Below are 288,358 nucleotides of genomic sequence, written 5' to 3' on the forward strand. Positions count from 1 at the left end.
AAGCTGCAGAGTGATGGTACATGAACAACTACCTGTCAATATAAGTACACTGATAAAGGACAACAAGTACTTACAAGAACAATGCAGAGCTAAAAATTTTCATTGGCATTGGATATATTCTACACTAATGTAACCATTTATACAGATCAGATAATTTGGAGCGAACAATTGATAAGCAAGCTATCATGCATACTGCTGTCACATAATGAACCAGGTATGTATACAAGTACAGTGATATAGGACAACAGGTACTAACAAGAGCAAAGCAGCGGGCAGCATATTTGCGATATCCTGTCGTTCTTTTCAAACTGGAATTCTTCTTCGAGTAGATTTCCTGCAAAAAAGATCCGTAAGGCACATGCCGAAAAATAGAAGTTCAAATTGTCATGTGATTTCATAGACAGTACCTCATCCTGGGAACGAGGCCAGTGCATAACAAGGTTTTTCCATTCAATGTCTTCTAAATTTAGCACAGGAGACTTCACCGGAAATTCGTTTATAGACTTGCCATCAAAGTGTGATTTCCTCAGGTAACACCGATACTGCTGCAATGCTTCCTGGAAAAGCACAAGCAAGCTTTGCTCGTCATGACTATACAGATTGACCCTTGCCCACTTACAACAATGTAATGTAAATCATTGATGTGTTCAATAAGCAGAAAACAGGAAAATAATAACCATGAATAATAGCACTTACACGTAAGTTGGACAGGAAGATGTGAAAATGGTGTTTGTCTTCACTATAATCTTCCCATGATGGGAATATATGCACGTAGTCCCTAACAACATTGAAAGCATTGTCTTTTAAACTGGGAATAACTGGAATGGGGTTCCAATCTGCAGGAACTGGCCGTCTCTGCAGTTGGGATAGGTCTTCGGCCGGTGGACTTGCTGTACTTTTTGCTGGAGTGGGATTTTTCTGTGGTACGGCTGGTGCTATGGCAACTGAAATCGGTATACCTTTTGCTAGAATGCAGGTCCTGTGTGGTGGGGCTAGTGGTGTGGCCAGTGAAGTATGGGTACGGTCTGCTGGAGTCGGTCCTACGTTTTGTGTCGCTGGTTGTACATCCAATATAAGCGGGGTGATGTCTGATTTCTCCGACACCACCACGTTTTTCAAGGACTTTGCTGGTGCTCCTTCAGGTTCGGCAATCAGCCTCTTCCTTTTTGATGTCTGATGCACAAGAACAGCATTTGAGTGGAAAAACATGGTATGATGACAGATGGAATATGTATTGATAATGGATGGGCATGGCACCTCGACATATATGATGAGTAAACTAAGCAGATGGCGGTGCAACAAAGTAGAAGAAATGCAAGACAACATATGCAAGATACGCGCAATCAATAAAACCTTTCCAAATTAGAACAGGCACCTTGATTGGTGAACAGGAGAGGCCATCTGCCTTTGACTCCTCGAGGTTAGAATAGTCATTAGGATCATATTCGGAACAAGAATCAATAGGTGGGGAGCGTATGAGTTTCATTGCATCCAGAATGGCACTCAATGCCTTGGTGCCAATTTTGTAAGTCATTGCAGTGTTTAGCTTCAAGAGTGGACTGCTGCTAGTGCGACACAAAGTAGCTACACAGATCATAGTGTAGATATAACGAGAAAACCGTAAGCATCAGAGTAAAATCAGCAAAGTGGAACTTGCTGGAATATATGTGATAGTATTGCCTATACGGCTAGAAAGACTTCAGATACCAGCTCTCTTCAACTGAAGGTGCGATACTGTTAATATCAGTGTAACTCTCAAAGGCGACACAACTCCCCGCATTTCCTTGCTATTCTTATAGGATTCAAGTGGGCAGGCTGAGGGAGTCCTGGATTAAGGGGTCCTCGGGCATCCAGCCTGTTAGCCATGGGCCGGACTGATGGGCTGTGAAGATACGAAGACCGAAGACTCTACACGTGTCCGGAGGGGACTCTCCTTGGCGTGGAAGGCAAGCTTGGCGATCGAATATAAAGATTCCTTTCTCTGTAACCGACCTTATGTAACCCTAGATCCCTCCGGTGTCTATATAAACCGGAGGGCTAGGTCCGTAGAAGTCAATCATAATCATCATAGTCATACAGGCTAGACTTCTAGGGTTTTAGCCATTACGATCTCTTGGTAGATCAACTCTTGTAATACTCATATTCATCAAGATAATTCAAGCAGGAAGTAGGGTATTACCTCCATAGAGAGGGCCCGAACCTGGGTAAACATTGTGTCCCCCGTCTCCTATTACCATCGACCTTAGTCGCACAGTTCGGGACCCCCTACCCAAGATCCGCCGGTTTTGACACCGACATTGGTGCTTTCATTGAGAGTTCCACTGTGTCGTCGTCAAAAGGGTTGATGGCTTGCCTTGTCGTCAAGGAAAATATCACCTCCGAAGGAGCCCTGGCCCCAGGCCAAACACTCCGGCTGGGCGGCTTCGTCATGACTGCCTGTTCGGCCCTTAAGCCGACGATGACCTCTCGAGTCATCGAAAATCGCCTCCGCGTTGATCCCAAATACTCCAAACGGATGGATCGGACGGAGTTATCGTCTTTAAACGAACGCCTAGATCGCATTGCCGCCTTGGGGGTCGCTACAGACTACGATCGGATTGGGCTCAAGCCCGACCAGAGGGAAATTAAAACTTCGCCGATCACCCACCAGATAGCGGTAGTCGAGGAACAAGACAACTCTTCCTCTATATTGAGGATGAACTATGTTCGGATATCCAATCTCGAAGAGCCGGACACCCTCCGGCAGAAAGACATGCCTGGTCCTCCGAACATAGGGTCGGACGACAAGCCTAAAAAATCAGTCGATATCCCGGAGCCCGAACTGTCAAGTCCGGAAGATCTTCAAACTCCAGATCTAAAATTGGGTCAGGGTTCGGATTTAAATCCACCCACCCACACAAATATGAGCGCTCTCATGAGCATACAATAGCAGTCGCAGGAAACGGTCCACCACTTCTGGGCCAGATTCCTCCTTGTCAAAGACAAGATTAAAGATTGCCGCGACGAAGACGCGATCTCAGCGTTGCATAATAATTGCATGGAAAGGAATCCTCAATGCCATCAATTGCCGTCGCATATTACACTTAGCTGACTTGGCAACTATCGTACAGAAGTACATCGCAATGGAAAGCGCCTGGAGAACTCAGGCAGCCCACTGGGAACCATCTGTCCCCACTCAACCCCCTGTTCAGGGGAAAAGGGCGCACCCTTGTGGCATGCCCAGTGCAACAGTAAAGAAATATAAGCCCATTACAGGGCGCGGAACCGTTCTGGAAGGATGGCTCGATGGGCCATGCAAAATACATACAACACCGGATAACACACCAACCCACAGCCTTAGAGCATGTTGGATACTCCGGCAAGTGGCCAAGAGCGGCGAGGATATCCTCACCAAGAATACCCCAGAACAACACCCCCCAGAAGACGACGACCTCAGAGTATTGACGGTCTTCGAGACATTCGCTTCAAGCAATAAGCGCAAAAGGGCACTCTGTGAACTTGCCGAAGTCTGCCAAATCGCAGCAATAAACCCTTGGAACGACATGGCTATAACTTTTAATGCCGGTGACGAACCACAATACAGGACAGTCCGAGCACCAGCCGCCTTGGTCCTCAGTCCAATCGTGGACGGCTTTCGGCTCACCAAGGTTCTCATGGACGGTGGCAGCGGACTAAAGCTCATCTACAAGGATACACTCCGCAAAATGGAAATAGACAGGAGCCGCATCAAGCAAAGCAGCACGACCTTCCGAGGAATCATTCCCAGTCGGGAGGTGCAGTGTGCGGGAAAAATCATACTTGACGTGGTATTCGGCACACCGGAGAACTATCGGTCCGAAGAAATAACCTTCCAAGTGGCCCCTTTCAACAGCGGATATCACGCCCTATTGGGGCAAGATGCGTTTACACGCTTCCAGGCTATACCTCTTTACGGGTACGTGAAGCTTAAGATGCCCGGGCCCAACAGCAGAATCACTCTCGCCAGTGATCCGGACATAGCACTCCGCGCCGAAAATAAAACCGCATCCCTCGCCCTTCACTACAGGAAACAGCTATTATGTCATCTGCCACGGCGGACGGCAAAGGCTCGAACGGCGGACGGCAAAGGCCTTTGCCGTCAGCCGCGGACGGCAAAAGGCTCCGGCAAAGTAGGCTACGGTAAACAGCTGCTTTGCCGTCCGCTTCCTGGCGGCGGACGGCAAAGGCTCTTTGCCGTCTGCCGCGGACGGCAAAGAGAGCGGACGGCAATAATTGCGCTGTCAGTCTGTTAAGTGGCTAACGGCAGGCCTTTGCCGTCCGCCGCTGACAGCAAAATTTCTATGGTCTTTGCCGTCCGCCGTATGATGTCATCTACACGTCACTAGATGGCAGGTTCTTTGCCGTCTGCCGCTGATGGCAAAGTGCAGGTTCTTTGCCGTCTGCCACTGATGGCAAAGTCTTTGTCGTCTGCCACTGTAGGCAAACTGACCAAATGGGTCAGCTCCCAGGAAGCACAGTTGGCTGCCACGTGGCTTCTTTGCCGTCCGCGGCAGACGGCAAAGAGCCCGTTGCCGTTGGTGGCAGACGGCAAAGAGCCTGCATATTGGCTCTTTTTTCTGTTTTTTATTAAATCCAACAATTTTCATCACAAATATATATGACATATATAGATATATTTCACAGCAAACATATAAGATATATATGATATATATGACAACAATTTTCACAGCAAAGTGCAAACATATAAGATATCCATCCAACATGCAGAGTTCCATCATACATAGTTCCATCACATATGTTCCATCCAACTAGCAAGTTCCATCATACATAGCATAGTTCATCCAACTACCAAGATACATGCATAGTTCAACGATACAAAAGAAACAGAGAAAGGGATAAGGAGCACTCCATCCATGCAAGCTTTCGTCAAGTGAATGAAATCTGCAAAATGAAAAATAAGAAAGTTAGAAATAGGTGACTAGAACAAGAAGAAGACTAGAACAAGAAGAGTATGTCATTTATGGGCTAACTTACGTGAAATGGATCATATATGAGCTAACTAAGTTGAAATGGGTCGTTTATGCGCTAACTAAGGTCAAATGGATCGTTTTTGAGGTAACTAAGGTGAAATGGATCGTTTTTTAGCTCACTTAGGTCAAATGGATCATTTATGAGCTAACTTAGTTGAAATGGATCGTTTTTGAGCTAACTTTGTTGAAATGGATCATTTTTGAGCTAATTTAGTTGAAATGGATCTTTTTGAGCTAACTTTGTTGAAATGGATCATTTATGAGCTAATTTAGTTGAAATGGATCTTTTTGAGCTAACTTAGGTGAAATGGATCATTTAAGAGCTAATTTAGGTGAAATGGATCGTTTTTTTAGCTCACTTAGGTCAAATGGATCATTTATGAGCTAAATTAGTTGAAATGGATCGTTTATGAGATAACCTAGGTAAGATGGGTCATTTTGGAGTTAACCTAGGTGAAATGGGCCATTTTAAAGCTAACGTAGGTAAAATGGATCATTTAGGAGCTAATCTAGGTAAAATGGGTCATTTTTGAGCTAACTTGGATGAACTGCATCATTTATAAGCTAACCTAGGTAAAATGGGTCATTTTGGAGGAAAAGAAGCTAACTCTAGGTCATTATGGTAAGCATATTGGAGGAAATAAAGCTAAGTCTAGGTCTTTATGCATTTGTTAAGCAAAACACTAGAGAAACTTACCGTGATCAGGGAGGTGTAGGAGCGGGGTGGCTAGTGCCGCTACCTGGAGAAGGATCGTGCGATGCGTTTCTGGAGTTAAGCTGCACCAAAGATCATTTCCAATGTCTCGTTAGCATTACGACACTCAAATGTTAAGACTAGCAAGTAATGTCCATTCAAATTAAACTCACCGTGCTCCCAGGAGCAATCACTGGCATCGGCGGAGCGGGCTGACCGGACTTCTCGCACACAGACTGCACATTTGGTTTTCAGAACAGAGGCATACTAGTTAGTAATGAGACTCAAATTTTAAGACTAGCAAGTAATCTGCAGAAGAAACTTACCACAAGGAGCTCGTACATGGCCCTTGCCTGCATGTCATTCCGTGCCCTCTCCTCCTCCATCATCTTTCTCGTCCTCTCCTCCATCTCCCGCTGCCTCTCCGCCGCCTCCGCCAGAAGTTTCTCCATTCTATCTCTCTCAGTCTGTATAGTAGCCTGCAACACCACTCACATGACCATTTGTAATCATTGATGGAAGCGCACACAATGTAATGGAGAAAGATAACTGAGTACGTATTACTAACCTTGATGGCGAGTTGCACTGGCCGTTCACGAGGCCTTATCTCAGGAGCGGAGCTCGACTGGCGCGCCTTGATCTCCGGGAGAGTGCTAGGACAACGGATAAGTCCATCTCCAATGGCTATGGAGCCATGGGACTTCCCGCCACCAGATATCATCACCAGCTCTGGATCAATGGGACCCTGGCTCTGGATCAATTTATGCGTCGGATCCGGAGCAAAGCATATGGGAAAACGAACCCAATCTAAACATACTCGGGCTGTCCATGGATAGCGTTGGATAATTCGAAAGAATCAAGGTTATAAATATGCAAATGCATGCATATTTATAACTATGACGCTTTCGAACGGGAGACACATATTGGTTACGCATACTGATGATTCAAGACACATATGTAGCTAGCTATCAAGTTTCATCGGAATAGATCAAATAATTAATGGGGGAGGAGGACATGTCATTTGTGCTCACCCACGAACGAAGGGGCAGAGCTCGTCAAACGCACGCCGAGGTCGTCGAACACCAAACCTCGCAGCGATGAAACAACTGCACATTTAAAACTACCCGATCAACACAATTATATATGATGTTTTTCATAACAAAATCGAAAGATATATGACCTAACTAATAATTCACAAATATATGACCCCGTCGGCTTCTGGAAGGCCAAAGAACACCTTTTCGGGAGGTGTCGGGGGTCGGGGTGTCGTGTCGGTCTCGGGGTGCCGTGTCGGGGTCGGGGTCGGGGTCTCGGGGTCGGGGTGCCGTGTCGGTGTTGGGGTCGGGGTGTCGGGTCAGGCTCGGGGTCGGGGTGTCGGGGTCGGGGTCGGGGTCGGGGTCTCGGGGTCGGGGTGCCGGGTCGGGGTCGGGGTGCCGTGTCTGTGTCGGGGTCGGGGTGTCGGGTCAGGCTCGGGGTCGGGGTGTCGGGTCGGGGTCGGGGTGCCGTGTCGGTGTCGGGGTCGGGATGTCGGGTCAGGCTCGGGGTCGGGGTCTCGGGGTCGGGGTGTCGGGTTGGGGTGCCGGGTCGGGGTCGGGGTGCCGTGTCGGTGTCGGGGTCGGGGTGTCGGGTCAGGCTCGGGGTCGGTGTCTCGGGGTCGGGGTGTCGGGTCGGGGTGTCGGGTCGGGGTGTCGTCTCGGGGTCGGGGTGTCGGGGTCGGGGTTGGGGTCGGGGTGTCGGGGTCGGGGTCTAGGGGTCGGGGTGTCATGTCGGGGTGCCGTGTCGGGGTCGGGGTGCCGTGTCGGGTCGGGTTTTTTTCCTCTTTTTTCTTTTTCTTCCTATTCTTCCTTTTCTTCCTCTTCTTCTTTTTTCTTCTCCTCCTCCTCTTCTTCTTCTTCCTTTCCTTTTTCCTCTTCTTCTTCTCCTCCTCTCCTCTTTTTTCTTCTTCTTCTTCCTCTTCTTCTTTTTTCTTCTCCTCCTCCTCTTCTTCTTCTTCTTCCTTTCCTTTTTCCTCTTCTTCTTCTCCTCCTCTCCTCTTTCTTCTTCTTCTTCTTCTTCTTCCTCTTCTCTTTTTTCTTCTCCTCCTCCTCCTCTTCTTCTTCTTCCTTTCCTTTTTCCTCTTCTTCTTCTCCTCCTCTCCTCTTTTTTCTTCTTCTTCTTCTTCTTTCCTCAAACTAAACTAAACCTTAAACTAAACCTAAAATTAAAACTAAACCTAAAACTACAACTAAAACTAAATCTAAACTAAAACTAAAACTAAAAAGGAAAAAAACAGAAAAAAGGGGGGCTCACCTGGGGGTGGAGGAGGCCGGTGAAGGAGGGGGGCGGGGCGGTGGAGGAGGCGGCCTGGGGCGGCGGGGGGCCGGGCCCTGGCGGTGGGGCGCGTGGCGGCGGGGGGCCGGGGCGGGGGCGACGGGGCCCCGAGGCAGCGGCGAGACGGGGCGGCGGGGGCGACGGGGCGGTGGGGGCGACGGGGCCCCGGGGCGGCGGGGGCGACGGTGCGGCGGCGGCGCGCGGCGGGCTGCGGCGGTGGCGGCGGGGTGGGAGGTGAGAAACGGCGAGGGAGAGACGAAGTGAGTAACGGGCGGGGGGTACGGGCCGTTAGGTAGTGAGCTCTTTGCCGTCCGCCCCTCTTTGCCGTCCGCTTTTTTGCCTCTTTGCCGTCTGCTAGCGGACGGCAAAGAGGTGGCCCGTTAAGTTTTTCCCAAACGGGCGAGGGGTGGGGGCCACCTCACTCTTTGCCGTCCGCCAGCGGACGGCAAAGATTCTTTGCCGTCTGCTGGCAGACGGCAAAGAGCTGGCAGATGGCAAAGAGCTTCTTTGCCGTTTGCCCTTTCTTTGCCGTCTGCTTTTGGGTAGCTGATGGCAAAGAGCTTCTTTGCCGTCAGCTAGCAGACGGCAAAGAGCTGGCAGATGGCAAATTAGCTGATTCCAGTAGTGCTTGAGGCATTATCTGAAGCCCTCGCGGCCGAAGAGTTAACCGCACTGCACTCCACGGTGGACAGGGACGATGTGATCCTAGACAAACGACCCAAATCCACCCCCTTCAAGCAGGTAGAAGACATAGTCAAATTCCAGGTCCATCCAACGGACCCCAACAAGACAGCATCTATCGGGGCACAACTCGACCCAACGGTCAATGCCGCGCTACGAGAGTTCCTGCGTGAAAACTGGGACATATTCGCCTGGCACCCTTCTGACATGCCAGGAATCACACGCAGGCTAGCCGAACACGGCCTCAATATCTTAAAGGGATATAAACCGGCCAAACAAACACTGCGGCGTTTTTCCAAACCCAAACGACAAGCTATGGGAGAAGAGCTAGCCAAGTTACTCGAAGCCGGATTAATCAGAGAAATCAAACAGCCGGACTAGCTAGCAAACCTGGTGATGGTACCAAAGAAGGATCAATCCTGGCGCCTATGCGTCGATTTCAAAGACCTCAACAAGGCTTGCCCTAAGGATCCCTTCCCCCTCCCTCGCATCGATCAGATCATTGATGCAACCGCAGGACACGATTCACTGTGTTACTCCAGATACCATCAGATCAAGATGAAGGAGTCCGATCAAGCCGCAACGGCATTCATTACACCATATGGGCCTTTCTGCTTCAACACTATGCCTTTCGGGCTCAAAAATGCTGGTGCCACCTACCAACGCATGATTCAAACATGCCTGGAGAAGCAGATCGGCAAGACAGTTGAAGCATATGAGGATGACGTCGTCATCAAAACCAGGCACGTCAAGGCACTGATAGATGATTTACGTCTCACATTCGACAACCTCCATGCATATGACATCAAGCTCAATCCGGAAAAGTGTGTTTTCGGCGTCCCTGCTGGAAAACTGCTGGGCTTCATTGTTTCCAATAGAGGAATCGAAGCAAATCCAGCCAAAATCCGAGCTTTGTCACAGTTGGCTATACCAACGGACCTTAAGCAGGTCCAAAAACTCGCCGGATGCGTGGCAGCTTTAAGACGCTTTATCTCCAGATTGGGAGAAAAGGCATTGCCACTGTATCGCCTACTCCGGCGCACCGATCACTTCGAGTGGACGGATGCGACAACGGCCGGACTGGAAGAAATAAAAGCCCTCTAGCGAGCAACCCAATCCTGGCCGCGCCAAACGTCAGCGAACCCATGCTATTATACATATCGGCAACACACCAGGTGGTGAGCGCCGTGCTCGTCGTTGAGCTAGAGCAAGATGGACATAAATTCCCGCTTCAGAAGCCGGTATATTACGTATCCACTATCCTCACACCATGCAAATCCCGGTACCCCCATTATCAAAAGATAGCATACGCGGTCTTCATGGCTTCCCGGAAGCTACGACACTACTTCCAGGAGTGTTCGATCACGGTGGCTTCTGAAGTACCACTCAATGACATAATAAACAACCGCGACGCTACGGTCCAGATTGCCAAATGGGCCATTGAGCTCCTCCCATTTGACATAACATACAAGCCGCGTCGAGCCATTAAATCCCAAGTACTGGCTGACTTCGTCGCCGAATGGACAGAGGCCGAACTCCCTAAAGAGTACTGCACATATTCCAACTGGGTTATGTATTTTGATGGTTCCAAAATGCTGGCAGGGCTAGGAGCGGGCGTCGTTCTAACGTCCCCCACTGGAGATGTAGTCCAGTACGTACTCCAAATATTATATAGAGACTCCAACAACGCAGCTGAATACGAGGCCTTATTGCATGGTCTTCGGATGGCCGTCTCCATGGGCATACAACGCCTGGAAGTGCGCGGGGACCCAAACCTCGCAATATCTCAAATAAATGCAGACTTTGATGCCAAAGATCCGAAGATGGCGGCTTATTGCAACGCCGTCCTGAAAATGTCGGATCGGTTCAAGGGGCTTGAGTTTCATCACGTGGCTCGAGAAAGTAATCAAGCGACAGACGTCCTTGCTCGCATCGGCGCCAAGCCCGACCCCGTCCCACCTAACATCTTTCTGGAAAGGCTTTTTAAGCCATCCATGGTGTGGCAAGGGGAGAGCGGCAACACCAGTCCGGATCCGAACACAACCCCAGATTCCGAACACACCGATATTATCGGGGGCTCAGCCACCGAAATAACACCGTCGGCCCTCTCATTATGGTAGTAATTGTCCCATGGACTGAACCCTTCTTGGCCTACCTTAATAGGAAAGAACTCCCTGAGGATCAGAACGAGACCCGCCGCATTGTCCTGCATTCGAAGGCCTACAAGGTTCACGACGGAGAGCTCTACAAGAAAAGCGCCACCGGAGTCCTTCAAAGATGTATCTCCGAGGAGGAGGGGCGGCGGCTCTTGGCTGAAATTCATGCCGGTCTCGGCGGCCACCACGCCGCAGCTCGGACCCTTGTTAGCAAGGCCTTTCGTACAGGTTTTTATTGGCCGACGGCCCGAGCAGACGCGCAGGACCATGTCCAACGTTGCGTCGGATGCCAGCTTTTCGCCAACCAGAGCCATATGCCACCCACCGCTCTGCAAACAATCCCCATCACTTGGCCTTTTGTGGTCTGGGGGCTTGATATGGTCGGACCCCTTAAAGGAGGAAGCCATAAGAAAAAAAATATCTGCTGGTCATGGTGGATAAATTCACTAAGTGGATAGAGGCCAAACCAGTTAAAACGGCCGAAGCCGGACCAGTGATAGACTTTATATCCGGCGTTGTACACCATTATGGTGTTCCACACAGCATCATCACCGATAACGGCTCCAACTTCACAGCCGATTAGGTGAAAAATTGGTGCGCCAATCTGGGCATTAAGCTCGATTGCGCCTCCGTCTATCACCCACAAACAAATGGTCATGTCAAACTGGCCAATGGTCTTATTATGAGCGGCATCAAACCCAGGCTGGTGCGGTCTTTGAAGGAATCAGACAAGCACTAGGTTGAGAAGCTCGACTCCATACTCTGGGGGCTGCGGACCACGCCCAATCGCACAACCGGATACACACCTTTCTTCATGGTGTACGGCGCAGAGGCTGTGTTACCCTGCGTCATTATTCATGACTCACCTCAAGTGCGCATGTACGAAGAGAGAGACAGGCCGAGCTTGATCGGCAGGACAGCCTAGACGCCCAGGATAAGGAGTGCGACGTCGCAAAAGCCTGTTCCGCATTTTATCAACAACAGGCCCGCACATATCAAAGCAGAGAAGTACGGGCCAAGACTTATAATGTTGGCGAACTAGTTCTACGCTTGCCGGAGAAGAAAAAGGACAAAGTCAAGCCCAAATGGGAGGGTCCCTTCATCATTGACGAAGTTCTCACTGGAGGAGCGTACCGCCTGCGTGATGCGTCAGATAATCGCCTAGAGCCGAACCCTTGGAACGCGGCCAGACTCCGAAGATTCTATGCCTAGCACCGAACTCTTTGTTCGTCTCCTTCTCCCTATTTGTTCCCATTGTTTTTTCCTCTCTTTTCACTTTTTTCCTTTTTAGCCTTAAAGCATTTCGTGCGGCTCAACCATGCACCCGTGGCATACACATACTCAAATATGTACGTCCACTATACCTGGGGGCTTCTTTGACAGAAGCTTGTTAATGTTATTTTTCGAGCATCAAGCTCATCACATATGCGTGTTTTCCCCATATGTACCTTTTCTTCACCATTATATGCATCGATATAACTTCAGTTTTGGCCAAGCTGGGTTGCCTGGCTCCTGTGCTTATGCCCTACGTTCCCGTTAGTTCGGCTAGGGCATAAAGGAAGCACCTTGCGATTGTTACTGCCGGGTCATCCGGATGTGTACCTCAGACTGGATGAAGCCGAAAGCTAGCGTTCTTAAGGGAATATTTGGTCGGTGGATTAAAGATGTTTTTGCATTCACCCCATTGTGAACCCCCAGATGTTACTTATACTGCGATTGTTCCAATCACAATTCGAACATGCATTTTTACGCATGCACACCCAGGGAAAGGAACCCCTAACGGAACTATTCTCTCTGGAAGATGTTTCTTACAATCATAATGTAATATAACATAACTAGCCGGATACAACTTGTCTATTAAAGCAACTATGACCCCTACGCTTGGTTTCCACGCATACCCCCGTCTATTTTACCGCTGAGGTATTCGGCAACACTCTGCACCTTCAGGTCCAGAGGTCGAAGCGAAAAGGTCTGCCATGACAATCGTTTTACAGTTCAGCTAGAAAGGAAAGTACATATTCACTTGGACTCAAAAATTTCCTCCTCTATACCGTCCAGCAAGCTGTCTAACTTACAATCCTGCTGGGAATACTTGGCGGCTACTTTTACTTGGTCATATACCAAATTAACGGGAACTTATTTCCCATCTGACCCTAGAGTTCCGACCCGAGCCATATGATTCGGATTAAGCTTGGTGTACCGTGTTTTCACCATGGCCCAGGCTTCTCGTGCACCTTCCCGGCAGGCTGGTATCTTCCACAAATCGAAAGCGCCGCCGCGCTCCCTTGAATAGCTCTAGGAGCTCCTCCATCTTTCCTGGAGGGGAGGTACACGGCCACAAGGCCTTGGCAATGCTTCGCATCGCCTGCCAAGCCTGCTCGTGCATGTGCGATAGCTCTTGTAGCAGATCGCCCAAGAATCGGGTCATCTCCTCTTCGGGACGACCGGTCAGCATACCTGCAGACATAACTCTGTCAGTACCTTTTATCTCCGAATTATTCAAAGGTAAGTTCTACCACATACTAAATATGCCGCCTCGCAGCCTCTTATTTTCGTTCACGGAATCAACCAGCCGGGCCCGTACATCTTTCAGTTCTTCGCCTAGCTGGGTCTGGGCATCCTGCAGCTTGTTTTTCTGATCTCTGAATCGGGCCAGAACACGCTCGCCTGCGGCGTGTAGTCTTTTCGCCTCTTTCTCGCCCGATTGAGCGGCTTTCAATTTCTCCTCTAGTTGATCTAACGATCCTGTTAGGAGATAAGCAACAGTATTATCACAGCTGGTATATAATTATTGTTTCTCGATGGAGTGAAATATTACCAGAGGACGCCTTCTTGGACTTTTCCAGTTCGGCGGTAACATCTGTTAGCTGTGTCCGACACTTTTCTAGCTCTTGGGCTAGCAGGTCGTTCTTCTGCGTAAGAACCTAGTTATACAACGATCCTTAAATCATTTGTACCAACTGCTTCAAGTCTCGGGGGCTACTGGCATATGGTTATCATATTCGGACAAAGTAAACTTACTTGCACATCTTTTAAATGTTGAGTCGTGGCTCTGTTAAGCCCGCCTCGAGCAGCTCGGATGTACGCATCAGCCGAGCTGAAGGCATTAAACGCCTCTTCTGAGAAGCTGGGGTCTCGTAAAATGGCCCTTCGGCGCCGATGATTCATGGCGCTCTCCACTTCCGAGTTGGTGACGGATACATCATCCAAATCCTCGGCTGGAGGACAATCTGGTGTCACCCCCGTTTCAGCCCCCATCTTTACGGCAGGATTTGGATCCCGGCTGGGGGGAGTATGACCGGCCGGACCCCCGGACACAGTCCGGCACACTCTTTTCCTGATACAGTACAAACATAGAAGTCACAATTGGATGCGACTGCTCAAGAACATATTTGCAAATCCATACCTCTTTGATGAAGGCTCGGCCGTATCTTCATTTGCCTTTCTCTTCGAAGGCTTGTCCGGTGCGGGGCGCGCTCTCTTTGGAGATGCCCCTGGGGCAGCACGCCGTGCCGAACGCCTCCCCTTTTGAGCACAGGATGGTGCGGTGGGTGAGACAGAATGAGAGAACTCTTTCAGATGAGATGTCTCCTGATTACTTACGTGTGAAGCAGGGAGAAGACCGGGATAATCGGCGACGATGGCCACTTCTGTGCCGTCGTAGCTCACCTGGTAAAACACCCCGTCCTCGAGCACCACGAATATATTCGGATCCTCTTCAAATCCGGGGTCAAGGTCCCGATTGTGGCCCTCGGGCTGCGGGGCAGGGCTGTAAAGCCCTTCGGAAATCTTACGCCAGTGCTGTCATAAATGGACGGATTAATATTCATTGAAAGTAGCTCAAGGAGTGGAGTGCGTACAGCAGAGGAGTTGGGATTTATCCAGCTAGGAGGACTGTACATGGAAAATCCATCTCTGCGCTTAATACACAGAAATTCCTCTTCCTCCCCTTTGAACAGTTCGGCCAATATTTTGGACAGAGCAGCGGGGGTGTCCGGACCCTTCCTGCCGCAGCGTAAGGCGTCATCCTCCCCATTGTAGTTCCACATGGGAAGCCCTCTGTATTGGAGTGGCTGAACTCCCCGTACTATGGAGGTCGCCATTACTTTGACTATTGATAAGCCGCACAGGGCGAGCGTCCTTATCTTGCTCATGAGTTGACGAACTTCCGCACTATCTTCCTCCTCGAGGCTCCGAGGACGCCAGCTGTAGCGTTTCTTCAAAGGAATGCTTGTGAACTCGGGAAGACCCCTCCGAACTGGGTCTGGAAGTGCGACGTCCTCAATATAGAACCATTCGGAAGGCCACTCTTCGGATGCCTTCTTTGGTGTGCCGGATAGGTATCCGGTCTCGGCGATGCGCCATATTTCGGCTCCGCCTACTTCAAATATTGATCCCTCGTGGTTGCGTGGGACGAGACAGAATAACTTTCTCCACAATTCAGAATGGGCCTCGCAACCCAGGAATAGCTCGCAAAGGGTGACGTAACCCGCGATATGCAGGATGGAGGCCGGAGTGAAGTTGTGCAGTTGGAGGCCATAGTACTCCAGAAGCCCTTGGAGGAATGGATGAATTGGAAATCCGACACCTCTTAGCAGATAAGGGACGAAGCACACTCGCTCCCCACTGGATGGATTGGGGAAATTTTCAGCCTGAGCCCCGCCATTGAAGGAGGTTAATCCTGCTCGAACGGGGACCAAATCCGCAGGAGGAAGAAATCCCTGTGTTTGCAGCTTCTCCAGCTGACCATGGGATATGGAGCACCTCTCCCACTCGCCTTTTTCGGGGTCGCAGGGACGGGAGGAGAAGCTGGGAGTGCTAGCCATGTTGGAGTGGTATTTCCTAGCAATCTCTGAGGATTTTTCCGCGGGGTGCCGAATGGATCTGAGATCCAATCTCTTTAAATAGACTCTTTTCCTTGCATGTCCGGGGTGTTATGTGCAAAAATACCCTGACCTCTCGCATTCTCTTGACACGTAGAGGCTGAAGTTGTTGATACACAGAAGCCGAGGGGTACGACATTAAATGGAAGGCCGAATACATCACTTTGAAGTCATCGGAGGAGGAACCAGCCTTGCAATGCTGAAGTCAATCTGCGCGCCGAACACCTCGTCATTGAAGTCTGGTTCGGGGGCTACTGAGGGAGTCCTGGATTAAGGGGTCCTCGGGCGTCCGGCTTGTTAGCCATGGGCCGGACTGATGGGCTATGAAGATACGAAGACTGAAGACTCTACCCATGTCCGGAGGGGACTCTCCTTGGCGTGGAAGGCAAGCTTGGCGATCGAATATAAAGATTCCTTTCTCTGTAACCGACCTTATGTAACCCTAGATCCCTCCGGTGTCTATATAAACCGGAGGGCTAGGTCCGTAGAAATCAATCATCATCATCATAGTCATATAGGCTAGACTTCTAGGGTTTTAGCCACTACAATCTCATGGTAGATCAACTCTTGTAATACTCATATTCATCAAGATGAATCAAGCAGGAAGTAGGGTATTACCTCCATAGAGAGGGCCCGAGCCAGGGTAAACATTGTGTACCCCGTCTCCTGTTACCATCGACCTTAGACGCACAGTTCGGGACCCCCTACCCGAGATCCGCCGGTTTTGACACCGACACAGGCCACTACAAATCCTATTCCCATGTTTACAAAATCCTACGAATCAAAGAGGCCCGAAGAGTTCAAAGTGTCCATCACAACCGACCGTATAGATCTCTACACTGCAAATGTCCCTGCTCATCTTCACTACAAGGATCATACTGTACTACTATCATACTCCTTCCGTTCCAAAATATAAGTCTTGGTAGAGATTTCCACTATGGATCACATACATATGTATCCAGATACATTTTAGAGTGTAGATTCACTCATTTTGCTCCGTATGTAGTCCATGGTGGAATCTATACGAAAACTTGTATTTAGGAACGGAGAGAGTACTTATTAAAGAAGAACGGAAGGGGAACATGCTAAAGAAGAGCAAGGAGATTTTGGATAATAAAATGTTCGGTGCGCAGTGCCCACACATGATGAACCAGAGCGCATTAAGAAAGCAACTCCCTGCTGTCTCTCTATATTTTGTGCACGTGCTTTTCGAAAGTAAAGTAGGAACATTAGCTGACCAATTAAATGTTATCTGTTTTAGTAATATCAGCATCATATCAGATTCATACTTGAGCAACAAGTTTGGAATTATGAGGGGCACGTTGTTTAGCTTGATGGATTCAGGAGCAGTGCTAAGCAAGTACGATGATGGTACTGAATATAAAGGCATGTCTGCATGCAAGTCGCGTGACTTTTGTCATTTGGGCCAGTCGACCATTTCAGGCGGATGGATGAAGATCCTACGTCTCCTAACCCTTTTTCTTCCTCGTCTCTGATTCTTCCCATACAGAACACCGCATGGGCCGCCGGCCGGACCACCGGCCCCCACCGCCCGTGTTCCTCCGCCACCCCCACACCCCACCCCCGCCCCACCCGCGTCGAGTTTTCTTCGTTCGGCGAGGCCCCACCACCGCCCCCACAACCACCGTCCCCACCCGAGCCCCTTCATTCGAACCGGCGAACTCCGGCGAGCTCCGAAAAATCGACTGACCCAATTTTGAAATTTAGTCTACTATGATTTAACTAGTGTGGAATATAAAAGGGGAAAAGCATAAGCATTGGGAGTATAGTGTTGAGCGTGCCATGGCGGATCTGAAGGTGCAAACCGGACAAAGGCAACATCGCAACCAATGTTTGCCTTCAAATAGCAAGTAAGTGATGGACAACAAATCAGAGTAAAACGGTGGCGATCTATTTTCTTGCTGCGATAAATAAGTTGAGCAGATACGGAAGAGTACCGCCTCTGGTGCGGCGCCGTGAATGCATCTGCTGAGAATTTGATGGTGTTGTGGTAGCGATGGCTGTCGGCAGCGTGGAAGCAGATCTAGGAGGGTAGACGGTGGCGGCAGGGCGCGGTGGACGTGACGGTCGTAGGAGCGGCGCCGACAAGGTGGACGACGGCGGGGATGAAGCGAGAGGACGGGATGCAAGGATCCCGATCCGAAGCCGTGGATGAGAGAGGTCGATCTCTTGTAATGGACGGCGGCGTCGGGGTATCAGCTATGACATGGTGGAGGAGGACGGCGGTGGATGGGGTGGCGGACGGAGGAGGCTGGGGTGGAGAGGGTGTTTTGGCGCCCACGGAGTATGAATGGGGAAATGGAGGTAGAGAGGAAGGGGGGAACCATGTCTTCAGGGCTCACTTGTCTCAAATGCGAGAAAATTTACAAACTTAGCCCCCGTTTCAAATTTCCTACATCACAGCAATGTTAGTCCGTCGGGGAAAGGATGCTAATCTCGCATACACCGAATATTTTCCGACGAGAGTTTGTCTTTGGCGCCCACCGTGTATGAATCGGGGAGGGAGTCGATTTTGGCCGAGGACACACTGTGTTTTGGCGCCCACCGTGTATGAATCCGGGTGAGAGGCGGTTATGTCACGTTTGAGTGAAATTACAAACCTACCCCTATCGAAACCTATAGAAATCGAGCAGATAGGCTTTGCGTGGTAGCGATAGGCAGTAGTAATTTCCATCTCGCATATTTTACTTTCGGGCGGTTACTGCGACTTTCCCCGCTTCGTTCAAATTTTGCAGAGTGCACGTTTACCGTGCCAACTCAATTCGAATCCCGTTTGTATTCTATTTTTTCGGGCAGGATCCATTTTCGATTGGAATAAAATTCTATATACATCATTTTTATATACATTCAAAAGCACAACAAAGAATTCTGCTCCTTTATATGTATAATATGATTTACAAATACAATGATCTCAAAATCATAAGGTTGAATTCAAAAAAATTAAACCAAATTATGTTCTACTAAAATGTATGGATCAGTAATATCTACATATTAAATAACATAGATGCGTGTGAATTCATATGAGTATGCATGTTTGATAGATCAATTTTGGTTCGAGTATGGATTACATGTATCATCATCTCGAATTCAAATATTTGAATCCCTTTTATGTTCACTCCTTTCACGCCCATCTCTCTCGCATGCATGCTCCTTCATGTAGCTATCACTCTCTTTTCTCCAGCTCACCCGCACGCTCACTTCATGTTTCTCCTATCCTCGCAAACATGGTCTCTCGACGTCTCCCTTGAGAAGTGTCACACTCTCCCTATCATTATACATTACACGGTTGTCATTATCTCTCACGTCTCTACCGTTCTCTGGTATCACTAGGTACCTAAGCTTTCTTTTTCACCGCCACACACAGTCTCCACTTGTCTTTCACTTTGTCTTTCTCTCTATGGGATTCTCTCACACACCCTATATGTCTCTAGATATGACTCATACCACTAAAATTACTCTCTCTCTCTCTCCTGTAGACACAACATTTGTTGCGGTCTCCTTTTCGTCTCCATCCCAGACTAACATTATTCATTTGTTTACCGATCAGACAAACTCCCCCCTCTCACACACACACACACACACAACTCCTGCTTCCACTCCCCTTCCCGACTACCGTCTCTCTCTCACACACACAAAACTCTCGCTTTCGCACCCCCGACTCATATTTCTCTCACAAACATTTATCGACTAGCCTCTAGATAGGTTTATACACCCGCACACTCGTGCTTCCACTATCGCATACATGTCTCTCCCCTGCTCCTTATATCAATGTAGATTTTTCTTCCCTTCTTGAGACGCGCCCTCTCCATCGTGCACACACACACTATCGCCTCATTTTAAGCTTATACCTCTCGCACACACACTCTTTGTGTCTTTGTCACACATGCACTCCCTCCTCCTCCTCTCTCCCTCTCTCTCTCTCACACACACATGGGCTTTTTGCAACAACTAGCAAGATGCCCATGCGTTGCACGGAACATCAAGATGCATTTGTATGAGTAGTTTATCTTGTGGGAGAAAAGGATGAACGAGGGAAGGCCTTATTTGCAAGTGTTGAGAGGGGTGTGGGTATCTTTTTGCAAAATTGCCATAGTTTCCTTCCTAACACTTGCAGATGAACAGAGGTAGTAATTTCTACTCTCCACATTTGCAGATAAGGCCTTCCCTCGTTCATCCTTTTCTCCCACAAGATCTTGATGTTCCGTGCAACGCACGGGCATCTTGCTAGTAAGAGTAGAAATTAGACATATACCACTTCTCGAATCTTGAAACCAACAACATTCCTCCCTTATCTCATCAAAACCGCCAAAGGAATATATTTTGAGTGAAACATAATATATTTTTAGTGATATACGTATTTCAAAACTAGACTCTTTTTTCTATCAAATCGGTGAATATGTATTAATCTACTCTGATCGTGTCGCAATGCATTGGCACATTGCTAGTAGTTATTATAATTTTTTGGACACCAGACAAATGGTGGAGTACATATACGAAGAGAAGAGGCGCACGCACGCAGTCGGTCTCTCGCACACATGAGTGTTACGTGAAGGCAATGTTAACAAATAAACCCTTAACCCCTAGGTGCACGATTGCTGCATTCGCGGGTACCGGGTACGTGGTGGAGCGCACCATTGTAGGAATAGTTAGCTCGCGTGATAATTTGATCCGTAGGAGTTCATGGTTGGGACCACAAGTGAACGCCTTGGAGGCGGTGGCTCGCCAGTTGCCACAGATCGAGTAGCCACGTTTAAAATATCATTTTTTTAGCGGGGTTAAGAGTCCAATTTTCAATGGCGCGTTATAAGTACTAAGTAGTTTTTAGAACGATTGGTATGGAGCGAAAATGGAACTCATAGTACTACGTACCACCTTGGCGTATGGTTGTATGGGTTTATGTTGCGAGAGTTGAACCTGGTAGTTCTAGGGCAAATACTATGGTTTAGATTTAGATGTTGGTTCTCAGTAATGAAAATCGGAAGGGGGAAACCCTTCTTTGATTAAAAAAAACTACTACCTCTGTTCTGGTTTACTAGCCCCGATCGTATTTTGGGTCAAAGTTTGTACATGAATTTTACTTATAAAATGTGAATGGAAAACGAGATTTTGTTATACCCAAACAAAAAAGGACTGGAGGGAGTGATTGCTCTAACACGGACGCGACCTCTCATAGCGCATGCATTGAACCGGCACGCCGGCCAAGCCGGCCCCACTGGCTGCAGGCCCGGCTGAACACGCCTCCTCGCCGCATGCAACCGGCTTCAGACTGCCCCGCCTGCCTTCATTGAATCCGCGCGTGTGCCGCCAACATGTCTTTCCGCGAGCCGGCCAGCATTTTAGAACACAAAAAATGACCAAAATATAATTAATTACGCATGGTCTTGACTTGTTGTGCTCGCACTGGTAGCAGGAACTAGAGGTTTTTATTTATTTATAACTCTCCTCAATTTTTTTGGCTTTGAAGTGAATCATGGTTGTGGACATTATGTATGAATGTGCAGATATCTGTGAACATGAGTTTGATGTGGAAGTTGAACTTGGATTGTCGGGCTTGCGCGTGAACTATACCATGTCCAATGCTTCGTCTGTTATTGTTTGGAAAGTAATTGCTATTATTACATGACTTGAAAAAAAATTTGTGCCACATCAGTAGATGCACGGACATCACAATAGGCATGCTGACTGGATAAACATTTGAACCTAGCTATTATGAAGGAAATTTTGTATTGACAATAGTTTTAGATAGCAGGAGACGCGTAGCCTGCTCTGCCTCTGCTAGCTTATTTCTGGCTTCTTCCATCTCTTCTTTGGCATGGGTGAAGAGAGCATCTGATTTCTCTTTTTGCTTATTAAGGAACTCAACTACATTCTCAAGGGCTGCTGCACGCTTTCTTTCAGCCTTTACTAGAGCCACGAGGACACGAACAGCTGACGACTCCACCTGGCTTGTGTGTAATCCAGCATCATTTGGGAATTTGCACCTTGTGTCCAATCCAGCATCATTAGGGAACTGGCACCTTGTGTGTAATCCAGCCTCATTTTGGAAACATGATCTCGAGGTTGACCATACTTCCCTCCTCGCAGGAACTGCATCCTGACATGAAGTTACTTCTTTTTTAGATCAATACTCAGAGCAACCCAGATCCATTTAGTAGAAGCCAGATAAACAGAAATCGGAGAAGTGAATTCAAAAGGAAAAAAATAAAAACAGATTACAAGGTGAGAACACCCACTTCCTACATTGAGCTAAAAACGAAAGCATTAGGATGATTAAGACTCTTCTGATTACACATCGAAGAACACAAGGCTTAAGAGAAACAGAAACTACAACATATACACATCGAAGAACACGAGGCTAAACGAAAGTAATTGAAAGGGTGTTACTTACCAAAGCTCGTTTTACAGGTTCGGTGTAGCTCCTCTTTAACTTGCCACGCTCCTTGAAGATGTCCCCAATATCCCGTGTTTGGTCTTCATTGCTCCTCTGCATGTTCGCACTCGTGGTTTTAAAATCTCAACATGGCAAGAAAAATATACTACTAGTAATACTTGCGCATCTTGTGGGCAACATTAAAGCACTCGTCTGTCATGTTAGAGCATCTCCAACAGAATCGCAACGCGCGGTGCTTTAAAAAAGCGTTTATAGTGCTGAGATCGAGAAGTAGAGATAGAGAGTAGAGACCAGAGAGTAGAGGATAGTTCTCAGCATAGATAGATAAAAAAATAGATTATTCAACTACTCCTCGTCGTCCGACTCCTCCTCGGTGATGTCCTCCGACGTCTGACTGTAGGCGTGAAGATACCGATCGTCGTCGGATTCCCAGGGCGACGCTGCTCCTAGCCTCATGTTGAATTGAGCATCCACTTTTCGCCTACGCTTGTCCTCGCGATAGGCGGCTCGCTCCGCCCTCCTCTTATCCCTCTCCGCCCTCCTTTGCGCGTAGAACTCATGCTCGTTGATGATGTCCTGCGAGAAGCGTTGGCGCCACAGCGCCATGGCTTCCTCGTCCATCTCGGCGATGCCGAGACGGTGCTCCCGCCTCTGGTTGTCGCGACGATCCTCGTCGATGATAAGCCGCGGCAGAGGTGCGAGCTCCTGTGCCCGCTCCCGCGTCGGCACGTTGGGGAAGTTCAATGTTCTAAGAGGCCACCGCAGGCGACACACCGCCGCGTCATACACGCGGGCGGCCTCGTTGGCGGTGTCGAAATTGCCGAGGCCGAGGCGCATCCCGCGGAACCGGATCTCGGCGGAGAAGCCGCCGAAGGGGCGCGCGCGGACGCCGCGGTATGCCTAAGTTTCTCGGCGATGCGGCGGCATGGTGGCGTGGCGGCAGCGAGGTGAGAAAGAGCGGGGGGAGAGCGGTGGCGAGGCACAGAGCGGGGAGAGAGCGGTGGCAAGGCACAGAGCGGTGGGAGGGCGTTGGATTTTATAAAGCGCGCCGGACGCCGCGCGCCAAAACTAGCGCACGCCCGGCCGTTTTTTCCCGCGTGCGCGCAATCCTTTCCCGGCGTCTCTGCTATCTCTACTCTCTTCTCTACTATTATATTTATTTTATATTTAATATTTATCTCTACTTCTCTACTCTCTACTTTTTTCTTATAAAAAAACAGAGTTGGTGATGATGGTGTGCCTGCCATCCTGCAATATAGGCCGTCTGATTTATATCTGACAGATAGGAAGGAAACAATGACAATTTTGCAAAAAGATACCCACACCCCTCTCCAGATTTGCAAATAAGGCCTTCCGTCGTTCATCCTTTTCTCCCACAAGATAAACTACTCATACAAATGCATCTTGATGCGTGCAACGCATGGGCATCTTGCTAGTTCTAAAAAACTTTCCATCATTTGCCACACTACTGGTTGCGGATGAAAAACCTACCCTAGCACAGCGCGATACAGGAGCGATGCATAATTACAAGCTGATATTCTATTGGACAATGGAGGTTATACCCAATTACTTTTACGGGAACAATAGCACCCAAGAAATTTGAAGGGTAGGTATAAACAAAATTGGAACTGCACATGTACTGCTAAGTGATTCAATACACACATTACCAATCGAGGAGGAGAACGATGGTCGCGGTGGCCTCTATGAGTCAATGTCGGCAACGGGAGTCAGTTCATTGTCACGACGGTGGTGCTTCTGCGCTTGGCGTCGGCTTCCGGGAAGCAGATCCGAGACTGTGGAAGACGGTGCCGGGGAAGAGGCTTCGTGTACGACGACGACGGTGGACCGGTTCCAGTGCGGCGTATGAGGTCGTCGATGAGGCAGATGCGCTGCGGTGGACGAGTGCGCCGATGTAGAAGGGGAGGAGCACGAAGGCTGCGGTGCCGTGGAGAAGTCTATTTTGCGGTGGGGATAGAAAATGGGGATTATTTAGGTGTACTACTCTAGGTGCCGGGGTGGGGTTGGCTTGGTAGGGTGAATCTAAAGTTACGAAAACAGCCCCCTACCAACCGTCATCCGTAGGCCTGTTCCGAAGGCTATGATGGTAACTGCCCACTGCTCGAATCAGGGTCGCGGGAGATTTTCCCGCCGATCTCAAAATTTTGTGACATTGAACTCCCCGTGTGGCGTGTTGGGTGATTCGGCTAAGCAACTAGCGAGTAGTACTAGTAAACTCTGCATATTAGGTTTGACCGAAGTCAACCTTCCTAAAGTTTGACCAAGTTTATAGAAAAATATAAACATTTACCATAACAAATATGTATGATGTGAAAGTACGTTCAATAATGAATCTAATGGTATTTATTTGTTATTGTATATGTTAATATTTTTTGTTATAAAATTTCTGAGAGTTTACAAAACTTGACTTTGACCAATGCTAATACGCTGACTTAAATAAAAACGGAGGGAGTACACATTTGTTTTCTTAGTATGTAGTGAATTAATCATTTGTTGAAATTGTGAAATAAATATATTAGGCTACTTACTTCGAAAGTAATGGTCTATACAATTCAATAGTTACAATCATTGTCGAATTCCAAGATGTATACGAGTCTATAGTACTTCACAACATGCTCAAACTCACATAATCCCAGTCAAATGACAATCAAAATGCATTTCATAGTTATTACTTTGTAGGATGCAACAAAACCAACAATAAATCTACGTCAGACATTATAAAAGCAACATTTTGAACATATCCCAATGTGTGAATGAAACATGCAGAGAGAGCTTGCGAAGATGGAGCAGATAGGGCGGGAAAGATTGTATGTATGTGGACGAGAGAGTAGGAGACAAACCTAAAGAAATAGAGAGAGAGAGATAGAGAGAGAAAGAGAGAGGAAGAAGTTAGGTCTGTGAGAAAGATGGAGACATGTAATATACGTGAGATGCATGTGCATCCGGATTCTGTACACGTGGAAGGAGAAGAGACAACGGGTTTGATGAGAGAGCTGGAAAAGCATGGACGAGAGGGGAAGGATCTCATGGGTTGAGGGATTGATAATTTTGTGTGGGGGAGAGAGGGATTGGCAATTTTGTGCGAGAGAGGGGGGTGGGGGGAGGAGTCAGTCGGCCGTTGCCACATCATCCTGCTTCCTAATGGCCCCGCATTCTCTAGCGCAGTGTGGTCGCCGTCTTCGATCTCCTCGATGCCCTCTTTGAAGATTGAGGTGTTGTGCATGCTGGGGTGCAGAGAAGCACAAGCGAGAGTGGTCGCCATATAACCTTGGATGGGGATGAATGGTGTGCTCGGGGGAGGGGGTGTGTGTGTGTGGTGTGTGTGTGTGTGTCAGATATTGAGAGAAAACAAACCTAAGGAGAGAAATGTGTGTGTATGTGACGGAAAGCTACATGGGAAACAGGGTATTCACGAAGAGATTGTGCGTGCGATATAGAGAGCGATCTGCAGGCCTTGAGGTGGGCAGGGGCCAGGTGAGGGTGTCAAAATGTGCGCGTTGATGCATATGTTACATGCGATCGTGCGAGGGACGGACGAATCGAGAGAGATGGTTGTTGTGTTACGGATGCTCCTCTCTCTCTCTCTCTCACACACACAAGTAAAATAGAAGACCGTTCTCTCATGTATACACAACGTATCGGCATCTGTCTATGTCTCACTCATGCATGATCATTTGCACATTCACACCTCTCTATGTCTCTATCACACGCACACCGTCTCCACACGCCACAACACACATATGGACACATACACATGTTCTCTCTCAGTCACACACACAAAATCACTATTAAAAAAAACTAGGGCGCACCTAAAACGTCCAAATCCAAATAAACACGAACTGGAGCTAAATTCAAATATATGGAAATATTGTAGCGTCAAGAACTTTTCCAGGAAAAAAAGTTGAGTAATATTCGGGGATTGTTCTCACACACACAAAAAGGTTCGGTGGATGTCCTTTGAGCGCGACATGGTGATGCACCGTTCGTCGACCGCGCGGCCGCGGTTCACGCGCTTGCACAGGATTCCGTATCGTGCCTGTGGTAACTAATAAAAGCGCTGCCTAAGTCTAATATTTATGTGTACTAGTACGGTTTTCTTTTAAGTTTGACCAACCCTATATAAAACTAAACTAAGCTCCCATACATGCACTCATCAATATGCCGCCGCCGTTGCGCATGCCGGCGCCCGCCTGCTCTGGCCAACAAATTCTCGCCCATCACCGCCGTGTCGCCGCCACTCCTGTGCCATGAAGCCGAAGGCTCGCCCGCTCACGTCGTCTGCAGTCCCTCCTCGAGATGCCGCCACGCTGCCAAGCACGTGAGCAGCTGGTGGAGCCACGTCTATGCACGCAGCGTACGAAGAGGAGGACGAGCACGTGCTCCAGCACGCCGGCGAGGAGGAACTAGCGTGTCATTGTCGTCTCCGCCCGCGCGGAGGAGGCGCGCATGGTGGCTGTCGCGGCGGAAGCCGGTCGCGCGCGCGTCGAGCCCGCAAACTGGGTGCGGACGCGGAATCTACCTTCGAGACATTGAATTCCACGCGGATCCTGCAATCTGAAGGAGCAATTTGGGTCAATCGACTCTGGTGAGCCGTTTGATGCAACATGGATGGCTAGAAGGGCTTCTTCAACCTCCGAAATTGATGCACGGTTCATCTTCTCAGCCCGCCACACGCCTAACCGCCTGCTGCCGCCGCTGCACCCTCCCCTGAACCGCCTGCCACCGCCATGCTCCCCCCACCCCTGCCATCTATTTAACCCCGGGCACGATCCATTTTTTTCCGACGAACTACATTCCACACCCAACACTCATAAGATAGATCATGGGCACCCTGCCACCCTAATATAGATACTGGGGTAGCTTCTCTGACGTCTTTTTCCTTTGCTCCGTCGAACTTCTTTCACAAATCGACTGACCCAAATTATACTACTAGTATGAACGTATTATGTACACGAGGAACACGAAGATACGAGCAGTAGTACCAACTGCAAGAAGAACAGTAGTAAGACATAGTACTAGTACTACTGTACGTACTAAAGTGTTCAAATAACGAGAAAGAACATAAACATAGTTCTGCTGGGGCCTCAGCACAACACACCCTTGAAAATAAACTAAGCAACTAGTCCATTTGACACTACAGTAGAACCAGCATGAGCGACGGCACTGCCACCTACTCGGAGTCCGAGTCCACGTCCTCGACTTTGTCCTCGTCCCTCTTCCTCTTCCTCTTCGCCGCCGCTTCTTTGCTTGAACCGGACACTGGGCTCTGCTTCTTCATCCAACCCTTGTAGATATTTAAACAAAGGTATGCATCCATTGCTGCGTACAGGATGTGATCTTCATCTAATGTCTTCGACTCCCATGCATGATGAAACTCGTGGTGAGGTTTCTTCAGTTTAGCGTACGAAGGATCAATCATGGCTGCTGCCAGGGTCAGCATTGAAGGATGAGAGGAGGACACCAGGCTTGCCTTCTGGAGATCGAAGGGCTGTCCTACAACGAGGCCTATCCGACCCAGGACATCCCTGTCGTTCCTAGAGTCTGCAGTAACGAATTTCACTCTTTTGTCCTTGAGGAAGTTCTTAAAATCCTGGCACTCAACATCGGCATGGCATATGTGGTAGACCAAGCACACGTTATGTACGCAAACTTGGATCACGATGGGCTTCTTCTTCTCTGCCTCCTTTAGAATCTTCTCTGTTTGCAGGACTGTGGTGTACTCAACATCTAGCCCAGCGACTCACTCATCCGTTGAACTGTTGAACATGCGTAGGAAGCGAGCAAGGCATTGATGCGTCTCCAACGTATCTATAATTTTTGATTGTTCCGTGCTATATTATATTCTATTTTGGACATTATTGGGCTTTATTATACACTTTTATATTATTTTTGGGACTAACCTATTAACCGGAGGCCCAGCCCAGAATTGCTGTTTTTTGCCTATTTTAGAGTTTCGCAGAAAAAGAATATCAAACGACGTCCAAACGGAATGAAACCTTCGGGAACGTGATTTTCGGAACGAACGTGATCCAGAGGACTTGGACCCTACATCAAGAAAGCAATTAGGAAGGCATGAGGTAGGGGGCGCGCCTACCCTCCAGGGCGCGCCCTCCACCCTCGTGGGCCCCACGTTGCTCCACCGACATACTTCTTCCTCCTATATATACCTACGTACCCCCAAACTACCAGATACGGAGCCAAAAACCTAATTCCACCGCCGCAACCTTCTGTACCCGTGAGATCCCATCTTGGGGGCATCGATCACGGAGGGCTTCTACATCAACACCATAGCCTCTCCGATGATGTGTGAGTAGTTTACTTCAGACCTTCGGGTTCATAGTTATGAGCTAGATGGCTTCTTCTCTCTTTTTGGATCTCAATACAATGTTCTCCCCCTCTCTTGTGGAGATCTATTCGATGTAATCCTCTTTTGCGGTGTGTTGTTGAGACCAATGAATTGTGGGTTTATGATCAAGTTTATCTATGAACAATATTTGATTCTTCTATGAATTCTTTTATGTATGATTGGTTATCTTTGCAAGTCTCTTCGAATTATCAGTTTGGTTTGGCCTACTAGATTGATCTTTCTTGCAATGGGAGAAGTGCTTAGCTTTGGGTTCAATCTTGCGGTGTCCTTTCCCAGTGATAGTAGGGGCAGCAAGGCACGTATTGTATTGTTGCCATCGAGGATAACAAGATGGGGTTTATATCATATTGCATGAGTTTATCCCTCTGCATCATTTCATCTTGCTTAAAGCATTACTCTGTTCTTATGAACTTAATACTCTAGATGCATGCTGGATAGCGGTCGATGTGTGGAGTAATAGTAGTAGATGCTGGCAGGAGTTGGTCTACTTGTCTCGGACGTGATGCCTATATACATGATCATACCTAGATATTCTCATAACTATGCTCAAATCTGTCAATTGCTCAACAGTAACTTGTTCACCCACCGTAATACTTATGCTCTTGAGAGAAGCCACTAGTGAAACCTATGGCCCCCGGGTCCCTCCCGACAACAAGCTATTTCAGGCGCCGTTTTTATTTTACTTTCTCTACTTTGCATTTTATCATAAAAATACCAAAAATATTATCTTATCGTATCTATCAGATCTCACTCTCGTAAGTGACCGTGAAGGGATTGCCAACCCCTTTATTGCGTTGGTTGCAAGGGTTTATTTGTTTGTGTAGGTGCGAGGGACTCGTGCGTGGCCTCCTACTGGATTGATACCTTGGTTCTCAAAAACTGAGGGAAATACTTATGCTACTTTGCTGCATCACCCTTTCCTCTTCAAGGGAAAACCAACGCAGTGCTCAAGAGGTAGCAGGCATGCTATCACCGTTGCGGATCCACGTGTGTAGATGACGATGAACTCATTGCCGGTGATGGCTCTAACCTGGTACTCAGCGGCGACCATGGAGATTTGCGAGGCCATGGATTTTGGTGGAGGGTTAGGAGAAGTTGAACTGGTGTAATGTGAAAGGACGACACGACTGGAAGCGAACTGTTGTAAGGTACTGTACTAGTAGAAGACGGGGACGAGTAGGGCATGGGAACGGCGTGGGGTTGCTGGCTTGCCCAGTGGATAAACGGCTGCAAGCCCCAAGAGTTCTCGAGAACTATGCGGGACCCACTAGATGTCATGTCTACTAGACCCATATCGTAGGCCTGACGGTATAGCTTCTGCCTGTTTGCACGCCATGCGGCACGTGGGTAACTTCCCTTAATTCCGTCAACTGTCGCGCCTCCCACGACCTTCGCCCCCCTCATGCGGTCGCGCCCTTTGAGACTTCGACCGGCTATAAATGAGCAATTTTTTGCCTACTCCGCATTCATGATACTCCCTCTGGTCCTTTTTACTTCCGTCAACCGTTTGCAAAGTGTTTGACCAAATTTATAATAAAAATATCAGTATCTACAATACTGATTATAATGAGTACTGTATAAGAACTACGTTTTATAATGAGTATAAAAATATTGATTTGACATTGTGAATGTTGATACATTTTTCTATAAGTTTGGTCAAAGTAGAGGTACATTGACTTCAGACAAAACTTAAATGCACAATGCAGACTAGTTCCTCCGTCCAGGTGCGTGCCATGTCATATCTTGTCATCACAACAAGGTTAGCTATTAGAGTACTAGTACCTCCCTTCTAGTTTAAAGGGCTCAATTCAAAAATTTCACCTACTCTTAGCAAGATAGAGGCGGTGGAATAGTTTTTGTAGTCTGCAAAAGTACTCAACTAATGTTGTCGTTCTTCACCAAAAAATGTGTTTACCAATGCATGCATGAACACTAGTTACTCTAACCCCCCTCTCTTCTTTAATTCTTTGCCACATCAGCATGTTTCCTATTCCCGTGTGCATGATACCGGCTAAGATACCACCATTATGGCCAGCCTTAATCATCGCATGCAATAATTTAGTGCACCTTGAAATATGAACATGTGTGGGGCGTGTATGTTTTTAATGACTTGAGACTATACCTAGCCCGGCATGCCAGATGACTTATTATATGCACCGTTCCCCATACCTGAGGAAGCCCGTTCGTCTCCAAATCTTTTCCTCTCCATGTGTGGAAACAATATGCGTGCCAGACTCTCCTTCTCCCTCCGGTGGTCCCACCAGTCCACCCCGTGTGGAAAAAATCTGCATGCATTACTCTCCTCCCCCCGCGCTTGTCCAATCCGTTGTGACCAGCAATATTTCCACCCCTTCCCTCCCCCGTAATTTACTCCAACAAATATGCCCACGTAGCTGTTACGTTAATCACGCAACATATCTTCCGGGACGCTGCTTCAGTTACTTAACTGCAGATGCATTGGGTCACTGACATATGGGCCCAACAGGGGTCTGGCCCACATGTCAGTGACGCAACTGGACCTGCAGTTAAGTCAGTGCAGCTCAATCCATATCTTACGTAGGTGTGCCATTGCTCGCTATAAATACTGCGCTCCCACGGCATTCGGAAGAACGCTCACGTTCATCGCTATCTCCTCCCCCTCCCTCTCAGGTCGACCACCATGGCATCGCCCCTCACAAGCCCTAGGCGCCCCTCGCTGCACCGCCTGGACGGTCACGCGTCGCCATTCCGTTCCTCGCCGCCACTAGTCGAGGAGGACGCGTCGGCGTTCCACTCCTCGTCGCGACGCGTCGAGGTGGACGCGTCAGCGTTCCCAATCTCGCCAGCACGCGCGTCAGAGGACGCGTCGGCTCCCTGCTGAGAGGAGAACACCGCGCCACCCGCCGAGCCCCCCAGCCTTGAGGAGCTTTGGAAAAAAAATGGATGTCGCCATGTGAGAGGCTTTGCCGCCGGCAAAGCATGCCAAAATAGAGGCGGAGAAGAAGGCCGAGGAAGAGAAGCGCGCCGTCGGGCAAGCTGCCTGGCAGGTCTATGTTGCGTCCGAGAGAGTCAGGCAATTGGCTCTTTGGCAGAAGGCTCGTGCAAGGGCCGTGAGGGTGGCGGAGGACGCCCGTGCCAAAGCCCTGAGTGCAGTCGGGCCCAAGCGCCTCATCTACGCTTGGCGGTACGTGGACTGGGTGCACGGTTCCAGCGAGGAGGAGTACCTGTTGGCGCCGGATCACCACACCGCTGAGATCGCGCTCGCCCGCCGGCAAGCCGCCAATCAGCACCGCGCGAGTTGCGAGGCTGGGGAAGAGGCGTTGTGTCATCGCGCTGGGAAACAGCAGCGCACCAGGGCACTGGTGGCGCGCCGCAAGCACTCCTGCGAGCGCCGTGGCTTTTAGTAGGAGTATAATTTAGTTTCGTAAGGTGATAGTTTTGGGACGCAAATGATAAATCCAGAACGTTCGGGAATTATTAGCGTCCTTAATTAAGTATGTAAGAGGGAAAGTTTGGAAACCTTGTGTATCCATACGCATTTTGTAAGTAGGTGCATATAGCACAAACTTTACTATATACTATCGCACTACACGTCTCTCTCTATATATGCTTGCAGACTGTGCTACTCCCTCCGTCCAGGTGAATAAGTCATCTTTGGTTGTGCACCGTGACCAAGAAGGAGGAAAGACTTTATACACCTAGACGGAGAGAGTACTACTATTACTTATGTACGTGCAAATGCACGTTTTAACATTACGATGCGTTTTTTGTAAAAGTAGAAAAACAACACTAGTCAAGCTTGTGAAACGATTCAATGCAAAACAAATGCAAAAATGCTCGTTTGATTATTTACTTTTAGCTTCCTTCTCTGTTTTTATTTCTCTGTCGTACTTTGTACGGAGTATCTCACAAGTCGGAAAGGCATGCAAATTCCCAAACCGCTTCCTACACCCAGTATTGAATTTTTTGCCTAACAAGTTGTGTCGTGCAATTGGAATTCCAACTTGAGTACTAGTACTACTAGTAGGAGTACTAGGGGCCAGTTTGTTTAGGCTTCTAGATTAGTAGTAATCCCATTACTACTAGCTCCGTCTTGGTTTATTGGTCCCCATTGTAATCCATGTCAAATTTTGATCATAAATTTAACTAATGAAATGTTTGTGCATGTCACATGCACTAACATTTTATCAGTTAAATCTTTGGTCAAAATTTACCACAAATTACAATGGTAATGAATAAACCAGGACAGAGGTACTAGCACTACAAAAAAATACACTTCCGTGATGATACGTGTTTGTCACAGTAGGTCGCGTTTTTTGTCATGCATGTACATCCATGACAAATTTATGATAGAATCAAGATAGTCATACCTGTGCTGTCGTAGAAGTGTTCCATGACATTTCCAAAATTATCATCACGGAAGTGTCCACTTCCATGACGATAAATCGCGCGTCACAGAAGTGCTTTCGTCAAGGGTGACCGACACGTGGCATCCACCGTAACGGAACGCCGTTAAGCTGCCGGGTCGGGTTTTGGATCCGATAACCCGTTAACAGCCCCGACCAATGGGGATTTTCCACGTGTAAAATCGTCATTGGCTGGAGGAGACACGTGTCAGGTCCGCGTTGGCACAGGTGTCACTCATCCAATGGGCGAGACACGCCTATGATATGTTGACACGTGGACCGGCCCATAAGGTTTAAATGGGCCGGCCCAACCGAAGGCCCACAAGATTTTGCGGACCATAATGGGCCGGCCCAGCTAAAGGCCCATGAGATTTTGCGGACCATAATGGGCTGGCCCAGCTAAAGGCCCACAAGATATTGCAGGCCATAATGGGCCGGCCCAGGTAAAGGCCCACAAGATTTTTGTGTGCCATAATGGGCCGGCCCAGGTAAAGCCACAAGATTCTTGCAGATCATAATGGGCCGGCCCAGCTAAAGGCCCACGAGATTTCGCCGACATTAATGGGTCGGCCCAGCTGTAGGCCCACAAGATTTTGAGGACCCTAGTAGGACGGCCCATTAACTGGCTGCCATGTTTTGGGCCAAATGTCGGCCCATATTTGATCCGGTCCATTAATGCTTGCCACGCTCCGGGCCTACTAGTGGCCCATATGAGATCCGGCCCGTTAAAAGCCTACCATGTTCTGGGCCAAATTACGGCCCAGATAAGGTCCGCCCTTTAAGAGGCTTTGGGCTCAATTATGGCCCATATCAGATTCGGCCCGTCAACTGGACACTATGCTTTTGGGCCCACTTGCTAAAGGCCCACCTACTAATTCGGCCTCATATTAGTTTTGGCCTGTTAAGGGCCCATTTAACATTTTGGCCCTATATTAATTTCGGCCTGTTAAAAGCCCGTCATATAGTTGGGCCTAACTACGGCTCGGTTTGCATCCGGCCTGCTCGCAACCAATATCTGATTGGGCCAAACAAGGACCGAGACAATTTTGGCCTGTTAAAAGCCCGTGATTTGATTCGCACAATCATGGGCTGGGGTTCATTTCGGGCTGCTGCCGGCCCGTGAGCTGTTCGACACGTTTCAGGCCCAACCTACATCGTGATTGCATGATGGCCCAGTTATGTACCGTAATTTTACAGTTTGACCGGTTTACTGCGAAGACATGATATATATACAGTAAAATAACTGCAGCATCGTGAATAAGAAAAAACCTAGACTATACAATAAAGAAATTACGGCATATTACATCCACTGGGCATCAAAGTTCGCCACTATGATAATAAAGCACAAGCAGACAGCAGATTACATACACTGCGCATCAAAGATTGCCACCAGTGAAAATAAACACGCCGACAAAATAATATACAAAATCGACAGCACTTCAATAGAGTTCAAAAAAGGTTAGCCCTGCTGGGGAGCCGCAGCGCAAGCAGCTGAGCAAGATGATGAGACTGCGCTTATTCAACACTTATATCTTCCTCACTCTGAAAGATAAACAAGCAGACAGATGACAGGTTTTGCACATAAAAGTATCAGTGCTGACAATTCATCACATTTGTTACTGACGAATAAAGTGACACAGTTTAAAATTGCATTAACACAATATGGTATTGTTCAGGTCAAGACATGGCAGGAAATGACATTGTGAAGGAGTTGGCAGCTTGACGACACCACTGGATTACAGATCAAGAACTCATAAGTATCAATGGTTAGTGTGCCGTCAATTTATACCATTTCAGATTGGCAAATAAAGAGACGGTTTAAATAATAGTAGAATGATATGACATTGTTCATAGTTAAGACATTGCAGAATATGACATTGTGCTGTAGTGGGTAGGTTCACCACACCACTGGATTACGGATCAAGAATAGAAGCATACATGCAGTGCAAAAGAAGATCACTTGCTCTGTATAGTTTAATTTACATGGTACGAAGAAGGAACTTGGTTGTACAACTGAAAACTTAAATTGAGAAGGACAAACTTTTGTTTATGAACTACATAATAAACTTTAAACATGCAATTTGATGCAAACACCAAAAATAAACAGCTGTTGCAGTCATGCCTAACCAAATATACACAACAAAGTTTGAAGGCTTGAGAAGGCCAAACTTACATTATTGGTGAAGACAGGCTCTATAAAGCCCTTGTCCATGATGATGGGGGGGGGGGCAATTCAAGAAGTTTACCACAAAATCTTCTTCATAAGCACTGCCTTTATTCTACATTTTGTTAAGAGTAAATATAGATGTGATAATATACGAAAAAATGGGGAATATTTAAGATAAGATGAAGAGTGATGCTACATAACCAAGTAGCTATAAATGTAAGTGCAGCGATACAGGCAAAAGGTACAGCCAAGAGCAATGCACAGCTAAACTTCTTCAGTACCAACCTTATGGTAAGAGTAAATATAGATCTGATGTGTAGAAAATGGAGGGCAAAGGAAAATAAGCTGCAGAGTGATGGTACATGAACAACTACCTGTCATTATAAGTACACTGATAAAGGACAGCATGTACTTACAAGAACAATGCAGAGCTAAAAAAACATTGGCATTGGATATATTCTACACTAATGTAACCATTCATACAGATCAGATAATTTGGAGCAAACAATTGATAAGCAAGCTATCATGCATACTGCTGTCACATAATGAACCAGGTATGTATGCAAGTATAGTGATACAGGACAACAGGTACTAACAAGAGCAAAGCAGCGGGCAGCATATTTGCGATATCTTGTCGTTCTTGTCAAACCGGAATTCTTCTTCGAGCAGATTTCCTGCAAAAAAGATCTGTACCTCATCCTGGGAACGTAGAAGTAGAAGTTCAAATTGTCATGTGATTTCATAGACAGTACCTCATCCTGGGAATGAGACCAGTGCATAACAAGGTTTTTCCATTCAATGTCTTCTAAATTTAGCACAGGAGACTTCACCGGAAATTCGTTTATAGACTTGCCATCAAAGTGTGATTTCCTCAGGTAACACCGATACTGCTGCAATGCTTCCTTGAAAAGCACAAGCAAGCTTTGCTCGTCATGACTATCCAGATTGACCCTCGCCTAGTTACAACAATGTAATGTAAATCTTTGATGTGTTCAATCAGCAGAAAATAGGAAAATAATAACCATGAATAATAGCACTTACACGTAAGTTGGACAGGAAGATGTGAAAATGGTGTTTGTCTTCACAATAATCTTCCCATGATGGGAATATATGCACGTAGTCCCTAACAACATTGAAAGCATTGTCTTTTAAACTGGGAATAAATGGAATGGGGTTCCAATCTGCAGGAATTGGCCGTCTCTGGAGTTGGGATAGGTCTTCGGCCGGTGGACTTGCTGTACTTTTTGCTGGAGTGGGATTTTTCTATGGTACAGCTGGTGCAATGGCAAATGAAATCGGTATACGTTTTGCTGGAGTGCAGATCCTGTGTGGTGGGGCTAGTGGTGTGGCCAGTGAAGTATGGGTATAGTCTGCTGGAGTCGGTCCTACGTTTTGTGTCACTGGTTGTACAACCAATATAAGTGGGGTGCTGTCTGATTTCTCCGGCAACACCACGTTTTTCAAGGACTTTGCTGGTGCTCCTTCAGGTTCGGCTATCACCCTCTTCCTTTTTGATGTCTGATGCACAAGAACAGCATTTGAGTGGAAAAACGTGGTATGATGACAGATGGAATATGTATTGATAATGGATGGGCATGGCATCTCGACATATATGATGAGTAAACTAAGCAGATGGCGGTGCAACAAAGTAGAAGAAATGCAAGACAACATATGCAAGATACCCGCAATCAATAAAACATTGCCAAATTAGAACAGGCACCTTGATGGGTGAACAGGACAGGCCATCTGCCTTTGACTCCTCGAGGTTAGAATAGTCATTAGGATCATATTCTGAACAAGAATCAACAGGTGGGGAGCGTATGAGTTTCATTGCATCCAGAATGGCACTCAATGCCTTGGTGCCAATTTTGTAAGTCATTGCAGTGTTTAGCTTCAAGAGTGGACTGCTGCTAGTGCGACACAAAGCAGCTACACAGATCATAGTGTAGATATAACGGGAAAACCTTAAGCATCAGAGTACAATCAGCAAAGTGGAACTTGCTGGAATATATGTGCTAGTATTGCCGGTACGGCTAGAAAGGCTTCGGATACCAGCTCTCTTCAAGTGAAGGTGCGGTACTATTAATATCAGTGTAACTCTCAAAGGCGACACAGCTCCCCGCATTTCCTTGCTATTCTTATAGGATTCAAGTGGGCAGGCCACTACAAATCCTATTCCTATGTTTACAAGATCCTACGAATCAAAGAGGCTCAAAGTGTCCATCACAACCGACCGTATAGACCTCTACACTGCAAATGTCCCTGCTCATCTGCAGTACAAGGAATATATTGTACTACTATCATACTCCCTCCGTTCCAAAATATAAGTCTTGGTAGAGATTTCCACTATGGATCACATACAGATGTATCCAGATACATTTTAGAGTGTAGATTCACTCATTTTGCTCCATATGTAGTCCATGGTGGAATCTATACAAATACTTGTATTTAAGAACGGAGAGAGTACATATTAAAGAAGAACGGAAGAGGAACATGGTAAAGAAGAGCAAGCAGATTTTGGATAATAAAATGTTGGTTGCGCCGTGCCCACACATGATGAACCAGAGCGCATTAAGAATGCAACTCCTAGTCGTCTCTCGACCATTTTAGGCGGTTGGATGAAGATCCTACGTCTCCTAACCCTTCTTCTTCCTCGTCTCTGATTCTTCCCATATAGAACACCGCACGGGCCGCCGGCCGGACCACCGGCCCCCACCGCCTGTGTTCCTCCGCCACCCCACCCCCCAACCCCGCCCCAACCCCCACCCGCGTCGAGTTTTCTTCGTTCGGCGAGGCCCCACAACCACCCCAGCCCCTTCGATCGCACCGGCGAACTCCGGCGAGCACTGAAAAATTGACTGACCCAATTTTGAAATTTAGTCTACTGTGATTTAACTAGTGTGGAATATAAAAGGGGAAAACCATAAGCATTGGGAGTATAGTGTTGAGCGTGCCATGGCAGATCTGAAGGTGCAAACCGGACAAAGGCAACTTCGCAACCAAGACATGAAATCAGAGTAAAGCAGTTGCGATCTATTTTCTTGCTGCGATAAATAAGTTGAGCAGATACGAAAGAGTACCGCCTCTGGTGCGGCGCCGTGTAAGCATCTGCTGAGAACTTGACGGTGCTGCGGTAGCGATGGCTGTCGGCGGCGTGGAAGCAGATCTAGGAGGGTAGACGGTGGCGGCGGGGCGCGGTGGACGAGACGGTCGTAGGAGCGGCACCGGCAAGGTGGACGACGGCGGGGATGAAGCAAGAGGACGGGATGCAAGGATCCCGGTCCGAAGCCGTGGACGAGAGAGGTCAATCTCTTGTAATGGACGGCGGCGTCGTGGTATCAGCTCCGGCATGGTGGAGGAGGACGGCGGTGGATGGGGTGGCGGACGGCGGCGGACGGAGGAGGGTGGGGTGGAGAGGGTGTTTTGGCGCCCACGGAGTACGAATGGGGAAAAGGGAGGTAGAGAGGAAGGGGGAGCCATGTATTCAGGGCGCGCTTGTCTCAAATGCGAGGAAATTTAGAAACTTAGCCCCCGTTTCAAATATCTACTACATCACAGCAACATTAGTCGGTTGGGGATAGGACGGTAATCTCGCATACACCGAATATTTGCCGACGAGAGTTTGTTTTTGGCACCCACCGTGTATGAATATGAATCGGGGAGGGAGTCGATTTCGGCCGAGGACACACTGTGTTTTGGCGCCCACCGTGTATGAATCCGGGTGAGAGGCGGTTACGTCACGTTTGGGTGAAATTACAAACCTACCCCTATCGAAACCTATAGAAATCCAGCAGATAGGCTTTGCGTGGCAGGGATAGGCAGTAGTGATTTCCATCTCGCAGATTTTGGTTTCGGGCGGTTACTGCGACTTACATTGGACGACCTACAATATAGGCCGAGCTACATTGCAGGATTTGGATTTTGGATTTTCCTTCCTATCCGTCAGATATAAATTGGACGACCTACATTGCAGGATGCCAGGCCCACCATCATCACCAACTCTATTTTTTATCCCTACTCTTATAAAAAGCATTGTCGGTGATGATCATGTGCCTGCCATCCTGCAATATAGGCCGTCCGATCTATATCTGATGGATAGGAAGGAAACTATGGCAATTTTGCAAAAAGATACCCACACCCCTCTCCACATTTGCAAATAAGGCCTTCCCTCGTTCATCCTTTTCCCCCACAAGATAAACTACTCATACAAATGCATCTTGATGTTCCGTGCAACGCACGGGCATCTTGCTAGTAACAGTAGAAATTAGACATATACCACTTCTCGAATCTTGAAACCAACAACATTCCTCCCTTATCTCATCAAAACCGCCAAAGGAATATATTTTGAGTGAAACATAACATATTTTTAGTGATATACGTATTTCAAAACTAGACTTTTTTCTATCAATCGGTGAATATGTATTAATCTACTATGATCGTGTGGCAACGCATTGGCACATTGCTAGTAGTTATTATAATTTTTGGACACCAGACAAACAGTGGAGTACATATACGAAGAGAAGAGGCGCACGCACGCAGTCGGCCTCTCGCTGTCTCGCACACATGAGTGTTACGTAAAGGCGACATTAACAAATAAACCCTAAAACCCTAGGTGCACGATTGCTGCATTCGCGGGTACCGGGTATGTGGTGGAGCACCTTTGTAGGAATAGTCAGCTCGCGTGATAATTTGATCCGTAGGAGTTGATGGTCGGGACCACAGGTGAACGACTTGGAGCGCGGTGGCTCGCCAGTTGCCACAGATCGAGTAGCCACGTTTAAAATATCGTTTTTTAGCGGGGTTAAGAGTTCCGATTTTCAATGGCGCGTTATAAGTAGTAAGTAGTTTTTAGAACGATTGGTATGGAGCGAAAATGGAATTCATAGTACTACGTACCTCCTTGGCGTATGGTTTTTTTTGTGATGGAGGTTGTATGGGTTTATGTTGCGAGATGTTGAACCTGGTAGTTCTAGGGAAAATACTATGGTTTAGATTTAGATGCTGGTTTTCCGTAATGAAAATCGGAAGGGGAAACCCTTCTTTGATTAAAAAAAACTACTACCTCCATTCAGGTTTACTAGTCCCCATCGTACTTTGGGTCAAAGTTTTTCCATGAATTTTACTTGTAAAATGTGAATGGAAAACGAGATTTTGTTATACCCAAACAAAAAAGGACTGGAGGGAGTGATTGCTCTGACACGGACGCAACCTCTCATAGCGCAGGCATTGAACCGGCGCGCCGGCCAAGAGGGCCGCACTCGCAACAGGCCCGGCTGAGCACGCCTCCTCGCCGCGTGCAACCATCTTAAGACTGCCCCACCTGCCTTCATTGAATCCGCGCGTGTGCCGGTAACACGTCCTTCTGCGAGCCGGCAGGCATTTTAGAACACAAAAAATGACTAAAATATAATTAATTTACGCATGGTCTTGACATGTTGTGGTCGCCGTCTTCGATCTGCTCGATGCCCTCTTTGAAGATTGAGGTGTTGTGCATGTTGGGGTGCAAAGAAGCACAAGCGAGAGTGGTCCCCGTATAACCTTGGATGGGGATGAATTCTGCGCTCGGGGGAGTGTGTGTGTTTGTTGTGCTGCGTGTGTCTCTGTGTGTGTGTGTGTGTGTCAGATATTGTGACACCCCAAAATTTGGACCTTGTTTTATTAATTAAATTTTTTCCAGGAAATTAAACTTTTCCATTTGTCTAGATTTACCTTTTGATATTATGGGTTTTTACCTCAAGTGGAAACTTTCCAAAAGTATTATTAGACTTGTATGCTCTCTCTATGACACAATTCTTTATCAGTGGATTTAATTGCAAGGTTTGCTTTTTCTTGAGCTTTACTCTTTTAAAATGATCTTTCATAAATTTGGAGCCTGTTTTGCACTGCAACCATTTGGCAAATGCATTTAAAATTTCCACCAAAATTTGGGGATGTCATGTGATGTTTCCACATCACTTTTATGCAAAAATATCCTCTGGTTATTGGAGATTTTGAGCTCCACATCAACTTTTCAAATCTGGTCCAGTAGGCATTTTTGCACTACAACCTATTTAAATATTCCTTTAAAAATTCTTCCAAGTGTTTGGAGATGTCAGTAGATGCATATAATTAAACTTTATGCTAAAACCCAGTGATGTTCTTTGAAAAATTTGAGTGAATCAACCTCTTTTTCATTCTGGCCCAGTTTGGTGATTTGTACTACAACCCTATTTTATTTTACTCTAGTGCCCATGAGCTTTTTCCTGCTGGTAGCCCTCCCTACAAAACCCTTATGTCCAGGAGAGTGGACCCATTGGAGGATTTTAAGTGCATGCAATGAGACCTTTTTCTTCCTGTCCAAAACTGTAGTTTTGCAAAGCTTGCACTAGCAAGTTTCTGGTTTTGCCCAAATGATCTTACTATCATCACCTACATCCAGGGAGACCCTGATCTGGAGATTTTGGCCACTCCAAGAGTTGTCTAGATGCCCTTAGCATTATGTCGAACACCTTGTGTTCATGGGAAGTTTTGGGCATGTTTCCTAGTTTGCATTATGATCTTGTTCCACTGACCCAGCAACCTTGTCCACTAAGACCCTAGCTACTCCTAACCTAGTCCTGTTAATTGCCAGCTTCCCTCTAGCACTCTAGGCTGCCATGGCATTTCGTCGAACATGTCCCGTGCGTGCTCTGGGTGCGCCCAGAGCGCACGTTTTGCACGCGCGCGCACCGAGCCGCCGCGTCGCACTGCCGCCCTCGCCGCGTCCCGCCCCTAGCCCTTGCTCGCCTGCAGAGCCGCGCACTACACTCGCCCACTCGCCAGAACCCTCCAAGCCGCCCCTGGCGCCCTACAGCGCTGCCGTCAGAGCCTTTGGCAGCACGCCGGCGTCGGCAGTGAGCTCCTGCCACCGACGGCGCCGCCCCAGCCACACCAGCGCGCCAGCTGCCCCCTGGAGCAGCTCGAGCTTATCCTGGAACCCGTCGGCACGCGCTCGTCACCGCCACGTCGCCCTGCAGCTACAGCACGGCGGTCGCCGGCGTTCTTATCCACGGCCGCCGCGGGACCAGCCTCGAACGCCTATAAAAGGAGGCCCCGAGCCCCTCCGCGCTTAGGCGACCTCAGGCCCCCCCCTAGAGCTCCCCTAGTCGTGGATTGACCGGGAAAGGCCATCTCCCCCACCTCCGGCCAGTTCGGCCGCCGCTGCCTTCCGGTGCCATTCGTCGCAACCAGACAATCCCCCTCCCAGCCAACACCACCAATCGCTTCCCATTGTTCTTGCGGAGCTGCCCAGCGCCTCAGCCTCGATCGGAAACCACCGGAGCCCAAAACCCCATTCACTCCCGTAGACCCCTCCGCCACGGAGCTCGCCGCCGGCAACTCCTCCCACCACCGTCGACCCAACGACCACCGGGAGGACCGCCCTGATCTGGCAGGTCCATCCCCGCCCTCGGATGCCCGTGGGGAGCTGCCATTCGTCGACGGCGATCGCCGGAGTCCCGCCTCCGCTCGGGCAGAGAGAGAGAGGAGGGAGAGGGGGACTAGTCAAACCTGACCAGTGGGCCCCCTGGACCCACTGTCAGTGACCCCGCGCTGGCTTAAGTGGAAGCGTATATCCCCGAGTACGTATCCCCTTCCCCGAAAGCGTATTCCGTATCGAAGCGTTTTCCTTTTCCTGGTTTTATTAAAAACATAACTTTGACTGGCTATATCTTTTAAAATAAAACTCCAAATGAGTTGATTCTTTTTCCGACCTCTCTCAAATTTCATCTAGTTTATTTTAAGATTTATTTCAAAAATATTTGGGACAACTTTTTGTACTGTTTTTGAAATATTTGTTATTTGAATATTTTTTCAAAATAGGAAATGGAGAGAGAAGAAAACTTTCAAAAAGTGCACCCCATGCATACTCTTGAAGGCAAGCATTATGAACTCTGGCATAATATTTTTGTGTGGTGTTATGATACGGTTACAACACCACCTTGACTTGGAACATACGTTATTTTTATGTAACGATAAAGTCACACGCATGAGTGCATATTGGAGATGCTCTACTGTTAGAATGGATATGCTGGTGATAGTGATCATCCTCGCGTGCTTTTCATGCATACCGGCATTAAGCCGGGAGAGTCATGGTCTTGGGTAGACGCGAGCTTGTCCCTAGTTCCTCGTCGAGACGAGTATGTCCGGTATGGCATGATGAGGCTTGATGAGCGGTGATTCTGTCTGTTAATGGAAAAAATTTGGTTATGCTAATCATTCGGAGAATACTTGGACCCCCCCTGAGTCGGTCGTAGGTCGAGTCTTGTTCAGTAATTTTTCCCTTACTTGTTTTGTACTACCACTTGTCCCTGCCGCAGGTAGGGTATGGTTCAATAAGTTGTCAACCCCTTACCAAGCACACACCGTACAGAGAGGCCATGGTGGAAGATACCGAATGCATCCGGTAGGCATGCCACCTGGTCCGGGGGCATGGGTGTTTCCGGTTGGGACCGAGAGGGGGGCACCCCTTAGAGCGCGCGATATAAATTTGATCCCATGCTACGTCGAGGTTGTAGCCTCCCCGCTTAGAGTTTTGCTTGGCAGGTGTCGTGGGTGATTCCAGACACCGGTAAGTTAAGCTGGTGTGTGCAGGTCAGGCGTGTTTTCAATTAAAAGGCGTAGGCGGAATTAGTCCCGATGGACTAAATAAATCCGTTACTCGTGGGTAAAGAGTACACCCTCTGCAGAGGTTATATCTATTCGGATAGCCACGTCCATGGGTAAGGACTACAGTCTGAGATGGGTCTAGTGACGGTGTTCGGATGGAGGAACGGCTAAACTAGAGCCTAGTGACGGTCTTCGGATGGAGAAACGGCTAGACTAGAACATTGATTATGACCTATGACATATGAGGATTATGTTTATTATTATTATGGACTAACCATTTACATTACTTGAATTATTGAGTATCCCTGGGACGGTTCTACCTCCTGGATATTCACTGTGATTATTCTTATATAAGCCCTTTATGTGGCGTCGCTCAGACGCCCGACTGCGGCATGTTTGTTACTTATTTATCCTTTATAAGCCCTTTATGTGGCGTCGCTCAGACGCCCGACTGCGGCATGTTTATTATTTATTTATCCTTTATAAGCCCTTTATGTGGCGTCGCTCAGACGCCCGACTGCGGCATGTTTGTTATTTATTTATCCTTTGTAAGCCCTTTATGTGGTGTCTCTCAGACGTCGACTGCGGCATTGTTAATTTATTTGCACCTTTTCAAGGAGTCATTTCAGACACTCGATCAGCGCATTCTATTTCTACTCCCGTATTGCATGCTCATATTTTACCTGCATGCGTGCATCACGGATTTCGTTTATTTCGTGACAGGCGTTATCATCAAAAAAAAATTCGGAGCATGATTATCCCTTATTATATTATACCCGTGTTCTTGATGTTTGCGAGTACATTCAAACGTACTCACTGGCTTGTCCCTGGCTATTGTCTTGGCCAGATTCCTTGCTTGGAGATAAGTATTGCGAAGACAGCCCCGGAACCTGCGCAATCGTGATAGCAGCCTCGCGAAGATAGGAGTTATCCTGGTCAGCTGTTCTTGTGGGAAATGGAGTCCCATAGACGCAGATGAACCACAAACCGCTTCCGCCATCAACCACTAGAAACCAAGTGTTGTACTCCTAGGCCACAATGGTCTTGTACTACATATTTTTGTACTTTGCTTGCAATTCTTGTATCAAGTTGGTGCCTCATCAGCTAACAGTAATCCTGGGGCTGGTGAGCACAAAGGCCGTTTTCTGGGAAATTAATATCCCGGAAAAAACCCGGTCCTGACAGACTTGGTATCAGAGCCAGGCTGACCATTGGCTAATCCTATCTTAGCCAGGTCAATAAACCTAGGTCAACCAAACCACCAGACCTTAACCTAACCCCGGCCAAGCCTCTCGCATAAGATAGCCCCACAGTGACCCGACGCCTTTTGGCAGACGGTACCCAACCTATCAGCCTAGCCCGTCGATCACGCGCCAGTGACCGACACCTAACACGTCTCATTCGCAAGCGTGCGAAGGAAGACTCCGTCCCCTTTTTCCTATAAAAAGGGCACGCTAGCCTCAACCCAGCACAGCACAGCCTCTTTCCCAAACCAAGCCACGATGCCTGGCCCCATTGTTCACAATGAGCCCACAGCAACCAACCTTGGAGGTTTTGTGACCGTGCTCGCAAACCTTACCCGCCGTGCCTATGCATTAGAAGAGCCCCCTGAATATGTTGTGTACCAAGGACCCATGTACGGTGAGAGCCGTCAGTACTGGGCCACTGTGCACATCTATGGTAGGGGTCTGTCGCCAGAACGCCCCTACAGGTTCACTGGAAGGACAACTTCCTTTGAGCCACAAGCCATCCAGCTAGCAGCTCGAGAAGCTATAGTTCAACTCCGGCACTCGTCGCCCAGAGTTAACTGTCGCTCGTTCTACTACTACCCCAGTCGTGACGGGTATGGTAGCCCGCCCCAGGTTGCCAACGGAGATCACGAGACAGATCCTGCATTGTTGCATCTGGTGCGCTATGTAAGCGCACTAGAGCAACTGTTCGATCAAATCACCCTTGATCTGATCGCAGCTCGTGGAGAACTGGTTCGCCGAGTCTCGGCGAGAGGAGAAATGGAGCCCGACGCCGACAACCCAGTCGTGCTGTTCGGACACCCGATCGAGCCCTTGAGGTCTGCCCCAGCCATCAACCAGAGTGCTTTGGTGTCCCCAGAAGCGCTTCGTCGCCTTTTGGGAACCCGTTCCAACGGGATTGTGGCCAGCAACCCCCGCGATGGTCATCACCACTACCCCGACCCTGCAGCCCCTCAACCTCAACCAGCAAATCCCGACGGTGAAGCCCGTGGAGAAACCCCGGCGTCCACCGGGCCAGCCCACTTAGACATTAACGAAGTAGACTAAGACGCTCGAGTTGTATCGAGCCTTAGTTTTCCTACGCTTTGTAATGGTGTGATCTTGTATCGCTTTTATTAAATGTTGTCTGCTTGAGCGCCCCTATTTTTGGAGTGGTAGCTATGCATATGTACGTTGGCGTACAGTTGCGTTTTTAAATATCGGGCGCAGCTACCAAGACCAACCCCGACGGCACCCACAGTAATGCGTCACATTTATGAGATATGTATATCTGTGGCTTTGACCCAAGAACAGGATCGACAACCAGTTACCCTTCACCACGGTAGATAACCCAGCCCCAATGCTATATAAGAGGCCACCTCGTGACCTTGCCAAGTACCCCTCACCTTGTGCGCAACACTCACAGCCATTTCTTTGCCATGCCGACCCCCAGTATTTATCTGAGAACCCCAGACGCAACCCCGGGTAGTTTTGTTAAATTATTGTGGGACTTTACCTGCAGTACCATGAGTGCCATCCATCCACCCCAGTACGAGTTGCTCAAATCGAGGATCACCCCATCCACCTCGAAATATTGGGCAGTGGTGCACATCCCTCCCACAAACCCAAACCAAGACCCAACGGAAGTTTCCTTCGTGGGGAAATCCATGCCGACTCCGCATATGGCCATAGAAGCTGCTGCGTACGAAGTGCACGCTCGTCTTTGATTCGCGGTACCCTATGCCAGCGAACAAGGATATTATTATTTTCCGAGTCGTGCAGCACCCGGAGAAGTTGCATCTTTTCCCGGTGGACGAATTGAGAGAGATCCAGTACTGGCCAACCTTGCCCAGTACGTTATCGCTCAGGAACGTTTGACTCAGCGGGTAATGGGTTATCTCCAGAGCCTCGCTGATTTAAATCCTCGGATCGCTATTGGCAGACCACTGAGGCCTGACCAGGAGAGGCGCATTCATCGACTGGTCAACCTGCTTCCCCCGATAGAAGAGGAGTGTGCCCCAGTACCAGAGACGTTTTCTCAGGACCGTGTCCTTTTGCCGTTTTCATTATAGACGTCACCGCTATGTTTATTATCCCAGTATTTATTTATGTGTTGTAACTTGTACGTGGTATCCAAAATTTGTGCGATGGATCCGATTTTTGGTTTCATTTATGTGAGCAGTTTTACTGCTGTTAATTTTGTTTTAACTAATTTTCACTCGCGATAAATTTTGTAATGAGATTTCTTTCCCCGAGTTGCTGCAGCGTATATATCTTCGCGACATAGATTTTTATTCGCGCAGCACTGTAGCAGCAGACTCACAACCACAACCACTCGACCTCGTGCGCTAATTACAAATCCTCGTACACATTTTGCGCCTAACTGATCACACCCGAGGACACCACAGTCTCAGTACGAGAGATTTGTGAGTAATCATTCGGGCGCGAGTTGGCCCAGCACACCATCAGCAGTTAGCACTCGATGCCGCACCTAATCCCCGTGATCGCTGCCACCGCGAAGAGCTAACACTCGAGCGGCAGCATCACGGCGATCATCCAGGATCATCGCGCACAAGAGCACGGAGAACCCCAGCAACGTCGCCAAACCTCCACACACCAGGATCACGTACTAATCTGGCATCGCCTCCGCCATTAGAGCCTCGTCTCGAGCTCCTGCTAACAGCAATGGAGGAGATGGAAGGAGAAGTAGAAGCGAGGCCAGGTGTGAGGAAGAAGAAAGGAACACCGCGACCATTTTATAGCTCGAGATCGGTGTACGGTGAGCGAGGTCCACCAGCGCCACTCATCGCTCGATCGCCGGTGTTCGGAGGCGAGTCCGCGAGCAGTGCCGACAGTGCACTGGCCCGCGAGGTGAGTCCGCGAGCAGTACGGCCTAGATGCCCTACGCGCTAGGCGTCGCCGGTGGAGGAAGCGCGGGAGAGCACGCGAGAGAGAAGAGAGAACCAGAGGTAGAAGAAGAGGCCGACAGTGGGCCCTGGGTCCACCTGTCAGCCAGAGAGAGCACTGTGCTCTCGGGTACGACCAGCGTGTTTTAGTAATTTAGAATTTATTCTGAATTACTGTATCCACGTAGAAATATCTCGTTTTCCCCGACCATGGATTTTTCCGCGCAGCGCCAGTATACCACACTGTGGTTCTACACCACTAATTGCCCTCTCACTGTAGCCGCATTTTTTTTGCACAGTAGAATGATTTCTTTTGGTAAGAGCAATGTTTCTTCAAAACAGCTTTTAACAAATCTCGAGGACGACATTTTTCTTAAGGGGGGTAGTGTTGTGACACCCCAAAATTTGGACCTTGTTTTATTAATTAAATTTTTTCCAGGAAATTAAACTTTTCCATTTTTCTAGATTTACCTTTTGATATTATGGGTTTTTACCTCAAGTGGAAACTTTCCAAAAGTATTATTAGACTTGTATGCTCTCTCTATGAAACAATTCTTTATCAGTGGATTTAATTGCAAGGTTTGCTTTTTCTTGAGCTTTACTCTTTTAAAATGATCTTCCACAAATTTGGAGCCTGTTTTGCACTGCAACCATTTGGCAAATGCATTTAAAATTTCCACCAAAATTTGGGGATGTCATGTGATGTTTCCACATCACTTTTATGAAAAAATATCCTCTGGTTATTGGAGATTTTGAGCTCCACATCAACTTTTCAAATCTGGTCCAGTAGGCATTTTTGCACTACAACCTATTTAAATATTCCTTTAAAAATTCTTCCAAGTGTTTGGAGTTGTCAGTAGATGCATATAATTAAACTTTATGCTAAAACCCAGTGATGTTCTTTGAAAAATTTGAGTGAATCAACCTCTTTTTCATTCTGGTCCAGTTTGGTGATTTGTACTGCAACCCTATTTTATTTTACTCTAGTGCCCATGAGCTTTTTCCTGCTGGTAGCCCTCCCTACAAAACCCTTATGTCCAGGAGAGTGGACCCATTGGAGGATTTTAAGTGCATGCAATGAGACCTTTTTCTTCCTGTCCAAAACTGTAGTTTTGCAAAGCTTGCACTAGCAAGTTTCTGGTTTTGCCCAAATGATCTTACCATCATCACCTACATCCAGAGAGACCCTGATCTGGAGTTTTTGGCCACTCCAAGAGTTGCCTAGATGCCCTTAGCATTATGTCGAACACCTTGTGTTCATGGGCAGTTTTGGGCATGTTTCCTAGTTTGCATTACGATCTTGTTCCACTGACCCAGCAACCTTGTCCACTAAGACCCTAGCTACTCCTAACCTAGTCCTGTTAATTGCTAGCTTCCCTCTAGCACTCTGGGCTGCCATGGCATTTCGTCGAACATGTCCCGTGCGTGCTCTGGTGCGCCCAGAGCGCACGTTTTGCACGCGCGCGCAACGAGCCGCCGCGTCGCACTGCCGCCCTCGCCGCGTCCCGCCCCTGGCCCTTGCTCGCCTGCAGAGCCGCGCACTACACTCGCCCACTCGCCAGAACCCTCCAAGCCGCCCCTGGCGCCCTACAGCGCCGCCGTCAGAGCCTTTGGCGGCACGCCGGCGTCGGCAGTGAGCTCCTTCCACGGACGGCGCCGCCCCAGCCACACCAGCGCGCTAGCTGCCCCCTGGAGCAGCTTGAGCTTATCCTGGAACCCGTCGGCACGCGCTCGTCGCCGCCACGTCGCCCTGCAGCTACAGCACGGCGGTCGCCGGTGTTCTTATCCACGGCCGCCGCGGGACCAGCCTCGAACGCCTATAAAAGGAGTCCCCGAGCCCCTCCGAGCGCTCAGGCGACCTCAGGCCTCCCCCCTAGAGCTCCCCTAGCCGTGGATTGACCGAGAAAGGCCATCTCCCCCACCTCCGGTCGGTTCGGCCGCCGCTGCCTTCCGGTGCCATTCGTCGCAACCAGACAATCCCCCGCCCAGCCAACACCACCAACCGCTTCCCATTGTTCTTGCGGAGCTGCCCAGCGCCTCAGCCTCGATCGGAAACCACCAGAGCCCAAAACCCCATTCACTCCCGTAGACCCCTCCGCCGCGGAGCTCGCCGCCGGCAACTCCTCCCACCACCGTCGACCCAACGACCACCGGGAGGACCGCCCCGGTCTGGCAGGTCCATCCCCGCCCTCGGATGCCCGTGGGGAGCTGCCGTTCGTCGACGGCGATCGCCGGAGTCCCGCCTCCGGTCGGGCAGAGAGAGAGGAGGGAGAGGGGCACTAGTCAAACCTGACCAGTGGGCCCCCTGGACCCACTGTCAGTGACCCCCGCGCCACCCGCGCTGGCTTAAGTGGAAGCGTATATCCCCGAGTACGTATCCCCTTCCCCGAAAGCGTATTCTGTATCGAAGCGTTTTCCTTTTCCTGGTTTTATTAAAAACAGAACTTTGACCAAACTTTGACTGGCTATATCTTTTAAAATAAAACTTTGACCAAACTTTGACTGGATATGCTGGTGATAGTGATCATCCTTGCGTGCTTTTCATGCATACCAGCAGGAAGCCGGGAGAGTCGTGGTCTTGGGTAGACACGAGCTTGTCCCTAGTTCCTCGTCGAGACGAGTATGTCCGGTATGGCATGATGAGGCTTGATGAGCGGTGATTCTTTCTGTTAATGGAAACATTTTGGTTATGCTAATCATTCGGAGAATACTTGGACCCGCCTGAGTCAGTCGTAGGTCGAGTCTTGTTCAGTAATTTGTCCCTTACTTGTTTTGTACTACCACTTGTCCCTGCCGCAGGTAGGGTATGGTTCAGTAAGTTGTCAACCCCTTACCAAAGCACACACCGTACAGAGAGGCCATGGTGGAAGATACCGGATGCATCCGGTAGGCATGCCACCTGGTCCGGGGGAATGGGTGTTTCTGGTTGGGACCGAGAGGGGGAACCCCTTAGAGCGCGTGATATAAATTTGATCCCATGCTACGTCGAGGTTGTAGCCTCCTCGCTTAGAGTTTTGCTTGGCAGGTGTCGTGGGTGATTCCAGACACCGGTAAGTTAAGCTGGTGTGTGCAGGTCAGGCGTGTTTTCAATTAAAAGGCCGTAGGCGGAATTAGTCCCGATGGACTAAATAAATCCGTTACTCGTGGGTAAAGAGTACACCCTCTGCAGAGGTTATATCTATTCGGATAGCCACGTCCATGGGTAAGGACTACAGTCTGAGATGGGTCTAGTGACGGTGTTCGGATGGAGAAATGGCTAAACTAGAGCCTAGTGACGGTCTTCGGATGGAGAAACAGCTAGACTAGAACATTGATTATGACCTATGACATATGAGGATTATGTTTATTATTATTATGGACTAACCATTTACATTACTTGAATTATTGAGTATCCCTGGGACGGTTCTACCTCCTGGATATTCACTGTGATTATTCTTATATAAGCCCTTTATGTGGCGTCGCTCAGACGCCCGACTGTGCCATGTTTGTTATTTATTTATCCTTTATAAGCCCTTTATGTGGCGTCGCTCAGACGCCCGACTGCGGCATGTTTGTTATTTATTTATCCTTTATAAGCCCTTTATGTGGTGTCGCTCAGACGCCCGACTGCGGCATGCTTGTTATTTAATTATTCTTTATAAGCCCTTTATGTGGTGTCGCTCAGACGCCTGACTGCGGCATGCTTGTTATTTAATTATTCTTTATAAGCCCTTTATGTGGTGTCGCTCAGACGCCCGACTGCGGCATTGTTAATTTATTTGCACCCTTTCAAGGAGTCATTTCAAACACTCGATCAGCGCATTCTATTTCTACTCCAGTATGGCATGCTCATATTTTACCTGCATGCGTGCATCACGGATTTCGTTTATTTCATGACAGGCGTTATCATCAAAAAAATATTTCGGAGCATGATTATCCCTTATTATATTATACCCGTGTTCTTGATGTTTGCGAGTACATTCAAACGTACTCACTGGCTTGTCCCTGGCTATTGTCTTGGCCAGATTCCTTGCTTGGAGATAAGCATTGCGAAGACAGCCCCGGAACCTGCGCAATCGCGATAGCAGCCTCGCGAAGATAGGAGTTATCCTGGTCAGCTGTTCTTGTGGGAAATGGAGTCCCATATACGCAGATGAACCACAAACCGCTTCCGCCATCAACCACTAGAAACCAAGTGTTGTACTCCTAGGCCACAATGGTCTTGTACTACATATTTTTGTACTTTGCTTGGAATTCTTGTATCAAGTTGGTGCCTCATCAGCTAACAGTAATCCTGGGGCTGGTGAGCACAAAGGCCGTTTTCTAGGAAATTAATATCCCGAAAAAAAACCCGGTCCTGACAGCTATTGAGAGAAAACAAACCTAAGGAGAGAAATGGGTATTCACGAAGAGATTGTGCGGGCCTTGAGGTCTGCAGGGGCCGGGTGAGGGTGTCAAAATGTGCGCGTTGATGCATGTGTTGCATGCGACCGTGCGAGGGACGGACGAATTGAGAGAGATGGTTGTTGTGTTACGGATGCTCCTCTCTCTGTCTCTCTCTCCCCCCCCCTCTCTCTCTCTCTCACACACACACACAAGTAAACCAGAAGACCGTTCTCTCATGTATACACAACGTATCGGCATCAGGCTATGTCTCACTCATGCATGATCATTTCCACATTCACACCTCTCTATGTCTGTATCACACGCACACCGTCTCCACATTGCCCTTCCGCCACAACACACATATGGACACATACACATGTTCTCTCTCAGTCACACACACAAAATCAGTATTAAAAAAAACTAGGGCGCACCTAAAACGTCCAAATCCAAATAAACACGAACTGGAGCTAAATTCAAATATATGGAAATATTGCAGCGTCAAGAACTTTCACAGGAAAAAAAGTTGAGTAATATTCGAGGATTGTTTTCACACACATAAAAAGGTTCGGTGGATGTCCTTCGAGCGCGACACGGTGCCGCACCGTTCGATCGACTGTGCGGCCGCGGTTCACGTGCTTGCACAGGATTCCGTATCGTGGTTGTGGTACTAACTAATAAAAGCGCTGCCTAAGTCTAATGTTTACGTGTACTAGTACGGTTTTCTTTAAGTTTGACCAACCTTATATATAAAACTAAAGTAAGCTCCCACACGCGCACTCATCAATATGCCGCCGCTGCCATTGCGCATGCCGGCGCCCGCCTGCTCGGGCCAAAAATTTCTAGCCCATCACCGCCGTGTCGCCGCCATCCCTGTGCCATGAAGCCGAAGGCTCGCCCGCTCACGTCGTCTGTAGTCCCTCCTCGCGATGCCGCCGCACTGCCAAGCACGCGAGCAGCTGGTGGAGCCGCGTCTATGCACGCAGCGTATGAAGAGGAGGACGAGCGCGTGCTCCAGCACGCCGGTGAGGAGGAACTAGCGTGTCATTGTCGTCTCCACCCGCGCGGAGGAGGCGCGTATGGTGGCTGTCTCGGCGGAAGCCGGTCGTGCGCGCGTCGAGCCCGCAAACCGGGTGCAGACGCGGAATCTACCTTCGAGACCTTGAATGCCACGTGGATCCTGCAATCTGAAGGAGCAATTTGGGTCAGTCGACTCATGTGAGCCGTTTGATGCAACATGGATGGCTAGAAGGGCTTCTTCCACCTCTTCTGTCGTCTTCTTCCTTCGCTCCGTCGAACTTCTTTCACAAATGGACTGACCCAAATTATACTACTAGTACAAATGTATTAAGTACAGTAGGAACACGAAGATATGAGCAGTAGTACCAACTGCAAGAAGAACAGTAGTAAGACATAGTACTAGTACTACTGTACGTACTAAAGAGTTCAAATAACGAGAAAGAACATAAACATAGTTCTGCTGGGGCCTCAGCACAACACACCCTTGAAAATAAACTAAGCAACTAGTCCGCTTGACACTGCAGTAGAACCAACATGAGCGACGGCACTGCCACCTACTAGGAGTCCGAGTCCATGTCCTCGACTTCGTCCTCGTCCCTCTTCCTCTTCCTCTTCGCCGACGCTTCTTTGCTTGAACCGGACACTGGGATCTGCTTCTTCATCCAACCCTTGTAGATATTTAAACAAGGTAGGCATCCATTGCTGCGTACAGGATGTGATCTTCATCTAATGTCTTCGACTCCCATGCATGATGAAACTCGTGATGAGGTTTCTTCAGTTTAGCGTACGAAGGATCAATCATGGCTGCTGCCAGGGTCAGCCTTGAAGGTTGAGAGGAGGACACCAGGCTTGCCTTCTAGAGATCGAAGGGCTGGCCTACAACGAGACCTATCCAACGTAGGACATCCCTGTCGTTCTTAAAGCCTACAGTAACGAATTTCACTCTTTTGTCCTTGAGGAAGTTCTTAAAATCCTGGCACTCAACGTCGGCATGGCATATGTGGTAGACCAAGCAAACGTTATGTACGCAAACCTGGATCACGGCGGGCTTCTTCCTCTCTTCGTCCTTTAGATCCTTCTCTCGTCCCAGGACTGTGGTGTACTCAACATCTAGCCCAGTGACCTACTCTTCCGTTAAACTGTTGAACATGCGTAGGAAGCAGCAAGCCATGCTTTCACCGTATCGGATCCATGTGTGTAGATGACGATGAACTAATCGCCGGTGATGGCTCTAACCTGGTACTCAGCGGCGACAATGGAGATTTGGGAGGCCATGGATTTTGGAGGAGGGTTAGGAGAAGTTGAACTGTTGTACCCCGCAAAAAAAACTGGGAGCGAACTAATGTGAAAGGACGGGACGACTAGGAGCGAACTGTTGTAAGGTATAAGACGGGGACGAGTAGGGCGTGCGAAAGGCGTGGGGTTGCTGGCTTGCCCGGTGGATAAACGGCTGCAAGCCCCCAAAGAGTTCTCGCGAACTATGCGGGACCCACTAGATGTCATGTCTACTAGACCCATATCGTAGGCCTGACGGTATAGCTTCTGCCTATTCACACGCCATGCCGGCGCGTGGATGTAACTTCACTTAATTCCGTCAAACGTCACGCCTCCCATGACCTTCGCCTCCCTCGCGCGGTCGCGCCCTTTGAGACTTCGACCGGCTATAAATGAGCAATTTTTTTGCCTTTTTTTAGACAAGATTTTTTTTGCCTACTCCGCATGCATGATACTCCCTCTGGTCCTTTTTACTCCCGTCAACCGTTTGCAAAGTGTTTGACCAAATTTATACTTTTTTTGAACACCACCTTATATTAATTAACCAGCCACACTAGTACACTCATTCAATACAATATTCACCACACAGGGCGGTACGTTATTTACAAGAATACCATCTATTCTATTGTCAAAGCTATACTTAGCGATTAAGTGTGCCACCTTATTGGCCGAACGGCTAATCTTTGACAATTGAAGATTGTTGATCAACTTCGAGATGCTCAACGCTTTCATCTTCAGGTCACGCATAGCAGACCTGTCATAGTCCCCCGATGCAAGAGACGCTACCACAAAAGCGCAATCAGTCTCTAAAATTACAGGATTATGAAGAGAAATGCCTATGTAGAGACCGGCAATGCAAGCCCTAAGCTCCGCTTCCTCCACGCTTTGACAGGCATCAATGAAATCCCACGACCAAATTTATACTAAAAATATCAATATCTACAATACTGATTATAATGAGTATAAGAACTACGTTTTATAATGAGTGTAAAAATATTGATTTGACATTGTGAATGTTGACACATTTTTCTATAAGTCTGGTGAAAGTAGAGGTACATTGACTTCAGACAAAACTTAAATGCACAATGCAGACTAGTTCCTCCGTCCAGGTGCGTGCCATGTCCTATCTTGTCATCACAACAAGGTTAGCTATTAGGCTGGCCATAGTGGGGGTAACATAAGTAGTATCATGCACTTGGGACTCGCAAACATGCTAATGTGGTAGGCAATTAAAGAAGAGAGAGATGGTTATAGTAACATAGGTAGATACCGTAACATAATAAATGTGATGCTACTATGTGTCATGCATGGCAATAAATGAGACCACCTATGATACTAATCTATGATACTATGCACTATAGAGGTAGTAACATAGACTAGTAACATATGCATGTTACTAGTCTAAGTTACTCCCCACTATGACCAGCCTTAGAGTACCACTACCTCCCTTCTAGTTTAAAGGGCTCGATTCAAAAATTTCACCTACTCTTAGCAAGATAGTAGAGGCGGTGGAATAGTTTTTGAAGTCTGCAAAAGTACTCAACTAGTGCTGTCGTTCTTCACAAAAAAATGTGTTTACCAATGCATGCATGAACACTAGTTACTCTAACCCCCCTCTCTTCTTTAATTCTTTGCCACATCAGCATGTTTGCTATTCCCGTGTGCATGATACCAGCTAAGATACCACCATTATGGCCAGCCTTAATCATCGCATGCAATAATTTAGTGCACCTTGAAATATGAACATGTGTGGGGCGTGTATGTTTTTAATGACTTGAGACTATACCTAGCCCGGCATGCAAGATGACTTATTATGCACCGTTCCCCATACCTGCAGGAAGCCCGTTCGTCTCCAAATCTTTTCCTCTCCATGTGTGGAAACAATATGCCTGCCAAACTCTCCTTCTCCCTCCGGCGGTCCCACCACTCCACCCCGTGTGAAAAAATCTGCATGCATGACTCTCCTCCCCCCACGCTCGTCCAATCCGTTGTGACCAGCAATATTTCCACCCCTTCGCTCCCCCGTAATTTACTCCAACAAATATGCCCACGTAGCTATTACTTAACTGCAGGTGCATTGGGTCACTGACATATGGGCCCAACAGGGGTCTGGCCCACATGTCAGTGACGCAACTGGACCTGCAGTTAAGTCAGTGCAGCTTAGTCCATATCTTACGTAGGTGTGCCATTGCTCGCTATAAATACTGCGCCTCCCACGACATCGCTATCTCCTCCCCCTCACATTCACGTTCATTGCTATCTCCTCCCCCTCCCTCTCACGTTGACCACCATGGCATCGCCCCTCCCAAGCCCTAGGAGCCCCTCGCTGCACCGCGCGGACGGTCACGCGTCGCCGTTCCGTTCCTCGCCGCCACTAGTCGAGGAGGACGCGTCGGTGTTCCGCTCCTCGCAGCTACGCGACGTGTCACCGTTCCGTTCCTCGCCGCCACTAGTCGAGGAGGACGCATCGGTGTTCCGCTCCTCGCTGCGACGCGACGCGTCGCCGTTCCGCTCCTCGACGCCACTAGTCGAGGAGGACGCGTCGGTGTTCCGCTCCTCACCGCGACGCGTCGAGGTGGACGCGTCGGCGTTCCCAATCTCGCCAGCACGCGCGCCGGAGGACGCGTCAGCTCCCCGCTACGAGGAGAACGCCGCGCCGCCCGCCGAGCCCCCCAGCCTTGAGGAGCTTTGGAAAGAAATGGATGTCGCCTTGTGGGAGGCTTTGCCTCCAGCAGAGCGCGCCAAAATAGAGGCGGAGAAGAAGGTCGAGGAAGAGAAGCGCACCATGGAACAAGCTGCCTGGGAGGCCTATGTCGCGTCCGAGAGAGTCAGGCAATTGGCTCTTTGGCAGAAGGCTCGTGCGAGGGCCGTGAGGGTGGCGGAGGACGCCCGTGCCGACGCCCTGAGTGCAGTCGGGCCCAAGCGCCTCATCTACGCTTGGCGGTACGTGGACCGGGTGCACGCTTCCAGCGAGGAGGAGTACCTGTTGGCGCCGGATCACCACACCGGTGAGATCGCGCTCGCCCGCCGGCAAGCCGCCAATCAGCACCTCGCGAGTTGCAAGGCTGAGGAAGAGGCGTTGTGTCGGCGCGCTGGGAAACGGCCGCGCACCAGGGCACTCGTGGCGCGCCGCAAGCGCTCCTGCGAGCGCCGTGGCTTTTAGGAGGAGTATAATTTTTGTTTCGTAAGGCGATCTCATTAGTTTTGGGACGCAAATGATAAATCCCGAACGTTCAGGAATTTTTAGCGTCCTTAATTAAGTATGTAAAAGGGAAAGTTTGGAAACCTTGTGTATTCGTACGCATTTTGCAAGTACGTGCATATAGCACAAACTTTACTATATACTATCGCACTACACGTCTCTCTCGATATATGCTTGCAGACTGTGCTACTCCCTCCGTCCAGGTCAATAAGTCATCTTTGGTTGTGCACCGTGACCAAGAAGGAGGGAAGACTTATACACCTAGACGGAGGGAGTACTACTATTACTTATGTACGTGCAAATGCACGTTTTAACATTACGATGCGGTTTTTGTAAAAGTAGAAAAACAACACTAGTCAAGCTTGTGAAACGATTCAATGCAAAACAAATGCAAAAATGCTCGTTTGATTGTTTACTTTTAGCTTCCTTCTCTGTGGTTATTTCTCTGTCGTACTTTGTACGGAGTATCTCACTGGTTGGAAAGGCATGCAAATTCCCAAACCGCTTCCTACACCCTGTATCGAATTTTTTGCCTAACAAGTTGTGCCGTGCAATTGGAATTCCAACTTGAGTACTACTACTAGTAGGAGTACCAGGGGCCAGTTCTTTTAGGCTTCTAGATTAGTAATCCCATAACTACTACCTCCGTCCTGGTTTATTGGTCCCCATTGTAATCTGTGTCAAATTTTGATCATAAATTTAACTAATGAAATGTTAGTGCATGTCACATGCACTACTCCATCCGTCTAGGTGAGTAAGTCATCTTAGGCTGTGCACCGTGACCAAGGAGGAGGAGAAAACGAGAAACGTTAATGTTTATTTGCTAATTAATAGTATTGCATGCAATGAACTAACCACTGCATGTCGTGTTTGATATCTCAAGTCATTAAAAGCATGCACACTCTTTATCTCTTATTGGTTGATATGTCAAGAAACAAGAAACGAGGTACGGAGTAGAAGTTAATGCACCGCGCCTAAGTGTTTTGGGATTATTTGGTTTTCGTAAGATGACTTACACACCTAGACGGAGGGATTACAATGGTGAGGAATAAACCAGTTAAATCTTTGGTCAAAATTTAGCACAAATTACAATGGTGAGGAATAAACCAGGACGGAGTAGTAGTTTAGAAGCCCAAATAAATGAGTGAGGCGCCTTATTGTTACTCTCCACTGTGACTAGTCTTGTGGGAAAAGCTGGGGAAGCCGCCAAAAGAACTGGCCCTAGGAGTAGTAGCTAGGGATCGAGTGTGCGAGATGAACCGGAGAAAGTAAATGCAGAGAGATGAAATGCAAAAAAGACGGAGGGATGTGATGGTTGCTTGTCCGTTTATTTTACCAGGCCACTTATTACTGGGAGTGGTTGGGTTTTGTGATATGACGGCTTTACTGCCGCGCCACGAGCGGGGTGAGAGGTGAGACTCCCGTGCAGCGCCGCCCTCTACACTTGTACTACATCGGTCGTGGTTTATTAGTCCCCCATTGAATTTGACTGAAGATTTAACTGACAAAATGTTAGTGCATGTCAACAAAAACTATATCGTTGGATTCGTATTTGAACATAGTTTTGAATGATATAATTTTAGGTGACATGCATCAGCATTTATCGTACTATATATAATGTTAGTTCAATTTTTGGTCGTACTAATCTATAGTAGTAAGGTGCCCGTGCGTTGCACCGAAGAGTGAAATGCATTGATCGGGGAGTTGTTTATTTTGACAAAGGATGTGGGGGTCATCTCATGTGTAACGGGTATCGATAGGTTTCTTCGGATATTATTTCATCTCTAGAGCTCACAAACATCCGGGTGAAATAGATAAAAAGGTATCTTTTGCAAACAAAAGCGTTCAACTGTTCAACCTGCATCCAAAACTTGTGAAGAAATAACACTTATTGTGCTTTGCAAGAAATGATCTTTAAGAATTAGTTTTTGAGTATCGATTGTTATACATGTTGGCTACAGATGACATGGCACTTTCTTATAGTCAACAGTTGGCTATACTATTAAGTAATATTAACCATGCCCTTATACACCTAGACGGAGGGATTAAATCAGGATGACTTGCAAGCGGGCAGAGGAGATGTAAGAAATGGTTCATCGTAAGTCTTTCACCAGTACTGTAGTAAAAATTCATACATGGAAGATTCTAGACTAAACCATAAACGGATACACTTTTATTCATGCGCGATACTCCAATAGAGCAAGATCCTGCATGGAAGTCTCCACATGCTTAGACAGCGGATTACATTGAGCGAAGACTAATGATCAACATTTAACTTGATAATGCGTATGTCCAGGTGAACCTCCTTGGAGTCCCCGTGCACCGCGTCGGCGGGTAAAGGATGCCATGGGTTTTCCAAGTCCACATTGGCGGGATAGTCCCAGCTCCCCAGAGTCCAAGTCCGTTCGATGAGGCCGGTGTCGCCGCCCACGCGACCCGGAGGGGTAGTAACACTGACCACGCACCCGTACATCGGCCTCGTGTCAGTGTCAGCGTCAGCGGCGTCGCCCCTGACGCACATTACAGAGACGGGGCGGCGGCCTGCGCGGGCCTCGCCGGTGCCCACGATCAAGAGGAAGACGCTGCCGTCCTCCTCCGAGACTAGCAGGCGGCGGTGATCCTCCAGCGACTCCGGCATGGTGAACGGGTAGCACGTCTCGTACTTGATGTTCTCCGCCAAGGGCCAGCAGTGACCGCTGCACGCATCCGTGAGGTGATGCACCATGTCCGCCGGCGAGCCACAAAACGGCATCGGGCACTCATAGCAGTGGACGAAGGGCTCCTTGGAGGCATCGACCAGGCCGTCCATGAAACGGGAGTGGCTGTAGGGGACGTTGCGCCAGTTGAATATATGAGCAAGTTACTACGAGATTTAATCCGAATAAGCACAAAATAAATCATGACGGCTATAACAGAGATGAAACTAATCATGTGGACTAGCATAGTAGTAGGATACAGAGTAGAAACATGAATTCTACCACGATTTCGAACAGGAAGGACAGAAACACATACGGTGCAACGGGAGCAGCACCGTTGGCGTTGAGGTTGTCGCCCATGTCCAAACACCACGTAGACACGGTCTTTGAGCACGGTTCGTAGTCGTTCCACGCTCGGGCATTGAAGTTTGTAACTATTTTAGATTAGAATATACTACTCCTCCGGTGCTAGTAGTAGAGCAGAGTCCTACTCTACTACTCTACTCAAGCAAGTTAGGGCATAGCACTGTAGGGAGTACCAGTACTGTGATCACTCAAGCAAGTTGTCTGGCATCGACATGACCCTACGCTGCTGGTATGTGTCTCGTAAGTCAAGCGGCGTGCTGTAGTCATCATCACCTGTCCACTTCCCGCAGCACATATTCGCTTCTCCATCTTTGTCCGCACATAATCTCGTCCAATCTTCCATCCCCGCTAAGGCGCCTCCCCCCTCGTCCGAAACCCAAGCACTAACAATGGCAGAACCGAGCAGCGTCCGCCGAAAGAGTGGCTGGAATTCGCTCCCCACAGAGGTAATCAAGCTCATTGTTTCGCGTGTGGACAATCTCAGTACCATGCCGCTCGCCGCGTGCTCGTCGGGGCTGTACCGTTTACTCAAAGCCCTCAGGCCGGAGCTTTTTAAGCCAGCTCCTTGCTTGCTGATGCCGCCTGATCTTCAGAAACGGCGTGTCACGCAGCATAACGATCGTAGGGTGGCGAGCATCAACCCCCTTGACTGCGATCCGATCCCCGTCAGCCTCAACTACATTAACGGTATGTACTGGGTCGGCATGAACACGTCTTGGATGGTGCTCGTCGACGGTCGCGGCAGCTGGATGCTCGTGGAGGTCTACACCCGGCGATTGATCCCCCTTCCTTCGATTAACACTGCACTGCTTTGGCACCGCGGCCCAGAATACTCGGAATCTTACAGTAGCCAACATGATACCAAGTTTGATTTGCTCAAGGTTGTAATCTGCCAAGTGCCCACAAGATCTGCGAATTATAAAGACTTCAGGCTAATTGCGTTCTTCAACCGCGGTCTCGCCTATCTGACAGGTCACTGCGGTAAGTGGATAAATCTGCACGTCCATCGCAGGATCATACATCCTCCATGGTTCTCTGATGCCATTGAACACAAGGGCTTCATTTACGCTGTCGACTCCTTCTATGGCTGGACGTATTGCTGGCCTACTCCAGTCATCGCTACAAACGGCTGTTACAGCAGTATGTTACTTTCCTATGATATCATGATGGCTTGCTTATATTACTGTCAACATTTGCTGAAAAAATATTCATGCTCATAACATGCTGTTCTTAAGATTGACTAAATCAAGAGCCCTTTTTTATTTGACTCCAACTTGATATGATGTTGTAGGCCGCCTGGTGTCCCTACCCTTCCTAATCCCAGAACCTTTCAAAGAAAAGCGGCATGGCAGTTGCAGGTGGTTCCTGGCTCGATCAGACGACGGCGAAAGATTGATGATCGTTCGCACGTACCGGACGTGTTGTTTCGCGGAATACAATCACAGTCACTGCAAGGTCTTTGAGCAGGATCCCAGCTTCTCTGGGCCTTCAGGAATTTTTGACTGGAGGCTGGTAAGTAGCCTTGGTACACGCTCTCTGTTTGTCGGACTGAATTATCCGATTAACCAGGAGATAACCGACGGCAAGGATCATGATGGCAGCGCGGTTTCGTTCATCAGGCAAAACTGTGTGTACACAGCGTACCATGCGTCTCTGCATGCACCATACCCTGATATGTGCCGCCACGCTCTGCAGCCCAAAGTAGGAGAGAGGGTCGCAAGTATCAGACTTCGACCTGCTGGCTGGAGTTTCCCCCGTCAGGCACCCATCTGGTTCAAGCCGTCAGCCAATCTCCACAGCTTAATAAATAGTAACGTCTAACTGAGCCAGTTAGTTAGATGCGTACACTTGGTGTAGTAGGATCTTTATTTAGTTTGATGCATACACTTGTTCTTTTTTGGTAGCCCTTTTGTAATGATGGCTGATGTTTGGTTTGGAAGAGAGAGCTGCGTCTTCACTCTTCTGGCCTGCTTACTGCTTCTGTTGCACCCCCAGCCCTGGTTGCTGCTGCTGCTGTTTTCAATGTACAATCAGTAGTATATTTCGTCTGTTGGTTGAATAAATGTGTTGTTAGAACGACAAACACAATGTTTTGGAAGTCGTTGCACGGTTCGATCCTTTAGTGCCCCGTACCGTACGTAGCGCATACTATTTTTCGTACGGAACACATTTTCCACTTGTTGATAACATGCAGCCCACTGATGAAGGCCCAATAGAGAAGCCCATAATTAACTGGAAGGGAGGCTCTCACATGAATCCGGCCCAGGTACATGCTCATGGTCCCCTAAACATAAATAAGTAAATAAATAAAGCTAAATGCTCATGCACCAGTTCTTTGGGAAAATAGGTAGCCCAGTATTTCTTTTTGAAGAATACCCAAGCTAGGCCTATTTGTTTTCTCCGAATTACTGGGCTGCAAATCTTTCAAGACGAGGAGGGATGCATTCCGGCCTGGCTTAAGAGTATGGTCAATGTCTGTTAAAAGTAATATCAAAAGGGGTTGAAAATTCCAAAAAATTATAGCAAATGGGATATAAGTTTCTTTTTTTGTTTTTGTTCTTCACTGATATCTTATACGTATTTCATTGGATTTAACATGACATAGTACTAATTTATTTTTAAATTTGTTTTAGTATGGCTATTAATTTTTGGATTAAGAATATTTCGTTCCCCAGCAAAAATTTGCGAATTTTCAAAATTTCCCACATATTTAGTTAATTTTTTGACCCTGGTACTGACCAGAAAATGGCCAGCAATTCTAAAAATGGAAAACGGGCTGCAATAAATTCCATATGAATTAGAAAATGAGTAAAAATTATAAAAATAATAGCAAATGGGCTGTACACGCCACAGATTTCGAGGCTGACTTGTTTACGCAAGGCTTTGTCAGTGAACACACGATTCTAGCAGCAGTGACTGTTGGATGTCCATCCAACGGCCGACGTGCTTCTTCAATCTCTGATCTTCCTGCTCCAGCCGCCTAAACTAGCGCCGGCGGGACTGCCTGCTCCCTCCTCTTGTGGCCCGCTGTGATGCCGCGCAGGCTTCCCCGGCCCACCCTACTCCCTCCGCTGGCCTGGCCGCACGCAATCAACTGCCTCCTTATTACGCGAAAAAAATGATTCCTCCCACTGACATCTGGGGCGCACCGGTTGGGAGGCTGACCTGTGGGCCTACTAAGTTGACGCGTACGCAGGGCTTGTCAACTTAGTCAACAAACGATTCTAGCAGCAGTAACCGTTGGATTTGAATCGAACGGTCCTGCTGCTTCTTCAATCGCTGCTCTTCTTGCACCAGCCGCCCAAACCAGCGCCGGGGAGACCGCCTGCTCCTGCCTCCAGTGGCCGGCTGTGCTGCCGTTGAGGCCTCATCGCCCCCTACTACTCCCACCGCTAGCCAGGCCCTGCGGCGACGGCAGCCTCACACCGCAGCCGAACCAGTGAACCCTCGTACTCCTCTCCGCGTGGGCATCCACTGCCGCGTCTTCCCCGGCTCCGCGTCGTCCCCTTCCTAGGCCTCGCCGTCGTCCACCGCCTTGGTGCTCTCGGCGCGGCGTGGTCAACGTGGTCAACGACATTCCATCGGAAGAGTACTGTACGTGGAGAGGCTGACAGCTGGGTCCACGGCCACAGCCCAGTTTTTTTGTGATTTGCCAAGTAAGTCGCTTTGTCAGGCCTGTTGGGCTGCAAATCTTTCAAGACGAGGAGAGCTTTCATTCGGCTGGCCGAGAAAATGGCCCATCAGTAATGAGAAATGGGCTGTACATTTTTAAAACACATCAAACCGGCAATTAGTTTCAAATATCTTTTTTTTCATTTCGAGATTTTAAATTACATTAATTTTTATGCGTGGAGAATTTGTTGGATTTTATATTGATATACATTTATTTTTAAAATCAGTTTGAATGTGAGTCGAAATTTCGGGATTAAAAACAGTTCGGACCGCACCGAAATATGCAAAATTTCGTATAATTTTTTAACCGTGGCCACAATATGGGCTGTAATGCTAACAAAAAGAATATGGGCTCCAAAAAAACCTTAATAATTAGCAAATGGGCTGTAAATTATTAGAAATAATGGCAGATGGGTTGTATGCTGTTTTCCACAGATTTGAGGCTTTCCTAAAAAAAAGGTTGACGCACAAGCAGTGACTGTTGGATGGCCATCCAACGGCCGTCGTGCTTCTTCAATCTCTGCTCTTCCTGCTCCAGCCGCTCAAACAAGCGCCGGCGGGACTGCCTGCTCCCTCCTCCCCGCGGCCGGCTCTGCTGCCGCGCAGGCCTCACCGCCCCACCGTACTCCCATCGCTGGCCTAGCCATCCCTCTACTCACCCACACCTGCTGTTATTCTCCGGCGACGGCAGACGAACCAGTAAACCCTCGTACAGTCGTACTCCCCTCCGCGTGGGAAACAACTGCCGAGTCTTCCCTGCCTCCGTGTCGTTCCCTTCCTAGGCCTCGCCGTCGTCCACCGCCCTGGTGCTCTCGGCGCGGCCTGGTCAACGTGGTCAACGACCGACATGCATCTGAAGTGGACTGTACGTGGAGAGGCCGACAGCTGGGTCCACGGCCGCACGCAAGGAAATGCCTCCTTATTACGCGCAAAATAATGATTCCTCCACCTGACATCAGGGACCCACCGAAAGGGCCTCTGTATTTCGCGAAAAAAACGTTACCGCCGCTGACAGCTCGGACCCACCAGCTATATCTTCGCACGCAAGGAAGTGCCTCCTTATTACGCACAAAAAAATGAATACTCCCCCTGTTAGCTGGGACCCAGTATAGTGGCAGGCTGACTTGTGGGCCTACTAAGTTGACGGGGACGGAGGGCTTTGTCAACTTAGTCAATATGCACGATTCTAGCTCCAGTGACCGTACGGTGTCCATCCAACGGCCGTAGTGCTTCTTCAACCTCTGGTCTTATTGCTCCAGCCACCCAAACCAGCGCCGGTCGTGCCTCGTGCTCCTGCCTCCTGTGGCCGGCTGCAATGCGGCGGAGGCCTCACCGCCCCCTACTACTCCCACCGCTGGCCAGGCCATCCCTCTACTCACCCACATCCCCTGTTATTCTCCGGCGACGGCAGCCTCACACCGCAGTGAACCAGTGAACCCTCGTACTCCTCTACGCGTGGGCATCCACTGCCGCGTCTTCCCCGGCTCCGCGTCGTCCCCTTCCTAGGCATCGCCGTCGTCCACCGCCCTGGTGCTCTCGGCGCGGCGTGGTCAACGTGGTCAAGGAACGGCTTCTATCGGACGTGGACTGTACTGAAGGAAATATGCCCTAGAGGCAATAATAAAGTATTATATATTTCCTTATATCATGATAAATGTTTATTATTCATGCTAGAATTGTATTAACCGGAAACATAATACATGTGTGAATACATAGACAAACAGAGTGTCACTAGTATGCCTCTACTTGACTAGCTCGTTAATCAAAGATGGTTATGTTTCCTAGCCATAGACATAAGTTGTCATTTGATTAACGAGATGACCTCATTAGGAGAATGACGTGATTGACTTGACCCATTCCGTTAGCTTAGCACTCGATCGTTTAGTATGTGGCTATTCCTTTCTTCATGACTTATACATGTTCCTATGACTATGAGATTATGCAACTCCCGTTTACCGGAGGAACACTTTGTGTGCTACCAAACGTCACAACGTAAATGTGTGATTATAAAGGTGCTCTATAGGTGTCTCCAAAGGTATTTGTTGGGTTGGCGTATTTCGAGATTAGGATTTGTCACTCCAATTGTCGGAGAGGTATCTCTGGGCCCACTCGGTAATGCACATCACTATAAGCCTTGCAAGCATTGTGACTAATGAGTTAGTTGCGGGATGATGTGTTACGGAACGAGTAAAGAGACTTGCCGGTAACGAGATTGAACTAGGTATCGAGATACCGACGATCAAATCTCGGGCAAGTAACATACCGGTGACAAAGGGAACAACGTATGTTGTTATGCGGTCTGACCGATAAAGATCTTCGTAGAATATGTGGGAGCCAATATGGGCATCCAGGTCCCGCTATTGGTTATTGACCGGAGACGTGTCTCGGTCATGTCTACATAGTTCTCGAACCCGTAGGGTCCGCACGCTTAAAGTTACGATGACAGTTTTATTATGAGTTTATGTATGTTGATGTACCGAAGGAGTTCGGAGTCCCGGATGAGATCGGGGATATAACGAGGAGTCTCGAAATGGTCGAGACGTAAAACTCGATATATTGGACGACTATATTCGGACTTCGGAAAGGTTCCGAGTGATTCGGGTATTTTTCGGAGTACCGGAGAGTTACGGGAATACGTATTGGGCCTTATTGGGCCATACGGGAAAGAAGGAAAAGGGCCTCAAGGGTGGCCGCACCCCTCCCCTTGGTCTGGTCCGAATTGGACTAGGGAAGGGGGGCGCCCCCTTCCTTCCTTCTCTTTTTCCCTTCCTCTTTTCCTATTCCATATGGGAGGTGGAATCCTACTAGGACTAGGGAGTCCTAGTAGGACTCCACACTTGGTGCGCCTCCTCCTAGGGCCGGCCTCCTCCTCCCTTGCTCCTTTATATACGGGGGCAGGGGGGCACCCATGGACACAACAATTGATCCTTGAGATCTCTTAGCTGTGTGCGGTGCCCCCCTCCACCATATTACACCTCGATAATACTGTTGCGGAGCTTAGGCGAAGCCCTGCGTCGGTGGAACATCATCATCGTCATCATGCCGTCGTGCTGACGAAACTCTCCCTCAACACTCGGCTGGATCGGAGTTCGAGGGACGTCATCGAGCTGAACGTGTGTAGAACTCGGAGGTGCCGTACGTTCGGTACTTGATCGGTCGGATCGTGAAGACGTACGACTACATCAACCGTGTTGTGATAACGCTTCCGCTGTCGGTCTATGAGGGTGGACAACACTCTCCCCTCTCTCGTTGCTATGCATCACCATGATCTTGCGTGTGCGTAGGAAATTTTTTGAAATTACTACGTTCCCCAACATGTACGTGGAGAGGCTGACAGCTGGGTCCACGGCCACAGCAAGGAAGTGCCTCCTTATTACGTGCAAAATAATTATTCCGCCACCTGACAGCGGGGACCCACCGGACGGGCCACCGTATTTCATGAAAAAAACGTTTCCCCCCTGACTGCTGGGACGCACCAGCTACATCTTCGCACGCAAGGAAGTGCCTGACAGTCGGGACCCACCAGCTACATCTTCGCACGCAAGGAAGTGCCTGACAGTCGGGACCCACCTGGTCGAAGCGTACGTAGCGTTGTCATTCTGGTCGCGAACGTGTACGTACATATATACTGGTGGATGTAGAGGCACGCACGTGTCGTAGTATAGGCGCACACGTAGCATGTACACGTACGTACAGCGGCCAGGGTGCAAGAAAGAAAATACGGCCACGTATGTGTACATACGGGCGGGGTCTCGAACGCCTACTCGCCCATACGTACGGCCAGGGCTCGTGTACGTCGCTAGGTCGGAACGGAGAAACAGCATCGTCTTCGTGTTCATGGGGAGGCAACGGAATGCGTCGTGTTCATGGGGAGGCAACGGAATGAGTCGTGTTCATGGGGAGGCAACGGAATGCGTCGTGTTCATCGGGAGGCAACGGAACGCGTGGGAGCCAACCAGCTGGGTCGGAACGGAATGCATGGTCGTGTTCATCGGGAGGGCTTGGACGGAACAGGCGATGGAAACGAGGCCTGGCGTACCGCAAAACGGAGGAAACAGACCTCCTACGTTCGGAACGGGGTCATGTTGATCGGGAGGGGTGTGGCGTACCGCAAAACGGAGGAAACGGACCTCCTACGGTCGCAACGGAGGTCCTGTTGATTGGGAGGGGTGTGGCGTACCGCAAAACAGACGAAATGGACCTCCTACGGTCGAAACGGGGGTCATGTTGATCGGGAGGGGTGTGGCGTACCGCAAAACGGACGAAACAGACCTCCTACGGTCGAAACGGGGGTCCTTTTCATCGGGAGGGGTGTGGCGTACCGCAAAACGAGACTCCACGGGATACTGTTCATCTCCACCGTCGACCTCCTCCATCCTCCACGGGCTACCGTTGACCTCCTCTAGCCTCCATGGGCTCCTGTTCATCCAGCCTCCACCGCGCGCTACTCCACCGGCTACTGTTCAACCACCCTCCACGGGCACCCCTCCACCATGTACTGTTCATCCAGCCCTCCACACCACGGGGTCCTGTTCAACCACCCCTCCACCGTCTACTGTTCATACAGCCCTCCACACCACGGGGTCCTGTTCATCCAGAGGCAATGCCACCGCTCACTATTCATCCAACCCCCCCCCCGCAACGTTCACTGTTCATCCAATCGATCGGCTTCAGTTAGCAGCAGTAGCGAAGGAATCGCTCGATCGGGTTCAGTTAACAGCCATCGATCGATCGCTTGGGTTCAGTAATGCGTAGCCTACAATGCAATCGCTCGGGTTCAGTTAGAGCCCAACGCCTCGCTCGGGTTCAGTTAGAGCCAACGCCTCGCACACACGCGCGTACGTGTACGAGAGAAACGCGCATCGCTCGGCCCCCGATCTCCCACCGTAACCGGGAACTCCCCAAAATTTTCCTCCCCCTCGCTTCTACCATGGTTTTTTCCGTCATGGACGGCCCAAAGAATGTCATGCAGCTGCGTCTCCGGCCCGCCCAGGACGAAAAGCCCATTTTCTGTCATGATTTTTTGTCATAGAAGTAGGAGCCCACCACATCTATGATGATACCGGGTTTTGTCACAATTATCGTCATAGAAGTGTCATATGTATGACAGAATTTTTTTTCGTTCGGCCCGAAATGTCACGAATGTGTCTTTTTTTTGTAGTGTAGTAGTAGTTTAGAAGCCAAAATAAATGAGTGAGGCGCCTTAATGTTACTCTCCACTGTGACTAGTCTTATGGGAAAAGCTGGGGAAGAGACGACTTATTTTTTAAGACGCCAAAAGAACTGGCCCTAGGAGTAGTAGCTAGGGATACTAGGAGTAGTAGCTAGGGATCGAGTGTGCGAGATGAACTGGAGAAAGTAAATGCAGAGAGATGAAATGCAAAAAAGACGGAGGGATGTGATGGTTGCTTGTCCATTTATTTTACCAGGCCACTTATTACTGGCAGTGGTTGGGTTTTGTGATATGAAGGCTTTACTGCCGCACCACGAGCGGGGTGAGAGTGAGACTCCCGTGCAGCGCCGCACTCTACACTTGTACGACATCGGTCATGGTTTATTAGTCCCCCATTAAATTTGACTGAAGATTTAACTGACAAAATATTAGTGCATGTCAACAAAAACTATATCGTTGGATTCGTATTTGAACATAGTTTTCAATGATATAATTTTAGGTGACATGCATCAGCATTTATCGTACTATATATAATGTTAGTTCAATTTTTGGTCGTACTAATCTATAGTAGTAAGGTGCTCGTGTGTTGCACGGAAGAGTGAAATGCATTGATTGGGGAGTTGTTTATTTTGACAAAGGATGTGGGGGTCATCTCTAGAGCTCACAAACATCCGGGTGAAATAGATAAAAAGGTATCTTTTGCAAACAAAAGCGTTCAACTGTTCAACCTGCATCCAAAACTTGTGAAGAAATAACACTTATTGTGCTTTGCAAGAAATGATCTTTAAGAATTAGTTTTTGAGTATCATTTGTTATACATGTTGGCTACAGATGACATGGCACTTTCTTATAGTCAACAGTTAGCTATACTATTAAGTATTAACCATGCCCTTATACACCTAGACGGAGGGATTAAATCAGGATGACTTGGAAGGGGCAGAGGAGATGTAAGACATGGTTCATAGTAAGTTTTTCACCAGTACTGTAGTAAAAATTCATACAAGGAAGATTCTAGACTAAACTATAAATGGATACACTTTTATTCATGTGCGATACTCCAATACAGCAAGATCATGCATGGAAGTCTCCACATGCTTAGATAGCGGATTACACTGAGCGAACACTAATGATCAACATTTAACTTGATAATGCGTATGTCCAGGTGAACCTCCTTGGAGTCCCCGTGCACCGCGTTGGGGGGTAAATCATACCATGCGTCTTCCATGTCCACATCGGCATGAAGGTCCCAGCTCTGCACAGTCCTAGTCAGCATGATGGAGCCGGTGTCGCCGCCCACGTACCTCGGAGGGGTAGTAACAGTGAGCACGCACCTGTACATCGGCCTCGTGTCAGTGTCAGCGTCAGCGACGTCGCCCCTGACGCACACTACAGAGACGGGGCGGCGGCCTGTGCGGGCCTCGCCGGTGCCCACGATCAAGAGAGGAAGACGTTGCCGTCCTCCTCCGAGACTAGCAGGCGGCGGTGATCCTGCAGCGACTCCAGCATGGTGAACGGGTAGCACGTCCCGTACTTGATGTTCTCCGCCAAGGGCAAGTAGTGACCGCTGCATGCACCCGTGAGGTGATGCACGATGTCCGCCGGCGAGCCCCAAAACGGCATCGCGCACTCATAGCAGTAGACGAAGGGCTCCTTGGAGGCATCGACCAGGCCGTCCATGAAACGGGAGTGGCTATAGGGGATGTTGCGCCAGTTGAATATATGAGCATGTTACTACGAGATTTAATCCGAATAAGCACAAAATAAATCATGACGGCTATAACAGAGATTAAACTAATCATGTGATATAGCATAGTAGATGAACAGATAGAATCTAGTAGGATACAGAGTAGAAACATGAATTCTACCATGATTTTGAATAGGAAGGACAGAAACACATACGGTGCAACGGGAGCAGCACCGTTGGCACTGAGGTTGTCGCCCATGTCGTTGAGGAAGAGGTTGTCGAGGTCGGGGAAGAAGTCATCGTCGGTGAAGTCGTGGCTGCCAGCAGTCGCGAGAGTGCGCTCCCCAAATTTCAACAGCACCCGCCGAATGGAGCGAAGGAGGGAGTGGATGTAGGGTACGTTGTGGTCGCCGAATGGAGCGCAGGAGTAGCACACGAAGCAGTAGATGGTGCTCTAGTGCCCAGAAATTTTTGTTTGGCATCGCTTGGGCAATGTAGGGCATCGGTGCCAAATACACAAAAAGCAAATTTAGCACCGCTTTTGGCCTACATAGTGGAAGGCCTAAGTCTCTATCTCTATTCTTATCTCTATCTCTACTACTCTACTTTGTTTTTTTATAACAAATCGAATAGTACTGTGCCGTCCGCTGCACGCCCGGCTGAACACCCCTCCTCGCCTCCATCATCACCAACTGAGTCTTTTATAGGAGTAGGAGTAGAGAAAAACCGAGTTGGTGATGATGGTGTGCCGTGCAATTCACGGGTATCTTGCTAATTTTTTTGCATATAATTCCAAACACCACGTAGACACGGTCTTTGACTATTTTACAACTATGTTAGTATCATTGTTAGTGGTCAGCCGGTGCAAGTTATAGCCCCGGGTGTTTTAACCTTTTTTTAGTAATGATATCTGGCGATTGTTCGGCACGAGCTCAAACCCGGCGAATCCCACGTAACCGTCAGATTTCCATCTGACGGTGGCCTGTTTTTAAGCCATAGTATTTGACGAAACCGCCACCCTTATACACGTACTGTAACTGCGTCGCGGGCGTTTGCAACTGCCATTTCTCCCGGCGAACGTTTGCTAGGGATTGGAGTTAGCACCGATGATGGTTCGTAGTCGTTCCACGCTCGGGCATTGAAGTTTGTAACTATTTTAGATTAGAATATACTACTCCTCTGGTGCTAGTAGTAGAGCAGAGTCCTACTCCACTACTACTCTACTCAAGCAAGTTAGGGCATAGTAGTAGGTACTGTAGGGAGTACCAGTAATGTGATCACTCAAGCAAGTTGTCTGAGTTCGATATGACCCTACGCTGCTGGTATGTGTCTCATAAGTCAAGCGGCGTGCTGTAGTCATCATCACCTGTCCACTTCCCGCAGCACATATTTGTTTCTCCATCTTTGTCCGCTCTTCCATCCCCGCTAAGGTGCCTCCCCACCTTGTCCAATCTTAAATCCCCGCTAAGGCGCCTCCCCCCCTCGTCCAAAACCTAAGCACTAACAATGGCAGAACCGAGCAGCGTCCGCTGAAAGAGTGGCTGGAATTCGCTCCCCACAGAGGTAATCAAGCTCATTGTTTCGCGTGTGGACAATCTCAGTACCATGCCGCTCGCCGCGTGCTCGTCGGGGTTGTACCATTTACTCAAAGCCCTCAGTCCGGAGCTTTTTAAGCCAACTCCTTGCTTGCTGAGGCCGCCTGATCTTCAGAAACGGCGTGTCACACAGCATAACGATCGTAGGGTGGCGAGCATCAACCCCCTTGACTGCGATCCGATCCCCGTCACCCTCAACTACATTAATGGTATGTACTGGGTCGGCATGAACACGTCTTGGATGGTGCTCATCGACGGTCGCGGCAGCTGGATGCTCGTGGAGGTCTACACCCGGCGATTTATCGCCCTTCCTTCGATTAACACTGCGCTGCTTTGGCACCGCGGCCCAGAATACTCAGAATATTATAGTAGCCAACATGATACCAAGTTTGATTTGCTCAAGGTTGTAATCTGCCAAGTGCCCACAAGATCTGCGAATTATAAAGATTTCGGGCTAATTGCGTTCTTCAACCGCGGTCTCGCCTATCTAACAGGTCACTGCGATAAGTGAATAAATCTGCACGTCCATCGCAGGATCATACATCCTCCATGGTTCTCTGATGCCATTGAACACAAGGGCTTCATTTACGCTGTCGACTCCTTCTATGGCTGGACGTATTGCTGGCCTACTCCAGTCATCGCTACAAACGGCTGTTACAGCAGTATGTTACTTTCCTATGATATCATGATGGCTTGCTTATATTACTATCAACATTTACTGAAAAAATATTCATGCTCATAACATACTGTTCTTAAGATTGACTACATCAAGAGCCCTTTTTTATTTGACTACAACTTGATATGATGTTGTAGGCCGCCTGGTGTCCCTACCCTTCCTAATCCCAGAACCTTTCAAAGAAAAGCGGCATGGCAGTTGCAGGTGGTTCCTGGCTCGATCAGACGACGGCGAACGATTGATGATCGTTCGCACGTACCAGATGTGTTGTTTCACGGAATACAATCATAGTCACTACAAGGTCTTTGAGCAGGATCCCAGCTTCTCTAGGCCTTCAGGAATTTCTGACTGGAGGTAGGTAAGTAGCCTTGGTACACGCTCTCTAATTGTCGCACTGAATTATCCGATAAACCAGGAGATAACCGATGGCAAGGATCATGATGGCAGCGTGGTTTCGTTCATCAGGCAAAACTGTGTGTACACAACGTACCATGCGTCTCTGCATGCACCATACCCTGATATGTGCCGCCACGCTCTGCAGCCCAAAGTAGGAGAGAGGGTCGCAAGTATCAGACTTCGACCTGCTGGCTGGAGTTTCCCCCGTCAGGCACCCATCTGGTTCAAGCCATCAGCCAATCTCCACAGCTTAATAAATAATAACGTCTAACTGAGCCAGTTAGTTAGATGCGTACACTTGGTGTAGTAGGATCTTTATTTAGTTTGATGCATACACATGTTCTTTTTTGGTAGCCCTTTTGTAATGATGGCTGATGTTTGGTTTGGAAGAGAGAGCTGCATCTTCACTCTTCTGGCCTGCTTACTGCTTCTGTTGCACCCCCAGCCCTGGTTGTTGCTGCTGCTATTTTCAATGTACAATTAGTAGTATATTTCGTCTGTTGGTTGAATAAATGTGTTGTTAGAACGACAAACACAATGTTTTGGAAGTCGTTGCACGGTTCGATCCTTTAGTGCCCCGTACCGTACATAACGCATACTATTTTTCGTATGGAACACATTTTCCAGTTGTTGATAACATGCAGCCCACTGATGAAGGCCCAATAGAGGAGCCCATAATTAACTGGAAGGGAGGCTCTCACATGAATCCGGCCCAGGTATATGGTCATGGTCCTGTAAACATAAATAAATAAATAAATAAAGCTAAATGGTCATGCACCAGTTCTTTAAATTCACGATTTAACAGGAGGATATTATTTCCTATGATAGTGTCATTACATTCAGTCGATATTATTCTTAGGAAAAGATAGCGATGAGTCTTCTTTCTCCCAGCATTTTCTTCCTGCAACCAGCGGACCCATGCAAATCATAGTCAACGTCGTAAATAGTTCTGGTCCATTTTTATTTTTCAATAAGAATGTCCAACCCAGCCCAGCACATTGGCGACAGCACTTTATCCTCCGCCTTGGTGCGCTTGCCGCGGCACTGCCGTCCGGCCCTGTCAACATAGTTTTTTTTGAAACAGTCCTTGTCAACATAGTGAATCGGGAGAGGACTGTAGTTGTGAGTATGACAGTACGGACCCACCAGGTCCACTCCAGAACACAAGCAAGCGCCTCTTTTACAACTCAGATGAACCCCTCATTTTTTTACTCTAATCCACCCTGCTGATATGTGGGACCCACATCATTTTCAATGTATAGTCAATTAACGACAGAATTGCACACCTTTTTTTTAGTAGTAATTTGGAGGAGCACGCTATAAAATGGGTTGTGCGGTCTCTGTGGCCCGTCTAACAACATGACCAGCCCAGCAGTTTTTTCTTTGGGAAAATATGTAGCCCAGTATTTCTTTTTGAAGAATACCCAAGCTAGGCCTATTTGTTTTCTCCGATTTACTGGGCTGCAAATCTTTCAAGATGAGGAGGAATGCATTCCGGCTTGGCCAAAGAGTATGGTTAGTGTCTGTTAAAAGTAATATCAAAAGGGGATGAAAATTCCAAAAAAATATAGCAAATGGGATATTAGTTTCTTTTTTTTGTTTTTGTTCTTCACTCATATCTTATACTCCCTCCGTCCCGAAATTCTTCTCTTAGATTAGTCTAGATACGGATGTATCTAATACCAAAATGTGATTTGATACATCCATATTTAGACAAATCTAAGACAAGAATTTTGGGACGGAGGGAGTATTTCATTGGATTTAACATGACATAGTACTAATTTTTTTTAGTATGCCTTATAATTTTTTATTAAGAATATTTTGTTCCCCAGCAAAAATTTGCGAATTTTCAAAATTTTGCACATATTTTGTTAATTTTTTAACCCTGGTACTGACCAGAAAATGGGCTGCAATTCTAAAAATGGAAAACGGGCTGCAATAAATTCCATATGAATTAGAAAATGAGTAAAAATTATAAAAATAATAGCAAATGGGCTGTACACGCCACAGATTTCGAGGCTGACTTGTTTACGCAAGGCTTTGTCAGTCAACACACGATTCTAGCAGCAGTGACTGTTGGATGTCCATCCAACGGCCGACATGCTTCTTTAATATCTGATCTTCCTGCTCCAGCCGCCTAAACTAGCGCCGGCGGGACTGCCTACTCCCTCCTCTTGTGGCCCGCTGTGATGCCGCGTAGGCTTCCCCGGCCCACCCTACTCCCTCCGCTGGCCTGGCCGCACGCAATCAACTGCCTCCTTATTACGCAAAAAAAATGATTCCTCCCACTGACATCTGGGGCGCACCGGTTGGGAGGCTGACCTGTGGGCCTACTAAGTTGACACGTACGCAGGGCTTGTCAACTTAGTCAACAAACGATTCTAGCAGCAATAACCGTTAGATTTGAATCGAATGGTCCTGTTGCTTCTTCAATCGTTGCTCTTCTTGCACCAGCCGCCCAAACCAGTGCCGGCGAGACCGCCTGCTCCTGCCTCCAATGGCCGGCTGTGCTGCCATTGAGGCCTCACCGCCCCCTACTACTCCCACTGCTAGCCAGGCCCTGCGGGGACGGCAGCCTCACACCGCAGCCGAACCAGTGAACCCTCGTACTCCTCTCCGCGTGGGCATCCACTACCGCGTCTTCTCCGGCTCCGCGTCGTCCCCTTCCTAGGCCTCGCTGTCGTCCACCACCTTGGATGCACTCGGCGCGGAGTGGTCAACGAACGACACCATCGGAAGTAGACTGTGCATGGAGAGGCTGACAGCTGCGTCCACGGCCGCACGCAAGGAAATTCCTCCTTATTACGCGCAAAACAATGATTCCTCCACCTAACAACTAGGACCCACCGGAAGGGCCTCTGTATTTCATGAAAAAAACGTTCCCAGCGCTGACAGGTTAGACCCACCAGCTATATCTTCGCACGCAAGGAAGTGCCTCCTTATTATGCACAAAAAAGAAAGAATACCCTTGCTAGCTGGGACCCACAATAGTGGGAGGCTGACTTGTGGGCCAACTAAGTTGACGGGGACGGAGGGCTTTATCTGTTGGGGATCGTAGCAGAAATTTAAAATTTTCTACGTATCACCAAGATCAATCTATGGAGTCATCTAGCAATGAGAGAGAGGGGATTGCATCTACATACCCTTGTAGATCGCGCGCGGAAGCGTTCAAGAGAACGGGGTTGATGGAGTCGTACTCGTCCTGATCCAAATCACCGATGATCCTAGCACCGAACGGACGGCACCTCCGCGTTCAACACACGTATGGAGCGGGGACGTCTTGTCCTTCCTGATCCAGCAAGGGGGAGGAGAAGTTGATGGAGATCCAGAAGCACGACGGCGTGGTGGTGGAAGTAGCGGGATCCCGGCAGGGCTTCGCCAAGCGCAAGCGGGGAGGAAGAGGTGCACGGGAGGGAGGGAGGCGCGAGGGCTTGGGGTGCTGCTCCCATGCGCCTCCCCACTATATATAGGGGTGGAGGGGGCTGGTTTCTTGCCCTCCAAGTCCATTGGGGCGTTGGCAAAGGTGGGGAAAAGAAATCCCATCATTTCCCTTCCCCACCGATTGTTATCCCCCTTTTTTAGGGATCTTGATCTTATCCCTTCGGGATATGATCTTATTCCTTCTAAGGTGGGATCTTGGTGCGCCTTGACCAGTGGTGTGGGGCCTTGCCCCCACTACCCACATTCATGTGGGTCCCCCCATGCAGGTGGGCCCCACTTCGGAACCTTCTAGAACCTTCCCGGTACAATACCGAAAAATCCCGAACATTTCCCGGTGGCCAAAATAGGACTTCCCATATATAAATCTTTACCTCCGGACCATTCCGGAACTCCTCGTGACGTCCGGGATCTCATCCGGGACTCTGAACAACTTTCGGTTAACCGCATACTAATATCTCTACAACTCTAGCGTCACCGAACCTTAAGTGTGTAGACCCTACGGGTTTGGGAGACTTGCAGACATGACCGAGACGACTCTCCGGTCAATAACCAACAGCGGGATCTGGATACCCATGTTGGCTCCCACATGTTCCACGATGATCTCATCGAATGAACCACGATTTCGAGGATTCAATCAATCCCGTATACAATTCCCTTTGTCAATCGGTACGTTACTTGCCCGAGATTCGATCGTCGGTATCCCAATACCTTGTTCAATCTCGTTACCGGCAAGTCACTTTACTCGTACCGTAATGCATGATCCCGTGACCAAACACTTGGTCACATTGAGCTCATTATGATGATGCATTACCGAGTGGGCCCAGAGATACCTCTCCGTCATACGGAGTGACAAATCCCAGTCTCGATTCGTGCCAACCCAACAGACACTTTCGGAGATACCCGTAGTGCACCTTTATAGCCACCCAGTTACGTTGTGACGTTTGGCACAAAGCACTCCTATGGTATCCGGGAGTTGCACAATCTCATGGTCTAAGGAAATGATACTTGACATTTGGGAAAGCTCTAGCAAACGAACTACACGATCTTGTGCTATGCTTAGGATTGGGTCTTGTCCATCACATCATTCTCCTAATGATGTGATCTCGTTATCAATGACATCCAATGTCCATAGTCAGGAAACCATGACTATCTGTTGATCAACGAGCCAGTCAACTAGAGGCTCACTAGGGACATGTTGTGGTCTATGTATTCACACATGTATTATGATTTCCGGATAACACAATTATAGCATGAACAATAGACAATTATCATGAACAAGGAAATATAATAATAACCATTTTATCATTGCCTCTAGGGCATATTTCCAACAGTCTCCCACTTGCACTAGAGTCAATAATCTAGTTACATTGTGATGAATCGAACACCCATAGAGTTCTGGTGTTGATCATGTTTTGCTCTAGGGAGAGGTTTAGTCAACGGATCTGCTACATTCAGGTCCGTATGTACTTTACAAATATCTATGTCTCCATTTTGAACATTTTCACGAATGGAGTTGAAGCGACGCTTGATATGCCTGGTCTTCCTATGAAACCTGGGCTCCTTGGCAAGGGCAATAGCTCCAGTGCTGTCACAGAAGAGAGTCATCAGGCCCGACGCATTGGGAATAACTCCTAGGTCGGTAATGAACTCCTTCACCCAGATTGCTTCTTGTGCTGCCTCTGAGGCCGCCATGTATTCCGCTTCACATGTAGATCCCGCTACAACGCTTTGCTTGCAACTGCACCAGCTTACTGCCCCACCATTCAAAATATACACGTATCCGGTTTGTGACTTAGAGTCATCCAGATCTGTGTCGAAACTAGCATCGACGTAACCCTTTACAACGAGCTCTTCGTCACCTCCATAAACGAGAAACATATCCTTAGTCCTCTTCAGGTACTTCAGGATATTCTTGACCGCTGTCCAGTGTTCCATGCCGGGATTACTTTGGTACCTTCCTACCAAACTTACGGCAAGGTTTACATCAGGTCTGGTACACAGCATGGCATACATAATAGACCCTATGGCCGAGGCATACGGGACGACACTCATCTTTTCTCTATCTTCTGTCGTGGTCGGGCATTGAGCCGTGCTCAATTGCACACCTTGCAATACAGGCAAGAACCCCTTCTTGGACTGATCCATATTGAACTTCTTCAATATCTTGTCAAGTTACATACTTTGTGAAAGACCAATGAGGCGTCTTGATCTATCTCTATAGATCTTGATGCCTAATATATAAGCAGCTTCTCCAAGGTCCTTCATTGAAAAACACTTGTTCAAGTAGGCCTTTATGCTTCCGAAGAATTCTATATCATTTCCCATCAACAGTATGTCATCCACATATAATATGAGAAATGCTACAGAGCTCCCACTCACTTTCTTCTAAACACAGGCTTCTCCATAAGTCTGTGTAAACCCAAACGCTTTGATCATCTCATCAAATCGAATGTTCCAACTCCAAGATGCTTGCACCAGGCCATAGATGGAGCGCTGGAGCTTGCATACCTTGTTAGCATTCTTAGGATCGACAAAACCTTCCGACTGCATCATATACAATTCTTCCTTAAGAAAGCCGTTAAGGAATGCCGTTTTGACGTCCATTTGGCATATCTCATAATCATAGTATGCGGCAATTGCTAACATGATTCGGACGGACTTCAGCTTCGCTACGGTGAGAAAGTCTCATCGTAGTCAACCCCTTGAACTTGTCGATAACCCTTAGCGACAAGTCGAGCTTTATAGATGGTAACATTACCATCCGCGTCTGTCTTCTTCTTAAAGATCCATTTGTTTTCTATCGCTCACCGATCATCGGGCAAGTCTGTCAAAGTCCACACTTTGTTTTCATACATGGATCCTATCTCAGATTGCATGGCTTCAAGCCATTTGTCGGAATCTGGGCCCGCCATTGCTTCTTCATAGTTCGAAGGTTCACCGTTGTCTAACAACATGATTTCCAAGACAGGGTTGCCGTACCACTCTGGCGCGGAACGTGTCCTTGTGGACCTACGAAGTTCAGTAGGAGCTTGATCCGAAGTACCTTGATCATCATCATGATTAACTTCCTCTCTAGTCGGTGCAGGCACCACAGGAACATCTTCCTGAGCTGCGCTACTTTCCGGTTCAAGAGGTAGTACTTCATCAAGTTCCACTTTCCTCCCACTTACTTCTTTCGAGAGAAACTCTTTCTCCAGAAAGGACCCATTCTTGGCAACAAAGATCTTGCCTTCGGATCTGAGGTAGAAGGTATACCCAATGGTTTCCTTAGGGTATCCTATGAAGATGCATTTTTCCGACTTGGGTTCGAGCTTTTCAAGTTGAAGTTTCTTGACATAAGCATCGCATCCCCAAACTTTTAGAAACGACAGCTTAGGTTTCTTCCCAAACCATAATTCATACGGTGTCGTCTCAACGGATTTCGATGGAGCCCTATTTAAAGTGAATGCGGCAGTCTCTAAAGCATAGCCCCAAAATGAGAGCGGTAGATTGGTAAGAGACATCATAGATCGCACCATATCCAATAGAGTGCGATTACGACGTTCGGACACACCATTTCGCTGAGGTGTTCCAGGCGGCGTGAGTTGTGAAACTATTCCACATTTCCTTAAGTGTGTGCCAAATTCATGACTCAAATATTCCCCTCCACGATCTGATCGTAAGAACTTTATTTTTCTGTCACGTTGATTCTCAACCTCACTCTGAAATTCCTTGAACTTTTCAAAGGTCTCAGACTTGTGTTTCATTAGGTAGACATACCCATATCTACTCAAGTCATTAGTGAGAGTGAGAACATAACGATAGCCACCGCGAGCCTCAACACTCATTGGACCGCACACATCAGTATGTATGATTTCCAATAAGTTGGTTGCTCGCTCCATTGTTCCGGAGAACGGAGTCTTGGTCATCTTACCCATGAGGCATGGTTCGCACGTGTCAAATGATTCGTAATCAAGAGACTCCAAAAGTCCATCTGCGTGGAGCTTCTTCATGCGTTTGACACCAATGTGACCAAGACGGCAGTGCCACAAGTATGTGGGACTACCATTATCAACCTTACATCTTTTGGTATTCACACTATGAATATGTGTAACACTACGTTCGAGATTCATTAAGAATAAACCATTAACCAGCGGGGCATGACCATGAAACATATCTCTCATATAAATAGAACAACCATTATTCTCAGATTTAAATGAGTAGCCATCTCGAATTAAATGAGATCCTGATACAATGTTCATGCTCAAAGCTGGCACTAAATAACAATTATTGAGGTTTAAAACTAATCCCATAGGTAAATGTAGAGGTAGCGTGCCGACGACGATCACATCGACCTTGGAACCATTCCCGACGCGCATCGTCACCTCGTCCTTTGCCAGTCTCCGTTTATTCCGCAGCTCCTGCTTTGAGTTACAAATATGAGCAACCGCACCGGTATCAAATACCCAGGAGCTACTACGAGTGCTTGTAAGGTACACATCAATAACATGTATATCACATATACCTTTGGTGTTGCCGGCCTTCTTGTCCGCTAAGTACTTGGGGCAGTTCCGCTTCCAGCACTACTAGAAAAAGGGCTATAGATGGGATTGACACTAATGACGCACCAGACAAGCGGTGCGCCATTAGTATATACTAATGGCGCACCACCTTCTGATACGCCATTAGAGTTGAAACTACTAATGGCGCACCAGGCGCAGGGTGCGCCATTAGTATCAAAAAAAAATTAACTAGTGCACCTGTCCAAACATACTAATGGCGCATCCAGACACAGTGCGCCATTACTAGTTACACAACTAGTAATGGCGCACCTGGCCCAGGGTGCGCCATTAGTATCAAAAAAAATTAACTAGTGCGCCTGTCCAAACATACTAATGGCGCATCCAGACACAGTGCGCCATTACTAGTTGTAACTAGTAATGGCGCACCTGTCCCAGGGTGCGCCATTAGTATCAAAAAAAATTTAACTAGTGCGCCTGTCCAAACATACTAATGGCGCATCCATACACAGTGCGCCATTACTAGTTGTAACTAGTAATGGCGCACCAGGCCCAGGGTGCGCCATTAGTATCAAAAAAAAATTAACTAGTGCGCCTGTCCAAAAAAAATTCTTGGTTCTAAAATATCGTTTTGCTCTACCCCGCAGGCGACCATGGTCCGCATGATGACCGAAGGCATCGTGAATAGGTTTTTGAGGTCCGCGAAGGCCGAGATGCTTCAAAAGAACGAGACGGAGATAAGATGTCCGTGTCGAAGATGCAAGCTGAAGAGCCTTATTGCGGACCTGGAATCCTGGCAGGTGCGGGACCACCTGCTGTTGCGTGGTTTCATGGATGGCTATCGGTGGCAAGGTGATGAAGATGACTACGAAGTCGTCCATGGGGGCCGGGCAAGAAATGAGGAAGGGCAGCAAGACAACCACCGCGGCTCGGGCGGGCGAGAAGACGAAGAATCCCCAGGAGATGATCACGACGGTGATGCTGTACACAGTCATCATGTAGAAGATGCAGGACATGATGATGAGGAAGATGCCGGAGCAGACGACGGGCATGATCATGAAGATGATGATGCCGGCGGAGCAGACGACGCTGGACCATCGATGGGCTGGGTGCAGGACCCTCATATTCAAGAGCTGCTTCTCAAGCAGACGGATAACGCAAGAGCTTCCGCCCGAGAGAAAGCCAAGATGGATCAACTTGAGTTAGACGCGGTTACTCCATTGTATGAAGGATGCAGGCCCGAGGATACCCGCCTGAAAGTAACGCTCATGGCTCTGGAAATGAAGGTAAAACACAAAATGACCGACGCATGCTTCGACGAGAACATGTCATTCTGGCACGAACGTCTTCCCAAGGGGAACAAGTGCCCGACCAGTTTGGAGGAGGCGAAGAAAATCGTGTGTCCTCTGGATTTACCGCACGTGAAATACCATGTGTGCATGAACAATTGCATCATTTATCAGGACGAGCACGCGGAGTCTACCATATGTCCAGTGTGCGGCGTCACTCGATACAAGAAGAGGAAGAAAGCTCCTCGAAAAGTGGTGTGGTACTTTCCGATCACTCCTCGTCTGCAGCGGTATTTCGCGGACCCTAAGGTAGCAAAGCTCCTGCGTTGGCACGCGGATAGGGAGGAGAAGAAGCGAGAAGATGACGCAAATGATCCGGAGATAGATAAAAAGACAAGATGCTGAGTCACCCTAAGGATGCGAGCCAGTGGCAAGCGTTGAACTTCGAAGACCTAGAATTTGGGAACGATCCAAGGAACATCGTGCTGGGCGCGAGCACCGATGGAGTCAATCCGTTTGGCAGCCAGAGAAGCACACATAGCACCTGGCCTGTGTTTGTGTGGATTACAACCTTCCCCCCTAGTTGTGCATGAAGAGGAAGTACATTCACATGAGTATGCTAATCGAAGGACCAAAACAACCAGGGAATGACATGAGAAGCTTCTGTCGTACCCTTTACATGAGGATTCTTCCGCGGAAGAACAACTCATATTCGCCTTGTCACAAGGCGCCGAGCACAACCTGATGACCTATGAGGCGTACGATATCAACGGCTACACATTCTACACGAGGCCAAGGACATGAAAAGCGATGGTTATCAGAACTCCGGGGTAACGATGGAATCCTACACCGGTAACGACAAGGACAGATACTACGGAAGGATCAAGGAGATCTGGGAGCTGAGCTACGCTGGAGAGAAGGTCCCGATGTTCCGTGTCAGATGGGCCAAGAGCGTCCTAAAAGAAGACCGGTATTTCACCACCATGGTTATACCCGAAGCCAAATCCAAGACCGCAGGTGCAAACGTCACCGCGAAAAATGAGCCATGGGTACTGGCTTCCCAAGTGGACCAATGCTTCTTCATTACCGACCCGTCAAAGCCCAGTCGTGTTGTCGTGAGGAGAGGCAAAGGGAAGATCATCGGAATGGATGGAGTAGCCAATGAGCAAGACTTCGACAAGTACGGCGACCCGAGAATTGAACATGACGACGATGATGAAGTAGCAGCATACAAAACAAGAAGAAGCAGGACCACCCTACCTAAAGGATGTCCGTTCCACAGAAGAACTCCATTTGCGAAAAAGAAGGGCAAGAAGATTGTGAACAGATAGCTAGCTAAGATCGATTGTATTTAAATCGTAGCCTTCATTTCTCGATTGTATTTCATGGGCACTTTTTGAACTATCATGAATATTTTTAAATTTCATGCACACTCGATCTCGATCCCCCTCCATCTCGATCGCTATCCCACCTCGCCAGATCCGGTCCCCCTCGCCGCCGAGCACCCCCCGGTCCACCGGCCCCCCGCACCCCGCGCACCCTCCCCCGCTCCACCGGCATTACTGTTTGATGATATTTTTTAAATAATTATTACTGTCTTATAAAAAAATATTACTGTTATGATTTAAACAAGTTTGAACATATTTAAACACAAATAAATATCAAACAACATTTTAAATGCATAAAAAAAAATTTTGGAGCCTGGGAATCGAACCCAGGACCTCCTGGTGTGAGAACTAGCTGCTGACCAGTCGAGCTAGTAGAGGGAACTTGGTGTGGATCAGGTCAGGTGGAAGATAACCTGTTGGCTCGAGCAGAAATCAAAAAAAAATACTAATGGCGCACCAGGGTGAGGTGCGCCATTAGTATGGATGTACTTATGGCGCACCGAGGGGTGGTGCGCCGTTAGTATTGTGCCCTCGCCCTCGCCTATCCCCGGCCCAAACCTATCCCCTCTCTCTCCCTCGCCCTCGCCCTCGATCCCCTTCCCCTCTCCTCTCCCGACGCCGCTGCCCCGCCGCCTCGACGCCGCCCCGTCGTCCTCGTCTCCGCCCCGACGCCGCTGCCCCTTCCCCTCTCCTCTCCCGACGCTGCTGCCCCGACCTCCTCCTCGCCCCTCGACGTCGCCCTCGATCCCCTTCCCCTCTCCTCTCCCGCCGCCGCCGCCCCGTCGTCCTCGTCCTCGCCCTCCTCCTCGTCCGCGCCACTGTCGCGCCGCTCCGACCTCCTCCTTGTCCCCTCCGGCCTCCTCCGCCTCCTCTGGTACTGCCCCACCTCTCCCTCCCCCTCCGGCCTCCTCCTTCCTCTTTGAATGCTTAATGTGGAACACAACTTACACTATATGCTATACGAGTAGTATGTTGCTATGTCAAGAACACTAGAACGAAGAGTATGATGAATAAGACCACCAGGAAGAGGATGAGCATGATCTGCCCCTTGATACAACCGAAATCAATACAATTGTTCAGAAAATCAATACAATTGTTCAGAAAATTATCATATAATTTGCTATCATAGAATTCAATTCCCGAGCTTGAAGAATTGTTATTCTCTGTAGCTGAAAAACATAGGAGAAAGGCTACATCCCATGTATTAAATTAAATCGAATTACTAGTGGCAGCGTCAAGGTATATATTCTTCTGGTGATGTTTTGTGATGGACTGACACACTTGTTGAACTAAATTCATATATAGTCTGACGAAACTGAAACTCCAAAATTGTATGTGCTCCAAACTGTTCCACCTAAATATTTTTTCAACAACCGGCAAGAAAGCTGCCTAAACATCGAAAGATGCAAAGTGGCTACCAACGGCCAGAGATAGTCTGAACTTGCTTTACCGATACATCAAACTGGTGCAGCAAGGCTGCAGGAGTCAGTCAGACAAACAAGCACCAGAAAGAAGAACTTGAGCAGACTATAGGACTACCACCTTCTCACAATAAGTCTATAACACAACATGCATGTAGCAAGTGAACATTACTATGAATCATTTCTCCAATTGTTCAGAAAATCAATACAACCGAAATCTAAAGTCGACTGCACTTTCGAGGAGACAGTACCCAATTAACACCAATGGTGTTCTAAAATAACAGATTTAGTTACATAGCTACAGCTATAATTCAGTTACGTCAAAGTTGAAGTTCTAGAAAGAGCAGAGCAATAGAGATGTTTCTAAAAAATCTATAATCTAGTCAGAAGTACCCAAATAACATCCGTGGAATACTCAGACGGTAACACGTTTAGTTACAATACTACTCCAGTAGTAATCTACACACAAAAAGCAACTATGGAACAAAACAACACAGCCAGGGTAGTCAGGTTAGCTTCAAAAATGTTACGGCACTTATGCTGGCAGTCACAGGAGCTGACGGAGTAGTCCAAACAACAGTGGCAAAAAAATTAGGTATAAAAAGAGTAGCAAATAAAAAAAGAGTAGCAAATATAGCTAGGGAAATTTTGTTTAGGTATAAAAACAGTAGCAAATAAAAAAAAGCAGTAGCAAATTAAAAAACAGTAGCAAAAAATTAGGTATAAAAACAGTAGCAAATATAGCTAGGGCAATTTTGTTTAGGTATAAAAAACAGTAGCTACAATTTGTAAAAAGCATGAGCAACTGATCTGATTCATCTCATCCTCTCTCGATCTGCAGGATACAAGTGGAACAAGGTAGGGGCGTAGGTGCTTGCTACTCAGGCACGGCGGCAGAGCCAAGCACACCCTCCTCTCCCAAGGTACCAACCCCTCTTCCTCTCCCCCTGTATATACTGCTGTCCAGTACATTTTTTTGCTCAATTTGCTGTTGTCCAGTACATCTTGTTAAAATTGCTGCTGACCAGTACATCTTTGCAATATATGGTGATGTGTACCATTCTTGATAGGATGTATCAATTGTAGTAGATGGTCAAGAAGATGTATCAATTCTTGACATGCCAATGTATTTTCCATGTTGTGATGGAGGCCTTTTTTGCCTTGTCCACCTGAGAGGCCCTTGAGTTTGCCGGAATGTCGATTAACTTCTGTTCCGGCAAATTCAGGTACTCCATATGTCCTATTTTCAGCAAAGGTCATGCTGAAATTTTTCGTGAATTTTAGCATGACTTTGCTAAAAATAGGACATATGGGGCACTTCCGACTAATGCATGGGCCGGGGTATCTTAGTACTTAATTAAGTAGGATCAACTGCCTCTTGTGTTATTCATATAGAAGTGTGATATCTACTCATAGTTATTACTAATGTCAATTGCTCGTCATCGATAAACCCTAATCTGGTAGGATGACCTACTAAAAAAGCCCATACCACATATTCTATTTGGATGGGCGTGTTTTCACCACACTGTGGATTATCTTATTGGACCCAACAGAGATGATGTAGTTTTGAATTATGAACATAGGAAATGTCGTCATCGGACGACGAAAGTCTCTCGGGGGAGTGCGACTGGTGCCACGACGGTCGAGGTCTGTGCGACAGGCCTCACCTAGACGATGATCGGCGCTTCAGCATTAAGCTCGAGGAGACCTTCGAAGTTGAAACGGTACGCAACGACGACAAGTGTTTTTTTCATAATTAAGCATGACTTCAACTATTCCAACGTGTAATTTCATCTTTTACAATTCGAGTATAGTTTATCCCATGCCATGCAAGACGCTATGTCTTGGAGAGGATGGATTTTGAAGATCATGAAAATTTTGAAACGAAGAAAATTCACCTAAGGACACATCATGATGTGGATTTTGAAGTAAATCTGTATAATGCTGAGAGCGTAACCCATTTTGGTTGCAAAAATTGGGAAGCATTTTGCAAGATGTATGGTTTTGATGAGGGTATGCTTGTCACCATGGATCTTGGTGATCCTGGCATCGACCAAGACAATATGGACATTTGGGTCCTTGTTGATACGCCTCCAGTTCTACCGCTATGTGAGTTTCTCAAACATAGTTAATTATTAACTAATCTATATTGTTTATTTCAAAATAGTTGACAACTTATTTCCATTGACAGCTTATTTTGATTGTTCAAAAAATGTGCGGAAAATGGTAGACAAAACCCACTACACCGATGGCTCCGAGTTAACTTATCAGGAGAAAAATCATCTGGTCGGATTTTGTACTGATCTTGAGAATTACAATATCTACAATCAAACTCCTCAACATTATGGTCAATACGTGCCACTAGTGCACGTGTTGAACTACGGTAACTACCATGGAGATACCCTGGTAAGATTTCTTACTATTACGACATCCGTGCATCTTTTGCATACTTCTAAAACTAGTACATCATTGCTAACTATGAAGTTATTACTATGTTTTTCAACAGAGAATCCCAGAGGATTGTGTGCCTCATTTGATGTATCAGAATGGCAGCCTTCAAGTTTTGAACTTATATCCAGGTCATCCTACAAATCTCAACTGTCCATACCGGATTTCTAGAAGAAGTGGAGACATGCTAATCAGAGAATGGAAAAAATGTATGGACAGTCGTAAGGAGGTTCTTGGAAGCAAAAGGAAGCGCCGCGCAAGAATTGGAGACAGGATGATCTCCATTCTCCATAATGGAGAGTCAGGGTCTATATTGTTTTATGCTATTTTACCTTAAATAGGGTATTTTAGGTCCTGCCTAATACTGATGATCATGTGCTAAGAACAATTAAGTAGGGTTGGTTCGATGACTATCAGGATGATGATCGTATGACTTGTTATTAATAACGAGTAGAAGTTGTATGATGATGATTAGTAGGACTTGTTAGGATTAGTATTAATTTCGACAAACTCGCTACTCGCGGTCTCGAGACTTGTAATGTTCTATCTTTGTTCGGTCTTTTGATTTCGGAGACTAATATGATGAATTGTATTCGGAGACTAAAATGATGAATTGTATTTAGAGACTAATCTTCTATTGTATTCGATGAATCTGTTGTTGATGTGTGCTGTCTATATTTTGTCCAATTATACATTTTGTAACCTGTGCAAAAAACAGAAAATAAAAAAATAAAAAAAACCTAATATTCATACTAATGGCGCATCACATCATAGTGCGCCATTAGTATGCCAGAGGATACTAATGGCGCATCACTAAACAGTGTGCCATTTGTATGCCGAAGTTACTAATGGTGCATCCCTTTGTTGTGCGCCATTAGTATGCCAAAGCACCTGGGTATAGATGGCCCCCTGGGAGACATACTAATGGCGCACTGTTGTATATACTAATGGCGCATCTGGGGTGCGCCATTAGTATACCAGATACTAATGGCGCACCAGTGGTGGGCCATTAGTAAAATATACTAATGGCGTGCTACTAATGGCGCACCACTAATGCGCCATTAATGGCCAAATTAGGTGCGCCATTAGTAGGCCTTTTCCTAGTAGTGCAGTGACCACTTTCCTTGCAATAAAAGCACTCAGTCTCAGGCTTGGGTCCATTCTTTGGCTTCTTCCCGGCAACTGGCTTACCGGGCGCGGCAACTCCCTTGCCGTCCTTCTTGAAGTTCTTCTTACCCTTTCCTTTCTTGAACTTAGCGGTTTTATTCACCATCAACACTTGATGTTCCTTTTTGATCTCCACCTCCGCTGATTTCAGCATTGAATATACCTCAGGAATGGTCTTTTCCATCCCCTGCATATTGAAGTTCATCACAAAGCTCTTGTAGCTCGGTGGAAGTGACTGAAGGATTCTGTCAATGACCGCGTCATCCGGGAGATTAACTCCCAGCTGAGTCAAGCGGTTGGGTAACCCAGACATTTTGAGTATGTGCTCACTGACAGAACTATTTTCCTCCATCTTACAACTGAAGAACTTGTCGGAGACTTCATATCTCTCGACCCGGGCATGAGCTTGGAAAACCATTTTCAGCTCTTCGAACATCTCATATGCTCTGTGTTGCTCAAAACGCTTTTGGAGCCCCGGTTCTAAGCTGTAAAGCATGCCGCACTGAACGAGGGAGTAATCATCAGCACGCTGCTGCCAAGCGTTCAGAACGTCTTGGTTCTCTGGGATGGGTGCGTCACCTAGCGGTGCTTCTAGGACATAATATTTCTTGGCAGCTATGAGGATGATCCTCAGGTTCCGGACCCAGTCTGTATAGTTGCTGCCATCATCTTTCAGCTTGGTTTTCTCTAGGAACGCGTTGAAGTTGAGGGCAACATTAGCGTGGGCCATTTGATCTACAAGACATATTGTGAAGATTTTAGACTAAGTTCACGATAATTAAGTTCATCTAATCAAATTATTCAATGAACTCCCACTCAGATAGACATCCCTCTAGTCATCTAAGTAAAACATGATCCGAGTCAACTAGGCCGTGTCCGATCATCACGTGAGACGGACTAGTCAACATCGGTGAACATCTTCATGTTGATCGTATCTTCTATACGACTCATGCTCGACCTTTCGGTCTTCCGTGTTCCGAGGCCATGTCTGTACATGCTAGGCTCGTCAAGTCAACCTAAGTGTATTGCGTGTGTAAATCTGGCTTACACCCGTTGTATTCGTACGTTAGAATCTATCACACCCGATCATCACGTGGTGCTTCGAAACAACGAACCTTCGCAACGGTGCACAGTTAGGGGGAACACTTTCTTGAAATTATTGCGAGGGATCATCTTATTTAAGCTACCGTTGTTCTAAGCAAATAAGATGTAAAACATGATAAACATCACATGCAATCAAATAGTGACATGATATGGCCAGTATCATATTGCTCCTTTGATCTCCATCTTCGGGGCGCCATGATCATCTTCGTCACCGGCATGACACCATGATCTCCAGCATCATGATCTCCATCATCGTGTCTTCATGAAGTTGTCACGCCAACGATTACTTCTACTTCTATGGCTAACGTGTTTAGCAATAAAGTAAAGTAATTTACATGGCGTTATTCAATGACACGCAGGTCATACAAAAAATAAAGACAACTCCTATGGCTCCTGCCGGTTGTCATACTCATCGACATGCAAGTCGTGATTCCTATTACAAGAACATGATCAATCTCATACATCACATATATTTCATTCATCACATCCTTTTGGCCATATCACATCACAAGGCATATGCTGCAAAAACAAGTTAGACGTCCTCTAATTGTTGTTGCATGTTTTTACGTGGCTTCTATAGGTTTCTAGCAAGAACGTTTCTTACCTACGTAAAACCACAACGTGATATGCCAACTTCTATGTACCCTTCATAAGGACCATTTTCATCGAATCCGATTCGACTAAAGTGGGAGAGACACACACCCGCTAGCCACCTTATGCAACTAGTGCATATCAGTCGGTGGAACCTGTCTCACGTAAGCGTACGTGTAAGGTCGGTCCGGGCCGCTTCATCCCACGATGCCGCCAAAACAAGATACGACTAGTAGTGGCAAGAAAATTGACAACATCTACGCCCACAACAAGTTTGTGTTCTACTCGTGCATAGAAACTACGCATAAACCTGGCTCTGATACCACTGTTGGGGATCATAGAAGAAATTTAAAATTTTCTACGTATCACCAAGATCAATCTATGGAGTCATCTAGCAATGAGAGAGGGGAGTGCATCTACATAGCCTTGTAGATCGCGCGCGGAAGCGTTCAAGAGAACGGGGTTGATGGAGTCGTACTCGTCGTGATCCAAATCACCGATGATCCTAGCGCCGAACGGACGGCATCTCCGCGTTCAACACACGTACGGAGCGGGGACGTCTCCTCCTTCTTGATCCAGCAAGGGGGAGGAGAAGTTGATGGAGATCCAGCAGCACGACGGCGTGGTCGTGGAAGTAGCGGCATCCCGGCAGGGCTTCGCCAAGCGCAAGCGGGGAGGAAGAGGTGTCACGGGAGGGAGGGAGGCGTGAGGGCTTGGGATGCTGCTCCCATGCGCCTCCCCACTATATAGGGGTGGAGGGGGCTGGTTTCTTGCCCTCCAAGTCCATTGGGGCGTTGGCAAAGGTGGGGAAAAGAAATCCCATCATTTCCCTTCCCCACCGATTGTTATCCCCCTTTTTTGGGATCTTGATCTTATCCCTTCGGGATATGATCTTATTCCTTCTAAGGTGGGATCTTGGTGCGCCTTGACCAGGGGTGTGGGGCCTTGCCCCCACTACCCACGTTCATGTGGGTCCCCCCATGCAGGTGGGCCCCACTTCGGAACCTTCTAGAACCTTCCCGGTACAATACCGAAAAATTCCGAACATTTTCCGGTGGCCAAAATAGGACTTCCCATATATAAATCTTTACCTCCGGACCTTTCTGGAACTCCTCGTGACGTCCGGGATCTCATCCGGGACTCCGAACTACTTTCGGTTAACCGCATACTAATATCTCTACAACTCTAGCGTCACCAAACCTTAAGTGTGTAGACCCTACGGGTTCGGGAGACATGCAGACATGACCGAGACGACTCTCCGGTCAATAACCAACAGCGGGATCTGGATACCCATGTTGGCTCCCACATGTTCCACGATGATCTCATCGGATGAACCACGATGTCGAGGATTCAATCAATCCCGTATACAATTCCCTTTGTCAATCGGTAGGTTACTTGCCCGAGATTCGATCGTCGGTATCCCAATACCTTGTTCAATCTCGTTACCGGCAAGTCACTTTACTCGTACCGTAATGCATGATCCCGTGACCAAACACTTGGTCACATTGAGCTCATTATGATGATGCATTACCGAGTGGGCCCGGAGATACCTCTCCGTCATACGGAGTGACAAATCCCAGTCTCGATTCGTGCCAACCCAACAGACACTTTCGGAGATACCCGTAGTGCACCTTTATAGCCACCTAGTTACGTTGTGACGTTTGGCACACCCAAAGCACTCCTATGGTATCCGGGAGTTGCACAATCTCATGGTCTAAGGAAATGATACTTGACATTTGGAAAAGCTCTAGCAAACGAACTACACGATCTTGTGCTATGCTTAGGATTGGGTCTTGTCCATCACATCATTCTCCTAATGATGTGATCCCGTTATCAATGACATCCAATTTCCATAGTCAGGAAACCATGACTATCTGTTGATCAACGAGCCAGTCAACTAGAGGCTCACTAGGGACATGTTGTGGTCTATGTATTCACACATGTATTACGATTTCCGGATAACAAAATTATAGCATTAACAATAGACAATTATCATGAACAAGGAAATATAATAATAACCATTTTATTATTACCTCTAGGGCATATTTCCAACATTATCAACTTAGTCAATATGAACGATTCTAGCTCCAGTGACCATACAATGTCCATCCAACGGCCGTAGTGCTTCTTCAACCTCTGGTCTTCTTGCTCCAGCCGCCCAAACCAGCGCATGTCGTGCCTCGTGCTCCTGCCACCCGTGGCCGGCTGCGATGCCGCGGAGGCCTCACCGCCCCCTACTACTCCCACCGCTAGCCAGGCCATCCCTCTACTCTCCCACACCCCCTGTTATTCTGCGGCGACGGCAGCCTCACATCGCAGCCGAACCAGTGAACCCTCATACTCCTCTCCGCCTGGGCATCCACTGCCGCGTCTTCCCCGGCTCCGCGTCGTCCCCTTCCTAGCCTCGCCGTCGTCCACCGCCTTGGTGCTCTCAGCGCGGCATGGTCAATGTGGTCAATGACCGACTTCCATCGGAAGAGTACTCTACGTGGAGAGGCTGGCAGCTGGGTCCACGGCAGCCGCAAGGAAGTGCCTCCTTATTACGCGCAAAATAATTATTCCTGCACCTGACAGCGGGAACCCACCGGATGGGCCACCGTATTTCACAAAAAAAAGTTTCCCCCCGACTGCTGGGACCCACCAGCTACATCTTCGCATGCAAGGAAGTGAGTCCAGGCAAAAAAACTATTCGCCCCCCTGACTGCTGGGACCCACCAGCTATATCTTCGCACGCAAGGAAGTTCCTGACAGTGGGACCCACCTGGTCGAAGCGTACGTAGCATTGTCATTCTGGTCACGAACGTGTACGTACATACTTGTCAATGTACAGCACGCACGTGTCGTAGTAGAGGCGCGCATGTAGCATGTACACGTACGTACATCGGCCAGTGTGCAAGAAAGAAAATACGGCCACGTACGTACATACGGACGGGGTCTCGAACGCCTACTCGCGCATACGTACGGCCATGGCTCGTTTAAATGGCTGGGTCGGAACGGAGAAATAGCGTCGTAATCGTGTTCATGGGGAGCCAACCGGCTGGGTCAGAATGGAATGCGTCGTCGTGTTCATCGGGAGGGCTTGGACGGAACAGCCGATGGAAACGCGGCCTAGCGTACCGCAGAACGGAGGAAACGGCCTTGTGTTCGACCGGCAACATTCGAAACAGGATTCTGTTCATCAGGAGGGGTCTGGCGTACCGCAAAACGAAGGAAACGGACTTGTGTTGGACCTCCTACGGTCGAAACAGGGTCCTGTTTATCGGGAGGCGTGTGGCGTACCGCAAAACGGAGCAAACGGACTTGTGTTGGAGCGCTACGGTCGAAACGGGGGTCCTTTTCATCGAGAGGGGTGTGGCGTACCGCAAAATGGGACTCCACGGGATACTGTTCATCTCCACCGTCGACCCCCTCCATCCTCCACGGGCTACTGTTCATCCACCGTCCACCTCCTCCAGCCTCCACCTGGGACTGTTCATCCAGCCTCCACCGCGCGCTGGTCCACCGGCTACTGTTCAACCAGCCCTCTCCACAGGCTCCTGTTCAACCAACCCTCCACGGGCTACTGTTCATCCAGCCCTCCACCGTCTACTGTTCATCCAGCCCTCCACGGGGTCCTGTTCATCCAGCCCCAACCGGCTCGATCGATCGGGGTCCTGTTCATCCAGAGGCAACACCACGGGGTCCTGTTCATCCACCCCCATCGGGAACTGTTCATGCAACCCCCCAGCAACGCTCACTGTTCATCTAGAGGCAGCATCGATCGGCTTCAGTTAGCAGCAGTAGTGAAGGAATCGCTCGATCAGGTTCAGTTAACAGCCATCGATCGATCTCTCGGGTTCAGTAACGCGTAGCCTGCAGTGCAATCGCTCGGGTTCAGTAGGCAAATGCCTCGCTCGGGTTCAGTTAGAGCCCAACGCCTCTCACCCACGCGCGTGCGTGTACGAGAGAAACGTGCAAACCTCCGTGCATCGCTCGGCCCCGACCACCCACTGTAACCGGGAACACCCCGATATTTTCCTCGCCCTCGCTTCTACCACGGTTTTTTTCGTCATGGACGGCCCAAAGAATGTCATGCAGCTGCGTCTTCGGCCCGCCCAGGACGAAAAGCCCATTTTCTGTCATATTTTTTGTCATAGAAGTAGGAGCCCACCACATCTATGATGATACCGGGTTTTGTCACAATTATCGTCATAAAAGTGTCATAAGTATGACAGAAAAAAATTTCGTTCGGCCCAAAATGTCACGGATGTATCTTTTTTTTGTAGTGGTGATCAAGAGTTCGTCGTAAAGAGTTACGCCGATGCAAGCTTTTACACTGATCCGGATGACTCTGAGTCTCAATCTGGATACATATTGAAAATGGGAGCAATTAGCTAGAGTAGCTCCATGCAGAGCATTGTAGACATAGAAAATTTGCAAAATACATACGACTCTGAATGTGACAGACCCATTGACTAAGCTTCTCTCACAAGCAAAACATGATTGCACCTTAGTACTCTTTGGGTGTTAATCACATAGCGATGTGAACTAGATTACCGACTCTAGTAAAACCCTTTGGGTATTAGTCACATGGCGATGTGAACTAATCACATGGTGATGTGAACTATTGGTGTTAAATCACATGGCGGTGTGAACTAGATTATTGACTCTAGTGCAAGTGGGAGACTGAAGGAAATATGCCCTAGAGGCAATAATAAAGTTGTTATTTATATTTCCTCATATCATGATAAATGTTTATTATTCATGCTAGAATTGTATTAACCGGAAACTTAGTACATATGTGAATACATAGACAAAACATAGTGTCCCTAGTATGCCTCTACTTAAATAGCTCGTTAATCAAAGATGGTTATCTTTCCTGACCATAGACATGTGTTGTGATTTGATGAACGGGGTCACATCAATAGAGAATGATGTGATTGACAAGACCCATCTGTTAGCATAGCATAATGATCGTTTAGTTTTATTGCTATTGCTTTCATCATGACTTATACATGTTCCTCTGACTATGAGATTATGCAACTCCCGAATACCGGAGGAACACCTTGTGTGCTATCAAACGTCACAACGTAAATGGGTGATTATAAAGATGCTCTACAGATGTCTCCGAAGGTGTTTGTTGGGTTGGCATAGATCGAGATTAGGATTTGTCACTCCGTGTATCAGAGAGGTATCTCTGGGCCCTCTTGCTAATGCACATCACTATAAGCCTTGCAAGCAATGTGACTAATGAGGTAGTCACGAGAAGATGCATTACGGAACGAGTAAAGAGACTTGCAGGTAACGAGATTGAACTAGGTATGATGATACCGACGATCGAATCTCGGGCAAGTAACATACCGATGACAAAGGGAACAACGTATGTTGTTATGCGGTTTGACCAATAAAGATCTTCGTAGAATATGTAGGAGCCAATATGAGCATCCAGGTTTTGCTATTGGTTATTGATCCGAGATGTGTCTCGGTCATGTCTACATAGTTCTCGAAACCGTAGGGTCTACACACTTAACGTTCGATGACGATTTGTATTATGAGTTATGTGATTTGATGACCGAAGTTTGTTCGGAGTCCCGGATGAGATCACGGACATAACTAGGAGTCTCGAAATGGTTGAGAGGTAAAGATTCATATATAGGACGATGGTATTTGGACACCGGAAGTGTTTTGGGTGATACCGGGTCACCGGAACGGGTTCCGGGCAACCCCCGGCAAAGATATGGGCTTAATGGGCCAAGTAAGGGAACACACCAGCCCACAAGGGGCTGGTGCGCCCCCCATAGGGCCAGCCACGTGGGAAGAAAGGGAAAGGAGAGGAGGAAAAGGAAAGTAGGCGTAGGACTGCTACTTCCTTTGTGACGCCCGAATAATTAAGCTACAGTGATCCCCCACTAATGATGCCATGTCACCACGGTTACTGTTGATAAACTCTCGATAGTTCAGAACTGAAACAAATTCAAAATTTAAATAAAAGCAAACAATAAAAGTTTTCAAATATTAAAACTAAAATGTTCGGAGTGAACCAAATATTGCATAGGTAATTATGGTGGAGAAACCACACCTTTATAAAATTCTTAAATACTATAAGATGAATAAACCAGCAGTAAAAACAATTAATTAAATACCTTTTGTAATTAATAAAATGTCAAACTAAATTATTTGAGGACTAGACTATTTGTGGCTACGGACTAAGTTGAAATACTAATTTAGATGCTACGAGTATATTTTACTAAAACTAAAATTAGTAGGAAACAAAACTAAAACAGAAAAGGTAATATAAATAAAAGGATAAAGGCAAAACAAAAAATAAAACAAAATTAAAAGAAAGAAGAAAAGACCCCCCCCCTCTCCCTGGGCCGCATGGCCCAACTGGCCATCCAGGCAACTAGGCCGGCCCCCCACTCCCCATAACCCCTGGGCAACCGAAACCCTAACCCCCCCACGACCGCACACTCCCCCCCCCACTCCCCGCGTCTCTCTCTCGCCCCTCCTCTTCCCCCGATCCCCTTCTGGATTGGGGCAGCAAATCCCGCCGCCGCCCCGACGCTCGCCGACGACCGACGCCCCCCCCCCCCGACACCGAACCGGCGCCCCGCCACCTCGACGTTGTCATCCTGGGCCTCGGCGCCCCGCCCGTGCCCCGCGCCGCTGCCTCCATGGCCTCGTGCTGGCCACAGCTTCGCCACCGACCGCGCCCTCGCCGCCCAGAACGCCGCCTCGCCGGAGTTCCTCCCCAACGTCGTCGTCGTCCCCGACCTCCGTCAAGCCCATTGCCCCAACCCCTGCTCCGCACGGTGAGGCCACGGCCTCCCTCTCCTCCTTCCCCCCCCCCCCCACCCCCGCTCGCGCACACGGCCGCGGCCTCCTCCCCGCGAGGACGCGCTCGCCCGCGCCCGCCGTCGCGCCCCGGCCCCCCTGATGCTGCTCCTCTGCCGCCCACTCGTCCCGCGCGTGTGCTCCACCACGGTGCCCCGCCTAGCCCTGCCACATCGCAACCCCCGCCCTCGCTCCGCCTGCGCCCCGCTCGCTCCTCGAGCTGCAGCCGTGCCGCCGCCGCAGTGTGCCTCGCGCCGCCGACCCGCCGTTGCCCCCCCCCCGCACTGGCCTCCCCCTGCCTCCTGCCACTGACCACGGCTCGGCCGCGCCCGCGCCGGCCGGCGCAGATCAGGCCCCGCTCCGGCCTCGCCTTGCTACCAGGCGGGCTGCGGCTTCGCCCGCACCTGCATGCCCGCTATGGCGCCAATGACTAGGGGGCCCACCCCCAGAACGAAAACAAAGAAAAAATTAAATAATAAAAATAAATTTAATTAATTAATTAACTAAATTAATTAAGTTAATTAATCCTGTTTAAATTAATCTAATTAATTAGTTAATTTAATTAAACAGTAATTAATTAGCTAAACCCTAATTAAACTAAGCAGTGTATGACATGCGGGACCCACACGTAGTTGACCCAGTCAACTGCACAGTTGACTGCTGACGTCAGCATGATGTCATGCTGATGTCATCTTTTACTATTCTGGATAATGTTGATTTAAAATGATTAAATAAATCCTAAAATATTTAAATCTTTAGAAAATCATATAAAATAATCCGTATCTCGGATGAAAATACTTTCTACATGAAAGTTGCTCAGAACGACGAGACGAATCCGGATATGCAGCCCGTTCGTCCGCCAGACATCCCTAACATATCAAACTCGCAACTTTCCCCCTCTGTTTCATCTGTCCGAAAATGCGGAACATCGGGAATACTTTCCCGGTTGTTCCCCCCCTTCGTCGGTATCACCTACTACTGCGTTAGGGCACACCTAGCACCGCGTATTGTCATGTCACGCTTTGTGTTGCTTTGATTGCTCTGTTATTTATTGTGTTCCCCCTCCGTTACTTCTTTCCGGTAGACCCCGAGACTACCGGCGACCCCCAGTTCGACTACAGAGTTGACGGCCCCTCCTACTTGCCAGAGCAACCAAGCAAGCCCCCCCTTGATCACCAGATATCGCCAATTCTTCTCTCTACTGCTTGCATTAGAGTAGTGTAGCATGTTACTGCTTTCGTTAATCCTATTCTACTGCATAGTCTGTCATTGTTGCTACAGTTGTTACCCTTACCTGCCATCCTACTGCTTAGTATAGGATGCTAGTGTTCCATCAGTGGCCCTACACTCTTGTCCATCTGCCATGCTATACTACTGGGCCGTGATCACTTCGGGAGGTGATCACGGGTATATACTATATACTTTATATACATGACAGATGTGGTGACTAAAGTCGGGTCGGCTCGTTGAGTACCCGCAAGTGATTCTGATGAGGGGGCTGAAAGAACAGGTGGCTCCATCCCGGTAGAGGTGGGCCTGGGTTCCTGACGGCCCCCGACTGTTACTTTGTGGCGGAGCGACAGGGCAGGTTGAGACCACCTAGGAGAGAGGTGGGCCTGGCCCTGGTCGGCGTTCGCGGATACTTAACACGCTTAACGAGATCTTGGTATTTGATCTGAGTCTGGCCATTTGGTCTATACGCACTAACCAACTACGCGGGAACAGTTATGGGCACTCGATGTCATGGTATCAGCCGAAGCTCTTCTTGACGTCAGCGACTGAGTGGCGCGCGCCGCATTGGACCGTAAGCTCGCGCTTGTATTAAGGGGGATAGATCCGTTTTCGGCCGCGTACGCATCATGCAGGTGTGCAATGGGCGATGGGCCCAGACCCCTGCGCGCATAGGGTTTAGACCGGCATGCTGACCTCTCTGTTGAGCCTAGGTGGGGCTGCGACGTGTTGATCTTCCGCGGCCGGGCATGACTCAGAAAAGTGTGTCCGGCCAAATGGGATCGAGCGTGTTGGGTTATGTGGTGCACCCCTGTAGGGAAGTTTATCTATTCGAATAGCCGTGTCCCTCGATAAAAGGACAACCCGGAGTTGTACCTTGACCTTATGACAACTAGAACTGGATACTTAATAAAACACACCCTTCCAAGTGCCAGATACAACCCGGTGATCGCTCTCTAACAGGGCGATGAGGAGGGGATCGCCGGGTAGGATTATGCTATGTGATGCTACTTGGTGAACTTACCATTTACTCTCTTCTACATGCTGCAAGATGGAGGTGGCCAGAAGTGTAGTCTTCTACAGGACTAGCTATCCCCCCTTATTCTGGCATTCTGCAGTTCAGTCCACCGATATGGTCCTTTACACATATACCCATGCATATGTAGTGTAGCTCATTGCTTGCGAGTACTTTGGATGAGTACTCACGGTTGCTTTTCTCCCTCTTTTCCCCTTTCTATACCTGGTTGTCGCAACCAGATGCTGGAGTCCAGGAGCTAGAGATCCCGAGGATGATTCTACATGGAGTTTGGCTTCGAGGAGTAGTTAGGAGGTCCCAGGCAGGAGGCCTGGCCTCTTCGATCCTTGCTACTTTTGTGCTAGCCTTCTTAAGGCAAACTTGTTTAACTTATGTCTGTACTCAGATATTGTTGCTTCCGCTGACTCGTCTATGATCGAGCACTTGTATTCGAGCCCTCGAGGCCCCTGGCTTGTATTATGATGCTTGTATGACTTATTTATGTTTTAGAGTTGTGTTGTGATATCTTCCCGTGAGTCCCTGATCTTGATCGTACACATTTGCGTGCATGATTAGTGTACGGTCAAATCGGGGGCGTCACAAGTTGGTATTAGAGCCGACTGCCTGTAGGAATCCCCCTTTCCAACTCCTTGGCCGAAGTCGAGTCTAGACATTGCAAAAACTTTTACTGACATGGTTGTGTGTCTTACGGGCCCACGTCGCCATTGGGTGGTATTAGGATCTTTTACTCCTTGTCTATACTCTGGGACTCTGATCTCTCTTCTATTCGGGTTAAGTGAATTTTGCTAAATCTAACATTAGGATCTCGTTATCACTTTCACCCGGAGAGCCCCTTATTACTAATGATCGTCTACTGCACGTGAAGACCCTGAAGATACTCTCCGCTGATAACCCGAGAACTTGTGTTCATCGCTTTTGCAATTCCCTTTCATCGATAAACTCCTATGGATAACCGCGTATACTCGCCATTCATACGATGTTTCCCAGTTGATCTTGTTATTACAAGATACCCCGAAATTATCTCTGTTGTTCCGAGAATCCTTCAGCTTACTGCCTTGCTGTTCTTTGTCACCTGAATACCCCTACGGATAATTCTCGCACTTACCGAGTATCCGCTCATTCCCAGTTGATTCAAGTACTTCACAAAAGTGTTCGAAATACCATTCGATCTTCCGAAAATCCTCAGGATCCTTTTTGCTCTTGAAATTCTTGCTTACTTGCATTATGATTAATCTTAAGTCTCGTAATCTTATTGGCATCTCTTGTCATTATCATTTTGAGTCCGTAGATTCAATTTGTTGCGAATGCTCGCAATCCTCAATCAGATCCTAGAATTCATCCTTCCGGCTTAGACGTCATTTGAAACGTGAGCTGGTTCCCGCCAATCAAATTGTCGTCGATTGTGCCCCTATGTCTATTGAACTTATCCATCCTTGATCAGAGCGTCTGTTTCTGATCCTTCGCTTTGTAAATCATAATTCCTTTGCAATCGAGCTCTAAGTTACTTAGTTTTTCTATAATCCAAGGTCTTTGCATTGATTCTTCCTCGGGTTGTGTGCCGATACTCACCTCAGATCCTTTATGGACCATCAGAACCTTGTTGGATTTTATCCGACAACGTCCTTCATATTCAATCACTTTGGAAGTTCTTTCCCTGATACATAATGCCTTTGGTAAATCCTATTCCTTGATTTGGCCAACCATGCTCTGCTTTCGAGCTGGTGATATTTACTATTGAAGCTTGTGGTATGTGTTTCCACGATGCCCCAATGGGTTGAACCTATGCCTTCCATAATATGTGTGAACTCGAAAGATTTCATGAGTCATACTTTTCTGGTATTTTGCCAGATAAAATTTTCAACACTGCAACTTCATCAAACGCGAGAAGTGAATGAAAGGTTATCCATTGAAGAGGTGGGAGTCGACCTTGAACTTTGCGTTCATGCCCATGGACACGATGTAGCTCTTATCATTGAAGCTTCTCTTAAATTAATTATTCCCTTGGTATAAGTTCATCTTATATCTGGGATCTGGCCTTTTGCAATCGTGGTTCCGACCATGTTCTCCTTTAAATACCATTTCTCGTACAAGTTAAGCACTTGTCTTCTGAAGAGCAATACCCCAGTCCAACCTCTACTTTGGTTTGTCGTCTAGTATTACCCCCCTGGTATCTCGAGATTATCACGGAACTGCATAGCTTATTATAAGTTCTCCATCAAGTGCTACATTCTCATTGATTCCAATTTTTCACGGGCTTCGAGTTTTTAAACACTCAAAACCACCGATAACTGAATCGAGTCTGCACTGCGATTAAACAACTCTTAGTAATCTTCTTTACTTATGAGTTTGTACCCGATCACGTCATTCCTAGCCTGACTGGCTACATCATTATCGTGCTGAATTTTAACTATGCTACCTGGACCTTCCTAGCGCACAAATTTCGACAGTGAGATAATCTTGCGTCAATCTTCCTCGTCATATCACTTCTCCTTGAACAGCAAACTTGATTTCGAGTTTGTGTCCTAACCGTGGTTCCAATAACCTTTCGCTTTCATCATTCCTTTGACTTGATGTCATCGTCGATCAATTACATCTTCTTGAAAACCTCTCGACAAATTTGTCGTGATCATTGTCAACAATTTGACTTCTTCCAAGTTGTGTGTTGAAATTCAGGATGAGAAATACCATCCTTGCCCCTCGATGAATTGTGTTATCATCGACAACATTCTTGCCTCCCCCCAACACAAACTTGTTCATATTTTGTGTTGTATCTTGATTTCCCTGCTATCCAACTTATGTTATGTTCTACCGTGGAGTATTACCATCTTTGATGTCAAGAATGTCGTGAGCATTACTCCACCTCTTAAGAATTCTTGGTACAGTGATACTTCTCGCCATCACCATTCTTTCTTGGTCCCTGTGTTGTTTCTAAACGAAATACTGACAAATGGTCTGTGATGTGTAAATTCTAAACTTCTAGCAACCCTATTGTTGTGAAGTTATTGGTCTATAGTTTCATTCTACGTCTATGGCTTAATGAATCATCATTCGAACATTGATCGTGCTACCTAGCCCATATTTCGGGTGCACATTTCAACCAATGTTTAACTGTGTATGTTTTCCTCGAGCATAAATCATTAAGTCATTCGATCTAGTTAGTGTTATCTCCTTGTTCACATAGTTGTGGAAATCCATCTTTTGGAAATCTCAATGAATTGTCGCTAAGTCAATCAGTCACCTCCTCACCTCTCCTTGATTTAATGATGAACCCTTGTTCGGAACTCACTTCCATAGTTCATCTCCCGAGAATCTTCGATGTCGTTCCGACAATTTGTGTTGCACCTTTCTTCTCAGGAATCCTGAGTCTGAGTTATCCTAACACCAATCATATCTGAATCTCGGTCAGATATGATGGTTGGAACATATTTCCAAGAGTTATAACATTGGTCTATTTATGACCCGGTAAGGTGATGTCATGCCTAGCACACCTGGCCGGAGGACCTATTATTATAGTTTCCTCTTTAGCAAGGTTAACCATTTTTCCATGAGGAAATTGTAAGACTTATTCTATAAGTTGTTCCTAATAAGTCCTTTGTGTATCTAGAGTCTGACCTTTGCCTGAAGATCATGTCAATGCTATCTCGAAGCATGTATGTGGTACTACGATTTTCAATAAGAACATCTAAAGCACCATGTTGAATTTTCTTTATAAAATTATCCAAACACCGTTGTATGGGTAATGTCATGAAATTTCTTCCCCTTTCCTAAATGGTTTTCCACATTATATCATGTCGTGGATATCATGCTCTGTTTGTCCTTGGGAAGGATATACCCCTGAATAATGTGCTTAAACGCATTTTCCTTTCCATTGTTCTATTTAATCTGATGACCACCTTTTCCTTTGCATTGTTTTGTTTAACCTTTCTGGTGATTTATATGATCTAAGTAGTAATAAGTCACTGCTTTTGTAAGCACCTTGGTGTGCAACTGTGTCAGCAAGACTGTGTTACTATTGTTGATGACATGTCGGTAACCACCAATGGACGAGAACTTTGCCTATTGGTCCGCCTTGTTTCAACGAGCAGGAAAATGGTTCTCTTCGTCCCTCGCCCTTGGTACCAATGATGCTGCCAACATAACTGACCGGTTATTCTCTGACATGCCTTGCTTACATGATCATGCAAGACGTCACCCCTCTTCCTACTTTTAACCCACATGGTGGGTCCATAACCCACAGTTCCACAAGATCGAAAACCTGACTCTCCTGTACACCTATGTGGCCAAAGTTATTCCTCACGCGTGGCACCGTAAGTACTTCACGAGCCACCTTTCGAAAGATCATAAATTCTGGTATCAGACACAATACTTATTCCCATTGCTCTGAACCCCTTTCACACTATGTTACAGGCAACGAACGATTGCCTATCCACTTGAAACTTCTTATGGCACCTTCTAACTTTGCTCTCGATGAATTTCTTGAATTTCAACTCGAGAGATACCTTGAGTTTCATTCCCTGAGGTAATTACCGATTGTCAGTCCTCACTGACATATGTCCTTATCATTTCCCCTTTCTACCCTATTCGTAAGTGCCATGAAAACTCCGAAGAAAGGATGACGGCTTCATCATGATGCCCTAAAGCAGAGAAATGAAGACATCAACGAGAGGGATCAACTTGTTCGAGAAGGGCAACCAAGATCGGGAAGACTCGATGGAACTTCGTAACCAAGTCTTTTCCCCCTCACCATACCTCTTAAATCTCGGGACGAGATTTCTTGTAGTGGAGGAGAATTGTGACGCCCGGATAACTAAGCTACAGTGATCCCCCGCTAATGATGCCATGTCACCACGGTTACTGTTGATAAACTCTCGATAGTTCAGAACTGAAACAAATTCAAAATTTAAATAAAAGCAAACAATAAAAGTTTTCAAATATTAAAACTAAAATGTTCGGAGTGAACCAAATATTGCATAGGTAATTATGGTGGAGAAACCACACCTTTATAAAATTCTTAAATACTATAAGATGAATAAAACAGCAGTAAAAACAATTAATTAAATACCTTTTGTAATTAATAAAATGTCAAACTAAATTATTTGAGGACTAGACTATTTGTGGCTATGGACTAAGTTGAAATACTAATTTAGATGCTACGAGTATATTTTACTAAAACTAAAATTAGTAGGAAACAAAACTAAAACAGAAAAGGTAATATAAATAAAAGGATAAAGGCAAAACAAAAAATAAAACAAAATTAAAAGAAAGAAGAAAAGACCCCCCCTCTCCCTGGGCCGAATGGCCCAACTGGCCATCCAGGCCACTAGGCCGGCCCCCCACTCCCCATAACCCCTGGGCAACCGAAACCCTAACCCCCCCACGACCGCACACTCCCCCCCACTCCCCACGTCTCTCTCTCGCCCCTCCTCTTCCCCCGGTCCCCTTCTGGATTGGGGCAGCAAATCCCGCCGCCGCCCCGACGCTCGCCGACGACCGACGCCCCCCCCCAACACCGAACCGGCGCCCCGCCACTTAGACGTCGTCATCCTGGGCCTCGGCGCCCCGTCCGTGCCCCGCGCCGCTGCCTCCAATGGCCTCGTGCTAGCCACAGCTTCGCCACCGACCGCGCCCTCGCCGCCTCGCCGGAGTTCCTCCCCAACGTCGCCGTCGTCCCCGACCTCCGTCAAGCCCATTGCCCCGACCCCTGCTCCGCACGGTGAGGCCACGGCCTCCCTCTCCACCTCCCCCCCTCTCCCGCACACGGCCGCGGCCTCCTCCCCGCGAGGCCCCGCTCGCCCGCGCACGCCGTCGCGCGCCGGCCCCCCTGATGCTGCTCCTCTGCCGCCCACTCGTCCCGCGCGTGTGCTCCACCGCGGTGCCCCGCCTAGCCCTGCCGCGTCGCACCCCCCGCCCTCGCTCCGCCTGCGCCTCGCTGGCTCCTCGAGCTGCGGCCGTGCCGGCGCCGTAGCGCGCCTCGCGCCGCCGCCCGGCCGTTGCCTCGCCCCCCCCCTCCCCCGCACTGGCCTCCCCCTGCCTCCTGCCACTGACCACGGCACGGCCGGCGCCGAGCAAGCCCCGCTCCGGCCTCGCCTTGCTACCAGGCGGGCTGCGGCTTCGCCCGCACCCGCATGCCCGCTATGGCGCCAATGACTAGGGGGCCCCTCCCAGAACGAAAAAAAAGAAAATAATAAATAATAAAAATAAATTTAATTAATTAATTAATTAATTAACTAAATTAATTAAGTTAATTAATCCTATTTAAAGTAATCTAATTAATTAGTTAATTTAATTAAATAGTAATTAATTAGCTAAACCCTAATTAAACTAAGCAGTGTATGACATGCGGGACCCACACATAGTTGACCCAGTCAACTGCACAGTTGACTGCTGACGTCAGCATGATGTCATGCTGACGTCATCTTTTACTATTCTGGATAATTTTGATTTAAAATGATTAAATAAATCCTAAAATGTTTAAATCTTTAGAAAATCATATAAAATAATCCGTATCTCGGATGAAAATACGTTCTACATGAAAGTTGCTCAGAACGACGAGACGAATCCGGATACGCAGCCCGTTCGTCCGCCACACATCCCTAACATATCGAACTCGCAACTTTCCCCCTCTGTTTCATCTGTCCAAAAATGCGGAATATCGGGAATACTTTCCCGGTTGTTCCCCCCTTCGTCGGTATCACCTACTACCGCGTTAGGGCACACCTAGCACCGCGTATTGTCATGTCACGCTTTGTGTTGCTTTGATTGCTCTGTTATTTATTGTGTTCCCCCTTCGTTACTTCTTTCCGGTAGACCCCGAGACTACCGGCGACCCCCAGTTCGACTACGGAGTTGACGACCCCTCCTACTTGGCCGAGCAACCAGGCAAGCCCCCCCTTGATCACTAGATATCACCCATTCTTCTCTCTACTGCTTGCATTAGAGTAGTGTAGCATGTTACTGCTTTCGTTAATCCTATTCTGCTGCATAGTCTGTCATTGTTGCTACAGTTGTTACCCTTACCTGCCATCCTACTGCTTAGTATAGGATGCTAGTGTTCCATCAGTGGCCCTACACTCTTGTCCGTCTGCCATGCTATACTACTGGGCCGTGATCACTTCGGGAGGTGATCACGGGTATATACTATATACTTTATATACATGACACATGTGGTGACTAAAGTCGGGTCGGCTCGTTGAGTACCCGCAAGTGATTCTGATCAGGGGGCTGAAAGGACAGGTGGCTCCATCCCGGTAGAGGTGGGCCTGGGTTCCTGACGGCCCCCGACTGTTACTTTGTGGCGGAGCGACAAGGCAGGTTGAGACCACCTAGGAGAGAGGTGGGCCTGGCCTTGGTCGGCGTTCGCGGATACTTAACACGCTTAACGAGATCTTGGTATTTGATCTAAGTCTGGCAATTTGGTCTATACGCACTAACCAACTACGCGGGAACAGTTATGGGCACTCGACGTCGTGGTATCAGCCGAAGCTCTTCTTGACGTCAGCGACTGAGTGGCGCGCGCCGCATTGGACCGTAAGCTCGCGCTTGTATTAAGGGGGCTAGGTCCGTTTTTGGCCGCGTACGCAACGTGCACGTGTGCAATGGGCAATGGGCCCAGACCCCTGCGCATAGGGTTTAGACCGGCGTGCTGACCTCTCTGTTGAGCCTAGGTGGGGCTGCGACGTGTTGATCCTCCGCGGCCGGGCATGACTCAGAAAAGTGTGTCCGGCCAAATGGGATCGAGCGTGTTGGGTTATGTGGTGCACCCCTGCAGGGAAGTTTATCTATTCGAATAGCCGTGTCCCTCGGTAAAAGGACGACCCGGAGTTGTACCTTGACCTTATGACAACTAGAACTGGATACTTAATAAAACACACCCTTCCAAGTGCCAGATACAACCCGGTGATCGCTCTCTAACAGGGCGACGAGGAGGGGATCGCCGGGTAGGATTATGCTATGCGATGCTACTTGGTGAACTTACCATTTACTCTCTTCTACATGCTGCAAGATGGAGGTGGCCAGAAGCGTAGTCTTCGACAGGACTAGCTATCCCCCCTTATTCTGGCATTCTGCAGTTCAGTCCACCGATATGGTCCTTTACACATATACCCATGCATATGTAGTGTAGCTCCTTGCTTGCGAGTACTTTGGATGAGTACTCACGGTTGCTTTTCTCCCTCTTTTCCCCTTTCTATACCTGGTTGTCGCAACCAGATGCTGGAGTCCAGGAGCTAGAGATCCCGAGGATGATTCTACATGGAGTTCGGCTTCGAGGAGTAGTTAGGAGGTCCCAGGCAGGAGGCCTGGCCTCTTCGATCGTTGCTACTTTTGTGCTAGCCTTCTTAAGGCAAACTTGTTTAACTTATGTCTGTACTCAGATATTGTTGCTTCCGCTGACTCGTCTATGATCGAGCACTTGTATTCGAGCCCTCGAGGCCCCTGGCTTGTATTATGATGCTTGTATGACTTATTTATGTTTTAGAGTTGTGTTGTGATATCTTCCCGTGAGTCCCTGATCTTGATCGTACACATTTGCGTGCATGATTAGTGTACGGTCAAATCGGGGGCGTCACAAGTTGGTATCAGAGCCGACTGCCTGTAGGAATCCCCCTTTCCAACTCCTTGGCCGAAGTCGAGTCTAGACATTGCAAAAACTTTTACTAACATGGTTGTGTGTCTTACGGGCCCACGTCGCCATTGGGTGGTATTAGGATCTTTTACTCCTTGTCTATACTCTGGGACTCTGATCTCTCTTCTATTCGGGTTAAGTGAATTTTGCTAAATCTAACATTAGGATCTCGTTATCACTTTCACCCGGAGAGCCCCTTATTACTGATGATCGTCTGCTGCACGTGAAGACCCTGAAGATACTCTCCGCTGATAACCCGAGAACTTGTGTTCATCGCTTTTGCAATTCCCTTTCATCGATAAACTCCTATGGATAACCGCGTATACTCGCCATTCATACAATGTTTCCCAGTTGATCTTGTTATTACAAGATACCCCGAAATTATCTCTGTTGTTCCGAGAATCCTTGAGCTTACTGCCTTGCTGTTCTTTGTCACCTGAATACCCCTACGGATAATTCTCGCACTTACCGAGTATCCGCTCATCCCCAGTTGATTCAAGTATTTCACAAAAGTGTTCAAAATACCATTCGATCTTCCGAAAATCCTCAGGAGCCTTTTTGCTCTTGAAATTCTTGCTTACTTGCATTATGATTAATCTTAAGTCTCGTAATCTTATTGGCATCTCTTGTCATTATCATTTTGAGTCCGTAGATTCAATTTGTTGCGAATGCTCGCAATCCTCAATCAGATCCTAGAATTCATCCTTCCGGCTTAGACGTCATTTGAAACGTGAGCTGGTTCTCGCCAATCAAATTGTCGTCGATTGTGCCCCTATGTCTATTGAACTTATCCATCCTTGATCAGAGCGTCTGTTTCTGATCCTTCGCTTTGTAAATCATAATTCCTTTGCAATTGAGCTCTAAGTTACTTAGTTGTTTCTATAATCCAAGGTCTTTGCATTGATTCTTCCTCGGGTTGTGTGCCGATACTCACCTCAGATCCTTTATGGACCATCAGAACCTTGTTGGATTTTATCCGACAACGTCCTTCATATTCAATCACTTTGGAAGTTCTTTCCCTGATACATAATGCCTTTGGTAAATCCTATTCCTTGATTTGGCCAACCATGCTCTGCTTTCGAGCTGGTGATATTTACTATTGAAGCTTGTGGTATATGTTTCCACGATGCCCCGATGGGTTGAACCTATGCCTTCCATAATATGTGTGAACTCGAAAGATTTCATGAGTCATACTCTTCTGGTATTTTGCCAGATAAAATTTTCAACACTGCAACTTCATCAAACGCGAGAAGTGAATGAAAGGTTATGCATTGAAGAGGTGGGAGTCGACCTTGAACTTTGCGTTCATGCCCATGGACACGATGTAGCTCTTATCATTAAAGCTTCTCTTAAATTAATTATTCCCTTGGTATAAGTTCATCTTATATCTGGGATCTGGCCTTTTGCAATCGTGGTTCCGACCATGTTCTCCTTTAAATACCATTTCTCGTACAAGTTAAGCACTTGTCTTCTGCAGAGCAATACCCCAGTCCAACCTCTACTTTGGTTTGTCGTCGAGTATTACCCCCCTGGTATCTCGAGATTATCACGGAACTGCATAACTTATTATGAGTTCTCCATCAAGTGCTACATTCTCATTGATTCCAATTTTTCACGGGCTTCGAGTTTTTAAACACTCAAAACCACCGATAACTGAATCGAGTCCGCACTGCGATTAAACAACTCTTAGTAATCTTCTTTACTTATGAGTTTGTACCCGATCACGTCATTCCTAGCCTGATTGGCTACATCATTATCGTGCTGAATTTTAACTGTGCTACCTGGACCTTCCCAGCGCACAAATTTCGACAGTGAGCTAATCTTGCGTCAATCTTCCTCGTCATATCACTTCTCCTTGAACAGCAAACTTGATTTCGAGTTTGTGTCCTAACCGTGGTTCCAATAACCTTTCGCTTTCATCATTCCTTTGACTTGATGTCATCGTCGATCAATTACATCTTCTTGAAAACCTCTCGACAAATTTGTCGTGATCATTGTCAACAATTTGACTTCTTCCAAGTTGTGTGTTGAAATTCAGGATGAGAAATACCATCCTTGCCCCTCGATGAATTGTGTTATCATCGACAACATTCTTGCCTCCCCCCAACACAAACTTGTTCATATTTTGTGTTGTATCTTGATTTCCCTGCTATCCAACTTATGTTATGTTCTACCGTGGAGTATTACCATCTTTGATGTCAAGAATGTCGTGAGCATTACTCCACCTCTTAAGAATTCTTGGTACAGTGATACTTCTCGCCATCACCATTCTTTCTTGGTCCCCGTGTTGTTTCTAAACGAAATACCGACAAATGGTCTGTGATGTGTAAATTCTAAACTTCTAGCAACCCTATTGCTTTGAAGTTATTGGTCTATAGTTTCATTCTACGTCTATGGCTTAATGAATCATCATTCGAACATTGATCGTGCTACCTAGCCCATATTTCGGGTGCACATTTCAACCAATGTTTAACTGTGTATGTTTTCCTCGAGCATACATCATTAAGTCATTCGATCTAGTTAGTGTTATCTCCTTGTTCACATAGTTGTGGAAATCCATCTTTTGGAAATCTCAATGGATTGTCGCTGAGTCAATCAGTCACCTCCTCACCTCTCCTTGATTTAATGATGAACCCTTGTTCGGAACTCGCTTCCATAGTTCATCTCCCGAGAATCTTCGATGTCGTTCCGACAATTTGTGTTGCACCTTTCTTCTCAGGCATCCTGAGTCTGAGTTATCCTGACACCAATCAGATCTGAATCTCGGTCAGATATGATGGTTGGAACATATTTCCAAGAGTTATAACATTGGTCTATTTATGACCCGGTAAGGTGATGTCATGCCTAGCACACCTGGCCGGAGGACCTATTATTATAGTTTCCTCTTTAGCAAGGTTAACCATTCTTCCATGAGGAAATTGTAAGACTTATTCTATAAGTTGTTCCTAATAAGTCCTTTGTGTATCTAGAGTCTGACCTTTGCCTGAAGATCATGTCAATGCTATCTCGAAGCATGTATGTGGTACTCCGATTTTCAATAAGAACATCTGAAGCACCATGCTGAATTTTCTTTATCAAATTATCCAAACACCGTTGTATGGGTAATGTCATGAAATTTCTTCCCCTTTCCTAAATGGTTTTCCACATTATATCATGTCGTGGATATCATGCTCTGTTTGTCCTTGGGAAGGATATACCCTGAATAATGTGTTTAAACGCATTTTCCTTTCCATTGTTCTATTTAATCTGATGACCACCTTTTCCTTTGCATTGTTTTGTTTAACCTTTCTGGTGATTTATATGATCTAAGTAGTAATAAGTCACTGCTTTTGTAAGCACCTTGGTGTGCAACTGTGTCAGCAAGACTGTGTTACTATTGTTGATGACATTTCGGTAACCACTGATGGACGAGAACTTTGCCTATTGGTCCGCCTCGTTTCAACGAGCAGGAAAATGGTTCTCTTCGTCCCTCGCCCTTGGTACCAACGATGCTGCCAACATAACTGACCGGTTATTCTCTGACATGCCTTGCTTACATGATCATGCAAGACGTCACCCCTCTTCCTACTTTTAACCCACATGGTGGGTCCATAACCCACAGTTCCACAGGATCGAAAACCTGACTCTCCTGTACACCTATGTGGCCAAAGTTATTCCTCACGCGTGGCTTCGTAAGTACTTCACGAGCCACCTTTCGAAAGATCATAAATTCTGGTATCAGACACAATACTTATTCCCATTGCTCTGAACCCCTTTCACACTATGTTACAGGCAACGAACGATTGCCTATCCACTTGAAACTTCTTATGGCACCTTCTTACTTTGCTCTCGATGAATTTCTTGAATTTCAACTCGAGAGATACCTTAAGTTTCATTCCCTGAGGTAATTACCGATTGTCAGTCCTCACTGACATATGTCCTTATCATTTCCCCTTTCTACCCTATTCGTAAGTACCATGAAAACTCCGAAGAAAGGATGACGGCTTCATCATGATGCCCTAAAGCAGAGAAATGAAGACATCAACGAGAGGGATCAACTTGTTCGAGAAGGGCAACCAAGATCGGGAAGACTCGATGGAACTTCGTAACCAAGTCTTTTCCCCCTCACCATACCTCTTAAATCTCGGGACGAGATTTCTTGTAGTGGAGGAGAATTGTGACGCCCGGATAATTAAGCTACAGTGATCCCCCGCTAATGATGCCATGTCACCACGGTTACTGTTGATAAACTCTCGATAGTTCAGAACTGAAACAAATTCAAAATTTAAATAAAAGCAAACAATAAAAGTTTTCAAATATTAAAACTAAAATGTTCGGAGTGAACCAAATATTGCATAGGTAATTATGGTGGAGAAACCACACCTTTATAAAATTCTTAAATACTATAAGATGAATAAAACAGCAGTAAAAACAATTAATTAAATACCTTTTGTAATTAATAAAATGTCAAACTAAATTATTTGAGGACTAGACTATTTGTGGCTATGGACTAAGTTGAAATACTAATTTAGATGCTACGAGTATATTTTACTAAAACTAAAATTAGTAGGAAACAAAACTAAAACAGAAAAGGTAATATAAATAAAAGGATAAAGGCAAAACAAAAATAAAACAAAATTAAAAGAAAGAAGAAAAGACCCCCCTCTCCCTGGGCCGAATGGCCCAACTGGCCATCCAGGCCACTAGGCCGGCCCCCACTCCCCATAACCCCTGGGCACCGAAACCCTAACCCCCCCACGACCGCACACTCCCCCCACTCCCCACGTCTCTCTCTCGCCCCTCCTCTTCCCCCGATCCCCTTCTGGATCGGGGCAGCAAATCCCGCCGCCGCCCCGACGCTCGCCGACGACCGACGCCCCCCCGACACCGAACCGGCGCCCCGCCACCTCGACGTCGTCATCCTGGGCCTCGGCGCCCCGTCCGTGCCCCGCGCCGCTGCCTCCAATGGCCTCGTGCTGGCCACAGCTTCGCCACCGACCGCGCCCTCGCCGCCCGGAACGCCGCCTCGCCGGAGTTCCTCCCCAACGTCGCCGTCGTCCCCGACCTCCGTCAAGCCCATTGCCCCGACCCCTGCTCCGCACGGTGAGGCCACGGCCTCCCTCTCCTCCTCCCCCCGCTCCGCACACGGCCGCGGCCTCCTCCCCGCGAGGCCGCGCTCGCCCGCGCCCGCCGTCGCGCCCCGGCCCCCTGATGCTGCTCCTCTGCCGCCTCGTCCCGCGCGTGTGCTCCACCGCGCTGCCCCGCCTAGCCCTGCCGCGTCGCACCCCCGCCCTCGCTCCGCCCGCGCCCCGCTGGCTCCTCGAGCTGCGGCCGTGCCGGCGCCGCAGCGCGCCTCGCGCCGCCGACCCGCCGTTGCCTCGCCCCCCCCCCCACTGGCCTCCCCCTGCCTCCTGCCACTGACCACGGCTCGGCCGCGCCCGCGCCGGCCGGCGCCGAGCAGGCCCCGCTCCGGCCTCGCCTTGCTACCAGGCGGGCTGCAGCTTCGCCCGCACCCGCATGCCCGCTATGGCGCCAATGACTAGGGGGCCCCACCCTAGAACGAAAAAAAAGAAAATAATAAAAATAAATTTAATTAATTAATTAACTAAATTAATTAAGTTAATTAATCCTGTTTAAATTAATCTAATTAATTAGTTAATTTAATTAAACAGTAATTAATTAGCTAAACCCTAATTAAACTAAGCAGTGTATGACATGCGGGACCCACACGTAGTTGACCCAGTCAACTGCACAGTTGACTGCTGACGTCAGCATGATGTCATGCTGACGTCATCTTTTACTATTCTGGATAATGCTGATTTAAAATGATTAAATAAATCCTAAAATGTTTAAATCTTTAGAAAATCATATAAAATAATCCGTATCTCGGATGAAAATACTTTCTACATGAAAGTTTCTCAGAACGACGAGACGAATCCGGATACGCAGCCCGTTCGTCCGCCACACATCCCTAACATATCAAACTCACAACTTTCCCCCTCCGTTTCATCTGTCCGAAAATGCGGAACATCGGGAATACTTTCCCGGTTGTTCCCCCCTTCGTCGGTATCACCTACTATCACGTTAGGGCACACCTAGCACCGCGTATTGTCATGTCACGCTTTGTGTTGCTTTGATTGCTCTGTTATTTATTGTGTTCCCCCTCCGTTACTTCTTTCCGGTAGACCCCGAGACTACCGGCGACCCCCAGTTCGACTACGGAGTTGACGACCCCTCCTACTTGCCAGAGCAACCAGGCAAGCCCCCCCTTGATCACCAGATATCGCCTATTCTTCTCTCTACTGCTTGCATTAGAGTAGTGTAGCATGTTACTGCTTTCGTTAATCCTATTCTGCTGCATAGTCTGTCATTGTTGCTACAGTTGTTACCCTTACCTGCCATCCTACTGCTTAGTATAGGATGCTAGTGTTCCATCAGTGGCCCTACACTCTTGTCCGTCTGCCATGCTATACTACTGGGCCGTGATCACTTCGGGAGGTGATCACGGGTATATACTATATACTTTATATACATGACACATGTGGTGACTAAAGTCGGGTCGGCTCGTTGAGTACCCGCAAGTGATTCTGATGAGGGGGCTGAAAGGACAGGTGGCTCCATCCCGGTAGAGGTGGGCCTGGGTTCCTGACGGCCCCCGACTGTTACTTTGTGGCGGAGCGACAGGGCAGGTTGAGACCACCTAGGAGAGAGGTGGGCCTGGCCCTGGTCGGCGTTCGCGGATACTTAACACGCTTAACGAGATCTTGGTATTTGATCTGAGTCTGGCCATTTGGTCTATACGCACTAACCAACTACGCGGGAACAGTTATGGGCACTCGACGTCGTGGTATCAGCCGAAGCTCTTCTTGACGTCAGCGACTGAGTGGCGCGCGCCGCATTGGACCGTAAGCTCGCGCTTGTATTAAGGGGGCTAGGTCTGCTTTCGGCCGCGTACGCAACGTGCAGGTGTGCAATGGGCGATGGGCCCAGACCCCTGCGCGCATAGGGTTTAGACCGGCGTGCTGACCTCTCTGTTGAGCCTAGGTGGGGCTGCGACGTGTTGATCTTCCGCGGCCGGGCATGACTCAGAAAAGTGTGTCCGGCCAAATGGGATCGAGCGTGTTGGGTTATGTGGTGCACCCCTGCAGGGAAGTTTATCTATTCGAATAGCCGTGTCCCTCGGTAAAAGGACGACCCGGAGTTGTACCTTGACCTTATGACAACTAGAACTGGATACTTAATAAAACACACCCTTCCAAGTGCCAGATACAACCCGGTGATCGCTCTCTAACAGGGCGACGAGGAGGGGATCGCCGGGTAGGATTATGCTATGCGATGCTACTTGGTGAACTTACCATTTACTCTCTTCTACATGCTGCAAGATGGAGGTGGCCAGAAGCGTAGTCTTCGACAGGACTAGCTATCCCCCCTTATTCTGGCATTCTGCAGTTCAGTCCACCGATATGGTCCTTTACACATATACCCATGCATATGTAGTGTAGCTCATTGCTTGCGAGTACTTTGGATGAGTACTCACGGTTGCTTTTCTCCCTCTTTTCCCCTTTCTATACCTGGTTGTCGCAACCAGATGCTGAAGTCCAGGAGTTAGAGATCCCGAGGATGATTCTACATGGAGTTCGGCTTCGAGGAGTAGTTAGGAGGTCCCAGGCAGGAGGCCTGGCCTCTTCGATCGTTGCTATTTTTGTGCTAGCCTTCTTAAGGCAAACTTGTTTAACTTATGTCTATACTCAGATATTGTTGCTTCCGCTGACTCGTCTATGATCGAGCACTTGTATTCGAGCCCTCGAGGCCCCTGGCTTGTATTATGATGCTTGTATAACTTATTTATGTTTTAGAGTTGTGTTGTGATATCTTCCCGTGAGTCCCTGATCTTGATCGTACACATTTGCGTGCATGATTAGTGTACGGTCAAATCGGGGGCGTCACATCCTTCCCCTCCCCCCTCCTTCCTTTCGCCCTTGTCCAAATATGGTAGGGGGTGGGAATTGGACTAGGGCCCAAGTAGGATTCCTCCTACTTGGGCGCGCCCTAGGCTGACTCCCTCCCTCTCCCTCCTTTATATACGTGGCGAGGGCACCCCTAGAACACACATCAATTGTTCCTAGCCATGTGTGGCGCCCCCCTCCACAGTTAACACCTCGGTCATATTGTCGTAGTGCTTAGGCGAAGCCCTGTGCCAGTAATTTCATCATCACCCTCGCCATGCTGTCGTGCTGACGGAACTCTTCCTCGTCCTCAACTGGATCAAGAGCTTCAGGGACGTCATCGTGCTGAACGTGTGCTGAACACGGAGGTGTCGTACGTTCTGTACTTGGATCGGTTGGATTGTGAAGACGTTCGACTACATCAACCATGTTACTAAACGCTTCTACTTTCAGTCTACGAGGGTACGTGGACACACTCTCCCTGCTCGTTGCTATGCTTCTCCTAGATAGATCTTGCGTGATGGTAGGAATTTTTTTGAAATACTATGTTCCCCAACAACTCGGCACACTCCCCAGCACTCCCATGACGAGCAATCCTGGCACTCCCACCACAGAGGTTGTCCCTCGGGGAACCACATCCTCGTCTCCACATCCAGCTCCAGCGTCCCGGCGAGCAGCTCCGAGTCCAGACGACGTCACAGGTCATTGGTGAGAACCACGTCGGGGTTGGACACCACGGCGCTCATCTCCATGGACGCCCACTCGCCGACGCAGAAGTCCGGCACGCGGCCCCATCCCACCACCATGTTGCCGTAAAGCACCGTGACTGTGCTGTTCTGCCTGCGGGTCCTGGTGCTCTGGCCGTTGTGGGCTCGGAGGGTAAGGTCCAATCAGAGCATTGCCACCTCAGCCTATAGGATTTATTCCGTGGAATTTGTCCATAACACTAGCAAAGCTCTTTATTTTCACCTAGCCCGGTTCTAGAGTATTTAACAAAAAACTACCGCATTTTGTCAAACCATGCCTACAAATTATCGTTTTACAAATTTGTGCTGAAAACTACCACTGTTTCGCTAATCTTTGACTAAAAACTAGGGGAGTGCTACGCGTCTGCCGGCGGGCCGTGCGATCTAGATTTCTCAGCGCACAATTTCTGTTTGCAACAAGAGTATTGTTTTAGAAACAACAGTGAATATTGCAACAAGAACTTTGTTTCGGAAACACGTCGGTGACTATTGCAACAAGAGCTTTGTTTCGGAAACATTGGTGTCATTGCAAAAACATCTCTGCGTATGATCCCACTTTGCAACAAGAGCTTTGTTTCAGAAACAACTATTGCAACAAGGACTTTATTTCAGAAAAAAAAATCGCTTAGGGCCGGGACGAATCAGCACCCCGACACCAAGAACATTGACGGTGAGGCCATGCGCCGCGCCGCGCGCCGCTGGAACGACGACCGGGCCGCGCAGATCTGAGGCGCTTCGCCGACATCGGGTGGTGGTTTGGTGATCCTGATCTAGATGCAGGCAAGAGAGATGTGAGCGGCAGGGCGGCCGACTGCCAGGCCGGCGACAAGTGAGGCGGCAAAAGAAAAGCGGAGGCATGGAAGTGGGGCGGCAAAGGCCCGCCTCGCCGCCGAATGACGGCTGCTGGAGCGGACTGGTGGCGAGCCCGAGCGAGCACGGGCGTATCTGGCCATGTAGTCTGTTTGCAGCAAGTGCCGAGTTGCAGAAACGATTCTGAAACAAGGGTGAAGTTGCAAGAATGTGAAGTAGGTGAAGGTGACGCCTGACCGTCCGATCATTAACTGATCGAACGGTCAGGGAGGCGGACGACGCGCGTGGAAAGATCCGTCGGGTGACCACAAGCTTTTCCCTAAAAACTGCCATGTCGGGAAAGTGCCCGATTTGCCTCTTCTAAACGCCTTTCTGACATGATGGGCCCACAAGTCAGGTTGACCGTTAAGTTGACCGTTATTACATGTGAGGCCCACCTGTCAGCATTAATCTTCTTCCTCCTCCTCCTCCTCCTCCTCCTCCTCTCTCTCTCTCTGGCATTTCCTCGAACACCTCATGTGCACTCCGTGCTCTTCTCAATGACGACGCCCCGGTGAAGCACCTCTCCGGCGCTGCTCTGGACTGGAGATGGTGGCGCAACCATGCCGGCTGGAGCCACCTCGGTCATGGTGGGCTCCATGACCAGCTCGGCCGCGGCCGCAAGAGTGCAACGCGTTGCGCTGGCTTGCATGCTAGCCTTAGCCTCGCGTCCACTGCTAGCTTGTGCGCATGCTGGCCGCGGCCTTGCGTGCGTGCGCAACCGCAACCGCCGCCGCGTGCTGGCGTGTTCGGAGCCGTGCGCGCAGCCGTCGCCGCCGCGTGCTGGCAGGCTGGCTGCCGTCGCCGCGAGCGTGCGTGTGCGGAGTCGTGCGTGCAGCCGCCGCCGCATGCTGGCCGGCTGGTCGCCGTCGCCGTGAGTGTGCATGTGCGAAGCCGTCGTCGAGGAGCTGCGTCGGGTGGTGGCGCCGGTGGCCTGGGAGGAACTTATGGCAGCTTCAGCAGCCGCTCCCACAGCTCCATCCGCCGTGGTTGCGCCACCGTTCCAGTCCCAAACCAATGCTAGGGAGGTGCCTCCCCGCGGCGCGACCTGCAGGCGCGACAAGCCATCGGGCGGCGGCCTGGGCCTCCCCACGGCACGTCCCGGTCGGCATTACTCCGGCGGCGCGGCCACCGACGGCCTGGGCAGAGCGGCGCGAGCAGTGAGAGATTTGGTTAGGTGATGGGTTTGTGGGTTGGTTAGGGATAGGTTAGTGGTTTGTTAGGATTAGATTGGCCACTGACCACTGGGCCCGCGGGTTAGATTAGCCTAACTAGTTGTATTTAGGCCGTATTTCTAAAAAAAATGTTGTATTTAGTACGTATTTCTTGAGAAAAAAGTAATTAGTATGTTCATTAAAAACTTGAGAAATTTAACTAACACTGACATACGGGCCTCACATATCATAACGGTCGACATAACGGTCAATCTAATGAAGTTGACTATTGTGCCATGTCAGCGCCTACGTGTGGGTCAACCCTGTCATAATCATGTTTAATTTCAGCCGAAGCAGTCACTAGTGTTTTGGGGAAAAAATATTCAAAAAGTGGTAGTTTTCGACACAAATTTGTAAAGTGGTAGTTTGTAGGCACGGTTCGACGAAATGTGATAGTTTTTCGTTAAATACTCCGGGTTTTGTGGGCGCCAGTTTTGACCTACTGCCAACTTGTGACACTATATCATCAATATAATACATGTGACCACTACTGAAAAAAACTTCCCTGCATACATGTGAATTAATTTACAGATAACACATAATTATACCCCAGAAAAAGACCATCAAAATATCAGATTATAAAAAGAACACATTACACTCTCCCCCTCACACCAAACCATTTTTATGAAATCCCAAAAAGACGAACCCGAAACGCTCCCAGAATCCTTCTACTCCATAAGCGTAAGTGTACTCCTAGGCTAACTCACCCTGCATGCATGGTTACATAGCTGCAGAACTCATTGGTGGAATAAAACTGAAATATTGGCAGGGAGTAGGAGAGGCGTGCTTTGCATCCAACGTGGTGCGGCAACGCACCCACATCCAGTCGAAGCTGAGGTCCACCTCCACATCCACTCCGCCGTGCCGTCGGTCGCCCTCGATGCGCTCGCGAAAATCTCTGGGCAGAGCCGGCCACCCGGCGGTGACGGTCGCGGCGATCACGGTGTCCCCCTTCCCCGGCACGCAGAAGGGTGCGACGTCCGCCTTGGCAATAACCACGCCGGAGTAGGCCACTTCCACGGTCGCGCCCCTGGTACTATCGTCGCCCCAGCAGAACGTGCGCCGATACGTGCTCTTGGCGTGCAGAGTGACGTTGAACGACGGCGGCGTGGTGGCATTGGCGGCGAGTCGGGCCCGAACCCGGTGTAGGCGACGGCTTCCATGGAGAATTTGATCCTCCCAACAAACTGCAGGCCGTGAGCTAGCATGCAACCGGAGCCGAAAACCAAGAGGGCGAGGACGGTGAACAAGGCGAGAATCTTCCAGTTGTCGAAGAAGCCATCCGAGTCGCCCCTCAAAGTGGCGAGAAGACCGTTCTGATCTATGGCCATGGGTACGTGTTTCGACGAGGCCAATCTGTTTTTTCTACTAGAAATATATATATGCGCGTAGCTTGGAGGCGGTGATGTATATTGCCCTAATTGGTCTCCGTGTAGAGAGACAGAGCAGCCGTAAGCATTAGAAACTGCCTCTGGACATCCGAGATATTCATCGTGTCCGCGCACGGCCCGATTCCAACTCCTTATATGTATCTGGCTGGCACACCCCAAATAAAGATACCAGGCGATCGAGCTGTGGCACGTCGCTTAATTAACCTCGACGAGATCGATCGTCGTCTTGATTGCGCGCGCAGCCTACGTACATCATGGTAGGTGCTAGCGGCGGTGGTGAAGCGCCGACGATGAGGAGAAGCGATGCGTGCCTCCTCCTTGGCTTCATGGCCGTCACCCTTGTTCTCGTTGTCTGCGGGTGGTATTCATCTTCTCCGACCGACGGCCCGAGTTTCTCCGTCAAGCTCACGGGCGTGGACGGCCTCGTCCCGCAAGGCGGTGGCGGCCCGGCGGTGATCCACCCGGCGTTCGACCTTACCCTCCGAGCCCACAACGGCCAGAGCGCCAAGGCCTGCAGGGAGAACGTCACGATCACGGTGATGTACGGCAACGTGGTGCTGGGATGGGCCCGCGTGCCGGACTTCTGCGTCGACGAGTGGGCGTCCATGGAGATGAGCGCCGCGGTGTCCAACGCCGACGTAGTTCTCACCGATGACCTGCGACGTCGCCTGGACTCGGAGCTGCTTGCCGGGGCGCTGGAGCTGGATGTGGAGACGAGGGTGTGGTTCCCTGAGGGTCAACCTCTCTTTTGGGAGTGCCAAGATTGCTCGTCCCGGGAGTGCTTGGTAGTGTGCCGAGTAAACCCGGGACAGGCCGGCTACGCACCGTGCCAAACACGCAGGCTATATGCCACGCATTAGGCATCTGTTTTGCTCTAGCTCTTGTTTTTTCTTAGGTCTTATATTATTTAAGTAGCATATATTTTCTTTTCTTTTTTGCAGGAAAAGTAGCATACATTTCCATGACTTGTACGTCGATTCTGTGTAATTGTAAAGTTCTGGTGTTAAAAGTTCTTAAAGTAGCATTTTCATGACTCGTAGATTTTTTTAGAGAAACGGATTTGCTAATAACCTCCGCTTCGAAGTACTTTCCGTAGTTTTAGTTCAAATTTGTTTGAACTAAAACCACAACAAGTATTTCAAAACCGAGGGAGTATATCACATATAAATTCTAGACCGTGTGATGAAATGTTCACGTTCATGTTTTTCGAGCCTGCGCTCACGCGGCGTGATCGGAGACCTCCTAGTATAATGATTCGCCCCTCAGGCGTGAGGTCTGTTGGGCCGGCCCATTAACAGCACACGCTTTGTTCAGCCGCTTGCAGACTCGGCCTATCATTGCTAGCTCCTTCTTAGGATTTTTCTCAAGAGTTACTAAAAAAAGGGAATTTTTTTAAAGAAAAAATCGTTCATTGGTTGACCGTTTGACCTGTGACCAATGACCGTTGACATTTTATTTTATTCTAGAAAGTTCAAAAAATGCAGAAAAGTTCACGAATACAAAGAATGTTCACACATTTGAAAATTTCTTCGCGAATACAAAAAGGTTCAGGAATTTGGAAAAAGATCAAAATTTTGAAAAAGAATGTTTGCGAACACAAAAACGTATAGGAATTTGAAAAAAATCAAAAATACAAAAAATTTCCTAATTTGAGAAAAGTTCATGAATTTGGAAAACGATTGTGAATAAAAAACTGGGAAAAAATAAAAATCTAGACAAAAACCGAAAGAAAAAACAAAACAAAAAGAAAAACCGGTTGGGAAGCTTCACAAAACCGGGAGGCTTCTAGAAAATAGAACCTCGAACGACTCTTAGATGGGCCGGCCCATTACGAACGGTCGGGAAGCATGGTTGGAAGGTCGTGCTGACTACTCAAATTCCGAGGGAGAAATAAAAGCATGGATGATGTTCCATCAAAATAAAAATAAAAATCTACGAAGGCTAGCACGATAGTCCTTGCCAACTTTAGACTTGCTCAAACACCGAAAGATGGCAGTGCAATCAAAGTGTGGACTTTGTGGCTCTGAAGATTCCTGCCGGCATTCTTTGATGGAGTGTAATATGGCACACTGTGTTTGGGCATTAGAGGATGATGATCTGGTGAAAGTTATGATGCAGTGTAAAGAACCAGATGCAAAACGCTTCATTTTCTCACTGATGGAATCTATACCGCATGAGGATTTCATCAAGATACTTGTAACACTATGGGCAATTTGGCATGCTCCAAGAAAGGCTATCCATGAGCATGTATTTCAGGAGCCGTTAGCTACTAATCAGTTTGTCAAGAATTATCTAAGGGAGTTTTAGATTTGCAAACCCTTGAAGCAACATGCAGCTAGCTGCTCAAACACCTCTAAGACAACATCATAGATGGATCCCGCCGCCTGCAGGAATGATACGTCTCCAACGTATCTATAATTTTTTATTGTTCCATGCTATTATATTATCTATTTTGGATGTTTATGGGCTTTATTAAACACTTTTATATTATTTTTGGGACTAACCTATTAACCGGAGGCCCAACCCAAATTGTTGTTTTCTTGCCTATTTCAGTGTTTCGAAGAAAAGGAATATCAAACGGAGTCCAAACAGAATGAAAACCTTCGGGAGAGTTAGTTTTGGAACGGAAGCAATCCAGGAGACTTGGAGTAGACGTCAGGGAAGCTTCGAGGTGGCCATGAGGCAGGGAGGCGCGTCTGCCCCCTGGGCGCGCCCCCCACCCTCGTGGGCCCCTCGTGGCTCCCCTGACCGACTTCTTTCGCCTATATATATCCATATACTGTCGGATCACAGGTTCCGGCAAAACCCTTAAGGTTCGAACTCTGGGGTGCGCGCGAAGTTCTTTCCCTCCTACCGATCCACGCCCTAGGTTAGCTAAGATCTCGCGGACGAACTCGACGAACTCACAACACAAAAGACACAAGATTTATACTAGTTCGGGCCACCATTGTGGTGTAATACCCTACTCCAGTGTGGTGGTGGTGGATTGCCTCTTGGGCTGATGATAAACAGTACAAGGGGAAGAACAGCCTCCTGAGGTAGAGGTGTTCTTGTGCTCAGTGTGTGGCTAAGGATTGGATGCCTCCGAATGAGTTCGGATCTAGGTCAGATGTCCCCTCTACGGTGGTGGCTAGTTCTACTTATATAGGCCCTAGTCCTCTCCCCAAATATTGAGCGGGAACCAACAACGGTCAATTTGAAAGGGGACAGCTAGTACAGCTTATCCTGACAAAAGCGGTCTTCGCCTCCAAAAGGCTATGGTGGTGACGCTGCCTTGGGCTCCATGGTGACCTCCGTCTTGCCGTCCTGCTGGTCTTGGTCTCGTTGCAACGGTATGGAAACCTTTGCTTGACGCCTCGGTACTCTGCGCCTGCGCTTGCTTCCTTAGCACCAAAAGGGGAAACAAGGACACTGCGCGCGCTGGCGCCCGCCTGGTCTCGATCGTCATGGCTCACGTCACGAGAACCTCGCGAGGTTTGCCCTGCCTTGATCTCTCCGATCCTCGCGAGCCGACCTGGTGAGGCCGCTCCTGAGGAGGTCTTGTGTCGTCTGCCTCGCGAGGTTTGGCCCCTCGCGAGGGTCTTGAATGCCTTGTCGATGAAGACGAGCCATACAAGCCTGCTATCACAGCCACGCCCTGGGCCGCAGGCAGGCAAGTCTGGGGACCCCCGTTCCCAGAACGCCGACAATAGCCTCCGGGCCCAAGGCGCGCTCGGGCTTGGCTTCGAGGCGAAGCCAAAGGTCAAGTACGGAGCGCCGCGGGCCCCAAAAGCCTCCGGCCTAGGTCGACGCGTGGCGGTTGATTGGACGTGGGCGTCTCCGCTTCCCCACGCTGCCTCGGCAACTTCCCGACTTGACAAGTCCCTGCGACATGCAAGGGAAAATCATCATTACCTGTGATCGTGGGAGGCGCCGGTTGGCCTTCTTCCGCTATAAATGGGGAGGGGGCAGAGCCCCCGCCGCCCATCTCTTCCCAGTCGTTTGCTTCTTCCTCCTTGCTCCACCACCGACTCAATGGCGCCGTCGAAGTGGTTCTCCGCCGCAGAGAAGGGAAAGGCTCCCCGCGAGGGGCCCGGCTCTCCGGCGCCCAAGCGGGGACGCGGCCGTCCCCGTAAGAACACCGCGACCCCCGCCGCGGCCCCCCGATCCCGCGGTGGTGCCGCTGCGCGCGGCAGGGGTCGTTCCAGTCTTGGGAGCCCTGTTGCAAAGGGAGACGCGCCATGGTCGCGCGGCCTCCCCGGCCGCGCTTCCATTCTACAGAGGTGTTGCCAGAGTTCATTGTCTGGTCGGAGGATCCGGCCGACAATTGGCTTCAGCTTCGCGCTTCTTTGCCGATGAGCTGCCGGCCTCCGGTGCAGGTGGGCTCTGGCTGCAGGCGGACGGCTACTGCAGCAGGGCTTCTTGGGTTGTGGTCGAGGTCTCCGTCGCGGGCAACATAGCTCTGGCCCGTGGTTGGCGGACATTCGCCCGCGTGCGAGGCCTGGGCAGGCGGTGCACCCTCCATTTCAAGTACAACGGCGATGCGACCCTCTACGTGAGGGTGTTTGGGGAAGATGGTCGCCGCGCCGGGTGCTGCCCCGAGGTGAACGACGGCGAGGAGGTGCTCGGCCTTGGCGATGGTCGGGACGAGGAGGAGGGTGAACCCACCCTAGGTACCGGTCGTGCCTCGTTCAACTACGGTGGCTCTTCTCTCGGCGACAGCTCCAGCAGTGGCGGCTACGACTAGCCGCCACGCCGTCGCGCTCGCTTCGAAGGTGGTAGCGGGTCGTCTCGCCGCCGCGCCTTCGTGAAGTGCGAGGAGAGATCCGGCTAATGCTCGGGACGTTGCCAAGGGCCTGCCCCCGTGGACCGCTGCAGGAGCAAGCGCCGCTTTTGTTTTGTTATCCCTTTCTTTCCTGCATCAAAAGAAACTAGTATGGGCCCTGAAGGGGCGTGTATCGAACTATGATTTCTCAATCATCATGCTATGTTTGATGTTTCTATGTTGTGCCGTTGTTTTGCGTAGAGATAACTTAGCTTGGTGCGTTCGGTGCAGCTTCCTCTTCACGCGACACTTGTTTCCTCGTGCCCGTCTTGACTTAGTGATCGCTCAGGAACTGCAAAAAATTCGTTAGGAAGCTCGCTAGGAGACTTGTCGTTCTCCCAAGCCCTGACCTAGTGCTTCATATCGCGGTACCCGAGGGGCACGGATTAGGAGAGATACGCCAGCTTGTGGGCTCGAACGAGGGTGCCTCGCGAGAAAGCAGACAGAAGGCGGAGATAAGGAAAAACGCTCGCGAGGGCACCTGCCTAGCCCCCTCGCGAGGTATGCGAGAGAGAGAACACAGGTGAACTAGAGTCGGAAATAGGGGCAAAAGGCGACGGGACCAAATTAGCAAGGAACACCAGAAGCAAACTTCGATTAAAAGAAGGCGAGCCAACTACGGAAAGCAAATGAAAAGCCGCGTCCGGCACCTAGTCTAGTCTTTAAGTCTTCTCACCAGCGCGGAGCTAAGTGCTGCCACTTGAAGGAAATATGCCCTAGAGGCAATAATAAAGTTATTATTTATTTCCTTATATCATGATAAATGTTTATTATTCATGCTAGAATTGTATTAACCGGAAATATAATACTTGTGTGAATACATAGACAAACAGAGTGTCACTAGTATGCCTCTACTTGACTAGCTCGTTGATCAAAGATGGTGATGTTTCCTAGCCATAGACATGAGTTGTCATTTGATTAACGGGATCACATCATTAGGAGAATGATGTGATTGACTTGACCCATTCCGTTAGCTTAGCACTTGATCGTTTATTATTCTGCTATTGCTTTCTTCATGACTTATACATGTTCTTATGACTATGAGATTATGCAACTCCCGTTTACCGGAGGAACACTTTGTGTGCTACCAAATGTCACAACGTAACTGGGTGATTATAAAGGAGTTCTATAGGTGTCTCCGAAGGTACTTGTTGGGTTGGCGTATTTCGAGATTAGGATTTGTCACTCCGATTGTCGGAGAGGTATCTCTGGGCCCACTCGGTAATGCACATCACTATAAGCCTTGCAAGCATTGTAACTAATGAGTTAGTTGCGGGATGATGTATTACAGAACGAGTAAAGAGACTTGCCGATAACGAGATTAAACTAGGTATTGAGATACCGACGATCGAATCTCGGGCAAGTAACATACCGATGACAAAGGGAACAACGTATGTTGTTATGCGGTTTGACCGATAAAGATCTTCGTAGAATATGTAGGAGCCAATATGAGCATCCAGCTTCCGCTATTGGTTATTGTCCGGAGACGTGTCTCGGTCATGTCTACATAGTTCTCGAACCCGTAGGGTCCGCACGCTTAAAGTTCGATGACGATTGTATTATGAGTTTTTGTGTTTTGATGTACCGAAGATAGTTCGGAGTCCCGGATGTGATCACGGACATGACGAGGATTCTCGAAATGGTCGAGACGTAAAGATCGATATATTGGATGACTATGTTCGGACACCGGAATGGTTTCGGGGAGTTTCGGACATATACCGGTGTACCGGGGGGTTACCGGAACTCCCCGGGGAGTTTAATGGGCCAAGATGGGCCTTAGTGGAGAAGAGGAGGGGCGACTAGGGCTGGCCGCGCGCCCCCTCCCCCTCTAGTCGGAATTGGACAAGGAGGGGGTGGCGCCCCCTTTCCTTCCTCCCCTCTCCTTCCCTTCCTTTCCTCCTCCTACTCCAACTAGGAAAAGAGGGAGTCCTACTCCCGGTGGGAGTAGGACTCCTCCCTGGCGCGCCCTCCTCCTGGCCGGCGGCCTCCTCCCCCTGATCCTTTATATACGAGGGCAGCGGGGCACCTCTAGACACACAAGTTGATCTGTTGATCTATTCCAGTCGTGTGCGGTGCCCCCCTCCACCATGTTCCACCTCGGTCATATCGTAGCGGAGCTTAGGCGAAGCCCTGCGTTGGTAGCAACATCATCACCGTCACCACGCCGTTGTGCTGACCGAACTCTCCCGTGAAGCTCTGCTGGATCGGAGTTCACGGGACGTCATCGAGCTGAACGTGTGCTGCACTCGGAGGAGGCGTACGTTCGGTACTTGGATCGGTCGGATCGTGAAGACGTACGACTACATCAACCGCGTTGTGCTAACGCTTCCGCTTTCGGTCTACGAGGGTACGTGGCCAACACTCTCCCTTCTTGTTGCTACGCATCACCATGATCCTGTGTGTGCGTAGGAAATTTTTTGAAATTACTACGTTCCGCAACAGTGGTATCAGAGCCAGGTTTTACGCGTAGATGTTATATGCATGAGTAGAACACAAGTGAGTTGTGGGCGATACAAGTCATACTGCTTACCAACATGTCATATTTTGGTTCGGCGGTATTGTTGGATGAAGCGGCCCGGACCGACATTACGCGTAAGCTTACGCGAGACTGGTTCTACCGACGTGCTTTGCACACAGGTGGCTGGCGGGTGTCAGTTTCTCCAACTTTAGTTGAACCGAGTGCGGCTATGCCCGGTCCTTGAGAAGGTTAAAACAGCACTAACTTGACGAACTATCGTTGTGGTTTTGATGCGTAGTAAGAACGGTTCTTGCTCAGCCCGTAGCAGCCACGTAAAACTTACAACAACAAAGTAGAGGACGTCTAACTTGTTTTTGCAGGGCATGTTGTGATGTGATATGGTCAAGACATGATGCTATATTTTATTGTATGAGATGATCATGTTTTGTAACCGAGTTATCGGCAACTGGCAGGAGCTATATGGTTGTCACTTTATTGTATGCAATGCAATCGCCCTGTAAGGCATTACTTTATCACTAAGCGGTAGCGATAGTCGTAGAAGCATAAGTTGGCGAGACGACAACGATGCTACGATGGAGATCAAGGTGTCGCGCCGGTGACGATGGTGATCATGACGGTGCTTCGGAGATGGAGATCACAAGCACAAGATGATGATGGCCATATCATATCATTTATATTGATTGCATGTGATGTTTATCTTTTATGCATCTTATCTTGCTTGGATTGACGGTAGCATTATAAGATGATCTCTCACTAAATTTCAAGATATAAGTGTTCTCCCTGAGTATGCACCGTTGCGAAAGTTCTTCGTGCTGAGACACCACGTGATGATCGGGTGTGATAGGCTGTACATTCAAATACAACGGGTGCAAAATAGTTGCACACGCAGAATACTCAGGTTAAACTTGACGAGCCTAGCATATGCAGATATGGCCTCGGAACACTGAGACCGAAAGGTCGAGTGTGAATCATATAGTAGATATGATCAACATAGTGATGTTCACCACTGAAACTACTCCATCTCACGTGATGATCGGACATGGTTTAGTTGATTTGGATCACGTGATCACTTAGATGATTAGAGGGATGTCTATCTAAGTGGGAGTTCTTAAGTAATATGATTAATTGAACTTCAATTTATCATGAACTTAGTACCTGATAGTATCTTGATTGTCTATGTTGTTGTAGATAGATGGCCCATGCTATTGTTCCGTTGAATTTTAATGCGTTCCTTGAGAAAGCAAAGTTGAAAGATGATGGTAGCAATTACACGGACTGGGTCCGTAACTTGAGGATTATCCTCATTGCTGCACAGAAGAATTACGTCCTGGAAGCACCGCTAGGTGCCAGACCTGCTGCAGGAGCAACACCAGATGTTATGAACGTCTGGCAGAGCAAAGTTGATGAATACTCGATAGTTCAGTGTGCCATGCTTTACGGCTTAGAACCGGGACTTCAACGACGTTTTGAACGTCATGGAGCATATGAGATGTTCCAGGAGTTGAAGTTAATATTTCAAGCAAATGCCCGGATTGAGAGATATGAAGTCTCCAATAAGTTCTACAGCTGCAAGATGAAGGAGAATAGTTCTGTCAGTGAGCATATACTCAGAATGTCTGGGTATAACAATCACTTGATTCAACTGGGAGTTAATCTTCCGGATGATAGCGTCATTGACAGAATTCTTCAATCACTACCACCAAGCTACAGAGCTTCGTGATGAACTATAACATGCAAGGGATGGATAAGACGATTCCCGAGCTCTTCGCAATGCTAAAGGCTGCGGAGGTAGAAATCAAGAAGGAGCATCAAGTGTTGATGGTCAAGAAGACCACCAGTTTCAATAAAAAGGACAAAGGGAAGAAGAAAGGGAACTTCAAGAAGAACAGCAAGCAAGTTGCTGCTCAGGAGAAGAAACCCAAGTCTGGACCTAAGCCTGAGACTAAGTGCTTCTACTGCAAACAGACTGGTCACTAGAAGCGGAACTGCCCCAAGTATTTGGCGGATAAGAAGGATGGCAAGGTGAACGAAGGTATATGTGATATACATGTTATTGATGTGTACCTTACTAATGCTCGCAGTAGCACCTGGGTATTTGATACTGGTTCTGTTGCTAATATTTGCAACTCGAAACAGGGACTACGGATTAAGCGAAGATTGGCTAAGGACTAGGTGACGATGCGCGTGGGAAATGGTTCCAAAGTCGATGTGATCGCGGTCGGCACGCTACCTCTACATCTACATTCCGGATTAGTTTTAGACCTGAATAATTGTTATTTGGTGCCAGCGTTGAGCATGAACATTATATCTGGATCTTGTTTGATGCGAGACAGTTATTCATTTAAATCAGAGAATAATGGTTGTTCTATTCATATGAGTAATATCTTTTATGGTCATGCACCCTTCAGGAGTGGTCTATTTATATTAAATCTCGATAGTAGTGATACACATATTCATAATATTGAGGCCAAAATATGCAGAGTTGATAATGATAGTGCAACTTATTTGTGGCACTGCCGTTTAGGTTGCTACCTCTTGAGCACTGCGTTGGTTTTCCCTTGAAGAGGAAAGGGTGATGCAGCAAAGTAGCGTAAGTATTTCCCTCAGTTTTTGAGAACCAAGGTATCAATCCAGTAGGAGGCTACGCGCTACTCCCTCGCACCTACACAAAACAAATAAATCCTCGCAACCAACGCGATAAGGGGTTGTCAATCCCTACACGGTCACTTACGAGAGTGAGATCTGATAGATATGATAAGATAATATTTTTGGTATTTTTATGATAAAGATGCAAGGTAAAATAGAAGGCAATGAACCTAACTAAGTGTTGAAAGATTAATATGATAAAGATAGACCCGGGGGCCATAGGTTTCACTAGTGGCTTCTCTCAAGAGCATAAGTATTTACGGTGGGTGAACAAATTACTGTTGAGCAATTGACAGAATTGAGCATAGTTATGAGAATATCTAGGTATGATCATGTATATAGGCATCACGTCCAAGACAATTAGACCGACTCCTACCTGCATCTACTACTATTACTCCACACATCGACCGCTATCCAGCATGCATCTAGAGTATAAAGTTCATAAGAACATAGTAACGCCTTAAGCAAGATGACATGATGTAGAGAGATAAATTCATGCAATATGATAAAAAACCCATCTTGTTATCCTCGATGGCAACAATACAATACGTGCCTTGCTGTCCCTACTGTCACTGGGAAAGGACACCGCAAGATTGAACCCAAAGCTAAGCACTTCTCCTATTGCAAGAAAAACCAATCTAGTAGGCCAAACCAAACTGATAATTCGAAGAAACTTGCAAAGATAACCAATCATACATAAAAGAATTCAGAGAAGATTCAAATATTGTTCATAGATAAACTTGATCATAAACCAACAATTCATCGGTCTCGACAAACACACCGCAAAAGAAGATTACATCGAATAGATCTCCACAAGAGAGGGGGAGAACATTGTATTGAGATCCAAAAAGAGAGAAGAAGCCATCTAGCTAATAACTATGGACCCTAAGGTCTGTGGTAAACTACTCACACTTCATCGGAGGGGCTATGGTGTTCATGTAGAGCCCTCCGTGATCGATGCCCCCTCCGGCGGAGCTCCAGAACAGGCCCCAAGATGGGATCTCGTGGGTATAGAAGGTTGCGGCGGTGGAATTAAGTTTTTGGCTCCTTCTCTGATCGTTTGGGGGTACGTAGGTCTATATAGGAGGAAGGAGTACGTCGGTGGAGCAACAGGGGGCCCACGAGGGTGGAGGGCGCGCCTGGGGGCGGGGGGGGGGGGGGGGGGGGGGTAGGCGCGCCCCCTACCTCGTGGCCTCCTCCTTTATTTCTTGACGTAGGGTCCAAGTCTCCTGGATCATGTTCGTTCCGAAAATCACGTCCCGAAGGTTTCATTCCGTTTGGACTCCGTTTGATATTATTTTTCTGCGAAACTCTGAAATAGGCAAAAAAACAGCAATTCTGGGATGGGCCTCCGGTTAATAGGTTAGTCCCAAAAATAATGTAAAAGTGAATAATAAAGCCCAATAATGTCCAAAACAGAAGATAATATAGCATGGAGCAATCAAAAATTATAGATACGTTGGAGACGTATAAAGCATCCCCAAGCTTAATTCCTGCTCGTCCTCGAGTAGGTAAATGATAAAAACAAAATTTTTGATGTGGAATGCTACTTGGCATAATTCCAATGTAATTCTTCTTAATTGTGGTATGAATATTCAGATCCGAAAGATTCAAGATAGAAGTTCATATTGACAAAAAAAATACTTCAAGCATACTAACTAAGCAATTATGTCCTCTCAAAATAACATGGCCAAAGAAAGTTCATCCCTACAAAATCATATAGTTTAGTCATGCTCCATTTTCGTCACACAAGAATGCTCTCATCATGGACAACCCCGATGACAAGCCAAGCAATTGTTTCATACTTTAGTAATCTCAAACTTTTTCAACCTTCACGCAATACATGAGCGCGAGCCATGGACATAGCACTTTGGGTGGAATAGAATATGATGATGGGGGTTATGTGGAGAAGACAAAAAAGGAGAAAGTCTCACATCAACGAGGCTAATAAATGAGCTATGGAGATGCCCATCGATTGATGTTAATGCAAGGAGTAGGGATTGCCATGCAACGGATGCACTAGAGCTATGAATATATGAAAGATCAACAAAAGAAACTAAGTGGGTGTGCATCCAACTTGCTTGCTCACGAAGACCTAGGGCACTTGAGGAGGCCCATTGTTGGAATATACAAGCCAAGTTCTATAATGAAAAATTCCCACTAGTATATGAAAGTGACAAAACAAGAGACTCTCTATCATGAAGATTATGGTGCTACTTTGAAGCACAAGTGTGGTAAAGGATAGTAACATTGTCCCTTCTCTCTTTTTCTCTCATTTTTTTTGGGCCTTCTCTTTTTTTATGGCCTTTCTCTCCTTTTTTTATTTCTCACTTGGGACAATGCTCTAGAAAATGATGATCATCACACTTCTATTTATTTACAACTCAATGATTACAACTCGATACTAGAACAAAGTATGACTCTATATGAATGCCTCCGGCAGTGTACCGGGATATGCAATGAACCAAGAGTGACATGTATGAAGAATTATGAATGGTGGATTTTCCACAAATACTATGTCAACTACATGATCATGCTAAGCAATATGACAATGATGAACGTGTCATGATAACGGAATGGTGGAAAGTTGCATGGCAATATATCTCGGAATGGCTATGGAAATGCCATAATAGGTAGGTATGGTGGCTGTTTTGAGGAAGATATAAGGAGGTTTATGTGTGAAAGAGCGTATCATATCACGGGGTTTGGATGCACCGGCGAAGTTTGCTCCAACTCTCAATGTGAGAAAGGGCAATGCACGGTACCGAAGAGGCTAGCAATGATGGAAGGGTGAGAGTGCGTATAATCCATGGACTCAACATTAGTCATAAAGAACTCACATACTTATTGCAAAAATCTACAAGTCATCAAAAACCAAGCACTACGCGCATGCTCCTAGGGGGATAGATTGGTAGGAAAAGACCATCGCTCGTCCCCGACCGCCACTCATAAGGAGGACAATCAAAGAACACCTCATGTTTCAAATTTGTTACATAACGTTTACCATACGTGCATGCTACGGGAATGACGTATGTTGTCATTATGGTTTGACTGATAAAGATCTTCGTGGAATATGTAGGAACCAATATGAGCATCCAGGTTCCGCTGTTGGTTATTGATCGCGGATGTGTCTTGGTCATGTCTACATAGTTCTCGAACCCGTAGGGTCTGCACGCTTAACGTTCGATGACGATTTGTATTATGAGTTATGTGTTGGTGACCGAAGTTTGTTCGGAGTCGCGGATGAGATCATGGACATGACGAGGAGTCTCGAAATGGTCAGAGGTAAAGATTGATATATTGGACGATAGTATTCGGACACCGGAATGGTTTCGGAGTGTTTCGGGTATTTATCGGAGTACCGAGGGGTTACTGGAACCCCCGGGGGAAAGTAATGGGCCTCATGGGCCATAGGGGAGAGAGAGGGCAGCCCACAACGGGGTGGCGCCCCCCCCCCATGGGGAGTCCGAATTGGACAAGCGGAGGGGCACGGCCCCCCTTTCCTTCTCCCTCTCCCTCTCCTTCCCCCTTTCCCCCTCCGAAAGAAGGAAGGGAGCGAATAGGACTAGGATCCAAGTGGGATTCCTCCCCACTTGGCGCGCCCTAGGTTGGCCTCCTCCCCTCTCCCTCCTTTATATACGGGGGAAGGGGGCACCCGAAAGCACATCAATTGTTTCTTAGCCGTGTGCGGTGCCCCCCTCCACAGTTTACTCCTACGGTCATGTTGTCGTAGTGCTTAGGCGAAGCCCTGCGCGGATCACATCACCATCACCGTCACCACGCCGTTGTGCTGACGAAACTCTCCCTCGACACTTTTCTGGATCAAGAGTTCGAGGGACGTCATCGAGCTGAATGTGTGCTGATACGTCTCCAACGTATCTATAATTTTTGATTGTTCCATGCTATATTATATTCTGTTTTGGACATTATTGGGATTTATTATACACTTCTATATTATTTTTGGGACTAACCTACTAACCGGAGGCCCGGCCCAGAATTGTTGTTTTTTTGCCTATTTCAGAGTTTCGCAGAAAAAGAATATCAAGCGGAGTCCAAACGGAATGAAACCTTCGGTAACGTGATTTTCAGAACGAACGTGATCCAGAGGACTTGGACCCTACGTCAAGACATCATCCAGGAGGCCACGAGGTAGGGGGCGCGCCTACCCCCCAGGCGCGCCCTCCACCCTCGTGGGCCCCCTGTTGCTCCACCGACGTACTCCTTCCTCCTATATATACCTACGTACCCCCAAACTACCAGAGACAGAGCAAAAAACCTAATTCCAGCGCCGCAACCTTCTGTACCCGTGAGATCCCATCTTGGGGCCTGTTCCGGAGCTCCGCCGGAGGGGGCATCAATCACGGAGGGCTTCTACATCAACACCATAGCCTCTCCGATGATGTGTGAGTAGTTTACCTCAGACCTTCGGGTCCATAGTTATTAGCTAGATGGCTTCTTCTCTCTTTTTGGATCTCAATACAATGTTCTCCCCCTCTCTCGTGGAGATCTATTCGATGTAATCTTCTTTTGCGGTGTGTTTGTTGAGACCGATGAATTGTAGGTTTATGATCAAGTTTATCTATGAACAATATTTGAATCTTCTCTGAATTCTTTATGTATGATTGGTTATCTTTGCAAGTCTCTTCGAATTATCAGTTTGGTTTGGCCTACTAGATTGATCTTTCTTGCAATGGGAGAAGTGCTTAGCTTTGGGTTCAATCTTGCGGTGTCCTTTCCCAGTGACAGTAGGGGCGGCAAGGCACGTATTGTATTGTTGCCATCGAGGATAACAAGATGGGGTTTATATCATATTGCATGAGTTTATCCCTCTACATCATGTCATCTTGCTTAAAGCGTTACTCTGTTCTTATGAACTTAATACTCTAGATGCATGCTGGATAGCGGTCGATGTGTGGAGTAATAGTAGTAGATGCAGGCAGGAGTCGGTCTACTTGTTTCGGACGTGATGCCTATATACATGATCATACCTAGATATTCTCATAACTATGGTCAATTCTATCAATTGCTCAACAGTAATTTGTTCACCCACCGTAATACTTATGCTCTTGAGAGAAGCCACTAGTGAAACCTATGGCCCCCGGGTCTATTTTCCATCATATTAATCTTCCAACACTTCGCTATTTCCGTTGCCTTTTATTTTGCTTTTATTTTACTTTGCATCTTTATCATAAAAATACCAAAAATATTATCCTATCATATCTATCAGATCTCACTCTCGTAAGTGACCGTGTAGGGATTGACAACCCCTTATCGCGTTGGTTGCGAGGATTTATTTGTTTGTGTAGGTGCGAGGGACTCGTGCGTGGCCTCCTACTGGATTGATACCTTGGTTGTCAAAAACAGAGGGAAATACTTATACTACTTTGCTGCATCACCCTTTCCTCTTCAAGGGAAAACCAACGCAGTGCTCAAGAGGTAGCAAGAAGGATTTCTTGCGCCGTTGCCGGGGAGTCTATGCAAAAGTCAACATACCAAGTACCCATCACAAACCCTTATCTCCCGCATTACGTTATTTGCCATTTGCCTCTCATTTTCCTCTCCCCCACTTCACCCTTGCCGTTTTATTCACCCTCTCTTTTTAGTTCGCTTCTTTTTCGCTTGCTTTGTCGTTATGGCTAGTCCTCTATCTTCTCCGTTGTCTCCCGAGAATGAAGTTCTAAATTTTAAGAAAAGGAGGGAGAAAATCTAAAAGGCGCTTGGTATAGAATTTGCAATGCTCAAAATAGATCTACCCGGAAGCAATCTACGTCCGTTCTTCTCCGCAATTTTTATGCAGGCGCTACTCCTTGGTACAGATATATCCTTGATACCATTACCGGAGGGAATTTCTTGGGTAGCCATACTTTTGATTCTTATAATGCTATGATAGATTTGTTTGGCTCACCACCTCTTTTGGTTAATGGAACTATGTTAACTTTGGAGCATGTAATGCAAAGACTTGAAATTATTGAAAATAAATTTTCTACCGTAGAGTTAATTGAAAATATGGATAAAAAGATCCACAACCAAATTACTCAATATGGATCTAAAGTAGGAGTCACTTTGAAAAATATTAAGGAGAAGGAACCCATAGTTAATGAAAAAATAAATCAAGATTCCACTAGAATCGATAAACTTGAGGGTATCATTACCAACTTGGGAACCACTTTTTCTTCCGTAAAGAACACTCCAAGTCCTCCAACTAAAATTGCCAAGCTTATGTATGTTCCTAAAAACAAGGGTGAATCCTCTAGTAAGGAAACTGTGGATCTCAAATCTATAAGTATTCATCCCAATCTTTTTGCTATAATTAAGGAATCATTTGCTACAAATGAATTTTTCGATTTTGTACCTAGGAGTTTGATAATTAATAAAAAGAAAGAAACTCCTAAGGGTAATAGATGTCTTATTAAAGAGTTGCCTACCAAAGATGGCAATACCTAGATCTATCCTTGCTTTTATGCCTAGCTAGGGGCGTTAAACGATAGCGCTTGTTGGGAGGCAACCCAATTATATTTTTTGTTTTTTTGCTTTTTGCTTCTGTTTAGGAATAAATATTTGATCTATCCTCTGGTTAGATGTGTTTTTATGTTTTAATTAGTGTTTGTGCCAAGTTTAACCTATAGGATCTTCTTGGATGATAGTTATTTGATCTTGCTGCAAAATCCAGAAACTTTCTGTTCACGAAAATAATTGTTAAAAATCACCAGAACGTGATAAAATATTGATTCAAATTGCTGCTGATCAATAAACAAATTTTCTAGGTCTTACTATTTTGGCTGAATTTTTGGAGTTCCATAAGTTTGCCTTAGTTACAGATTACTACAGACTGTTCTGTTTTTGACAGAATCTGTTTTTCGTGTGTTGTTTGCTTATTTTGATAAATCTATGGCTAGTAAAAATAGTTTATAAACCATAGAGAAGTTGGAATAAAGTATGTTTAACACCAATATAAATAAAGAATGATTTCATTACAGTACCTTGAAGTGGTCTTTTGTTTTCTTTCGCTAACGGAGCTTACGAGATTTTCTGCTGAGTTTTGTGTTGTGAAGTTTTCAAGTTTTGGGTGAAAGATTTGATGGATTATGGAACAAGGAGTGGCAAGATCCTAAGCTTGGGGATGCCCATGGCACCCCAAGATAATCTAAGGACACCTAAAAGCCAAAGCTTGGGGATGCCCCAGAAGGCATCCCCTCTTTCGTCTACTTCCATCGGTAACTTTACTTGGAGCTATATTTTTATTCACCACATGATATGTGTTTTGCTTGGTGCGTCTTGTATTATTTGAGTATTTATTTGTTATTTTACCACAATCATCCTTGCTGTACACACCTTTTGAGAGAGTCACACATTATTCGGAATTTATTAGAATACTCTTTGTGCTTCACTTATATTTTTTGAGCTATATAGTTTTTGCTCTAGTGCTTCACTTATATCTTTTAGAGCACAGTGGTGGATTTGTTTTATAGAAACTATTGATCTCTCATGCTTCACTTATATTATTTTGAGAGTCTTAAAACAGCATGGCAATTTGCTTTAATTAATATCATGAGAAATTTGATGCTTGATAATTGTTTTGAGATATAAAGGTAGTAATATCATAGTTGTGCTAGTTGAGTAATTGTGGAATTGAAAAATACATGTGTTGGAGTTTGTGATTCCCGTAGCATGCACGTATGGTGAACCGTTATGTAACGAAGTCAGAGCATGAAGTATTTGTTGATTGTCTTCCTTTGTGTGGCGGTCGGGATCGCGCGATGGTTAACTCCTACCAACCCTTCCCCTAGGAGCATGCGTAGTATTACTTTGCTTCGAGGGCTAATAAATTTTTGCAATAAGTATATGAGTTCTTTATGACTAATGTGAGTCCATGGATTATACGCACACTTACCTTTCCGTAATTTTCTAGCCTCTTCGGTACCGCGCATTGCCCTTTCTCACCTTGAGAGTTGGTGCAAACTTCGCCGGTGCATCCAAACCCCGTGATATGATATGCTCTATCACACATAAACCTCCTTATATCTTCCTCAAAACAGCCACCATACCTACCTATCATGGCATTTCCATAGCCATTCCGAGATATATTGCCATGCAACTTTCCACCGTTTCATTTATCATGACATACTCCATTATTGTCATATTGCTTTGCATGATCATGTAGTTGACATTGTATTTGTGGCAAAGCCACCGTTCATAATTCTTTCATACATGTCGCTCTTGATTCATTGCATATCCCGGTACACCGCCGGAGGCAGTCATATAGAGTCATATTTTGTTCTAAGTATTGAGTTGTAATTCATGAGTTGTAAGTAAATAAAAGTGTGATGATCATCATTATTAGAGCATTGTCCCAAGTGAGGAAAGGATGATGGAGACTATGATTCCCCCACAAGTCAGGATGAGACTCCGGACTAAAAAAAAGAGGCCATAAAAAAAGAGAAAAGGCCCAAATAAAAAAATGATGAGAGAAAAAGAGAGAAGGGACAATGTTACTATCCTTTTACCACACTTGTGCTTCATCGCACACGTAGTGGATCCTAGAAACATTTCTGATCTCCACGTCTATCGCAAACGTTTCGCTTTCGCAAACCATGTGCAGTGTAATCCCTAATTTAAAAATCATATGTTTTGAATTGGAAAGTAGGCAATCACTTATTTCATATGCAACCATGTTTATTACAAATATAGGTTCAACCACCAATGCATAATTCGATGCACAGGTACATATACTGAAGAACTACAGAAGCACCAAGTAAGGAATGATGAACCATAGTTGTACTAAAGACTGTAAAGAGGGAGGCGAAAGACATTCTGGTTGCTGGAGAAGGTGAAGCGGAATGCCCATATTGTGCCCTCCTCCATGCGTAATGCGCACACGACTCTAGGCCAACCCCTTGTGATGGCTGCCCGTCCATCCTTCACTGTCTTCATTACGACTTCTCGATGCTCATTGTAGTCTGGATGAAATACTTTAACCTTCATTGCGTGTCACCAATCATGTACTTTGCGAGGTAATCTTGAGTGAACTGCTCAGGGAACCACTGCGAACGAAAAAGATTGAGACATTGTTGTCTAACAACTCATTATGGGCAGTAAAAAGAGAAGGCTGCAGAGTTTGTAGTTACCATCCTACAGCTCACTGTTGTGTTGGACAGAGCATAAACAAATAATTTGCTTGCCACATTCGTATCTTTTTGCTAATAATCCTTATCAGTTTCCTCACTTGATGCTTGTTCATGAATATCTCATTACCCCATACGCAAAAAGGGTCGATGCGTGGATCCTTGCCAAGGGCATATGTACCTACGAGCAACAAGTCAATATTAGAAGCTAACAAGTGTCCAGGCCTAGATCTATATGTACTACATTATGGAACGACGGGGGGGGAGTACAAGCCGAGGGATGAAGCTAACCTCGGCAGAAAATGGTGGCCGCTCCCGTTGTTGTCCTACATAAGTAGTGGAAAGGCATGATAAGTACAGCAACCTTAACATCAAACAAATATAGCAAAGGTAAACAATAACATCTCCAAATGATAGCTTGAATGTGTTGGTTTCAGCATGTTGTTAAAACAGATATAAAATGGAAGGCAATGTTACCGACAATAGGCTTAACAACCATCAAATATTGCAATTCAAACTGGTATTGTTGAAAATGAATAGAACGTAGGTAGTGCTTAAACATCACACTGGATAAATGTGTAAAACTGAAATAAAGGGCATGTGTTAACTATACCAGGAATAACTGGAAGCAAATATAGCCGTTCAAACTGGTATTGATGTAGTCGAGCGGCACAGTCCGACTTGCACATAATGAACAACACATTGTGAATGACTGAAATAAACAAGGCATAAATGACCAGTATAACAACCAAATATAGCCATTGAAAACTGGACAGATTCTCACTGCAACCAACCTAACAAACAAATACAGATAAACAGGGCATATGCTTGAAAACTGGACAAATGCTCACTGCAACCAACCTAACAAGAGATACAGATAAACAAGCCATTTGCTTGATAACTGGACAAATGCTAAAAAAGCAACCTAACAACCAAATGCAGATAAACAAGGCATCTGCTTGATAACTGAAAAAATGCTCACTTCAACCAAACTAAGAACCAAATACATATAAACAAGGCATCTGCTCGATAACTGGAAAAATGCTCACTCCAACCAACCTAACAACCAAATACAGATAAACAAGGCATCTACTCACTATAAACAACCAAATATAGCCATTCGTGAAACTGAAGTGGACAATTCATACTTAAACATCACATAGCCCTATTGAACAATACATTTTTGCATAACTAAAATAATTAAACACGACACGGTTAAAGCACCGCACGGCAAATGCTACTACAGCAAAGGGTACGGGTTGGCAAGCTAGAAAAGGTAAGATTTCTGATAGAATGTTGCCTCACATTTCATGGACGGGATCCTTCCAGTTGGAAGAGCACAGACCCATGGTGTGCTCTCCGATGTCACAGATGGGCTATTTCAAGAACCTTCGTGGGTGCCCTCCTCATGGTCGTGGTCGTGGCCGATGAGATCTGACTTGGCAATTGAGGATCCCAAGCCGCCGCCGTAGAACGTGTCCTTCAGAAATGACAAAATGGGCTCGATGGCGTATAAAGCTTGCAAATCCTTGACCGCTTGGCGGAGGAGATCAGCGGCAAGGCCGTCGAAGAGATCAACGACGGTTGAACCAGAGGGGTTGGGGATGGACCACTTAACCTGTGACATGGCCCGCGTGAAGCCGTCGCTGTGGACGAGCTTGATGTCGTAGCCAGCTTTCCCGAGATACAGTAATATGCTAGCCCGCTGACATGAAGCCTTCGGCATGGCAACATAGTCAACGTCTTCGTCGGCTTCCACGGTGACGTGTTGCTCCGGGATCGACAGGTCGGGGCGAATGGCAGCCACCTCGCCAACATCCGCCGGAGAGGCCATGATAAACCTTTTCTTGGTCGAACGCTCATCGGGATCCCCGGGATACGTGGTCGAGCTTAGGCTGCGAAATTCTGGAGCAGGGGATGTGGATCTGGCGGGGAGGGACACTACATGCCTCATCTAAAAACTCAGGGGAGTGGGGCGACGGTATGGGAATCGATGGGTAACCTAAACTTTATTATCTAAGCTAGGAGGAACGGGCAGACCGGCAGGGGTTGGCGGCGGCGCCGGCGGTGTCGGCGGCGGCCGCGAGCTAGGGTTCGAGGGGGGAGGGGGCGGGTTGGGGACTGTGGAGGGGGGTGTTTGAGGATATGCCACGGCTACTGAAAATTTTAGTAATGGTGGGTGGAGATGGTGGTGGACGAGGGAGGGCGACGGTTCAAATGCCTCGGCTACTGCAATTTTACTATAAGGCCGGTGCTGGAGGAGTGTGGGCGACGGTTGAAGTACGGCGGCTACTAAAATTTGGGTAAAGAAATTGATGCGGGGCGGGAGTGCCCAAGATCGTGCATGGTCCAATAACGATATGTGTGTATGATGATAAGGAAAAGTGGAGCGGAACCACCGATTTTTGCAACGCTCAAGGCAGGTAGTTTGTTTTTATATTTCTAGCTAGCTGGTTTGTCGCACATGGTTCCTCCTAATTTCAAATAAACTTACCCGCCTTTAGCTTGCATAGGTGGTGGTTTTATAGCGCACTTGCATCGCACACGGTTAAGCCAGTACCTCCACCCTTTGCTCGCGCTTGCGCCGTTGTGGTGATTTTACAACGCACTTGCATCGCACACGGTTGAGCCAGTACCTCCACCTTTGCTCGCGCTTGCGCAGGCATGGTGATTCACAGCGCACTTTTATCGCACACGGTTAAGATATTATACCCGTGTCCGTTGAGCGTCATCAGAGTCTTTGCAGCAAAAAATAACGTTAGAGAGGGTCAGAAGACAGCCACACCAGCATGTGGCCCAAATATATATGAGTGAAAAGGGTGGTCTGTGATGTTCAAAATTCCAATGCACAACATTGACCATGCGGGCCCACGGTTGGGCGTGTCGTCGAAGATCGATGAGAGGGGCCAGAAGTCAAGAACCACCTGGAAGTGGCCAAATATATGTAGGAATATTGGGGATGTTTAAAACTTTAAATACACAATGCATAACTTTGGTGGCACCTGCCTCGCAAACCCGAAAGCACCCTTGGATATATATATATATATATATATATATATATATATATATATATATATATATATATATATATATATATATAATGACATAATGTCGTATCTAGCTAGGATGCTTGGCCCACCACCTCCCACTTCGTGTTAGCGGGGCGGATGAACGTAATGATTGATACTTTGGTCATACATGCATGTCGCCATGACCTACCATAAGACGGACCAATGAATCTATCGTTTGGTGAAACGACAGCTGTTGTTGTCGATAAACCGCTTGGGCCAATAGATTGAACCATCATAAAAATCGCACGAGAGGGACCACAAAACCAGCACCTCTTGCATGCGGCCCAAAATGATGTACGTTGGGAAGGGGTGATGTGTGTTTTCAATATAGAATAATGAACAATTCAGATATGGTGCCTACCTCTCGATACAGACAACAACCATGAAGGCAAGGTAGTTAAGGACGAGATACGTAGGGTATGATGTAGGTCGAACCCAGCAATCCGAGCATGTGGGAGGGAATCCTGACAACGCATGAGCTCGAGCTTTGGTTGAGCGACATGTGACGGTGACCGGCCCTAACACGAACTAGGAGGAATTCATTCATGGCCAACACATACCCCTCATTATCGGTCAAAGGGATGATATATATACACTCGAGGAGCCCACATATATGCGTGTCGTCACAAAAAACCGCACAAGGGAGACATGGTCGATCAGAAGTCCCCGTATACACTTCATGCGGCCCGAAAATATGTATGGGTACGGTGGTGTGTGATGTGTTTAAATCCCAAATGCACAACTTCGATGGGCCACCAACTACATTACAAACCGAACACCGTACCCGACTCCAAGCCTGGTTCAATACGTACGATGTCAGTTTCCCAACTTCGAGGCGGCGGCGGGGGGGGGGGGGGGGGTCGTCCCACGCATGCGCTCAAACTTTATTTGGTCTAGCATGGGACACATCTATATCTATACCCCTATATAGTGTGCGAATAACTTTGAAAGTTGGTCGTTGGATGAAGCCAATCCGACGGTACAGAGATGGCAAATCCGAGCACTACTGGCCGTTGGATATCATCTACATTCCACCAGATTCTGCCACATGTACAATCTAGAAGACTCCATGGTTGAACTTAAGCATAATGCACAAACCTCAAAACACAAGCACTTCTCCTTTGTTCTCTAGAATCTTCCATATCTTAATTGCCCAAACTTTTTTTCTAAATGAATTGTCACTTTCTGTTTTTACTTTATGCTTTACAATGCACAATTCCATGAATCTTAAAATATATTTTTTTATAAAACTAATTGATTTTGGATGAGATGAACTATAAGAATTAAACGAACATCTACATCATGCATATATGACTCAAAGCTTACATGCTATAGTGTGGTATTTATTCATAATTTGGTTACGAAATCTCATGCGTGCAATGCACGTGTACCTTACTACATCAATAGGAAACCATCATGGTCAAACTCTTCTCATTGTTGGGTCAAAGGGATAGATTGTGTGGGCCCCCCTAATTGTCGGTAAAGGATAGTATATATACCTGGGGAGCCCACAGATATGTGCCGCGTCTATAAGCCGCACAAGGGAGACATGCTCGAGAAGAACACCCTGCCCCCTATACCCTGCATGCAACCTGAAAAAGGTTTATATAATCGCCATGACAGGTCAAGTCAATCATTCTTTAATTTTTTAGAGGAAAAAATAACCCATAAAAACATAGTAGGTTTATATAATCGCCATGACAGGTCAAGTCAATCATTCTTTACATTTTTTAGAGCAAAAAATAACCCATAAAAACATAGTCTACAAATTAGCAAAACAAGGATCCCAAGGTTTATATAATTGCCATGATAGGTCACTATAGAGATACAATATATCTCTATAATGACCGTGTCATGGCATTTAAATGAAGCTTGAGATATTTAACTTCCCACCGGGTCACCTATCCTTAGACTACTCCAGCCCGAGCATGCTTAACTTCTGCGTTCTACTCAACTAGGCAAGCGGATGGGAAGCCGACCCTTGCTGATAAGAATTGCCTCCTTGCCATTAAGGCGTTTCACGCTGGTCACCCTATGGGACCTACTCCCTCCTATCACACACATTTGTGCTTTTAGAAACCGTGTGGGATATTTTACATGGCCGGTGTGTCGCCGCTAGCCTTCAATGAGCATTGACACTGGTAGCAGGAAAATGATGGGAGAAGACGCGGGAAACTGATGAGAGGAGTGGCGAGAAACGGTAGCCTATTTAGAAAACCTAGTAGAGAAGGAAGTGTGAGCTAGCAGGACGCACGCGCACAGTGCTTACCCATGTACTACATGTGCTGTCGAAAGGGCTCAGGGTTGCCGTTCGATCTCGGAGCATCCAACGGTGCACATGTACGATCCGCGGGGTTTGGGTTCTGGCCAATTAGAACGCACAACTCAGATCACGCGCGCAACAGGGGGGAGGGGCATTGGCCACGGTTTGGTAGGCACACGGCTTTTGTGAGTGAACCGTGTGCTATTTGAAAACATTTTGTGAGAAGAATCTTGGTTTTCAAATCCCAGTAAATCCAAAACTAAGCCGAAAATCGTGAAACCTGGCATGATGTCACAACATGGCACATATATGTCGAGGAAGTTTTTCTTCCATTTTGGCGCAAGTTTTATTACAAGCCTCTTACAAGCCGGAGCTTCTCTCAAAGAAGCCTTGTGGTTCCGATAGGGAAACATGTCCCCCTTGTGGGCGAAACGTAATCACTGCCTCTTTTCGCCTTGTATTTTCTTCTACAGGCAACATGGAACGACAGGATATCCATGCTGAAATTTAAACTTATTCAGGGTTTGTTTGGCCTTTTATACACTAATTGAGTTTCCTAGGTATTTAATGTCCATAATTCAAATCTGAACTTCAAATACATGCTCCAGTTCGCCAAAATGGCTAGAAAATTTATACATGTGTCCTTGGGTGCATGTTTAGGTCCCATGCCAGGAATGGGAACGAATTACAACCGTACCCGCGTCCTGGCTCGTCCTCAAACATTTGGAATCTCGGTTTTTAAATCCCCGTAAATCCTAAACTCACCAGAAAGTCATCAAAGGTGGCATGGTGTCATGTCATGGCACATATATGTCGTGGTAAGAACATTGTCCAATTTGGGCCAAGCTTTATTACAAACCTCTTACAAACCGGAGCTTCTCTCAAAGAAGCCTCGTGGTTCCGATAGGGAAACGTGTTCCCCTTGTGGGCGAAACGTAATCACTGCCTCTTTTCGCCTTGTATTTTCTTCCACGGGCAACATGGAACGACATGATATCCGTGCTGAAATTTAAACTTATTCAGGGTTCGTTTGGCCTTTTTATACACTAATTGAGTTTCCTAGGCATTTAATGTCCATAATTCAAATCTGAACTACAAATACATGCTCCAGTTCACCAAAATGGCTAGAAAAATTATACATGTGTCCTTGGGTGCATGTTTAGGTCCCATGCCAGGAATGGGAACGAATTACAACCGTACCGGTGTCCTGGCTCATCCTCAAACATTTCGAATCTCGGTTTTTAAATCCCCATAAATCCAAAACTCACCAGAAAGTCATCAAAGGTGGCATGGTGTCACGTCATGGCACATATATGTCGTGGTAAAAACATTGCCAATTTGGGCCAAGCTTTATTACAAACCTCTTACAAACCGGAGCCTGTCGCAAGAACCCTCGTGGTTTCGATAGGGAAACATGTCCCCTTGTGGGCCAAACGATAATCGCTCCCTCTTCTAGCCTCGTATTTTCTTCTACACGCAACACGGAACAACGGGATATTCACGCTGAACTTTGAAATTATTCAGGGTTCGTTTGACCTTTTTTATTCATTAATTGAGTTTTCTAGGCATTTAATGTCCATAATTCAAATCCGAACTACAAATACATGCTCCAGTGCACCAAAATGGCTAGAAAAAACGTACATGTTTCCTTGGGGTGCATGTTTAGGTCCCATGGAACGAATGGGAATGAATTCAACCGTCTTGTCATCCTGGCTTGGCCACAAACATTGCAAATCTCGGTTTTTAAATCTTTGTAAATCCAAAACTCACCAGGAAATCATGAAACTTGACATGGTGTCACTACATGGTACATATAATTATCCAATTTGGGCGAAGCTGTATTACAAGCCTCTTACAAACCGGAGCCTGTCGCAACCCTCGTGGTTCCGGTAGGGAAACATGCCCCTCTTGTGGGCGAAACGATAATCGCTACCTCTTCTCGCCTTGAACTTTGTTTTCTACAGGCAACATAGAATAACAGGAGTGTCGGCTTGAAATCTGAAACTGTTCAGGGTTCGTTTGGCCATTGTATATATTACTAATTACTATGTTTTCTACGCATTTAATGTAGTCCATAATTCAAATTTGAACTACAAGCACATGCTCCAGTGAAGCAAAATGGGTGGGAAATCGTACATGTGTCATTGGGTGCATGTTTAGGTCTCATTTAAGGAATGGGAATGAATTACAAACTTGTCGTCGTCCTGAAACATTGAGAATCTCGGTTTTTAAATCCCAGTAAATCAAAAACTCACCCAAAAAACATCAAACTTGGCATGGTTTCATGACATGGCACATATATGTCGTGGTAAAAAAATCGTCCAGTTTGAGAAGAGGCGCACACATTAGTAGCCAACGAAGTCCTTTTTGAAACAAAAAGCTGACACGTTAATATCGCAAACGGTTGTATTATATTAACCGTGTCGAAATTTAACCATACTCGGTGGCGTGCGTGCAGCTGTTTGGTTAGACGTGACGAGCGCGAGAAGTCCGCCGTGTAGGCTTGACGGGACGCGTGTGAGCAGTCCATCGCGCAGGCTCGACGGGGTGCGTGCATCCTGTCCACCTCGCAGGTTCAACGGAACACGTGCGAGCAGCAAGGCCGCCCATGCTCACTGGAAAGCGAGCTCTTTGACCTCCATGCACCAGCCGCCGCCCGCCTCGCTCACAACTTCTCCATTATTGGGTTAATTAAAGCACCTGGACGGAGGGTGTTTGCTTGTGATCCCATGGTAGCATTTGCTTTGTTCGTGTTTCCAACTCGTATTCCACCCTAATTTAAATTGCCACATAGGGCAACGGATAATACGACCACAAATAAAATGGCAACGGATAATACGACGACAAATTTACAATGGCGCAGATAATAATTGTCTTACATATTTTGGGTAATTTAAAATGCCACATGCGGCAAAGCCCGGAAGACATGGGGGAAAGAGAAGAAGGAAATTGCAGACAACGATCTGGGTCGCTACTGTCTCTACTCGTCGATGGATCGCCGGGCGACGAAATCCTCCAGCTCCTTCTTCAATTCCTCACGACTTTGCTTGAAAGCAGCCACGGATTCCTCCACCTCCTGCTCGCGCTCGATCCGAAGCTTCCTCAAGCCACCCATCAGTTCCTTGACGACCGCTTTCAGCGTCATCCCCGAGGCACTGCTCTGCCCATGCAGCATCTTCCAGCCGGCGGCCTCCTCCTCCTTCTCGGCGAGCAACTTGAGGAGCTTCGCATTGTCACCCATGAGTTGCTCGGCGAGGCCGGTCGCCTTGTCAATCGAGGCGTCACTGATCTTGAGCAGCTTCATCAAGTCGTCGACCAGCTCCTGCTGCGTAGTGACGCCAGCGAGAATGTCGCCGTCGCCGGCGAAGGACTTCAGGAACGCCGGCTCGTCGCGATGGCGGACGCCGTGAATGCGCTTGTGAGAGCCCTCGCGTGCCCGTGAGAGCTCGTTCAAGGGCTCCGCGGCGCGCCGGGACATCTCTGCTGCAGCTGCGCCTTCGCGGCGGGCCTCTCTAGTGCTTCTGCAGCCTTGGTCTTTGCTGCCTGGATATATGTCCACCCTAAACTCCTCCTACTGGTCATGGCGGAATGACTTGACAGGAAAGACTAGTTTTGTGGGTGATGAGGAGAGGAACTGTGAAGTAATTTTTGAGTGGGTAGTTTTTATAGCTCGGTGCTATGTGTGAACACAAATTAGTTTGATAGGTGTGAACAGATTTGCAATTACTTATTGCGTTGTAATCTGCAATGTGACGAGAAACAAGGTCAAAATTTATTGATAGCAGAAGGTTGACCACGTGGTTGCTCGCCTTTGAGTCGGCTGTTTGCCACATATCACACACATCTTCTTAAGTTGAACCGTTTCTATTGTGTTTGCTAATCGAAAACAGTTCGTCCGAGTGAATCGTATGCCCTATATCACACACACCTTGATCTGGCTAATTGTTTCTGTTGCACTCCCTAATAGCAAACAGTTCATCGTAGCGAACTGTATGCCATATATCGCACACACATTGATATGGCTGCCCGTTTCTGTTGTTCTGCCTCATCGCAAACAATTCGAACGGGTTAACCGTGTGCCCTGAATCGCACACGCAACTAAAATCTGAACCGTGTTTGATGGCTCCGCCATCGCAAACGTTTTGCACCTTTTTTGACGGGTTTTTTAATCCCCGTTTGTGATTAATGCATCGCACATAGTTTCGTCAAAGGGTCTCTGACCGTAGTGTCGCGTTAGCGGCATCCTGCAGTAGTGTCCGTCGACACTTTGCTGGATCAAGAGTTTGTGGGACGTCATCGAGCTGAACGTGTGCTGAACTCGGAGGTGTCATGCGTTCGGTACTTGATCGGTTGGATCGCGGAGACGTTCGACTACATCAACCGCGTTAAACTAACGCTTTCGCTTTTGGTCTACAAGGGTACGTGGACACACTCTCCCCCTCTCGTTGCTATGCATCTTCTAGATAGATCTTGCGTGATCGTAGGAAATTTTTTGAAATTGCATGCTACGTTCTTCAACAAAACCTAATAACCACTTTATTATTGCCTCTAGGGCATATTTCCAACACCTTTGTGATGGGTTTAATCTTGCGGTGATCAATATCCTACTGACAGAAAGGGACAAGACACGTATTTGTATTGTTAACTTTAAGGATAAAACGATGGGGTTTATTCATGCGTGAGTTTACTTTGTCTACATCATGTCATCTTGCTTAAGGCGTTACTCCGTTATTTATGAACTTAATACTTTAGATGAATGCGGAAGCGGTCGATGTGTGGAGTAATAGTAGTAGATGCAGGAAGGAGTCCGTCTACTTGTCTCGGACGTGGTGCATATATACATGATCATTGCCTCGGATATTGTCATGATTTTTTTTTATCAATTACTCGTCGTATGCTATTTTCAAGAGAGAAGTCTCTAGTGAAAATTATGGCCCCAAATCTATTTTTATTATATATTAAAATCCAAAAATACCTTGCTGCAATTTTATTTAGTTTATTTTTTTTGTTTTCATCTATCTACCTATCATTATGTGATTTGATGCTTGCAATTAACCGTCAAGGGATTGACAACCCCTTATTCATGTTGGATGCAAGTATTTGTTATTTTTTGTGTGTAGATACTGCTAACGAGGTGTTGCGTGGTTCTCCTACTGAATTGATAATTTTGATTCTTAACCGAGGAAAATATTTATTTGTACTATACTGTATCATCCTCTTATCTTCGAAAAAATCTCAACGCAACTCACAAGTAGCAAGTGCCCGTCACATGTCCTCGCGGCCGGCTACTGGCATCGTGTGTCACTGACACAACTTGACACATGCAGGTGATTAAAGCGTGGCAACTTTTTATTCAAATGACGAGTTTCATATTTTTTAGGTTTGTCTTTTCCTTTTTAGATGACAACTTTAGTCCTAAACAATGTTAGGACCGATTGCTTTGTGTCACACGCGTGACACTATTATTTAGGTAAAAAATGCCAACATGCGACACCACAACACCATATATGTGATCACCACTGCAAGAAACTTTCATACATAAATGTGGGTTAATTTGCAGATAACACGTAATCATATCCCCAGAAGGAGATCATCAAAATACCGCATTATTATAAAAGAAAACCAAATGATAAATACCTGACTTCAGGTCCGAGCACATGGTAAATCGAACGTTTCCGACGGCAATTCTAGTGGCGCAACGATGACAATTAGATGACACACATGATAATTTTCTGTCAAAAATAAATTGAAGCACGTAGTTGGCATGCTTGCATTATCAGACCATCAAAATACCATATATTATAAAAATAAAAATAAATTACATCGCCGGCACCGGTCCGTCCCGTATCCGGTGGCCTTAGGGCCATGGAGGCGGAGTGGATCTCGCTCCTTGCCGGTGGGAGGGCTCTGTTTTTAGATTTTTTTTTAGCTTTGTTAGGGTTTGTGTCCTGCTCGGGAAGGCGAGACGATGGCGGCTCCCTGAAGATGGAATAAAGGTCTCCCCGTCTAGCGTCATCAGTGGGCGTGTGGAGGTATCTCCGGCGGATCTGTCTTTGGTGGATTTGCTCGGATCTGTTCGTCGTTCGTCTCCATTCGTGTGTCTTCAGATTGGATCCTTTTGATTTACACTCTTCATTTCTGGTGCGTTGATTCTATGGGGTCTTAACATGACGACTTCTCGACTGTCTACTACAACAAGGTTTGCCCGCCTCCGGTGAGGGAGGGGCGGTGACAGCGGCGCGCCTTCGGCTCGCTTCAGTGCTTGTAGTCGTCGCTAGGTGGTCTACTGATCTGGATGTAATTTTTATTATTTCTAGTGTTCGTTGTACTACCATGAATGAAGATGAATAGATTGAATGTTTTTTCCGCAAAAAAAAAACAAATTACATCGTCTTCGCACACACCAAATCATATTATTTTATGAAATTCCAACAACACCAACCAGCAGCGAAAAGCGCCCATAATCCGTTTAGAAATATAACTAAGAATAATGAACTCCTAGGCTAACTCACTATACATACATGATACCGCTTAACTCACTGGTGGAATAAAACTGAAATATTGGCAGGGAGTAGGAGAGGCGTGCTTTGCATCCAACGTGGTGCGGCAACGCACCCACATCCAGTCAAAGCTGAGGTCCACCTCCACATCCACTCCGTCGTGCCGTCGATCGCCCTCGATGCGCTCGCGGAAATCTCTGGGCAGAGCCGGCCACCCGGCGGTGACAGTCGTGGCGATCACGGTGTCCCCTTTCCCCGGCACGCAGAAGGGTGCGACATCCGCCTTGGCAATAACCATGCCAGAGTAGGCCACTTCCACGGTCGCGCCCCTGCTACTATCGTCGCCCCAGCAGAACGTGCGCCGATACGTGCTCTTGGCGTGCAGAGTGACGTTAAACGACAGCGGCGTTGCGGGGTCGGACCCGAACCCGGTGTAGGCGACGGGTTCCATGGAGAACTTGACCCTCCCAACAAACTGCAGGCCATGAGCTAGCATGCAACCGGAGCCGAAAACCAAGAGGGCGAGGAAGGTGAACAAGACGAGGATCTTCCAGTTGTCGAAGAAGCCATCGGAGTCGCCCCTCAAAGAGGCGAGGAGACCGTTCCGATCTATGGCCATGGGTACGTCTTGCGACGAGGCCAACCAGTTTTTCTACTAGGAAAAAAAGATATGCGTGTAGCTTGGAGGCGGTGATGTATATATCGTGTCAACGAGGTAATTGGTCTCCGTGTAGTCCTGTGTATATACAACGAGGAAAGAGTCCGATGGACGCCGGAGAGCAGCCGTAAGCATTACAAACTGTCTCTGAACACCGGAGATAGTCATCTGATTCCGAATAAAGACGGATACCAGCGATCGAGCTGTGGCACGTCGCTTAATTAACCTCGAGATCGATTGTTGTCTGATTGCGCGCGCGCGCAGCGTACGTACATCATGGTAGGCGCTAGTGGCGGTGCCGAAGCGCCGACGATGAGGAGAAGCGACGCGTGCCTCCTCCTTGGCTTCATGGCCGTCACCGTCGTTCTCATTGTCTGCGGGTGGTATTCATCTTCTCCGACCGACGGCCCGAGTTTCTCCGTCAAGCTCACCGGCGTGGACGGCCTCGTCCCGCAGGGCGGCGGCGGACCGGCGGTGATCCACCCGGCGTTCGACCTTACCCTCCGAGCCCACAACGGCCAGAGGGTCAAGACCTGCAGGGAGAACGTCACGATCACGGTGCTGTACGGCAACGTGGTGCTGGGATGGGGCCGCGTGCCGGACTTCTGCGTCGACGAGTGGGCGTCCATGGAGATGAGCGCCGTGGTGTCCAACGCCGACGTGGTTCTCACCGATGACACGCGACGTCGCCTGGACTCCGAGCTGCTCACGGGGGCGCTGGAGCTGGACGTGGAGACGAGGATGTGGTTCCCCGAGGGACAACCTCTATGGTGGGAGTGCCAGGACTGCTCGTCCCCGGAGTGCTTGGCAGTGTGCCGAGTAAACCCGGGACAGGGCGGCTACGCACCGTGCCTAACACGCAGATGTATGCAGCCCAATAAGGCATGTGTTCGGCTCTAGCTCTGGTTATTTTTAGGTCTTATCGTACTCCCTTCGTTTTAAAATGTAAGACGGCTTTTTACGTTAGTATAATGTTAAAAAAATTGAGACGGAGAAAGTAGCACATAATTTTAAGGAAACGTTTAGAGCCGGGGCACCGGCCGAAACTTCGGCCGGTCGACTCGCTCACCCCCGCACGTAGCGCTAAAGCAGGAGGGACACGTCATCCTGCGAGGGCCCGCACACCGCTCTGCTTTTCTTATCCTTTCCAGCACGGCTGTTGTCCACACACCACATCTCCTTCCTTTTTTCCCTGCTCTGCCCATGTCGCTGCTTCTGCCTATCTACATTTTCTCAGACGCCATTGATGTAGAGTGCTGCGGGGTACCCTCCCCCACGAAGCGCGGTGCGCCCTCCCCCACGAAGCGCGGCGCCGTGGGAGTTGCTGCTGCTGCACTGGATGCCATCGCCATGGCCGCGCCCTTCGCCATGGCCGAACGCGACGGGGCCGAGCACCGGCGCTACTACGAGGGGGGGCCATGACCTGCGAGCTCACATGCCAGGGTGGCCATGGCTTACGAGCTCGAGGCATGTTACTTAAAACTCTAGATTTGCTTCCATGTTTGTTTTTTCTAGAACCAGTGTATTAATTTGTTACCACCGTCTTCGTTTTTTGCTGGAACTAATCAAATTTTGCTGCCATGTCTTTTTGCTGGAATCATTTTGTACCACTTTTTTGCTACAACAGTTTTCGTTTTTTGCTACTACCGGCACTGTCGTTTGTTACATCCTTTTTCATGACACTATTAGGAAAAGGGCTATAGTAATGGCGCACTATACACATAGTAATGGTGCACTTTGTACAGGTGCGCCATTACTATGTCAACTAGTAATGGCGCACTATACCCTGGTGCGCCACTGCTAACAACTCATAACCAAATGCACCCCCCCTCCCCGACCGCCTTTTCAGTTTAAAAAAAAAGAAAATGATGGAAATGTCAAAAAAAAAAGAAAATAAGTTTCCCACGTGATATGTCGTCTAGTTGTTGGGAAAATTTACAAATATGAATTTCGACTTTATTTGCTAAATCCCTTTGGAATTTAGTAAAATGGGCATAACTTTTGCATACGAACTCGGATTAAAAAGTCTTTTATATGAAAAATCATCTACTCAAAAAGTTACATCCGAATTCAACCGGGGGAACCCCGTTGAAGATTTTCAGAATCCCCAAAAACTAACAGAACGAAAGATACGGGGCTTTTAAGATCTAGAGGGGGGAAAATGGAAAAAAAGTTCAAACTTACTAATGGCGCACCATTTGCTAGGTGCGCCACTAGTAAGAAACCAATTTTTTGGAAAAAAATGTTCAAAATATGATACGTAATATGACCGGGAAGTTTGAAATATTTTTTCAAAATTTCATCACACTCATGAACATGAACATGAACAAAGTCATAGACATCAACAAGGTTTAATAGGATTGATATGATAGATATATCAACAAGTGCCTGTTAAGTGAGCTGGTGCCGGGTTGGAGTAGTGTGAGGATGGGTGACCTTCCGAAAAGTTTGACCACAGAGTACTAGCTGGACCACAAGTTGTTTTTGCTACAACCGGTGTCAATTTTTGCTACCACCGGCTTCTTGATTTTTCTGGAACCAGCGCTCGATTTTTCATTTTTGCTACCACTAGCGTTTTGATTTGCTGGAACAAGCTTCAATTTTTGCTACCATCAGGTTTTTAGTTTGTTGGAACGGCGTCGATTTTTTCCTATTTTGCTACCAACGTTTTATTGGTTTTTGCTTGAATCGTCAAGAATTTTTGCTACGACCGGCAAATTAAGGACGAGGAACAACACGAGCTCTACGACGGGTGCTGCGGCCGGCAACGTGCGGCTCTGCGAGCCGCGGGGGGCCTCGCCGGAGATGCGCCGCGGGGGCCTTGCTGGAGCTGGGCCTCGCCGGAAATGCGCCGCGGGGGCCTTACTGGAGCTGCGCGGTGCTGCGAGCTGCAGGGGATCTCGTCGGAGATGCGCCGTGCTGTGAGCCGCGGGGGATCTCGCCGGAGATGTGCCACGGGGCCCGAGGAAGAAGAAGCTGGGGCGATTTTTTATTTATTTTTGCTCCAGATCCAACCGCCGCGCGGCTTGTATCGAGCGGCTATGGCTGGACCGGCCGAAAGTTTCGGCCGGTGCGCCGGCGCCTAGCCGTGCCCATAATTTTATGACTCGTCGATTCCGTGTAACTGAAAAGTTACCATAATCTTTGTATTTGACACCCCTAAAAAACTAACCCTTTATTTGGCGACTTAAGAGCCAATAGGGTTTGCGCGAGATCGAGCCCTGCACGGGATGCGCGGGAGTTTTTTTTTTTTGAGAAACTGATGTGCAAGAGTTATATCTCGCTTATAGTGAGATATATCATGCCCTCATCTGAAAGCTTTTACCCACACGTAGCCATTAAGCCGGCCTTTATTTTACATTTTTTTTTCTTTACCAGGTTTTACCCTGTATTTGGTGACTTCAGAGCCAAATAGGGTTTGTGGCGTGATCGAGCCCCGCAACGGATATGCGGGAACTATATCAAGCAAGGTATAAGATGTCCTCGTCTCGAAGCTTTTACCCACACGTAGCTATTAAGCCGGCCCAGTTTCGTCTTCTTCTTTTTCTTTTTTTTTTACAAATGCTGCTAGGTGCCTTCGCTCGTGTTAATTTGATTTTTTTCTTTTCATTTTTTTGTTTTTACTCTATTATTTACTGTTTTTCTTTGATTTTTTTCTTTGTTTTTAAACCTCTTTTCTATGTTTCTTTGTGGGTTTTCCTGTTTTATTTTATTTCTTCTATTTCCTTATATTTTTTTGTTTCTTATCTCGGGTTTTCTTCAGACTTTTTTATTTACCTTCTTTTCTTTTCATTTTGCACCGGTTTTTCTTCTGTTTTCTTTTTATTTTCTTTTTCCTTCTGTTGTCTTTTGTTTCTTGCCTAGTTTTATTATTTTCTTCGTTATACATAGATTTTTTGTCCGGCCTTCCTATTTCTGTTGGTATTATTTGGTTTCCTTTTTATATACATCTTTTTTATTTTTCCAAATGATAACGCCCACACATGTGGCAGTTTTACAACTCGCCCGCACGTGTGGATCACCGTCCAGTAGAGTTTGCACGAATCTTGACACATTAAGGCAGAATTTACATGCCACGTAGGACGGGTTGGTGTATAGACGTTGGAGAGTTCGCCCACACATCCAGCAACACGCGGTTTTGCCAGCTACGTTGTGTGGGCGAACTAGTTTCTGCCCATACACCCACCACCTAGTCCACGTGCATGTGGGCGAACTGTTTTTCGCCCACACGACACTCGTACGTTGTTGGATGGCAACTGCAGTTACGCGTACGTGACAACTAGGTAAACACACATGGCAACTATGATTCGTTTCTAGATGGCAACTGCAGCTGCGCGTACGTGGCAACCAGATAAACACACATGACAACTGTGATTAACCATATATGGCAACTATGGTTGGATCACACGTGACAACTAGGTAAACACACATGTCAACTACTGTTTGACCATATGTGGTAAGTAGTTAATCACACACGGCAACTATCATAAATTAGACATGGCAACTATATTTTTAACCAAAACAGATAGAGTTGCAATGCTTTTACAACTACATTTGCCATCCCGGATAACTACATCTGCCATCCCGGATGGCAACTAAATCGTATCCCGCGGGTACCTAACGTAGCTGCATGAGGACGTGTGGGCATTTTTGCTTCGTGCCACACGCGCGGGATGGAGATGAGTAGTACTTATTGGGTGTGTGGCACGAAGTAGCTGCGCCCACACGTGTGGGCAATTCTAATGTTCGCCCACACACAGCTCGTGTGGGCTGCCTCCTGCCCACGCCACACACGATGTGTGGGCGATGTCTAGTATGCCACACGTGTGGGCCTTATCAGGACCCTTTATTTTTCTTTCTTTCTCTTTGATTTCTCTTTTTTGTTTCTTTCGTGGTTTTCGTTGATTTTTATTTTCTTTCTTGTTTTCCATCTTTTTTCTTTTTTTATTCTTTCTTAGTCTCAATAGTTTTTTGTTTGTTTCTTTATCGTTTTCACTATTTTCCATTCTTTTTATACTTGTTTCTTTGGTGTTCTATTTTTTCTTTGGTTTATTTTATTTATTTTTTGGTTTTCATTGTTTCTTTGTTTCTTTTGATTTTGGTTATATACTTTTTCATATATGTCAGGAATATTTTTCTGTTACATGTTTAGCATTTTTTAAATACAAGTTTAACCTTTTTAATACATGGTCAACATTTTGTACACACATTTCTTACAAAATTCAAATTCCTTTTTTAAACATTTTTCATATACAAGGTCAACATTTTTTAATACATGGTCAATATATTTTTAAACAAATGGTGAAAGTTTCCTCCCCTCACTCAAGATGTCCTCCTATAAACCTAGCGGCCGGCCACAACCTCCGTCTCCATCATAGATCGGTTCCCCTCCTCTGGTCGGCCTCGCCGGGGTTCGAAGGGGTGGGGGGATCTATGAGTGGAGTTCTTAATAATAGTAGTGTTTTCATTTAGATTAGTTTAGGTTTTTGGTAGCCATCTTCTTCTTCTTGTTCATTGGAGATGGCATCGTCTACAATAAATAATCTCCGGGCCTTCGTTCGACGAGGTGATCCCCTTCTCGACCTTAATAGTTGTGTTGGAAGATTTATTTTATCTAGGTATGGTCCTTCAGATCTTGTTTCGTCAGATCGATTTTGGACTTTTTTTCTCTTGGTCACCGCGAGGAGGATTGTCCTTGCAATATCAATCCCGGCTGCTATGCCCTCGACAATGATGATTCGTACTCTCGACTTCCAGCGACGTCGACTTGGTTGTTCGGTTTTTTGTCCTGGAATACCGATGTTGGTACTCTTCCCGACGTTGGTTGATTACGTTAATAGCTGCGTGCGTGTATCATAGCCAGCCCAAACTAAAATTGTGGGAGAACCCTCGATGGTATTTACATGTCTGTGGCTTGATACTGTTATTATTTTCTGCGCCTGCCTTGAGAGAAGTACAAGATTGTGTCATGAAAGAAGAAAGAGTTTGAAGATCTTAAAGATTTGCTAGTTTCTTTCAGAATTTATTTTGTTATCTGTGTAGTCAGATCATGTATTACCACGTACAACCGACAACTATAAATATCTCATGGTATTAATTGTGAAAATAAAATAAAAGGAAAAGTGTGTCGCTAGATCAAACTTCAAGGAAAGATGTGTCATTTTATCAAATTGCTCGCGCGAGACAAAGGGGACTCGGCAGAGGCGGGCCCGCCGCCACGATGATAGGCAGGAGGCAGGGACGGTTCATGGCGCGGCGATGAGCTTGGCGGACCTCGAGCGGTGGGGTTGCCCTACCTCCATAGTAATCTCACCTTCCCCTACAGGTGCAAGGAGGAGCGGTCCTCTCACCACATAACGACGGCCCGTCCCGACTGAGGTCAACGCCCAGGAGCGCGACCTGGACTGGATATCGATCCTAAGAAGCCATTTCTTTCGGCAAAGAGTAGCAAGGATCACCCCCCGGAGCCTGATTTTTTTTGAAACATCCAGCGCTTGCTGGTTTTCATTGATTTAGCAGAAGAAGAGATTACAAAGGGTGATCAAGTGATCTAAGTTCAGAGATACATGTAGTCAATTTTTGGGCTGACTACCCTACCCTACTCAAAAACTGATATCTCACGTTCCGTCCCCGATGGGGCTCTTAATGCATTTGGCTCCGGCTAGCCTCCAGAGTTCAAGATCCCTTCTGCATGCATCAGTGATGTTCTTGACACATGCCTGCTTGCTTCTGAAGACACATTCGTTCCGCTCCAGCCAGATGTGCCAGGTGATAAGAGCCACCATCGATTTGATTCCTTTTCTGTTACTAGGAGTGGTGGAGCTGATAATCTTCTAGATTCTCGTCATGGTTGGATCTTTTTTCATTTCTTTGGGGCTTGTTTGGCTGTGCCCGAGCTGGACCTTGTTTATTTTGTGTCGGTACCCTGTACTTGTACTCTCTTGCAGTGGCGGAGCCAGCGCCCGGCGACCTTGGGCACTTGCCCGGGCTGCTCGGTACGCTCCAGCTACGATGGCCCCGCTACGTTAACAAAACTCGTCAACGCATCGTGCTTTTTTACCCGGGCAGTTGGGCTGGTTGTCTGATCAGCTAATGAGACTTGCATATCGGACGTGGGAGGCCTACTGGGCCATGGCCTAGTAATCAGTCCGTTCGGCTGTTGTTTACTTCAGACGAAAAGGGCAACGATCTTTTTCTCCGAAAAAAAGGAGGATGGTTGGTCGATCGCTCCACCTTCGTTTGTTCGAGACGGCGGCACCCTGGGTCGATCGGAGACGAACGGCGGCGTATGGAGGCTGGCCTGGGGTGGGCGTGTGGCCGGCGGTGGGCTGAGCGGGAGATGATCCATCCGAGAAACGGCTTGTTACATCATCGGCCAGTGGCTGCTTGTCCGTTCCTTCATGATTACTCATTAGGTAAGATTGCTAACTTTTGAAGATTGATATTACTTCCAGAAAAGAAATTTATGAGACCAGGTCTCACAGGTTAGCAGGTCCTAAAATCAGGGGGAGAGATTAGATACTTTGTGATTTGTGAATGCCACGTGTCATCCATCAGGGCGGGTCTCGCCTGCTAACCGTAAGACCTGATCTCATATAATTTTTTTCCCTTACTCCCTCCGTTTCTAAAATAAGTCTTTGGAAAGATTCCACTATGGACCACATACGGAGCAAAATGAGTGAATCTATACTCTAAAATGCATCTAGATACATCCGTATATGGTCCATAGTGAAATCTCTACAAAGACTTATATTTAGGAACGAAGGGAGTAGGATTTAAATTTCGAGGTGGTCATTGAGGTTATAAATTACTTCAATTGAGAATTACATTTGTATGATCACGTTCATAATTTTGCTTCATCATTTAATGTAGAATTGGTCTGGGATTTTGGTGCTATTTATTTGTTCTGTAATCAAATCAAGGTTTATTTATACTGGTCAAAAAATTTGGAAACCAATGGATTACCTGATATTTCATTGAAACCTGATCTTTTTTTGCTACATGTTTAGCTAGTGTGAAATAAAATCCGTATGCATCTCTTAACACAAAATAACCCCTAGGCTGGTGGAAGTGCTTTCAAGGTCGCATGATCAATTACCCGTTTTACCAGCATACGCCAAACCCGCGCATTAGGGAAAGGATTGACGTGTGTTGACCACTAGAATGCAAAGAGATTTGTGTATACAAAGGGTTAAATATTATATATTCCGCTTATAAATAAATTTGAATTTAAAATTTGTTTAAATGCTTTTAGGAAAAAAAAGGCAAAAAATGAGAATTTTGAAAAACCAGTTCTTTCGCCCCCTACAGAAAACCCGGTATAAAGAAAAAAAAAACTTGAGCCAGGCACCCAAAATTTCCAGATTATACACTCAGGCTTAAACTTGCCCAGGCTTCACAAAATTTCTGGCTCCGCCCCTGCTCTCTTGTTGGTGTATGCTTGGCGGTTGTGCTTTATAATATAAAGCGGGGGAAACACTTTTTCATAGAGTAGCAAGGATGAGTACAACAAATCAACTGAAAACAATCAGGCACATGTATGACAGCAGAATACTAGTACAGGCTTGTACATTACTCCTTTGCAGACTTGACTAATCCAAGACATAGTGAATCACACATCCTTCTATTTTCTGAAGTACTAACATCATAGTTTTAAATAGCGCTATAGCGTTTACAAGAGGTCCTGCGCTAAGAAACTCTGATTCAATCACATGAACAAACATTTTAAATAGCGCGCTATAGCTCCGCTATAGCATTTAGAAAAGATCCGCCGCTAAGAGGCTTAGCGCCCTATTTAAAAGTAGGGACTAATATACCATGCATATGTGAATGTCAAGGCGAATCCTGATCAACCGTTGGCGCTACGTTAGCAACACGTTGATTGTTCTGGTACACATACTTGTTGGCCCAGTACAGGTAGTTGAAGAAGCCGAGCAATCCGACAACAGCCACAACCCAGTAGAACCAGTCAAGATGACTCGTGTTCAAGCTTGCGCCCTCGAGCCAGCCTGCCCGGTGACCATGCCTTGTCGCCCCGTTCACAGCATCCACCAGGAACGTAGCCATCAACGACGCGAGCCCGAGATCACACCAGAACAACGCCGTGCCGATCGACTTCATACCCCGTGGCGCTTCACTGTTGAAGAACTCAAGGAGGCCAGTGAACGATGTCACGTCTGAGACGCCGAGCAGGAAGAACTGAGGTGCTAGCCAGAAAAGGGACATCTGCACCGCAGATTCCTTTCTCTTTTTCTCGATGACCGCCGCGATGACGCAGGCAAGTATCATGGAGGCAAAGCCTATGCCGATGCGCTGCAAGTGGGTGATGCCGCCGCTGTAGCCCGTGCGCCTTCGCAAGAATGGCACGATGAACTGATCATAGATTGCAAGCATCAACATCTGGAATGTGATGGGGATGACGAAGAGTGTTGCCGGGGAAACGTGGATCTTGCCGAGCCTTGTGTTAGTCAAGCCGCCTTGCTGCACGGTGAATGTGAAGAGGATGATGTTGGATATGTATCCAATCACGGAGCTGATGAAGATGGGAAGAAAGCGGAGCACAATCTTGGTCTCCTCCACCTTGGTCACACTGCAGACTGACCAGTCTCCCTTTTTGCCACGGTTGATGCAAGCTTTATCGAGAAATCTGGCATGAATCATGATGCATCACAGAGTTAGGGAAAATGGATTCTCAAAACCCTACGGTGCACTCTATATGGCAACTTTATAAGTACTGTACAAGCAAGGGAAAATGGTTCGATTAACTGAGCCTTACTTCAGACTATTTGTTTGAGAGAGTGAGCCAATGTAACCTGTCCCCACCTCAATACTGCTTTCATGTGTTTCTTCTAGCCCCTCACCAACTTCAGTCTTCCTGTTGCGGAATGCAACCACAAGAACCTGGGAGAAGCAACATTGAGGTCAACACAAGTAACATATTATGTCTTGAGCCAGGAAGTAGCATGTACCACCTGCAGTATTCGAGTCAGAGGACTTCCTTGTGGTACTTGGTTGCGGTAGAAAGGGAGACCAGCAGCAACTACGAGCAATCCGAGCAGAACTATGACAGCACACAACCCGAGTGCGACATCCCACCCTTTGTAGTTTTGGAGCCACACTATGAGAATCAACCCTACGAAGCCTCCAAAAGAGATTCCGAAGGTATACCAGTTAAAGAAGCTGGACTGCTGGTGGGATTCTTTGGGATCTTCATGGTCAAATTGGTCTGCTCCAAGGGACGGCAAGCAAGACCGTATACAACCATCACCAACTGCACTCAGATACAAGCCTACGTACAATAAGGCAGCGTTCTTGCCATGGACTTGTTTGCAATTGTTTAGCTCTGCTTCAGTATTGCAAGCGGGTGGATGGAGGGAGGGTAGGTAGGCTTGCAGTGCGAGCAATCCGTATCCCTGCACAAATTAATGCATGTTCAATCGATCATGCTACAATGACATCACATATCTTAGTTCCCTACTTGAATACGGATAAATGTTGGCATGAAGGAATTCCTCATTATCGGCATTAATAAGTGGGTTTCATGGTCAAGGATATGCCGAAGTATGTACCGTATCTTTTGCACGAATTGAGTTATATGAAAACATGACAAGATATGAGGCAGTTTTATGTTTCAGCATATCACCGGTATGCTAAAGGCGCATCGCTGTTTTATTAAGGTATATTAGTAGTCCATTCTCACCACGCCTCTTTCAAATTTTTACACCCAAAATTGATTGTTGCTTATGGTTTGTGTCTGTTAGATGCCAGGCTAAATGGTTGGATGACATTTCACCTTCTTCTTTTCAAATAATTGTTGTCACTGATTTTGTTAACGAAATCGGGTCTCTGTTTCCTTTTTTCAAAAAGTAATTGTATAGCAAGTTCCCAACTAAATTTCAGCTTTGGAAATGTACATCAGAATTGCAGACAACACTTCCTTCAAATTTGGTGAGGCCACATCTAAATGAAGAAAATTACAATAATAAAACAAATCAAATCTATGATACTATGTTAGTCATTTTTAGCACTTATCAGACTATAATTTTAAGATACTAGGATTTCATATTCACCTTTTTACTCATAAAGGCGCATATGTTTTAAAATAATTCATAAAGACATGCATGTTTTGTTGCCGTCTCTATTATTGGCTGGTTCTAGTTTTAAAAAATTAACTCCTTTGGATCATTAGAAAAATAGAAATCATGTAGATAATTGGACAGATGAAGGAAGATGCATATTACCAGAAACATAAATGGACCAATGAGGAGCATGGTTCGGGCCCGAGTGATGTAGGAGTCAGAGAGGAAAGCTCCAATCATTGCAAACCCGGATGTGGCGCCAAAAAAATTAGCAGCTGTAGTCACCGAGCCCGAAACCCCCATATGCATTGTTCCATGGAGATAAGTAACCATATTCAACAAGTTTGGGACAATAACCACGTTTGTTACCACAGTCAGAACTGCAAGGGAAAACAACATACAAAAATGATTCAATGTTGTGACCTCACAAGCTTATAGTGAGATATTGCATGGCCGCACATATGTAAATGTGTGTGTAAATAACGACTCGGACGGTAGTGACTTAATTACCATACAAAAACCATGCTGCTCTGACTCCGCCATGCACCTCTTTGTTGATGGTGTTTCCCCTCCAATTCACAAAGACTCCAAGTGCCATGGCGCTTCTTCTTCCCCCTTCTGATCACTACTGCTTGTCTGCCTGCCTCTTGCATGCCTCAGAATAAGAGGGGTATAAATAGAAGGTGGATATTCATATTCAGAGGACTGATAGCATCAGCAGGATCAATCAAAGATTTTGGCCTATTTTATCCCATCATTACCCACTACCAGCATTTATTTGAATTACATTGCTTCTACTTGCTATTTTCTACGAAGTAAAATTCCGACTGTACAAAATACATACACTAACATCGAAGTAGAAAAGGAGGTACATGTGACTAAAAGTCCACAAGTACCAACCACTAGCACAGATTGCTGTCAATAGTATGCCATCATCCTGAGAGCAACATTTTGCAAGTTAGCCCATAATCCAATATTTTTTTTTCGAGCAGAGTTCTTTTTTATGGTAGTGCACCTTGATTGATTCATGAAGTGGGAAGCCCGCATCTGGGACAAACATGATAACTACGTATATCAGGACTTAGAACTACAACAAAACAAATTATTATAAGAAGACGCCAAACCTACAATGACAAACAAAACAAACAAAACTGCAGGCAGATGGCAAAAACAAATAACTAGGCGGCTAACTAGGCCTATAAACGAGAAGCAAAGGCGAAAATAAAACAAGGCCAAAACGGAGAGCAGAAAATAAACTAGGTTAGCGCAAGTCCAGCAGTTCCCTTAATTCCCCCCCCCCCCTATATATCTCAAAACAGGGGACTCTCCTAAAAAGAACCCCCCCCCCCCCCCCCCCCTAAAAGTTATCAAGCTCCAGCAGTTCCCCTAAAACATCTCCCTTGTTCTAAATTTTGACAAATAACTACCATTTGAAACCGAACAGCTATGTCTCCAACATCACAGGAGGGGTGGGTTCTTCAGGACCTTCGAGATTTCTGCATTGTTCTTCAGTCCAGTGCAAATCTTTAGTCCGAGATAGTTTTGCAAAAGATTAAAATAACGCTGATTTTCCATCCCAACAATTTGCAATAACAAACAACAAAATTCTAGCAAGCCTGTTCTGTACCTAAATGTGCAGGAATCAGCGAATGACAGCATTAAGCAGAGCAGCATCTCGATTCTCTTGGGCGGCAAGCACAAATAGCAGCAGCAGCAAGCAAGCATCCTCTCAATCACAGACTACACTAATCAGCACCCTTCTCTCTCACCTGAAGTCTCCCTCTCTCAATCTATCTCCAACAGAAAGAAATAGTAATCTCACTCATCTCAGCCGAAGCCTCCCTCCCTCCCTCCCTCTCTCTCTCTCCTGCGTCGACCCTGCTTCTCCCTCTCTGCTCTCTCCCCACGCCACGAATTGACGCCCGCCGTCATCCCCTCTAGCAGCGGCCAGCATGCCCACGGCGGCGACGAACGCGTGCCCCTCCCGCTCTCCTCCCTCCACAACGCAGGATCTCATCCCGTCGAGCGCCTTCCCAGTGCGCAGCCCCGCGGCGCCTTCTCTCCCTACCCCAGGTTTCTCTGTTTTGCTCGATCTGAGAAAAAAATCGAGGGAAGAAGGATCCTGTGATGCGGAGGCGGCAGCGCGGTGGCGGGAACGAGCTATCCGGAGGCGGCCGTTGGCGCCGTCCAGCGACTGGGGAAAGGCGACCTGCTTTTCCAAGTTACAAGAGGCAGTCATAGACTCATAGTACTCCAAGGCGCGCCACCCACATAAATGGTGGCGCCATCGGGTGGATCGGCGGTGCCGGGACTCATGGATCCGCCCTGACAGGTGGGGCCACCACGTCAGCCCTGACCGGTGGAGCCCGCTTGTCATAAACGCGTTTAAATCATCTAAACCGGCACTACCCGAAAATGATAGTTTATTGTCACATAATTAGCTTGAACTGCTACATTTTTGTTGGCGGTAAAAAAATGGTAGTTCAGTGGGACCGAAACCCCTAATATGGTAGCATTTTGTTAATTGTTCCAGTTAGAAGCAAGGGTGGAGCTTGGGCGAGGGCGCGGCGGCGCAGGGAGGTGGCCTGCCGGCGAGAGCAACAGCGGACACCGGCGAATTGAAGGTTTTTTTCTCCAAATGGGTGCGCACTGCCACTTACCATGACCAATCAGCACGGTCAAAGGTAAAACAACCTCAAATCATGTCTGTCTAATCCTCGTGGGAAGATTTATCCGATTTTGCAGAATTGAGGGGTCAAATAACCATTTTTTATCCCATTGGCTACATTTAAGGGGAAAAACTATTTTTTTATCTGGGTGTTGCTAGGTCTCAGCCAACTTTGATTTAACCAAGTCTTAGTCAAGTGACATATAGTATATACAAAGAAAAATAAATAAAAAGCTAAAGGGAAAACTTTGCACGAATCTTCATAAAAGATCGAACGAATGTAGCATCTATCGAGACATAATCAACTCTCAGTTTACTGAGACTTGACAAAACTGTTTTATTCTCCATTAGTGGAGATGAAGTTGGAAAGAGACGGCCCAGTTCATATACGCTCACTTTAGCACCGTCGACCGTGACTAGAAGCTAGAAACTGACATGGGCCCCAGCTACAATAGGCTAAAACGTAAAAGAGAAGAGACCTGCCTGACGAATGCAGTGTTTCGGTGCTCAGACTCATCTGCATTCAGTTAGAAAAAAATTCGTAACATTTAAAAAAATAAAAAAAATCAAAAACAAAATCTGTGTGGTAGAAAATTTGATGCGTGAGGCCCGTTTCAAATTTTAAATCATTTGAACATCTGAGCAGCTCTCAGCCAAAAATACAAATCGGGCCAAAACAGTACATGAACAGTAAACCTTTTTACAGACTTCTAATTTGTTTTTTTGCCGAGAGCTGCTCAGATGTCTAAATGATTTGAAAATTGAAGCAGGCCTCATACATCAAATTGTCTACCGCACAATTTTTTGTTTGGAATATGTTGATTTTTCTAATTATTTGTTTTGATTTGTTTCGTCAGCGCTGGTGCAGATGAGCTCGGGTGTAGAGATGGATTTTCGCCTGCCTGTCGTATAACCTGTGGCAGAAAGTGATTAGCGAGTAGCGACAGAAACAAAATCCATGCAGGTCACCCCTAAGAGAATGGTTAATAGTATAGCCAACTGCTGGCTATAAGCCATTGCCATGTCATCTATAGCCCATCTTATAGTAAATATGTACAATAGTTGATTAGAAGAGTGTACCACTTTTTTATTATATGGTCCACCTTTCGCTCTCACAAAGTGCCTCAGAGCACGTGCTAGAGCTGGCTCTTCACCAAAAGCCCGCTTACCTTCTCTCTCTTCTTTTCTTTCCTCCAACTAAGCAAGAATATACTACTTTATTTCTTATAGCCAGTTGACTCAGCTTTATTGTACTTGCTCCAAGGCAGCTATTTGCATGATTGCTTATTTGTTTTTTAAAGCTTCACTTAGAGCATCTACATCCTAACATTTCAAACCCGCCTCATACGCCCAGGGTGGGCTGTCCGGTCACTGACCGGTCACATTTTTTCTACGCAGACGGATGCCTCAAACGTCCGGGCGGACCGGCACCCCTCATATCTAGCCCAAATATGGGGCGGATATGGGACGCCCGGGCACACGCGCCACGCCGGACCCTGCCCATGTTGGCTCACCCGGCCCCATTTATATTCGTCTCCATCCGCTCGCCAAAGCAAACCCTGGCCACTTCACTCCACTCCCCTCCACTCCCCTTCGCCACCCAAGCTCATCTTCGGCGGTTTCTGGCCTTCTCCGCCATGGCAGACAACGGATCGGACTCCGACCAGTCCGGATCCGTCGATTGGGGTGTCATCTCGTGTGGGTTGGAGGAGGCAATGGCAGTCCACATTGCACTCCGCCGCTCCCGGGAGGACAGTGCCTGGCCGTCGAACGAATCCGTCCGCCGCGACGCCATAGCGTCGGCTCACCGAGCGCTCGGGTCCACTGGTGCTGGATCCTGCGGTCCCAGCCAGAACACCTCTTCTTCCCCATCACCGGTCGGGCAGAGTATGAGCCCCACCACGAACGGGCGGTCCGCCGTGGGAAGGAGAGGATAAAGGCCGCCGAGGCCCGTATCGCGACGGAAATGGCGGCGGTGGAGGCGACTGATGCGGTGGCGCGGGCGGCCGCAGAGGAGGAAGCAAACCGCGCCCGCATTGTGAAGAAACGACAGCGGAGGAACACACGCGCCCTCGCCCGAGAGCAGAATTGGATGGTCCATGCCATGGCTGAACTGCCACCGAAAGAGGAGAAGGAGGACAGCTCCGGCGACAAGCAGATCCGGCTCGATCCATACTGTGTCTTCGACCGGTACTTCCACGAGAAGGACGGCAGGGGCGCCGAGAAGGGCAAGGACAGCCGTGGATGAACTCCACCATAGCCAAATATGCCAAATTTTGGTAGTCCGATGGCATGTTTAATGCAGTGTGATGGAGTAGTCCGACGATGCGTGTGCGTCGACGTAGTTGCATGAGTTTGTATGGATTTGAGATATGATAATTAAGGTGTCCGAATATGAATTACATCATTTAAGAGGTCCTCAGTCAGTGCCCGCGGACGCGTCCGATAAGTGTTTGCGGGCGTTAGAGGGGCCGGATTTGTAAGTAGGGCTTTAGATGCTCTTGCACGATCCTTTCATCAAAAGCCAAACGGAAGAGCACAGGAACAATGAGTGGACGCACTGCGGCACTGGACACTAGTGAGAGTGACGTGTGCGGTGATGTGGTTTTTCTCTACAGTCTCTACAAATAGGAAATCAACCGTTTATTCGACTCGCAGCCTTCACTTATCCAAATACGAGCACTTGGTTGATCTGACCCGAGCCGAAGGCTACTAGCCATGGCCTCTGCTGCAGGAGTTGGAGACAAGTACCGGTCGTTCCTGCACGGCGACGGCGAGAAGAAGACGGTGTGGAGGAATGGAGCCCCTCCCAACTACGACCTGGTTAACAAGCTCTTCGAGGAAGAGAGGACCAACGTGCTGAACCTATCCTTTCCGCATGCCATATGTTTTCCTTTCTCCGCGATCCCATGGTTCCATGATATAAGCTATATTTATGTAACTAGTAGTGCAACAGGAATGGCCCGAGGGATCTCTGGAGGAGAAGGTGCAGCGCTTGCTCAAGAGCTGGGAGATGGAGATGGTCCACAAGGCGCGCCCCGAGGACCAGAAGAGCGTCGTCCGCTCCGACAACTACTCCGCGAGCACCAACGGTGAGTGAGACCGCGCGGCACGGCCGATTTTAGCAGGACACAGAGGCAAACAACGAAACCAAAACCACAACTTGCAGGGCTGAAGCCTCTGACGCGGAAGGAGCTGATGGCCATCGGCGGCTACAACGCGTTCCTGGCGACCACCCTGCCGCCGGAGCACCGCATCTACGACCCGGACAAGGAGTCGGTCGAGTCAGCCACGTCCACCTTCCTCACGGCGTTTCCCCGGGGCTTCGCCATCGAGGTGCTCGACGTGTACAGCGGCCCGCCCAGGATCGCCTTCAAGTTCCGGCACTGGGGTTACATGGAGGGGCCGTTCAAGGGGCACCCCCCACACGGCCAGCGCGTCGAATTCTTTGGCGTCTGCATCTTTCATGTAAGTACTACGAAACTAACCGGAGGGCAACGCACCTTCTGCTGCGCCGTTCTTCGGTTTTGGAATTAATTCTATGTTCAATCCAAGAGTTATTATGGCAATTTACATCCCATGCATTCCGTGAAGGTTTTTTCAGGTTTTATTACCTTATTCGTTTTCATATTTGTTTCTATTTTCTAATTCATGAATATTTTTTAAATTTATAAACATTTTCTGAAATTAGAGAACATAATTTAATTTTTCGAATATTAAAAAAACATGAATGTTTTCTCCAAAATTGTGAACATTTTTTAACATCAATGATTTTTTTTTTCATATTCATGAACAGCTTTAAATTTACAAATTTCTTAATCTGTGAACACTATTTGAAATTTGTGACCATATTGAAAAATGCATGAACAATTTTTCTAACTCATGGATATTTTCCCTATTTGTGAAGAATTTATTAAATTTATGAACATTTTCTAAATTCAAGAATAATTTTTAAAATTTACAAAAAATCCAATGTTTTCATTTTTAAGTGTTTTAATAGAATGTCGGTTTCGGTACGGGACGACCAACCCCTTACTAATGGGGTTCACTGTGAATTAAAAAAACTGAAGCTCTACTAGGTCTCTATTCCTAGGAATCTTAGTACTTGTAAGAAGGATTTGTGGCCATACATAGTTTGTATGTTTGTTGTTCCAAGTTCAGTACAACAGAAACACTTCTAGGCTTATAGCTCAACCTGGGTGTAAACACTCTCTTATCTACTCTCTTCCTAAATATTACCTTATTCGTTTTCCTATTTGTTTCTATTTTTTAATTCGTGAATATTTTCAAATTTATAAACATTTTCTGAAATTCGAGAACATAATTTAGTTTTTCAAATATTAAAAAAACATAAATGTTTTCTCCAAAATTGTGAATATTTGTTAACATCAATGTTTTTTTTTCATATTCATGGAAAATTTTAAATTTACAATTTTTTAAATCTGTGAAGACTATTTAAAATTTGTGACAATTTTGAAAAATGCATGAACAATTATAAAACTTGTGAACAATTTTTCAAACTCATGAATATTTTTTCCATATTTGCGAAGAATTTATTAAATTTATGAACATTGTTTAAATTCAAGAATATTTTTAAAAATTTATGATTTTTCAAAAAGATTACAAAAAAATCCCAATGTTTTCATTTGTAAGTGTTTTAATAGAATGTCGGTTTCAGTATGGGACCACCAAACCCTTACTAATGGGTTCACTTTGAATTAAAAAAAACTAAAGCTCTACTAGGCCTCTATTCCTGGGAATCTTCGTACTTGTAAGAAAGATTTGTGGCCACACATAGTTTGTATGTTTGTTGTTCCAAGTTCAGTACCACAAAAACACTTCCAGGCTTGTAGCTCAACCTGGGTGTAACACTCTCTTATCTACCATCAATTTTTTTTGTGGGAATAACTTTCGATCTATTCATCAACTGAAGGTAGTACAAAGAATACCAGTAGTAAAAAGTACATTTAGGTACGTAGACCACCTAGCGACGACTACTTGCACTGGAGCGAGCCGAAGGCGCGCCGCCGTCTTCGCCCCTACCTCATCGAAGCCGGGCAAACCTTGTTGTAGTAGACAGTCGGGAAGTCGTCGTGCTAAGGCCCCATAGGACCAGCGCACCAGAACAACATCCGTTGCCGTTGAAGAGAAGCGTAGATCAGAAGGATCCAATATGTAGACACACGAACACAGACGAACGAAGACAAGATCCACATGGATCCACCGAAGACAAACGCCGACCGAATCCCGTAAGATCCACTGGAGACAAACCTTCATACGCCCTCCAATGATGCTAGAAACACTATCGGAACGGGGACAAGGCGGGGAGAACCTTATTTCATCAGCAGAGAGCCGCCGCCGCCTCAAAACTCAAAAGAGTATGAAAAAACGGAGCCCTCCCGCCGGCAAGGGCCGGGATCCACCATGCCTCCATGGCCGTAAGACCATAGAAGACGAGGTAGACCGACGGCGGCACCGGCGGGAGGCACAAGAAACCCTAGCCAAGGGGTCCTCTTTTCTTCCCGTGGAAGAAAGAAAACTAAGCTTTATCTACCATCAATTTATGCATTGCAATCTGTCCATATACTTTTCTCTTCTTCTCTCTTCCAAACGAAACAACATAGATGACTTCAAATTTTGCACAGCCACAAAACATTATATATAAATAAAATGTATGACAAAGATTTCGGATATTTTGGTCCACCAAAAATACTTAATATAATATTTCTTGGTCAAAAAATCTCAGTTTATATGTTTATGCTAGACAAAATTTCCTAAAGTAATGTTACCTATTGTATTTCTAAGATTTGTTCACCTGCAAAATTTGAGTCTATATGTTGTTTTATTTGGGAGAAAAAAACTTTTGTATAGTAAGTTAGTTAGTTTTTCTTTAAAGGAAACAGTAGAACAATCGTTCTACGGTATATATCAAAAAAGAGTGTAGTAAGTTAGTTAGTTAGCACGAATCTCGATATAGTCATGGAAGGTGTTGATAATGGGTGTGGTACAAGCAGATTCACAAAATCCATTCTGGAGAAAACACTCATGATTATCTCTCCAACAATGTCTAATGATAGGTTGATGAGGAGATGAAGGTGGCCAAGGTAGAGTACTTCTACGAGCGTGGCAACTTCCTCGCGGGCTTCTTGAGTGCGTCTGCTTCTGCTACTACTGCACCGGCTTCAGGTTGCCCTGTGATGAGAGGAAACTAAGACGCGACAGAATTCGTGAAACATGTCTAGTAGTATTTCTGTATTGCCCTTGAATGATTACCTACAAAATGTCAGATTTGTGAGGAATATTTAAGTAAAGGAAAAAGTTATATATTTTCTTTATGGAAAAGGCACAAGCCCAAATATATTACGTAAATATCATCCCTTATAAAAACCTATATAACCGAGTATTATAGGCAGTTATTTGGACCTCCGGAGGATAATTGTGTATCCCTCGATGAGTCCAGGACTGAGGATGTGCCCCAACTATCGGCTGCTGATAATGATATTCTGGTTGCCCCGTTCTCAGAGAAGGAGGTGTTTGATGCTATTGCACAGTTGAAAAATAATAAGGCTCCCGGACCGGATGGATTCCCGGTTGAGTTCTACAAGAAGTGCTGGCATATTATTAAGGGGGATTTGCTACCTATGTTTCATGATCTGTTCTCTGGACAGCTTCAATTATTTCACTTGAATTTTGGAACTATCACACTGCTTCCTAAGAAAACGGATGCTGTGAGAATTGAGCAGTTCAGGCCGATCTGCCTTCTCAATGTTAGTTTTAAAATCTTCACCAAGGTCGGGACTAATAGGCTCACACAGATTGCGCATTCTGTGGTGCATCAATCCCAAACTGCTTTCATGCCGGACAGAAACATCCTTGAAGGGGTGGTCGTCCTCCATGAAACGCTCCATGAAATCCATTCCAAAAAATTAGATGGCGTAATTTTTAAGGTGGATTTCGAGAAAGCGTACGATATGGTCAAATGGCCATTTCCTCCAACAGGCATTGCGTATGAAAGGTTTTGATGAAGCCTAGCGCCGCCAGGTTGAATCATTTACGCAAAAAGGGAGTGTGGGAATTAAAGTGAATGACGATATTGGGCATTACTTCCAGACACATAAAGGCCTAAGACAAGGAGATCCGATGTCCCCTATCCTGTTTAACATTGTGGTTGATATGTTAGCCATTTTGATAGGAAGGGCTAAGGAGAATGGTCAAGTAGGTGGTTTGGTACCTCATCTGGTTGATGGAGGTGTATCCATCCTTCAGTACGCTGATGATACAATCATCTTTATGGAGCATGACTTGGCCAAGGCGAGAAATATGAAGTTGGTGTTATGCCTTTTCGAACAATTGACCGGGTTAAAGATTAACTTTCATAAGAGCGAGTTGTTCTGCTTTGGTAGAGCCAAAGACGAACATGAGGCTTATAGGCAATTGTTTGGGTGCGACTTGGGGGATTTACCTTTCTCTTACCTAGGTATTCCAATCCACCATCGAAAGCTGACTAACAGAGAATGGAAGTGCATCGAAGACCGGTTTGAGAAGAAACTGAGTTGCTGGAAGAGCAAGCTCATGTCATACGGAGGCCGATTAATTCCGATTAATTCGGTGCTCACGAGTATGCCTATGTTTCTCTTATCGTTCTTTCAAGTCCCAGTTGGTGTTAGGAAAAGACTGGACTTTTATCGATCGCGTTTCTTTTGGCAGGGTGATGATCTAAAAAGAAAATACAGACTTGCAAAATGGGATATCATCTGTAGACCGAAAGACCAAGGGAGTCTTGGTATTGAAAATCTTGAAGTTAAGAACAGATGCCTTCTTAGTAAGTGGCTGTGGAAGCTCTCTTTTGAGACTGATGCCATGTGGGCCCAAATCCTTCGCAGCAAGTACCTACAGACAAAATCCTTGTCCCAGGTCATAGTCAGGCCAACTGACTCGCCTTTCTGGAAAGGACTGATGAAAATCAAACAATCTTTGTTTAATAGGACAAAGGTTGTTATTGGCAACGGCGCTAGTACACGCTTCTGGGAGGATACTTGGCTCGGCGAGACACCCTTGGCCATTCAATATCCGTCTTTATATCGCATTGTTCAGCGACGTGAGGTGTTCGTTGCAACGGTATTTCAATCTATCCCCCTTAATATTCAGTTCAGACGGTCGTTAGTGGGCAATCGTTGGGAAGAATGGCTCCTTCTAGTGCGGAGACTAATGGACGTACAGCTTTCTCAACAACCCGATGAATTACGCTGGAAACTGACTAGGTCTGGAGTATTCACGGTTAAATCAATGTATATTGATGTTATTAATTCGAGCTCCATTCCTACCTCCAAGCATGTTTGGGCTGTCAAAGTTCCTTTGAAAATAAAAGTGTTTATGTGGTTTGTCCATAAACAAGTTATTTTAACCAAGGATAACTTGATTAAGCGTAATTGGACAGGACCTACGAGGTGTAGCTTCTGTGATCGGGACGAGACGATCAAACATCTCTTTCTTGATTGCCCGTTTGCCAGAGTCCTTTGGCGGACGGTTCACATAGCCTTTAATATTACTCCACCGAATTCTGTCACCACGTTATTTGGGACATGGCTCACTGGGATTGAGCCTGACTTAGCGAGACATATTCGTGTTGGAGTTTGTGCTTTGTTGTGGACTATATGGACTTGCAGAAATGATTTGGTTTTAAACAGAACATCACGTATTCACTTTTTGCAGGTTATTTTCCGAGCCACGACCGCGATCCGTTCATGGTCGCTACTCACTCCGACGGAGGCCAGGGAGCATTTGGTTACTGGATCTATCCGCTGGGAGATGGTAGCTCGGGATATCTTCAACCGGTTTGGATGGCGGTCATGTAATAGGATAGGCAATTAGTTTACCTATCTATCTTTAGCCAGCCGGTTGTGGCGTCTTATCTTGGCTAGTTTGTGTTTCTAGCCTTTTTAGCTCTGTGTGAGCTGTCTTTTTAGTTCTTTTCAGTCGGAGATTTTGGAACCTTGTTGAAACCTTTTCATTTGGTTAATAAGATGGCCGTATGCATCACTCTGATGCAGAGGCCGGGGCGACCCCCCTTTTAAAAAATATATATAAGAACCCCCTTTCAATAATAAGACATTACAGACAAATCTTTAAAGACAATAGCACCGCTTTCCTCTACATTACTCTACGACGCGCCCTGAGCAAAGCTCAATGCCGCCACCGGGAAGACCGGAGTAATCTTATCGAAACTTCGGAGCTTCTAGAAGCATTAGTCGAAAAGTCACCGATGTAGAACAAAAGACGTTGTCAACCATGATATGGACAGATCGTTGCCTTATAAAAGCTAGCGCCAAGAAAGGCTCGATAATAATCCCAACTCCAGTAAGACAGATGAGAGGAACACAAACCTCAAAGTTCCTTGATGAAGACGTATTACTGAACTTCATTGGACGAAGATGGAAATGGAATGGAGAACAAAACATGACACAACGACATGCCCTCCAGAGGATGTCGTCGTCATGGACAAACATTAATAATGACAAATCGAATGATCGACAAGCGACAACATCCTCTGACTCGTCGATGCTCCTCCGAGGAAGGTCATCGACATGGAAAAAGTTGATCAACCATTCTTTTTCATCGCTTTCGCTACCCCTACTTCACCGACATAGCGGCCAGGGGAAGGCAGGGGAACCCTTCGAGGCATGGACTAGACACACAAATCTAGGGATCCCCTACCGTCTTGTCGACATAGTGGCCATCGGAGGGTAGGGGAACCTGCATCGCCACAGGTCAAGGGAAAAGTTGGACCCTTCCTATCTTCCATACCTTAGAAAAACAATGTTATTTTCTATTAGTAGGTGTCAAAAAATTAGTTGTTGAACTTTGCATCTATGAGCACATCAACCACACATGTTGAAATGTGTGGTCCTATTTTCGCAAAAACAAAAAGTGTGGTCCGATGGCCCTGAACTTGGTGAATTTGAAAAATGTGGTTCAAACATCCAACATTAGATTAGAGAAATATGGACATGCTAAAATTTCAAAAAAAAAGAATAGAACATCTGACCAATAATTTGTTGGACCTTTATTCAATTATGAAGGCATAACTGTTGGACCTTCGTAACACAATCCCTCAATCCAATAAGGTCAAATATGGTGCAATCCAATAATGCATAGCCAAGCAGCTCAAATAATAATGATGCATAGAGAGGGGGGGGGGAATTAAAATCTTTATATCTAAATATTTAGCCCTTGCTACTAGATTTATGTGCACATGTGAACTTACATGCGACCTCAGTTATTGATTCCAATTCAAGTCATGTGACATCAGAAGTTGTGCATGCACGCATAAGTTACCCCTTTTGCATTAATCCCTCCATGCAGATCATGCCACCTCATCACAGCATCCATGTGGCATGCATGTTTATCGCAAGTTAAATTTTAATGTTAATTTTTGTGTGGCCATGAACGGTATATGTGTTGGATGCTTGGGAAAAATATATATTTCATGCTTCACATTTTTTGTGAAAAGATGGTATCGTGTGGAGTTCAAATCAAAATCTTTTCTCCTTTTATACATCATTTTTTCACACGCTTCATTGATTATATTGTTCTAAAAATGTAAATCAAGAACACTCTTACATTAGTTTTAATTGTTTTAACCAAATGCACATTTGTTTTCACATGGTTCCTACGGCAACGCATGGAACATCCGCAATTAGGAGAATGGTGTGATGGACAAACCTAATCATAAGCTTAGCATTTGATCGTGTCACTATGTTCAAATTGTTATTGTTTTCGTAATGTCAAGTATATATTCCTTAGACCATGAGATCATGCCACTTCGTAATACTGTTGGGGAACGTAGTATTTCAAAAACTTTCCTACGATCACACAAGATCTATCTAGGAGAAGCATAGCAACAAGCGGGGAGAGTGTGTCCACGTACCCTCGTAGACCGAAAGCAGAAGCGTTTAGTAACGCGGTTCATGTAGTCGAACGTCTTTGCGATCTAACCGATCTAAGTACCGAACGCACGACACCTCCGCGATCTGCACACGTTCAGCTCGGTGACGTCCCTCGAACTCTAGATCTAGCTGAGGCCGAGGGAGAGTTTCGTCAGCACGACGGCGTGTTGACGGTGATGATGAAGTTACCGACGCAGGGCTTCGCCTAAGCACTACGATAATATGACTGAGGTGGAAATCTGTGGAGGGGGGCACCGCACATGGCTAAGATCAACTTGTGTGTCTATGGGGTGCCCCCTCCCCCGTATATAAAGGAGGGGAGGAGGAGGAGGGCCGGCCACAAGGGGCGCGCCCTAAGGGGGGATTCCTACTCCTAGTAGGAGTAGGTTTCCCCCTTTCCTAGTGCAAGTAGGAGAGAAAGGAAGGAGAGGAAGAAGAGAAGGAAAGGGGGGGGGGGCGGCCCCCCTAGTCCAATTCAGTTTGGGCTGGGGGGGGGGGGCGTGCGCCCCACCTTGGCCTGCCTCCTCTCTTCCACTACTAGGCCCATGAAGGCCCAATACTTCCCCCGGCGAATTCCCGTAACTATCCGGTACTCCGAAACATACCCGAACCACTCAGAACCTTTCTGATGTCCAAATATAGCCTTACAATATATCGATCTTTACGTCACGACCATTTCGAGGCTCATCGTCATGTCCGTGATCTCATCCGGGACTCGGAACAAACTTCGGTCATCAAATCACATAACTCATAATACAGATCGTCATCGAACGTTAAGCGTGCGGACCCTACGGGTTCGAGAACTATGTAGACATGACCGAGACACATCTCCGGTCAATAACCAATAGCGGAACATGGATGCTCATATTGGCTCCTACATATTCTATGAAGATCTTTATCGGTCAAACCGCACAACAGCATAGTTGTTTCCTTTGTCATCGATATGTTACTTGCCCGAGATTCGATCGTCGGTATCACCATATATACCTAGTTCAATCTTGTTACCGACAAGTCTCTTTACTCGTTCCGTAATGCATCATCCTGCAACTAACTCATTAGTCACATTGCTTGCAAGGCTTATAGTGATGTGCATTACCGAGAGGGCCCAGAGATACCTTTCCGACAATCGGAGTGACAAATCCTAATCTCGATCTATGCCAACTCAACAAACACCATCGGAGACACCTGTAGAGCATCTTTATAATCACCCAGTTACGTTGTGACATTTGATAGCATAGTAAGTGTTCCTCCGGTATTCGGGAGTTGCATAATCTCACAGTCATAGGAACATGTATAAATCATGAAGAAAGTATTAGCAATAAACTAAACGATCATAGTGCTAAGCTAACGGATGGGTCTTGTCCATCACATCATTCTCTAATGATCTGATCCCGTTCATCCAATGACAACACATGTCTATGGTTAGGAAACTTAACCATCTTTGATTAATGAGCTAGTCAAGTAGAGGCATACTAGGGACACTCTGTTTGTCTATGTATTCACACATGTACTAAGTTTCCTTTCAATACAATTCTAGCATGAATAATAAACATTTATCATGATATAAGGAATTATAAATAACAACTTTATTATTGCCTCTAGGGCATATTTCCTTCAGTCTCCCACTTGCACTAGAGTCAATAATCTAGTTCACATCGTCATGTGATTTAACACCAATAGTTCACATCTTTATGTGATTAGTTCACATCTCCATGTGACTAATACCCAAAAGGTTTACTAGAGTCAATAATCTAGTTCACATTGCTATGTGATTAACACCCAAAGAGTACTAAGGTGTGATCATGTTTTGCTTGTGAGAGAAGTTTAGTCAACGGGTCTGCCATATTCAGAGCCGTATGTATTTTGCAAATTTTCTATGTCTACAATGCTCTGCATGGAGCTATTCTAGCTAATTGCTCCCACTTTCAATATGTATCCAGTTTGAGACTCAGAGTCATCCAGATCGGTGTCAAAGCTTGCATCGACGTAACTCTTTACGACGAACTCTTTATCACCTCCATAACCGAGAAATATTTCCTTAGTCCTCTAAGGATATTTTTGACCGCTGTCCAGTGATCTACTCCTAGATCACTATTGTACTCCCTTGCCAAACTCAGGGCAGGGTATACAATAGGTCTGGTACACAGCATGGCATACTTTATAAAGAACCTATGGCCGAGGCATAGGGAATGACTTTCATTCTCCCTCTATCTTCTGCCGTGGTCGGGCTTTGAGTCTTACTCAACTTCACACCTTGCAGCACAGGCAAGAACTCCTTCTTTGATTGTTCCATTTTGAACTACTTCAAAAACTAGTCAAGGTATGTACTCATTGTAAAAACTTATCAAGCGTCTTGATCTATCTCTATAGATCTTAGATGCTCAATATGTAAGCAGCTTCATCGAGGTCTTTCTTTGAAAAACTCCTTCCAAACACTCCTTTATGCTTTCAGAAAATTCTACATCATTTCCGATCAACAATATGTCATTCACATATACTTACCAGAAAGGCTGTAGTGCTCCCACTCACTTTCTTGTAAATACAGTCTTCACCGCAAGTCTGTATAAAACTACATGCTTTGATCAACTTATCAAAGCGTATATTCCAACTCCGAGATGCTTGCACCAGTCCATAGATGGATTGCTGGAGCTTGCACATTTTGTTAGCACCTTTAGGATTGACAAAACCTTCTGGTTGTATCATATACAACTCTTCTTTAATAAATCCATTAAGGAATGTAGTTTTGATATCCATTTGTCAGATTTCATAAAATGTGGCAATTGCTAACATGATTCAGATAGACTTTAGCAATATACGAGTGAGAAAATCGTATCGTAGTCAACATCTTGATCTTTGTCAAAAACCTTTTTTGACAAGTCTAGCTTTGTAGATAGTAACACTACTATCAGCGCCCGTCTTCCACTTGAAGATCCATTTATTCTCAATGGCTCGCCGATCATCGGGCAAGTAAATCAAAGTCCATACTTTGTTCTCATACATGGATCCCATCTCAGATTTCATGGCCTTAAGCCATTTCGCGGAATCTGGGCTCATCATCACTTCCTCATAGTTCGTAGGTTCGTCATGGTCTAGTAACATGACTTCCAGAAAGGATTACCGTACCACTTTGGTGCGGACCATATTCTGGTTGACCTACAAGGTTCGGTAGTAACTTGATCTGATGTTTCATGATTATGATCATTAGCTTCCTCACTAATTGGTGTAGGAATCACTGGAACTGATTTCTGTGATGAACTACTTTCCAATTCGGGAGAAGGTACAATTACCTCATCAAGTTCTACATTCCTCCCACTCAATTTTTTCGAGAAAACTTCTTCTCTAGAAAGGATCCATTCTTAGCAACGAATATCTTGCCTTCGGATCTGTGATAGAAGGTGTACCCAACAGTTTCCTTTGGGTATCCTATGAAGACGCATTTCTCCGATTTGGGTTCGAGCTTATCAGGTTGAAACTTTTTCACATAAGCATCACAGCCCCAAACTTTAAGAAACGACAGCTTAGGTTTCTTGCTAAACCACAGTTCATATGGTGTCGTCTCAACGGATTTAGATGGTGCCCTATTTAACGTGAATGCAGCTGTCTCTAATGCATAACCCCAAAACGATAGTGGTAATTCGGTAAGAGACATCATAGATTGCACCATATCTAATAAAGTATGGTTATGACGTTCGGACACACCATTACGCTGTGGTGTTCCAAGTGGCCTGAGTTGCGAAACTATTCCACATTGTTTCAAATGAATACCAAACTCGTAACTCAAATATTCGTTTCCTGCAATCTGATTGTAGAAACTTTATTTTCTTGTTACGATGATTTTCCACTTCACTCTGAAATTCTTTGAACTTTTCAAACGTTTCAGACTTATGTTTCATCAAGTAGATATACCCCTATCTGCTCAAATCATCTATGAAGGTCAGAAAATAACGATACCCGCCGCGAGCCTCAACACTCATTGGACCGCACACATCGGTATGTATTATTTCCAACAAGTCTGTTCCTTGCTCCATTGTTCGGGAGAACGGAGTCTTAGTCATCTTGCCCATGAGGCATGGTTCGCAAGCATCAAGTGATTCCAAAAGCCCATCAGCATGGAGTTTCTTCATGCGCTTTACACCAATATGACCTAAACGGCAGTGCCACAAATAAGTTGCACTATCATTATTAACTTTGCATCTTTTGGCATCAATATTATGTGTATCACTGTGATCGAGATTCAGTAAACCATTTAGATTGGATGTAAGACCATAGAAGGTTTTATTCATGTAAACAGAACAACAATTATTCTCTGATTTAAATGAATAACCGTATTGCAATAAACATGATCCAATCATATTTATGCTCAACGCAAACACCAAATAACATTTATTTTAGGTTCAACACTAATCCCAAAGGTAAAGGGAGTGTGCGATGGTGATCTTATAAACCTTGGAATCACTTCCAACACAGATCGTCACCTTGCCCTCAACTAGTCTTTGTTCATTTTTGTAACTCCTGTTTCAAGTTACTAATCATAGCAACTGAACCAGTATCAAATACCCAGGGGCTACTATGAACACTAGTAAAGTACACATCAATAACATGTATATCATATATACTTTTGTTCACTTTGCCATCCTTCTTATCCGCCAAGTATTTGGGCAGTTCCACTTCTAGTGACCATTTCCTTTGCAGTAGAAGCACTCAGTTTCAGGCTTGGGTCTAGCTTTGGGCTTCTTCATGAGAGTGGCAACTTGCTTGCCATTCTTCTTGAAGTTCCCTTTCTTTTCCTTGCCCTTTTACTTGAAACTAGTGGTCTTGTCAACCATCAACACTTGATGCTTTTCTTGATTTCTACCTTCGCCCATTTCAGCATCGCGAAGTGCTCGGGGAATCATTTTCGTCAGCCCTTGCATATTATAGTTCATCACAAAGTTCCAGTAACTTGGTGATAGTGACCAGAGAACTCTGTCAATCACTATATTATCTGGAAGATTAACTCCCACTTGATTCAAGCGATTGTAGTACTCAGACATTCTGAGCACATGCTCACTGGTTGAGCTATTCTCCTCCATCTTGTAGGCAAAATACTTGTTAGAGGTCTCATACCTCTCGACTTAGGCATGAGTCTGAAATACCAATTTCAGTTCTTGGAACATCTCATATGCTCCATGGCGTTCAAAACATTTTTGAAGTCCTGGTTCTAAGCCGTAAAGCATGGTGCACCAAACTATCAAGTAGTCATCATACCGAGCTTTGCAAAACATTCATAACGTCTCCATCTGCTCCTGCAACAGGTCTTTCACCTAGCGGTGCATCAAGGACATAATTCTTCTGTGCAGCAATGAGGAGAATCCTCATATCACGGACCTAGTCCGCATCATTGCTACTATCATCTTTCAACATAGTTTTTCTCTAGGAACATATCAAAAATAAAATAGGGGAGCTATACGCGAGCTATTGATTTACAACATAGATATGCAAATACTATCAGGACTAAGTTCATGATAAATTAAAGTTCAATTAATCATATTACTTAAGAATGCCCACTTAGATAGACATCTCTCTAGTCATCTAAATGATCATGTGATCCATAACAACTAAACCATGTCCGATCATCACGTGAAATGGAGTAGTTTTTAATGGTGAACATCACTATGTTGATCATATCTACTATATGATTCACGCTCGACCTTTCGGTCTCAGTGTTCCGAGGCCATATCTGCATATGCTAGGCTCGTCAAGTTTAACCCGAGTATTCTGTGTGTGCAAAACTGGCTTGCACCCGTTGTATGTGAACGTAGAGCTTATCACACCCGATCATCACGTGGTTTCTCGGCACGACGAACTGTCGCAACGGTGCATACTCAGGGAGAACACTTATACCTTGAAATTTAGTGAGAGATCATCTTATAATGCTACCGGCGTACTAAGCAAAATAAGATGCATAAAAGGATAAACATCACATGCAATCAATATAAGTGATATGATATGGCCATCATCATCTTGTGCCTTTGATCTCCATCTCCAAAGCACCGTCATGATCACCATCATCGCCGGCTTGACACCTTGATCTCCATCGAAGCATCGTTGTCATCTTGCCAACTATTGCTTCTACGACTATCGCTACTGCTTAGTGATAAAGTAAAGCAATTACATGGCGATTGCATTTCATACAATAAAGAGACAACCATATGGCTCCTGCTAGTTGCCAATAACTGTTACAAAACATGATCATCTGATACAACAATTTATATATCATCACTTCATGACCATATCACATCACAGCAAGCCCTGCAAAAACAAGTTAGACGTCCTCTACTTTGTTGTTGCAAGTTTTACGTGGCTGCTACGGGCTTAGCAAGAACCGTTCTTACCTACGCATCAAAACCACAACGATTTTTCGTCAAGTCTGCTGTTTTAACCTTCAACAAGGACCGGGTGTAGTCACACTCGATTCAACTAAAGTTGGAGAAACAGACACCCACTAGCCACCTGTGTGCGAAGCACGGCGGTAGAACCAGTCTCATGAACGCGGTCATGTAATGTCGGTCTGGGCCGCTTCATCCAACAATACCGCCGAATCAAAGTATGACATGCTGGTAAGCACTATGACTATTATCGCCCACAACTCTTTGTGTTCTACTCGTGCAAATAACATCTACGCATAGACCTGTCTCGGATGCCACTGTTGGGGAACGTAGTATTTCAAAAAAAAATTCCTACGATCACGCAAGATCTATCTAGGAGAAGCATAGCAACGAGCTGGGAGAGTGTGTCCACGTACCCTCGTAGACTGAAAGCAGAAGCGTTTAGTAACGCAGTTGATGTAGTCGAACGTCTTCGCGATCCAACCGATCCAAGTACAGAACGCACGGCACCTCCACAATCTGCACACGTTCAGCTCGGTGACGTACATCGAACTCTAGATCCAGCTGAGGCCGAGGGAGAGTTTCGTCAGCACGACGGCGTGTTAACGGTGATGATGAAGTTACCGACGCTGGGCTTCACCTAAGCACTACGACAATATGACCGAGGTGCAAATCTGTGGAGGGGGCACCGCACACGGCTAAGATCAACTTGTGTGTCTATGGGGTGCCCCCCTCTGCCGTATATAAAGGAAGGGAGGAGGAGGAGGGCCGGCCACAAGGGGCGCGCCCTAAGGGGGGGATTCCTACTCCTAGTAGGAGTAGGATTCCCCCTTTCCTAGTCCAAATAGGAGAGAAAGGAAGGAGAGGAAGAAGAGAAGGAAAGGGGGGCCCGCCCCTAGTCCAATTCAGTTTGGGCTAGGGGGGCGCGCGCCCCACCTTGGCCTTCCTCCTCTCTTCCACTACTAGGCCCATGCAGGCCCAATACTTCCCCCGGTGAATTCCCGTAACTCTCCGGTAGTCCGGAAAATACTCGAACCACTCAGAACCTTTTTGATGTCCGAATATAGCCTTACAATATATTGATCTTTACGTCTCGACCATTTTGAGACTCCTCGTCATGTCTGTGATCTCATCCCGGACTCCGAACAAACTTCGGTCATCAAATCACATAACTCATAATACAAATTGTCATCGAACGTTAAGCGTGCGGACCCTACGGGTTCGAGAACTATGTAGACATGACCGAGACACATCTCCGGTCAATAACCAATAGCGGAACCTGGATGTTCATATTGGCTCCTACATATTCTAAGAAGATCTTTATCGGTCAAACCGCACAACAACATACGTTGTTCCCTTTGTCATCGGTATGTTACTTGTCCGAGATTCGATCGTCGGTATCACCATATATACCTAGTTCAATCTCGTTACTGACAAGTCTCTTTACTCGTTCCGTAATGCATCATCCCGCAACTAACTCATTAGTCACATTGCTTGCAAGGCTTATTGTGATGTGCATTACCGAGAGGGCCCAGAGATAGCTCTCCGACAATCGGAGTGACAAATCCTAATCTCGATCTATGCCAACTCAACAAACACCATCGGAGACACCTGTAGAGCATCTTTATAATCACCCAGTTACATTGTGACGTTTGATAGCACACTAAGTGTTCCTCCGGTATTCGGGAGTTCCATAATCTCATAGTCATAGGAACATGTATAAGTCATGAGGAAAGCAATAACAATAAACTAAATGATCATAGTGCTAAGCTAACGGATGGGTCTTGTCCATCACATCATTCTCTAATGATGTGATCCTATTCATCAAATGACAACACATGTCTATGGTCAGGAAACTTAACCATCTTTGATTAACGAGCTAGTCAAGTAGAGGCATACTAGGGACACTATGTTTGTCTATGTATTCACACATGTTCTAAGTTTCCGGTTAATACAATTCTAGCATGAATAATAAACATTTATCTTGATATAAGGAAATATAAATAACAACTTTATTATTGCCTCTAGGGCATATTTCCTTCAAATACCGGGAGAATGCTTTGTGGGTATCAACCGTCACTTCGTAACTGAGTGATCATAAAGGTGATCTTCAGGTATCTCAGAGGGTACTAGTTGTGTTGCATGGATCAAGAATAGGATTTTTCACTCCATGTGACGGAGACATAACTTTGGGCCCTCTCGGTAATATAACATCCTAAGTAGCTTGCAAGCGCGTGAGAAATGTGTTTAGTCATGGGGATATTGTATTATGGAACAAGTAAACAGAACTTGCCAGGTAACGAGATTGAACTAGGTATGGTGATACCGACGATGGAATATCTGGCAAGTAAAATATTGCGAGGCAAAGGGAATGGAATACAGGATTGTATCAATCCTTGATATTGTGGTTCAAACTCATAAAGATCTTCGTTGAATATGTGGGAGTCATTATGGGCATCTAGTCTTGCTAGTGATTATTGATCAAAGAGGTATCTCGATCATGTCTACATGTTCTCGAACCCATAGGGTCACACACTTAACATTCGGTAACCCTAGGGTAGTAATGGGATATTCATAATGGTGAGACCTATGATATTTCGGAGTCTTAGATGGGATCCTGGATATCACGAGGAACTGATAATTGACATGAAGAAATCTGTAGCAAATAACTAAATGATCTGATGCTAAGCTTACGGTTGGGTCTGTCCATCATATCATTCTCCTAATGATGCAATCTCGTTATCAATTGATAACTCATGTCTATGGTTAGGAAACCTTAACCATATTTAATCAACGAGCTAGTCTAGTAGAGGATTACTAGGGACACGGTGTAGTTTATGTATTTGCACATGTATTTAAGTTTCCGGCCAATACAATTCTATAATGAATAATAAACATGTATCATGAATGGGAAATATGATAATAACCATTTTATTATTGCCTCTAGGCATATTTCCAACAGTTTGCTCCTCTGTTCGGAGAGAGCGTTCGGTGTTACCATTGACTGTGATAAACCATTTGGCCCCGGTATCTTTAGCTTTAGGTATGCATAGTGCGGGACTGCATTAAAATGAGCGAAAGCGGTTTGCCCGAGCAGTGTGTGGTAGCTGCTGTGAAAGGGGGCGACATTGAAGATTAACTCTTTGCTTCGGAAGTTCTCGGGTGACCCAAAGACTACTTCCAGTGTAATTGTTCCCGTGCAGAGAGCTTCGACACCATGTATAACACCTTTGAAGGTGGTGGTGCTGGGCATGAACGGAGATGGATCAATGCCCATCTTTCTGATCGTATCCGCATAGATCAAGTTGAGGCTGATGCCTCTGTCCATGAGGACACATGTTAGGTGGAATGCACCAACAACGGGATCCAAAACCAAAGTTGTTGATCCTCCGTGAGGGATACTGGTCGGGTGGTCATGCTTATTGAATCTCATCAGGTAAGCTGACCATGGATTATACTTCGGGGCGACAGGATCTAAGGCTTAAACATCTCAAAGTGCGTGTCGTCGCTCCCATTTCGGGATGTGAGTGACGTAGATCTTGTTTACATCCGTCACTTCAGGAGGGAATTGTTTCCAGCTTCCCTTATTTGGCCGCTAAGGTTTATCTTCATCTTCGCTATGGGGCTCGCCTTTATTTTGACCCTCCGTCGCCATTTTCCCGGCCTGCTTGAAGGCCCAGCAGTTTCGATTAGTATGGTTTCAGGGTTTATCCGAGGTGCCATGGATCTGGCATGGTCTGGCAAGGATTTTTTCCAGCTGACTGGGTCCATCCTTATTCCCTTTATAGGGCTTCATTTTTTGTCCGGATCTAGGGCTGTGATAACCCACAAGTATTGGGAATCACAACAGTTTTCGAGGGTAGAGTATTCAACCCAAATTTATTGATTCGACACAAGGGGAGCCAAAGAATATTCACGAGTATTAGCAGTTGAGTTGTCAATTCAACCACACCTGAAAGACTTAATATCTGCAACAAAGTTTTTAGTAGCAAAGTAGTATGGAGGTAACGGTAACAGTAATGACAGTAACAGTAACAGTTTTGTAGTGATTGTAACAGCAACACGGCGAAAGTAACTTAGCAAAGATCAATATGCGAAAAGCTCGTAGGCATTGGATCAGTGATGGATAATTATGTCGGATGGCATTCATCATGCAACAGTTATAACCTAGGGCGACACAGAACTAGCTCCAATTAATCAATGTAATGTAGGCATGTATTCCGTATATAGTCATACATGCTTATGGAAAAGAACTTGCATGACATCTTTTGTCCTACCCTCCCGTGGCAGCGGGGTCCATAAGGAAACTAAGGGATATTAAGGCCTCCTTTTAATAGAGAACCGGAGGAAAGCATTAGCACTTAGTGAATACATGAACACCTCAAACTACGGTAATCACCGGCAAGAATCCCAATTATTATCACCTTGGGGTATGTGGATCATAACACGTAATAGGTGTCTACAACTTGCAAGATAGGATCAAGAACTCATATATATTCATGAAAACATAATAGGTACAAATCTGAAATCATGGCACTCGAGCCCTAGTGACAAGCATTAAGCATAGCAAAGTCATAGCAACATCAATCTCAGAACATAGTGGATACTAGGGACCAATCCCTAACAAAACTAACTCGATTACATGATAAATCTCATCCAACCCATCACCGTACAGCAAGCCTACGAAGGAATTACTCACTCCCGGTGGTGAGCATCATGAAATTGGTGATGGAGGAAGGTTGATGATGACGACAGCGTTGATTTCCACCCTCCGGAGCCCAAAACAGGCTCCAGATCAGCCCTTCCCGTGAAGAACAGGAGGCGGTGGCAGCTCCGTATCGTAAAACGCAATGAATCATTCTCTCTGATTTTTTCTCCATGAATAAGAATATATGGAGTTGGAGTTAGGGTTGTAGGCAGTCCAGGGGCCCCACATTCCTAGGAGGCGTGCCCTGGGGGGTAGGCGTGCCCCCAGGGCTTGTGGCCTCTGGGTGGCCCCCCTCTGGTATCTTTTTCCGCCAGTATTTTTAATATATTCCACAAAATTTCTCCGTAAATTTTTAGGTCAATCCGAGAACTTTGATTTCTGCACAAAAATAACACCAAGGCAATTCTGCTGAAAACAACGTCAGTCTGGGTTAGTTCCATTCAAATCATGCAAATTAGAGTCCAAAACAAGGGGAAAAGGGTTTGGAAAAGTACATACGATGGAGACGTATTAACTCCCCCGAGCTTAACACATTGCTTGTCCTCAAGCAATTCAGTTGATAAACTGAAAGTGACAAAGAAAAACTTTTACAAACGCTATTTGATCTTGTTGTTGTAAATATGTCTAACTGATGTTCAGGTTTTCAGGAAAGATTATGAACTAACCATATTCACAATAACACTTAGGTCTCACATTTACTCATATCAATGACATAACCAACTAGCGAGCAATAATAAGGTATCTCGGATGACAACACTTTTTCAAAACAATCATGATACAATATGACATAATGGTATCTCGCTAGCACTTTCTGAGACCGCAAAACATAAATGCAGAGCACCCTTGAAGTTCAACCACTCACTAGACATTGTAATTCATGGCAAAAGAGATCCAGTCATAGTCATACTCAACATCAACTAAAAACAAAGCATATAAATGACAATAGTGCTCTCCAGCTGGTGCTTTAATAAGAAGATGATGACTCAACAATAAAAGTCAATAGATAGGCCCTTCGCAGAATGAAGCAGGGATTTGCAGAGGTGCCAGAGCTCGAAGCTTTTAAAATAGAGATTAATATAATTTTGATAGGTATGCTTTCATTGTCAACATAACAACCAAGAGATCTCACTATCTTCCATGCTAGACACATTATAGGCGGTTCCCAAACAGAATGGTAAATTTTTTACTCCCCCTCCACCAACAAACACACTCCACGGCTAGCTGAATCCACGGGTGCTTTCCATACCAACAACAGTCCTGGGGGAGTTTTGTTTAATTATTTAAAATTTTGATTTTTGATCAATGATCATATGACTGGGAATCCCGAATACCAGCCACTTTCTCATGAATGACAAGTGAATAAACACTCATCATGAGAATAACCTACCTAGCATGGACGATACTGATAGCCCCCAATCGCTACATGAGCGATTCGAGCATACAAAACGAATTATTATTTGAAGGTTTAGAGATTGGCACATGCAAATTTACTTGTAACGGCAGGTAAATACTGCATATAGGTAGATATGTGGGACTCATATGGAATAACTTTGGGTTTAAGGAAGTGGATTCACAAGCATTATTCCCTCTTAGTACAAGTGAAGGCTAGCAAATAGATTGAGAAGCGACCAACTAGAGAGCAACAACAGTCATAAACATGCATTGAGATTAATCAACATTGAATACAAGCATGAGTAGGATATAAATCACCATGAACACAATTATCATGGAGTCTATGTTGATTTTGATCAACTACATGCGTGAACATGTGCCAAGTCAAGCCACTCGAATTATTCAGAAGAGGATACCATCCTATCATAATACATCATAACCATTTTAAATGCTTGTTGGCACGCAAGATAAACCATTATCCACTCCTGGCTAATTAAGCATCGCATGAGTAACTATAATCTCTAGTTATCATTGCAAACATGTTTAATTCATAATAGGCTGAATCAGGAACGATGAGCTAATCATATTTACAAAAAAATAGGTCGAGTTCATGCCAGCTTTTCTTCATCTCAATCATTTAATCAAATATCGTCATTATTGCCTTTCACTTGCACGACCGAACAATGTGAATAATAATAAGAGTGCACGTGCATTGGACTAAGCTGGAATCTGCAAATATTTATTCAGAGGAGAAGACAAGGTAATATGCGCTCTTTGTTAGATCAACAATAATGCATATGAGAGCCACTCAACATTTTCATCATGTCTTCTCCTTACAACCCAAAGAAAAGAAAAGAATTTCAAAGAGACACACTGAAATATTTTTGGATTTTTTCTTTTTCTGAAGAAAGCAATTTAACGAATGAAAAACAAAAACTAGAAAAACTATTTACACGGGAAAGCTCCCAACAAACAAAATAAGAACGAGAAGTCTTTTTTGGTTTTCTTTAAATACTAAAACTAGTTAAACTAGAAATAAAAACTAAAAAAGCAAGTGAGAAATATTTTTGTTTTTTCTCAAAATTTTCAAACACACAAGAAGAAAGCAAGAAAAATAAACTAGCATGGATTATACAATGGAAAAGTATGAACACCGACAACTGGAATGAATGTGTGATGAATGAATGTAATGTCGGTGAGAAATACGTACTTCCCCAAGCTTAGGCTTTTGGCCTAAGTTGGTCTATGGCCACGACTCAAGGTAGCCCTCTCCTGGATACTACGGAGGGTCTTGAGGGTTCACTGGTTGGCGAGCTCCTGTGGCTCCCACTGGTAAATAGGCTCCTTATACGGACCAGGCACTGGTGCTAGCTCAGGCGCTGGAGGTTGTGTCAGACTCCAGTATGCGTAAATGTCCTCGAGCATAATAATGTACATGCCTGAATGAATATTGAACAAAGAAGGTGCAGGCAAAGTAATAATCTCACGCGTTCCCTGGCTGAATACTAAATTGTAAAGGAGTCGCTTATGCTTATCTTGGTCAATAAAATTATGCCCTACCATACTGGGATAGTCTAAATATTTAGTGGATAGAGGCATATCCTCTGCCTCATCATGCCTAATAGGAATCTCAAAATGTGCTGCGAGGCGGGTGGTGTAAATGCCACCAAAAATACTACCCTTCGAACGGTTCATGTTTAACCATCGAGCAACAATAGCGCCCAAATTAAAAATTCTCTCAGCATATAAAGCATGGCGCAAAATGGCAAGGTTAGGGGCACTGAGGCCTCCACTCTCCCCACGACCAATCAAACATCTCCCAGCAAATAATGAGTAATAACATAAAACGGGAAAAATGTAAACTAGCCACTCTTGCTTCTGACACTCCTCTCTCTTCCCCTACAATAGTTTCAGAGATGAAATCCTCCAAGGCTCTAGGACGTGGTTCACTGACGCTGCCCTCATAAGGTATTTTGCAAACATTGCAAAAATCATATAATATCATTTCCTTAGGCACATCATACAAGTGAAATTCTATCATGGGTGGTTCCATCCTAGGATAAAAGTAAAAAAATTGCACGAAGGTATTAGTGAGTAGGAGGTATTGGTCACACTTATCTTGGAGAAAAGGAATGATGCCAGCATTCTCTGCCAAATAATAGAAATCTTCATATATTCCTGCCTCCCTCAAGAATGTGTCACTTGGCCATTCACACGGCCGAACCTCCGAGGAACGAGGAAGGTTGTACTTGGTCTTCTCTTTCTCCTCATTTTCATTTTCTTTCGAATTCCGGCTTGAAGAGCCTCTCAACCACCTCCTCATGGCTCTTCCTTCTTTTGAAAATTTTAGTGACTCAAAATAAAAGTGAACAAAACTCAAAAAATGGATAAAAACTACTCCCACAAGTGTCTAGAGGCTATATCATGCAACAAAACTACTTTGGAACATATAAATTTGACATGCAAGCTCGAGAACATGGACACCACAATAGCTAAAATTTGCAATATGTAAAGCACTGGAATAAAAACTAATTGGACCTTTGGAGGAGTCACATACCGATGATCAATCCCCCAAAACAGTTTTGCAAATGGAGCTACGAGCAAGGAGATCGAAAATGGCAACAAGATGAGCAAGAACACGAGTTTGAGCTGGTGTGTGATTTTTTCTGGAGGAAGACGAAGTGCATGGCAGCTGGAATAAGTGAGGGGGCCTACATGGGCCCCACAAGCCTCCTACGCATGCCCGGGGGGTGGGCGCGCCATGTGAGCTTGTGGCTCACAGGTGCACCCCCAGGGTGTGCTTAGTGCCAAATTTTTTTCTAATATTGCATAAAAATTCATACTAAATTTTCAGGGCATTTGGAGAACTTTATTTTCTGGTCATTTATTATTGCACTGATAATTCAGAAAAATAGTAAAATAATAGCATTTATTCTTTATTAATACTAAATAACAGAAGGTAAAAGTTCGGTACAGAAAGTTGTGTTTCCTAAATTCATCCATCACATGCTCATCAAAAGGAATACATTAATAAGGTTGATCATGTCTTATTAACAAACTTCTTCCGACTGGCATGAAACCGGAGAATTTTCGAATATCACTAGGTTACCTCAACGGGGATATGCATGTCCCCAACAATAAGGATATCATATTTCTTTTCAACCTTAGGAATGGGGAATTTAAAACCTCCAATAGCAATTGTTGTAATTTCTCCAGAAGAGTTAATACTATTCACTTGAGGTTGCTTTTCGGAAAGTGTACCGTATGCTCATTACCATTAACATGAAAAGTGAAATTGCCTTTATTGCAATCAATAATAGCCCATGCAATATTCAAAAAGGGTCTACCAAGGATGATCGACATATTGTCGTCCTCGGGTATATCAAGAATAACAAAGTCCGTTAATATAGTACCATTTGCAACTACCACAGGTACATCCTCACAAACACCGATGGGTATGGCGGTTGATTTATCAACCATTTGCGAAGAGATTTTAGTTGGTTTCAACTTATTCAAATCAAGTCTTCGATACAAAGAGAAAGGCATAACACTAACACCGGCCCCAAGATCACATAAAGCAGTTTTAACATAGTTTCTTTTAATGGAGCAAGGTAGAGTTGGTATTCCGGGATCTCCTAGTTTCTTGGGTATTCCACCCTTAAATGTGTAATTAGCAAGCATGGTGGAAATTTCAGCTTCCATTATCATTCTTTTATTTGTAACAATATCTTTCATATACTTAGCATAAGGAGACATTTTCAGAATACCAGTCAAACGTAAGCGCAAAAAGACAGGTCTAAGCATTTCAACAAAGCACTCTCATTCTTCATCATCCTTTTTCTTGGATGGTTAGAGGAAAGGGCATGGGTTTCGGAACCCATGGTTCTCTTTCTTTACCATGTTTCCTAGCAATGAAGTCTCTCTTATCATATCTTTTATTCTTAGTTTGTGGGTTATCACGATCAACAGCAGGTTCTATTGATACGTATCCAATCTATCTATAATTTTTGATTGTTCCATGCTATTTTATTATCAATCTTGGATGTTTTATAATAATTTATAGTCATTTTATATCATTTTTTGGGACTAACCTATTGACATAGTGCCAAGTGCTAGTTGCTGTTTTTTCAATGTTTTTACATCGTAGGAAATCAATATCAAACGGAGTCCAAATGCCACGAAACTCCATGATGATTTTTTATGGACCAAAAGGAAGGCAATGGGTCCTGGTTGCACCTGGGGGTGCCCCGAGGGGGGCACAACCGATCAGGGTGCGCCTGGCGCACCCTGGTGGGTTGTGCCCACCTCGGGTGCCCCCGGACCGCCTCTTTGCTCTATAAATACCCCAAAAATCCACAAACCCTAGGGGAGTCGACGAAATATTCATCCAGCCGCAGAGTCCAGAACCACCAGATCCAATCTAGACACCATCACGGAGGGGTTCACCACTTCCATTGGTGCCTCTCTGATGATGCGTGAGTAGTTCTTTGTAGACCTTCGGGTCCATAGTTAGTAGCTAGATGGCTTTCTCTCTCTCGCTGAATTCTCAATACAATGGCCTCTTGGAGATCCATATGATGTAACTCTTTTTGCGATGTGTTTGTTGGGATCTGATGAACTTCGAGTTTATGATCAGTTATATCTTTTTATATCCATGAAAGTTATTTGAGTTTCTTTGATCTCTTATATGCATGATCTCTTATAGCGCATATTTCTTCTCTGATATTTGGGTTTATTTGGCCAACTTGATCTATTTATCTTGCAATGGGAAGAGGTGCCCGGTAGTGGGTTCGATCTTACGGTGCTTGATCCCAGTGACAGAAAGGGAACCGACACGTATGTATCGTTGCTACTAAGGATAAAAAGATGAGATCTATATCTACCACCATATAGATAAATGGATCTTGTCTACATCATGTCATCGTTCTTATTGCATTACTCCGTTTTTCCATGAACTTAATACACTAGATGCATGCTGGATAGCAGTTGATGTGTGGAGTAATAGTAGTAGATGCAGGCAGGAGTCGGTCTACTAATCTTGGACGTGATGCCTATGTAATGATCATTGCCTGGATATCGTCATGATTATTTGAAGTTCTATCAATTGCCGAACAGTAATTTGTTTACCTGATACGTCTCCGTCGTATCTATAATTTTTGATTGTTCCATGCCAATATTATACAACTTTCATATACATTTGGCAACTTTTTATACTATTTTTGGGACTAACATATTGATCCAGTGCCCAGTGCCAGTTCCTGTTTGTTGCATGTTTTTGTTTTGCAGAAAATCCATATCAAACGGAGTCCAAACGGGACAAAAACTGACAGAGATTTTTTTTGGAATATATGTGATTTTTGGGAAGAAGAATCAACGTGAGACGATGCCCGAGGGGGCCACGAGGCAGGCATGCGCGCCCCTGACCCTCGTGGCCACCCTGTAAGGCGGTTGGTGCCCTTATTTCGCCGCAACAAAGATAATTTCCGGATAGAGATCGTGTCCAAAATTCAGCCCAATCGGAGTTACGGATCTCCGGTTATAAAAGAAACGGCGAAAGGCCAGATCTAAGAGCGCAGAAACAGAGAGAGACAGAGAGACAGATCCAATCTCGGAGGGGCTCTCGCCCCTCCCACGCCATGGAGACCAAGGACTAGAGGGGAAACCCTTCTCCCATCTAGGGAGGAGGTCAAGGAAGAAGAAGAAGGAGGGGGTCTCTCTCCCCCTCGCTTCCGGTGGTGCCGGAGTGCCACCGGGGCCATCATCATCACCGCAATCTTCACCAACAACTTCACCGCCATCATCACCAACTCTTCCCCCATCTATGCAGCGGTGTAACCCCTCTTTTACCCGCTGTAATCTCTACTTAAACATGGTGCTCAACGCTATATATTATTTCCCAATGATGTATGGCTATCCTATGATGTTTGAGTAGATCCGTTTTGTCCTATGGGTTAATTGATGATCATGATTGGTTTGAGTTGCATGTTTTATTATTGGTGCTGTCCTATGGTGCTCTTCGTGTCGCGCAAGCGTGAGGGATCCCCGCTGTAGGGTTTGCAACATGCTCATGATTTTCTTATGGTGGGTGGCGTGAGTGACAGAAGCATATACCCGAGTAAGTAGGTTGTTGCGTATGGGATAAAGAGGACTTGATGCTTTAATGCTATGGTTGGGTTTTACCTTAATGATCTTTAGTAGTTGCGGATGCTTGCTAGAGTTCCAATCATAAGTGCATATGATCCAAGAAGAGAAATTATGTTAGCTTATGCCTCTCCCTCAAATAAAATTGCAATAATGATTACCGGTCTAGTTATCGATTTCCTAGGGACAAATAACTTTCTCGTGACAAAAAGCTCTCTACTAAAACTAACTTAGTTGTGTCTTTATCTAAACAGCCCCTACTTTTTATTTACGCGCTCTTTATTATCTTGCAAACCTATCCGAAAACACCTACAAAGTACTTCTAGTTTCATACTTGTTCTAGGTAAAGTGAACGTCAAGCGTGCGTAGAGTTGTATCGGTGGTCGATAGAACTTGAGGGAATATTTGTTCTACCTTTAGCTCCTCATTGGGTTCGACACTCTTACTTATCGAAAGAGGCTACAATTGATCCCCTATACTTGTGGGTTATCATTACCCACCGTTTGCTATTTTTCTCGAGAGAAGCCGCTAGTGAAACCTACGGCCCCCGGGTCTTCTTTCTTATATATCTGCCTTGCAATCAACTTTTCCTTTGAGTTTTTATTTATATATATTAAACTAAAAATACAAAAATATCTTGCTGCATTTTATTTTATTTGCGATCTATTATTTCAATCTATTATAATTTTCTCCCGTCATCGTGCCTTCTGGCGCCGTTACCCGAAAGGATTGACAACCCCTTTAACACGTCGGGTTGCGAGTGGCTGTTATTTGTGTGCAGGGGCTGTTTACGTTTTGTTGCTTGGTTCTCCTACTGGTTCGATACCTTGGTTTCATTACTGAGGGAAATACCTACCATTGCTATGCTACATCATCCTCTCCTCTTGGGGGAAACACCGACGTCGTCTTAGCAAACATCATCATCTATCTCCACATCATTATTGATACTAGGTTGAGTATCAACATGAACATCATCATTATCATTATTACTAGGTTCATGTTCATCACCTGATTGTGTCTCAGCATAAGAGATAGAAATATAATTTGGATTCTCATGTGTGTCTACAGTGTGTTCACTAGGAGCATGCAAAGTCCTGTCATGTTTCTTTTACTTCTTAGATGAACTAGGTGCATCAGTATTAATTCTTTGAGAATCCTGCTCAGTTCTCTTAGAGTCGGCCTTCAGGGTACAAGGGTTCCTGAGTCATTTTTACCTCCCCTAGTCACAACTCTTACATCATGATCATTCATTTTATTATTCATCTCATTAAGCAAATCATTTTGTGCCTTGAGAACTTGTTCTACTTGAGTTTTTACCATGGAAGCATGTTTACTAACAGCCTTGAGATCATTAATAGTTCTAAACATATAGTCACTCAAGCGTACAATCGTATAAGCATTTCATTTCAATTTTCTACTAACATATGCATTGATGTTTTCTTGTTTAACAATAAAGTTATCAAATTCATCCAAGCATTGACTAGCAGATTTAGTATAAGGAATATCGCCTTCATCAAATCTATAAAGAGAATTTACCTCTACTACCAGTGTTGGGGTATTAAGACAATGTATTTCTTCAATAGGCGGTAAATTTTTCTTAACATCTTCAACTTTAATACGTTTTTCTTTCATAGATTTGTTTACCTCTTGCATATCTTCAGGACTTAGAAATAGAATACCTCTCTTCTTCGGAGTTGGCTTAGGCGGTGGTTCGGGAAGAGTCCAATCATTATCATTTCTCAATATATTATTCAGTAATTCTTCAGCTTGTTCAACAGTTCGTTCCCTGAAAATACAACAAGCACAACTATCTAGGTGGCCCCTAGAAGCATCGGTTAGTCCATTATAAAAGATATCAATCATTTCATTTTTCTTGAGAGGATGATCAGGCAAAGCATTAAGTAATTGGAGAAGCCTCCCCTAAGCTTGTGGGAGACTCTCTTCTTCAATTTGCACAAAGTTAAATATTCCCCAAAGAGCAACTTGTTTCTTATGAGCGGGAAAATATTTTTTAGAGAAGTAATAAATCATATCCTGGGGACTACGCACACAACCAGGAGAAAGAGAATTGAACCGTATCTTTGCATCACCCTTTAATGAGAAAGGAAACAATTTAAGAATATAATAGTAGTGAATTTTTTCCTCATGAGCAAATAGGGTGGCTATATCATTCAATTTAGTAAGATGTGCCACCATAGTTTCAGATTCATAACCATGAAAAGGATCAGATTCAACCAAAGTAATTAAGTCAGGGTCGACAGAGAATTCATAATCCTTATCAGTAGCAAAGATAGGTGAAGTAGCAAACTTAGGATCATACTTCATTCTAGCATTCAAAGATTTTTCTTTCAACTTGACTAGTAATTTCTTAAGATCCTCTCTATCCTTACAAGCAAGAAAGTTCCTTGCTACCTCTCTATCCATAACATAACCCTTAGGTATATCAGGCAATTCATATCTAGGAGGAGAATCATAATCTTCAGTTTCAAAAGTTTCATTAGTTTCAGTAATCTCATTTTCTCTAGCTCTAGCAGGATGTTCATCAAACAATTCTCCTAGTGGCATAGTCTTATGAAGCAAATTACTAGCATCATCATAAGTATCATTCATAGCAGAAGTAGCATCATCAATTATTTGCAACATATCAGGATTAATAGCAGGTGGTGGTGTCGCAAGCTTACTCAAAACAGAAGGCAAATCGAGTGCAGAGTGTGATGGAAGTTCCTTACCTTCCGTCGTCCTAGAGGGAACGATCTTGGTTTTGTCATCTTTCAAATTCTCATAGTGATCAACAGATATAAAACCCAAGTATCTCAGCAAATAGAGCTATGCTCCCCGGCAATGGCGCCAGAAAAAGGTCTTGATACCACAAGTATAGGGGATCGCAACAGTTTTCGAGGGTATAGTATTCAACCCAACAATTTATTGATACAACACAAGGGGAGTCGAAGAATATTCACAAGTATTATCAGTTGAGTTGTCAATTCAACCGCACCTGAAAAACTTAATATCTGCAGCAAAGTTTTTAGTAGCAAAGTAGTATGGAGGTAACGGTAATAGTGATAACAGTAACAATAACAGTTTTGTAATGATTGTAACAGGAGCACGGCGAAAGTAACTTAGCAAATATCAATATGTGAAAAGCTCGTAGGCATTGGATCAGTGATGGATAATTATGTCGGATGGAATTCATCATGCAACAGTTATAACCTAGGGTGACACAGAACTAGCTCCAATTCATCAATGTAATGTAGGCATGTATTCCGTATATAGTCATACTTGCTTATGGAAAAGAACTTGCATGACATCTTTTATCCTACCCTCCCGTGGCAGCAGGGTCCATAAGGACACTAAGGGATATTAAGGTCTCCTTTTAATAGAGAACTGGAACAAAGCATTAGCACTTAGTGAATACATGAACTCCTCAAACTACGGTAATCACCGGAAAGAATCCCAATTACTGTCACCTTGGGGTATGCAGATCATAAGACTTAATAGGTGTCTACAACTTGCAAGATAGGATCAAGAACTCATATATATTCATGAAAACATAATAGGTTCAGATCTGAAATCATGGCACTCGGGCCCTAGTGACAAGCATTAAGCATAGCAAAGACATAGCAACATCAATCTCAGAACATAGTGGATACTAGGGATCAAGCCCTAACAAAACTAACTCGATTACATGATAAATCTCATCCAACCCATCACTGTCCAGCAAGCCTATACGAAGGAATTACTCACTCCCGATGGTGAGCGTCATGAAATTGGTGATGGAGGAAGGTTGATGATGATGACGACGTTGCTTTCCACCCTCCGGAGCCCAAAACAGGCTCCAGATCATCCCTCCCGGTGAAGAACAGGACACGGTGGCGGCTCTGTATCGTAAAAGCGATGAATCCTTCTCTCTCACATTTTTCTCCACAAATAAGAATATATGGAGTTGGAGTTAGGGTTGTAGGCGGTCCAGGGGCCCCACAAGCCTGGGAGGCGCGCCCTGGGGTGTAGGCGCGCCCCCAGGGCTTGTGGCCTCTAGGTGGCCCCCCTCTAGTATATCTTTCCGCCAGTATTTTTAATATATTCAACAAAAATTCTCCGTAAATTTTCAGGTCAATCCGAGAACTTTGATTTCTGCACAAAAATAACACCAAGGCAATTCTACTAAAAACAACGCCAGTCCAGGTTAGTTCCATTCAAATCATGCAAATTAGGGTCCAATACAAGGGCAAAAGGGTTTGGAAAAGTAGATACGATGGAGACGTATCAGGCTGTTGAACCCTGCGTTGACTGCGACATCCTCGGTGTCGCTCTCGCTGATTTTTATGCCGTCGCTTATTCTTAATGCACCTGGGTTCGCCATTGCTGTCGTGGGCTTCCGAGGTACCAACTCGCCGTTGTGAGAACTGCGGGCCAACCAACTATCCTCTCTCTCGCAAAAGTGGGTCATAAGTGAAGTAAGGGCCATCATGATCCTCGGCTTATCCTGCCTGAGCTGGCATGCAAGCCATTCACACGGAATGCTGTGCCGGAAGGTGGCAATCGCTTTTGCATCAGAGAAGTCGACTATTTGGTTCTTTTTAGTTAAGAACCTATTCCCGAATTTCCTGTCCGACTCGCCAGGTTGTTGAATAATGTGGTTGAGGTCATCGGCGTCCGAAGGTCGGACGTAAGTTGAAAGTTTGCCCTAAGGGCGTCCTCGAGTGCTTCCCAGCTCCCGGTGGAGCGAGGAGGCAAGCTATTGGGACAATGCCTTGCCGACCCCTTGAGTTTGAGCGGCAGGTACCTAATGGCATGGAGATCGTCTCCATTGGCCATGTGGATGTGGAGGATGAAGTCTTCAATCCACATAGCTGTATCGGTCATGTTGTCGTATTGCTCGATGTTTATGGGTATAAACCCATCCGGGAACTTGTGTTCCATTACCCTGTTGATATGTCTCCAACGTATCTATAATTTTTGATTGTTCCATGCTATTATAGTATCAATCTTGGATGTTTTATATGCAATATTATATCATTTTTTGGGACTAACCTATTAACTTAGTGACAAGTGCCAGTTGCTGGTTTTTTTGCCTGTTTTTGGTTTTCCAAGAAATCAATACCAAACGAAGTCCAAATGCCACGAAACTTTTCGACAATTTTTTCTAGACATAAGAGACCCGAGAAGCTTTGGGAGGAAGCCAGAAGGGTAAGGAGTAGGCACTGGTACGTGTCGGTGCTATACAAACGGTTTTTAACCCCTTTCCGCGGCGGCATTTGGAACTGTCGCCAAGTGTGTGTGGGCGATAGGGGGGCTCCTTCCCACACGACCCAGAAATCATCGGGGATAGGCCCTCCTGGGACACCAAATGAGCTCGTGTGCGATCGGGCGAGGCATCGAAACCCAATCATTTCCGTAGGTATGTACATCCCACACGGTGAATCCCAGAAAAACATTTCTATAGGTATGTATATCACACACAGTCAATCCAAGGAATACATTTCCGTTCTTATATACATCCCACACAGTCAATCCAGGGAAAACGTTTCCGTTCGTATGTACATCCCACATAGTTTTATGTATACGCTCGTGTGTGAAAGGTGTAACTATCACACATGCTCTGCCTTGGTTAATTGTTTGCTTTTATGAACTACATCACACATGATTTGATGTAGAAAACCGTGTGGCATTGGGCTGTCCATCACAAGCGCTTTTACTGCCAGAACCGTTTGCAAAGTTCCATGACCATCTGTTCTCTTTTTACATCGCACACGCTGTTTTCTTTCTAACCGTGTGCACATTATTTTATTAGCTCCTGTATATTTTTATTTTTGCCTGTAATTTATTATTCGAATTGTAAATTTTGAAATATGAAACATGCAATTCAAATTCTCAGCACAATGGTTCAACAACGAATCCATAAATAAAATTGCGAGTACAATATGTTCAATAATTATAGGATTAGGCAACAATTAACTATGATGAACCACAATATTTAAAGGCAGTAAAGGTGAAGAGACAAGTGTAAATCATTTTGACTGCTGATGGTGTTGAAGAAACGGAATGCCCATAATGTGCCTTCCTGCATGCCATAGGCACGAACCACTTTGGTGCAACCCCTTGTGACGATCGCCCGCCCATCCTTCACCGTCTTCAGGAAGACTTCTAGAGCATTATCATGGTAGCATGAATTATATACTTTAACCTTAGTTGCCTCCACTCCGGTCATGTAGTTTGCAAGGTAATCATCAGTAAATAGCTTTGGAAACCACTGAGAAGAGAAAAATATCAGATACTGAGGTCTAATAGAGTAACTTGTTGTGGGCAGGGGAAAAGGCAACACATTACTTACCATCCTAAAGTTCACTTTGTCTTGGACAAAGTGTAAATAAAGAGCTTAATTACAATCACCCGTTTCTTTTGCCTAACAATCTTTCTTAGTTTCCTCACTTGACGCTTGTTCATGTATATCTCATTGCCCCATACGCAAAAGGGATCAAAGCGTGGGTCAGTACTGCTCATATATGTACCTACAAGCAACCAGTAAATGTTAGAAGCTAAACTGAGATTGCACAAATGATGTAAAATACAACTACCTATGTTCCTATAAGTACAAGTATTTTTTTGAGATTTCAATATGAACTACATACGGATGTACATAGAATTACAGATATAGTTTAGATTAGAATCTAGATTCACTCATTTTGCTCCTTATGTAATCTATATTGGAATCTCTAAAAATACTTATATTTAGGAATAGATGGTGTACAAGACATGGGATGCAGCTAACCTCGATGGCAAACAACAACATTGCCCATTGTAGCCTGTGTAAGTACATGAAAGCCAATGTTAACTACAACAGGGTTAACATCCACCAAAAATAGCAAATGGTAATAAAACGGCATCATCTGTAGTGATATCTTCATTGCAAAAGAGTAGCACGATAGCAAAGGGACAGATTAAAAAATGGATACAACTGTTAATTGCAATAGGCTTAACAACATCCTAATTCATGTTTTGTAAGTTTGTAGCCATTGAAATACAACTCTTTAAAAATGGATACAACTGTTAATTGCAACAGGCTTAATGGCAATTGAAACCGGTACTGATAAAAATGCAATTGGCAGAGTTAAACATCACAGGGCAGGTGCTGCCAGAGCAGATAATGACCCAGTTGTTTATAAAAAGGTAGGGAAAATAGCTAAAACGTGTTAGGCATGGTTACTACAACATGCTTAATACATCGACCGTACAAAACATAGCCATTAATTGCAACTGGTATTGGTAAGATTGAACTGGTGAGTACATACTTGGTAAGTCCTGAGAGGTGGTTGCTGGGGCACTTCATCTTGGCCAGAGCCCGCCCAAAGTCAGCGGGGGCAGAGGCGAGCTGTTCCTCCCTACAGGCAACCAGTAAATGGTAGAAGTTAAACTGCAATTGCACAAATGATGTGAAATACTATAAGACATGGGATGCAGCTAACCTCGATGGTAAACAACAGCATGGGCTATTATGACCCTGCGTAAGTACATGGACAGGCATGTTAAGTACAACAGGGTTAGCATCCACCAAAAATAGCAAATGGGCAGCACCTCTAGTATATCTTCATTGCGGAGAGTAGCATGGTAGCAAATGAACAGATTAAAAAATGGATACAACTGTTAATTGCAACAGGCTTAACAACATCCTAAATCATGTTTTGTAAGTTTGTAGCCATTGAAATACAACTGTTTAAAAATGGATTCAATTGTTAATTGCAACAGGCTTAATAGACATTGAAACCGGTACTAATAAAAATGGAACTGACATAGTTAAATATCACAAGGCAGGTGCTGCCAGAGCAGAGAATGGCCCAGATGTCTATAAAAAGGTAGGGAAAGTAGCAAAAATGTGTTAGGCATGTTTACTAGAACATGCTTAATACATCGACCGTACAGAACATAGCCATTAATTGCAACTGGTATTGGTAAGATTGAATTGGTGAGTACATACTTGGTAAGTCCTGAGAGGTAGTTGCTGGTGCACTTCATCTTGGCCAGAGCCCGCCCAAACTCAGCGACGGCGGAGGCGAGCTGTTCCTCCGGGTTGAAGCGTCGATCAGTGGCACTGACATGTGTACCTACAGACAACCAGTAAATGGTAGAAGTTAAAGTGCAATTCCACAAATGATGTGAAATACTGTAAGACATGGAATGCAGCTAACCTTGACGGCAAACAACAACATCGGCCGTTATGACCCTGCGTAAGTACATGGACATGCATGTTAAGTGCAACAGGGTTAGCATCCACTAAAAATAGCAAATGGGCAGCATCTCTAGTGATATCCTGAGTCATGTATTGTAAGTTTGTTGCTGGTATTGGTGAAATTGAGCTACACACGGTAATATTTGAACATCACACAGTGTGCAGTACTGAAATAAACAAGGCACGAACATGCTTAATACATCAACCGTACAAATCATAGCCGTTGCAAGTGGTATTGGTAAGATTTAGCTGGTTAGATCTTACTTGTTAAGTCCTAGGGGGTAGTCGCTGGGGCACTTCATCTGGGCCAGAGCCTGCACCATGTCATCGGCGGCGGCGAAGGCGAGGTGTTCCTCCGGGTCAACACGCACAGCGGCCATCGTGCCATGGACCGCCATCAGCTCCTGGCGGTGGGGATTTGGAGGCGTGAGGATGTTTCGCAGGCGCCATTTAAGAAATCAGGCCGGGGTCGTGATAGAGATTGGTGGGTTACCTGACTGGATCCGAGCAGAACGTAGATGTGGTTGAAGCTGTGGTTGCAGCGGCGGCGGTTTGAGATACCGGTAGGGTGAGGCACGAGGGGGGGGGGGGATACTGAGGGTGGGGATGTGGTTGGAGGAATAAATTCTGAAATCGCGCGCCTATTGAAAATTTCGCTGCGAACCTTGAAACTTGGGCGGGGGAAACACACATCGCAGACGAAGCGCGTAAAATACTCGTGTGCAAGTAAAAAGAAAGTTGGCAGATCCCGTCTCCAAAAAATGTACATGTGTAGTTGATTTTTTTCGGTCAATGGTACGCCTGGTTTATTAGGAAACATCGCACATGTAACTGACTTATGGATCATTAACGCAAAAAAAACACAGATGGGTACGACATAGAAACCGTGTGTTTTGTGATCTTCTAATGATTAACGCAAAAAATGCACACGGGCACACATGCTAATCAATGCTCAGAACCCTCAAAGTATGCTCTTACCGACATTGTACGTTAATACTACAAACTTAAAGTACTACTGGTAATTTGCTCTAATACTACAAACTTAAACTACTTCTCACATGCTGCCATCGGGGCATGCTGGCCAGACGCCAGTGTTCTCCTTCCCGGCCTTGTAGGCGGCAGCCCACCGTGCTTCGATCTCCGCCAAGCTCTCCTCACCACGGCATGCGACCTCTTTTTTCTTGCAGCGGCGGGACTCTCTTTTCTTGTCTGCTTTCTGCCGTTTCCACTCCTTCTGTGCGGCTTTGGCCGCCTCTAGATCCAACACCCATTCGGCCATGGCAGCCTCAAAGTCTGCCCATGTAACTGACTGGCTGCCAACGGTGATGAACTCGGCGCAGCGAGATGCCATCGCTTCCTTACCATGTGTACGGCTACGGGCAGCGAGGAACGCGGCGCAACGGGATGCCATCGCTTCCTTACCAGTTACTGTGCGCCGCGGTGCCATGGACGACGCCTGGAGAGAGCTCTGGGACGGAGGGGCCGGGCAGTCGTACAGTGCAGTGGTATTCAAGAGCTCAACGACAAATGACAACAGAAATTTGCCTTCCCATACAATTTTGCTCGTTCATTATCGCACACGGTTCATCTCCGTCGCTTCCGGAAATAGTGTGCGCTGAGCCTATTGTGTGTTGCGTTATGATTGGCCGGAACCCCAGCCAGGCGGATTGCGCGTGTGCACCATAGGATGCGCCATGATCGAACGGCAATCCACGACCCTCACATCACACCCGTGCACCTATAGCTGGATTGGATTTATATGCCATAAATGCCTAGAAAATGCACATAATCCCCTAAATATGGTAAATTAGCCCGGAAAAATTGCAAATTTGGACACTGTGATTTGCAGGGTGTATGTTCGTCATAGAAAAAAACTCCAGGGCAAAGAACGAAGAAAATTTGGATTCCCCTTCAATCTTGGTGATTTCCCTCTCGAAAGCATGGAACTTCCTCGGTGATGGTTCGATTTATGAAGGGCGTGCATGACGACATAAGCCAAACCTTCTCATTTTTTTACCAGGGCATGGTGAGCTCATACTATGGCACACTATGCCAGGCGTCATGTTTTTCAAGCTTTATTTCATTTTTTCTATAGTTGAAAACCCAATAAACAAACGTTTGTGGTTGACTATTGCCACACATTTCATCGAAATATCTGTCCCTTCCTTGTAAAAGGCATGAGAATTTACTAAATGGCACGAGCATGGTTTTCCAGGCCGTTCTTGTGCACCCTTTCATGCACCGATTGTTTGAACTTGGATTATGTGCATTAATGCCTAGGAAATGCACATAATCCCCTAAATATGTCAAATGAACCCGGAAAAGTGCCAAATTTGAACATGGTGATTTGCAGGTTGTATGTTCATCATAGAAAAAAACTCGTGGACAAAGGACAAAGGAAATTTGAATCCCCCATCTTGGTGATTTCCCCCTCGAAACCATGAAACTTCTTCAGCGATGGTTCAACCATGAAAGGCATGCATCACGACATAAGGAAAACATTCTCCAATTTTTACGAGGGCATGGTGAGGCCATACCATGGCACCACGCCAGGCGTCATGTTTTCCAACCATGTGTTTCATTTTTTGTATAGTTGTTAACCCAGTAAACACGCATTTATGGTTGACTATTGCCACACATTTTTTTGAAATATTTGCCCATTCCTTGTAAAAAGGCATGAGAATGTACTAAATAACATGAGCATGGGTTTCCGGACCGTTCTTGTGCACCTTTTCATGCACCGATTGTTCGAATTTGAATTATGTCCATGAATGCCTAGAAAATGCACATAATCCCATAAATATGGTAAATGAGCCCAGAAAAATGTCAAATTTGAACATGTTGCATTTGAGGCGCTATGCTAATCGTTGGAAAAAACTGAATGACAAACTAGGACGGAAATTTGGATTCCCCTTCAATCTTGGGGATTTCCCTCTCGAAAGCATGGAACTTCCTAGGTGATGGTTCGATTTATGAAGGGCGTGCATGACGACATAAGCCAAACCTTCTCAAATTTTTACCAGGGCATGGTGAGGTCATACCATGGCACCATGCCAGGCGTCATGTTTTTCAAGAATTTATTTCATTTTGTTTTCTATAGTTGAAAACCCAACAAACAAACATTTGTGGTTGACTATTGCCGCACATTTCATCGAAATATCTGTCCATTCCTTGTAAAAGGCATGAGAATTTACTAAATGGCACGAGCATGGTTTTCCAGGCCGTTCTTGTGCACCCTTTCATGCATCGATTGTTTGAACTTGAATTATGTGCATTAATGCCTAGGAAATGCACATAATCCCCTAAATATGGGAAATGAACCAGGAAAAGTGCCAAATTTGAACACGGTGATTTGCAGGTTGTATGTTCATCATAGAAAAAACTCATGGACAAAGGACAAAGGAAATTTGGATCCACCTTCAATCTTGGTGATTTCTCCCTCAAAACCATGGAACTTCCTCGGTGATGGTTTGATTTATGAAAGGCGTGCATGGCGACATTTTTACCAGGGCACGGTGAGGCCATACCATGGCACCACACCAGGCGTCATGTTTTCCAAGCATGTATTTCATTTTTGTATAGTTGTTAACCCAGTAAACAACGCGTTTATGGTTGACTATTGCCACACATTTCCTTAAAAAATCTGCCCATTCCTTGTAAAAGGCATGAGAATGTACTAAATAGCACGAGCATGGTTTTCCAGACTGTTCTTGTGCACCTTTTCATGCACCGATTGTTCGAATTTGAATTCTGTGCATAATTAATGCCTAGAAAATGCACATAATCCCTAAATATGGTAAATGAGTTCGAAAAAATGTCAAATTTGAACACGTTGCATTTGAGGCGGTTGTTGTTCGTTGGAAAAAAACTGAATGACAAACTAGGACGGAAATTTGGATTCCCCTTCAATCTTGGCGATTTCCCTCTCGAAAGCATTGAACTTCCTCGGTGATGGTTCGATTTATGAAGGGCGCGCATGACGACATAATTCAAACCTTCTCATATTTTAACTAGGGCACGGTGAGGCCATACCATGGCACCATGCCAGGCGTCATGTTTTTCAAGCACGTATTTCATTGCTCTATAGTTGATAACCCAATAAATGACGCATTTGTGGTTGACTATTGCCACGCATTCCATTGAAATCTCTGCCCATTCCTTGTAAAAGGATTGAGAAATTACTGAGTACCACGAGTATGGTTTTTCCAGACCGTTCTTTTGCATCTTTTCACGCACCAATTGTTGAATTTGAATTATGTGCATTAATGCCTACAAAATGCACATAATCCCCTAAATATTGTAAATGAACCCGGAAAAGTGTCAAATTTGAACACGGTGATTAGCAGGGTTTATGTTCATCGTAGAAAAAACTCATGGATGAAGGACAAAGGAAATTTGGATTCCCATTCAATCTCGGTGATTTACTATCGCACACGATTCATCTCCATCGCCTCTGCGAACCGTGTGTGTTCACTCACACATGCAAAAGGAAAAAAGAAAACCCTTGCCCACTTCGTCCCCACTCACTCGCCGCGGACTCCTTGCTACCTCTTGAGCACTGCGTTGGTTTTCCCTTGAAGAGGAAAGGGTGATGTAGCAAAGTAGCGTAAGTATTTCCCTCAGTTTTTGAGAACCAAGGTATCAATCCAGTAGGAGGCCACACACAAGTCCCTCGTACCTACACAAACAAATAAGAACCTTGCAACCAACGCGATAAATATGGTCATCAATCCCTTCACGGCCACTTGCAAAAGTGAGATCTGATATAGATGATAAGATAATATTTTTGGTATTTTTATGATAAAGAGTAAAAGTAAAGAAAGCAAAATAAACGGCGCCAGAAATAGCTAGTCGTCGGGAGATTAATATGATGGAAAATAGACCCGAGGGCCATAGGTTTCACTAGTGGCTTCTCTCAAGATAGCATAAGGATTACGGTGGGTGAACAAATTACTGTCGAGCAGTTGATAGAATTGAGCATAGTTATGAGAATATCCAGGTATGATCATGTATATAGGCATCACGTCCATGACAAGTAGACCGACTCCTGCCTGCATCTACTACTATTACTCCACACATCGACCGCTATCCAGCATGCATCTAGAGTATTAAGTTCATAAGAATGGAGTAACGCTTTAAGCAAGATGACATGATGTAGAGGGATAAACTCATGCAATATGATATAAACCCCATCTTTTTATCCTTGATGGCAACAATACAATACGTGTCGTTTCCCCTACTGTCACTAGGATCGAGCACCGCAAGATTGAACCCAAAGCTAAGCACTTCTCCCATTCCAAGAAAGATCAATCTAGTAGGCCAAACCAAACTGATAATTCGAAGAGACTTGCAAAGATAACCAATCATACGTAAAAGAATTCAGAGAAGATTCAAATATTGTTCATAGGTAATCTTGATCATAAACCCACAATTCATCGGATCTCGACAAACACACCGCAAAAGAAGATTACATCGAATAGATCTCCAAGAGAATCGAGGAGAACTTTGTATTGAGATCCAAAGAGAGAGAAGAAGCCATCTAGCTAATAACTATGGACCCGAAGGTCTGAGGTAAACTACTCACACATCATCGGAGAGGCTATGGTGTTGATGTAGAAGCCCTCCATGATCGATGTCCCCTCCGGCAGGACGCTGGAAAAGGCCCCAAGATGGGATCTCACGGGTACAGAAGGTTGCGGCGGTGGAATTAGGTTTTCGTGGTGCTCCCCGATGGTTTGGGGGTACGTAGGTATATATAGGAGGAAGAAGTAGGTCGGTGGAGCCACGAGGGGCCCACGAGGGTGGAGGGCGCGCCCAGGGGGGTAGACGCGCCCACTGCCTCTTGGCCTCCTTGGTGATTTCTTGACGTCCACTCCAAGTCCTCTGGATCACGTTTGTTCCAAAAATAACTCTCCCGAAGGTTTCATTCCGTTTGGACTCCGTTTGATATTCCTTTTCTGTGAAACACTGAAATAGGCAAAAAGACAGCAATTTGGGCTGGGCCTCCGGTTAATAGGTTAGTCCCAAAAATAATATAAAAGTGTATAAATAAGCCCATTAAACATCCAAAACAGAATATATAATAGCATGGAGCAATCAAAAATTATAGATACGTTGGAGACGTATCAAGCATCCCCAAGCTTAATTCCTGCTCGTCCTCGAGTAGGTAAATGATAAAAACAGAATTTTTGATGTGGAATGCTACTTAGCATATTCTTCAATGTATTTCTCTCTATTGTGGCATGAATGTTCAGATCCGAAAGATTCAAGATAAAAGTTTAATATTAACATAAAAATAATAATACTTCAAGCATACTAACAAAGCAATCATGTCTTCTCAAAATAACATGGCCAAAGAAAGTTATCCCTACAAAATCATATAGTCTTGCTATGCTCTATCTTCACCACACAAAATATTTAAATCATGCACAACCCCGATGACAAGCCAAGCAATTGTTTCATACTTTTGGTGTTCTCGAACTTTTTCGATCTTCATGCAATATATGAGCGTGAGCCATGGACATAGCACTATAGGTGGAATAGAACGGTGGTTGTGGAGAAGACAAAAAGGAGAAGATAGTCTCACATCAACAAGGCGTATCAACGGGCTATGGAGATGCCCATCAATAGATATCAATGTGAGTGAGTAGGGATTGCCATGCAACGGATGCACTAGAGCTATAAGTTTATGAAAGCTCAACAAAAGAAACTAAGTGGGTGTGCATCCAACTCGCTTGCTCACGAAGACCTAGGGCATTTTGAGGAAGCCCATCATTGGAATATACAAGCCAATTTCTATAATGTAAAATTCCCACTAGTATATGAAAATGACAACATAGGAGACTCTCTATCATGAAGATCATGGTGCTACTTTGAAGCACAAGTGTGGAAAAAGGATAATAGCATTGTCCCTTCTCTCTTTTTCTCTCATTTTTTTGTTGGGCCTTCTCTCTGTTTTTATTTTATGGCCTCTTTTTTTAATTTAGTCCGGAATCTTCCCCCGACTTGTGGGGGAATCATAGTCTCCATCATCCTTTCCTCACATGGAACAATGCTCTAATAATGATGATCATCACACTTTTATTACTTACAACTCAAGAATTACAACTCAATACTTGGAACAAATTATGACTCTATGTGAATGCCTCCGGCGGTGTACCGGGATATGCAATGAATCAAGAGTGACATGTATGCAAGCATTATGAAGGTGATGATAACCCACAAGTATAGGGGATCAATTGTAGCCTCTTTCGATAAGTAAGAGTGTCGAACCCAACGAGGAGCTAAAGGTAGAACAAATATTCCCTCAATTTCTATCGACCACCGATACAACTCTACGCACGCTTGACGTTCGCTTTACCTAGAACAAGTATGAAACTAGAAGTACTTTGTAGGTGTTGTTGGATAGGTTAGCAAGAATATAAAGAGGGCGTAAATAAAAAGTAGGGGCTGTTTAGATAAAGAAGCAATAAAGTAAATATAGCGAGTGTGGATAAGTGGTGGTAGGAGTTGCAAAATTGTCCCTAAGCAATTGACTACTTTACTAGACCGATAGCAAGTTTTATGTGGGAGAGGCCACTGCTAGCATGTCATCCCTGATTTGGAATTCTATGCACTTATGATTGGAACTATTAGCAAGCATCCGCAACTACTAACATTCATTAAGGTAAAACCCAACCATAGCATTAAGTTATATTGGTCCCCCTTCAATCCCGTATGTATCAATTTCTATGCTAGGTAGAAGCTTTTGTCACTCTTGCCCTCCAATACATAGTCCTATCAACATACAACTAACCCTATGGTGTGATCCACGTGCGCGCTCATATGATGGGCCCCAAAGGGCATCAACATAACCACAAGCAAATTAAATCAATCATAGCAATTCATCAACCACCGATAGGACAACAAAAATCTACTCAGACATCATAGGATGGCAACACATCATTTGATAATAATATGAAGCATAAAGCACCATGTTCAAGTAGAGGGTACATCGGGTTGCGGGAGAGTGGACCGCTGTAGATAGAGGGAGGAAGGTGATGGAGATGTTGGTGAAGATGGCGGAGGTGTTGGTGAAGATCGCGATGATGATGGTGGTGGCCACGGCAGCGTTCCGGCGCCACCGGAAGAGAGGGGGAGAGGGGCCCCTTCTTCTTCTTCTTCTTCCTTGACCTCCTCCCTAGATGGGAGAAGGGTTTCCCATCTGGTCCTCCATGGCATGGGAGGGGCGAGAGCCCGTCCGAGATTGGATCTGTCTCTCTGTCTCTCTCTGTTTCTGCGTTCTGGGATTCTGCCCTTTCACCGTTTCTTATATATCCGGAGATCCTTAACTCCGATTGGATTGAACCCTTCGCCCAGATTTTTCTCCGAAAATTAGCTTTCTTGCGGCAAAGGAATAGCAGCAACCGCCTTACAAGTGGCCCACGAGGGTCTGTTTTTATCCCGTTTGGATTCCGTTTGATATGGGGTTTCTGCGAAACATAAAACATGCAACAAATAGGAACTGGCACTGGATCAATATGTTAGTCCCAAAAATAGTATAAAAAATTGCCAAAAGTATATGAAAGTTGTATAATATTGGCATGGAACAATAAAAAATTATAGATACGACGGAGACGTATCCGCATCCCCAAGCTTAATTCCTGCTCGTCCTCGAGTAGGTAAATGATAAAAAAATTGATGTCGAATGCTACCTAGCATAATCTTGATCACATAATCTAATCATGGCATGAATATTAAGACACGAGTGATTCAAGGCAATAGTCTATCATTTGACATAAAAACAATAATACTTCAAGCCTACTAATAAAGCAATCATGTCTTTTCAAAATAACATGGCCAAAGAAAGTTATCCCGACAAAATCATATGGTGTGGCTATGCTCCATCTTCACCACACAAAATATTCAAATCATGCACAACCCCGATGACAAGCCGAGCAATTGGTTCATACTTTTTAACGCGCTTCAGCCTTTTCAACCCTCATGCAATACATGAGCGCAAGCCATGGATATAGCACTATGGGTGGAATAGAATATGATGATGGAGGTTGTGTGGAGAAGACAAAAAACGAGAAAGTCTCACATCGACGCGGCTAATCAACGGGCTATGGAGATGCCCATCAATTGATGTCAATGTGAGGAGTAGGGATTGCCATGCAACGGATGCACTAATAGCTATAAGTGTATGAAATCTCAAACTGGAAACTACGTGGGTGTGCATCCAACTTGCTTGCTCATGAAGACCTCGGACATTTGAGGAAGCCCATCATCGGAATATACAAGCCAAGTTCTATAATGAAAATTCCCACTAGTATATGAAAGTGATAACTCAAGAGACTTTCTATATGAAGAATATGGTGCTACTTTGAAGCACAAGTGTGGTAAAAGGATAGTAACATTGCCCCTTTTTTGCGGGCTTCTTTGGCCCCCTCTTTTTCTTCTTCTTCTTTTTTAGGTAAATGCTCTAATAATGATGATCATCACACTTTTATTTACTTACAACTCAATATTACAAATCGATACTAGAACAAAGATATGACTCTATATGAATGCCTCCGGCGGTGTACCGGGATGTGCAATGATCTAGCATAGCAATGATATCAAAAAACGGACAAGCCATGAAAACATCATGCTAGCTATCTTACAATCATGCAAAGCAATATGACAATGAATGGTCAAGTCATGTATATGATGATGATGGAAGTTGCATGGAAATATATCTCGGAATGGCTATGGAAATGCCATGATAGGTAGGTATGGTGGCTGTTTTGAGGAAGATATAATGAGGCTTATGTGTGATAGAGCGTATTGTATCACGGGGTTTGGATGCACCGGCGAAGTTTGCACCAACTCTCGAGGTGAGAAAGGGCAATGCACGATACCGAAGAGGCTAGCAATGATGGAAGGGTGAGGGTGCGTATAATCCATGGACTCACATTAGTCATAAAGAACTCATATACTTGTTGCAAAAGTTTATTAGCCCTCGAAGCAAAGTACTACTACGCATGCCCCTAGGGGTATAGATTGGTAGGAAAAGACCATCGCTCGTCCCCGACCGCCACTCATAAGGAAGACAATCAATAAATACATCATGCTCCGACTTCGTTACATAACGGTTCACCATACGTGCATGCTACGGGAATCACAATCCTCAACACAAGTATCTCTACTAATCCAGAACTACCCACTAGCATGACTCTAATATCACCATCTTTATATCGCAAAACTATTGCAAGGAATCAAACACATCATATTCAGTGATCTACAAGTTTTATGTAGGATTTTATGACTAACCATGTGAATGACCAATTCCTGTCATCTCTCTAAATAGATATAAGTGAAGCAAGAGATTTTAATTCTTTCTACAAAAGATATGCCCACACTCTAACAAATATAAGTGAAGCAAAAGAGCATTCTACAAATGGCGGTTTTCTATGTGAAGAGAAACAGGCAATCCAAACTTCAAATGATATAAGTGAAGCACATGAAGCATTCTATAAAGCCATACTCAAAAGATATAAGTGAAGTGCAAAGAGCATTCTATAAATCAACCAAGGACTATATCATACCAGCATGGTGCATAAAAGAAAAATGAAAACTAAATTCAAAAGACGCTTCAAGATTTACACATATCGCATGAACGAAACGAATCCGAAAACATACCGATACTTGTTGAAGAAAGAGGGGATGCCTTCCGGGGCATCCCCAAGATAAGACGCTTGAGTCTCCTTGAATATTTACTTGGGGTGCCTTGGGAATCCCCATGCTTGAGCTCTTTCCTCTCTTCTTTTCCTCATATCGAGACCTTCTCGATCAAACACTTCATCCACACAAAACTTCAACAGAAAACTCGGTAAGATCCGTTAGTATAATAAAGCAAATCACTACTCTAAGTACTGCTGCAAACAAATTCATATTTTGTTTTTGCATTGTGTCTACTGTAATATAGCTTTTCCATGGCTTATTCCACTGATAGAAATTGATAGTTTCATCAAAACAAGCAAACTATGCATCAAAAACAGAATCTGTCTAAAACAGAACAGTCTGTAATAATATGAACATTAAACATACTTATGATACTTGATAAATTCTGAAAAATTATTAAAAATAACAAATTTGTATAGAAAGACAGTGCAAAAAGTTTCAGAACCATTTGATGTTCCAGTAAAAAATGTAAAATCGCGCACTACAGCCAAAGTTTCTGTCCTGTACCGCACAAACCAATAAGCATTGTAAACATCCTAAAGGCAAACATTGGCACATTATTTTTATAATACAATGGAATTGTACAAGGGGATAATTATTTTTGTTGAAAAGTTTCTGTAATCAAGATTCACAAAGTTTCCGTGAGCATGAACAAAGTTCAAGGAGCTCGCCCACTTCAACAATGCTTGTCTTTCTCACTTTCACTTTCCTTTTTGAAAAGTTTTAGGTTCCCCTCTTTATTTTTTTGTTTTTAAACTATATAAAATCACTCAACAGAAATAAATGACTCTCTAAAACTTCCGGGTTGTCTCCCTGACAGCGCTTTCTTTAAAGCCATTAAGCTAGGCATATAGTGCTCAAGTAGTGAATCCACCCGGATCCCAAGGTATATCAAAGCCAATTTTAATTAGCAATTATTTGGCATTTAGTAGTGAGCACAAAGCAACATATATCATGTAATGACGAAGTCTAACTCTCTTCCTATGCATCGGCATGTCATACAAGAACAATTCATGCACACAAAGTAAAGGCCAATGCATAGTATAAACAGTTTCTTACAAATTTATCATGTTGGAAACATAGAGAGGTGGAGATATAGTTCCTCTCTCATAATAATTGCAAGTAGGAGCAGCAAGCACATGCATATTATATTAATCAAAATCATCATGTGCAACGGTAAAAGGCAACCCATCAATATAATTAATCCTTAATAAAGGCAAACTTCTCCGATATAGTGTAGTCGGGAGAATTCAAAAAGATAATAGGACTATCATGTGTGGGTGCAATAGCAACAATTTCATGTTTAACATAAGGAACTATAGCAAGTTCATCTCCATAAGAATAATTCATATTAGCATCTTGGCCACAAGCATAGCAAGCATCATCAAAAAGGGATATTTCAAAAGAACCAACGAGATCATAACAATCATCATAGCAATCATCCTTCGGTAAGCACGAAGGGAACTTAAACAATGTATGAGTTGAAGAGTTACTCTCATTAGAAGGTGGGCACGGGTAGCTAATCCGCTCTTCCTCCTTTTGTTCTTCGCTCTCCTCATCATCTTTTTCATCCAATGAGCTCACAGTTTCATCAATTTCTTCTTCCATAGACTCCTGCAAAATATTAGTCTCTTCTTGTACAGCAGAGGAGTCCTCAATATATGGTTTAACATAGGCATTAGAAGCATAATTATCATAAAAATATTCAAGTATGGAAAAAATTTCAGATTTGTAAAGAGTAGCATCATACGTTTCAATTAAAGAAGCAATTTCATAAGCACCCTTAAAAGCAACAAATTCTTCAATTTGTTGAACATCATAGTAATTATAAACACCCTTAGCATACGAAGATACGATCCCATTATCAATAAACTCACATTGGTAGGGAAGGTGTTTCTTAGGGTTTTCAGAACAACAAGTAACATCATATATTTCACATAGACTCCAAGCATAGCATTGCAAACAATGAATTTGATCCAGTAAAAGTTTCCCTTTTTCAGATATATGGTGTCGCACATAACAAGCATGCTCATCTAAAGATTTGCCCTCAACTAAGCTAGTTGGGGTTTTAGCACGAGCACAAAGGGATCGAAGATGATCCAAGCAAAAAGCTTCAGGAGTGTGATAGATTTTGAGTGGTTCTTCAACCATTGGTTCAGTAGGTACAAGTATTTTTTTTGCTATTTTGCGTTTCCTACCCATAACTAAAGATAGAAAACAACTAAGAACAACAAATAAAAATTAGTTAGTGATAAAGCAAACAAGCACACAAGAGAATATTCACCCCACGCTATGACTCCCCGGCAACGGCGCCAGAAAAAGGTCTTGATAACCCACAAGTATAGGGGATCGATTGTAGCCTCTTTCGATAAGTAAGAGTGTCGAACCCAACGAGGAGCTAAAGGTAGAACAAATATTCCCTCAAGTTCTATCGACCACCGATACAACTCTACGCACTCTTAACGTTCACTTTACCTAGAACAAGTATGAAACTAGAAGTACTTTGTAGGTGTTGTTGGATAGGTTTGCAAGATAATAAAAAGCGCGTAAATAAAAACTAGGGGCTGTTTAGATAAATACACAATAAAGTAAATATAGCGAGTGTGGAAAAGTGGTGGTAGGAGTTGTGAAATTGTCCCTAAGCAATTGACTACTTTACTAGACCGATGGCAAGTTTTATGTGGGAGAGGCCACTGCAAGCATGTCATCCCTGACTTGGAATTCTATGCACTTATGATTGGAACTATTAGCAAGCGTCCGCAACTACTAACGTTCATTAAGGTAAAACCCAACCATAGCATTAAGATATATTGGTCCCCCTTCAATCCCGTATGCATCAATTTCTATGCTAGGTAGAAGCTTCTGTCACTCTTGCCCTCCAATACATAGTCCTATCAACATACAACTAACCATATGGTGTGATCCGTGCGCACGCTCATATGATGGGAACCAAAGGACAACAACATAACCACAAGCAAATTAAATCAATCATAGCAATTCATCAATCACCGATAGGACAACGAAAATCTACCCAGACATCATAGGATGGCAACACATCATTGGATAATAATATGAAGCATAAAGCACCATGTTCAAGTAGAGGGTACAGCGGGTTGCAGGAGAGTGGACCGCTGTAGATAGAGGGGGGAAGGTGATGGAGATGTTGGTGAAGATGGCGGAGGTGTTGGTGAATATCGCGGTGATGATGATGGTGGCCACGGCAGCGTTCCTAGATGGGGGAGAGGGGCCCCCTTCTTCTTCTTCTTCTTCTTCCTTGACCTCCTCCCTAGATGGGAGAAGGGTTTCCCCTCTGGTCCTTGGCCTCCATGGCATGGGAGGGGCGAGAGCCCCTCCGAGATTGGATCTGTCTCTATGTCTCTCTCTGTTTCTGCGTTCTGGGATTCTGCCCTTTCACTGTTTCTTATATATCCGGAGATCCGTAACTCCGACTGGATTGAAACCTTCGCCCAGATTTTTCTCCAAAAATTAGCTTTCTTGCGGCAAAAGAATAGCAGCAACCGCCTTACGAGGGGCTCATGAGGGTCAGGGGCGCGCCCAGGGGAGCAGGTGTGGCACCCCGGCTCAGAGCAACCGGTTTACCCTGCATTACCAGGCCAGAGATCGAGTCTTCTAGCAATACACAACAACATGGTACAGAAACAAACGCTTTATTGATACTAGCGGAATACATAAGTCTGATATTACATCGAGATACGAGGCCAAGCGGCACACACGGTGCTGCTGGACAGTATGTACATTATTTAATGAACATGGCTGGGGCCTCGATCACACGAACTACGCGGCAGCGGAAGAACGACGAAGTGGAACTCCACAGCACAGGGACACCGACGTGGACACGGCCTAGACACGAGATGCGCTCCGATGCGAACCGACTTGCCTTAAAGCTGGCATAACATGCCACGTCAGTACATTGAATGTACTTGCAAGCTCACAACAAACATAAGCACGATGACAGACAATATCATGATAATTAATCAGGTTAATTCAATGCAAGCAATACTACGGATGCAATGCAGACAAAACGAACATCGAGTCACACGGACTCACTTACCAGACGGTTACCTCGTAACCAAACGGTGACCACACCGGGGTCACACCTGAAAGCAATTACTCATGAACACCTCAAGTGTTCACCACGAAACAACACCTCACAACTCGCTTAGTTTGCAAAATTTATTATAAAAGATGATCCATGGTGTGACTTACTCCGAGTCTTGCCCATAACCGAGGACTCGGCTATCGATAGATTAAATACACTCTGTAGAGGTAGCGCACTTTACCCACACTACGGAATACCTGGCCTCACACTCCCATTCGGGTAGACCAAAGTATTCCGACGAAACCCTCCCTTTGTCATGCACTCTCCCCGGCCACTCCGACCATCTCCCTCTCAGGGCTAGGTCTTGGGTGGCCCCGTGTCTACCAAAGACACCAACGGCCACCGTCGTGGCAAAATGGTCCCAAACAGGGACAAGGTACCATAAAAACAAAAACGAGCACACAAGTTTATGTCTGCTTACCGGGCCAGGGTATGCCCGCCCATAACCTTCCCTCGCGGGAGGCACCAGTGAGAGCCACAACAAAGGACCGAATCAAGACCTTCCCATTAGGTAAATGTGGTCGCACTGAATTAAAACCCGATTCAGTGGCACCATGATGTGATCAACATCATATTCAAGTTGAACTTAATCCAATTTACTTTGATAAAAACTTTTTATCAATAACATGATATAAAAAAATTCATGCAACTACTTGTCATGCAAAACAAACAACTCATATTCATGGATCAAACTTAACCACATAATTATCTTGCAACTCTAAAGATCAAAACTCTCTGGTTATAACTCATTTTTGTCATCAAGAAATATTTTTATTAGTTCTTTTTTAAATAAAAATATCACTTAGTATAAACTACCATTAATTTCCAAAGCAATATGCATAATGCAAAATCTTACTCTACTTAGCCAAACAAGTTCATGCAATCAACCAATAACTAAAAAAAGCATATCTAGTAGAATAAAGTAACTAGCAATTTACCAAAATAATTTATCAAATTTTTAAATGCAATTAAGAACTCATAGTCAAGTAGAAAATCATAGATATTGAAATAACACCATCCAAATGCTGGTGTGGCTTAGAGGAGGATCACACCCCTCTAGATTTGCTTCAAGACAAGCTTCTCCTTTTGAAAAAGAATTTAAAACCACAAAAATAAATGTCAAAACACATTATGAAAATCACCAGAAATTCTAGGCAGCAAGGAAAAATCCACCCTTTGGTGTGCTGCTAGAGCTTTCTGTAACAAAGACAATGCAAAAGGAATCAATTCATTTGGACGTATGGTTTAGAAATGGTGGCTGGTTAAATTTGGTCAAATTTCTGAATAAAATTTGAATTAAACAGAAATCTGGGGGGGGGGGGGTGACGTCGAAGGCGTAAAACGGGAGTGCGCCTCCACTTGTACCGCTTCGGGCGCGAGTGGTGAGGCTGACACTGGGCCCCGCCCATCAGAAGAGAGAGAGGGGGATCGAGATCAGAGAGGGGCGGCGCTTCACCAGAGCTCACGTCGGTGACGAGGGGGTTTGGGCTAGGCTAGAGGGATAGGATTGAAGCGGGGCTCAAGGCGCACCTGCCCGTACCCGTGGCTTGGCGAGAGGTGGACGGAGTGGCTCGCGCTCGAGCTCTCAAGCTTCGGTGGCGGACGGAGTTCACCGGAGAGGTGGAAGACGACGGCTAGGGGCGGCTCCGAGGGCTTGGCGGTGTCCAGGCAGCACCAACGGACCACCAATGCCCCGCGCAAGTAGTTGCTTGAGCTCGAGAGGCACCGGAGAGCGGCGGCTGGCCTGCGGGGATCGTCGGAGTCCTCTGGTCGGGGCGACGGCCAGAGGCCTGCCCGACCGAGCTTCTGCTTGTCTACGTGTTCGTGGAAGTTGGGTGGAGTGTGGCTTGGCTCGAAACGAGGCGGGGATGGCTATATATAGCCGGATCAAGGGGGGAAATGTGTCGCCACCGGAGCACTCTGGACACACAGCAAACATCGACGAGAAGCTCCAACGCGAGGGGGCAAGGTTCAGCGTCAACTCAGGAGCTTGCCCACGCTCGCGGACGAGCACAGGAGGCGGTTGGAGATGAGGACAAGCGCACACGCGCACTGTGGTGTTTTGGACGCGACACGCCCGTGCTTGCTGCGGCGGCTCCGGCGTCGGCGAGCGCCAGGGAGCGGTCAAGGGTGATGGGTCGAGGCTTGTGGCGCGGTGCGGCAGTCGGCGGCGAGCGCTGGAATGAGCACGCGCGAAACAGAGGGCAAGGCGATAGTGAGAGCGCGTCGAGACGCTGCCAGGCGCCGTGTCCTCACGCGGTCACCAAGCTGGCATGTCAAAACGACGCCCAGGAGAGGCCAAACCTTGTCTACATGGTTGACCGTGCAGTGTTACGTCTAGGAGAGGTGATGGCTCATACCCAGGCCGACCAGATTGGACTCAACTAAGCTGGCAAGTTTCTGTCCAGAAACTTGGTCGCCAAGTTTGACCACATTCTAGAAGGCCATTAGGGTTGATCTCCTGGGGTTTAGGGTTTCTTAGGAGGGTGTTTAAGCTCAAGAAAGATCAAGGCTAAAAGCTCAAGGAAAAATGTACTTGTTATACAAATTGGAATTTTGGGTCAGAAGAGAAATGATTTTCTACAGCAAAACTATTCCAAAAAGTGGTGCAATATTTTTGCATGGGAAGGTGTGCCTAGGTTATAAGAATATTCATGATTTATCTCAGATTTTTCTGAGCAAGAAAAATTGAGGTTGCTTTGCAGCACAAGTTTCTGAAGGGAGTTTCAGAGAGAAAAATGAATATTTTTCTTGTAGGAAAAATATTCATTTGATTATTTTGGGAATTTGTTGGAAGAATAAGGTAGATATGTTACTTGGGTGAAAGCCAAGGATATGACCAAGTGACAAATCCATTTGAAATGATTCAAAACCCAAATCAAATCAGGGCAAAAAGCACGGTGAAAACCAAGTCTGGAAAAAGAGAGAAGGCAAGTCCAGAAAAAGAGAGAAGGCAAAATCCAGGCTGTCACAAACCTCCCCCACTTAGGATGAATATCGTCCTCGAGATTGGGTTGCTTGGGAAAACCATTCTGGGTATGCAGTCCTTAAAAATTCCTGTCTTTCCCAGGTTGCTTCTTCTTCGGTGTGATGCTCCCATTGAACCTTATAAAACCGTATCTCTTTGCTGCGAGTGACCCTTTCTGTCTGATCCAATATTCTAATTGGCTTTTCCTCATAAGTCAAATCCTTAGCTAATTCTATCTCTGCCATATCAGTCCTTTTCTCGGGTGGCGAGATACATCTCCTTAGCTGTGAGATGTGAAACACGTTGTGTACTTCTGAAAATTCTGGTGGCAATTCCAACTGGTATGCGACTGTTCCGACTCTGGCCATGATGGGGAATGGACCGATATATCTGGGTGCCAATTTTCCTCGGGTCTGAAACCTCTTGACTCCTTTCATAGGGGTGACTCGGAGGTATACGTGTTCTTCGGGTTCGAATCTGATCTGACGATGTTTGGCATCATAGTAGCTCTTCTGTCGAGATTTGGCCAATTGTAGTCTGTCGCGGATTTCCTTGACTTGTTTCTGTGCTTTGAGCATTAAATCAGTCAAGAAAATACGGCTGTCTCCGGTTTGGGACCAATTCAATGGGGTGCAGCATTTCTGACCATACAGGGCTTCATAGGGTGACATCTTCAAGCTGGCCTGGAAGCTATTGTTGTAGGAAAACTCGGTGTAGGGCAGACAGTCTTCCCACTTGGTTCCTTGGGCCAGTGTACATGCCCTGAGCATATCCTCGATGTCAGTGGGAAACAACACCTATGGGACCACAAGAATCCCTACTACGGTTGCCGGGGCGCAGGGTTGTGAGGAGAGCAGGATCAACAGTCAGCACAAGGATCGTTTACCCAGGTTCGGGCCGCGAGGATGCGTAATACCCTAGTCCTGCTTTGGTGGTTGTATTTCATAGAGTTCTTAAGCTCTCGAACTAGCTATGGTGGATGCGTGGTTTCGAAGAGCCGAATCCCCCTCTAGTATGCCAAGGGCCTCCTTTTATAGTCGAAAGGGGCTGCCACAGTGGCACACAGGAGGTGGAAAGGCGTACAGTGCTACAAGCTTATCCCCCGTATTACAGGACAAGACGCATTTAATGCATCGCTTAGGTGTCCCCTTGCTTTATTGGGGACGGGAATGAGGCCCGTGCCATCCGTCGCCGCTCCTCCCCGCTTTGACACGCGCCCTGGTCAGCACTGTATGTGGCGCCATGTAGGCAGGCAGGTAGCTGAGGTGGCGCGGTGGTAGGGCCTTCATGAAGGTCCGCATACCGCCACATAGGTGCTTGCTGAGTTGTCCTGGAAGCTGCATGTTGCCACGCAGGTGCCTGCTCAGCTGGTTGGGCTGGCAGCTGTATGCGAAACGGCAGTGGAGACTTGGTTGACGCGGGCCTGGCAGTGGCCATGCTGATGTCCTCGGCAAGGGCCTTGCCGGGGGGCCTGGCAAGGGTCTTGCCGTGGCGCGCAGTCGTCCCCGGCAAGGATCTTGCCGAGGGTCTTGTAGCTTTCCTCGGCGAGGATCTCGCCGAGGGTCGCCGTTTTCTGGTCCTCGTCTGATCTCATATATCTATGGTCTTGACAAAGATCTGCATGCCACCACAGAGGTGCCTCCCGAGCCCTGGTCCAACCGTGGTTGGTTTGAAAACTGTGGCCTCAAGGGCGGCTCGCTCTGTTGGTGTTTGGGCGTGCTGCCCCGGCAAGGGTCTTGCCGAGGCTGCTGAGGCTGCCCCCCGGCAAGGGTTTTGCCGGGGGAACCTCCTCTACCTTTCTGCTTCTTTGTGTTCTTGGCCTTGGCGTTGTCTTGGGCATCTTGTGCTTCGGCTTCTTTTCGGTTCCCTCCCCTGCTCTGCTCAGTGCGGCCGTGGGCGCGGCTCCGACTGCTCGTGCACAGATAAAGGGGTACAAAGGTGTGCCCCTACTTTTGTACACCGACAGGAGCCCCCGGGCCTGGGTCACACATAAGTGACACGTTGTTGGGCCAGGTCCAAAACGGTGCACGGGCAGGAGGGGCGGATTTTACCGCAGTAATTTTCCGTCTGCTGTGCTTCCCCACGACCCGCGTTGAACGCGCGACGTGGGGGGGGGGGGCGTGTGACGTGGGCTACATGCGTGGGGCGGTTTCCGCACGCATGCGTCACATCGTGGTAAAGAGGCGGCTCGTGCGTTCCCCATAAAAGAGGGAGGCGTGGAGGCGCGGCTCATTTACTGGATGGACTCGGGTCGCAGTCTTCAAGGCGCCCACGCCCCTTGATCACGGGGCGGGGAACGGTCATGTCACCTGTCCCTTCGACCCTGCACGTTCGCCACGCGTCCTTCATGCAAGTGGCGGGCTGTGGAGGCGGGAAACTGGGCCGTCGCTGATTGGGGCAGCGGGTCGGTCCTGATTCCCTACGCCTCTGCCGGCCGGATTGGCTGAGTGGGGCGGCCAAGCCTCGACCCCGCCCCTTTATAAAGAGGGGGAGGGAGGGCGCCATCCCACATTCTTCAGTATCCATCCTCCTTCATCTTTGCTTCTTTCTCCCACCTGCTATGGCGAGAGGAGGTGCTGGGCCTTCGACGGTGGCAGCAAGGGTCGCTGCTCGTCAGCGCGTCCCTCCTTCCCACGAGCCCATGGTGGCGGTGCTAGCTACAAGAGGAAGGGGGAGGGGGCGTGGCCGAGGTCGCCGCAGTGGTCGGGGGAGAGGGGGACGAGGTGGTGCGGCGGCCGTGCCTCTGCTAGCGGTGCCTCCCATGATGGAGGGCCACGTCGGGGACCAGCCCCGCGAGTCCTTCATCAGGCTGCGCCGGCCACCGCGTCGTTGTCTCCGTCTCCCCACCCCCTTTGCTGAGGAGATGGAGCTCGATCCGCCCCAGACCCTCAGATTGCATATGAGGGGCTGCGGGACCGGCGGTACGCGGGTCGACGTCGACTTCTCCACTCTGCATGTCATGTATCTCCGTCGTGGATGGAAGACATTTGCTCACATCCATAGCCTGACGGAGGGGCTCGTCCTCTACTTCAAGTTAATGGAGGGCGACCTTCTCTCCGTCAAGGTCTTCGGAGATCTTGGAACTCGCCTGAAGTGCTGCGTGGAGAGCTCCTCCGACGATGAAGATTCCTCCTCGAGCAAGAGTGACGAGGAGGACAGCGACAGCAACGACGAGGGTAATAGGCGGGAGGATGACGGGTCCGACTAGGAGTCGGACCCATTGTCCCGGGGCAGCGTCGGCAGCAGCAGCATCTGCACCAAGCCCCTTGAACTTCTCGGGTCGCCTCCTTGGGCGACTGGCGTAGGAGGCCCAGAGAAGGCAAAGAAGGCGGGTGGCGGGCCGTCAAGTCGGAGTACACGGGCACCAACGCCTTCGTCGCGTATTGCCGGTCCTGCCGCCTCGTCTTCCAGCTATTATCCCATCATCATCATCACCAGCCTCTCTCCGGGATGGCCACCGAGATGTTCTGCAGGTGCCTTCTGCTGCTCGTGCCTCGCCTAGGCGCTTCTTTCGCCCTCCCACTGTCCTGCTTCACCTTCTGAGGAGAGGGACAAGAAAGGGATTACGGGCACCTTATCTCTATTTAGTCTGTAAGCCTGCGGGCATTTGTTAATTTTTAGACTTGTAATCCCCTTGCTCATGTTTTTCATTCCGTACGAACTGTACCTGTATGGGACATTTTTAATGAAAAAGGGTGTTTGCCGGGTTCTTTGTGCGTGAGCGAGGCCCATGCCAAGGACGAATCCTTGTTATTTTCAGGATAAACATTGTCGCCCGGCAACAGGCCTTGTCGTTCCCCCACTTCAGCCAACCATTCTCACGCTCTTGGCGGAGGTAGGGGCGACGCAGAGCTAGGCCCCTCGTCCGTTTCTCTTGCCACTGCGACTACGACCAAGTTCCGACCCAAGGAATAGCTCCTGGGTATAGGAAAAGGGGAGCACGGTGGTTTTAAGAATATAAACGAGATTTCACATGTCCCAGTTCCATACTGAAATGCATAACAGGGGAATGAAAGACTTATCTGAATTCGCAGCCCCCGGCCACCTTGGTTTGTCGTGGTTGGGCCCTTGTGTCTTCAGCCCCCGGCAATCTTGGCTTGCCGGCGCCGGAGCACCGATCCGTCCTCTTCCGCCCAAGCGGCTCAGGGAAAGTGTTCATGTGTCCTGCAAACCAAAGAGGACAGAAAAACGCACACTCGACCTCTAGGCTAGGGGTTAGTCGCCGCTAAGCACTATCAACCCTATCCGAGGAAGAGACTCGACCTAGCATACATGCTATGACTTAGGGTCTGCGCCTGACTTTGTACAGAGGGTTACATATATTCCTTGACGGCAAAGCTGCCGCGCCTTATGGGTAAAACTTGCGAAGATGCTCGATGTTCCAGGAGTTGCTCACTGGGACAGCATCTTCGGTCTCCAGGCGGACTGCGCCAGCCTTGTGACTCGTATTACCCGATAAGGGCCTTCCCACTTTGGTGTCAACTTGTTGGAATTCTTGGCCGATTGAACGCACCGAAGAACAAGGTCGCCTTCCTCAATGCTTCGGGCATGGACCTTGCGACTATGGTAGCGGTGCAAGGCCTGCTTGTAGCATGCTGCTCTCACAGCCGCCCGAAGACGATCTTCCTCAAGGAGCATTGCATCATCTTGCCGCAACTGCTCTTGCTCGAGCTCATCATAAGAGAGCACTCGAGGTGACCCATATATGAGTTCCGTGGGGAGAACTGCCTCTGCCCCATTTACTAGGGAAAAGGGTGTCTGGCCGGTGGCTTGATTTGGCGTCGTCCTGATCGACCAAAGAACCGCCGGCAACTCATCAATCCAACGCCTTCCGCTCTTGTGCAGCCTGTCAAAGGTCTTCGTTCTCAGGCCTCGTAGCACTTCAGCATTTGACCTCTCTGCTTGGCTGTTGCTCCGTGGATGTGCCACGGAAGCAAAATAGACCTTGCTGCCGAGGTCTTGAATGTACTGCATGAAGGTGTGGCTTGTGAACTGCGTGCCGTTGTCGGTGATGACTCTATTGGGCACACCAAAATGGCAAACTAGTCCCTTGAAGAACTTGATGGCTGACTGTGCGGTCACCTTCCTCACCGGTTCCACCTGTGGCCACTTTGTGAACTTGTTGATTGCAACGTACAAGTACTCAAAGCCCCCGACAGCACGGGGGAAGGGGCCCTGTATGTCGAGCCCCCAGACCGAAAATGGCCAGGAGAGAGGGATTGTTTGGAGGGCTTGAGCTGGTTGATGAAGCTTCTTTGAATGGAAATGACACGCTTCACACTTGGTTACTAGTGCCGTTGCATCCTGGAGGGCGGTGGGCCAGAAGAAACCCTGCCGGAATGCCTTGCCGGCAAGGGCCCTTGACCCTATGTGGGAGCCACATATGCCTCCATGTATCTCTGCCAACAGCCCCAGTCCTTCCTCCCGGGGGATGCACTTCAATTTCACACCGCTCGGCCTTCTCCTGTACAGGATGCCATCGACGAACTGGTCCAGGGCAGACTGACGAGCTACTTTTTCCGCTTCTTCCTGCTCCTCAGGAAGTTCCCCTGTTTGGAGGAATCGGACGGTATGCTGCGCCCACGCCGGAGCCTGGGGCTCGACGGTAAGGACCAAAGGCATTTCCTCTGCCATGGGAGCGGCTGTCTCCACGGCCAGGGCTTGACGCCCTGCCGGAGCCAGTCGTTCTTTGGCAGGCTCAGTGTCCATGGCGACATCCTTGCCAGCAGCCCCAGGGGGCTCGGCGGGAAAGTATTTGCCGGGACCTGATTTCCTCCGCTTGTTCTGCCCCGTTGACGGTTCGACGGATGGCTGAGTTAACCGGAGCAAAAAGGTACCTGGTTCCACAGGTAGCTTGAATGCAGCACGCTTCGACAGGTAATTAGCGATGTCATTCTCTGCTTGGGGAACGTGCTCCGCTTGGATACTGTCAAAGCCCTCCTCCAGCTTCCTCACTTCATCTACGTAGGCCTCCATCAATGGGCTCTGGTAATCCTTATTGACTTGTCTGACGACAAGCTGCGAGTCACCCTTGACGATGAGCTTCTTCACCCCGAGGTCTGCCGCGATCCTGAGACCGGCAAGCAGCTCCTCGTACTCAGCAGTGTTGTTTGTGGACATCTCCCTGGGAAAGTGCATCTGGATCACATACTTGAGGTGCTCTCCGGTGGGTGCGATTAGCAGCAGACCGGCACCGGCGCCTTGCAGCGAGAAAGCCCCATCAAAGTACATGACCCAGTCGCGGTCTGCTTCCTTGCAGGGGAGAGCGGTCTCCTGGATTTCTTCGTTAGGCATTGAGGTCCATTCTGCAATGAACTCCACCAAGACTCTGCTCTGGATTGTCGAGGTACTTTGGAACTTCAACCCAAAGCTCGACAACTCCAGAACCCATTCCACAATCCTTCCGGTCGCATCTGGGTTATGCAGTATCCGTTGCAACGGGAGGCGGGTGACGACATTGATCTCGTGGGCTTGGAAGTAATGACGCATCTTCCTCGAGGCCATAAGGAGGCCGAAGAGCAGTTTCTGCACACCGGAGTACCTCGACCTAGCCCCCTATAAGAGGGAGCTGACAAAGTAAACCGGGTGCTGCATCATCTTCTTCTTCTGCACCACTTCGCTCGACTGCGCGAGCACTGCCCTGGTGGCATTAGACTCTGCTGGGGGCCTCGCCTTGCCGGCGCCAGGCCCTACCAGGGGAGTCTTTGGCTCACCATCCGCTGGTTCCGCCGTCGACCTCCCTCTGTGCCACCCGTGCGGCGCTGACCACTTGATTCGTTGCTGCTAGATACAGTAGCAACGGCTCTTGTGGTTTAGGCGTAACCAGTATTGGCGTGGAGGAAAGGTATTTCTTCAGATCCTGCAACGCCGCCTCGGCTTCCGGGGTCCACTCCATTGGGCATGCCTTCTTCAAGATTTTGAAAAAGGGAAGGGCACGCTCGGCGGACTTGGAGATGAATCGGCTCATGGCGGCGACGCAGCCGGTGAGCTGACGCATATCTTTGATCTGCTTGGGCGCCTCAATTTGCTCAATAGCCATGATCCTGTCCGGGTTTGCCTCAATCCCGCGCTGCGACACAAAGAACCCAAGAAGCTTGCCGGACGGAACGCCGAAGACACACTTCTCAGGGTTCAGCTTGAGACTGATTTTGCGCAGGTTGGCAAACGTCTCTTCCAGGTCTTGTACAAGAGTTGCTCTGTCCTTGGTTTTGACCACTATGTCATCCATGTATGCCTCCATATTTCTATGGAGCCGGGGTTCAAAACCAATTTGGACCGCTCTTGCAAACGTTGAGCCAGCACTCTTCAATCCGAAAGGCATCCGTAAAAAGCAATACGTACCACATGGGGTGATGAATGCTGTCTTCTCCTCATCTTCTCTTGTCATGAAGATCTGGTGGTAACCCGAGTAGGCGTCAAGGAATGACAACAGATCACACCCGGCCATGGAGTCAACAATCTGGTCGATGCGTGGCAACGTGAAGGGGTCCTTGGGACAGGCCTTATTAATATCTATGTAGTCAATACACAGCCTCCACTTCCCATTTGCCTTGCGCACTACCACCGGATTGGCCAACCACGTCGGATGGAGCACTCCTCTCACCAGACCCGCTGCTTCCAACTTCCTGATCTCCTCTGTGATGAACTCCTGTCTTTCCAAAGCCTGCTTCCTGGCCTTCTGCTTGACGGGCCGCGCATGAGGACAGACAGCTAGGTGGTGCTCAATCACCTCCCTGGGAACACCGGGGATGTCAGATGCTTGCCATGCAAACACGTCGACATTCGCCCGCAGGAAGGTGACGAGCGCGCCTTCCTATTTGCTGTTGAGGGTGGAGCTTATGGTGAAAGCCCCTCTCGTGCCATCCTCCCTAGCGGACACCCTCTTGGTCTGCGGTGGCTCAGCTCTGGATTTCTTGCTCTTGCCGGTGGAGCTCTCTGGCACGTCCTCGATGGTAGCACAACACTCCGAAGAGGTGCGCTTGCCAGAGTGGGCGCGAGAGGTCTTGCCGGGCTTCTTCTTCCCTCCCGGGGCTTCAATGGCAGGAGCAAGTGCCTTGGCGGCAGCTGCTGCAACTGCTTCCCGGTAAAGTTGGTCGGCGCAGATCAGCGCGTCCTTCTTGTCAGAGGGGACAGAAATGATGGTCAACGTCCCAGGCATCTTCAGCATGTTGTAGGCGTAGTGCGACGCCGCCATGAACTTGGCTAGTGCCGGGCGGCCGAGGATCCCGTTGTAGGGCAAGGGGATCTCGGCCACATCGAAAGCGATCCTCTCCGTCCTGTAGTTCAACTCTCCTCCAAACGTCACGGGCAGTGTGACCTTTTCCTTCGACTGGCTCCTCCCCGGGTTGACCGCTTGAAACGTGCCCGTTTCCTTGCGGTCTCCATCAGGAATTTGCAGCCTTTTGACCACGACGGGTGAGATCAAGTTCAGGCCGGCCCGCCGTCGACCAACATCTTGTTCACCTTGAGGTTGCGTATCGTTGGCAAGACCAACAACGGCAAGCACCCGACCGCGGTTGTGCGGTCAGGGTGGTCCTCGGCGTCAAAGATGAGGGGCGTGCTGGACCACTTTAGCGGTTTGGAGCGTCGAACGACGGCTCCGCTGCTGTAATCTCACGTGCCCACTGCTTGAGCTGGCGGTGAGAAGTATGCAGTGAGGTGCCACCATCGACGCACATGGCCTCTGTATCCTTCTGGAAATCTTGCTCGCCGTACTCGTCGTCTTCGTCATGATCATCGTCTTCCTGCTTCTTGTCTCGGCCCCGAGCGGGCCTCTCTTGCTGGTTGTCCTTGCCGCGGCGGCCTCCTTGGCCGCCACGCTTCTTGCCGGATCCCTCGGCACCATCCTGGCCCTTCTCCTTGTCCCGCCTCTCGTACTCAGCCTTTTGCTTCTCAGCAAGCAGCTCGACTTGTCGGCAGTTCTGGAGGTCGTGGCCCTTGGTGCGGTGGATCTTGCAGTACTGCTTGCAGAAGCTTCCTGGCTTGTCGGCTGCCGCCAAGGCCCGGCACGTGGCGCACCCGGCAATCTCCTTGCCGGGGTCGTCGGCCTTGACCTTCTTGGCGGCGCTGGTGCTGTCGGATCCCTCGACGGGAAGCACGGTCTTGCCCTTGCGTTTCCTGTTGCGACGCCGGCCCTTCTTCGTCGGGGCGGCAGTGTCTTCATTAGTAGAGTCGGTTTCCGCGCCGGCGTCCTCACCGGGGTACTTCCTTCCCGCTTCAGCCCGGGAGCACCTGTCAGCTAGAACATAGAGTTCGGCCACATCCTTAACCTAGGTCATCGCCAGCTCTTCGCGCATCTTGCGGTTGCGCACGTTCTGGTGGAACATGCTGATCACGGTGGCGGGATGAATGTCGGGGATGTTGTACTGCACCCGGCTGAATCTCTGGATGTACTTGCATAGGGTTTCCCCTTCCTTCTGGGAATGATATGCAGATCACTGGCCTGGCCATGAGCTTGGTGGCCCCCGATGAAAGCGCCAACGAACTCATGGCACAGATCCGACCAAGAAGAAATGGAATCCGCCGGCAAGTGCATTAACCAAGACATGACATTGGGCTTCAGAGCCAACGGGAAGTAATTGGCAAGCACCTTGTCGTCACGAGCTCCGGCAGCCTGCATCGCGATGGTGTAGATGCTGAGGAACTCGGACGGATGGGTCTTGCCAGTGTACTTCTCGCTGACGTCGGGCTTGAATGTGCGGTGGGACGGCCACTGGAACTACCGCAGCTCATGGGTAAAGGCGGGGCAGCCCACCTCGTAAGGTAGGCCGCCGGAGCCTCCCGGTGTTGGGTGATCCATAGCGGGTCCCGCCCGCTTGTTCGACTGGTGGCGTGTATCGCGCCGGCGCTCGATAGTGGTTCGAGCATCTTCGTGAGCTCGTTCTCGAAGAACTTGGCATTGGTCGCGGTGGGTCCGTGGGTCGGACGCCGCTATGGAAATAATATCACAGGCGTCATCGCGACGGACCGACGCCCGCGATGGCTGGCTTGGAGGAGGAGAGTGCACCATGGCCGCGGCACCTCCGGCCCCCCCACTGCTGGCATGCGGCGGTTCGACGGAGCGCCGGCCCGAAGGCCCCGCCGGTCATGGATCATCTTTGTTGGCGATGGCGAGGAAGCTCCGGATGGTGGCTCTCCACTCGTCGAGCTTCCCCACAACAGGAGGGAAGTCGAGGAGCAGCTGCGCACGCGCCAAAGCTTCTGCTGGCGTGGGCGGTGGTGACAGCTCCGTGGACCGTGGCGCGCTTCGACTTCTAACTACGTTAGAAGGAGCTCTACCACGGCCCAGCAGCTGCGTGCCGTTTTCGCCAGCACTTTGGCGAGCATGCTGGACTCCTTCGTCCCGAGGACGATGCACATGGCTCTTCCCACGGGGATGCCCGGGGTCTCCAGCGTGGTGGCGCTGCTCGTCGCGCGCACCTTGGGAAGAGCGCGCTGTGGGCACTGGCGTGGGCGTCTTGGAGGTCGCTGCGCCACCCGTGGGTGGCACGACGACACTCCTGGAGGGCCCGTGCCGCCTGCGGGGGGCCCAGCTCCATCTTTGGATTTGGTGGCGTGCGGCCCGTCGCCTGGCGCACGAACGGCGCCGCTCGCCAGGCTCTGACTGCCAGGGAAATGCTGGTGCTCGCGGACCGCGGCCCGGGTCCTGTCCGCGACCGGGCCGCTGCTCGCCCGTACTGGCACGGGCCGTTCGGCTCCCGACGAGCCGATCGCCGTGGCCGTCTTCTTCTTGGGAGCCATGGCAATGAAGAACCACTAGGCTAACTACTAGACCAGATTCTCACAATTGCTCCCCCTACCTGGCGCGCCAAAGATGTCGGTGGGAAACGACACCTATGGGATCACAAGATTCCCTACTACGGTTGCCAGGGCTCAGGGTTGTGAGGAGAGCAGGAACAGCAGTCAACAACAGGATCGTTTACCCAGGTTCGGGCCGCGAGGATGCGTAATATCCTAGTCCTGCTTTGGTGGTTGTATTTCAGAGAGTTCTTAAGCTCTCGAACTAGCTATGGTGGATGCGTGGTTTCAAAGAGCCGAATCCCCCTCCAGTATGCCAAGGGCCTTCTTTTATAGTCGAAAGGGGCTGCCACAGTGGCACATAGGAGGTGGAAAGGCGTACAGTGCTACGAGCTTATCCCCCGTATTACAGGACAAGACACATTTAATGCACCGCTTAGGTGCCCCCTTGCTTTATTGGGACGGGAATGAGGCCCGTCCCGTCCGTTGCCGCTCCTCCCCGCTTTGAGACGCGCCCTTGTCAGCGGTGTATGTGGCGCCATGTAGGCAGGCAGGCAGCTGAGGTGGCGCGGTGGTAGGGCCTTCACGAAGGTCCGCATATGGCCACGCAGGTGCCTGCTGAGTTGTCCTAGAAGCGGCATGTTGCCATGCAGGTGCCTGCTCAGCTGGCTGGGCTGGCAGCTGCATGCGAAACGGCGGTGGAGACTTGGTTGACGCGGGCCTGGCAGTGGCCCTGCTGACATCCTCGGCAAGGGCCTTGCCGGGGGGCCCGGCAAGGGTCTTGCCGTGGCGCGCAGTCATCCCCGGCAAGGATCTTGCTGGGGGTCTTGTGGCTTTCCTCGGCGAGGATCTCGCCGAGGGTCACTGTTTTCTGGTCCTCCCTTGATCTCATATATCTATGGTCTTGACAAAGATCTGCATGCCACCACAGAGGTGCCTCCCGAGCCCTGGTCTAACCGTGGTTGGTTTGGAAATTGTGGGCTCAAGGGCGGCTCGCTCTGTTGGTGTTTGGGCATGCTTCCCCGGCAAGGGTCTTGCCGGGGCTGCTGAGGCTGCCCCCCAGCAAGGGTTTTGCCAGGGGAACCTGCGCTACCTCTCTTCTTCTTTGTGTTCTTGGCCTTGGCGTTGTCTTGGGCATCTTGTGCTTCGGCTTCTTTTCAGTTCCCTCCCCTGCTCTGCTCGGTGCGGCCGTGGGCGCGGCTCCGACTGCCCGTGCACAGGTAAATAGGTACAAAGGTGTGCCCCTACTTTTGTACACCGACACTCAAGTATTTGATTTACTCGCACCATCTGTCCATCTGTCTGAGGGTGATACACCGTGCTGTACTTCAAAGCGGTCCCCAAGGCTTGGTGTAGTCGGGACCAAAATGTGGAGGTGAATAGAGATCCCCTGTCGGAGGTGATAGTCTTGGGTACTCCATGCAGACTGACGATTCTTGACACATACAGCTGTGCGAGTTGATTTGCACGGTATGTGGGCCGGATAGGAAGGAAGTGTGCCACCTTCGTTAAGGTGTCCACTATGACCCATATTGCGTCGTTTCCTCGATGAGACCTTGGTAGTCCGGTGATGAAGTCCATAGAGATATCATCCCATTTCAATTGGGATACCGGCAGAGGTTGGAGGAGTCCGGCGGGTTTTTAGTGTTCCGCCTTTACCTTATTGCATACGTTGCAACAGGTCACAAAGTATGCGATGTCTTTCTTCATTCCATCCCACCAAAATACCTGACGAAGGTCCTCATACATTTTGGTACCACCGGGGTGAATTGAGCATGGTGCTTCATGCGCTTCTGCCAATATTTTCTTCTTCAGAATTTCTTGCTTGGGTACGCAAAGTCTGCCTCGGAACCTTAGCGATCCTTGCTGATCCATCGAGAAATCTGGTGCTTGCCATTGGTGCATCTTCTGAACATATATTTGTAACACCTTATCATCCGCCTGAGCACTGCAGATTTCTTCTTCGAGAGTAGGGGCAACTTCCAATATGTTGGTAAGGCGGGCGTCGGTGATCACCAAATTTAGCTGCATGATTTCTTCATAAAGCTCCGGAGGTAAGGAATCCATTAGGGCATTGTGGTTGGCTGGTTTGCGGCTGAGGACATCAGCCACCACATTAGCTTTGCCCGGGTGATAATTTATTTCGAGGTCGTAGTCCTTAACGAACTCGAGCCATCTTCGCTGTCGAAGGTTCAAGTCGGGCTGAGTGAATATATACTTGAGACTCTTATGGTCGGTGAATATCTGGCACTTCTTTCCAATCAGATAATGTTTCCAGATTTTCAAAGCGTGCACCACCGCGGCCAATTCCAGATCATGAGTAGGATAGTTCCCCTCATGTTGCCGCAGTTGTCGAGATGCATAGGCCACCACTTTGCCATCTTGCATGAGTACACGCCCCAGTCCTTTTTTGGATGCGTCACAGTAGACATCAAAACTGCGCTAGATGTCTGGAAGAGTTAATACGGGTGCCGATGTCAGCCTGGTTTTTAACTCATTGAAGCTTCATTCGCAGTCCTCAGTCCATACGAACTTCTTATCCTTCTTGAGAAGCTCAGTCATTGGCTTGGCGATCTTGGAAAATCCTTCGATAAAACGGCGATAATATCCGGCTAGGCCAAGGAAACTCCGGATTTCTGAGACTGTGGTGGGTGCGGACCAATCAAGTACATCCTTTACCTTGCTTGGGTCCACTGAGATTCCTTCCGCCGAGAGGATATGTCTGAGGAATCCCACTTCTTGGAGCCAAAACTCACATTTGCTGAATTTGGCATAAAGCTGATGGTCGATCCCGAGGCCTTTGCAGAACTGCTCGAAGATGCTCCTTGTGTTCGTCCTTGCTCTTGGAGTAAATGAGGATGTCATCAATGAATACCACCACAAATTTATCCAAGAAGTCCATAAACACCTTGTTCATCATATGCATAAAGAAGGCAGGAGCGTTGGTGAGGCCGAAGGACATAACGGTGTATTCATAAAGACCGTACCGAGTGGTGAACGCGGTCTTAGGAATATCTTCCTTCTTTATCTTGAGTTGATGATATCCAGTGCTCAAATCAATTTTTGAGAATACTTGGGCCCCACTGAGTTGATCAAACAGATCGTCAATCCTTGGCAGTGGATACTTGTTTTTAATGGTGACGTCATTCAGCTATCGGTAGTCTACGCACATTCGTAGACTGCCATCCTTTTTGTCCACGAAGATTGGTGGTGATCCCCATGGTGAAGAGCTTGGATGGATGTATCCTTTCTGCAGCATCTCATCCAGTTGTTTCTTCAATTCCACCAATTCCGAGGAAGGCATCCGATAATATTTCTTATGTATCGGAGTGGTTCCAGGCACCAGGTCAATTGCGAACTCCAATTCTCGGTCCGGTGGCATGCCGGGCAATTCTTCAGGAAATACATCTGGATATTCACTGACCACTGGGATTAATTCCACCTCTTCTGCCACGGCTACGAAAACCATATCTTTCGTGGGGATGCGCTTGCGGGCATAAAAACTTGTGGTGCGACCTTCCATATTTTTCAGGGTAACTTCTCTGGTCGCACAACTGGTGCAGACTTGATATTGAGTTAACCAATTCATGCCTAGAATGACATCCAATTTGTTGGAATTGATGATTATCAACGATGTTGGAAAGTTGACGCCCTTGATGTCAATCTCCAAATTTTGGCACATGAGATTGCTTCTGAGTAGGGATCCCGGGGATTGTACCAGCATGTGCTTTCCCAAAATCGAGCAAGGAAAGTTGTTTTGGGAAGCAAAACTCCGCGAAATAAAAGAGTGAGAAGTCCCAGAGTCAAATAAAATTACGGCAGGTATGTCATTAACAAGAAACATACCAATGACGACTTCCAGGTCCTCTTGGGCTTCGTCTGCGGAGATGTGATGAACTTGCCCTTGGATCATTTCTGGGACGGCATACAGCTCCATGTAGTTGACTTGTGGAGCTACTTTCCTATTGTTCTTGGGACACTGTCTGGCGTAGTGTCCGGTTTGACCACAGCTGAAGCATGAATTGTTGCGCTGACAATCTTCACGCACCGGGCTGGTCACGACGTCCTTGACTTGAGTGGTAGTCTTGTTGACATTCTGCTGCCAGTTGGGTTTGTACTCCACCTGAGTCTGTTGCCAAGTACGAGCCTTTTGCACGGGATGCATATCTTTCTTCGGCTCGAATTTGCGCTTGTGGTCATTAACAACTGGCTTGTTGTCGTGCAGGAGCTTGTGTTCCCTTTCTGCGATGAGAGCCTTGTTCACCAGATTCAGGAAGTCTGGGAAATCAAACATGCTGAGAGTGCACCTAAGATGCTGATTCAGGCCTCCAAGAAAATGATCAATCTTCCGCTCTTCTGTGGCCACATCGTGGAGAGAATAGCGGGCCAGATGGTTGAATTTGTTCAGATACTCGTTGACGGTCGCGCTGCCTTGAGTGAGCGCGAGAAATTCGCGCTGCTTGATCTTCATGATTCCGGTGGGAATATGATACTTGCAGAAATGATCCTTGAATTTTGTCCAAGTAATTTCCTCGTCCGCGGGCCATATTTCCTTAGCATTATCCCACCATATAGCGGCAGCTCCTTCGAGATAATGCGTTGCGAAGGGAACCTTGTCTCCTTCTTCAGTGCGAGCAATCTCCAGCTTCCTCTCAATGGTCCTTAGCCAGTCGTCGGCGTCCAATGGATCAATTACTTGGCTGAAACTGGGAGGATTGGTTCGCTGAAAATCTCACAGCTTGGAGTGATGTCCATTCTGCCCAACCATAACTTGTACGCTTTTTAGTATTTACAGAAGATCGTTGCTCCTTCTTTCTTCAAACATTCGCAGGATTTGCTCGGTGGAAGGCGGTTGTGGCGGTGGAGGCGGAGGTGGCTGGTACGGCTCGGGGGAATGTCCTGCCTGTCTTGCGGAGCGACGGACAGGGACATCCTCACAAGCTTGGCTGCTGCTGCCTCCACGCGGCATCCTATTTTTCATTTTCCCAATACATAGCAACCATGATGAGAAAATTCCAAAATGGGGGAAAAAGCCAATGACAAATCCCGGAAGAAAACAACGAATAAAAACCAAGGAGAATAAAAGAGTCCATCATAATTATACATAGTACCAACATGAAAGTAATCATCACAATGGGTCTACTACCCTTGTACATGAAACTACGCATCATGACAAGTGCGATTACAGCCATACATCATGATCATGACTACGGCGATACGGTAACGGTCTACTGCTCGGTCGGTGCTGCTGCAGGCTCGTCTCCTGAGCCGGACCCTGATCCTGAACTGATAATGGAGACCTCCAGATCACGAGAGACGCGACGACGCTGCCTTGAGGGCTCTCCCTCAGGGGCAGGCGGGGGATCAAACAACTCATATTCATGGATCAAACTTAACCACAAAATTATCTTGCAACACTAAAGATCAAAACTCTCTGGTTATAACTATTTTTGTCATCAAGCAATATTTTTATTAGTTCTTTATTTAAATAAAAATATCACTTCGTAAAAACTACCATTAATTTCAATAGCAATATGCATAGTGAAAAATCTTACTCTACTTAGCCAAACAAGTTCATGCAATCAAGTAGTAACTAAAACAAGCATATCTAGAAGAATAAAGTAACTAGCAATTTACCAAAATAATTTATCAAATTTTGAAATGCAATTAAGAACTCATATTCAAGTAGAAAATCACAGATATTGAAATAACACCATCCAAATGCTGGTGTGGCTTGCCTTAGTGTAGAGGAGGATCACACCCCTCTTGGTTTGCTTCAAGACAAGCTTCTCCTTCTGAAAAAGAATTTAAAACCACAAAAATAAATGTCAAAACACATTCTGAAAATCACCAGAAATTCTAGACAACAAGGAAAAATCAACCCTTTGGTGTGCTGCTAGAGCTTTTTGTAACAAAGACAATGCAAAAAGAATCAATTCATTTGGACTTACGGTTTAGAAATGGTGGCTGGTCAAAGTTTGGTCAAATTTCTGAATAAAATTTGAATTAAACAGAAATCTGGGGGGGGGGTGACGTCGAAGGCGAAAAACGGGAGTGCGCCTCCACTCGTACCGCTTCGGGCGCGAGTGGTGAGGCTGACACTGGGCCCCGCCCGTCAGGAGAGAGAGAGGGGGTTCGAGATCAGAGGGTGGGGGCGGCGCTTCGCCGGAGCTCACGCCGGCGATGAGGGGATTTGGGGCTAGGCTAGAGGGATAGAATTGAAGCGGGGCTCGAGGCGCACCTGCCCGTACCCATGGCTTGGCAAGAGGTGGACGGAGTGGCACGCGCTCGATCTCGCAATCTTCGGTGGCGGACGGAGTTCGCCGGAGAGGTGGAAGACGACGGCTAGAGGCGGCTCCGAGGGCTTGGCGGTGTCCAGGCAGCACCAACGGACCACCAATGCCCCGCCCAAGCAGTTGCTTGAGCTCGAGAGCCACCGGAGAGCGGCGGCTGGCCTGTGGGGATTGCCGAAGTCCTGTGGTCGGGGCGACGGCTAGAGGCCTGCCCGACCGAGCTTCTGCTTGTCTACGTGTTCGTGGAGGTTGGGTGGAGTGTGGCTTGGCTCGAAAACGAGGCGGGGATGGCTATATATAGCCGGAGCAAGGGGGAAAACGTGTCGCTGCCAGAGCGCTCTATACACGCGGCAAACATCGATGAGAAGCTCCAACGCGGGGTGGCAAGGTTCAGCGTCAACGCAGGAGCTTGCCCACGCTCGCGGACGAGCACAGGAGGCGGTTGGAGACGAGGACAAGCGCACGCGCGCACTTTGGTATTTTGGAGGCGACGCGCCCGTGCTTGCTGCCGCGACTCCTGCGTCGGCGAGCGCCAGGGAGCAGTCAAGGGTGATGGGTCGAGGCTTGTGGCGCGGTGGGCAGTCGGCGGCAAGCGCTGGAACGAGCACGCGCGAAACAGAGGGCAAGGAGACAGCCAGAGCGCGTCGAGACGCTGCCAGGTGCCGTGTCCTCGCGCGGTCACCAAGCTGGCATGGTCAAAATGACGCCCAAGAGAGGCTAAACCTTGTCTACGCGCTCGGCCGTGGAGTGTTACGTCTAGGAGAGGTGATGGCTCATACCCAGGCCGACCAGATTGGACTCAACTAAGCTGGCAAGTTTTTGTCCAGAAACTTGGTCGCCAAGTTTGACCACCTTCTAGAAGGCCATTAGGGCTGATCTCCTGAGGTTTAGGGTTTCTTAGGAGGGTGTTTAAGCTCAAGAAAGATCAAGGCTAAAAGCTCGAGGAAAAATGTACTTGCTGTACAAACTGGAATTTTGGGTCAGAAGAGAAATGATTTTCTACAGCAAAAATATTCCAAAAAGTGGTGCAATATTTTGCATGGGAAGGTGTGCCAGGGTTCTAAGAATATTCATGATTTATCTCAGATTTTTCTGAGAAAGAAAAATTGAGGTTGCTTTGGAGCACAAATTTCTGAAGGGAGTTTCAGAGAGAAAAATGAATATTTTTCTTTTAGGAAAAATATTCATTTGATTATTTTGGGAATTTGTTGGAAGAATAAGGTAGATAGGTTACTTGGGTGAAAGCCAAGGATATGCCCAAGTGACAAGTCCATTTGAAATGATTCAAAACCCAAATCAAATCAGGGAAAAAACCACGGTGAAAACCAAGTCCGGAAAAAGAGAGAAGGCAAGTCCGGAAAAAGAGAGAAGGCAAAATCCAGGCTGTCACAGCAGGCGCGCCCCCTGCCTCGTGGCCACCTCGGCACCGTCTTGCGTTGATTCTTCTTCCCATATTTTCCAAATATTCCAAAAATATTCTCCGTCCGTTTTTATCCCGTTTGGCTTCCGTTTGATATGGGGTTTCTGCGAAACATAAAACATGCAACAAACAGGAACTGGCACTGGGCACTGGATCAATATGTTAGTCCCAAAAATAGTATAAAAAGTTGCCAAAAGTATATGAAAGTTGTATAATATTGGCATGGAACAATAAAAAATTATAGATACGACGGAGACGTATCAGGTGGCTTTGCCACAAATACAATGTCAACTACATGATCATGCAAAGCAATATGACAATGATGAAGCGTGTCATAATAAATGGAATGGTGGTAAGTTGCATGGCAATATATCTCGGAATGACTATGGAAATGCCATAATAGGTAGATATGGTGGCTGTTTTGAGGAGGTATATGGTGGGTATATGATACCGGCGAAGAGGTGTGCGGTATTAGAGAGGCTAGCAATGGTGGAAGGATGAGAGTGTGTACAATCCATGGACTCAACATTAGTCATAAAGAACTCACATACCTATTGCAAAAATCTATTAGTTATCGAAACAAAGTACTAAGCGCATGCTCCTAGGGGGATAGATTGGTAGGAAAAGACCATCGCACTACTAGAAAAAAAGGCTGTTAGTGGCGCACCAGTTTTTGCTATTAATGGCGCACTATAGGTGCGCCACTATTAACACGCCACTGGTAACAAATAGTAATGGCGCACCTCTGGTGTGCCATTAGTATCCCAGATAATAGTGGCGCACCACATAGTGCGCCATTACTATGCCTAGAAGTGCGCCATTACTATCTGACTTAGTAATGGCGCACCACATAGAAGTGCGCCATTACTAACAATTTTTTCAAAAAAAAATTCAGAATTTTTTATGCTTAATCTCAAGTCAAATCGCACTCCGTGGTCAAACTTCCCGGAAGGTCACCCATCCTCACACTACTCCAACCTGAGCACGCTTAACTTCGTGGTTCTATCCAACCCCAGCACCAACTCACTTAACAGGCACTTGTTGATATATCTATCATATAAATCCTATTAAACCTTGTTGATGTCTAGGACTTTGTTCATATACATGCGTGTGATGAAATTTTCAAAAAATATTTCAAACTTCCCGGTCATATTACGTATCATATTTTGAACATTTTTTCCAAAAAAAAATTCAAAACCAAATTTTTTCTGTTACTAGTGGCGCACCTAGCAAATGGTGCGCCATTACTAAGTTTGAATTTTTTCCCATTTTCCCCCCTCTAGATCTTAAAAGCCCCATATCTTTTTTTCTGTTAGGTTTTTGGGGATTCTAAAAATCTTCAACGGGGTTCCCCCGGTTGAATTCGGATGTAACTTTTTGAGTAGATTATTTTTCATATAAAAAACTTTTTAATCATTTCACTAAATTCCAGAGAGATTTTGCAAATAAAGTCAAAATTCATATTTGTAAATTTTCCCAACAACTAGACCACATATCACATATCACATGGGAAACTTATTTTCTTTTATTTTTTGACATTTCCATCATTTTCTTTTATTTTTTAAAACTGAAAAGGCGGTCCAAAGGGGGGTGCAAAGAAAGTTAGTAATGGCACACCTTCACAAAGTGCGCCATTACTATGTGTATGACTTGGTCAAACGTTGGTCAAAGTTAGTAATGACGCACTTTGTATAGGTGCGCCATTACTAAGTTTGACATAGTAATGGCGCACCTATGCAAAGTGCGCCATTACTAAGTTTGACCAAGGTTTGACCCAGTCATACACATAGTTATGGCGCACGGTGGGTGTGGTGCGCCATTACTAGTTAAAACTAGTAATGGCGCACTATCCCCTGGTGCGCCACTGCTAAGTCTGTGGAGGGGTGTGGGGCCAGGACAAAACTAGTAATGGCGCACCACATGCCAGGTGCGCCATTAGTAATATGGCCATTGATGGCGCACCTATATCTGGTGCGCCATTAATGTCCATATTAGCTATAGCCGTTTTTCTAGTAGTGTCGCTCGTCCCCGACCGCCACTCATAAGGAAGAGAATCAATAAATAAATCATGCTCCGACTTCATCACATAACGGTTCACCATACGTGCATGCTACGGGAATCACAAACTTTAGAACAAGTATTTCTAAAATTCACAACTAATCAACTAGCATGACTCTAATATCACCATCTTCATATTTCAAAACAATTATCAAGTATCAAACTTCTCTTAGTATTCAATGCACTTTATAGTTTTTATCTTGGATGCCTATCATACTAGGACTAGTTTTATAACCAAAGCAAATTACCATGCTGTTCTAAGGGACTCTCAAAATAATATAAGTGAAGCATGAGAGATCAATAATTTCTATAGAATATAACCACCGCCGTGCTCTAGAAGATATAAGTGAAGCACTAGTGCAAAAACTATATAGCTCAAAAGATATAAGTGAAGCACATAGAGTATTCTAACAAATTCCAAATCATGTGTGTCTCTCAAAAGGTGTGTACAGCGAGGATGATTGTGGTAAACTAAAAAGCAAAGACTCAAATCATACAAGACGCTCCAAGCAAAACACATATCATGTGGTGAATAAAAATATAGCTCCAAGTAAAGTTACCGATAGACGAAGACGAAAGAGGGGATGCCTTGTGGGGAATCCCCAAGCTTAAGCTTTTTGTTATCCTTGAATTTTACCTTGGGGTGCCTTGGGCATCCCCAAGCTTAGGCTCTTGCCAATCCTTGTTCCATAATCCATCAAATCTTTACCCAAAACTTGAAAACTTCACAACACAAAACTTAACAGAAAATCTCATGAGCTCCGTTAACGAAAGAAAACAAAACACCACTTCAAACTACTGTAGTGAACTCATTATTTATTTATATTGGTGTTAAACTTAATGTATTCCAACTTTTCTATGGTTCATAAACTCCATTACTAGCCATAGATTCATTAAAATAGGCAAACAACACACGAAAAACAGAATCTGTCAAAAACAGAACAGTCTGTAGTAATCTGTAACTAACGCAAACTTCTGGAACTCCAAAACTTCTACCAAAATCGGACGACCTAGATAATTTGTTTATTGACATGCTGAAATTGGAATCAGTATTTTATCACTTTCTGGTGATTTTTAACAATTGTTTTCGTGAACAGAAAGTTTCTGGAATTTTCAGCAAGATCAAATAACTATCATCCAAGAAGATCCTATAGGTTTAACTTGGCACAAACACTAATTAAAACAAAAAATAACATATAAACAGAAGCTAGATGGATTATTTATTCCTAAACAGAACCAAAAAGCAAAAAAAAACAAAAATTAAAATTGGGTTGCCTCCCAACAAGCGCTATCGTTTAACGCCCCTAGCTAGGCATAAAAGCGAGGATAGATCTAGGTGTTGCCATCTTTCGTGGGAAATCCATAGGTGGCTCTCATAATAGATTCATATGGTAATTTAATTTTCTTTCTAGGGAAGTGTTCCATGCCTTTCCTTAACGGAAATTGGAATCTAATATTCCCTTCCTTCATATCAATGATTGCACCAATCATTCTAAGGAAAGGTCTACCAAGAATAATAGGACATGAAGGATTGCAATCTATATCAAGAACAATAAAATCTACGGGCATATAATTCCTATTTGCAACAATAAAAACATCATTAATTCTCCCCATATGTTTCTTAATGGTGGAATCCGCAAGGTGCAAGTTTAAAGAACAATCATCAAATTCACGAAAACCTAGCAAATCACACAAAGTTTTTGGAATCGTGGAAACACTAGCACCCAAATCACACAAAGCATAGCATTCATGATCTTTAATTTTAATTTTAATTGTAGGTTCCCATTCATCATAAAGTTTTCTAGGGATAGAAACTTCCAACTCAAGTTTTTCTTCATAAGATTGCATCAAAGCATCAACGATATGTTTAGTAAAAGCTTTATTTTGGCTATAAGCGTGAGGAGAATTTAGCACGGATTGCAACAAGGAAATACAATCTATCAAAGAGCAATTATCATAATTAAATTCCTTGACATCCAAGATAGTGGGTTCATTGCTATCTAAAGTTTTAACCTCTTCAATCCCACTTTTACCAATTTTTGCATCAAGATCTAAAAACTCCGAATCATTGGGATGCCTTTTAACTAAAGTTGACTCATCTCCAGTCCCATCATTATCAAGATTCATATTTAAAAACAAATATTTAATAGGGGACACATCAATAACTTTTAGATCTTCATCTTTATTCTCATAAAAACTAGAAGAACACGCCTTCACAAAGCAATCTTTCTTAGCACGCATCCTAGCGGTTCTTTCCTTGCACTCATCAATGGAAATTCTCATGGCTTTGAGAGACTCATTGATATCATTCTTAGGTGTAATAGATCTAAGTTTCAGAGAATCAACACCAAGAGAAATTCTATCCATGTTCCTAGCCAATTCATCAATCTTAGGCAATTTTTCTTCAAGCAAAGCATTGAAATTCTTTTGAGAAATCATAAATTATTTAACACTAGTCTCAACATCAGAGGGCATCTTATTAAAATTTCCATTAGAGTTGTTGTAGGAATTACCATAATTATTAGAGGAATTACTAGGATATGGCCTAGGATTAAAGTTTCCTGTATAAGCGTTGTTACCAAAATTATTCGTACCAACAAAATTCACACCCATAGATTCATTATTATTCTCAATCAAGGTAGACAAAGGCATATCATTAGGATCAGAAGCAGCACTCTTATTAGCGAACAATTTCATAAGTTCATCCATCTTTCCACTCAAAACATTAATTTCTTCAATTGCATGCACCTTTTTACTAGTAGATCTTTCAGTGTGCCATTGAGAATAATTAACCATAATATTATCTAGGAGTTTAGTAGCTTCTCCTAAAGTGATTTCCATAAAAGTGCCTCCCGCGGCCGAATCTAAAAGATTCCTAGAAGCAAAATTCAATCCGGCATAAATGTTTTGTATAATCATCCACAAATTCAAACCATGAGTAGGGCAATTACGTATCATTAATTTCATCCTCTCCCAAGCTTGTGCAACATGTTCATGATCAAGTTGCTTAAAATTCATAATATCGTTTCTAAGGGAGATGATCTTAGCTGGAGGGAAATACTTAGAGATAAAAGCATCTTTGCACTTATTCCAAGATTCAATGCTATTTTGAGGCAAAGACGAAAACCAAGTTTTAGCGCGATCTCTAAGAGAAAATGGAAATAGCTTCAATTTAACAATATCATTATCCACATCTTTCTTCTTTTGCATATCACACAAATCAACAAAACTATATATTTAGATTGGTAGCGGCATCTTCACTAGGAAGGCCGACGAATTGATCCTTCATGACAAGATTCAACAAAGCAGCATTAATTTCACAAGATTCAGCTTCGATAAGAGGAGCAATTGGAGTGCTAAGAAAATCATTGTTGTTGGTATTGGCAAAGTCACACAATTTAGTATTATCTTGAGCCATCATGACAAGCAAGCAATCCAACACACGAGCAACGAGAAGCAAGCGAAAAAGAGGCGAACGAAAAAGAGGGCGGATAAAACGGCAAGGGTCAAGTGGGGGAGAGGAAAACGAGAGGCAAATGGCAAATAATGTAATGCAAGGGATAAGAGTTTGTGATGGGTACTTGGTATGTTGACTTGTGCGTAGACTCCCCGGCAACGGCGCCAGAAATCCTTCTTGCTACCTCTTGAGCACTGCGTTGGTTTTCCCTTGAAGAGGAAAGGGTGATGTAGACAAGTAGCGTAAGTATTTCCCTCAGTTTTTGAGAACCAAGGTATCAATCCAGTAGGAGGCCACACGCAAGTCCATCGTACCTACACAAACAAATAAGAACCTTGCAACCAACGCGATAAAGGGGTTGTCAATCCCTTCACGGCCACTTGCAAAAGTGAGACCTGATAGAGATGATAAGATAATATTTTTGGTATTTTATGATAAAGAGTAAAAGTAAAGAAAGCAAAATAAACGGCGCCAGAAATAGCTAGTTGCCGGGAGATTAATATGATGGAAAATAGACCTGGGGGCCATAGGTTTCACTAGTGGCTTCTCGCAAGATAGCATAAGTATTACGGTGGGTGAACAAATTACTGTCGAGCAATTGATAGAATTGAGCATAGTTATGAGAATATCTAGGTATGGTCATGTATATAGGCATCACGTTCGTCACAAGTAGACCGACTCCTGCCTGCATCTACTACTATTACTCCACACATCGACCGCTATCCAGCATGCATCTAGAGTATTAAGTTCATAAGAACGGAGTAACACTTTAAGCAAGATGACATGATTTAGAGGGATAAACTCATGCAATATGATATAAACCCCATCTTTTTATCCTCGATGGCAACAATACAATATGTGTCGTTTCCCCTACTATCACTGGGATCGAGCACCCCAAGATTGAACCCAAAGCTAAGCACTTCTCCCATTGCAAGAAAGATCAATTTAGTAGGCCAAACCAAAGTGATAATTCGAAGAGACTTGCAAAGATAACTAATCATACATAAAAGAATTCAGAGAAGATTCAAATATTGTTCATAGATAAGCTTGATCATAAACCCACAATTCATCGGATCTCGACAAACACACCGCACAAGAAGATTACATCGAATAGATCTCCAAGAGAATCGAGGAGAACTTTGTATTGAGATCCAAAGAGAGAGAAGAAGCCATCTACCTAATAACTATGGAACCAAAGGTCTGAGGTAAACTACTAACACATCATCGGAGAGGCTATGGTGTTGATGTAGAAGCCCTCCGTGATCGATGCCCCCTCCGACAGGACGCCGGAAAAGGCCCCAAGATGGGATGTCACGGGTACAGAAGGTTGCGGCGGTGGAATTAGGTTTTCATGGTGCTTCCCGATGGTTTGGGGGTACGTAGGTATATATAGGAGGAAGAAGTATGTCGGTGGAGCCACGAGGGGCCCATGAGGGTGGAGGGCGCGCCCAGGGGGTAGGCGCGCCCCCTGCCTTGTGGCCTCCTTGGTGATTTCTTGACGTCCACTCCAAGTCCTCTGGATCACGTTTGTTCCAAAAATAACTCTCCCGAAGGTTTCATTCTGTTTGGACTCCGTTTGATATTCCTTTTCTGCGAAACACTGAAATAGGCAAAAAGACAGCAATTTGGGCTGGGCCTCCGGTTAATAGGTTAGTTCCAAAAATAATATAAAAGTGTATAAATAAGCCCATTAAACATCCAAAACAGAATATATAATAGCATGGAGCAATAAAAAATTATAGATACGTTGGAGACGTATCACTCCTCCGCAACTCTGCACCCTAAGCTCGACGGCTGTTGGTAGCAGGCGTAGGTCGCGCTCCAAACGGCACAGAATTTCTCCCCTACCGCTTTTCGCCGCCTATATGCACCGACATTCTAGACTCTGGTCGGCTGGGTTTTTCTGCGGGATTGGGCCGGGGATTTTCTCATGGAGAAGGTAATCAACTTAGCGAAATATTCACTCATCTCTTATCGCAGTCCCTCCGTCGCTGTTAATCAACCAACGGAAATTGACGTGGAATCATTTTTGTTCTAGCTAATTCATGGGTGTTCATTCATGTGTCCACAGTGCGAGCACAAATCGGGAAACTATGGTCGTGGCCAGTCAGAAACAAAGTTCTATATCACCATTCCAGATGACTTCAGGGAGCACTCGGTATGTTCAATCTCAACCTACCATGGCCGGCATGGCCTAAATTTGTCAACATATACCGTCTGTTGCTACATTATCTATATATTTGCATCAAATCTTTGTTACATTATCTATTTTTAATTCTATATTTTTGTACTTTGCTTTCATCTATATATTGATCTCTTCTATCAGTTACTCCCATATTTGCATCATGCTCTGTTATTTCAATATATCTAATTTACGATCTTAATTTTCAATTCAAGTAGTACATCCCTTGCTTTGCAAGAATAGGAGTAGAAGGAAATCTTGGGCTTTACTTTGTTGATGACTCCCAGGATGTCATATTGACAACTCAGCATGGATTTACAATGACGGTTAGCGTAAAACTTCATAAAGATGGTCACTCCTATTTTAATGCGAACCTTTGGAGAAAAAGTCTAAGTGTTCTGAACTGAAAGCTGGCAATAAAATTCTAGTGCATGCACCACAACCTGGTCTAATTAACATGGATGTTTACTTCCGCAACGTCATCAGCCGATCAAAGTCTGATCGAGGTTAGTTTCCTTTCAACTTTCTCCATGTTGTCATATTGCTTAGCAAAATCGGGGTATTTGTTCTGACTAATTGATCACTATTTAAGCAACCAATCGTGATATCATATTCTGACTCCGTTCCTAGGCAGTAACAAATTCTATTTACCAATTTATGTGCACTATATATTCTTCTGCCATGTTCTGAATAAATAATAACTTTCCACCTTTTAAGCAGGATATGTTGGATGCATAGTGAACGATCTGTATGTTACTAAGCATACCAAATTTCACGCGAAGGACTTGAAGCATGTCATAAACTTTGTTGATAATCTAACAGAGATAGCACAGTGCATGAACGCTGGATTTCGGATGGGATTAATGGGATTAATTAGACCTATGGTGCGCACACTGAACAAGACCAATTGTGTGCACAAAACGCTGGTAAAAAGTCTTATTTTAATGTTGATGCTCATAAACTATATATATCTTCAATGATATGTTACAATTGGTTTTTATTCTACATGTCAACAGAAATTGCCCCCTGTAGCAGTTCCTGGATCGATTTCCCGGTGTGGTCGAATTACACTTGTGCCTGCTAATAACGCCAAAGTGATTGCAAGGTACTGCATTTCCCGCAGAAATGGAACCATTCAAATTAACAAGTTCTCGCATCTCGTGGCAATGCATCCATATTGGAAAATTGGAGACACTGTTCTATTCATGCTCTACCAAGGCATAGGAGGGCTCTTCCTTTTCATTGACGATATGCCGAGTCGACATGATCAAGCTGCTTCCAGTGGATAGTTGTAGTTGTTGGCCCCCAGCCTCTTAAAATGTGCTAGCTGTTACTATATATCTTAAGTAACCATATGGTTGTTGGCCCTTAGCCTCCTAAAATGTGATAGTTGTTACTATTTTTAGTATATATGTAGATATGGACCATATGGTTGTCAAAACTGTGTTACGAAGATCCTCCTTTTGTCAAATAGTGTAACCACTATATATATGTTACTCAAATGCTGTTACCCAAGTCATAAATTTTCATGGAAAGTATTAGTATCGTACACAGTTCATTGAGTTTAAGCGTGTGCCAGATGTCCAGAAGGCATTTGCATATTAACTATCCATATTGCAAATTCACAAACATGTTAACATAAGGAAACATATGTGTAAGATACTAATCATCGCACACGAGTACTCGCAGAGGCATCGTGTGCGATACTCCTAGCCACCGCAAGCAACTAATTTGCATTTTTCAAAGTTTTTGTACACACAGAATCGCACACGAAGTAACTGTATTGACCGTCTGTGTTGTAATTTCTCATTGCAAACAGTTCATCCGAGTCGGCTGTTTGCCATGTATCACACACATCTTGTTTACATGACTCGTTTGTGTTCTTTTGACTCATCGCAAACAGTTCATCCATGTGAACTGTATGCCACATATCACACACATCTTGTTAAGTTGAACCGTTTCTGTTGTGTTCCCTAATCTAAAACAGTTCGTCCTTGTGAACCGTATGCCATATATCGCACACACATTGATATGGCTGCCCGTTTCTGTTGTTCTACCTCATCGCAAACAGTTCGAATGGATTAACCGTGTGTCCTACATCGCACACAAATTGATATGGATGCCCATTTCTGTTGTTCTGCCTCATCGCAAACAGTTGGAATAGATTAACCGTGTGCCCTGCATCGCACATGCAACTAAAATCTGAACCGTGTTTGATGGCTCCGCCATTGCAAATGTTTTGCACCTTTTTTGACGGGTTTTTTCACCACTATTTGCGATTATTGCATCGCACACAGTTTCGACAAAGGGTCTCCGATCGTAGTGTCGCGTTAGCAGTATCCTGCAGTAGTGAGGCGACACGCCACATGTGTGCGATCAGGATGGGTAGGTGCGCCCATGTGCCTTGTGGGCCACTCATTCCTCCGTTTGACCTAATTCCAACTCTATAAATTCTCTAAAATAGGGAAACCAACAGAGAGCAACCCATAACACTTTTTTCTGCCACCGCAAGCTTCTATTCTCCCGAGATCCCATTTGGAGACCTTTTCCGGTACTCTGTCGGAGGGGGAATTGATCATGGAGGTGTTGGGGAACGTAGTAATTTCAAAAAAATTTCCTACGCACACGCAAGATCATGGTGATGCATAGCAACGAGAGGGGAGAGTGTTGTCCACGTACCCTCGTAGACCGACAGCGGAAGCGTTATCACAACGCGGTTGATGTAGTCGTACGTCTTCACGATCCGACCGATCAAGTACCGAACGTACGGCACCTCTGAGTTCTACACACGTTCAGCTCGATGACGTTCCTCGAACTCCGATCCAGCCGAGTGTTGAGGGAGAGTTTCGTCAGCACGACGGCGTGGTGACGATGATGATGTTCCACCGACGCAGGGCTTCGCCTAAGCTCTGCAACGGTATTATCGAGGTGTAATATGATGGAGGGGGGCACCGCACCCGGCTAAGAGATCTCAAGGATCAATAGTTGTGTCTCTGGGGTGCCCCCCTGCCCCCGTATATAAAGGAGCAAGGGGGAGGCAGCCGGCCAAGGGGAGAGGCACGCCATAGGGGGGAGTCCTACTCCCACCGGGAGTAGGACTCCTCCTTTCCTTGTGGGAGTAGGAGAAGGGAAGGGGGAAGGAGAAAGAAGGAAGGATGCGCCCCCCTTCCCTAGTCCAATTCGGACCAGACCATGGGGAGGGGTGCGGCCACCTTTTGAGGCCTTTCTCTCCTTTCCCGTATGGCCCATTAAGGCCCAATACGAATTCCCGTAAGTCTCCGGTACTCCGAAAAATACCCGAATCACTCGGAACCTTTCCGAAGTCCGAATATAGTCGTCCAATATATCGATCTTTACGTCTCGACCATTTCGAGACTCCTCGTCATATCCCCGATCTCATCCGGGATTCCGAAATCCTTCGGTACATCAAAACTCAATAAAACTGTCATCGTAACGTTAAGCGTGCGAACCCTACGGGTTCGAGAACTATGTAGACATGACCGAGACACGTCTCCGATCAATAACCAATAGCGGGACCTGGATGCCCATATTGGCTCCCACACATTCTACGAAGATCTTTATCGGTCAGACCGCATAACACATACGTTGTTCCCTTTGTCACCGGTATGTTACTTGCCCGAGATTTGATCGTCGGTATCTCGATACCTAGTTCAATCTCGTTACCGGCAAGTCTCTTTACTCGTTCTGTAACACATCATCCCGCAACTAACTCATTACTCACAATGCTTGCAAGGCTTATAGTGATGTGCATTACCGAGTGGGCCCAGAGATACCTCTCCGACAATTGGAGTGACAAATCCTAATCTCGAAATACGCCAACCCAACAAGTACCTTTGGAGACACCTGTAGAGCACCTTTATAATCACCCATTTACGTTGTGACGTTTGGTAGCACACAAAGTGTTCCTCCGGTAAACGGGAGTTGCATAATCTCATAGTCATAGGAACATGTATAAGTCATGAAGAAAGCAATAGCAACATACTAAACGATCGAGTGCTAAGCTAACGGAATGGGTCAAGTCAATCACGTCATTCTCCTAATGAGGTGATCCCGTTAATCAAATGACAACTCATGTCTATGGCTAGGAAACATAACCATCTTTGATTAACGAGCTAGTCAAGTAGAGGCATACTAGTGACACTCTGTTTGTCTATGTATTCACACATGTATTATGTTTCCGGTTAATACAATTCTAGCATGAATAACAAACATTTATCATGATATAAGGAAATATATAATACTTTATTATTGCCTCTAGGGCATATTTCCTTCAGGAGGGCCTCTACATCAACCTTGTTGCCCTTCCGATGATATGTGAGTAGTTTACCACAAACCTACGGGTCCACAGCTAGTAGCTAGATGGCTACTTCTCTCTCTTTGATCTTCAATACAATGTTCTCCTTGATGTTCTCGGAGATCTATTTGGTGTAATCCTTTTTGTTGGGATCCGATGAATTGTGGGTTTATGATCATATTATCTATGAATATTATTTGAGTCTTCTCTAAACTCTTTTATGCATGATTTGTTGGGGAATGTTGCATGGAAAACAAAAAATTTCTACGCACATGCAAGATCTATCCATGGAGATGCATAGCTATGAGAGGGGAGAGCATCTACATACCCTTGAAGATCGCTAAGCGGAAGTGTTTAACAACGCAGTTGATGTAGTCGTACACCTTCGTGATCCGTGTCAATCAAGTACCGAACGTACGGCACCTCCGTGTTCAGCACACATTCAGCTCGATGATATCCTCGCCTTCTTGATCCAGCAAGAGGGGCAAAGTAGTAGATGAGTTCAGGCAACACGACAGCGTGGTGACGGTGGTGGTGAAGAACAATCTCCGCAGGGCTTTGCCAAGCACAACAGAAACTAGACGGAGGATAAACTAGAGGGGACGGGGTTGCTAGCACACAGCTTGGTGATTCTTGATGTGTTCCAGGTGCTAGCCCTACCCCTCTATTTATATGTTGAGCCCTGGGGTCGAAACTTGGGGAAAGAGCCTCCTCAAAGTCGGTTTTGCCCGCAAGGAAAGAGTCCTACTTGGACTTCAGGACCAGATGGCAGGGTCCTTGGCGTCTGGCCCCACACGCCAAGGTCCCTAGCATCTGGTCCCTGGCCTCCGCAAAACTTCCTTTTGCTCTTTCCAAAATCCTCGTGGGCTTTACCCCTTGGCCCAAACAAAGTGTTCTCGTACCAAAACATTTCGGGAAACATCCGAAATCCCTTCCGGTGAATTCCGGAACCCTTTCGGAGACCAAACACTATTATCCCATATATAAATCTTTACCTTCGGACTATTCCGGAGTTCCTCGTCATGTCCGTGATCTCATCTGGAACTCCGAACAACATTCGGTCACCAACATACATAACTCATCTAATACTATATCGTCAATGAACGTTAAGCGTGCGGACCCTACGGGTTTGAGAATGATGTAGACATGACCGAGACGCTTCTTTGGTCAATAACCAATAGCGGTACCTGGATGCCCATATTGGTTCCTACATATTCCATGAAGATCTTTATCAGTTGAACCTTTATGACAACATACGTAGTTCCCTTTATCCGTCGGTATGTTACTTGCCGAAGATTCGATCGTCGGTATCTCCATACCTAGTTCAATCTCATTACCGGCAAGTATCTTTACTCGTTCTGTAATATATCATCCCCTTACTAACTCTGTAGTCACTTTGCTTGCAAGCTTCTTGTGATGCTGTATTACCGAGAGGGCCCAGAGATACCTCTTCTTCATACGAAGTGACAAATCTCAGTCTCGATCCATGCCTACTCAACAGACACCTTCGGAGATACCTGTAGAGTACCTTTATGCACTACAAAAGAAAGACACATCCCTGACATTTTGGGCTGAACGAATTTTTTTCTGTCATGCTTATGACACTTCTATGACGATAATTGTGACAAAAGCACCTATCATCATAGATATGGTGGGATCCTACTTCTATGACAAAAAATCATGACAAAAAATGGGATTTTCGTCCTGGGCGGGCCGGGGACGCACCTGCATGACATTCTTTGGGCCGTCCATGACGGAAAAAATCGTGGTAGAAGCGAGGGCGAGGAAAATTTTGGGGAGTTCCCGGTTACAGTGGGTGGTCGGGGCCGAGTGATGCATGGAGCTTTGCGCATTTCTCTCGTACACCTACACACGTGTGTGCGAGGCATTAAGCTCTAACTGAACCCGAGTGAGGCGTTCGCTTACTCAACCCGAGCAATTGCACTAGCTACGATACTGAACCCGAGCGACCGATCGATCCCTTGGCTGTTAACTAAACCCGATCGAGCAATTCCTTCGCTACTGCTGCTGACTGAAGCTGATCGAACCTGCCTCTTGATGAAGAGTGAACGTTGTTGGGTTGGATGAACAGTTCCCGGTGGGGGTTGGATGAACAGGACCCCGTGGTAGTAGAGGCCGTTGCCACTGGATGAACAGGACCTCGATCGAGGAGGGCGGGGGGTGGATGAACAGTAGCCGGTGGAGGGACACCGTGGAGGGCTGGTTGAACAGACCCCGTGGAGGGCTGGTTGAACAGGACCTCGTGGGGGGCTGGTTGAACAGTAGCCGGTCTAGGCTGGATGAACAGGACCCCGTGGAGGGCTGGTTGAACAGTAGCCCGTGGAGGCTGGATGAACAGGACCCCATCGATGAACAATAGCTGGTGGAGGCAAGAGGAAGTCGTCGGTGGATGAACAGTAGCAGGTGGAGGCTGGATGAAGTCGATGGTGGATGAACAGTAGCCCGTGGAGTCCCGTTTTGCAGTACTCCACACCCCTCCCGATGAACATGACCCCCGTTTCGACCGTAGCGCTCCAACACAAGTCCGTTTCCTCCGTTTTGCGATACGCCACACCCCTCCCAATCAACAGGACCCTGTTTCGACCGTAGGAGCTCGAACACAAGTCTGCTTCCTCCGTTTTGCGGTACGCCAGACCCCTCCCGATCAACAGGATCCCGTTTTGACCGTAGCGGTCGAACAGAAGGCCGTTTCCATCGTACTACGGTACGCTAGACACCATTTCGGCTATTCCGTCCAAGTCGGTTGGCTCCTGATGAACAGGGCGCATTCCGTTGCCTCCTGATGAACACGGTGCAGTTTCTCCATTCTGACCCAGCTGGTTGGCTGCCAATGAACAGGACGCCGTCGCTGTACGCGTTCGAGACAGTGCCCATATGTACGTACGGAGCCGTATTTACTTGCAGCGTGGCTGTACGTACATGTACACGATATAGAAGGGACTGCATGACGTGCTACGTCGGCACCTCTACTACGACACGTGCCGCTCCTTACTCGATCACAGTTCATCGCTGCAGAGAGACCGATCGACCAGTATGTACATACACGTTCGCGACCAGACAGACAACCCTATGTACAGTTCGACTGGGTGGGTCCCAGCTGTCAGGGAGGATAAGGAGGCACTTCCTTGCGTGTGAAGATATAGCTAGTGGGTCCCAGCTATTAGGAGGAAGAAACATTTTTTCATAATATGGACACACTTCCTTGCATGTGAAGATGTAGCTGGTGGGTCCCAGCTGTCAGTGGCAGGAATAAGGAAGCACTTCCTTCCGCGCAAAGATATATGTGGTGGGTCCCATCTTTCAGGGGAGGAATAATTTTATTTTCGCGTAATAAGGAGGCGGTTGCATGCGTGCGTCGATGGACCTAGTGCGTCCCCACTGCCAACCTCTCCACGTATAGTCCTGTTCCGATGACTCTCGTTTGTTGACCATGTTGACCACGCCGCACTAAGTGCATCCAAGGTGGTGGACGACGGCGAGGCCCCGGACGGCAACGAGCCGGAGATGGGAAGACGCGGGAGTGGAGTCGCAGCCGGAGAGGTGTACGATTGTTAAGTGGTTCTGGTGCGGCGTGGTTCGACAGTCGGTGGAGAATAACAGGAGGTGTGGACGGGTGGAGGGATGGCCTGGCCGACGGTGGGGTAGCGCTTCACAGGGAAGCGTGCTAAGTAGAGCTACTAGCAGCAGGAGGCGGGAGCAGGTGGTCCCGGCGGCGCTGGAGGAAGAAGACGAGAGATTGAAGATGGATGCCGGTCGTTGGATGTAAATCCATCGGCTATCGATGTCAGAATCATTTGTTGAGTAAGTTGACAACGACTTGCGTTGGCTTCGACCTATTGGCCCACATTTCAGCATCAAAAAATGTGACACATATTCAACCCATTTTCCCAGAATTTACAGTCCATTTGATCTTTTTTTGAGAATTACAGTCCATTTGCTCGGCTGGGTGAATAAATAATGTAGCATCCATGCGGCCCATTTATTTAAAACTACAGCCCATTTTTACTTTCTCGAAATACATGAACTTGCTGGGTTGGCTGAACAAATAATGTAGCGTCCATGCGGCCCATTTTTTCATAAAAATTTATAGCCCATTTGCACTTTCTCGAAATACATGATTTTGCTGGGCTGGTTCTAATTATAATGTTGGGTTGGGCGCAGCAATGTTATCAAAAAATCAACAAGGGCTGAGCATTTTCTTATAATATATTTAAATATTAAGTGCTTTATTATTACATTGGTCCTTAAATCTTACCAAGCTTTTGTACACAATCACCAGAGTTTCCGTTTCCTTAATGTAAAAAAATCCAGGATTTTATTGTTAAAAAATTATTTTTTTAAGTTAATAAGACGTGGGATATTTTTTTCTTATATATGTAAGTATCTGTTAAATATATGATGACAATAACAATAATATATAATAACATATAAAATAATATAAATATATATAATATAGTTAGAATGGAATCATAAGTTGGACCTGGCGTTCCAATTCTTATATATAGAAAAATAGAACAGACCTCTGCGTTTTCTTCAAAAAAATACATAAGTTGGGCTGCAGATGTTTCAGGAAAAATAAAACCTAGGATGGGAGGTCCATAGGCCGGTCGATACATGATGGCCCTCAAGAAAATACAAACCGGCATGTCGTGGGTTGCGCATGTTAAAAAAGAAAGCCTAGACGAGGCAGCCCACAACCCAGCTGATACGTGTTGGCCCACTGATACTAAATGATACCTACCAGCTCCCCGACGTCGTGGTAAATTTATCTCCTTTAGTAATTACGTTGAAGCACCTCAAAAAATGTAACTATGTTGACAAACCTATGGGCCCCAACGTCAGTATAGCATTAGGAGGAAGCATTTTTCAATGAGGCACTTGCTTGCGTACGGCCATGGACCTGGTGGGTCCCATTGTCCGCCTATCCACGTACAGTCCTCTCCAGTTTCCTCTCGTTTATTCAGCATGTTCACAACGGCAGATAGCGGCGCCGCGGCGAGTGCACGAAGGCAGAAGATGACGTCCAGGACCCGGACGAGAATGAACCGAGCCGGGGAAGACATGCTACCGTAATGGAAGATGTTGTGCCTAATTTCTAGCAAAACTACTGAATTATCCCAATGGCCAAGTGACACTACCCGACCGTTGTTCCTCCCTGGTTTGATTCCATCTGATGCAGTGAAAATATCTCCAAATTTTTTGCCTCTACCATTATTGACATGTGGGTCCACAATGTCATCTACGCACACCACCTCCAACACTTGCCAAAACTTCGTCCCTCGTTTTCTCTGTTTTTCGCACACTCGACATTGTGTGGGCATTTTGAAAATAGCATATCTTTTTGACTGTGCATCATATGAAGATGTGCTATGCATGATGTTGATCAGCATGATGTTAACTGGCTGGTAGTTCCATTTTCGACCATGAATAAAACTTCCAACATGATGTTATCCCTGTTTGAAAAGGGCGTGCTAATAGAAATGCTCTGCCTCTGAAACTTGCAGTTTCTTATCTGAAACTGAAACTTGCTGTTTCATCTCTGAGAATCACATTGTCTGCACTTGTTGGAAATATGCCCTAGAGGCAATAATAAATGGTTATTATTATATTTCTTTGTTCATGATAATTGTCTATTGTTCATGCTATAATTGTATTGTCCGGAAATCGTAATACATGTGTGAATACATAGACCACAACGTGTCCCTAGTAAGCCTCTAGTTGACTAGCTCGTTGATCAACAGATAGTCATGGTTTCCTGACTATGGACATTGGATGTCATTGATAACGGGATCACATCATTAGGAGAATGATGTGATGGACAAGACCCAATCCTAAGCATAGCATAAAAGATCGTGTAGTTTCGTTTGCTAGAGCTTTTCCAATGTCAAGTATCTTTTCCTTAGACCATGAGATCGTGCAACTCCCGGATACCGTAGGAGTGCTTTGGGTGTGCCAAACGTCACAACGTAACTGGGTGACTATAAAGGTGCACTACGGGTATCTCCGAAAGTGTCTGTTGGGTTGGCACGGATCAAGACTGGGATTTGTCACCCCGTGTGACGGAGAGGTATCTCTGGGCCCACTCGGTAATGCATCATCATAATGAGCTCAATGTGACTAAGGCGTTAGTCACGGGATCATGCATTGCGGTACGAGTAAAGAGACTTGCCGGTAACGAGATTGAACAAGGTATTGGGATACCGACGATCGAATCTCGGGCAAGTAACATACCGATTGACAAAGGGAATTGCATACGGGATTGATTGAATCCTCGACACCGTGGTTCATCTGATGAGATCATCGTGGAACATGTGGGAGCCAACATGGGTATCCAGATCCCGCTGTTGGCTATTGACCGGAGAGGCGTCTCGGTCATGTCTGCATGTCTCCCGAACTCGTAGGGTCTACACACTTAAGGTTCGGTGACGCTAGGGTTGTAGAGATATGTGTATGCGGAAACCCGAAAGTTGTTCGGAGTCCCGGATGAGATCCCGGACATCACGAGAGGTTCCGGAATGGTCCGGAGGTGAAGAATTATATATAGGAAGTCAAGTTTCGGCAACCAGGAAAGTTTCGGGGGTTAGCGGTATTGTACCGGGACCACCGGAAGGGTCCCGGGGGTCCACCGGGTGGGGCCACCTATCCCGGAGGGCCCCGTGGGCTGAAGTGGGAAGGGAAACAGCCCCTAGTGGGCTGGGCGCCCCCCCATGGGCCTCCCCCCATGCGCCTAGGGTTGGGAACCCTAGGGTGGGGGGGACTTCCCACTTGCCTTGGGGGGCAAGGCACCCCCTTCCCCCCTTTGGCCGCCGCCCCCCCCTTGAGATCCCATATCCAGGGCCGGCGCCCCCTAGGGGGCCTATATAAAGGGGGGGAGGGAGGGCAGCAACTAGACAGCCTTGGGCGCCTCCCTCCTCCCCTGCTACACCTCTCCGTCTCGCAGAAGCTCGGCGAAGCCCTGCCGAGACCCGCTACATCCACCACCACGCCGTCGTGCTGCTGGATCTCCATCAACCTCTCCTTCCCCCTTGCTGGACCAAGAAGTTGGAGACGTCGCTGCACCGTACGTGTGTTGAACGCGGAGGTGCCGTCCGTTTGGCACTCGGTCATCGGTGATTTGGATCACGGCGAGTACGACTCCGTCATCCACATTCATTGGAACGCTTCCGCTCGCGATCTACAAGGGTATGTAGATGCACTCCTTTCCCCTCATTGCTAGTATACTCCATAGATGCATCTTGGTGAGCATAGGAAAATTTTAAAATTATGCTACGATTCCCAACAACACTTTTATATGAAACTACATTTTTTTAAGTGCTAAAAATAGATCTCTAGAATTCATAAAATACTTCATATGCTCAATACTACAAATATGTAATTCAAAAGACATTCATATCTGAAAGTACTCTCAAAATACACAACACAAAACACAATTCACAACCTGCAAATACTGACAACCCTAAGCTCCTCCTGACAATTCACAACCTGCCCAACTATTGGGTTCGGGGGGTAGTCCCCTCCTATTCCTTGGCGGCAGACAGCCGCCCCGTGAGACGAGGTGAACGGTGAGGGAGAGGATGGCGGGGAAGCGTCGTCGGGCCAACTACTTTTCTACTCTTGCAGCTGGGTTCAGTCGACGAAGACTCCACCGGCTCGCTCTGGCACAATACCCTCACAAACGGCACCCTGTAGATGCTCGATCCTTCAATCTCTGGTGGATGCTCCATCTTGGATCGATACTCCCACCATCGCTGCCTCACGATCGGATTCGGTGAATCTATTTGCTCCATGGCCCATAGGAGCAGCTCTATGTACTCCCGCGCGACTCCCTTCGGGAGTATCGCCACCGTTTCGCTCTTTTGCAGATATTTGGCCATGGATGTTGCCGTCACTACTAATTAGTCCTTGTTGTCAAACCAAGACTACATCTCCAACATCCTAGCTAGCTTCACAGGGTTGCCGTCTATGATCCTCACGTATCGATTGTACTCCTTGATGTTGGCTTGAACTACGTCGGTATTTCCCCAAAGAGGAAGGGATGATGGAGCACAACAACGTAGGTATTTCCCTCAGTGATGAGACCAAGGTTATCGAACCAGTAGGAGGACCATGCAACACCATGTAAATGGCTCCTGCACACAAAGAACAAATACTTGCAACCCGACGTGTTAAAGGGGTTGTCAGTCCCTTTCGGGTAACGGCGCCAGAAATAGGCACACACACGGGAGAAAGTTGTAATAGATTGAATAAATAGATCGCGAATGAAATAAAGTGCAGCAAAGTATTTTTGTGTTTTTGGATTAATAGATTTGAAAATAAAAGTTGCAAATAAATAAAAAGGCAAATAGCAAAATAGATCTGAAAGTATATGATGAGAAAATAGATTCGGGGGCCGTAGATTTCACTCGTGGCTTCTCTCGAGAAAATAGCATACGGTGGGTAAACAAATTACTATTGGGCGATTGATAGCACTTCAAATAATCACGACGATATCCAGGCAATGATCGTTATATAGGCATCACGTCCAAGATTAGTAGACCGACTCCTGCTTGCATCTACTACTATTACTCCACACATCGACCGCTATCCAGCATGCATCTAGTGTATTAAGTTCATGGAGAAACGGAGTAATGCAATAAGAACGATGACATGATGTAGACAAGATCTATTTATGTAGAAATAGACCCCATCTTGTTATCCTTAATGGCAACGATACATACATGTCGCTTCCCCTTCTGTCACTTGGATCAAGCACCATAAGATCGAACCCATCACAAAGCACCTCTTCCCATGCCAAGAAAAATCGATCTAGTTGGCCTAACTAAACCAAAGATTCGAAGAAGAAATGCGAGGCTATAAGTAATCATGCATATAAGAGATTAAAAGACTCAAATAACTTTCATGGATAAAAACATAGATCTGATAATAAACTCAAAGTTCATCGGATCCCAACAAACACACCGCAAAAAGAGTTACATCAAATAGATCTCCAAGAGACCATTGTATTGAGAATCAAGAGAGAGAGAGAGATAGGAAGCCATCTAGCTACTAACTATGGACCCGAAGGTCTACAATGAACTACTCACGCATCATCGGAGAGGCAGCAATGAGGATGATGAACCCCTCCTTGATGGTGTCTATATTGGATCTGTGGTTTCTGGAACTTATGGTGGCTGGAATTGATTTTCATCGACTCCCCTAGGGTTTCTGGAATGTTGGGGTACTTACCAAGCAAAGAAGCGGTGCGGGAGGCGACCGAGGTGGGCACAACTCACCTGAGCGCGCCTGGGCCCCCAGGCGCGCCCTGGTGGGTTGTGCTCCCCTCGAAGCCCCCCTCAGGTATTTTCTTGGCCCATCGTGTGTCTTCTGGTCCATAAAAAATCACCAAAAAGTTTCGTTGCGTTTCGACTCCGTTTGGTATTGATTTCCTACGAAGTAAAAAACAAGCAAAAACAACAACTGTCACGGGGCACTATGTCAATAGGTTAGTCCCAAAAAATGATATAAAGTTGCTATAAAATGATTGTAAAACATCCAAGAATGATAATATAACAACATGGAACAATAAAAAATTATAGATACGTTGGAGACGTATCAGGATCCCCAAGCTTAATTCCTGCTCGTCCTCGAGTAGGTAAATGATAAAAACGGAATTTTTGATGTGGAATGCTGCCTAACATGTTCATCACATATTCTTTTCTTTGTAGCATGGACATTTGGACTTTTATATGATTCAATGCAATAGTATAGTTTTGACATGAATATATCAATACTCAAGCATATCAAGAAGCAACCATGTCTTTCAAAATATCAACACTAAAGGAAGTTATCCCTGGCCCATTATGCTCAATCATTGATCCATTCATGAAACACACTCGCATATTAGCTACACCCAATGCTCAAGTATGACCATAGTGCCCCTTAGTTGGTGCTTTATAAGAGAAGATGGAGACTCAAATAAAAATAAAAATTGCATAAAGTAAAAGAAAGGCCCTTCGCAGAGGGAAGTAGGGATTATATTTGTAGAGGTGCCAGAGCTCAAAGCGAAAAAGATAGAGATAAAAACATTTTGGGTGGCATGCCTTTCCTGCCAACGAAAACGATCGAGTAGTTCCCAATACTTTCCATTCTAGATATATCATAGGCGGTTCCCAAACAGAAAATAAAGTTTATTCCTTTTTCCACATACTTTCACATTCCACGGCTAACCAAATCCACGGGTGCCGGCCATACCAACACTTTCCAAGGAATTTATTATTTGACAACATAAAGTAAATTCATTTTTCATTTCGGGACTGGGCATCCCTAATACCTTTGCCGTACTCTCGTGCAACGACAAGTGAATAAACACTCATCTTGAGAATAACACATCTAGCATGGAAAAATATCAGCCACCCCCTACCATTTCATGAGCAGTACGAGCACACCAAAGAGACATTTATTTTGAAAATTGGAGATGGCACATACAAATTTGCTTGGAGCGACATGGAAATATAGCATATAGGTAGGTATAGTGGACTCATGTGGCAAAACTAGTTTAAGGATTTTGGATGCACAAGTAGTGATCATACTTGGTGCAAATGAAGGCTAGCAAAATATTGAGAAGTATCCAACCAAGAAAGGAAAAATCTCATAAGCGAGCATTAAGCATAACTAACACTGAATAATGCACCACAAGTAGGATATAATTTCATTGCATAACTATTGACTTTCGTTCTTGCATAGGGATCACAAACCTTAACACTAATATTTTTACTAAAGCATAATTACGCATCAACATGACTCACATATTACATCAACATATCACAAAATTATTACAAGGAATCAAGTTTATTTTGTCCAGTGATCTTCATGAATGTTTTTATTATATCCTTCTTGAATATCTATCACTTTGGGACTAATTTCATATGTTGCTTTTGATAGCTCAAACAAATCTAAGTGAAGAACATGAGCATAAAAAATTTCTTCTCTCAAAATAATCTATGTGAAGCAAGAGAGAATTTCTTAAAATTTACTAACTCTCAAATAAATCTAAGTGAAGCATGAGAGCATTTCTTCAAAAATAATAAAGCACACGGTGCTCAAAAAGATATAAGTGAAGCACTAGAGCAATTCCATAGCTCATAAAGATTTAAGTGAAGCATAGAGAGCAATTCTAACAAGTCATAGCCTATTTTTGGCTCCCTCAAATAGGTGTGTCTAGCAAGGATCCATGACTTAAAATGAAAAGAAAAACAAGCAAAGACTCATATCATACAAGACGCTCCAAGCAAAACTCATGATATGCGAGGAATAAAAATATAGCTCCAAGTAAAATAACGATGGTTGTTAGAAGAAAGAGGGGATGCCACTTAGGGCATCCCCAAGCTTAGTTGCTTGCTTCTCTTTTAGATAATAGCTTGGGATGCCACGGGGCATCCCCAAGCTTAGGCTCTTCTTACTCCTTATTCCTTCATCCATCGTGATCTCACCCAAACTTGAAAACTTCAATCACACAAAACTCAACAAAACCTTCGTGAGATCCGTTAGTATAACAAAGCAAATCACTACTATAAGTACTGTTGCAAACCCATTCATATTTTATTTTTGCATTATACCTAATGTATTCCAACTTTTCTATGGCAAAAATTCTTCAAAGAAAACCATAGAATCATCAAAACAAGTACACAACGCAAAGAAAACAGAATCTGTCAAAAACAGAACAACCTGTAGTAATCAGGGAACTTCGTATACTTCTGTAACTCCAAAAATTCTGAAAAATTAGGACAACGTGGGAAATTTGTATATCAATCTTGTGTAAAAACTTCAGAGCAACAACACGTTTCTGTGATTTACGAAAATTATCTTCCTGGGCGCAAAAGTTTCTGTTTTTCAACAAGATCAAATCAACTATAACCCAACATGACCCCAAAGGCTTTGCTTGGCACAAACACTAATTAAAACACAAAAAACACAATCATAACATTAGCATAATTGTGCAATCGCTAAAGAACAGAAATAAAATGACAAAAATAAATTTTATTCATTGCGTTGCCTCCCAACAAGCGATATCGTTTTATGCCCCTAGCTAGGCATAATGCGAAGGATCTAAGTGTTGTCATCTTTATTTCTAGATCCATAAGATGCCTTCATGATTTATTAATATGGTGGTTTAATTCTAGTTCTAGGGAAGTGTTCCATACCCTTCCTTAGTGGAAATTGAAATTTAATATTGCCTTCTTTCATATCAATCACCACACCAATAGTACGGAAAAACGGTCTACCGAGAATAGTTGGACAAGACGGATTGCAATCAATATCAAGAACAATAAAATCTATGGGAACATAATTCCTATTTGCAAGAATAAGAACATCATTAATTCTTCCCATAGGCTTTTTTAGTAGTAGAATCCACCAAGTGCAAATTTAAAGAACATTCTTCAATATCGGTAAGACCAAGCACATCACATAAAGATTTCGGAATTGTAGAAACACTAGCACCCAAGTCACATAAAGAAAAACACTCATAATTTTTAATCTTGACTTTGATAGTAGGTTCCCATTCATCATGTAATTTTCTAGGAATTGAAACCTCTAATTCCAACTTTTCTTCTAAAGCTTTCATCATAGCATCAACAATATGTTTAGTAAAAGCTTTATTTTGTTCATAAGCATGGGGTGAATTTATCATGGATTGCAACAAATAAATACAATCAATAAAAGAGCAATTATCATAATTAAAGTCTTTGTAATCCAAAATAGATCTGAAAGTATATGATGTGAAAATAGACCCAGGGCCGTATATTTCACTAGTGGCTTGTCTTGAGAAAATAGCATACGGTGGGTAAACAAATTTCTGTTGGGCAATTGATAGAATGTCAAATAATCATGACGATATCCAGGCAATGATTGTTATATAGGCATCACGTCCAAGATTAGTAGACCGACTCCTGTCTGCATCTACTACTATTACTCCACACATCGACCGCTATCCAGCATGCATCTAGTGTATTAGTTCATGGAGAAATGGAGTAATGCAATAAGAATAACGACATCATGTAGAGAAGATCTATTTATGTAGAAATAGACCCCATCTTGTTATCCTTAATGGCAACAATACATACGTGTCGGTTCCGCTTCTGCCACTGGGATCAAGCACCGTAAGTTCAAACCCATCACAAAGCACCTCTTCCCATGGCAAGAAAAATCAATCTAGTTGGCCTAACTAAACCAAAGATTCGAAGAAGAAATATGAGGCTATAAGTAATCATGCATATAAGAGATCAAAAGACTCAAATAACTTTCACGGATAAAAATATAGATCTGATCATAAAACTCGAAGTTCATCGGATCCCAACAAACACAACGCAAAAGGAGTTACATCAAATAGAACTCCAAGAGACCATTGTATTGAGAATCAAGAGAGAGAGGGGAAGCCATCTAGCTACTATCTACGGACCCGAAGGTCTACAATGAACTACTCACGCATGATCGGAGAGGCACCAATGAGGATGATGAACCCCTCTGTGATGGTGTCTAGATTGGATCTGTCTTTTCTGGAACTTGCGGTGGCCAGTATTGATTTTCGTCGACTCCCCTAGGGTTTCTGGAATATTGGGGTATTTATAGATTAAAGAGGCGGTGTGGGAGGCGGCCGAGGTGGGGACAACCCACCTAGGCACGCCTGGGGGCCCAGGCGCGCCCTGGTGGGTTGTGCTCCCCTCGGAGCCCCCCTTAGGTACTTTCTTGGCCCATCATGTGTCTTCTGGTCCAGAAAAAATCACCAAAAAGTTTCGCTGCATTTGGACTCCGTTTGGTATTGATTTCCTGCAAAGTAAAAAATAAGCGAAAAACAACAACTGGCACCGGGCACTGTGTCAATATGTTAGTCCCAAAAAATGATATGAAGTTGCTATAAAATGATTGTAAAACATCCAAGAATGATAATATAACAACATGGAACAATAAAAACTTATAGATACGTTGGAGGCGTATCACGCCTCCATCGATCTACTTCTCCACAACACCTTCACTCGTCGGCGCTGGTTTTTGGATGGAATAGGAGAGGAGCGGCGCTAGTGTTGGATTAGAACGGGAGAGGAGTGACACTGGTTTTGGATTGGAACAGGAGAGGAGGGGCGGTGGTTTTGAAATGGAAGAGGAGAGGAGCGGCGCTGAATTTGGATTGGAACAGGAGAGGAGCGGCCGTGGTTTAAGAGGAGAGGAGCGGCGCTGGTCTTGGAAGTATGTTTTTGTTTTGCGTATTTTGGGTCAAAGTTTGACCACATACTGTATTTGAAAAGCAAAATGTGAATGCATGTCATCAAAAATTGGATCGTTTGGTTCGTATCTGAATGTACTTTCAAATTATATTATTTTTGCAACATATAACATATATTTATTTGTGAAAATCATGGTCAAATATGACCCAGAATACAAGGGAGACTAGTTAATGTGGGGTCGCTTTCTTAATTGAAGGGTAAATTGATTTTGATCTAGTCACAGTGCGCCGGCCCTCTCGTCCAATCCTAAATCGCCGCCGCACGCTCCTCTCACTCTTCTCCATGGCAAAACCACCTCCTCTCCTCTCCATTCCAAAACCACCTTCTCGCCTCTCCCTCTTCTCCATTGCAAAACCAACCCCTCTCCTCTCCATCTTCTCCATTGCAAAACCACCGTCTTGCCTCTCCCTCTTCTCCATTGCAAGACCACCATCTCTCCTCCCCTTCCAAAGCTAGCACCGGACCTCTCAGAAGGACATCTATGGAGAGGATGCATCAGCGAATTGGGAAGATCGCCGGTGGCGACCAGGCGAAGTTAGCCAGGTTGAAGGAGATCCTTACTTGGTTTGACAACGGGTGGGAGATTTCGAGGACGGTGAGGGCCATGTGGCAATGTATGCAAAAGAGCAAGACGACGACAATGAGGGCGGCGATGTACTCCTCGGCGGCAGTCACGCCGTAGTCCTTCGAGTTCATCGAGTATCTCCTCTGGGCGATGGAGCAGACAGATTCGCCCGATGCGAAAGTCAGGCGGAGGTGGTGGGCGTACAGGTCGAAGGTCGAGCATCCAGAGGGTAACGAATCTATCGAGTACGGTGTGCCGTTCATGAGGGTGCAGTGCCAGCCGGAGCCACATGATTATTTGTTCTCCCACTGCAAGAGGAGGCCGGATGGTGCGACGTTGCTTCCCTGCCGTTCTCCACGGTTCCCTCGCCGCTCGCCTTGTTTCAACAGCGGCGGTAGGGTTTAAGGTAACCTTCACACTAACCTAATCTTCCATCTTCTCATGCTTACAATCAGTGTGATGGCTAATGAAAATCATGCTTACAGTCAGTCTCCAAGTACTACGCCAATCACCCTAAAATAGCTCTGGACCATAAACAAAGTTGTGACACTGTGTACAAATAAAGAAAATAGATTGGTGCTTCTTTCATAAAAGAGTGCTCCCTAGAAAAGTGCCAATATAAGCTACTAGTATTTGATTAGAGGATTTGCTGCCGGGAAAGATCCGACCATAGAGAGTGCCACCCATCCCACTGGTGGTGGTGGATGCCAATGCTTAGATGGAGCATGGTTGGTGTCAGTAATTTTTACTTGGCACCTCGCACGCTGCATATATGCCGGTTCCATCCGTACATTCGTGCACTTCCACCAAAATACAGCTGAATAACCCTATTTGCACAGATAATGAAATAACATGATTACATTATAATGACACTAGTTGATTAAACATACACTAATAAATATAAGAAAATGTTGCGATAGCATCACAATATGCCACGCTGCAAGGGCGAGATGGGCCCTACGACGCCTCATACGGTAGGCCTCATACTGGAAATCGACTCAATTCTCCCCGATACACCTTCTGCAAGTGATGAACATCAGCGTACAGCGGTAGTACAAGGAGGGGCCTTGAGACTTTCCAATTTCTATTTTGTGCAGATCAACTGAAATTAAGCACCCCAGTTTGCAGAAACACTTAAACATTAACAATGGGACAAGTTGACGAAACATATACTAATAAAGAGAAGCACTTTCCTTATCTACATTGGAAATGAAATGATAGAGACGACACTCGCTCTATTTTAACTATATTATTACTTCATTTTATCAGTGGCACTAGGGTCGAGCAGGTGGCAAGCAAGGTGTACCGTGCGTCGCAAGGATGGAGGCCGGGGGTGCTTAGACTGGGATGCTGAAGTTGGCTCTTTCAGTCCCTATCTTCCCCCTGATGTTTCTGTGGTAGCATTTGGGTTGTAATCCGAACTTGGTCGAGCTGGTGCTGCGTTCCCCTACCTGCCTAACTTATGTGGCGAACTTGTCTCCTGCTAGTACTCGGTCTGTTCTATTAGTAGTTGCATAACTGCCCGTTTACACTGAGATGTTGTCGGATAATGGTTCTCTATGGTTGGGTTTCTTTAATGATATCGGAGGAAACCCCCTATTTTGATATAATCAGTGGCACTAGCGGTGCCAAAACATTGCCTCAAATTAATAGTGCCACTAGATTAAGGTGCAAAATAATAACATTACTGCTTTATCATAGCTGTGCCAAAACAGTAGCACAAGAGCAGAGTCAACATGCAGGATCTTTGGCAAACGTTCAGACCAAAAAGGAACATACCTCGTGATGGGAACCCTATCTGCAGTCAATGCCATCGTAGAAGGGATGACACCAGTCATCAACATGGATGATTCAATTCATGGGACCTTTTTTCTGCAGTTCACCTAAAATGAAGCAATGTCCCATGAGCTAGCAGCTTCTTCATTAGTTGCAATAAAGTTGAGCAACATCAAGGTTGGTCGTGAAGCTCGTGGAATGTTCAACTATAATTTGGATATCATTTGTGCAGTTCAACTAAGATCAAGCGTGAAATGTATATCTCTGTTTGCACAAAAAGGTGGAGAGGGGGGTGACTAACAAGTGATGAAACATACATCAAATGAAAAGAAGCATGTTCCTTATCTTAATGGTGATCCTACAAAGACAGTAGCAATTTCTAAAAGCAGCAGGATTGCTAGATATTAGTGTGGGCATTAGGATTAACTATGACAACTGTTAATTACGACATTACTTTAATGGTGCCATTGCTTCATTTTACCAGCAACATTACATTAACAGCTTCTAAAGAGTTGGTATTTGGGCACGAGAGAGTAGACGGACCAGGACAGTTGCATTACTAACGAAAAGAAGCAACTTATCTTAAGGGGAAAATTAGCAGGACATGAAAAAATGTGCCATTGATTCATATTGCCGGAGGCATTACATTGAAAACGACATTGGTTTAACGTGTCCTTACTTTTAACAGTGGGACTGCTATATTTTACCAGTGGCATTACATAAGCGGGGCTCGGGGCAACAAACATCAGAACATGATATATGGGTTGGTCCCATTTTTGTTCGGTATAGCCACCTTATACTATGTGTGGCTAGCAAATCTAGTGTTGGACATACTCCGTTGACTTGTCCCCCAGTCCCCACTTTCTTTCCTTTTTCAACCAATAGATCGGTTTATATTGAGTTTGTACTGCATTTCCCTTTATTTCCCTATTAGACCAAGAGACCAGTTGGATAGCCAGTCTCTGCTACTTTTTGCCCCCATTATTTCCTCTTTCGACCAAGTCCTACATTCAGGTAACAAATCTTCCCCCACCCCCACCCCCTTTCTTCCATGTTTGAACCAAGTAGTACTAGATTCAACTTCATGAAGTAGTTTTACCTCTTAACAGTAAAAATTTAGGTGGCTTTTGAACAGCCGATCGATCCTATCTACGAGGCCCCCTGAGAAATAGTAAAAGATACAAATGCAGTGACGTTAGGATCCGGGGAAGTAGAGCAAGGCCGGTTTCGAAGGAAGTTATACCTGAGGGTCGCCAGGATGTCACTAGGTGGGCGGAGGGAGGCCGGATCTGCCCAGGCTACGGCAGTGAGGAAGAGGGGGTTGGAGGCTCTCCCTAGCCGGCGCTGCATGGGAGAGAATGGCAAGGAACACTGATCGGGATGCGTCGACAGTGGGTAAGAGCCGTCGCCGAAGTCGACCACGTGAACATTGCACCTTCTGACCTTCCCCGGCAAAGGGGATCTGGCTGGATCTGTGACCAGCGGTGAGCAGAGAGAGAGAGAGAGTGGCCACATATGTCGTGTTTAGATCTGGAGAGGGCGAGAGAATATGAAGAGAGCAACACTAGCAAGCAAGCACGGAGGCTCCTGCCTATATACTAGAGTATTTTTTATATCTACCGGAGCCGGCTTGACCTCGTCAATAACTGTCGAGAAGGCTTCATGCACGTGCCCCGGAGGCGCAGTTATCGTCATTTTGATCTGAAGCACCGGATTAACATATAGTAACACGAAAAAATGCCACATGAAACCATAACCTCACTGCCCCAAGGAGACAACATGAATCCCGACGGACAAACTAGACGAGGATCAAACATCAAATTAAAGACAAACTCGTAGAAAAGGGTCAATCGATAGATGTCCTAATTAACATAGCCGACTTGACCTAGATGGCAGCCGAGTAGTCTTCGTGCATGTGCCCCCAATGACCAGCGCCTTGGAGGAACTCAGTTGTCGCTGTTTAACCCTCGCAGTGATCCGAAGCACATGAAACCTAATATTGCGATATGAAAATAAACCTTTTCTTAGATTTCTCATCAAGACTACAGCCCTATACAGCACAACCTGCACAATATGTAGACGATAGCCAATCCAGCCGTCTGCTGGAGTCTGGTCACATGCATGGACGAACTGATCTCCCGTGTCATGCAGGGATCGTCCAGGCACCGATGTTTGTACAACACTGCTCCAGTACTATCGCTTGTCTCTATCTTCTATTAACTCAGCTGACTTGCTGGGCCGGGGAGTGTGCCTATGATCAGTTCTCAATTGCGGTCCCACATGTGTGTGCAAATGCAGTATGACGTGTGTTCCATTTGGAGAGCGGCGTGCCGGACGGACCGACCATCTGGGGTGCAATGCGAACGCGACGGGCGTGATGTATACATGTGTACCATCGTTTTCTTGAGGCTTTGCTTCATCACGCAATCCATGGATACAAAATTATATGTTAAAGTCGAGGGCGGGGCTTTTCCCGCGCGGCAGGCGGGGTAGCCCAATCAGTTTGACAGAGAGGCGAGAAGATGATGGAGTAGCAGATTGAACTTACTGCTGCAAACGTAGGGTTGTGTGATTTGATGCCTCGTTACTGCTGGACAGGAGGGGCCCTGTGATTTGACTTGCCATTATCATTATTACTGCGGCGCTACGACCAGGGTGAGTCTCCCCTGATCCCCTCAATGGTATACAGGTGTCATGCCAACATCAGATAGCCTAACGCACCTGGAGGTCCTGGACGGAGGAAGTAGTTTCATGTATGTGAAGCAGGCAAAACAAATGCTCATTTATAGCTGTCAGAAATCTCCAAGGGCGCAACAGCGCGAGCGAGGCGACGGTCGTGGTAGGCGTGACCATGATACGAGCTGCTGACAGCCCTTGGATCTGAGATCGAATGGTCGCATGCTAAGTTGCTGAAAATTTGCAGAATAACCCTCCAGGATAGGATATTCACCCATAGGTCTAGAATCACGCCATTCGATCTCACATCCAAGGGCTCTCGGAAGCCCGTAGCATGGGAGCATGGAAAGCTTCGTATCACCTGTAATTTTCCCGACGCTTGACGTGCGAACATGCAGATGCATGAAGCCATTTAATTGGGCATCTAGTAGAGATGACATCTAATTGGGCCCCATAGTACTGTGCATGAAACCATTTATCCACCAGCAAGCCACTACCCTGCCGTTCGCACACCCCGCTCAGCATTTTTACAATCGGAAAACCGCTTGCAGTTCGCTCCTACTCGTCCCCGGATGTCCTTTAACATTATGGCAGTTTGCTCCTAGTCGTCCCGTCCTTTCACATTACAACAGTTGCACTAATTAATCCTAACCCTCCTCCCAAATCCATGGCGTCCAAAATCTCCATGGTCGGCGGTGAGTACAAGGTTAGAACCATCACCGGCGATGAGTTTGACGTCATCTACACCCGTTCTTCCACGACGGTAAAAGGATGCCTTGCTCGCTTCAGACGCATGTTCGAAAACTCAAATGATGAGTGGGTCGCTGGGCTAGATGTTGAGTACACCACAGTCCTGGACAAAGAGAAGAATCTACAGGAGGAAGAGAAGATGAAGCCCGCCGTGATCCAGGTTTGCGTGCATAACTTGTGCTTGGTCTAGCACATATGCCATGCCGACGTTGAGTGCAAGGAATTTAAGAACTTCCTCGCAGGCGGCGTAGTCAAATTCGTTACTGTAGACTTTACGAACGACAGAACAGTCCTGGATCAGATAGGCCTCGTTGTAGGCAAGCCCTTCGACCTCCAGAAGAATGGTCTGGTGTCCTCCCGTCAGCCTTCAATGCTGACCCTGGCATGAGCCATGGTTCATCCTTCGTATGGTAAACTGAAGAAACCTTCGCCCAAGTTTCATCGTCATGCATGGGAGTGGAATGGACTAGATGTAGACCACATCCACTATGCTGCAATGGATGCCTACCTTTGTTTCTATATCTATAAGGGTTGGATAAAGAGCAAGAGCCAAGTGTGCAGTTCAAGCAAAGAAGTATCGGCCAAGAGGAAGAGGGACAAGGATGAAGTCGTGCACGTGGAAGAGGAGTTCGAGTAAGGTGGCAGTGTCATTGCTCATGCTGGTTCTAATGCAGTGTCTACCGGATTAGTTGATTAGTTTAATTTCAAGGTGCTTAGTTTTATTTGAGGGGTGTGTTGTGCTGAGCCCCAGCAGAACTATGTTATGTTCCTTCTCGTTACTTTAACTCTTCAGTACGTACATACTAGTATTTCTTACAGTTCATCTTTTAGTTGGTAGTACTACCATGCATATCTTCACATTATATACGTAGTACTCCACTAGATATGATATGGCCAACATCACATTGGCTATACTATAACCACGCTCTAAGCATGGCACATACGCAAAACACTTAAATGAGATAAGTGATTTAAAAAAAACTTAAATGAGAGAAGTTTACCCAAAGCATGAAGGAGTTTAGTTGTCAAAGAATTAAATATGTATGCTAATTTCTTTAATAGACTTTAGGACCCCATCTAAGCACGTACTAGCTTTTTCAATAGTAGTATATGCATAATTTGGCGACAAGCGCTCTCTATATGTACCAACCTTTTCTTTAATTTCATCTTGTTAGTTTTTCTCCATGGCGCAATCCATCGATACTACTACTGTAAAAAAGTAGTACATTAAGGCTAGAGGGCGGGGCAGTCTCGCCTGTCGGTTTCACGAGGGGCCTTTGTGATTTTACGGCTCATTACTGCTGGAAGGTGGGGCCTTGTGATTTGACTGCTTGTATAAATGTTGCCGACGACCTGAGGAGGAGCAAAGAACCGTGCGGTATACTCAAGTTTTCCATTGGAGTACTAGTACAACGGAGGAGCGCGAAACATGACAGCCCAGTGCGCGATATGGCGATAAAAAATCATCTAATTCGCTAGTCATCGATCCCATGGCGCCGCTGATCGTTAGCATCGTTCTATTCGTGCCTCGCAGAGAACGTGGCACATGCGGCGACACACCCGAAGCAATAGAAGAAACACAGGCGCAAAAGAAGAAGGAAGATTGCCTCCCAAAAAAGAAGAAGCAGACACAAGTCCGAGGCGCTGCTCTCTACTTCATGAAGAGTTGACCGCAGAGTCCTAACTGCTTCTTCATCACCTCCATGACCTTCATCTCCTCGCTCATCTCCTCCGCCATCTTCTTCATTATGTCCATGACGCGGGATTTCTCGACACGAGCCTTCATCATCTCTTCTACGGCCGCATTACGTACCTTGACAGCAGCCGTGTGCTCGATGCGGAGCTTCGCCAACTCCTTCTTTTGTTCCATGACGAGGGCATGCAGCATCTTCACCGAGGAACTACTCTTCTCATGCAAGTCCAACCAGCCGGCGTTTTCCTCCTTCAGCAGGTCGAGCTTGTGGCGGAGCTTCGCATTGTCGTCCTAAAGTTGCCGGATTTCGCCAGTCGCCTTGTTACCCGAGGCAGCGCTCTCCTTCAGCAGCATCACCAAGATGGTGGTCAACTTCCCCTGCTCAATGAGCTCAGCTGGCATGTCGTCGAGACTCTCCTTCAGCAGCGCCTCCAAGCCGTCGATGAACTCCTTCTGCTTATTGAGCTGATTGGGCATGTCGTCGAGGGATAACGAATCCAGCACCGCCAGCTCGGCATGTTCGCCTTCGCGGCTAGAGCACTCCTGGGAGAGCTCGCCTGCCCGTGAGTGACCTTTTGAGGTCTCTGTGAGGCGGCGAGCCCTCTCTTTTTTTTGTGGCCTTGGTCGCCGCTCCCTTGCTACGAGTAGTTCTCGACCTAGAGCTCTGCACACCACCGGCCATGGCAAGGATGGACAAACAAGAAAGACTTACACTACTAGGAAAAGGGCTGTAGATGGAATGGCCACTAACGGCGCACCAGACATGTGGTGCGCCATTGCTATATAGCAGTGGCGCACCATGTGCTGGTGCGCCATTAGTAACAAAAAATTTTATTTTTATTTTTCCAAACATACTAGTGGCGCACCAGGGCACAGTGCGCCATTACTAGTTCTAAATAGTAATGGCGCACCAGCCACATAGTGCGCCACTACTATATTTTTTTATTTTTTATTTTTTTGCAAAACTACTAATGGTGCACCAGAGAAAAGTGCGCCATTACTAGTTTAAACTAGTAATGGCGCATTGTTCCCTGGTGCGCCATTAGTGTTTTTTTTTGCAAAACTACTAATGGCGCACCACCAGCAGGTGCGCCATTAGTAACCAGGGTTACTAATGGCGCATTGGGTGGTGGTGCGCCATTAGTAACCTGGGACGAGCTAGATATTTTGGACAGCCACACCTACCCACTCACTTTCCCCACTTCATTCTCTCCACCTCCTCCTCCAAGTTTGTCTCGGCTGCCTCCTCCTCCTGACCTCATTTGCACCATAAATTCATCCAAATTAAGAGGTTAAATTACCTTTTTTTGATAGGTAAGTAAGGGGAAGCTATCTTTATGTTGTTCTCCCTCTCGAACAACGTGCACATGCACTTTTTATGGCCTAGCTAGATCTATGTATGTTAGTGGTGTTGCATATGTTTGTGGTGTTCCATATATGTTTATGTTTGCAGGTACCGGTATTTGAAATGCGAAAGTTGCCAATATTTTGCCGGAATGTTGATTCATTTCCGTTTCGGCGAGAATTTTGGCACTATGCATTCTTTTTGGTCCTATTTTTAGGGAAAGTCATGCCAAATTTTTTCTTGGTTCTAAAATATCGTTTTGCTCTACTGCGCAGGCGACCATGGTCCGCACGATGACCGAAGGCATCGTGAATAGGTTTTTGAGCTCCGCGAAGGCCGAGATGCTTGAAAAGAACGAGACGGAGATAAGATGTCCGTGTCAAAGATGCAAGCTGAAGAGCCTTATTGCGGACCCGGATTCCAGGCAGGTGCGGGACAACCTGGTCTTGCGTGGTTTCATGGATGGCTATCGGTGGCAAGGTGATGAAGATGACTATGAAGTCGTCCATGGGGGTCGGACAAGAAATGAGGATGGGCAGCAAGACAACCACCGCGGGTCGGGCGGGCGAGAAGACGAAGAACCTCCAGGACATGATCACGACGGTGATGCTGTACACAGTCATCATGTAGAAGATGCCGGAAATGATGATGAGGAAGATGCGGGAGCAGACGAAGGGCATGATCATGAAGATGAAGATGTCGGCGGAGCAGACAACGATGGACCATCGATGGGCTGGGTGCAGGACCCTCATATTCAAGAGCTGCTTCTCAAGCAGACGGATAACGCAAGATCTGCCGCCCGAGAGAAAGCCAAGCTGGATCAACTGGAGATAGACGCGGTTACTCCATTGTATGAAGGATGCAGGCCCGAGGATACCCGCCTGAAAGTAACGCTCATGGCTCTGGAGATGAAGGTAAAACACAAAATGACCAACGCATGCTTCGACGAGAACATGTCATTCTGGCACGAACGTCTTCCCAAGGGGAACAAGTGCCCGACCAGTTTTGAGGAGGCGAAGAAAATCGTGTCTCCTCTGAATTTACCGCACGTGAAATACCATGTGTGCATGAACAATTGCATCATTTATCGGGACGAGCACGCGGAGTCTACCATATGTCCGGTGTGCGGCGTCACTCGATACAAGAAGAGGAAGAAAGCTCCTCGAAAAGTGGTGTGGTACTTTCCGATCACTCCTCATCTGCAGCGGTATTTCATGGACCCTAAGGTAGCAAAGCTCCTGCGTTGGCACGCGGATAGGGAGGAGAAGAAGCGAGAAGATGACGCAAATGATCCGGAGATAAATAAAAAAGACAAGATGCTGAGTCACCCTAAGGATGGGAGCCAGTGGCAAGCGTTGAACTTCGAACACCCAGAATTTGGGAGCGATCCAAGGAACATCGTGCTGGGCGTGAGCACCGATGGAGTCAATCCGTTTGGCAGCCAGAGAAGCACACATAGCACCTGGCCTGTGTTTGTGTGGATGTACAACCTTCCCCCTGGTTGTGCATGAAGAGGAAGTACATTCACATGAGTATGCTAATTGAAGGGCCAAAACAACCAGGGAACAACATCAATCTGTATCTGGGGCTGCTGAAAGAGGAGCTAGACACGCTGTGGAAAATGCCAGCTAATACGTGGGACGCCACAGAGAAAGAATATTTCCCTATGAGAGCCGCACTGCTCACGACGGTGCACGACTATCTCAGTTTCGGATATCTCGCGGGGCAGGTGGTCCACGGATTTTCTGGATGCGTCAGGTGCATGGATGACACAACGTATCGCCAGCTAGATAGAGATCCCGGGTCTTCGAAAACCGTGTTCATGGGACATCGAAGGTGGCTTCGCGACGATGACCCGTGGAGGAAATGCAAGGATCTGTTCGATGGTGAAACCGAACCCTGAAGACGCCCGCGTACGAGGAGCGGCGAGGAAATAGACGAGCTGTTGAAAAATTGGAAAGATTGCCCACTGCCGGGAAAGAAGCAAAAGGCGCCAGAGCCGGGAAAGAAGCGAAAGGTGCCAGAGCCACTACTGAAGGTATGGAAAACGAGGTCTGTTTTTTGGGACTTGCCGTACTGGAAGATCCACCGTGTGCCTCACAGCCTTGATGTCATGCATATCACGAAGAACGTGTGCGAGAGTCTGCTTGGTACCCTGCTCAACATGCCAGAGAGGACCAAAGATGGGCCGAAAGCAAGGGCAGACTTGAAATCAATGGGCATTAGGGAGGAGCTTCACGCTAATGATGATGATGATGAGGCGAAGCAGGACACGGCGTCGCAAAGGCAAAAAGGCCAAGAAGACCGGAAATGACTTATCTCCCGCGTGCTTCACTCTAAGTCAGGAGGAGATCGATCAGTTTTTCACCTGCCTCGTAGGAGTAAAACTTCCTTACGGTTACGTGGGGAAGATAAGCAGATACCTAGACTCAGCGAAGCAGAAGTTCAGCGGGATGAAGTCTCACGACTGTCGCGTGCTGATGACGCAGATACTTCCAGTTGCAATCTGTGGGATCATGGACGCGCACGTCCGTGAAACGCTATTTGGCCTATGCAACTTTTTCGACGTCATCTCTCGGAAGTCGGTTGGCGTGAGGCAACTCAGAAGGCTACAGGAAGAGATCGTGGTGATACTATGCGAGCTTGAGATGTACTTACCTCCCGCATTCTTCGATGTTATGGTGCATCTGCTGGTCCATATCGTGGAGGATATCATCCAACTCGGGCCAATGTTCCTGCACAGCATGATTCCGTTCGAAAGGATGAATGGTGTCATCAAAGGATACGTTCACAACATGTCACGTCCAGAGGGAAGCATAGCCAGGGGCTTTCTGACCGAAGAGTGCATCTCCTACTACACGAATTATCTAGGCATCGAGAACCCCGTTGGTCTGCCCGTCAACAGGCACCTCGGCAGGCTCGCTGGATGGGGTCACCGTGAGTGTCGCCGCGAAATGCATGTCGACTTCGATGGTCGACTCGCCGACTTTGAAAGAGCAAACCTAGTTGCGCTACAACACATAGACGTGGTCGATCCTTGGGTGGTACAGCACAAAACGTTTATTGAGAAGACGTACAATGACCGAGGCCAACACAGGACGGACGGAGATATAATCAAAGAGCACAACTCATGTTTCACGCGTTGGTTCAAGCAGAAGCTTCTGTCGTACCCTTTACATGAGGATTCTTCTGCGGAAGAACAACTCATATTCGCCTTGTCACAGGGCGCCGAGCACAACCTGATGACGTATGAGGCGTACGATATCAACGGCTACACATTCTACACCGAGGACAAGGACATGAAGAGCGATGGTTATCAGAACTTCGGGGTAACGATGGAATCCTACACCGGTAACGACAAGGACAGATACTATGGAAGGATCGAGGAGATCTGGGAGCTGAGCTACACTGGAGAGAAGGTCCCGATGTTCCGTGTCAGATGGGCCAAGAGCGTCATAAAAGAAGACCGGTATTTCACCACCATGGTTATACCCGAAGCCAAATCCAAGACATCAGGCGCGAGCGTCACCGCAAAAAATGAGCCATGGGTACTGGCTTCCCAAGTGGACCAATGCTTCTTCATTACCGACCCGTCAAAGCCCAGTCGTGTTGTCATGAGGAGAGGCAAAAGGAAGATCATCGGAATGGATGGAGTTGCCAATGAGCAAGACTTCGACAAGTACGGCGACCCGAAGATGGAACATGACGACGACGATGAAGTATCAGCATACACCACAAGAAGAAGCAGGACCACCCTACCTAAAGGACGTCCGTTCAAGAGAAGAACTCCATTTACGAAAAATAAGGGCAAGAAGATTGTGAACAGATAGCTAGCTAAGAACTCCATTTCTCGATTGTATTTCGACATATTGAAATGATATTTCTTCTGTTCTAGTGTCCTCATGAATATTTATTTATGTTTATTATTAATATTTTTTGAACTCATGAATATTTTTAAATTTCATGGGCACTTTTTGAATTCATGAATATTTTTTAAATTTGATGATATTTTTTCATATTCAATATGAAAAAATATTGAATATTTATGAGGTCGACACTCGATCTCGATCCCCCTCCATCTCGATCGCTATCTCCCCTCGCCAGATCCCCCTCGCCGCCGAGCACCCCCCCACCCTCCCCCGCTCCACCGCCGTCGCCGACCCCCCACACCATTCCCCGCTCCACCGCCGCCGAGCACCCACCGCACCCTCCCCCGCTCCACCGCCGCCGCCGACCCCCCGCACCCTCCCCGCTCCATCGCCGCCGCCGACCCCCCGCATCCTCCCCGCTCCACCGCCACCGCCGACCCCCCGCACCCTCCCCTGTCTCCTCGCTCGGTTCCCCCACCCTCCCCCCCGAGCGCCATTGGTATACAAAAAAAATTACTAATGGCGCACCTCTCTGGGGTGCGCCATTGCTATTCAAAAAAATGATTACTAATGGCGCACCTCTCAGGGATGCGCCATTGCTATACAAAAAAAATTCTAATGGCGCACCGCACGGGGGTGCGCCATTGCTAACCCTCCCCCCCACTAAAATCCCCAATCCTTTCTATCTTCCCCATCTCTCTCACCCGCCCACTACCCCGACCCGTACTGCGCCGCCGCCGCGCCCGCACCCCCGCCGCCCCCGCGCCCCGCCGCCTCCCTCGCTCCGACCCTCGCGCTCCAGCCGTAGTCTTCAGTCTTCACCGGCGGCGACGAGCCCTTCCGCCCCACCATCTCCGCCTCTTCTTCCTCGGGGAAGCAGAGCCGAAGCGGAAGCAGAGCCGAACTCGCCGCTGTAGACGTGCTCGCCCACCCCTAGTAGACGTGCTCACCGCTGTAGACGTGCTCGTCGGGGCCTCTCCTCTGACGTCACCGGTGAGCCACCACGCCCTGCCCTCTCCCTCTCTGCTCCTTCCTCCTTGCCCTCTCCCTCTCTGCTCGATCCCCTCTCTTCTCTGTCTTCACCTTCTGTTCTTGCCTGTGAGGTGTTTGATTAAATGTCAATTCAAACGATTGATGCAGCCGCGTCCACCGGAGCACCACGACTGCGTCTGCGACCTCATCTCTGCTCCGCCGCCGTCTACGACCTCGTCTGCGACCGCGTCCACCGAGGTGAGTTCTTCCATGGATCATTTTTGTTTCTTCAGTGAACTGGTTGTAGGACCTTGACTACACGCAAATTTGGGCCTGCTGTGTGTTTGTGCTCTATTTCTTCAGCGTTTTGCAGTGTATAGCTACAGATTTTTCTCACTATAATACATCAAATGGTCCATATCGGTGCTAAACTGCTAATGCCTGTCAGGCTTGGCTCACTTATGTTGACAGCGTATGATTGCTCTGCTCAGTATCAACTTAACAAGACTAGTTTATCCTCACAGAAAGTCTGCCAATCTTTATAATCCCTAGTTGCAAGGGGACAAGTTACTGAACCAGCAGTAGATGTGCATATGCGATAGAACTTCTACTGTCCTACTCCTACATGCTCTTTATGTAGCTACAACCTACAGTCAGCACTATTCTACTATTGAAATCTTGCTGCCACTTTTAAATCTGTAATACTCATTGGTACCCCAGTTATCTGTTTGCTGTATTAGTAGCTTAGAAAATAAAACCATCCACTGTTTTTTTAACCTTTCCCCAGTGTTACTTTTTGTTTACATAAACTATATGCATGTTGAATTATATACCATGACCAAGTTTTTGGGTGACAGCTGGTTTGACTATTTGTTTTAGAGTTCTGTGTTTCTGGTACCTACGATTTTAGTGCAATACTTTTTTGGTCTGTACTTGCTGGTTAAAGGTGGTTGATGGACAAACAATTAAATCCAATCAATTTTCTCCAGCACTTTTTGGTCTGTACTTGCTGGTAATTAAAGGTGGTTGATGGACAAACAATTAATTTTTTGGTCTGCATCATAGCGAAGAAGTTTCAGTAGCCAAGACATGAAGCGGAGAGTATTCATATAAAAAATTAGAGTAGATGGAGCTTCTTTCTTTTAATTCAAACAAACTACTACTATTGATTGTTGTGGTTGCTCAACAAGTTATCTCTCATTTAGAGTAGATGGAGCTTCTTTCTTTTTCATCTCGTTTAATAAGTGGCTAATCATTTGCTATCACTTGGCAAAAATGAAAAGAAAGGAAAGAATCGTTGTTTGTAGGCAATGTGATGTGATTTCAATGTGATGTTGACAGTAGTTAATTAAACCTGCTACTGCTAGTTTGCTGGGTGTTGTCTTCGACCATCGTGTCGTGATGATTTTGCAGGTACCCCGAGAGGCCCTTGAGTTTGCCGGAATGTCGATTAACTTCCGTTCCGGCAAATTCGGGTACTCCATATGTCCTATTTTCAGCAAAGGTCATGCTGAAATTTTCCGTGAATTTTAGCATGACTTTGCTAAAAATAGGACATATGGGGTACTTGCGACTAATGCATGGGTCGGGGTATCTTAGCACTTAATTAAGTAGGATCAACTGCCTCTTGTGTTATACATATAGAAGTGTGATATGTTTACTGTCTCTTGGTGTTTGTCCTTAATTAAGTAGGGTATATTATTAGAAGATACCCATATATATCAGTCAACCTAGGGTGCCTCGGCATCGATAAACCCTAAATGATGAAAACTTAACTTAGCATTTAGGGTGCCTCGGCGTTGACAAACCCTAAATGATAAAACCTTGGCTTTTAGGGTGCCTCGGTGTTGATGAGAACCTAAATGATGTACGCTTAGTCTTTTAGGGTGCCTCGGCGTCGACAAACCCTAAATGATAAAAGCTTAGCTTTTAGGATGCCTCGGTGTCGACAAACCCTAAATGATGAGACCATGATCTTTTTCCTTGACAATAACCAACTTTTTGACCAAACTTTTTTCCTATTTAGAGTGAAACATGGCCCACAACGATGAGGCCGGCGGTTCGGGCGGCAAGCAATTCTGGGAGCTGTCCCAGGAGATGGAGGATGAACCTCACCGCTATGAGGACACCGCCGCGGAAGACACCGATCCTGACTACACAACACCTAGTGGCGTCGGGGATGACACCACTGATGGTGCCGCCGAGGATGCCACCACTGATGATGGCGGTGCACGCACAGATGGCAGCCAACCGAAGAGGCAACGGAAGGACCGGCGCCCGAACGTGCTCGGCACCGTCAAGGAGGAATTTACTGAAGTGAACTCCGACGGGCATCCAACGGCGCCCAAACATGTAGTCAAGGGGTACTCGGTTCAGCTCGGGTGCATTCTCCGGAGCACCGTCTCGATCAACACCGAGAACCTAAGGCATAAGGACCGAGGGAATTTGCGCAGCCTCCTCTTCACGAAGCTGCACGAACGATACAAGTTCCCCACTGAGTTTGCAAACACATGCCTCTCAGGGAATAAAGTGAACAGTGCCGCCCTCACGAGGATGAGCACGGCCCTGTCTACATGGAGAAGCACGGTGAAGGCAATGATTGAAAAAGGTGATAGTTATGAGAAGATCAAGGCGAAATATCCTTTGATGAGCGAAGATGACTACAAGGAGTTCAAGATCAAGTGCGAGAGCAGCGCAACCTCCGAATCAAGTCAGTGGGGGAAAGAAATGCGGGAGTTGAACTTAGGGGTCCACCAACTCCGTCCCGACGGTTACAGAGTGGCGGAGCCTATATGGGACAAGGAGGACGCGGAGCGTGCCGAGCAAGGCCTACCGCCCCGCTTCGAGAAATTACGTGACAAGCAGACCAGGAACTAGGTCAGGGCCCGGTACAAGGAGGACCCGGTAATAAAGGAGCTTACCACGGATCCGAAGACCAGGGCGCTTGAGCTTGTTCTGGTAAGGAATACACCCCCGCGTAATTAGCTCCATATGGTTGCATTCTAATTAATGAAGCCAAATTTCTAAATGGTTCACATTCCTTCCGCAGGAGGCTGAAAGCAGTAGCGCGGGGTCATCTCAGAGCTCCCCTTTTGACACCCCTTTAAATAGGGCGTTGAACGTAATGAAAAACAAGGATAAGGTCAGTAAGCCGTCGTCAGCTGGTCGTGTGGCCGGCAAAGGCTTGTCCACAAAATGGTCGTCATACTATACCGCTGGTGGGCGAAAGGAGAAAAAGACCAGCTCGGAAAGCCAGTCGCGCGAGGTTCAAGAACTCAAGGCACAAGTGGCGCGGATTCCGGAGATTGTCCAAGAGCAAGTGCAACAACAACTGGGAACGACGCTCACCGCCATTGTGCCTACCTTGATTCAGGGGCTGATGACGTGGATTGCGGGCGGCCAACAGGGGCCTCCCCCGGTTCCCAGCTTCACGGCCAGCAACTCGCACAACGCGCAGGCGGCGCCATTGGTGTCTCCGGCAGAGGCGGTATTCGTGTCTCCGGTGCCGGCACGGGCATTGGAGCTTAATGCACCCGGGTGTATGCCGGCCGGCACCTCGCCAGCAAGCGGCCCCTCCGTCAGTTGCATGCGCACGCCCGCCGTTGGCGGTGCCTCGACATTAGCCGAGCTCGACGGCATCATGGTAAATAAGCCTCTCGGCCGATGACTTCATCTCCTTGCCTTTGACTGGGCATCCCTGACGCCCTACATGTTTTCGCAGGGCGCCACCGATGTTCCTTGCACTCTCCTACACTTCGTGGGCGGCAAGTTGGTCGATGTCGCCAAGCGCAGAATTGTTCAACTGGGCAACCGCGTGTTCCACGGTAATCCGATGCCACCCACCTTGTATAGGGTTGAAATGGTTCGGGTGCTGCCAGGCTGCAACGAGTTGTTACCTCCGATTCGGCCCGCTGGGGCCGACGAAGATGATGTGATGACCCTCAGCGCCTGCGTAAGCTGGCCCCTGCTTTGGCTGAAGAGCCAGATTCGTTTGGGGGCGGGGGACACCACCCCACAGACAAGACCGCCAGTCGTGCCAGTGCCAAGCCATGGCAAGAACGCCGCAACGCTACCAGACATGCTGGACATCCCTATGGCACAGGATCCGGACATGCATATGGCACAGGATCCGGACGACGACGACAACGACGGCGGCACATTTTCCAACGTCGATAAGTACTTTGCCGAACATGGGTACGGTGACGAGTTCTACGGGCCTCCTTCTCAAGAACCCAACCCTGAAAAAGACGACCGCGATCTAGCTGGTACGGCGGAGAAACCCAATTGCAACAGGCGTCGTCTGGCGTTCAGTTCTCAGGAGACGCCTCCAGCTGCCGCCTTCACCGAGCCTCAGATAGCTGAGGTGCCAAATATTATCAGCCCCAACACGCTCAAGAAGGTGGTCTATGAGCAGAACTCGATCCCATTACAGTATATCAGGAAGAAGGGACGGAAAAGAAAGACTAACAAGGGCGCTAGTGCGAGCCAGCCGGCACCGAGTATGATCCGTGCTCAGGACGGGCCACCTTCACCTAAGGATATCTCGAGGAGGGTGCATGTGGCGGGTAGGCCGATGCTACCGACAAATATGCTCAATGCTGCAACCGGTGCTATGCGGAGTCTCCATGACAGTGTTCTTTCTTTGGAGAAGCGGCGTCTCAGAGAGAATGATGTGGCATACCCGGTTTTCGTGGCCAAGGTGCCAGAGGGCAAGGGCTTTGTGGATAGCGCCGTCGGGGGTACGATCGTCCTGTGGTTTGATGACATCTTTGCTATGCTTAACCTTCATCCGCTGCACTACACCTTCGTTCGGCTGTTTTCGCTGAGTATGGAGATGCGGATCATTAGAGACAAGACCCCGGACATTGTGATAGTCGACCCCTTCTACATGGGTGCCAAGATCTTGGGCAGCGCTGGGGACCGACAAGTCGCGAGTTCACACCTCGAAGGCGTCATTCTGGCAAACCCAGATAAGGATAACTTCCTCGTGCCTTACTTTCCCGAGTAAGTCATCTCCTAACCGCCCCGTAACATATGATTTCTTAGATTTCCATCGTTCTTTTTTTTCTAACATTCCGTGTTCTGTGCAGTGACACACATTGCACACTCATCCTCTTAAGCCCGAAATATTCCATGGCCACGTATTTCGACCCGGACCGTGACTCCAAGATAGACTACACAAATATCAAGAAAGTTCTTGATGATGCTCTCCCCGGCTACGCCGCATCTGGAGGCACCTTTAAGAGGCCAGTTCGTAGGTATGGCCTCCATCACATGCGGGCGATCGTGCGGGACCATAATCACCTTCTGCTAACAAAGAATCTCAAAGATTGGGCCGCAAGCTTGGCGGCAATCCAGGACGCGGACATCCGACAAGAATTCTTTCGCATCCAGTCGGAGTTTGCAGAAATCATCCATCAAGATGTCCTTCGTACCTCAGGGCAGTTCTACCTCAAATTTCAACCGTCCAACAGTGAGATAGACACAACACTACAAATGCAGGCTGACAACGCCCGCGACTTCATGACCATCACGACAGACGGCGGCTTCATCCACGCTCCGGTCCCATGAGTCGAGTCGAAAGTAGTGATGCCATGTGTAGTTCTGAAACATTGATTAGCTCATGTTGTAATTAAACTTTAATCAACTTGTATGTCTCTTTGGTTTGGACAGTCGTTCAACTTAGATGTAATCGATGCTATTTATTAGTAGGACCATGAATCGTGCTATTAATGTCTTGATTTGCTCTTCCGATCCTTTTGTTGCATACTTATATATTGCTTATGTATTGTCTGTTGTTTAGCTAGTGCATAGAGATGCCCTCGTATGTCGTGTACAAGGGTAAGTTCCCGGAGTCTACGACGACTTGGAGGAGTGTCGGAGACAGGTTCACCATTTTAGCGGTAACAGTTACAAAGGGTACACCACTAGGGCGGAGGCGGAATCTAGATACGCGCGCTATCTAGCGGGAGAGAGGAGGGAGCGTTGGAGGAACCGGATGAAGACCAGTTTCATCGCGATGATGCTCATCGTGATGACCACAGCTCTCTTCTATGTGTTGGTAGTTTAGATGATCGATATCGACTTGTAATGTGAAGACAAACTCGCTACTCGCGGTCTCGAGACTTGTAATGTTCTATCTTTGTTCGGTCTTTTGAATTCGGAGACTAATATGATGAATTGTTTTCGGAGACTAATCTTCTATTGTATTCGATGAATCTGCTGTTGCTGTGTGGTGCTGCTTATATTCTGTCCAATAATATATTTTGTAATCTGTGCAAAAATCAGAAAAGAAAAAAAATCCCTAATATACATACTAATGGCGCATCACCCCGCAGTGCACCATTAGTATTGCAAACGATACTAATGGCGCATCACACCGCAGTGCACCATTAGTATGCCAAAGGATACTAATGGCGCATCACCCCGCAGTGCACCATTAGTATGCCAAAGGATACTAATGGCGCATCACCCCGCGGTGCGCCATTAGTATGGCTAGGCACATGGGTAAATATGGCCCCCTGGGAGGCATACTAATGGCGCACCGTGGCCTATACTAATGGTGCACTGCCTGGTGCACCATTAGTATACCAGATACTAATGGCGCACCAGTGGTGCGCCATTAGTAAAAAATACTAGTGGCGTGGTGCTAGTGGTGCACTAGTAGTGCGCCATTAGTAGGCAAAACTGGTGCGCCACTAGTAAGCCTTTTTCTAGTAGTGTTATGAGGAGGAAGGTAGAGTTATTTTCGACTAGGTAGTTCCCCTTTTTATAACCTAGTACTAGCACTAGTACTAAAACCTGTATAGTGGGAACAAGTTCAGGTTTGATACGTACTAGGTGTGAGCAGGTTTGCACTTAATTATAGATGGTAGTAGTACTACTTTGGAATGTGTGGCACCCCAGCTCAGAGAAACTGGAACACCCCGTATTCCAGCCCAGAGATCAAGGAGAAGTCTTCTGGAATACGACACTGCTTAGCATAGAACAACCCAACTCTTTATTACAAGCTATATGGATACAAGGGGATTACATCGGCACGGCGACACTACGCCTGCCACGGTTGCTCTATGCAAGTAGCAGAACAACACGATGCAGCGCAATAACTCTAGCAGTGGAACAACGACGACAGTGTTGAACTCCACTCCGCAGGGACTCTCGCTGGAACGCTTATCCTAGCTCGCAAACAAGGGATCCACAGCAAACAAGCAATTAAATCCGACATGACCTGCAAACTGGCATGACACGCTAGGTCAGTACATTGAATGTACTTGCAAGCTCACAGCAAACAAGAGCAATGAAGACAAACAATAGCATGGCAATTACAGGTTAAGCGGGAATTATCATGAGATCATGAGGATAACATGGCATGAACAACATGAACATGATACAGCTAGAACAATATGAGCATGGCATGTACAACATGAACATGATACAGCTAGAACAATATGAGCATGGCATGAACATATAAATTTGACGATACTAGCATGCAACATGATGACACTATATGCACCACTTATTCTCCTCAGGTTATCTCGTAACCATCACATGCATCACTTACCAACCTCGGACATCACACGATCATCTTAGGATCAAATCAAGCTTGGTATAAACAATATCGTAGTAATCATTAAATGACCACAAGGAGCTTGATCTTTACCCACGATTCTCGCACAACATCACGAATATCCAACAACTCGGTATCCTCGATACCATGGTGATCATTCACGGATCACAAACGGAACAACTCTTGGCTCAACGGGTTACCTCATAACCAAACGGTGATCATTCATGGATCACATAACCAACTAATCTCATCATCGAACCAGGGTTGTTATCAATCAAGTTATTATTATTACTGTTGACTCATAGTGTGACCAACTACGAACTGGGCCCTTATCCGCGGGCGCGGCTATCGATAGATTTAATATACACTCTGCAGAGTTTAGTACACTGTACCCACACCACGTAACACAT

General features: G+C 46.5%; 2 protein-coding genes across 3 annotated transcripts; one reads left to right on the forward strand and one right to left on the reverse strand.

Moving 5' to 3' along the window:
- Nucleotides 1-161,233: 161,233 nt before the first annotated feature.
- LOC123119473 (protein NRT1/ PTR FAMILY 4.6) lies at nt 161,234-165,065 on the reverse strand. Of its 2 annotated transcripts, XM_044539279.1 has the most exons (6): nt 164,771-165,065; nt 164,266-164,692; nt 163,918-164,135; nt 162,649-163,089; nt 162,453-162,577; nt 161,234-162,323 (listed from the first exon to the last, which is right to left on the reverse strand). In XM_044539279.1, the coding sequence occupies exons 2-6, from the start codon at nt 164,351-164,353 to the stop codon at nt 161,510-161,512; spliced, it is 1,686 nt and encodes a 561-aa protein (XP_044395214.1). In that variant the 5' UTR covers nt 164,354-164,692; nt 164,771-165,065; the 3' UTR covers nt 161,234-161,509. The 2 variants fall into 2 exon arrangements, with proteins under 2 accessions (XP_044395214.1, XP_044395213.1); XM_044539278.1 differs by having other exon boundaries at nt 164,266-165,058.
- A 4,006-nt stretch (nt 165,066-169,071) lies between these two features.
- LOC123124346 (pathogen-related protein) lies at nt 169,072-172,803 on the forward strand. The gene is made up of 4 exons (XM_044544975.1): nt 169,072-169,279; nt 169,380-169,515; nt 169,593-169,891; nt 172,501-172,803. Exons 1-4 carry the CDS (start codon nt 169,142-169,144, stop codon nt 172,633-172,635), a joined length of 708 nt encoding a protein of 235 aa, XP_044400910.1. The 5' UTR covers nt 169,072-169,141; the 3' UTR covers nt 172,636-172,803.
- Nucleotides 172,804-288,358: the final 115,555 nt, after the last annotated feature.

The sequence above is a fragment of the Triticum aestivum genome, chromosome 5D, assembly GCF_018294505.1.
Source record: "Triticum aestivum cultivar Chinese Spring chromosome 5D, IWGSC CS RefSeq v2.1, whole genome shotgun sequence".
NCBI lineage: Eukaryota > Viridiplantae > Streptophyta > Magnoliopsida > Poales > Poaceae > Triticum > Triticum aestivum.

Coding starts and splice junctions, on each gene's coding strand:
- LOC123119473 (XM_044539279.1), bottom strand. CDS start 164,353: ATGGCACTTGGAGTCTTTGTGAATTGGAGGGGAAACACCATCAACAAA. Junction 162,578..162,648: donor CTCTGACTCGAATACTGCAG/GTGGTACATGCT, acceptor TGCTTCTCCCAG/GTTCTTGTGGTTGCATTCCG. Junction 162,324..162,452: donor TCTCAAACAAATAGTCTGAA/GTAAGGCTCAGT, acceptor GATTCATGCCAG/ATTTCTCGATAAAGCTTGCA.
- LOC123124346 (XM_044544975.1), top strand. CDS start 169,142: ATGGCCTCTGCTGCAGGAGTTGGAGACAAGTACCGGTCGTTCCTGCAC. Junction 169,280..169,379: donor TCGAGGAAGAGAGGACCAAC/GTGCTGAACCTA, acceptor GTAGTGCAACAG/GAATGGCCCGAGGGATCTCT. Junction 169,516..169,592: donor CTACTCCGCGAGCACCAACG/GTGAGTGAGACC, acceptor CACAACTTGCAG/GGCTGAAGCCTCTGACGCGG.